The 250518-nt window shown below is 41.6% G+C and overlaps 9 protein-coding genes and 1 pseudogene across 14 annotated transcripts; 6 read left to right on the plus strand and 4 right to left on the minus strand.

Annotated features, from left to right (window-relative positions):
* Positions 1–21616: 21616 nt before the first annotated feature.
* CASR (calcium sensing receptor) lies at positions 21617–94117 on the plus strand. 2 transcript variants are annotated; one of them, XM_048927812.1, is made up of 7 exons: positions 21617–22080; positions 58024–58466; positions 67435–67741; positions 71017–71898; positions 85367–85597; positions 87855–87978; positions 90851–94117. In XM_048927812.1, exons 2-7 carry the CDS (start codon positions 58282–58284, stop codon positions 92299–92301), a joined length of 3180 nt encoding a protein of 1059 aa, XP_048783769.1. In that variant the 5' UTR covers positions 21617–22080; positions 58024–58281; the 3' UTR covers positions 92302–94117. The 2 variants fall into 2 exon arrangements, with proteins under 2 accessions (XP_048783769.1, XP_048783760.1); XM_048927803.1 differs by lacking the exon at positions 21617–22080 and adding an exon at positions 22458–22585.
* On the minus strand, positions 23256–25060 carry LOC125695677 (protein FAM217B-like; annotated as a pseudogene).
* Positions 94118–97061: 2944 nt separating the features above from the next.
* LOC125688264 (cystatin-B-like) lies at positions 97062–102085 on the plus strand. The gene is made up of 3 exons (XM_048934070.1): positions 97062–97253; positions 100550–100651; positions 101328–102085. The coding sequence occupies exons 1-3, from the start codon at positions 97188–97190 to the stop codon at positions 101454–101456; spliced, it is 297 nt and encodes a 98-aa protein (XP_048790027.1). The 5' UTR covers positions 97062–97187; the 3' UTR covers positions 101457–102085.
* Positions 102086–102212: 127 nt separating this feature from the next.
* LOC125688265 (cystatin-A-like) lies at positions 102213–109707 on the minus strand. The gene is made up of 4 exons (XM_048934071.1): positions 109607–109707; positions 108728–108876; positions 106169–106270; positions 102213–104000 (listed from the first exon to the last, which is right to left on the minus strand). The coding sequence occupies exons 2-4, from the start codon at positions 108791–108793 to the stop codon at positions 103872–103874; spliced, it is 297 nt and encodes a 98-aa protein (XP_048790028.1). The 5' UTR covers positions 108794–108876; positions 109607–109707; the 3' UTR covers positions 102213–103871.
* Positions 109708–119567: 9860 nt separating this feature from the next.
* On the minus strand, positions 119568–129110 carry MIX23 (mitochondrial matrix import factor 23). Of its 2 annotated transcripts, XM_048934067.1 has the most exons (5): positions 128817–129110; positions 127832–127957; positions 127151–127297; positions 123236–123295; positions 119568–119861 (listed from the first exon to the last, which is right to left on the minus strand). In XM_048934067.1, the coding sequence occupies exons 1-5, from the start codon at positions 129108–129110 to the stop codon at positions 119811–119813; spliced, it is 678 nt and encodes a 225-aa protein (XP_048790024.1). In that variant the 3' UTR covers positions 119568–119810. The 2 variants fall into 2 exon arrangements, with proteins under 2 accessions (XP_048790024.1, XP_048790025.1); XM_048934068.1 differs by lacking the exon at positions 123236–123295.
* On the plus strand, positions 129057–137545 carry FAM162A (family with sequence similarity 162 member A). The gene is made up of 5 exons (XM_048934069.1): positions 129057–129164; positions 130152–130277; positions 132455–132563; positions 134993–135101; positions 136329–137545. The coding sequence occupies exons 1-5, from the start codon at positions 129149–129151 to the stop codon at positions 136419–136421; spliced, it is 453 nt and encodes a 150-aa protein (XP_048790026.1). The 5' UTR covers positions 129057–129148; the 3' UTR covers positions 136422–137545.
* Positions 137546–138387: 842 nt separating this feature from the next.
* On the minus strand, positions 138388–191738 carry KPNA1 (karyopherin subunit alpha 1). The gene is made up of 14 exons (XM_048934064.1): positions 191633–191738; positions 179892–180025; positions 177344–177451; positions 175608–175707; positions 174934–175028; positions 172725–172856; positions 163611–163699; positions 162286–162385; positions 161570–161733; positions 160645–160723; positions 155163–155288; positions 145480–145607; positions 144526–144704; positions 138388–143142 (listed from the first exon to the last, which is right to left on the minus strand). Exons 2-14 carry the CDS (start codon positions 180018–180020, stop codon positions 142955–142957), a joined length of 1617 nt encoding a protein of 538 aa, XP_048790021.1. The 5' UTR covers positions 180021–180025; positions 191633–191738; the 3' UTR covers positions 138388–142954.
* On the plus strand, positions 191728–223791 carry FBXO40 (F-box protein 40). Of its 4 annotated transcripts, none has more exons than XM_048934060.1 (4): positions 191970–192196; positions 194833–194919; positions 201585–203480; positions 222698–223791. In XM_048934060.1, exons 1-4 carry the CDS (start codon positions 192128–192130, stop codon positions 222893–222895), a joined length of 2250 nt encoding a protein of 749 aa, XP_048790017.1. In that variant the 5' UTR covers positions 191970–192127; the 3' UTR covers positions 222896–223791. The 4 variants fall into 4 exon arrangements, with proteins under 4 accessions (XP_048790019.1, XP_048790017.1, XP_048790016.1 ...); XM_048934059.1 differs by lacking the exon at positions 222698–223791 and adding an exon at positions 206314–207404; XM_048934062.1 differs by lacking the exons at positions 191970–192196; positions 194833–194919; positions 222698–223791 and adding exons at positions 191728–191872; positions 206314–207404 and having other exon boundaries at positions 201583–203480.
* Positions 212395–219861, plus strand: LOC125688261 (tapasin-related protein-like). Its single transcript, XM_048934066.1, is given in 8 exon segments — positions 212395–212551; positions 213016–213252; positions 216178–216445; positions 216447–216457; positions 216792–217133; positions 217264–217587; positions 218247–218339; positions 218661–219861. Coding segments are annotated over 8 exon segments (1455 nt in total). The 5' UTR covers positions 212395–212412; the 3' UTR covers positions 218702–219861.
* A 5007-nt stretch (positions 223792–228798) lies between the features above and the next one.
* On the plus strand, positions 228799–236202 carry LOC125688260 (tapasin-related protein-like). The gene is made up of 7 exons (XM_048934065.1): positions 228799–228938; positions 229403–229639; positions 231885–232166; positions 232501–232842; positions 232973–233296; positions 233956–234048; positions 234370–236202. The coding sequence occupies exons 1-7, from the start codon at positions 228800–228802 to the stop codon at positions 234408–234410; spliced, it is 1458 nt and encodes a 485-aa protein (XP_048790022.1). The 5' UTR covers position 228799; the 3' UTR covers positions 234411–236202.
* The last annotated feature ends 14316 nt before the right edge of the window (positions 236203–250518 follow it).

Here is a 250518-nt window from a genome sequence, read left to right on the forward strand (position 1 = left end):
GTCAGTGTTCAGCCACATTTGCAGTAAAAAAAACTACTTTCCTGATGTTCAGACAGAACATCCTGTGTTACTTCTTGTTTTATCAGCAGACTCCAGCAAAAAGAGCCTGGCTCTCCCTTCTTACAGCCTCCCTTTGGACATTTCTACACATTGACGAGATTCTCCTTGAGCTTCCTTTTCTCCCAGCCTGAACAATCCCATCTCTCTCAACCTGTCTTCATCTGAGATGCCTCCTCAGTCCTTTAATCATTTGAGTGTCCCTTCAGTGGACCGGCTCCACTAAGTCTATGCATTTCTCCTAATGGTAAGCCCCAAATTACACACAGCACTCCAGCAGTGTCCTCACCAGTGCTGAACAGAGGGGAAAGATCACCTCCTACAGTCTGATGGCAACACTTTTCCCGATGCAGCGCGAACGCTCTTGGCCTTCTTTGCCACGAGGGCGCACTGCTGCCTCATCTTCAACTTGTCAACAAGGACATCCAGGTTCCTTTAGGCGAAGTTGCTTTATAACTGGTCTGCCTGAGCCTGTGTGTGGTGAGTGGAGATACTTCTTCCAAGGTCAAAGTTCCCTCCATGAGTTTCCTGTCAGCCCACTTCTCCAGCCTGTTCAGGTCCCACTGCATGACAGCACAACTCCTCCCAGATTTTCTATCATCTGAAAACTCCCGTGGGATGCATTCTTTCCCCCTTTCTACTCAGCTGTCATGAGACCTCACTTGAAGAACTGTGTTCAGATATGGGGTCTGCAGCAAAAGAAAGACACAGACATGTTACAAGGGTAACAGTTTTAAACTAAACTAAACTAAACTAAACTAGGGGGAAAAAAAGAGATATTTTTAGATTAGATAATCAGAACAAATTCTTCACCATAAGGATGGTGAGGCTCAGAGACAGGCTGCCCAGAGCAACTGTAGATACCCCATCTCTGGAAGTGTTCAAGGCCAGGCTGGGTAGGGCTTTGAGCATCCTGGTCAAATGGGAAATATTCTTCCTAGGGGACCGTTAAGGTCCGTTCCAGCCCAAATCATCCTGTGATTCTATGATCATCTAGTTCATTACTGAAGAGGAATCTCAGTTAATTTACTATAGGATTTCTTAATGTCAGCCAGCACTGCTGCTTCTGGTAACTCTTGGACCCTTCCTTCAATGGAAAGCAACTCTTCTGCCAGCAGCAGTACCAATAGCAAGGAGAGCATCTGCAGAGCTCTGAAATCCAGGTATTGTCACAGTCCTTGACTTGCCATACCTCCTTACTTAGTTATGAATTTTATGGTACATCTGCAAAATCAAGTGTTTCTGCACCTGGTATGTCCTTAACATTGAGACTTGCACTCTTTTTGTCCACTGCTTTTGTTAAGATAGCTCTTAAAACAAAAATTAATGAGAATCATAAAAACTAAGCCTAGCCAGCCATTCTTAATTAGCATGGCTTATGTCAGAAGCAGATAGCAAAAAAAAAAAAAAAAGTAAAGATGAGGTAAGAATAGCTTGAATTGCAGTTACATACATACATGAACAGTCAATATGTGTATGTTAAACAGTATATTGCCAACCCTCTTCCAAAACACGCAGGCTAAAACAAAAGTTTGTTTTGACTCATTTTCTAAAGCTTATCTCAGCCTAGTTCTACTGTTGCTAGCAAGAGAAACCACTCCCTTCTCAGAGTGCTTAAAACTAAGAACATCTTTGCTACCTATGGTGCTCTTTAACATCCTTACCAATGGCATCGATGATGGAATTGAGTGCACCCTCAGCAAGTCTGCTGATGACACCAAGCTAAGTGGTGCTGTTGATGCAATGGAAGGAAGGGATGCCATTCAGAGGGACCTCAACAGACTTGAAAGATGAGCCCAGGTGAAAATAATGAGGTTCAAGACAGCAAAGTGCAGGGTTTTGCGCTTGGGCCGGAGGAATCCCAGGCATCCATACAGACGGGGAGGAGCAGTCCTTGAGAGCAGCCCTGCAGAGAAGGACCTGGGGGTCCTGGTGGATGAAAAACTGAACGTGAGTCAGCAATGATGTGTTGGTTTCACAAAAAGAGGGACAAATATCCCGCTAGTTTTATGCTTTTGTTTCTCTTTTTAATGTATTAATAAAAATATTAACAATTAAAATAATTTGTGTTACTTACATACATTAATTATATTATCTCTTTTACAAAGGGTGCTCCAAAAATAATGCCACCTATTTTACTGTGGCCCAAAACATCAGAGGCATATATCAGTGGTGTGGCAGTAGAGGTTGAACCTTTCCACCAATATTTCATTATGTTTTGTAGCTGTGTGATAGACAGCAACACAGAGGTAGTCCAGCAGAATGTTGTCTCACATGGAAGTGAATATGAAACAAAGGTTTGGAATTGAATTGGGTACAGAAAAAAATTGCACCCATTAATATTAATTGATGCTTGCTTGTTCATGGAAATCAAATAGTCAATGTGAGCCCAGTAAGGAGGTGGGTGGTGCATTTCAGTAGCGGAAGGAGTGACTTTCAGAAGTCCCTTCCAAATCAAATGTCCTATGATCCTGTGATCCTATGATTCTATGACGTGATTTCTCCACATACATTCTCAGTGAAAAAATAAAATGGCATTCCTGGCAGGTAAAAAAACTGTCTATTAGTGAAGAGGATCAAACTTACTCTGTTCTTCATTTGGCACCTGGAGGTAGCTGAACTGATGAAGCAGCTGAGTGATAGTCACTCTTAACTGATCTTAAAAAGACCAGTGCTAAGAGCCAAAATTCTGGATCTTTGTACCAGGAGATACAACAGGCCCTGAAACTGGTCCTGACTGAGCTGTGCTGAGAACCAAGAGAAACATCACAGCTTCATCCCTTATCCTTCTCACAGGTACACACAGACCAACATCAGGAGTCGTGTCAATTTGCATATATGCAGGCATGTCCTTCACCTGCAAAAGAGTAAAGATATTTGCCTGAATTTCCATTCTGTTCAGAAACCTCTGCAGCAAAATAATAGGTAGAATCTACTTCAGTGAAAGATAGATGTGATTACTCCATTAGTTCTCCATGCTAATATACAAGAGATGCTCTGAAATAAATGCCTCCCGTTTTACCACATTGGCCCACAACATCAGAGGCAGATGTTGTTAGTATTGCTGAAGTGCCTGAACATTTCCACCAATACTCCATGACATATTTTTGCCTTGTGACAGATGGCAGCAGAGGGGCAGACTGACAGAACGAGGTCTGACGTGGAAGTGCGGATGAAGCAAAGGTGTGTGATTGAATTCTTCCATTTAGAAAAAAAATTGCATCCGTTGACATTAATCAGTAATTGCTGAACATTTATGGAGCCCAAACAGATATGAGCACAGTGTGGCAGTAGGTGGTTGGTTTCAGAGGTGTGACAGCAACAGGGCATCACCTTCACTGGTGCAGGCTTTGATGAGAGAGGCAAGTAGGTTCTTGATCATTCCTGACAAAAACGCACAGCTAATGGTGGTGACTCTTCTGAAAACAGTGCTCTGTAGCTGACAATTTGGCCTATCAAACACTTACTTAGCTCACTGTATCTCTTGTAGTTTCCATGGAAATAAATCAGAGGCATCACTTTTGGAGCAGCCTACGTATGTGCAGCCCAACTCCTCTCCACTCAACGCAGCACAGGCAAGATGTGTGACACCTTAAATGGTATCCAGAGCTGTTCTCAAGGAAGAGCACCTGGATCCCAGAAACTAGAGTCAGGAAACGTGACTAGTATTTATCACACCGGTTTTCACTACTAAGCTTTCTCTTGTTGGCAGAAAAAAAAGAGGGATGGGGGGACAGAAGCTGGAGTGAAGGATTCAGGTACTCATCCAAAGGAGGACAGAATGTAAGCAGCGTTGCTAAAACCTGATGCGCATACACACAGCAGCAGCACAACGCTGAGAAAAACGCAGTCGCGTCTAACTGTGACAGCCTCTGGGTCACCTTCGTTTTCTTCCGCTTTCTTCCCCAGGATTGTATAACGCGTGCCCGCCGCTTGCCGCGCAGCCTGCCCGGCCCCCCAGCTCTCCCTGAGCCAACGAGCGCTTCAGACGACCCGCGCCGTGGCGCCGCCTTTCAGGTAACGGCCTTTCACTGGCTGTACTGACGGCCCCGCAGTGATGCCGCCTCTTGTTTCCACAGCATTAAAAAAAAAAAAAGACAGACAAACAACTACAAGAAAAGAAAATCCTTTAATAACAAACACAAGGCAGTGCGGAGGCTGAGGTCGAAGAACAGCGGAGCCCAGCAGCCCGCCTCACGTCGGCAGCTGGCGCAGGCCATTGGGAGCTGGGAGCGCGCCTCGCTCGCCCCCTGGCGGCTGCCCGCCGCACTGCGGAGAGGTCCTCAGGCCGACGTGCGCGTGGGGCCACCGCGGGGCGGCCCGCAGGTCGGGTTAGGACGCCCGGTGCAATGTCCGGTCAGTTCTTGAATAGCTCCGCAAACAGAAGCCTCCGAGCCTCCCCGGGCAACATCGCCAGCTGCTTGCCTGACCTCATGGAGAAAAGTTTTTCCTTATCCCCAGCCTGAACCTTTCTTTTTTCAATTTGTGTCTGACACTGTTATCCTGCTGCCATGCACCACTGTGAAGTTCCTGTTGCTGCCCTCACAATAACCTCCTCCTAAGTGCCGGATGGATATACCTCAGCATTTCTCACTACCTCTTCTCCAGGCAGAAGAAACCAAGCCCCCTTGGCCTCTCCTTTCCAGCCCTGTCTTCCACCCTACTTATTCCAGCTTATGTGTGTCTTTCCTGTGTTATAGAGCAAAGAACCGGAACCAGTTTTCTAGACTTAGAAATCCTGAGTGAAAAGTGGTAACGTCAGTCCTCACACTCAATCTGCTGGCAGTATTGCTGTTAATGCATCCATGAACACCATTGGCCTTGCTTGCTGTCAGAGCATTCTTCCACTATAAGCTACATTGACAGAAATCATCACATCATCACTGTCCTCCCTGCTGAAGGGACTCTTTCAGGCATTTCCACAATGGCAGCTAAGAGTCTTGGAAATGAAGTATTGAGAATTTGTGCATTTACTCTGCCAGTCTTCTATGGCATGTGCTACTGTTTACTCATAATTTCACCTCTACCTCCCAGCTGTTTCAAAGCCTGGCTAACATACAGCGCCATACATCTAGACCACTCTTAAGAAGTTTTTGGAATTTGTTCTGTGCATAGTTTTGGAAACTATTCATGTAAAAAGTAGAAGACACCCAGAAGAAACAGAGAAAAGGAGATTTCTGAAGCACTGTTTTGCAATTTCAGGACAAAAAAAAAAAAAAAAGGCAATCTAAAAAATTCCCCTCAGGTCATGTTCCATGGTAACCTTGACATCCTTAGGTAAGATAGTCTGTATGTAGCACTATGCAAGGCAGCAAGCAAATGGGGCAAACCTGAGGCTCAATCATAATGGAAAAAATATTGGATATTGGAAAAAAAAAATGGAAAAAAAATATTCTTGTTATTATGGATTTTTTGCAATTAATTTTAGTTCTCTGTGTACACTTTAAGACATAAACTGAGGCATGCTGGTCTCACAGTTTTGGATACGTAGCCTTGCTTCTTTATTGGTTTTATATACAAATGTTTCTTACCTTGTACTGAGCTTCTCTTAGATGCTGGGTTTTTTTTTTCCTTAGTGTACATTTATTCTCCGGCTGTGCATGCAACATTAACCAAAGATTTTGTCTTAAAAATATCTGGAAGGTACTTTTAAATCCCACACACTTTCCTTCCTTCTCCTTTTCACATGTACCTCAAATAAATCAAGCAAATAATAGTGAGAGGAAATGCCCTACCCGCCCAGTTTTGTGTGCTCCAAGAATACAATATTCTGGAAGAAAATCATCAGTATAACTTGGATCACTGCTGTGGTTGCTTTCATTAGAGTAGGAAGATGTTTTTATTTTTTGCCTTTCACTGTACGTATGTGAACAACTTGAAGTATAATAACAGTCTTTAGTCTGATCTCACCAAGCATTGGTCTCTTTGTCTCAGAAGCAGAAGTCATTGGACACTCCATGGGCTTAGTCCTGTTAATATGAAAAGAAAAAAATGCCCAAAAGTGAATTTGCACAAGAGACTTGAAAAACATATGCAGGAAAAACATACATGGAAATTAATTTCCTCATCAAAATAGAATTCTTAGACAATGTTGACAAATATAGTCTATTGGGTGGCAGGCAGCTACAATGGGCCTTTAACTTCCCAGCTCTTCCACATAATGTAAATACAACCAAAATGCTGTTTCTATGAAATGATGATGTTATAGATCATGTAAAGATGCAGCACAACCCTACAAAAAAGGATTTGGAGGTACTGGTGGGTGAAAAGCTCGTCAAGAGACAGCAATGTGCCCTTGCAGACCAGAAAGCCAACTGTAGTCCAGCCCTTGGGGACATTCAGGGCCAGTCTGGTCTAGGCTCTGATCTAGCAGTAGATGTCTCTGTTCATTGCAGAGGAGTTACACTAGATGAAAGATTCATTTAAGATTCATTCAAGATTTAAAGATTCATTCAACTCAAATGTTCAACAATCCTGTGATTCTACGACGTGATTTCTCCACATAGATTCTCAGTGAAAAATAAAATGGCATACCTGACAGAAAGTTTCTGAGAATTAGATAGGCAAATGTGGACCTTGTTGCATCAGCACCATCAGAGTGGCACGCTGAGAGAAAATCAGTGAAGAGGATCAAACTTACTCTGTTCTTCATTTGGCACCTGGAAGTAGCTGAACTGATGAAGCAGCTGAGTGATAGAGTCACTCTTAACTGATATTAAAAAGACCAGTGCTAAGAGCCAAAATTCTGGATCTTTGTACCAGGAGATACAACAGGCCCTGAAACTGGTCCTGACTGAGCTGTGCTGAGAACCAAGAGAAACATCACAGCTTCATCCCTTATCCTTCACAATGTTGAAAAATAGTGTTACAGAACACTGACAGTTTGCTCTATCAAACTGTTACCATGCTCATTGTATCTGTTGTAGTTTTCATGGTAATAAGCAATATTACTTTTGGAGCAACCTATTTATAGTGGAACAGCTTGTTCTGTATGGAAAAAATTACTAAGATACTAAGATAATTTTGTTCTGTTTTTGCTTTTGGAAACTAAATTAAATTCCTTTATTCAAAAACCAAAGGAGAAATTTGCAGCCTTTATGTCATAGAAAAAATAATATCAGTACCTCTACAATATGCCTGGTGAGAGTAAATTCAAGTCACTTGCGTCATTGTACCTCGCCTTTAGGACTTCTCTCTTGCATCTTAACCTCACATGAAAGTAAATAGGATTTTTGGACTGAGATGTGGCCTGCAATTATCTTCTACTGTTGTCCCAGGAGACTTTGGGATGGAAAAAACATCCTGTGAATGACTCTGCAATAGGAAAACTGCAATAGGAAAGATTAAGTTACCTTCAGTGATGGAGCAGTGAGAAGTCCTGTCTAATTCTGTATGTGTCATATTCATTCTAAGTAGCAGCAGTTCACTACTGAAATATCTGAGACAAACCATGGCAGATGTTTGCTATGCGCTGCCTACAGACGATGGTTTGAAGAGAATCAAAGGGTCGGCTGACTAGCTCTAAATTTCAAGGAGCTCATTTTCTGCATTTGAAAATAGAGATAAAGTAAAATGTCTGTTACCACTAGCTGCGATCTGATTTATAATCTTGCATAAGTTAAACTTGGAAGCAACAGAAAAGCCTGAAACAGTGGAGAACTTCCAAAGAAGAGTTGGAGAAGCACTTCGAAAACTAACATTACAGGGAGACATCAGTAAAAATGTAATCGACTTCATAGCTCTAGGGGTGTGTATCAGGACAGATACAGAAATTGTGACTGGAGCTATCTAGTCATTCAGGTGCTTGAATTCTAAGCATCACTGTACCATGTGAAAAAATCTGAAGGGAAGTAGAGAAGTACTGTCACCCCTAGCCATGAGAGAACTAAAACTCTGTTAAGCAATTTAATTGAAGGCATGGAGGAAGGCTTGGAGATGTGGGTCATTCTATGATTCTATAGGCCTGCTAAAGCTTGCGAATAACACACTTAGACATATAATTTGAATTTTTAGTGGTCCTGTGTGGAGCCAGGAGTTGGACCCAATGATCCTAGTGGGCCCCTTTCAACTTGGGATATTTATAACTCTGTGATTCCGTAATTCCGTAATCCTACCATTCTGTCTTTGTCTTCTGAGAATCATTCCTCTGATCTGGAAGGCCATTCCTCCTTGTCTTTGCCAACTCATCAAAAACTCACCTCAACCAATGCAACAAGTGGGTTTAGAATATGAGTAGCCTATGATTTGCAAGAGCCCAGTGGAGGGAACAAGTCAAGGCAGAAGCTTAGAAGTGGCAATCTGGAATAAATGGGTTAAAGGAAGTATTGATTTATTGGTGTAAGTATCCTATTTTTTTGTCAGAATATCCTTTTGTACTATCTGAAACAAATATCAGTGCTTGTCAACCATCCCAACAAGAATATTTAATCTTTGATTAATACTGCATCTCTTAAATCAGCCATTGGCATCTCCATGGCTCCTGAATATTAGACCATAGTACACATGCAGCCAGTGCACAGCAGTATTAATAGATTTTCCATAGTAGTCCTTCTGTTGCTTTTAAGTTCCCAGCCACCAAAAGAAATAAATTGTATCAGCAGAACAATGCAAATAAAGCCATTGGAATGTGCCAGGAAGCTACCAGTAGGCATTAGAAGCCAGCTTACTAAACTGATCAAGAACTTTAAAACTCCACTCTGCTGAGGGCAGAACAGAAATAGATTGCCTTTCTTGTTTCATTTGCAGCCATGAGGAGCATGCTTCCTTGCGTGTACACCCATGTTGCTAATTGATATCTCCAAAAATAACCGGTTCCTTCTAAAAAATAAAACCTTAATGCTATTTCCTATTCATTGTATGTGGTCAGGTCTCGTACTCAGGATCTCAGGATGCCTGCATCAGCACTTTTTTTTTCTTTTTTTCCAGTGCTAGTCTTGCTGACTTGTACATTTAGACAGCAATTGACAAAAAGCTAGCTATCACCAGGTGATGATATGTTTGTCACTGACAAGCAGCATGTGCTGCCAGGTGCTCTTCTTAAAACTGGTTATGAATTTTCTGAAGTAACATTGTCTAACAGAAAAAGCTAATTCTCTGAAACTAACCCTGGTAGCGAGACAGAGCAGATTTTTATAAATTGACATTGTAAAAGTCTGGGGGAAAAGCGCAGTAATGATAGTTGATGTTAATGTTTTCAAAATAAATCCTTGCTTTACATGTTGAAAATCTTTTCTAGTATCTACATGTTTTGATTTTGAAGTGCTCAGACTCTCTAATGGAAAAAGTAGTTTTCCAAATCAGTGTAACAACACTTCAAATATTCCCAATCTTTTTTTCCACAGACTATTTCCCACTGAGTTTTTTTTTTCCAGTGTGTTTTACATGCTGAGCCTCTTACAGAAGAGCTACTTCAAAATCAGCCCTTCATAGAAAAAGAAAGACTTAAGACTCCTCAGTAAAATTTTTCTATTTTTCACATCACTAATACCACTCAGATATTGCAAATTACACATGCTTCTAACACGGTTTTTATTAACACCTTTGCCAGTAACTTCGCCTGTTTTCCAAACATCTGCTTGGGTTTAGTGTGGTTCATTTAAAATCAGACATTGGCAAAACTAGTTCATTCCAACGTGCCCTTTCCCATAGGTCAATTTGGTAATCTAGGTGTTATTCAGACTTTCTAGTTCAAAGAAACAAGCAGTTCATATTTCAGCCCCAGGATTTGAAATACTGCAAGAACAAGCCAATGTACCCATACAGTACCATGCTATTTCTAGTTTCATTCCTGTCTGACAAGGGCAAGAGAAGAAATATGTAAGCACTTAACAGCATAAATTGCATTTGAACTTTGAGCTCTGATGTTTAATACATTGGACAAAATACAACCGGCTTTCTGTTGTCAAGCTCTGTAACCAGTAAATAATGTCTTTTGTACTGGCTGCATCAGTATGGTAATACACAAAGTCCCACCTGGAGATTTAATACCTATGGCTCTGGGAGTCAGTAAGGGCAGTAAAGCACAGATTTTAAACAAAAATGTTGCTGCACTGACTGCATGTGTTTTGGTGTCTGTACTCTTACAAATATGGATAGAGTAGAGCTGTGCATTATGTACAGTAGAGCTGTACATAATGTAATAATTGTTGCAAATGTTCATTCACTGGAACACAAGACTGTTTGTTAAGTATCTCATCTCTAAAATGGGAATAATAATATTTTTCTAGCCTGGAAATTACATTTATTTCACTACAAAGTCACATTTTGGTGGGTCTTTCTTGGCTACAGGAGCGATTAGCCTGTTAATTAATATGCTAACTGCAAAGTATTTAGCTCTTTTAAAAATGAAATTCTTGATGCTGTAAGAATAAGATCTACAGAGAAAAGAACAGTCTCCACTGCCGCCAGCCCTTACTTTCTGATTGCATGACTTGGCTTTGCACCTCAACTTTCTCATGTTAGTGTGTCTGATTGCTAGATAAGGTAATGGTTCCCCAAGCTACAAAAGTACTTTAGCATCCATACACAAAAGGCACTGTGGAAGCACAAAAGAACTGCTTACATGAGTTAAAAAATAGCTTTTAACCTTTGATCTTGAAGATCTATTTCACATGTGCACCATATGCTCAATGGCCTAACCACTTCAGCCTCACTGTTTTCCTGTGGATGCATTCTTTGACTTCACAGCCCTTATGCTTTTTGCTTGACAGCATCCAGGGTGTTTCTTAACAGTCATATTCTGCCAGCAACAAACACCCTTTGTTCCTTGGGATCTGGGAAATGGATTGCATTCCTCTCTTTTCCCCACTATCTTTGGAGAAGTTAACCTTTGAAGAAACCCAAGCAAACAAACAAGAAATCCCACAAGCATAAGGGATTTGCAGCATTTTGAAAATGCATAGGGGTGGAAAAACGAGTCTGTAGTTGTCAGCTGAACCTGATCCAAACATCTGATCAAAGATGATAACTTGCCTTTGTTTTGTGCAAAAAGACCTTTGTTTATACATTAGGTGCACAGCAAGGGGAACTCATTAGCAACATTAAAGCAGCTGGTCTCTAATAAGAAGTATGATGTCTAGAAGAGAGAAAAAGCTGCCTGCAGAAGAAATTCAATTTCTAAAGCACTTACTGTGACAACAGATATTGTTTGGAATGTGGAAGGTTTTCTTCAAGGCAGGAGATACTTGATGATATCTTGCCTCTGAGGTTTGGGAAAGAGTGGCTGGAAAGTTGACTGGCAGAAAAGGACGTGGGGGTAGCAGCTGACAGCCAGCTGAACATGAGCAAGCAGTGTGCCCAGGTGGCCAAGAAGTACAATGGCATCCAGGCTTGTATCAGAAGTATGTGGTCAGCAGGACTAGCGAGATGATTGCCCCTCTGTACTCAGCACTGTCAAGACTGCCCGTTAAGCACGACGTACAGTTTTGGGCCCCTTGCTACAAGAAAGGTTTGAATTGCTGGAACTCATTCAGAGAAGAGCAGTGAAGCGGGTGAAGGCACCAGAAAATAAGACACGTGAGGATTAGGTGAGGAAAATGGAGCAGTTTAGTCTGAAAAAAAAGGAGCAACTTGAAAGGAGGTTGTACTGAATTGGGTATCACTCTTTTGTAAGGTGACAAGTAATACGACACAAGGCGACAGGCTCGAGTTTTGCCAAGAGAAGTTTAGATTGGATATCAGGCAGAATTTCTTCACGGGATGTAAAGATAGGCTTTGGAACAGGCTGCCCAAGGTAATGAAGGAGTCCACATAACTGAAGGTATTCAAGAGACTTGATTTAGTGGTGATTTAGTGGTGATTGGTGGCTGGATTTGGTGATCTTAAGAGTCTTTTTCAACCTAAATGATTCTATGAATCTATGATTTTAATATTTGATTTTAGGGAGTGTTGCAGGGCTATGAAAGATGTGAAAGAGGCTTCAATAGGAATAGAGATGGCTATGAACATGTTACATATGCACCTGTATGGTGATCATATTTTAAAGTCTGAAAAAAAGCCGAACATTTGCCCAAGCTAAGGAGGCATAAAGAGAATGAAGACTCAAGAAATAAGATGAAAGAGCAGCTTCACACTGTGAAAACTTCAAGTTGTGTCACTTGAAAATACAGGGTGAGGAGAGGAAAAGGCCCTCATCTCTTTCTCTCTCTTCCCAGGTAAGAAGTCAACCAGGAGCCAGAACTTTCTTATTGACGAATTGGCCTCATATCCTCATGCACTCTACTCTCACTCATTTACTCTCCCTCCCCCATCCCAAACTTCCGAAGCATATAAGAGCACCACCCATGGTCAGCTGTGCCATAGGCCCACTTAAGAAGGCAGCATACTGTCTCTATAAGCCAGTGAGAAATGTTTAGGGAAGGAATATGAGAATAGTCCAAATGTCATTCAGTTCTTTCCACCAGTTCAAGTTCTCCTCACAATCCAGATCAGTCCTTTGTGGAGCTTTCTTTCATGAGACTGTGTAATCCCGTTTTGAATCCATTCATAGTTTTGGCCCCTGTGGCATCCCTTGCCACTCCATGATGTGTGTGGAAAAGGCACTTCACCATCTTGTTCATTACTTTTCTGTATAGCTTCTCTTGTTTCCAACTCCACTTGTTTTATGGGAAGTTACAGATTCCTTATTTGCTTTTTCCAGACCATTCATGATTTTGCAGACCTCTATGATAACATCCCTCAGCTATCTTTTTTTTTCAAACTGAACAGTCTGTCTAGTCTCTCCTTAATGACATAATGCCAATCTACTCGTTAGTCTTACTTCTATTTTGTGCTCCTCCTAGTTCCACTAGATCTGATTTTCAGTGGGAGAGATCAGAACTGAGGACAGCTTTCAGGATGTGGATGTGTCAGAGTTTCAGTCTTCCTGTGGCATCTTTAAGTCTACTAGACTCAACAAGAAGTTGAAAGGAAAACAATTGGTAGCTGAATCAAAACCAGTTGTAATCAGTGTAAGACCTCTTGTACTAGACAAGCACTTCTAAAAAATGAAGGATGAAATAAATAAAATGAGCAACCACAACAGACAACCACAAACAAAGAAAAAAAAATCCAATGACTGCAAAACACTCATTTTTGCCATCATAAACAAGCAGAAGAAAAAATGAATTTGAAAAATGTTACTAACACAAAGCTATACCACCAAATGTCGCCTTCTGCCTTACAAGATGATGAATTATGATTTTATTTCATCCTCCAAACAAAATAGAGTTCTGGGGAAGTTAAAGAATTGATAGCTACAATACTTTCTGAGGGTAGCAAGTACTAGTTAGAAAAGCAAACAAGGCAAAGCAAGTGTAGTGATAAAAGATTAGAAGAGAAGCAAATGGTGAAAGCAGTAGTTGCAGCAGCTACTGATAGGAGACTATCCAATGATCAGTATAAAAAAAAGGTGGAATTATAATATTAAGACTCCAGAATACTAAGTGAGACATCTCTGAGTAGTGTTATTCAGTCATCCCAGTTCGGAAAACAAGTGATGATACTGATTGCTGACCTTTTGTTATAACAAATAAACATAAAGTGTTTGCAGTACTTTCAGAGTTGAAAATGTGAAATAAAGAATTCGATTATAATTGCACTTAGATCAGTATTTTTAATCAAATTCCTAGAAATCCAAGGTGAGCACTGAGAAGCGAAAATATGAATGTCTGATTGAAACTTAATTATACGAGTATGAACCTGTCAAACTGAAAGGCCTTTACAGAAGCTTTCTCAGAACTGCTAAGCAAGGGTTAGCTGTACAGAGATCAGGGTTAAAATACAAAATAATAATAATAACTTTTAAAAAGAGTTTAATTGGGCTTCTTTATTCAGATGGACTCCTCAATTCCTTGCCTGTCCCCACAAGCATACTTGAACACCAAAAAGGAGTGAATAGGAATGTGATTTGGTGTTTGGGGCCAAGGGAGAAAAGTAAGAATGTCTTAACTTTGTGACTCTACTAGGCAGATTCTGAAGCCACAGTCTTAGCTACAGACACTGAAGTAAATAAGTCTGGTATACCATGAAAGGAATGGACCAGAATGCTTGGTGATATATAATGTTAATCTGTGCATCTTGTCTGGCCCTTTTTCTCTGTTAAACACCCAGAATGATTTGTGCTACAATAATAGGTATATCTTAACCCTTATTTAAGGGGTTAACCCTTACACTATTTCAATAGTGACCTACTTGTCAAATCAGATATCCAGCAGAGAAGTGGGTGGGGCTATGAAATCAGTAAGTTAAACTAGTCACTAACAGTCACTGACAGAAAACGAAGAAAACAAAATCCTGCCAACATTAGACCATGGCACAGTCGGTAAGATGGAAAATGGTTTTCAAATATCCAGCTCTAAAGATCTGTCTAATAAACCACTGCCTAACAGGAGAGAGTGTAACTTTGTGGAGTTTCTCATTCTCGTAACTAGCTGAAACTAATTTCAACAACACTGAATATGGATACTAATTCAAATCAGTTGAATTCTATTTGCAAAATGAGGCAAAATTCAACTAAGTTGGTCTTTGAAGTAAAGAACTTTCCAAGAAGACAAATACTTCCTTAATTGAGACATTTTGTCATGGAAACTAACAAGATTGATGTAGAAAAAGACATCTGGTAGGATATATAGCTAAATGTGATAATATTCTTCACTTGCCTCTCAGATGTAAATATTGAACGATAACTGAGTATTTAAAAAACACTCCAAAAATTCTGTGTTCTTGTATATAAAAACCTGAAGACTCACTCTGGCCAAGAAGTATGTTCGAAGTGATGGCAAGGGCGGAGAATGTAGTTGCAATATCATAACAACATTCAAAATTATATTTAATGTTTTAACAAAGAAACAGAATGTACTTTCTTATGTGCATTACAAATACTATATCATTCCATTAGTAGCTGTGGCACAAAGACAAGACTAATTATTTCTTTTCTTTAATGACCAGATTTATTCTGTAGTGGCTGAACCATTTGCGTGGCCATTTCAGCGGAAAAGAGAGGTGGTTAATGAGAATTTCATTAAGATTGATGACAAAACAATACTGTAACAAAGACATAAATTCAGAGGGTGGGAAATTATAAAGACAGAAGAAAAAATTGCAAATGAGTATTTTGACCTCTTCTGTAATACAGAGTGTTGGGTTTGGAATAAAAGTTCTGTCTATCAAGTAAATAAATAAAATCAAGGATAAAAATAATAAAATGTAGATTTGAATTGAAAAGATTTTCATTTCCGAAGATTGTACTCGCAATTGCTGATAATTTTTCTGACACAGTTCAACAACAATATTAATAAAATTTACTTGATTTCAAGTTTGAATCAGTTTAAATTCAAGTTCCAATAAATGCCGTATTTTTGTCCTTTTAGGTGTTTGTTGATAACCACAGGCAAACGGGTATCTGTGGCTGTCCATTTCTGAACGTGAATTCCATAGATGAATGAATGAATCCATGAATGAATTCCATAGTGAATACATGTTCAAATGCCAATGTATGTGGATTTCTTATCTTTTTCAGTTACCTTCTGTTACATGTTATACACTGGATATCTGAAAAGATCCACACTACAGATCACAGTTCACTCTGACTGTTCTTCATCTGACCATCAATATTAGAGAACAGCAGAAGACATCAACCAATTTGTAGAAAGGTAGATATCTGTAATTTATATAGAAGAGTGCATTAGCATTCAACCTTTTCTACAGTAAAAACTTTCACTTTAAATAGATTGTAGGAAAAAGTAGCTATTAACCTTAATCATCATAAATAATTAACCATGATAGCAGATGTATTTAATAACCATCTCCCACTTAATGTTTATCCAGACAGATCATACCTGAACTGACGAAAACTAAACCCAAAGCCCATATCACACCCAAGACAATCTATCAAAATCATACTTGTTTATACTGTTCATACTTGCAATTATATAAAAAGAATTTACTTTTTAAATAATCAGCATTTTAATTTAATTTTTTTTTTTACTTGTGAGCTAATTAATATTCTACTATTCTTAGAAGGCTGTTTATTTTTCAGAGTATAAATTTTCAGAAACACTACAGTTTTGGTGCAGGTCCTATGTACAGAATTATGATGGAACAGAAATTACAAAAGAAGGAAGCAGGGAGAAGAATCCTGTAAAGTAAGCCTGTGTGACTGTGGGTAGAGATCCGGCGAAAATACAGCACTGCCGAGACGTGCTCTCTTAACAGAAGTGCAGCAGGAGATCAGGAAGATCAGAAATTAAGGGAAGAGCAGGAGGCTTTTTCTCAGTAAATGAGCAATTAAGGTTCAGTTTTGATTTTTAGAATTTTGAATGCACACAGATAGGTCCTCCAAAAGAAGTTCTAAATAGGTCACTCAAAAGTAATGTCTCCTGTTTACTTCTGTGGAAACTACAGCAGATACAAATAGCACAATTACTTTATTTGATAGAGCAAATTTGCAGCTATCAAACGCTGTTTTCTTGACATATCTATGCATTTTCTCTGCTGCCATATCACCAACATCCACCTCTGAATTCATGAGCCAACACAATAAAATAAACTTTTGGAGCATTCCTCGTATATCGTAAATCATTGGGAGAACACAACACAAAGAACACTATACTCTTAAACTATCCAGCTGTAATTTCAAAATCTTCTAATTTCTGTGTGGTTGCATGTTTGTTTTTAATCCTAACATACAACTTCTCCATGCTGAAGGGATATCTGTAAGCCTCCTTTGAAGTTAGATGTGATAATTCTCCATCCCAACACTACAATTTCGGTAATGACAGGCTAGCACAAAGGGTATAACGTTTTATGGACCTGTGGACTTACTGGTCACTATCCCATCAGGGAGATGTGCTGCTCCTGTGCTTCAGACTAAGGCAAATGACTGGGCAGTGTGTGCAAGGTTTTTCTGTTACTCTCCTGAACCAAACTTCGGAAATTTAAAGAATAAATAAAGATGTGAAAATGAGTGAAGACAGTGAGAGAATTAATATCTGAAGAAAAAAAAAAACCAACAGAAGTTTGAGGAAATAAAGAACATGTAGGAGGAACCTGGAAAGAAAAAGCAGGCAGCCAAACCCCAGTAAATGTAGCCTTCAGATCAGTGTACAAACATGGGAAAGCTCTGTCCTCAGAGGCCTGTCTTTTCACACTAAGTGTCTCTTTTCATTTGTGAGCAAACTCACACTGTTCACTAGAGTGATTTCTAAATAGTTCTTAGCAGGCTTTGGAAGTGAAATGTGGAAAACAAGTCCTCCCTCTCAGAATTTTTATTTTGAGCTGGAAGCATTCTGAGCAGATATCACTGCACCCATTTGGCTACTTTGCATCTGGAAAGTTTTCTTTACAATCATAAAATGTGGACATGGAACTGTTGTTTCATCCATGGCTAGCTCCTGAAGCACAAGATAACTCTGTCATGAAGGAAAACAGCCAGCTCAGTAAGCTGCCCCCAATAGGCCAAATGTGACCTATAGATAGAAAAAAATGCAAGCACTGAGTGAAAACAAAGGAGCTGCATCCATTATAAATCACATTTTTAGTACAAAATTTGTTGCAGAAAACTTACAGCAATATAAGATCTTCAGGAAAGTGTGCTTGGCTGGGATTAATAGAGGGGTAATGCTCTCTGTGTGCTTCTGCTTTGGTATTCAGCAAATACCTTGCAGTTTTTGTTTTCTTTTTTCATACTCCCCAGGGCAGGCTATTCCAAGGCTGCTCAACAAATAACTGCTCAAATGATATTGCTTAGACTGCTTTTATCTGGCAGAGTAGCCCTGCCCTGAAAAGGGAATATGAGAACAAGGAGCATGAAGAGGGAAAGAAGTAAAGACAAGAATGGACATTACTGGTTATTTTCAGATCTGTGCACAAGGAACACAGATATGCCCACTCCTCCAAGGAAGCAGAACATTTCAAAATGAGTTTGAAGGTGGTCCTGGAAAATGTACATACAGAGTAATTCAGCGTGGCAGCAGGGGAGATGGACTGACTATGAACTTACTGGGTCTCTTCCATCTCCAGTTTCTATGAAAACAGTCACCATTATTTAGAAATATGATAAATATTTTAAAAATCACAGATACAAACTAAATAAAACATATTAAATAACAAATTCAGCCAACTTAATCATGACTTTTCAACTTTTTAAACCAAGACAGCAGGGAACAAGAAGGAACAGGCTTAAGATTTTTAGTCCTCTTTGTTTAAGGCTAATTCACATAGGACACACCTTCATGAGACTTGTTCAATAACATTTACGGAGCTGGGCTGGAGTTGTTGTTGGATTGTCCTCAGTCCACAGAGCTGCTGATTTTGTCCAGTTTTTACCTCACTCTAGCAGCTTTTAATTCACATTTTGCCTTGTTTATATTTCATTCCTAGCTGGACCAGTAGATTTCATTTTGGGTAGTGTAATACCAATCTAGTCCTTGCAGCATTTACTCATCCAGAGGAAACTGCACCAAATGCCAATTCCTTTCTTCATTCCTGTACTGACCAAAACAACACCATCTGTCCTCCAAGAGCTACGTGTTTGTAGATACATAGACTTCATCATCCTCAGCAGGAGAAGAAGAATTTTGACTTGAAAAACATACAACTCCTTATTTGAGCACATAGTGCATCCATAAAGTCTAGCTGCAGTGAGGGGGCTTGTGTTCCGTGGGACAGCCACTAGACAGTGATACAGGCACACTGACACAGCCAAAGAATGTCAGTTTCACACTCCACTACTAGCCTCAGCCCTTTTCTAGCATTTTCTTCACAGCCTAACAGCTCAAACTTTCTCTGAATTCCAGCCAAATCTCAGCCTGCACATGTTCCTTCTGAGTACCCATAATTCATTCTCAACAGAAAGGCTTGAATAAATCCTTTTCTCCTATGAAAACCAAAGATGAGAAAGGTGGACAAATTCAGGAGCGTGCCTTCCCTTTGGTGTTCTGCTTGTTCAACAGAAGACCCCAGTCTTCTGGATTGTTGGTGTTCACAGTGCTATCTCCAAACTATTAGTTCAGCTTCTATTAGCACTGAAAACAATACAAGATGAGGCAGACGTGGTCATTCTTTCTATCCCATACTTCCCTGAACATTTATAAGAGAACAAAATAAACTAGAGCCTGTTTTAGGCTTTCTACGTATAATACTCTTCAGCACACCAGGCCCTGATCACAAGGCTCAATCATGGATAGTGTGGCTCAAATTTGGACTTCAGCTTTTCAGGCAATTGGTTCAACACATTAAGCATCCATCTGACAAGTAACAGTTGCATCCTCTACAAACATTGCCAGAATGAAAATCAGACTTTCCAGCTAGCCCATCTGACTTCACACCTTACCACATAGCATTCATAGCTCATTCACACCTACTGGGAGCCAGCAACCTAACAACAAAATACCTGTATGCGAAGAGTAACCCTCAGTACTCTGCCTTGTAAGCTGTCACCTGTCCTGTACAAATCACCACGCGACCTCCCCACTCTCCCTGTTCTGTGAGACACCCCTTGTTGTTCCCTGAAGGATATCCCAACAGACACTACAGGTGTCTTTCCACCAGAAAGGACAAATTGACAAACTTGCTTGACAATACAACAGCCTTTGGGAGCAAACCCCTAGGACCCCAGTGCAATAGACGTGATCAAACCAACTGGAAACCAGGAATTTTTCTCATGCTGCCTCCGCTTTTCTCTTAGATCTGGTGTTCCAAATAAATCCTTCCTGGTTTTTTCTCGTTTGACTACTTGTGGCATATCCAGGAAACACTCACAGGTGTTTTCCACTTGTAGTTTCAAAGGAGCCAGCAGTTGCTTGTTCTCTCTATGTCTGTTTATTCCTTTTCTCATCACTCTCAGATGCTTTGAAGTAGAAGTGGCCCTCATTATTTGTTGGTTTGCTTTTTTCACAGGCATTGAATTCCTGAGCTACTAATGCTGTTTAGCACTGTGATGAGATGATAATCAATAAAGAAATAAATAAGAAAAAGAATACAGATGGATTTTGCCTGATATTGTTATGATATGTTCTAAGTCTATATTGCAAAGGCAGAGACAAGCTGGAATATAGAAACTAGTTCTCAATGTCAAGTCACTACTAAGGCTGGTTTGGAAAGACTGATAATGTCAAAAAGACTATTCACTGTCACTAGCACAAGACTCAAAACAGTAGTGTTTCCTGTGTCTAAGGAACTTATTCTTCCTTTTTCTCTCACCTAATTTCAGATTAAATTAAGCCATGTGGAGCAGAACAAAGGGCAGCATGGGTTTCAAAAGTTAGCATAGGTAACTATTTCTCTGGAACTTCATGTGGTTCGTTGCTTAGGCGATTTCCTTGCCTAGTGGGAGATGTGGACTCAAATCTTCTGAAACACTTTACCTTGTGTAGCTAAGCTCTAGGAAGCAATGAGTTATCCAGCAAGCCTGTGCCAGGACCCGCTGGGCTTGTCTAGCTGCCTCTCCATTCTCATGGTGAATGTAGTTTTTGCTCTGTCGCTACTATTTAGGGGAAAAAGCAATCACTGAACAACAAAATGGCAGATAATGGGGAGCTGCAATCAAGTAATCAAAAAACAAAACCTTTAATGTTGATTGCTATTTGATATAACTGTGCCTTAGATATCGGGCCACAGAAAATCCATGGCATAATTTCCACCATTGGCTAAGTGGGGTTGCTGCAGCAGCGAATATACAGTATTTGACTGGCAGATTTTGTAGATGAAGTTCAGAAAGGTACCACAATTATTCTGTGACATCTGGCCTTTCCCACTTTAAAGATTTTGTTTCCTTCCATCATTTCTGTCTCTGCCACATAACTAAATCTAGGCATTTACTCCCAGTAACCAACTTCCTCTTCTCCTCCAGGTTCTCCACAATCAGAGAACAGCCTTTAAAAAACGTTGGTGATTTTGTATTCTGTGGTGCAGTCCTGGAAAGCAATGACTCCAAAAGCTTGGTGTGCAAAGATATCTTTGATGTTTCTTAAAAGAGGAGATTATTTTGATTTAGGATTCAAAACAGTAACATTTTACACTGCTGCCTAGAAGGGTGAAATCTGCCCAAGTCCACAAAAGAATACTGTTTAGTTTAACCTTAGTAGTGAATGCTCTGCATTTGTAATTTTTTTTTCTCAAGAACCCTCTCCAATTAAGCAAGATAAGAATTAAAGCAAGATTTCATTCACCTTCACAATCTGTAAAAAATTACTTTAATCTGGAAGAGGTGGTCATTTTATTACAATTATGCAATTATACTGTAAGAGCTCATAAAAATTATGAATTATTTCTTTAAAAATGTATATTGTACTGCAGAAGGAATGGGAAAATAAACACAATAGTTTATTAAAATTAATTGCACCCCAACTCATGCAAGGCTGTTTGAATATCTAGGTGTTTTAAGAGCTTTGGTAGCTCTGCAGTAATATACGGACCGGTCATTTACTAAAGCTGGGCCTTGTAAATCTCCTTCAGAAATGAAGGTCTTCTGTCACCTTTTTGGGGTGAGAAATACTATGCACTCTCATCTGTACATTGAAACTCGAACAACATTATTATCCTGAAAAAAAAAAAAAAAAAAATAAAGCTCTTGGAACACATCCAGAGCAGTGGGCTTGGGCTGCAGAATGGCTCCAGAATGTGAGTAAAGAGCTATGCGTGCCTAGATTTCCTACAAAAGCACTTAGATATAAGCTTGAGAGATGAGCTTCGGATGTAAACTGCACGAACATCCCAAAAGACAAAGTTGGTCTCAATCACTGTTGGCCTTTGGATGTGAAAAGTAATGTAAAAGTGCTAGTAAACACTGATTGTTTATTTTCCTGCATTTCTTTTCCTTAAGATGCAAATAAACTGCCCGTTGGCGTGAACAAAGCAAATGTGCAGTTACACGTGTGCGCACCACCACACAGCACGGCACGGGCAGAGCCGAGGGTTGTCTCCTTCGGAGCGACAGGTCTCTGGCACCTTCCGTACCGCATCAGGTTCAGGTAGCGGGGAACAACGCGCAGCAGAAGGCTGGAAGGAGGTTTTCCGTGCAAAGTGGAAGACGACCCCATTTCCCTGGTGCGGAAAAAGGAGCGGGTGACGGTCTCCTTCCCCACAGCAGCGTCCCGCCGCGCACTTCCGAACTCGGGGTACCCGCGGAGCGCCAGGAGCCGTGCGGCGCAAGGACAGCTAGCCGGCTCATCGCTGCTCCGCTCGGCCCCGCCGCCAAACTCTCGGCGCCCAGCTCGCCGCTCGCTGTGCGCGGCGCCCGGCCCGGCACGGCCGGCACTCTCCGTACCGCGGAGCGGGGTGCTCCCAGGCGGATCCCCGCCGCCCGCCCCGCCTGCGCGGCCCGTGAGAGCGGGCCTGGGTGCCGGAGGCGGCGGGGAGGGCTGGGACGGGGCCCTGGCCGGGGGTTTCTCTCCCCCCGCACCTCCTCCCCTCTCGCCGCCGGTTCCCGTGAGGCTGCGAGTGCCGCCGCGGCAGCTGGGGGGCCGGCGGGGGATGGTGCCGCCGCCCTGCCCAGCGCCGGAGTAAGGGCAAGAGCTGGTGGCGGCAGGAGCAGCCCCGGCGGCGGGACGAGGTGAGAGCGGAGCGGGGCAGGAGGGTGCCGGGGGACAGCGGGGCTGCCGGGGCAGCCCGCCCTGCCTGGGGGCCGGGGGCGCACGGGGAAGGGTCGGGACGCAGCTGCGGAGGCTGCAAGCGGCGGGGCTCCGCGTCCGGGCCGGGTTTGGCTTAGGGGTGCGGGGTGGGGGCGGTGGGGAGCGAGGGGCTTTCGAGCTGAGCTCGGCCGTGCCAGAGGCAGACGGAACTGCATAGAGGGGCCCCAACGCCTCCCCTCCCCAAATCTGGGACAGGGTGGCTTCCGATACATCTAGGATCAGGCGAAGAGAGAAGTTCCCATAGAGCTCAGAGGTGTTTTCTCTGGCTGAAGTTATCTAGAAATAATACTGAGGTGAAGAACAGCAATTCATAAGAAAACTGGAAAGAGCAACAGGTTGCTTTGCTGAAATCACACGTGCTGGGAAAATGTCACCTCCAGTGGACCTGATAGAAATCAGCTTACAGCAATACCGATTTGTAGGGCTTGCTTGGGGACCACCTAACACTCCACAAAACAGATGTTACTGTACGGCTGAAGAGATTTTCCTAAAACTAGCAAATCATTCCCAAACTCCTTCATTCTGACTTTTGTGGATACAGGATATGACCATAGAATCATAGAACCATGAATCAAGAATGTATTTTCTCAGGATCTAACTTTGAAGATTACATGACCCTTTTACATTGGCCAAATGCTTTCTAGCAGTCAAGAAACACCAACATTTACCAATCAACTCTTCACTTAAATTTCCGTGATGTTTGTTTTGTGCCATTTGTTTTTATTTTCTGTCCCCTTCTGTTTTTTTCAGAAGGAACATAATTGTTGGAATTGCCATTTTTCTTTGTGTTTGTACATGCATATGTTTTTAAGCCTTTGATGGGAGCAGCTGAACCATAAAACGCTGGCACTTGCTGGGGGGGTCTGATATTACCAACACTTTCAATTTTAGAATTGTTCTCAGAGGGCTGCATGTTGAGAAGCTGTTGCTTTGCAGTTGTTTTTTTTTTTTTCCCAGTTCATTTCTTACTTCAGCAGATTGTCTCTGAGAAGACATTGCATGTCCCGTTCTCTCAGATAGTTTCAAGTGACCTGGATGTGAATAAAACTGTCGACTTTCTTCCCAGTATGGATTTACCCTGTGATGTGAATAGCATGTGAGGAGTTTTGTAACACTTTCCTGGGGAACTGTTTGTTTGTTAGGCAAAGGGCTAAGCAATACTTTGCATTTGCCAGGGTTTCTTAGGGTACGTGTGGAGCTGGGAGCAGTCTGTAGTCTGGGTTTGGCTTCCTTAGCTTTCTCATTCTGTACAGTCTGCATTTGCAGTCACTCCAGCTGCAAAAGGTGATCACTGTATTTCTCAAGAAATCCAGTTGGCTTTGGTCAAAGTTCAAATCTCCTTCTACATTAACAAAGATGGCCAGTTGCTTCAAAAGAGTTAAAGGGGGGTGGCAGGAAGTCTGGGTAGCAATATTCTGACTCTTTAAAACCTGTATCAGGCGCAGGTTCCAAACAAACTGGATCAATTTCTTCAGCTCTGAGTATGAGCTCTGGTGGCGTGCAGGGAGATGGAGAAATGGGAATCCTTTCTGAATCAGAGAGATCACTGGCACTATCATCTTCAGCATCTTCTTTAACAATTTGTAATTGTCTCAAAATCAAGAAACATTTCATTCACAGATGCTTCTTGCCATTTAGAGGAGCACGGACCAGCTTCAGCAACATATTCTTCGTGATTCTTTTCCAACTGTTTGGTTTTTTTTTTTACTGCAATAAAAATGTTGCACTGGGACTTCTTTAACCTGTAGGGTTAAAGAAGAGGGTGCTGCCTTTTGTGGCAGCCAGGATCCTGTGCAGTAAAGATTCACTCTGCCTTGTTTCTGGGAGACTCCTCTTTACCCTTGTACTCTGGCGATTGATGTGCAAACACTCATGATCTGTTTTGACTGAGTACTGTCATTTCGTTGGTTTCTTCCCTTCTTAAAAACACTTGGTTGGTTATCATCTTGAGTGTCACGGGAAGTCTTTTCATTGGTAGTTGGTACATTTTTGCATAATGTACCAATTGCATAATGTAATTTCCAGGAGATTTCACATGAGAAACTGATTTCTTTACTCCTTTGGTACTTGGGAGGCTTTTTCCATTACTGTAATTTACCGTACCTTTGCGGTTTTCATTGATTTGTCTTTCCTTTTTCTGTGTCTTTCAGTGCACAGAACCGAATGATCTTTAGAATTTCTTTGATACATGCAATTGTTTGAAAGTGTTTCCATTTTTATTGATGTTTTTCCTATTCTAAGTGCAGATCTCCTGCTCACTATTAGATTCTGCCTTTCCAAAGTGTCTCTGTGTTCTTCCTCTGTGCAGTGCAGACTAGAATTGCCCCTGCTGGGCAGCCCAGTCTGGGCTCAGAGGAGCAGGGGAGCAGCACCAGTAACCCTACTTCCCCCACCATGGCCACTCATAGCTGTGAAGGAGGAGGGCTCTGTGTCTGCATCCTTCCCTGGTTTCCCCTTTGGGCCTTGGCTCCATCACAGGCAGCGCCTCCTACTCCAGTTTCACCAACTGGTATACACGTACAGAAGATATGCTGGGAGAGGTGAGGTCAGGGGAATATTAGTGAGGCGTTGCTAAAGCCAATTCCCAGGCAGGGTAGTGCCCCTGTGAGCGTTTATGCTAATAGTGGAAGTCACAGCCCTTAACTCCTGTTCTTGATGTAGGGTGGGGCTGAGCAGCTGTGGATTCCTTTCCTTTTCGGTCCTACCTTTCTTGCCTCACCACTCTGCAGAACTGAGCTCTCATTTCAACAAGAAATGCAAGTTCTTGCACTGGAGACGGGATTCAGCTCAGTTCCCAGTGAATTCACTGCGGTTTGGTCACTGACCTCAGTGTTATGATGTCCAGATCCATGCATTTCTTCTGGCTGTGTGAGGAGAAAGAATATGATCCAAATGATTATTAAGAATATTTTTACCAAGGTTTATTGAGTAATGATGTAGGGATCTGATGGCTATTCAGATGGAACATTTGGATTCACCTACATATTTACCAGGATGATCCTAACTCTGTGCCTGTGTGTGTCCTATCTCATCATACCAAACTGTCTCAGCCATAATTTCTCAGAGGTCATTGGTGAAATGGGTAGCATCCAGACAAAAAATTGACATTGTTCTCAAAACAGCAGTAGAACAATAATGATGGAGAAGGTTGTACAGTTAGTTCCCTTGCCAAACTTCAAGACTGAATGGAAGATCCCAGGTTAGTCCACCATTCTCAAAAAGCAGTGCTTCCTTGACATTACATTAGCTTGTCAGGAATACCTTATGAAGTATATGAAAAAATATCAAGTGAGACAATAGGAGCTTGGCAGTAAGCTCCCACTGCATCTGCGTCTGTTCTGGTGGTTGCAAACAACCTCTTCTGCATAAGTTGATAGGCTTTCTCAGTCACTTATTAACTGAAAGAGTGAGGAATGTGTTACCTGCATTCATTTGTGCCAAGGATTGTAGGAGCATTACTGACACTCAGGTGGACTGAGGAGGCCACTGGCAGAGTGGTAGCTTTAGTATCGAAAACGTTCTTTTGAGGTATTAGGGCTACTTCCACTTGACTGCAGGTTTTATTCAGCTGAGAAAGTCAGGGCAACTGAACTGCTCAGCTCACAGAACATGGGAGGTTGTAATCTCCTCATGCTTATGAGGAATGCAAATGAGTGCAGTACGGTCCACTGACTTCATTCTAAAGATGATTCCAGAATATGGTCTGGTCTTGGACATGACCTCAGGCAAAGCATTTCCTTTTAGTTTTCCTGTTTTGAGAGTAGGATTAAGGACAGCATCTCAAACAGTCTTATTGGACATGTCTCATTTAGAAAAAGTATTTTTGAAGCGTCCTGGAATTTCCATACCAAAGCCGGGAAATTGTTTTAAAGCTTAATTGCTATATAGAAACATGAAAGCAAAGACATTATGAAGTTTCTTATCCTTTTGCCCACCATTTTCAGTGGGCTTCAATTGACTGCAGTGGTGCATAGCATTAGGCAGCTGCTTCTCTGTTTTGCAATCTTACAACTCGATCCCGTGTATCTGATCTGGTTTTACACATCTAAATCCAGTTTGGAACTGGAGGGAAAATCTCCTGCTAATTAAGGTGGCACTTTCTAATCACCTGTATTTACCCTGGGGGCATTGGCATTGACATATTAGCCTACCCTGCACATAGTGTATTGCACTACTGCTGAATAGTTCAGTGAACAACATCCTGAGCACATGGGTAAATGTTTGATATGGGACAGCATCTAGTAAGTTCCTGGGTTCTTAGGTTTGCTTTTTGACAAACGCGTGGTTGGGACAGGGGAAATACTAGATATAGCTCTGCAGTATTCTCCTGTGCAGAGAGTTAGGACCATTGTGCTGTGTCCTAACTCTGGAGGTGGGTTTGAACCACTGCTCTCCAAAACTTCTCAGAGTGCAGGTACTTGTGGTTATGGTAGCACTTTGCAAGCTAGCAACAACCATTCCAACACCCAATATTGGACTGGGAATGGGAATTTGTGGTGATAACTGTAAAGAGAAGAAAAAGAAGCCAGAATAAAAAAGGAAGAATGGGGAAGGAAAAAGAAATAGGAGCAAAAGTGGCAGCAATTCTAGCAAAAGAAACACTTTCCAGTGACCAGTTCTGAATGTGATATAAAAAATAACAACTGAAAGTTTTATTTTACTACACAGAGCCCAGATTCTTCCTTTGATCTCTGTACAAGCTTCCTTTTGGAATCTGTGGGAGATCAGTGGAAGGAGGGGACTGTGTAGTCTTGAACTTATTCTGCAGGCTGTAGACAGTCGTGGAACAGAATTTGGTCTTCCTCACAGCTATGAGCCCACTAGGAAGGTATACTGATAGTCCTGAGATAGATGCTAAAAATCAATCTGCTAAGAAGCATCTCACCACCAAAACAATAGATGTTATCTCAACACACTGCTCATTGCAGTTAAACTGTTGCCATCTGTTGAAGTTAGCTCAGTATCTCTGTTACTGTCTGCAGGAATTCCTTTATAAGCATGATTTGTATAATAGTGCACGCAAATTGATAACTTCTGAGACTGTTCTGAGTAGTCAGCATCTGGAAACAGTTATTTCAGCTTAATACAGTAGTAGCGCATTAAGTAGCCTGTAGTGAGTAATAATAAATTCTCTACAATGCTTCCTTAAATTGCAGTATGTGTGAATTTTAGTATGTTATTAATTCAGATTATTAATAAACATTCCTGATGATTCTTACTACTTGAAAATAGCAATATATGACAATTAAGAGATAGTTAACAGATGCATCAGCTGCACTCTGAGCAATCCAAATATACAACAATTCATAGAACTTGACCATTGATTTCAATGTGTGTCATGAACAATTGGGAAAAAAAAAAAAAAAAAAAGTTTATTTCGAACAAAAGAGAAGAAACTATCACAGAATCACAGAATGGCCTGGGTTGGAAGGGATATCAAGGATCATGAATCTCCAACCATACCCAACCTTCCCATTTAATACTAGACCGGGCTGCCCAGGGCCACATCCAACCTGACCTTGAGCACCTCCAGGGATGGGGCATCTGCAACCTCTCTGGGCAGCCTGTTCCAGCACCTGACCACTTTCATAGTAAAGAACACCCTGACATCCTGCCTAAATCTTCCTTCCTTCAACTTAAAACCATTTCCCCTTGTCCTACTGTTATCTACTCTTTCAAAGAGTTGACACTCCCTATTCTACAGAAGGTTTGCTCTAACTTGAAAGAACCTGACACCTGACACTTCTGTTTCTTCATTGTGTCATACTTAGGCACTTGATATTTTGAGTTAAAATCCTGGGAAATAAGGTGCTTTACGTTTCTTTATATATAACTTACAAGAAATATTTAAGAGCAACCCAAAGCAAAGTCTAACATTAAACTGTCAAAGTCAAGCACTCCTGCTGTAGAAAAACTCTCTCTTTCTGCCTTCAGTCTGCAATTCCCTCCAGCACCATAATGATTCTCAGAGCAGCATGCTGGGTTCTGCAAGCAGCAGGGCTGCTGACTTGTTGCTGTCATCAGTAACTTGTCTTGGAAGAGCATGTCAGAAACCAAAATACTTATCTTAATATGCTCTGTAAATAGGAAAGAGAACTGCTCCTTCCTATAAAGTGCTGAATCCCAGGCAGATTAGGAATAGGAGATGGAAGATATTTTGTCTGTTAATTTCCTGTCATCATTTCCTCAAGGCAGACAAACAGCTCTGCAGTCCTTTTCTGCAAGAAGTACCACATAATGTGAGTTTTCTGCTTTCTGTTCTCTGTGATTTGTTTTCATCTTGTAGCATTGCTTGAAAAGGAGATGTTCATTCCCCATTTCTGGTTTTCCATCCTTTGACTCACCAGTGCCCTGGTACCATTCATTAAGCATTTGTTTTTCATGAGGTTGATTTGTTTAAGAACTGGCTGCACTAAAAAGCACACAGAAGACAAACTGTTGGAGGCATTTCATGTCATGGAGATTTCTCTTCCAGCCCCATTGCTCCTATTTCCTCTGGTATCAACTGGAAGCATTAGCAGGGGATAAAGACAGCAGGAACTGAATTAGGGAATGTGCAACAGATCTGTGCCTCTTATACTGAGTTTTAGTTCAGCAAACTCAGGAGATCTCCAGGAGCATCCACTCATGGCTGTGTTCACATGATCCACTGAAAAAAATCTCCACAGAGGTACTGCAGAAAAATAGCTGTAGTGGTGATGGTGTTCACCAGTGAAGTTACAGATTAAGGATCAAGGTAGCAGATCTGTTGTTCACTCCGCCTTGCTCACTCATTTATCTTAGAGATGACCTAGAGCTTGTGGACAGTTTCATCAGCACCCCTCCCTCTTCCCTTGAATTTTCAGGATCCTTCAAAATACGCAGTGTTATTTCAGGTGCACAGCAGTCCACAGCTGCTGTGCCCCAGAAGGGCAAGGATCCTCTGTAGATCACATGTGACATCTGCCAGCTGGTGCATGTCTCTCTGATACTCTAACAGGACACTGTGCTGGCAGCTGTAAGTGTCTGAGTGAGTCTTTTAGCTGTTGATGCTTGTGGCGGGGATTGCCTTCTTATTCCCATTTTTTTTCAAGGTGACCTGTTTAGATGCATGTATTTTAAAATTTTTTGAACATAATTGGTATTTTTTAGGATCTTCTGATTTGTTCACATTTTACATTTTACATTTAGACTTTGAGGAGAAATTTGACTAATCTATACCTAGTCTACACCAAACAGTGGCCTCTCCACCATGCACTATGGCAGCTGTTCAGATGTCATTATTTTTACACAAAATACTTTGAAAGTATTTTGCAGAGTGGAAGAAGATTCTTCTAGGAGACTTTGTATCTGAAAGACAGGAATTTGATCAAAGAACAACTAATCTACATTTCATTTGGGTCCCACAAATACTGTGTGTGTTTCTGCATAGTCAAATAGAATCAAAGAATCATAGAATCATAGAATGGCCTGGGTTGTAAAGGACCACAATGATCATCTAGTTTCAACCCCCCTGCTGTGAACAGTGTCAGCCCTAGCCAGCCACTAAATCATGCTGCCCCAGAACCACATCCAGCCTGGCCTTGAATGCCACCAGGAATGGAGCATCCACAACCTCTCTGGGCAACCTGTTCCAGTGTGTCACCACCCTCTGTGTGAAAAACTTCCTCCTAGTATCTAATATATTTTGCAAGCCGGACATATTCCACAAATGATAGAATGTCAAAAACTGCTGACGAGTTTCCTCCATTCAGTAGCCTTCAGTTTAGGAAGAAGCTGCAGATTTATAAACCGAACTGTAATCCTAAATCTTCTGCTGTATTTATGATTTCAGCCAACCTGCCTACAGTCCTTATCTTACTGTAGGGAGACAACTATAATTCTTCTGTTTCATGAATCAGAGATTGAAGGGGCCAGATCCGGTTAATGAATGACACAGTATAGAATTGGTTTCTAATCAACAGAAATAGTTTCCACCTCCACCTCCGTGTCCTTTAAATACATTCACTATGATACTCTAAGGTCTAAAGCATTGTAATAAGGACATAAACATCAATAGCAACAGTAGTGTGTTAATGTATAGATAAAGGCACAAATTCTTGATATTATTTGGATTTATGTCCTTAATGAACACACCACTATCAGATTATGCTTCTTTTCTTCCTAAGATAGTATCAGGTTGAGTGATTGTACCAGCTAGCTGAGGTAAACTGCAGCTTCCATGTTTGCACATGTAATATTTGCACATTTAATGGTCCCTGTTGAGTCATGTCCATTATCACAGACATTTGCATACCTAAGCCCCTGGAAACAGCCATCAAGCAGAAAGCTCTGCTTAATCTTAAGGAGAAGTCTTTGCCCTTCCTCCTCCACAGTTAGATCAGAGATCATACTTTGATTATATTGCCTGGGAGCTTCCAGGGGAAAGTCCTGAGTAGCCTCTCTGTGAAGTGGAGCAGGAGGCACAGTGGCAGTGCGCTGGCTTGCAGAGATGCCTTGGTCCCCCAGGGGTAGGCAGCACCTGAATGAGACTTTGAGGGTGTAAAAATTTCTGTGCCTAAAGTGGGTAACAAACACCTCAAGAAATTCTGGGGCTCTGAGCTTTAGTCCCTGACTGTTAGTATCTGCAGTTCCTTCTTTCTTCTGGACTGTGTTTGCAACAATCACTGTTATTTATTTCACTGTACTTTCACTGTGCTGAAGATTTGGTCCACAACCATTAGAGCTAGAAATGTTCAGTTTTAATTGGAAATTGACTCAAAATTAAACCATACAACTCCTGTTCAACAAAGGCATGTTATTCTTGCTGAGCTTGTGCTCTGAGACTGATGTATCTGTAGCTCTGTGGCTGAACTCTCATACAGGCAGGATCTATCAGCATTCATTGGAAATATGCCACAATGAAGCAAAGTTCTGGGGTTTGTTTTGCTGTAGATATTGCTATTGCTTTCATGTAGTTGAGGTTTTCAGCTGGGGCAAAGAAGTTTTTTATGATGGAAGAGCAACACAGATTGGGCACAAAATGCTCTGAATAGGAAGGAGTTCAATACAACCAGAATTATTGATACACACTGTTGAGTGTCATAGGTGAACTATATGGGGAGAAGAGTTGTAGTGATTCTCTCTGTTGGACAATTTCCATGCAGTGATAGAACTGAAAGAACAAAATGAAGCAGTGGGATGGGAGTGGAGGTAGGCCCAGCACTGGCACTATCTTGTCTCTTAACAGTTCTGCTCACAGGAAATGTGAAAAGAACTTTGTCCCTTTTGTGGCTGTGGGTGTGCACAGGGTCACTGAGGTAAAAGTAGGGATGGCAAGGTTGAGTGCTCCTCATCTGCTGTTTGTGTAAGGATGTCATGCTTTTCCTATTCAATATGCTGGCTTCTGATAAACTGCTCTTTGCTTTGCGTGTCAGCACTTCATTTGTAGGGACAGACTTATTGCTTGTTGTTACTGTTAATGACCCTGAGGGATAACTCTTAATTGCCATGATTTTAGGGGGGGGGACATGAGATGGTAATGGCTGCATTTGATGATGTCACCCTTATCTTGGTGACAGTGCCTGGCAAATGTCATAAAAGATCTCAAGACAGAATACAAGCGCAGTTTCAGTACTGACAAACTGTCCTCTGAATGACAACCCATTAAAATAAATTGCTAGCAAAGATTAGTGGAGAAGACTATTCCAATGCCACTACATCAAAAGATTTTATTCTGAAATTATTTATTTTTCCTGAAAGTTTTATGGTTTTGCCAAATCATCTTCCCTATAAGCAATACCATTTATATGATACCAGTTATGTTTGCAATTTTTAAGTGAAATTTTATTCTTGGAAATGATTTGTAGTAGTCTCATTTCCTTCTTCAGTACATCTGTTGCCATATCTATCAAGGTCATAGCTGCAGTTGCTAAAGGCTAAATCTTGGGCACAGTGGTTCTATGATAACATTGCAAAACCAGCAGAGCTGACGCAATGATGTGTATCCTCTCTTTTCATGTGCATTGCCAAGAGAATTACTGACTTTTAAGCAACAGTTGTGCCAACAAATGGAGGACATGGAAGAGAATAAGTGACACCGAGGGTACAATTTGTTCTGACAGCTCTTTGTTTCTGTTAACTGTTTGCTGGAAAGTAAGTTTGGAATGATGACCATTAAAAACAGTAACATCTTGTAAATTATGAAATGAACACGCTTGCATACAACACATGTAGAGTATTAAGATTTTGTTTTTATTAGCACTTTTTAAAACAACCCTACACTATATGGCCTTGCTTGAGAGCTCTGCCGGTAGTGAAATCACAGCATGTTTAAATGGCTGCCTTAGAAATAAGAAGACTGGCTGGGCTGAGCAGGATTTGAACATACAATTCCAGACAGTACAAACAGCTAATAATGTAGATATTGTGTTTCATCCAAAGATCTAAAAGAGCTTTTAAAAATTTTTATTTACAGCATGATGGGTTTCCATTTTGCATCAAGGATTGCCAAAATATAAAAATACACAATCATCACTCTCAGATCTCTATTTTGGGGTACTTACGGTCATATTATGCTTCATGTTATTGATCTAAATTTGGTTTTAATTGTAACTTGCATTCAAGTTTTAAAATTGTCTAATTTCCAGGCCCAAGGATGAAAGGGAGAATTTTCCATGAGCATGTAAAGCACTTAAAAGCTTAATTGTTTTGGGTTCTTTCCCACTGGTATTTTTGCTCTTAAATCTCTTTTGTGCTTAAAATAATTTGTCTCTACTTCAGCTTGTAGTTGTTAGCTAACATATCCCCATAGTACTTCAACCACTAGTGTGCCATCTTCTTCAGAAGCAGAGCAACTATTAGAGTTATTCTGGCAACACTACAGAAACAATAACTAGGAAGGAAAAAAAAGTCATAATTCTTGGTAAAGTATGTAGCAGAGCAATGTCAGTGTATAGCTAACAATACACATTTCCTCCTATATGAATTATTTTAAGTAAGCAAGAGTTCATGTCATTCTGGGGAAAGGGATGATGAAATACACACCTCTTAACTAAGGGAACACATAATACAGCTGATGACGGGGTTAGATAACTCAAGGTTCTAATCTTTCCTTTTTGTGGACCAACAGAAATTGAAGATGAGCATAGAGACCTAAGTGACCTATATGCTTTCCCTGTATACTTTGCACGGTTTAAGTGCTGTCACGTTGGCTTCAGGCTGGATATTAGGAGAAATTTCCTTTCAGAAGGAGTGCTAATGTTTGTTGCAGCACATGGTCCCTGCTCTGTTAAATGTTTAACCTATGGCTTGGAACCGGTGTCAAGATTAATCTCTTTCTGCTATCTTTATGTTTTATTAATACAGTAATAGTTTAAATTAAAATAATAATTACAAATAAAAATATACATATTTCCTCAGTCTTTAAAAAAAATGACAACTATATCAAATGACACATCTAATCCCAACTCCAGTTATCTCTGTTTTTCCTGAGTGCCTAAAAAAACGATTTTGTGGTTCCTCTACAGACTATTAAATGAACTATCCTATGATCTCTTCTTCCCCAAAAAATTGGCATTCTTCAAGATGCGCAGAGTGATACATATACAATTATAACAGCTGCCCAGTATTACATTACCCTAGGAATACTGTGTAAACAAGCATCACACAATAATGCAAATCTCAACCAATTGAAAAATCCAAAGGTCATTTTCACTCATTCTATACTGAAATGAAAAGTAAAACGTGGTACAAACTTTAGCTTATGCTAATGAGCTGAGCTACTGTATTCTTCAGTTCAGTTCTTGTTTAGGTGCCACCATGACTGGAGTTGTTTCATCTCATTTTTTCAGAAGATCATTCTGGACCAGCTCGAATTTGAAGAAGAGAAGGATAAGCTCCTCTCTTGGCTCCAGGATAGCATAGTCGTGGTGTAGTCACCAGATTAGTACCGAAACAAAAAAAAGTAAAACCAATGGCAGATTTTGAAATTTTCATTAACTTTGCACAGATTTGATACTTGTTCAGAAAATCTTAGCAGGAATGAATAACATTGGTAGTTCATTGTGTATTATTTACTATTCCACAAACTTAAGATATTATTAGATTAGAAAGTGGAAAGCATGTGCATGTCCTTTTAAGGTCAAATGGTATCAAGTGAGATAAATTCTCAAATGCTGTTTTTCTGAACATCTTTTCTGCACTCACAGAACAGTCTGAACTAGGCATGTTACCTTAACTCTATCCCTACCTATTTTGAGTATTTCTAGGATTGTGAATACTGTAAAAACCCATTATTAAAAAGTAAAACATTTGAAATGTCTGTACAAGAATCAAATGAATGCATTAAATGGAAATTACCTTCAATAGATGTTTCAGAGACCTTAAAAACAGACGCTACAAGACCTGAGTGACAGAGATGGAACTCTTTTTTCAAAAGTGGCTTCAGGTCAGGTTTTTCAAGTTCTTGGAAAATTTATACTCTTTGGTGAGCAAAGCAACACTTAATTTTGTCTGGTTAAATGCTCATCAAATATTTGACCCAGAATTACAGATTTGCTACAGAGCATATTAACCACCTGATAAAACATTTACAGAAAACAGGTAAATTGGAAGCTACTGAGATTACTATGGAAATAGATGGGGACTAAAGGGACTGTGATGCTCCTTTCTCCTAAAATTAGAGCCATGTGCGCTTTTTGGATCAACCTCCTGGCTTCTGGCCCTGAGTATTTTTCTCACTCATCCCCTGAATTTCTTGTTGCCACACCTTCTCTGCACTGGTAAATTGGTTCAGTCCTCTTGCTGTGTAACCTGACCCATGGCACAGTATGTTTGAAGGTTCATACTTTGCAGGTAATAGTTGTGTTCCCTGGCTAAGTTTAAATGCCTGGCTTCTGGGACTTTAGCTGGGAACAGAACAGTGTGCCAGCTTGTCTAAGAGTGCTCGCAAACAAACCAATGGATTCTGTGTGAACAAGGAAAAGGGAAATTGGAATTGTTTTCAGTGATACTGATCTGAAGAAGAAATAAGGCTAGGTTTTGACAGAAAAAAAAGTGAAATTATTTAAATTGAATTATGGAAAGATATGAAATTTGTATTGGGAAAGTGTGTTTTGCTTTTGTTTTGGTTTTTGGTTGTTTTGTTTTGTTTTTCAAATATAGTATGGTTTAAGGTCAAAAAGAAAGATCCACTTCATGATGAAATAACGGTTGTCTGAAGTTTGGGTGGCTCAGCTGGGATACAGGATGGCCCAGTTCAAGCCTTTCAGCCAAGTCAGGGCCAAGCAGGAACTGTACTGCAGACAAGTGCCACCTCTCCAATAGTCATGATCATCTGCAGTGATTGATCTGTTTAAATTTATGTCAAATGCATTAATAGTAAAAAGTGTTTAAAAGGCTTGAACTTCTGAAGATGACAGACCTATGTAACTGTACAAGGTCAACACCTATGTTCTTGCAAATGAGACTTGGAATTTACCCTGATGTTTACAAATGTGTTGTTTTAAAACTGCATATAAAGTACAATTTGCATGTTTTTACAAGGTTTGCCTCACGCAAATGTTATCCAGCATGGCTACCTCCCAGAACGCACAGCATAGCTGATAGTCTTATTAACAAAGCCAAAGTCAGAAACAGCAGATGGACTGGCAGGCAAAGACTCTCTGCTTCACTGCAGGCTTTACGTGATTCTAAATACACAGATGTATTAAGCATTTGAATATAAATTATAGAATCAGAACCACAGAATGGCTTGGGTTGAAAGGCAAGTCAAAGGCCACCCAGTTCCAATCCCACTGCCGTGGGCAGGGTTGCCACCCTTTAGATCAGGCTGCCCAAGCCCCATCCAATCGGGCCTTGAGCACCTCCAGGGATTGGGTACCCACAGCTTCTCTGGGCAGCTTATTTAATGGCTAGATTATCCATTCTTCCAGTGAACAACTTTCCCCCTGACATAAATATGTTTATAAACTCTAATTTTAGAAATACTAATCACACAAATATTTAAATAAGAACTGTATGGTGTCTACTTGGTAGTTCTTGATAGAAGATACGGTGACAAACACAGTAAGGACGACTGAGTTAAATATGGCTTACCTTTGAAATAGGAGAAAGAACAGTAGAACTTCTGTTTCTGGATTTCAGCAGATCTTTCCTAATTTTTTGGCTCCAAGTGCCTCTTCTGGATGGTCTTGGGCATGTGCACAACTGTATGTTTGGAAACACTTGCCCATCTCCATCCTTAAGCCTGATCAAACAGATAAAACAGTATATAACTTAAGTACCAGAAAAAAATTACCAACCCAAGAATATAATAATAATAATAAGAGACTAATAATAATAATAATAAGAATACATTTACAAAAGCAGTTCTTTTTTAAAAAAGTAATGATGAATAATCATATCAATAAGAATATTAATTGTTAATGATGAAGCTAATTGTTAGAAATATGAAGTCCTTTTGCATCAACTTAAAACTGTTGAAGGTGAGACTTGAGGTGGGAGATTGTTCTGGCTCAGCATCTTGTTCTTGTTCTGAAATAAGAAGCAGTGATTTTGTCTGGATAAAAGATCCAGGCAAGTTATGTGGAGGTGTGGATCTGTTTTTTTCTGCGTCTCTATGTAAATCTTGGTGGTCTTACTGGGATTCTGATAATCAAAATTACATGATTTTATAATGTTGCTCTCTAATTAATCTCTCTCTGAGACTATGGGAATCTTTTCTATGTCTCCAGAAATCCCTTTGTGACATTTACTGTCCCTTGATACTGATGTTCCAGACAGAGCTATTAGCGCCGAGCCTCCAGACACAGAAATCGGATTTACAGGCTATTATTTAAAGTCTTCACAGAGTTGAAGGGGTGGAGAGAATCTGGCGTAGAACAGTATACTTCCCCCAGTTTCACCTTTCAGAAATTAAATAAACATTTACAATGAAAATCATGAAAGCTTTATTTTTAATTAGAGGTGTAAGCATTAGCTGTTCATTATGTTCTCCCACTTCTACACTGTGGGAAAGAACCATTTGTCATCTAAGAGTGCAGAGGCTTAATGATTATTAGGTAGTTTTGGATCCCTGGAGAGAAGCTATGAGAGGAGTATACAGTATTATTATCTTAATATTATATATATAATAACATTTTGTTTATTTCACAGAGAAATAATGATTCAGCCTCAGCATACTCCAACCTGCTGAGGTCAAAGCTAATTGTTATTTCTCTATTTACTGGCTTGGAAGCAAAGGTTTCTTTGGCTGCATCCACCATTACACAAGAAGAAAAGAGCAAGTAAGAAATAAAGCTGGCAAGAAATAGGATACATGGTGAACACTGGAAGTCTTACTGATGCAGTATACCTTCTACTGCTGTTTTCTCCGCCATATTTTTGTTGCTAATGGGTTGAGCTCAGGAAGAGGTTATAAATGCTCTTGTTAGTTTTATATTCTCCTTGATTCTTTTCAGAAGGGCCACTAGGGTGGGTGTTTTGTTTGAAATTGTTTCCTTCGGCCTTACAAATATACAAAAATACAAATGAAAAAGAGGGACAAGTATGTTGTTGTCTTCTGAAGAGTTAGGAGCAATCTGCCTTGACATTTTATAATTAAAAGGTGATGGTACTGGGTCTTTAGCAAGGCTCTTTAACAATGTTTTCAGACATTATCAATTAAAAACAAAAAACAAATTTGATTAATATTTGCTGCTCCCAGTCACTTTCTAAATGTTTGTTGCTTTGACAATTGTGATGCTTCTTTTTCACTGTCTGTCTGGAATTTTCAAAGAGCTCTCTAGTTACAGAAATGCAGATTTGCTCATTTCTGTGCTATGTCCTAAATCTCTCTTTTCAGTAGTGATCTTATCACCATTTTTTCCATTGGCAGATTAATTCGAAGAGTATTTCCGTTCACTTTGTATCACGTTAGCTCTTTTAGGTGACTACAGATCTGGTAGACTTGGGCATATTCTGAATATTGAGTCTATCCTGTTAAAAATAGAATGGAATACTACATCACTTTATTGAGAAGCCTCAAGAGGATTAGAGAATGAGTTTTGAGGTGCAGCGTTTGAAGTGTGGGTACCTCTTTTAAAAGTAAATTATCAATGAAATGACCTCTTGCTAGTCTGTATTTACTCTTTTTTGAAGCTTCATCTTTTTTCCGTTCAGTTTGTATGTCAAAACACAATATCGCTCCCTTGCTAACACTGCAGGTTTAGCCTACTATCTGAAAATCAAGTTTAGCTTGTTCTGCTTCACTACAGTAGCACCCACAGCACAAGCACTCTGGATCTGGAACTTATCAAGGTTTTTTATTTATATTCAAGACAAGTATACATGTGACCTAGACTTGAACTTTTACAGTGCTGACACTATAGGAAACATTCTCCTTGTCAGTAAGTTGATATGTCAACACCAGTAGTTACAATTAAAACTAGTGGTAGCTTTTTTTGCTGTTTTTCTTTAAAAACAACAACAACAACAATACTGTTTAAGATATTCTGCATTGGCTGCCTAAATAGCTGAAATGTGACAATTCTGCTGAGAAGAGAGCTAATTTCTCAACAGACAAAGTATAGATAAGCTGCAGCATAATCCAAGTCTCACATTTTTCTACTTTTGTGACAGTGATACATTTGTGACACACACACTATCTGTGTTTCAGAATCGTGTTACACTCTGGGGAGCTTGCAGCAAAACTATCATGAGACATACAACATCACATCCCCTTCCTCTACCCAAATATTATGCATGTCCTTTGCCTCACATGTAATCACAAGAAAGAAGACTGTGATTGCATCCCCTGAAAAAATGTCTTATTTTTTGAGGATCTTACAAATCTATCAAATCTCCGTGTTTAAATTTGCCGTTTGCATCTCTCTGTGCAAGTCTACAGAGATAGAAAAGAAAACAGGGACTTAGCTGCACTTGGAACTCTCGCCAGCCTTTGTGGGATGGAAAATTCCTTCCTAATTCCATATCTGACTTTAAATTTGACCCTCAGCATGTGTGCAAGATAGACCAACACATGCACTTCAGAAAAAAAAGATCCTTTGTGTCCTAGCAGGACATTGGTGCAACTTTTCCAAATTCCCAGTCTGGCTGCTGCCGATCAAGGAAGCTTTGTCTTCCCTCAAGCATCCTAGAGTGTGCGGGTAAATTGGGCATCAGAAAAAAGAGCTGTGCTCTACCTCCCGCAGGCTGTCAACAGAAGCCTTGAAACATGAGATGTGGCTGTAGTGTTCATCTCAATGAAGAGCTACCAGAAAGACAAGCATATTGAGCACATACAGGAAACCACTGGTCTCCATGGGAGAGTTGTGGTGACTGTGTTCCAAGATTAGTCATCATTTATATATTATACATTTAATATATTTCTGTATAAAATTGCTAGCTAGCACTGCTAGCTTCTGTCTTCTTAATTTTTAACAAAACCAGTCTTATTTGACTATTTAGACACCAACTAAAAAATATCAAGTAGGTTCAGAATGAAACTGATTCCCGAGTGATCTCTTGATAAATTACCCCAGTACTGATATAAACCCTTTAGCAAAACCTTTGAGCTGCCTTCATAAATTAGTTTTGAATCTCTCCATTAACTTCACTTTTCAAATCTGTACGTTCCTATGTCTTGGAGAAGCCCACATGGTAGTCACAGTTGCCTTTATCAAGTTAGCTTATCCCAGTAAGAACAGTGGGGTGGTGTGTGTGTGTGTGTGTGTGTGTGTGTTAAAAGATGATTCACATTAATTTAATTTTATCCTTACTTGCTTTTAGAAAGCATGCCAACATTACTCTTCTCATTACTGTATCCACCCTGATGTTGAGGTATAGTGCCTAGTATGTTCTAGGCTCTTCTCCTTTAGTAGCTTTTTAATACCTAGATTCATTTGCAGTTCTCCAGCCCTTTGGAATTTTCCCCGTTTTCCATTAGATGTTCAGTATCAACACCAGTGGTTCGAAGAACTCCTCATTCAGTTTATGTAAGTCTCCAGGCCTGTTGATTTGAAAACATTTAATTTTAGCAGATCTCATCTCACATCTCTTTTTATTACCTACAGTGAATTTTGTTGTGCTGATGTAATATGGGATGATACATTCTCCAGCTTTATTCCAAGGACAAAATGTTGTGCAAAGGACAAAATGTTTATTGGGTATTTCCTCCTTTTTTTGGATTGTTATTTACAGTTTTATCATCGACATCTAGCAGTGGGCTTGTGGCCAGTCCTAATATTTATAAAAATATCCTTTTTCTCTCTTTATCCCTATTAACTATTAGTATTTCCTTCATTTTATGAAGTTCCCTCGTTAGTTCCCTGCATATTTTAACATTTACTTTCCCATCTCTGTCATGCTGCAAATAAGTGAATTTTACATTTTATTTCCATCTTCTTTATTGCCATCTTCTAACCTAGACAGTTTCTGTTTCAGTAGAAATATTTTTGTGCTTATAAACATGCTTTTCCCTGTGATTGGATAGGTCTAACACTGTATTGTATATTTCCCATTTGATTTTGCATGACCAGTCAATCTGGCTAACAGTTGTTCTAAACATTGGAAGTTTGTTCTTTATAAAGCCGCAGTTGTTTTGGAACCAGCCTGTTACTGATTGATGCCACATTCTGCTTGCACAAGGTGACTGTGACCATATCACCATTATTAATACCTAGGCAGTTGCCAGTTCAAGGCAAGCAGTTAAATCTTCTTGGCTGTGGCTGAGCTATTCCAGCTTCTATAGGGGAGAGTCTGCATTACCACAGGAGCCCTAGGAAATGAAACAGTCATTTTGTTATAGCTCACAGGAAAGGTTCAGCACACGCTTCTTAGCAGGAGCACATCCCTCATGACAAAGTTTATTTCAAGTTAGCAAGCAAATCATAATAAGAAGGAAAACTTCAGGAGATAAGTAGAATGTCATTAGGAATGATTCCAGCAGAACTCCAAAAGGAAGCATGAGAAGTCACCTGAAAATTCTTTGGGTTTTTTTTTTTTTTGGTTTGGTTTTGTCCAACCAGCTGCTCATTCTTGCTCTATGCTGTTTGCTGTTGGATATATTTATAGGGCAGTACTGTAAAGAGCATCAACAATCACTCTCATTTTCAAAATATCATCAATGAATATGTATTCTGATCTACAGCAAGGTCTTCTGGAGGCTGCATCAGCCAAACATCTGTTGCTGGAATTTTCAATACTAGACCAAACACAGAGTAGGACGCTGTACTTTTACCAGTGCCCAAGTAAGAGAGGCAAAATGGATACAGGTTGTCCTGTACAGTGGCAAACATAGCTTCCATGCTATACAAGCATTGTGGGCTCCAATTTGACACAGAAAAAATGTCTCACTCAGAGAGAAAAAGGAGGAGAGAAAAGCCGCTTAAATACCTGGGGTTTTGCTTGGGATCAGAAGAGTCCATGATAAAGTAATCAGATAGGAAGGCTGCCCTTTTTGCGTACTTTGGGTTTATCTTTAGGTGACAGGAAGCACAGTTAGCTCCTTGGTCTTGTACTTGTGTTGATGCTGAAGAACAGTTCCTTAGATGAACAGATGAGGTACCTTTTGAAACTTAAAAATGGGCTGCTTCTCTTGCCTCCCTCCAATTTTTTTTTTTTTTTTTTTTTTTTTTTTTGAGATTTCCAGAGGGCAAAGACAGCATTTCCTTCTCTTAGGGTTTCTAGACAAATAATTATAGGAGCAGCTCAAGACTGAGTTGGATGGTTCTCCTTTTGTAGGAAGCAAAAATCTTCCCAGGTAAGGCTAAAGTGTAGTCAAGAAATGGTGAATAAGCATCACTATAAGCATCACTGGTTTATCCCATAATCTGGCAAAGGAGTCTGTACCTAGCACAATGACTGCTGTTAACAGGATCGCTTTGTTTCCTTTCTCATGTAGCTAATGAATGTACTCATTCACTCTGAGATCCATTCAGAGATAGAGTGAAGCTCCGTGGACAGAGGGCTTGCACCCACAGAAACCACTCTGGAAGAGAAATGTCCGTTTAAGTCTGGCCTTCTCCCAGCATACCTTCATTTGCCTTCTTAATCCTGACAGCAACGCCACCAGTCAGCATAATTCCTTATTATAAACAAAGATATACCCACAAATACCTGTTCAAAGTAGGAAATGTGTGGATTTTTTTTTTTTTTTTCTTTTCTATTCTTCTCTTTTCTTTTTCCACTTGCTTAAATAAGCACAGCAGAGCTGTTTTTTATCACGGTCCTGCTCCTGCATTTTTCCAACCCAATTAGGCCATTACCAGGGCTAAATGAGGCATGGAGCCTTCAAAAGTCACACCGTCATCCCGGAGATGAAGCGCGTAGAGCTGCAGAGTTGGCAGGTAGGTGAGGTGATGGGCTCACTGGAGTGTGACCCCGGCTGTTTCTGTGTTCCAGAAAGATCACCTTCAGAATAAGGTGGGGAGGGAGGAAGTCAATTGAAAATTCTACCTGTTTTTCACATGACTTTTAAAAGGCACGGTGCTAACTAGGGGTTGCGTTGCTGTGGTTGAGTGATACAGCTGTGTTCATTGGGGATGCATAGAGGATCAAGGTCAGCCTCTTCTCCCATGTAACTAGCAGTAGGACTAGAGGGAATGGCCTCAAGTTGCACCAGGGGAGATTCAGGTTGGATGTTAGGAAATGCTGCTTCGCTGAAAGAGTGGTCAGGCACTGGAATAGGCTGCCCAGGGACGTGATTGAGTAACTGTCCCTGGAAGTGTTCAAGAAACTTCTATATGTTGTACTGAGGGACATGGTTTGGTGTGAAATATTAACGATAGATGGACAGTTGGACTGGATAATCTTCGAGGCCTTTTCCAACCCTGGTGATTCTATGATTCTAAGTGGGTATTATTGCACTGTGCTGATGGTGGATGTTCCCTGATGCCACGATGCAGACCCTTCACTCTTCACATGGAAGTGATGCAGAGGTTCATCTGTTCTGTCCTGAAGCTCTGGTAACTTTTGCAAATATTTCTTTTGATACAAACTGGGAAAACTTGTATGTCTAACACAAGAAGAAAAAGGGCTCCATTTAGAAAGACAAGGAATGCAAAGCCCAGCAATTAGGGTCAAAAAGACACGCTTGAGATCCCCTGCTATGTTTCAAGAAGGAGCTCTGACAGAAAGAATGATAATTTTCTGTCTTATACCTTTTTAAACACTTCAGTTTTTGTGTACTGAAAGAAAATGAGTGCTTGCACTTTTATGCATTCCATTTTTATACAACGAAGAGTGGATAAAGGCCTTTGCTCAGAATGCAGATTGTTTTAGGTGAATATCTTCACCTCAGTTCTTCTGCTCTCACACTGAGCAATACCTTAGTTAGCAGCTAAATCATAAAACTTATTGCAGAATATAGAGTAGAATCAGATACGGTACTGAACTCACCAGCTGAATTAATCCCAAAGTGAGAAAGGTAGTCTTCCCAGCCTCTTTTGATTTGAAAGCATGATAGATCTGTTGAGATAAATATAGTCAAAAAAATCCCACACTTAAGCGTTATTGGACATGTTCTTCTGGATCTAGCTGCAGAAGTCTGAGATGTTGCTCCCACATCAGCATGTTCTTCACCTCTGCAGTTTTCACAGCAAGAACTGTGCTCCTAATCTGCTTCAGTCCCAAATCTAGCTCATTTAGTTAATTTCACCTTCATGGTAGTTTGAGCTAAGATGCCAAAATTTGCAGGAAAAAGCTGAGGGGAAGGCTCACGATCTGTCATAATGACTTCAGACTAATGACTCCTTATGACCTCTAATATGGGTGCAATTAAAAAATCATAGCTGAGATTGTGATATCTTATGAAACTGTGTGATAGGGAATTTCCAATAGGGGAATATCACACAGGGATAAATACTTTGTTCACAGGGATGTGTGTCTCTCAGCTGTGCAGAGAAATGAGCTTCAATAACTTTAATATGTTGATTATTTTATTCTAAGGTTGATTTTTAGGGTCGATTTTCACAAAATTGCTTAGGTCATTAGCCAACTAGTGGATCTACAAGTGTTGCCTAAGACACTAATGCTAGAATTATTGAACACAGTGTTGTTGAGGCAGTTATCACTGGGTACTTCCAGAGGCAGGACCTCATACCAAATGGTATTACACACTTTGAATGCTGCTTTGAGTACAGATAGCAATTTCTATAATCCTCATTCATGACGGGGGGGGGGGGGGGGGGGGGGGAGGGAAAGATAGCTGTGTTCTGTAAAGAATCTATGTTGAATTATTGAGAAGAAAAAAAAAAAGTTTGAATGAGTCCTCCTTGTTTTCCAAAATAACCATGCAAAGTTTGCTTCATACAAACTTGTAAATAATATGATGCATTCCTGCATAGGGAAGGTGGAGCAATAGGGGAGAGCTGTGTGAGGTGCTTTGGCTTTGCTACTGCCAGTACTAGCTGCAAGTCATGGGTCTGTGTTATCATCTCATCTACATCTTTAGCAGGGAAGTACAGCCCCATGGGCTCAGCCAGCATTTCTTAGGTGAATAATATAGACGTAGATGATAAACAAGTCCTTGCATATCACATTGATCTTCCAGATCATTGCACAGCAAAATAAGGGTCGTTGGTCCTATTCAGGGATCAGTGTATGGTGTACAGTATTGTATTCCACCCTGTGCTCTCATGAGACATGCTACCACAAGCTAGCACTGCGGGGAAGAATCAGCAAAACCTGCTGTCCTCTCCCTGTAGGACTAGAGCAGGACATAGGCCTCTCTGTGCCACTTACCTCCCCTCGTGCCTGCATTTTTACTCTTGATTTTCTCCTCTGCCTTCCACTAATCTACATTTAGTGATTTTCATGGGTTCAGCAGAACTTCTGTCCTTGTTAGAGCCCAGAATTTCTCCTGAGGTCAAGAAAAAGCCTCTCTGTATGTTGAACTTATCTTTCTTTTCTGGGAGCCTACTAGGTCCCCAATCACCATTGCATCCCTAAAATACAGAGGTTACACATAGCAGACAGGCAAAAGAAATATAAAAATGGGCAAGAACAAAAGGAAAAAGAAGGAAGATGATAAAGGTATAATTATTCTGTTTAGAAAATCATAAAGAGGAGAAAATAGACAATGGAGAAATGGAGATTAAAAAACATGTCCTGGCACAGTCGAGAACTCGAAATGTGAAAGAAAATGTAGGGGGGAAAAAAAGCACAAAAAAGTCTAAAAGGATTTATTAGTGAGTCGTGCTGGACAATGAAAAATTAAACCATCCAACAAAAAGAAAGTGTTTATTTGTTTTTAATATGAGTACAAATGAAAATGGAGCAGCCAGCCAGGGGCCACTTTAGCTTCTGATTCAGCAAAGCACTGAAATACACAATAAGCTTTTAGAATCTACTAAATTTCATTAAAGCCAATTGCACTAAAGTTGAGCATATATATAAGTGTTTTTTTCTAAATTGGATTTATGTTAAAATTGGCTTAGACCTACAGTTGTCCTTATTGTTTGGTTTACTGAGAATTCTGCTGGAGAAAAAAATGGAATCAAATAAAGTGTTTTGCTTCAGATTCAGAAATGTAAAAAACAATTTAAAAAAAAAAAAAAAAAAAAAACACCAGGTAAAATTGGAGAAAATTACAAGGCAAAGTACTTATTTTCCTTGCAAGCAAATGGATAAAGTTCAACAGGAAAAAAACTGTTCAGCTCTCAGATCTGATTTTTTTCTAAACGAAAATCTGAATTGAACTTGATACAGCTGATAGCCAGTTTGACATTTTATTTGATATTTGTCAGCGTGACACAGCAGAAGCAAGAAAATTCTGAAACAATTTCTGGTCTGGGAAACCCCAGACAAAGAAAGCAATTGGCACGAAGGCTTCCCAGCCAGGAGAATGAAGTAGGTATCATGTCAAGGACCCCTGCTTGTACCACCTCTGGGGAAACATCACTTCTAATAAAGCCATACCACTTTGTTATCAGAAATCAGTCACCGTGCTTTATTTAAAAGCTGCACTTCATACACTGATATTTCTGGTGGCTTGCAACCAATATCAATGTATCACAGAAGGTTTTGGAAAGAATTTTGCTGATACAACCCATATTCTTCTTATATTTATTTACACAATCAGAGTTTATTGGCTCCTGTTACTTTGTGAAAGAATGATCAAAAGCTGGTTGATTAACTCAGAAAAATACAGAAACTTACAGTTTTCCTTTTTGTAGTATTCTTTTCTATTATTCTATGTTCTCTGACATTTCAGTTTGCCAACCAGAATATCGTACACTGGCTGATCAAAAAGTGTGAGATCTCTTTTGGATTACACTGCACTAAGTTTTGTAATTTTAAGTACATACGGACAGCTGATCACCTTTGCATTTCCCCCACTTCTCTCCAGTTCTTTCCTGCCTCATGAAATAGCACAGAAAGGAAACTGTTTAAAATGGCTTAATCCTTGTGACCAGTCATTCTTTCTAAGCAGAAGAAAGGCAGGAGAAAAAAAGCATTGAGCATGCAAAACTTGTTAACAAGGATAGTGCTTGCTTATTCTCCTTAAGGCAAAAGCAGCACAATTTCAGAAATTATGTTCTTTTATTGGCATTTGTTGATATGCAAGTCTTGAGCCAAAGCTCCTTTTCATTTGCAGAAATGCTCTGATGCAAAGTGCGTAACATAACTTTTAATGTGTGTTTTAATGGGTGGAGTTGGTCTGTTTTCACTGGTGACAGGTGACAGGACAAGGGGAAATGGCAACAAGTTGCACCAGGGTAGGTTTAGGTTGGATATTAGAAACACTTCTTGATAGAAAGTGTTGTTAAGCACTGGACTGGGCTCCCCAGGTAGGTGGTTGAGTCACCATCCCTGGATGTGTTTAAAATCTGTTTGGATGTGGTGCTCAGGGACATGATTTAGCAGAGGGTTATTAGTTAGGGTAGTGTGGTTAGGTCATGGTTAGATTCAATGATCTTTAAGGTCTTTTCCAACCTGAGTGATTCTATGATTCTATGACTAGCAAGAAAGAATGACTGTACTAGAGAGATGAAGCCCTTTTCTCAACCCTGGAGATGTCTCTTGCAGGAGCAGAAGAAGATAGTCCAAGAGCTGGGAAATATGGCTTGGTTGGAAGGGTCCTCAAGGATCATGAATCTCAAACCCCCCGTCTCAGGCAGGGCTGACAGCCTCCATATCTAATAGTAGACCAGACTGTCCATAGCCCCTTCCAACCTGGCCTTGATCACCTGCAGGGATGAGGCATCCACAACCTCTCCGGGCAGCCTGTTCCAGCACCTCACCTCACCAGCTCAGGTGGTAAAATTCCACCTGATATCCAAACTAAATCTTTCCTCTCTCAACTTAAAACCATTTCCCTTTGTCCTGCTGTTATCTACCCTTTCAAATAATTGACTCCCCTCCTGTTTGTAGGCTCCCTTGAAGCACTGGAAGGCCACAAGGAGGTCACCCCGCAGTCTTCTTTTCTCCAAGCTGAACAAGCCCAGCTCCCTCAGCCTGTCTTCATAGGGGAGATTCTCCAGCTCTCTAATCATCTTTGTGGCCCTCCTCTAACATCTCCTGTCTTTCTCGTATTGGGGGCCCCAGACCTGGATGTAGTACTCCAGATGGGGCCTCACAAAGGACAGAGTAGAGAGGGACAATCATCCCCCTCCCCTTTTCTGATGGAGTCCAGGATACCATTTGCTTTCCGAGCTGCAAGAGCACACTGCTGGCTCATGTTCAGCTTTTCATCCACCAGGATCCCCCAGGTCCTTCTCTGCAGGGCTGCTCTCAAGGACTGCTCCTTCCAGTCTGTATATATGCTTGGAATTCCTCCAGCCCAAGCACAAAACCTTGCACTTTGCAGTCTTGAACCTCATTAGGTTCACCCAGGCCCACCTTCCAATTTTGTTGAGGTCCCTCTGAATGGCATCCCTTCCTTCCATTGTATCAACAGCACCACTCAGCTTGGTGTCATCAGCAAACTTGCTAAGGGTGCAGTCAGTTCCATCATCAATGTCACTGACAAAGAAGTCAAAGATCGCCGGTCCCAAGACAGTCCCGTGGGGAACACTGCTGATTACCAGCCTCCACCTGGACATAGAACCATCGATCACCACCCTTTGTCTGTAGCCTTTCAACCCATTCCTTTTTCACTGTATGGTCCACCCATCAAATACACATCTCTCCCATTTGGAGATAAGGATGTGATGGGGAACCATGTCAAAGGCAAGTCCAAGTTGGTTGCCTTCCCTTTGTCCACCACTACCATCACCCCATCACAGAAGGCCACCAGATTGCTTAGGCATGACCTTCCCGTGGTGAAGCCATTCTGGCTCTCTCAGATCACACATTCACTCCTCATATGGTTTAGCATGTCATCCAGGAGGATCTGCTCCATCATCTTCCCAGGCAGAGGTGAGACTCACCAGCCTGCAGTTCTCCAGGGTCCTCCTTCCTCCCTTTCTTATACATGAGAGTGAAGTGACCCTTTTTCCAGTCACCCGGGACTTCACCTGAAAGCCATGACTTTTCAAATACGATGGCTTGGCAAATATGGTGGCTTAGCACCCACACCAGCCAGCTCCTTCAGAACCCTGGGATGCATGTCATCTGGCCCCATAGTACGCTTTCAGTCTTGTGAGGCGGTCTTGGACTTGCTCTGCCCTTACAGTGGGGGGTTGGGGGAGATTTACTCCCCAAACCCCCACCTAGAGGTTTAGGGTTGTCCTGTATGGCAGTGGTGAACTTTTGTAGTGTGGGCTGTGAACACGGTGCCCACTGACGTTTCTGTATCTTCGAAGGACAGCTCCAGAAAAAAATGTTAATCCTGCAAATTAGGAATTAATAGCAATTCAGATGGGTGACACCTGCTGGCAAAGCTTCTGTATTAGATATAGGAGGAAGGCTTATTTGAGATGCAGGAATGTTAGCAACCTGAAAGGCACACTGCTTGAATCCTGATTGTTATAGGCAAAAGTCTGAACCAATCAAACTTTGCAAACAACCAGTGACATCTCACAAGAATGTGGTGTCCTCATTCCACAGAGTACTCCCCAGTGCTTTCTCCATCTGTACAGGATGGGCTAACCACCTCCCAGAAACATGGGGTGGGGTAACAGAGCTGTCACTGGAATGCGCATTCTTTAGCATGGTTAGTGGAACTATCTTTAGAAAACTAAAAGTTAGAGAAAACAATATCATAAAATAGGCTTTAGTGAAATATTTTACCTCCTGCTTACAGTAACTCCTGAGGCTCCTGATCTCCTCTGTAAAGGAAGACGAAAATCATTGAAATTACCTTTTATCCTTAGGCAAGTATTATATCTAAGTTATACTTTTGTTCTCTTTAAAGAACTTACAAGATGGCAGGTTTTTAACAGGAGAGATAGGAAACAACCAAGTGAATAAACTATGGAACAGCAAGAGAAGATCAGAGTCTCAGAGAGGAAAAACAGGACAACTTTAAGATGCGGACCAAATGAATTCTCTGGTAACTAGAATCTCTAAATCTGAAATTGCTTGAGGGCCCAATGCAACTACCAGTATGTATCAGAGTAACCAATAGCTGATTGGTTTATGGCAGCATCACAAAAGGCTGGAGATTGGCTGGTGCACACCTGGAACTCCTTAGAGCCTAGAAATCACTTGAAGCCATGGTGTGTGGCACCAGACACTTGCTGGTTCAGATATCACTTATATCTGTGTGCCTGCTAATATCTAATGGTGTTAGCTGAGCTTAAATGCTCTCTCGGCTAAAACCTAAAATACCTCTCTGAGGTATTTTCTGTTATCATACTGTTTCACTTTTTGCACATCAGCACATAGAATTATTTACACAGAGGGATATCATATCTCAAGACCTAAATCACACTGCCGAGGGACTGTGAGCATGCTACTGCCACCAGTATGCAAGTTATTTCAAAAGCATTATGTGAATTGCCAAATCAGGTGCAGTTCTGACACCTGCTGTAAAGCCATGTGGTCCCATTGCAGGCCATGGGATCGTGCCCTCTTTACAAGCCGGTGAAGTGGCAAGTAGATCAGAAGCCTCATAATCTCCCAATTAAATCCACACATGGTAAATGCTGCCTGAAGAGCAGGTCTGGGTTTTTGCCTGGCTGTGCAATAGACAGGAACTGATCTTCTTTTGACTGCCACTGTTGCCACCAAATTTGTTCCTTAAAACAATACTTAATACTTAAGAATACTTAAAATAAAGTATTCTGACTAATCCTGGCTGCCTTCTTCTGTATCTGCAAGTTCCCAGAGATTCAGACATCGGTCTTTAACAGTTTAATTCTGAAACTGATCTGTTGAGAAGAATAGCAACAGTGATACCCAAGGAACATTTCTCCCACTCTGCCATTTACTAATGCTGAAAACAGATCGGAGTGTGACTCCACACCCTTTATCATGCTTTATTATTTGGACACCAGTACTTGAGCTTAGGGGTGAGCTTAGGGGTGAAAACTGGTGATATGACCATTATATGAATAATGCTACAGATATGAAAGCTGTACAAGCTTAAACCTTGTGGACAGTAACCCACTGACAACCTTCACAATGCTGGGCATATTGAATGTAGCAGAATTAAATGTGATACAATTGCATTGTTTACTACATATTTTTTTAATATTTAGTTTATCTTGGAGATTTGAGAATGTTGGTCTAGGACAAGTGTTTAGGTTTTTTATGGCCAACTTAAACACTACTTTCTTTCTGTGGGCTATTCCTCCCTGTGCTAAGAATATGTGTTTGTTGTTTTTTTTTTCATCTGACCTGGCCAGAACTTGTTATTTATGAGCTTCAGCAATTTCTTCAGTATCACAGCAGATTTGTATGGAATATTTTTAGCCTCCTCTTAGCTCTCTGATATCAAATGTGTCTATGATATAACTTTTTTTTTAACATGTATTTCCAGTAATACAATAGAATATTAGTGTCCCAATTCCGGCCAACCAAGTTCCATCTATACCAGATAATACCTCCATGAGCTAATTAAAGGCATGGAAATATTGTCCCAGAGATCCTGTGCTGATAGTCTTGATGATTTTTTAAAGTCTCACTCTTTTTAAAACTTACAGCATTCATGCTTTGGTTTTAATTTGAAACCAAATGTGTGGGTAATGTTTTTGAAATTTAATTATGACTCTATATCTGAATTTTGCTTTACAGTCACCTTGTCTCCGAACTTTCCAAACTAGTTGGGATTCCATTTCTGAATCATGCCACTTTTTAAGACAAAAATCTCACCATGTTCAGGGGAAGTAAAAACTGTCACTTTTTACATGGGCAGCATTTTAATTTCACTTAAGACTTGTTTTCTTTGAAGACAGAATAATTTAATTCTGCAGAGTGAGCTCAAACACAGTTCTTCTGTATGAATGCACTAGCAGACTGGTTTTGAATGCATCTTCGATGCGCTCACTCCTCCTTTTGACCAAGTGAAAGAAGGCTGGGCTACTGCGTTCCCAGGTGACATATATGAACAATTTTCTTTTTCTCATACTGACATAGTGCTGAGAACTAAAACATTTTGTCTCACATGGTCATCATCCATTCTTCCACGGAATGGACCTCCTTCAGCAATTTTGAGTATCTGGACACAAACTTGACCACACATATCCTCTTTGACCCCTGTTCAGACAGACATCTCCCAGACTTCTTCATCCAGACTTCTCCCAGATCTGCTGAGGGCAGGCATGTTGCTCAGGGCTTCAGCCTAACTATGATCTAATTGTCTGCTTTGCATTAATAAGAGAATTTCAAGGTACAGCAAGATATCTGCTGAGGAGTTTCTGCCACTTTAGAAAATTATAGCTATCCATTAAATAAGGCTTAATGAATCCCCGATTTAAAAGCCACCAAAAAAGCCTGAATTAATCTGGCACATGCATTATACGAGGTGTAGCTCTCACAGACAGGAATTATTACTTAGATGCATGGTTCCTGCCTGAGTTGTGCTGGACTTTCTAGAAAGATAAAGGAACTTTGAAACTTCAACAAAGAAGCTGAACAGAGAGTGTTTGAGTATTTTGTGACAAAAGGGCATTTCCTCAGAAAGCAGTGATTTGCCAAAAGCAAGGAGCTCTGAGGAGTCTCCTGGCATGTGCTGAGCTTGCTGAAGTACAGCTGGAGTTCTCATAGGCCTTTTCATTGAGCCCAACAGGAGCCCAGTGTGGGTGGGTGAGCAGCTTGGCTCCTCCTGACCAGCCAATGCTACAACTCTGTGATATCTCACACACAGGCTGTTCTCACATCTAGGCAACTAGGCATCTTGGGGCAGGCTGCCTTGCTGGGCAGGCTTGTGGGGCACTCCAGGGTCTCTGGGGGTCTGTGGGACTGGGACAGATATTACATATTACTATGGCCAGGAGTCTTCCCAGATGTCTGGACTAAAGAGGTCCTGAAAGCCCAACAGATTGATCTGAGCTTGAGCATGTTGGATCCTCATTGGCAGCCTTGCAGCACCCAGGCTGATCATATGCAATTTAGCAATTTCTTCTGTTGCTTTGAATGGGACCGAAAAAGCATTTGAAAATTATAATTTCTTATGAAATTTCAAGGCCTTGTGGATATAAACAGATTAAACTTTGACGTGTGTTCAGCTGATGATCTACCATAAGTTAACAGTGTCATGCTGTTTCGAAAAAGACAAGTACCATGCTGAGATGTATAAACAGAGCTGTAGCTTGCAAGGCACATGGAATAATCCTACCACTGCTCAGCACTGATAAGGGCCCAGTGAGAACACTGTGTTCATTTCTGGGCACTGCTCTGCACTAAATTTGGAGACACACTGGACAGAGTTCAGAGGAATGAAATAAGAATAATCTTGAGTTCAGGAAAGCATTGTTTCTTACAAAAATAATGAACGTAGTTTGCTTATTCTAAAAAGAGAAAGGAAAAGAGAATGAGTGGGTAATTAAACTTCTAAATTGGTGTGATTTTAATGAAGTAAGCACTCATCTGTGATAAAAAAATAGGCTTACACTGTAACAAAGAGCATTCAAGTTAGAGGTGAGGGGACATTTGCACTGGTAAATGTAGAGGAAGCAAGACTTGGAGTTTGAGTTTGTTGCCCCAGGAGTCTGACATGTCTTCTTTCTTGGAAAGCTCTAAACATGTACAGGTTGCTGAGCCCATCCTGGGCTAAGGGTCAGATCCTTTCCTATACAGTCAATACACAAACTTGATCAGCTGCAGTTTAAAGTCATTCTTAGTTCCTCTTAGACGAAGAGGTACTTCAAAAGTAATATATACCAGGAATGTGCCATGTGGCTTTTCACACAAAAAACAAATTGAGTATTTCTGACTTCTCTGTATGATTCCTGACAAAACTGTGCTGACTGCAGTAAACTCCTGCTTGTCCCTAGGTGCCTTCTCTTCTCCCCCAGGTTCTGTTTCTACCATGCCTGTAGCTGCCTGTTTTCTCTTGCTATTCCTGAAGCCACTCTACATTTCTCCACTGAGACACAGCTGCTACTTTATTTCCACTTCCAGGAGAGTTCAAAATCAAAAGGTCCGTTGAAATAGAAAGAAAAAAGAAGTTTAGTTAAAGAATAATTTAATGGGGAATTCCCTGGAATTCCCCTAGGGAAAGAAAAGAATAAAAATAGGACTCTGTTTAAAAACATTGCAATGAGAATACTTTTATGTTGTTGCTTTTTTTTTTTTTCTAACAGAAGAAATTTCATGGAGTTATGCTTGCTAAATACACATACTGGAGAATAAGCCTTCTGCACTGAATAGCATAGAATCAAAGTATTTACATTTTAATACTAACTAATGCCTTAAACATAAAACTACTTACCAAGGAAAGAAAATAGTACAAAAAGCTTCCTTCTAAGTGTAGTTCCTTGTTAATATAATATTTTTTAATTTACTAGATGAAAACTGCAGGAGCACAGTAATTTGTTTTGTTAGCAGTACAATTTCCACTTGTATTTTGCTACATTTTTATGTCTTTAGGCATGTATTAGCAGGTAATTCAGTTTTTCCTTTAATAAGGAAGAGGCCCATAATCTTAATCTAATTCCTGCAACAAAAGATGATACCAGAGGATAATAGCTCTTGGTACCGGCAGCAAGCTAATAGCTGCTCATCACAGAAACAGTATCTTCAGATATTTTCAACCTCAGGTATGGAGAGTACTAGAAAACTGTTGACAGACTTGTGTTGTATTAAATGAGTTGAAGATACTCGATGTCCCAGCTATTGGATGAATTTAGGTATGGACAGCTGTAAATGTTAGTGGGAAGTTTACAAGGAGCTGTATTGCCTCAGTTTGCTGCCATGGGAATTCTTACACGTACAGCTCATAAGAGATAGAACCTGTGACATTATTTCTGTTCTCTGTCCCATCTTGAGAACAGCTAGTTCCAAATTATTCGAAGGAGAGGTGCCAAATATTACCCTATGCCATGAATTTATTTTCATTGCCTAATTACTTGTCTAATTGCTTGAATGACTTCTTGGAGTACCAAGTTCTGTAAATACTGCTTTAAAGTTAACCTTTTTTACCAGATTAAATCTGTTTCCTTTCAACTTTTTCTGCTTCAACAAAAGAAGCAAGAATATGAATTCCCTTTTCCCGCATTGAATACTTCAGCCATGTACTGTCTGGTGGCAAAGAGAGTTTTCTAATTATTTAGAAGTTCAACCCACCTCCATAGCATCCCAGTAAACTAAATTACAATGTCTGTTCATGATGAAAACTGCTTCCTTTTACATAAGCAAAGAATCTCAAAGCTAAAAGAAAGAGTTGTTAAAGGGAAAACTGAAAACTGGGAAAAAACAGTCATAAATGAGCAAGCTGTGATCTTAAGCTCACCCTCTTCCTACAGCAGGTGAGAAGTCATTGATTCTACCCCACCTTGTGTGAGTGCTATGACACCTCTAAGACCACATAGCCCCCATCTCCTTTTGCCACCTGGGAAGGAGGAGGAGGAAGAGATGCCCCGGTCAGTCATACCATCTCATCTCTTTGTAACCACCATCAGAAGTTATCACTCTGTGCTTCAAACATCTGGCTTCTAAGTACTGCATGCTTCCTACAGAAAGGGACCTCTGACCAAAGCTCAAGCTTGTTCCTTTTTGCTTTGCCCACAAGAGCTCTTGCTTATTGATTTAGGCTCTATGTACTGTCCATTGCTTCAGATATCTTTTATTCCACTCTTTCCTTTATGTCCTTTCTTAAACAACACCAAGCTTGCTGCGTGTTCACCAGCTACCTGACTGTATGGACAGGAGCATCAGCAATATGCCAAGGTCATTGTGTAAAGCGTTCTTCTGCAGCAGCCAGAGCAGGTCTTCCTCCTTCCATAAGATCAGACACCCATTCTGTAGATCATTGTAAATATTTACATGGGGCATCAGACAACAGGAGGCCTTTGTAAACCAGAGCAGAATTAAAAGAGTCTGCAGCTGACAAACAAAACAACTGTTTGCATTTCAGTAATGCGTCCTGCAGGAACTGGCAGCATTAGCCTCAGCCAGGCAGAGAGGACATCAGCATGTAAAATGTCTGGCATACTTTTCACATATTGTTTGAATCCATAACAGAAGGGAGGAAGATGACATTTCCTAGCTGAGAAGTGAAAAAGCATTTCCTTCCCTTTTCTTTTGGGCAATGAAGAAGCAAGAACCACCACCCACTGGGAAAAAATGAGAACTGAAATTCTCAGGAATAGTTTTCCAGACCCTGACTCTTTGCTCTGATTTGTCACCTGCTAGTCCTGGCTCTGGTCATCCTGTTGTCAAAGGGTCACACATGAATGCCAGAGGTTTCTCAGTAAAAGACACCAGAAGTCAAGGTGTTAACACACTAACAAGCAGTAGGATATATTATACCCTGGCTAGAGTAGTCCGAGGTAACTCCAGTTGCTTGCTAGAGGAATGCTGCAAAGTGTTTTCTGTCTGACAGTGTCAGCAGCAGCTGGGCATTTCATGTCCATGTTTCAGTTTTTGAGGATGGAGCTGAAATACCCATGCACAAGCAAACAAACAAAAACCACCAAAGCCTGCAATGCTAGGTTCCTACAAGATCTTTTAATGTGACTCCACATTTCTTGTTAGAAAACTGTTTGCCTGTACATATTTTGAACTTCAGCCAAAGATTTGATAGCCCTTCCCAATAAATTTGCTGGGAGCAAGGCATAGCTTAAAACAAACCCATGGTAGGGAAGTGCAACATATACCCAGCTGTCTAAGCTGACTGCAGCAGTAGCAGAATTATGTGAGTTTTGTCTCTTTTTTTCCATTGACTGCTGCTTCTGAACCTTCATTTTAACAGAACTGTATGAAATATTCACACATACTTGGTGGTCATACAGAGTGCATAATAATAATATATATTTTTTTTTTAATTACTACTTCTACTACTGCTATTATGAACAGGAAACATTAAGAACCCCCAGGATCCTAATGTTTTCCTATAGTAGCTCTTCTTTTGACCTAGGCAGAGGTCAAATCTGTCTAGATATATTCAATGCAGTATGAGCTGTTCTTATAAAAAATTCTCAGCACTTGAAAACTCATGATAACTTGCTCTAGAAATTAGCTATCCTCAGAATTAGCAATAGATGCTTGACTTTTAGTCTCAAAATTGGCAAACTTCATATTTTTACTAATAGCTTTTGTACCTGTTCCCAAAGGTTGAAGAGACATTTGTTATGAATTTTTGTGCCCCTCTCCTCCTTTGTAACCATAACCATTTTCATATAATTAAGTTAGCTCTTAATTTGGCAGGCCTGTAGATGTACTGCAGAGAAAATGTATTGAGCACAGAGAGGATGCAATATCTGTCATCCCAACAGGATGCAGACTTCAAAGCTCCACAGCTAAGCCTGGAGTGGTGTGATGACTGAACCTTTCAAGCTTTCATAGTTAATTGTGGAGAAGTATCTTGATTTCAGGTACTTCCCTGGAAGCCATTCTCACTTTAGATAAAAAAGTTTTCTCATGACTTTGTTTCATTTTTAGTAAGGATAACTTCAAAACAGAAAGTAAAGACTGACCAGTGGAAAAGATTAGATGAATGGGTACCAGAATCTTACCATAGTTCTTTACTTAAAAGGTTTGATTCTTAATGCATTTGATTTTTCGTTATTTCCAGTTTTCCCATCCAAGACCCTCCCACAGTGTGTTCTGCTCACTGAGGTCTGATTACAAGTTTTACAGGGTCTCCAAGTGAGACACCACAGTCATGCAGAATCATGAGCAGATTTTGTAATCCACTTCACAAGTGTGGTAGAGTGAGGACATCTGCAAAAACCTCTGCTGCTTATTTGAGGAGGTGCGTCTGTGATCACCGGAGTGCTTGACACTCTTTCAAAGTTGGGATATGTCCTTGGTTGTTGACTGGAGACAGCCTGTGAGGGCATAATGAGATGTTGCCTTGTCAAAGCAGAACTACCGTGAGTGCATGGGGCTCTGCTGTGTGCATGGAATCACTATTGGTGTCTTTATTTTTCAGTTCTCGAGGATGGGCTCTCTGTAACGCTTTGGTCATGAAGAAACAAGGAACACTGAATTGTTTTACAATGGAGAAAACAGAGGGACAAATACCAGCACTGTGGCTTCCACCTTGTTGCTTGTCTCTCTGCAGACATGTGCCCCAAATGCTCTCTGGGCTGTATTAAGGAAAGGAAAATCTTAGACATTACAACATCTGCTTTCTTACATCGTCTTTTCCAATTTTACATCCTATAACCCCTTGGTGAAAGGAGGAACAATGACTTTATATAGCTGCTGTTTGATTCTTTTGCTGTTTACCTGGAACACTGCTGCCTATGGGCCAAACCAACGGGCACAGAAGAAGGGAGACATTATTCTTGGAGGATTGTTCCCCATCCATTTTGGAGTGGCTGCTAAAGACCAGGATCTAAAGTCAAGACCCGAATCAGTGGAGTGCATAAGGTAAGCCACAAAAAGAGAAGATAAAAAGTTCTGGTGGGGAAGTGCAGCAAGTGACAAGCTATAAGCTGAGTGTGTAGTGATGCAATCCAGTACTCAGAGAGCGCTGCTCTATAAGGCATTGAGAAGATATGGTGTAAATAACAGGAAAAGCAATTTGTAAGGACTGGAAGTGTGTGCAGTAGAGTGTCACAAGTAGTATTTAGACAGCAAAAGAAGGCAATTACACAGAGCTGCCAAAACTTAAAGGCATTGATGTATCTGGACATTCACAGTGGATGTTTGAATAGCATCCAAAAATTAGTTTTCCTACCAGAAGGACAGAAAATAAATCTAGTGCCTTTGAGTTCATTTTATTACAGCCATGCCTTGCAGAATAGCTCGGGAGTCAAATTTGGAGATTGTTTACAGTCTACCTCTCATCTTCACCAACTGTTCAGCCCAAACAAGTGGATGAGTGAGAGTGGAATAGATTACTGGAAAAACTTGTACTGAACATATATCTGTACCATTAGGACCTTTGTTTGCAAACTCCCAGATTTGAACTCCTTACTAAGTCTTTCCTCACCCAAAGATTTCTCCTTCTCTTTAAACAGTGCATATCAGGTTTTGTCCAGATATTTGGCAATTAACTGGATGGAGAAATACCTGTGAAAACTGCTTATCTTATTAAAGGAGGTGTGCTCCTTTTTATGAAAAAAACATGGGGATCATTTAACTTCTCAACCCTGTACATACTACACATCACAATTGGGAACTGGCAGAAACAGATTCCAATTAAAATACAAAATAAGTTGATGTTGAATTTTGCCATGCCCTTGCATGGGAGAGCACTTCAGTATTATAGGACCCCTTCTGTAATCTTATGCAAAGAAGTGCATATCTGGAATTATTTGGGCCTCTCATCCTAGTACAGTTCTTTTGCAATGGGAATGAAGAGTTACTGACAGCATTTCTGCTATGCCTACAGATCCCCAGTGCAGTTTCCCACTACCCACTATTTTGATATAGAGCAGAACGTATCCATCTGTGTTATGAGATCGTTCTCAGATTCCCTCACAGGTAGAGGATAGAAAGAAGTGTAATTAAATAGAGGTTCTTTTGGCTTCTTAGTTTCATGCACACAAAAGTCATAAACTAAATATATGTAGAATGCCTTCTTCATGGAGTGAAAAGTAGCTTGTTTCAGTTTTCTTTTCTCGCCTGATTCACCATTTTAAAACTGGAATGCTGAAAAGAGATGGAATATTTCAACTCATTGTCTTCTTTACCTGCTCCATGTGGCAGGGAGGACATGCCAGTATTTGCAGCCTGAATATTTTCTGCCAGCACTGGGTCAGTGTCAGTGACTATCTTAACAAGGAAATGCCATTAAAATACACCACAGGAGAATCCTTCCCGAGAACTACTGCAAGTTTGTGGTTGCCAAAAGATATATTAGCTGGGTAATACTACTAACAGCAGGCATATTCTGAAAACCTAGGCCAGCTGTTATGAGGACTCAATGGGAACACCTTATTGCTATTTGATCTGACAAAGGCAACCTCCACCTGAACTTTATGTGGGTAAAATCTGTATTCCTTTTGCTGCTACACCAAGAATTAGCAGGTGAGGAGATGACTGAATAGGCATTTATGCCATTTTTTCCACATTCCTTAAAGGAACAAGATAAACTGTCACTTGATAGCATAACACACAAAAAAAAATAGTTAATGGAAGGCAAAAAGTCCAGCTGCAGAGGTAGTAGCAGCTGCAATTTGATCAAAGGGATAATTCAGTCACAGATAGCTGGAAGCTCTTTCATTGCATGTCTTTTCCAGGAAAGGTTTAATTCAGAAATAGTTGACTTTTTGAGAGTACTCATCAGATTTTAATGATGGAATGATTAGTCCATGGTGACAGTTTATGTACTGTGGTAAGTTTCTTGTTATTGTTATCTGTTAAATTGAGAGCAGATATTTTTTCTGAATGGATTTTTTACTTCAACCAGTGTATAAATCAGTAGATCCCTCTGGCTGAACTTGCACAGAAACCTCATGAGATGGAGCATGACCAAAAGGGTCACGGTTTTTGGTTTTGGACTCCATAATTCCCACTTGGTTTTGTGGATGGCCCATTCCTGGAGGTGCTTAAGGCCAGGCTGGATGGGATCCTTGGCAGCCTAATCTAGCGACTGGCTACCCTGCCCATAGCAGGGGGTTGAAACTAGATGACCTTTGAGGTCCCTTTCGGCCCAAACCATGATTCTATGATTCTGTGGTTAGGTAGTAGTCTAGGGAAGGATTGTGCATGCAGATTCAAAGAACCCAATACATTCTCCTAGTCACAAGCTAGAGTTTTTCATACCACAGTTCATTTTCTTCATTTCTGGTTAGTTGGCTAATCTGGAAAAATCAAATCCATATTTTCTAGGAGAGATACAATGGGCTGCAGGTTCTTCCCCTCGTGGAATCTCCCCAGTCTTGCAGTGTTGTAAACTTTTGTAGGACAGCAAATCAGCTAAAGGAACATAAGCATGCCTATACCTGGCAAGTGTGAAAACTTTTCCATACCTCTGACTACTCTTCTTGCACTTTTCTGAACTTTCTCCAGCTCTACTGTATTGTTTCAAAGCTGAGGCTAATCCATTTTATGTTCATCCCTTTTTTAGATGGGCTTTAATCTCTTTATTACATAAGAAAATATGTCACACATCAAACATCAAACAAATATGACCCTGATCAGATTTGAACAGCAACAAATCATCAGACCATGTGATACTCTTGCTTTGAGACCAAGAAAATGTCTGAGGATCCCACTGAGACCCTGCAGGCAGTTTGGCCTAAGTCTTCTGGAGTTCAGTATGAGACACTTCTAAGATAATGTGGTTTTCCTTTCTTTTGAGAACTGTTCAACCTGATCTGTTTTGTTTGCATGTCTTTCCACACGTAGCTGTGTTTGGTGTCATACCTATACTCCCAAGCATGAATTCTCTAAATAGATGGGACAGTTCTCCCTCCATTCTCAGTTTTCACACTATTCATATGTTATCTCCTTAGCTCAACATACAAACCTACTCTGCATACATTGCACATGATTATTTGAAAAAACATTTCCATTACTCAGCAGTGACAGGAAAAGGAATGATAATTATCTGTTATTTTGTGCTATTATTTTTGTGCTGATTCTACTGAAAAATTCTTTGCACTTTAAGCAGTGCATTCTAGAGTCCAAAGTGAAAACTTACTCATGATTTTGCAACACCAAATGTCAGACAGGAGAGAGCACATTCTGTTTCCTGTGCTTCAGAATTACATACATGCATTATTGTTTAAGCAACCAAATATCCCGCATTTGATACAAATATACCTTCTGTCTTTGTGTACCTTAGGTGCTGTCACAGCAACATTCCTTATAGCATTTGCTGATACGTATCTGATATGCACAGTGGAGACAAAGGCTGAGTGCAGCACAAGCAATCCATGACCCCCATTCCCTATAAGTGCCCACAGAGGCCTGTTCATAACCTGATTCCTCTTTCCTTTCTTGATTTTGGGTAGATAAGCAGTTCTGGTGGTATTATCGTCAGTGTTATTGTTAGCAGTGCTATTGTTAGTAATATTGCGCAGATCAGCCATACCCATGGATTCCTCTTCCTGTACTGAACTGTTTGCAACATGGATGTACCTATCGAGCCTGCCTTGTGGATGTGTTTGCTAATACTACTGGAGAACTGTATGCTCATCCTGCTGTCCAAATCTTCCCTACCAACACAAAATTATTTCCCTTTTCTCTTTCTCTTCCACCATTTTAAAATTTTCTTTGGTCTGCACAGTTCCCACAACCAAAGTCCTAACTTTTAAGGGTGGTAAGCAGCTCTGTTTACCTCCTGACTAAAGGAATCTGGCCAACAACTGAAGATCTCCCCTTGGAAATTTTAGTAATAGCAGTGGTAGTAGCAGCAATAACATGTAATTAATGTACTAGAAATCTAGAGAAGAAAAAAAAAATTAGCATGTGTTCAACCACTATAGGAAGGGAAGTACTGGTATTTGCTGAGAGGCATGTGCAGCCTTTGCCACCATTCTTGAATAGAGTACATGTCAGCTATGGGAGAGTAAGTGGGAGCTATTTAGGGTTTTAGTGTGGCTTTTTCTCTTCATCGTATTCTTTTGGTTTCAGTTTCATGCCTTGCAGGTATTGATAATTGAAGCTCATGAATTCACACGAAGCTGTGAATTCATGGCTTCCTTTCCTTTACAGACACTAACAGATCTCAGTTTCTCCACTGGATCCAGAAAATATGAGCTGTTCTAACCAAACCAGATAAACAAACAAATGACATCTCAGTTTTCTCTTCAGGATTTTGTGCCATCATTAGGGTTTGTCATCCTTTATTTTTTATGACAGTCCCTGTGCATTTGGTGGCTTTGGCTGCATTCTTATAGATGGGGAATCTTAGGGAACAACTTGAAGTCTGATTCTGTTAGTAAATCCTTCAGATGTTGCAGTTTCTTCGTGCAAATTACCAGCCAAATTTCTGAATGGCTGACAGACCATGGCAGTGACAGGTCACATTAGTACCACTGGAAGTACAGCACAGGAGGTCAGCTGGATCTCGGTAACCTGCTGCAAGGTTCAAAGCTGCTTTTACCTATCACTCATGTACACATGAAGCCAGAAGCAACATCTAACACCGTTTCTTGGGGTCTTATGATACAATAGGAAAGAGTTTATCTGCACAATTTCCATTCACAGAAATTGGAGGAATCATGAAATCTTGCTTCTGTTAGACTAGCTTAGTGGCACTGCATTCATCTGACTGTATCAATGTTGGCTCTGATGTATTACTGATGTAAAGCTATCAGTTGACAAAACCAGACCTTGTCTGGAGGTCTATCAAGTATTAGAGAAGACAGAGAGGTTTGTTTTGTCTCCATCCCATTTGACTGTTCTTTATTGTTATCAGCAGAGATTCAACAGGAGAGAATTACAGGTCTGCTGTCCATGCTACTTTGAAGTAAATTATTAAAGCACTTCAAGAACATTCTGAATTTAGCTCACAGACAACACTCCCAGCCCAACTTTCCCCTGCAAAAGGATGCCAATCCCACCTCAGGCAGCTACAATACAGACCTAATGCTATAAAAGTGTATCAGGAACATTCTGTCAGAAAGGAAAATAAAAGCAGGAACTGATAGATCTCAGGTCATATACTTCAGAAAGTGTGAGCTCACCATTTCATGAAGCTTATCTATAGAAATCTTCACCTTGATTTTAAAAACATACCTCATAACATTTTAAAATGACACTCATCTGTACTCACTCTGTATCTCTAGAATTAAATAATAAATGCATTCTTTGAAATCAAGTGGAAGGAAGTCCAGTTCTTACTGCTTTTGAGGATTCCACCAGAAATATTCCTGCATTTTAATAATTTAAACCAAGTCTTGCTATCAAATGGGCAGAATACTGAATTGAACTTCTGTATCATACCTCACATCAGTAATTTAAAGTGAATTTTCTTAATTTAAGCTTATAAGTACAGGAATGTGTGAAAATTCTCACAGTTGTACTTCCCAACTTCTCAGCAATCTTCTCTTTAAGTACATAAAATGCTTTTTGTTGTTTCCTGATTTACACCGGGAGCATGAATATATATGTAGGTCAGTCTGAAAGTAATGCTTCCAATTTATTTCCATGAAAACTAGAGCGTATACAAAGAACACAATAACACTATTTGATAGAGCAAATTCTCAGCTACAAAATGCTATTTTTCAGCTTGGTCACCACCTTTAGCTACGCATTCTTGCCAGTGATGGACAAGAGCCTACATGACGCACTCATAAAAATCTACACCAGTAGAGGTGACCCACTGTCTCCACTGCTAAAAGGCAACCACCAGCTCACTACGTTCACATCCACTATTTGGTTTCCACAAATGTCCAGCAAGTGTTGATGAATGTCAGGGGTGCCACTTTTTCCACGCAGAGGAATTCATTGACACACCTTTGCTTCATCTGCACTTCTGTGTGAGATACCATTTGTCAGACTGCCCTTATGCTGCCACCTGTCACATGGCAACAACATGTAACAGAATATTGTTGAGAAGGTTCAGCTTCTACTGTCATATCACCAACATCCGCCTTTGACATTATGGGCCAACCTAATTAAATTTGAGGCATTATTTTTGGAGCAGCCCTCATAGTTCCTCACTTCAAACCCTATTTTCATTTTATTAAAAATATCTGTGAAAAAAAAAAGTAGCCTTCTAAAAGGAAATGTCATAAAACTCCTCCTTGCTGCCATTCTGATCTTCCCAGGGACATTACTGTCCATGTGAGGCAGCTTGGGGTGCCTGTCATATTTTTTCGTGTACAGAGCATTCACTGCCTTATTCACTATGAGACTTGCCCTTTTTATTTCAGGTCTCTCCCATTGCCTTTCACTCCCTAATGGTTTGGAAATAGAGCAAAAAAAGTAGTAGTCCAAATGACCAAATTACTTCTAAATGTTCTTTTAGAACATTCCTGTTCTGATAGGTGTCCATTCTCCAATGATGTTCTTAAAAAAGCCAGATGTGTCTTTGGTCATAAATTATAACTAAGAGTTTTTATTGATCTCAGCCTTTCTGACTTGATATTGCTCAAGGTATTTGTACTGAAACCATGCTATCTGTTCTTCAAGGTACAGCCTCAGAGCAGAACTTTTTTTGGAAGTTAGCCAAAGATCTCTGGTGAAATGAAGTTAGATAAATGACCTAAAAATAAACCTTAAATGTGATATATTTAGAATTTCTGATTCCAGATGAATCAGACAGAACTCTTCTAATGGAAGTAATGTGGCTACGTTAATTCAGTTTTGAAGAAACCAGATGTAGGAAACACATTTTGGAATCAACTCATTTTATCCAGTAATTAAAAAGTGTTCAGGTCATGTATCTTGGAGATCAAAAGGCCATGATTTCGTGGAGCTCATCTTTTGAAGCCTTTGCTTTGGTATGGATATCTCAAAGCATTTTGAAATAGCACTTACCTGAATTCTAAAATCTAGCATTTTATGAAGAATCGATTCTGGGGCTGTTTCCCCAGGCTCTGCCAGTTCTGGGTCCCATCAGTTCTTCCAATGAATCTCAAGCATAACAGCTTTAACACCTTCCAGTTTCCAAGCACAACTCAAAACCAAACCATAGAACAGCTGCAGTCTGACCTGTAGTACATTACAAGGAAGGGCAGGTGCCAGTTCTATGTCAATTTAGCCAAACCAGATGAGTTGTCTGAAAACGTAACAGCTTCAAAGACACACAACCGGTTGCTTTTTTTGGTAAGTAAAATTTGAGAAGAACACATGTCAAAGCTACTTTTTTTTCCTGCTGCTTTCCTTGAAGAAGCTTCTCTCTGTTTTGGGTTATTAGTTACTCAGCATCAGTTTCTGTCTCATACGATGCTCTGCACATAACCCAGGTCATGGCACACACTCTTGCCTCCACACCCTCGCTGTGGCTTTTCTCCTTGCACAGCTCAGAGACAGTCAGAAAAGACAGTTTCTCCACTTTAGAGAACAGAAAATGCTTCAAAAAACAGTGTTTCAGTTTCACAGGACAGCTCTGGTGGTGACATCTTATCTTGTGGCTAAAGCAGGCATATGAGAAAACCATAATAAAGTAAAGTATTAATCCTGCAGTGAAAACAATGAAATACATAACAAGCAGATAAGAAGTTATGTTAGAATTTATGCTTGTAGCATATCTCAGTTCTCAGGTAAAAGCAGGTTAACAGTGTTCTGTCTCACTGTAAAGCATGTGATACGAGACCTGTTGTTACAGATGAACAAATTTTCCAGAGTAGAGCTACCAGGCATCCAGCAGCATGCCAGTGCTCTGTCTCATCCCACACTGCCTGCCTAAAGCCATCAGAAGCTGGCACACAAGGCATCCTTGAGCCCAAGTTCCCGAAGGCATCATGTTCATGCTTAGCAGACACTGCCATCTGTATTCAGAAACATGTCAGAGGAGCCTGGAAGGCAATCTGATAAGAGAAGCTTTATGTTAGAGCATTTACTCAGGAATTAGGAGACTCATGGAGAAGTATCCCATGAAGAAGAACCAGACCTCCAAGCATTCTCTCTTTTGACTTTCTCAGATTTTAGGGGACTTAGAAAAGTTTGTCTCTTCCTCATAACTCCTGAATTGAGCTCCCAAAATGATGAGTTATTTTGGTTTCAATAGGGACAGAGCTGAATTTCTTCATAGCATCTGGTATTATGCTGTGTTTTGACTTTAGGAGAAAAGTAATGTTGATAACACACTAATGGTTTAATTGGTGCTGAGCAGTGCCACACAGAGCCAAGAATGTTTCAGTTTCTCAGCTTCTGTCCTGTCAGTAGGGACACGAGGAGCTGGGAGGGAGTAGAACAAGGACAGTTGGCACCAAATGGCCAGCAGGATATTCCATACCATATGACATCATGTGAAAAAAACTTGAAAACTGAGGGAAATTGACTGGGGACTTGGAGCAGCCACTGCTTGGAAGTGGTGTAGGCATCAGTCAGCAAGTCACCAATTATGTCATGCATCACTTCTATTGTAAATACATATATATTTGTATAAAATTATCATTAATGTTATTTCTGTCTTTTCTGCCTTAGTAAACAGTTTTTATCTCATCCTACAAGTTCTACTTCTTTCTGATTCTATCCCCCATCTCACTGCAAGCAAAAGGCTGTGTGGTGCTGAGCTGCTTCCAGATCAAACCACAACATGAGTTGAAAAGCAGAACAAAACCTCTAGCATATGCATACTTGTTTTGTAACCACTGAAGATAAAAGCAGAAGTTTGTAGATTCAGAAGGATGCAAGACTGAGGTAGATAGCATAAGCTGCTTTTGTCTTTTCATCTGGAATCCTTCAGTCACTTTTGTCTCAGCCTTGGTCTCCTCACCTTTGTTTCCCTCCTTCTCACTCCATTTTATTTTTATTTGTTTCACTCACCTAGGTATAATTTCCGAGGCTTCCGCTGGCTCCAGGCTATGATCTTTGCCATAGAAGAAATAAATAATAGCCCAAATCTCCTTCCCAATATGACCTTGGGATACAGGATATTTGACACTTGCAATACAGTCTCTAAAGCCCTTGAGGCCACTCTGAGTTTTGTGGCCCAGAACAAGATAGACTCCTTGAACCTGGATGAATTCTGCAACTGCTCAGAACATATCCCTTCCACCATTGCAGTCGTGGGGGCAACCGGCTCTGGGGTTTCCACCGCTGTGGCCAATCTGCTGGGACTCTTTTACATACCTCAGGTATGCCTTCACTTGTCTTGCTTGGGTTACAGAAGTACCCCCTGCTTCTCTGCTCTGTGATATTGACGTTTGGAAAAGGTTACATTATGGATCTCTGATGGAGAGCTGCACTGCTTCTTATGTGCTCTGACTCTGTTTCAAACAAAAGAAGGTTTGGAAATGCAGAGACCCTAACTATATACAATAACTGAACACACTTGGAGGGCTAAATGGTAAGACAACTGTGAGAATCACTGGCTTTCTGAAGGGGACAGTGGTTTATGTGATAGAAAACAGTCTATTTCCCTCCAAACTTACTGTGTCAATTTCAGATGAATTCTCTTATTAGTAAAAGATGCAAGTCTTCAGTCTCACACTTGTCCGATATGCATTTGGGCCAGTACAGATACGTGCAGTGGCTGTGCTGGGTTCTCCATTCTGCTCTCTGCTGTGCACCAGAAGGGCTCAAGGGGAGTTTAGCCTCTTGTTTAATCTTTCCCACTTCACATGGATCCTCAAAGAGAGAGAGGATATAAAATGTGTGTTTTTTCTTATGGCAGAAATATGACTTCCTAGAAATCTGTAATCCCCTAACACAAAGATTACCAATTGGCCAGTGACAGCATCCAGCTAACATCAACCTAGCCTAGGAGGCAGGTTGAGGTTTAGATTCAGAGAAGGATAGAGGCTAAGAGGCTCAATCTGCAAACACTGCTAATTTAGACAAGTCATTGGCAGCTGCCAGCTACAACAGCTTAGTTGTGACATTACTGCAGTGTGATGACTCTTCAGTCAAGTCCACCTCCCATAGAACAGACTTCATTCCTTGCCAGCCATTCTATCTCTGATTACTCAAGTAGGTGACCTGGAACAGTTGCCTCTGCTGATAAGGTGCTTTAAAGGGTTCTTCAAGGCTGACCCACTTTCTTTTGACCCAGGACCTCCAAAATGAGGTTTGTGAGAGTTTGTAGATATGTCCCACCTTGTTCCTGGGTTACCTGTGTGGTGGTGTAGTTATGCCAGGTCCTGTGCCAAAGCATTATTTTCACTCTGTTGACTTTACTGGGACTGGGAAGAGCATCCGTAGCCCTATGCTTTTATTTAGCAAAGGTGTTACTCTGCCCAGACCCTAAGCAGAATATGAGGCAATCATATTATAGCCTAATGTTGCATCTGCTGCTTTTAGATATTTGCACTGAGTGCGTTTTATGTAGAGTACTCACTTTCAAGGTGTTGCCTTGTGTAGCCTAACACTTCTAGTTCCCCTTCTGAAATAAGTGCCATAAATTACAGGAGGCCTTGTGACAACATTGTGTCACACTGTGCTCTCAAGTCTGTCCTGAGAGGATAGCTCTTCATTTCAGACAGGGCTCCAATTCCCACCTCTAGCACAAATGAAGAAGGAAGGATTCTTGCTTGCCTGGTGAACAGTAGCATATCTTGTCTGTTTAATGTTATCAGTTTCATTCCCTTGCAGAAATCTTAAGAAATGGAGATTGGGTCTCTGAGCAGGACAAGAATGGTTTAAGCCATGACCAACAACTGCTGTCTGAATATTGCTCAGAGAAGCACTGTAAGGTGGTGTGTAATACACTCTATGATGACAGTTTAAAGCATACTGTTAATTTACACATCCCATCACCATGTGAGCAAGGGCTGTTGAGAAAAATTGGTGGGCTGGACAGAGCATAGAAGATGTTTGTAGTTTTCAGAACTTTCCTCTGAACAGGGAATGATGTTTGTGCTACAGGGAAGTGGCCTTATCTAGTGGTTACAGAAATATGGAGGTCAGGAGGTTCAGTTCTCTGCATGGAATGAGATTTCAACCAGGTGGCTGAAGTTTGACAGCTGAAAGCAGGCTTTTAAACTGGGAGCTGTTGGTCAGCATTAAAATATGCATTATCGCTGCCATTTTTAGCAAGGCCATTAGCAAATCCTTGTTTTATAGACCCTACATTTCAGTATTAGTTGGAAGTATATTTTGCAGTTAATGTAAGGCTTATTACTCATTTTGCTGATATAGAACCTGAAATGCTTCTTAATATCTTACTTTGGTGTACCCTGTAAAATTGCTAGTAGTTAGGAATAAGGGAACTCATTAAAAATAGGCTTTTCCATGTTTAGAGTGAATACTAGGACAAGCTTAAACTGGAAGCTCCCAAACAAATGGGTGCTGGAAAGGTTGGGGAAGCCACTGTAACTTCATCTGAGGTCAGCTCCTTTGGTGTGTCCAGGTCTGGCTCTTGTACACTAAAATACAGAGAGAGCAAATTCAGCTATTAGGTCTCTTACAGCATCTGCAGGAGTACATTTCTTGGTTGTATTTTCAGGTTGAAGGCTGTGGGAGAGTAATTAAGGGCAGGAGCATGACCAGGGGAAAGTGCGGCTCTGTAGAAGGATGATTTGTTCCTGTGGCCCTTGAAACTGCACTGGCAAATCTCGTTCTTTTCTTTCTTGCAGAAACACTAAATGCCAGAGTTTAAGGAAGAGATAAGGTTTTATATAAATTTCCACTTTGTACAAAATGAACTGTTTATAGAAGATTTTTCAAAGTGAAAGGCAATCCTAAAGAGTTCAGATACCAATGTCGAAATGGAAAGATAAGTGAGATTTAAAAATTCTTCAGATCTTTAAATTATTCCCTTTGAGGTTTTATTGTTTCCCAACTTGTAGAAAATCCAAACTATATCCTAAGAGCATATGGCACTTGTTCTGATTAGGAAAAAGAAAACATTTCCTGATAGCTTTAGAAAAGAAAATGAAATCCCATTTTATGTTAAAATACAGTGGTTCTTGGAGTGTGAAATTCTGCTGGCTCCCTTACAGATTCTGGTCATCAATCAGGAATCATGGTATTGATAGAATTAACCTACCCATGGTCAAGGCCAGTGATGCACGTAATGATTCTCTTACTTCATCTGGCAAGATTTTATGTAACAGGCTCAGGTTCCTGGTGGAGCCTGTTTAAGGATAGAAACAGAAGTGCCACCCATAGCTCACCTATTTGCCATTCCCCCAGGCTAGTCTCAGTGTCTCTATTCCTGGTCCTTGGCCTTGTGAGGGCAGGCACTTGCTCCAGCCCTTCAGGTCTGAGCAGCAGCTCCAGTATGTGTGTCTTCAGGACACCCATACGTACAACCACAGGCAAAGAGGACATGACTGACAGTGCAGTGCCAGCCTTCCCTTCTTCTCATCCAAGGTTACATAGGTTGGCAGTGATACTAGGTAAATGTACACATTTTATGCCCAGGCCGTTCACTTCATGGTCTGTTTTCTTGTTCTCTGCGCTTTCACAGGTCAGCTATGCCTCATCCAGTCGTCTCTTGAGCAACAAGAACCAGTTCAAGTCCTTCCTCCGCACAATCCCCAATGACGAGCATCAGGCCACTGCCATGGCAGACATCATCGAGTACTTCCGCTGGAACTGGGTGGGAACAATTGCAGCTGACGATGACTACGGCCGGCCAGGGATTGAAAAGTTTCGGGAGGAAGCGGAGGAGAGAGACATCTGCATTGATTTTAGCGAGCTCATCTCCCAGTACTCAGATGAAGAAGAGATTCAGCAGGTGGTGGAGGTCATCCAGAACTCCACGGCACGAGTGATTGTGGTTTTCTCCAGTGGACCAGACTTAGAACCCCTCATCAAAGAGATTGTCAGGCGAAACATCACTGGCAAGATCTGGCTGGCAAGTGAAGCCTGGGCCAGTTCATCCCTGATAGCCATGCCAGAGTTCTTCCGTGTCATCGGCAGCACCATTGGGTTTGCACTGAAGGCAGGCCAGATCCCAGGCTTTCGTGAGTTCCTGCAGAAGGTGCATCCCAAGAAGTCTGCCAACAATGGTTTTGTCAAGGAGTTTTGGGAAGAGACGTTTAACTGCTATCTCCCCAGTGAGTCCAAAAATTCTCCAGCTTCAGCTTCCTTCCACAAGGCCCATGAAGAGGGCTTGGGAGCTGGAAATGGTACAGCTGCCTTCCGACCTCCTTGCACAGGTGATGAGAACATCACCAGTGTGGAGACACCGTACATGGACTTCACGCATTTGCGAATATCCTATAATGTATATTTGGCAGTATATTCTATTGCTCACGCTTTGCAGGATATATATACTTGCACTCCTGGGAAAGGACTCTTCACTAACGGGTCCTGTGCAGACATTAAGAAGGTTGAGGCATGGCAGGTAAGTCCTCTCAGTATCAAAGCGTGCCTAAGCAATATGTTCATAGGAAAAATAAGAAAAAAAAAGGGAAAAAAAAAGAAAGCTGTCCTGTAGCACCTCCAGGCTATTTGGGGAGGAATGACACTGTCCTGGGTCTTAGACACACAAACAGGTTCCTGAGATTTTGCATATAACTGGTGGAAAGTTCGGTGCTTGCTTCCACCCTGCATTAAATGTAATTTGTGTTAGGTTTGCCTGCAGTAGAAGGGGTTTAAATTAAGCTAAAATTTCTTATATTTGCTACAGGCCAAAAGTGCAAACACAGACAATTACCATGGCCAGGCTGACGCAAGGTAACTTGATCATATATTGAGCCCATACATAAACAAGTGGGCCTGCAGAGAACACATAAACAAGGAAAACAGTTTGTAGAGTTCATTTTCTTTGGCAAGTTCTACAGGTTTTGCAATCCCACAGCAATTTTCCATACAGGCCATATTTTTTTCCCACAAGTTTTCAGCTTGTATAGGATCAAACTAAAGCAGGCTGAATAATTAAGGAAAATAATGAGTGGTTATTGGACAAATAACAGAGCTGCTCTGATTTGGCAGCTGTACTTGTGAACTAACAACATGATACTAACAGTGCATTCAGTAGTTCAGTCGATATGTTCTGCTCTGTAGCGCATATGATACTCTGTCATTCTGTCTGCTGATCCTTTATGAATAATCTACACCCTATGATGTGTTTGACTGTGTTATCCAATGTTAAATTCGGTATGAGTTTTTAATATCCGTTGCATTCTCAAATCACATAATTAGGTTTAAGGTAGCAAGGGTAATGGGAGGACAGGGGGACTAGATGATCTTGTAGGTCCTTTCTAACCTTGTGATTCTATGATTCTGTGGTTCTATGAAAGCTAACAAATGAAGACATGCCAAATATGCAGCAAATTTATTTTCCCTGTTCCAGTCATCACATAAAACTTGGATCTGAATCACATCTGAAATCACAAGAACACTGGTGAATACAAGAGTACCACGTCCTTGTTTGCTTGTGTAATTCCCTCTGTTTGGGATAGTCTAAGCAAAATAGAAGCTACCCGTGCCACAAACTTTGGCTCAGAATTTGCATATGTATAAACTGCAGTTTAGTTTCCATCTAGTCAATATACAGTCAGTAATACATAAACATCAGTCAAATCAAAGTAAAAGTTTTGTCTTGAAACCTGCCCTCTTTATCTCTAGGTATCCAGTTCAGGTTGCCAAAGCCACACTACTTGGAGTTGATGAGTGCAGGATTCAATCCTGGTGTAGGGTAATTCTGCAATTGCTGGCTCTGATGTTTGTCTTTGAATGCTGTTCTGCTTTTCAGCGGCATACAAGTAGAACTGAGCAAGTCATACACAGATTGGGCTTTCACTTGTAAAAAAAAATGTTCCAGAATGAATATTCATTCCCTCATGCCTTGTCACTCTGGAAACTAAAAATAGCAGTATGTGCACACCATACCAAAGTAACGTGTTTGTTGAGGATTACAAAATGGGGAAGAAAATTTTAGTTTACTTTTGTGGTTTTTTTCCTTTTTTTTTTTCTTTTTTTTTGGAGGGGGGTTGTTTTTTTGTTTTTATTTCCTTTTTCTGGTGCTGACAGATGGCTATATCAAAATGTAAACAGTGTGATCCAGACTTTCTGCCTCGAAGGAGGATCAGCACCAAGAGAATAGGACTGGGTAGGAACAGCAGGTCCTATAAAAGGAGCAGAGTATTTAAAATGTCCACTTTTGTGTGGTGTTGACTATCGAGCATGTTTGATATTTGTGCATTTTTTCATTTCATTTCCACATCAAACACAAGAATAGCAGGTAAATGCCAAGCCTGTGTGCGCACCTACTTCACATCAGGTGTTGCAGCTCATTACCCTTGGGAAGCTTTCCTCAGTCGTGCGAGGGTAATGAGTTCACCTCCTGGACGTGCATCCTCCAGCATCTGCAGGGAGCAGTTCTTAACAACTGCTGTGTAAGACTGAAGAAAACCTTGCTGCAGAAATAACCTAATTCACGGCAGTTCTGCAGGTGTTCAGTGCCTGCTGATCCCTTTCCTCGCAATCAGTTCAAGAGTCTCTGAACGGAAAGCCATCTGAGGGAGCGAGGAAAGTGTTGGGAAGCCTCTATACCAGAGACTAGAGGCAGCAGCATATGAAATCCACGACCAGGTGGTGTGTGTGGCAGATAAGGTGATCTCTGTGAACTCATGGCTCCATTAGTCTCTGAACTCCTTCCCATGGTTGTATTTGCTAGTGAATCAGTGGCTGGCAAGGATGAATAGTGTGTTCCGCAATTTAATTGTGTAGCGTTCAAATTTGTTTATTTTCAGTGCTGTTATCCCATTAACTCATAGGATTTATTATTTATTCTGATAACTGCTAACATTTTGTACTCAGAATACAAACCTTTTGGAGGAACTGTTTTATATACTTGATGGAGGGTGTTTGTGTGGGTTTTTATATAGAAATAATGCTTGTTACCTCAGTGATCTATTCCCTTGAACTCGATAACATGAAGCCTAGCAGTTTCTGTCGGCCAGCTAGACTGGGTGCAATTCCCCTATTACAGATTCACCATCTACAGTTTCAGAAAGCTCTATATATGTTTCACCACAGTGACTGTGGGGTTTTGTGTCTTCCAAGATGAAATGTCATGTGTGTGAGTGTTCTTGGTGTCTTTGTATACAAGACAGAATAGCCTGTGTGCATTAGCAAGGTGTTTACCTCAGTCTCGTCTACAGTGTATGTAGCAATAAAAGCACAGTAATGCCAGCTGGATTTAGAGTCCTTTAGTGAAAATGGGAAAACTTCTATACTCTGTATAAAACTGTAGACTTTACTACTATGTCTAAGATACTGTTATTCTGAGCAATGTATATGCCTGCACCTGTAACATTTTAAGAATCCACCCTAGTGTAAGACAGAATGTGCACGTGGAACTGTGCAAGATGTCGGTAAAGAACAGATTGTATTCTCTATGTATTCTGTTTGCTGTTGAATGATATTCAACAAGATGAACTTAATTCCTTATTTTTACAGCATTTTGTTTCGTAACAAACTGGTGCAGGGCAATCCAGAACAAAATGCCTAAGCAATTTCCGTCACTTTTAGAAAAGGCAAAATTTTGCACAAAACACTAAGTATTAAAGTGCATTATTGCATTTACAACAACAGATATAAATCTCATATAAGGACTGCTCTACGTCCCATTAGTAGGTCTGGATTCTCATTCACTGGTGAGCTGTGAATTTTTTTAGGAGAGTCTGTTGAGTACAGCTAGTTCTGTTTGTTTCTATGGTTCAGAGAGTTGTCTTCCTCCAAAATCAGACTCTTCCATAAGCTACAGAAGAGGAGTGGAACAGTATGGCAACAGCTGGGGACATGGGCTCAAGCCTCCTGTACCAAAGCCTTTTCTTCCCTATCTCTTTGTTCCATCTCTGTTACAGCTCAAGCAGTCTACTGTTATAGTACTACTTCTCTTTACATCTTCTTTAATAGAGAAGCCTACATCTGTGAACAAATAGCTGATAGGCCTCCCTCCTGCTTCACAGTAATAACACTGCAGTTCAGTGGGAAAGACAGGTTCTTGAGAAGGCAAACAGTGCACAGTCACAGGGTCATGGAATCCTCACATGGACCCTCAGGGGGTTTTCAAGTTGTGGTTACACTGGAGGCTGTGAACTTTGTCAAGTTCATGGGTGAAAAATGAGATGGCTCTTCTAGTCACCAAGGCAAAGCATCCTGCACGTGCTGAAAATTGTGCTGTCCAATTGATTAAGCATTCACTTATGTAAATTATTCTCCACCTAGAAATCCAATTGTCCTCAGACTTGGTGAAAAATTGCCATGTGCTTTTCCATGTGAGGAAAAAAAAGTCCAATACAAATTGGCTTAACTTAGCAACAGTTAAAGTCTTTTATTACAGGGATGTGCACCTCCCAGCCAGCAGTTCCTTCCTCTGTGCTGTTGATACCCATTTTGAAGAGATAAAAATGGATTGCTGCCTTCTCCAACTTTGCATTTAGGTGTATCTGTCTGGCTGTCAATTGATTCTGCAAGGCTTTATAGAAGTGAGTGTTTCCTGAGATAACATAAATCTGCACAGGCTTTTGAGCCTAAGGGCTTATCTAATCAATTTTGTGTCTGTTGAAGTGTATAGACCTATCTGCGTGATTAAAATAATGTATTAAAAACAGCTGCTTGGTGGGATAGAGTGTGAAACAGTATCAGAACAGGTATTTAACTGAAGCTGGAGTGCAATCTGGTCATTTGGGAAGACTTTCTATGAAAGCAGAGGCAGCTGATGAATATCAGGCAGTTGGAAAAGCTTATATAATGTGTATTGAAAATGAACTGAAGATATATTTGTTATGAACAGAGTGTCAGTCACTCTGTGACTGTTATGAACAGTCTGACTTTGTTGTAGGAGACCAAACTAAGAGGGAGATGATCTGAGCCACACAGAGAAATGTACAGCAAACAGCTGTTTTCCCACAAGGGCAAAAATAGATGATTTCCTATTCATCCGTTTGCAGAAAACAACTTACCACCAGCTGAGAAAACCATTTGTGGTCTCTTCAACAAGGCAGACAATAATTGGAGTATTTCTTAGATTCTCAGATGCTGAAATGAGAGCCTTAATAAACTTTAATAAAGAGTGAGTCAGGACTATAACATCATCAGTAGAAAAGGCATATGGAAACTATCAACCCTGGCAGAGATGCTAGTAGAACAGCAAAAGTGTTACAAGCAACAGATACACAACTTATTGTTTTAATGTAAAGGCTCAGATTCTTCAGAATGCCAAAAAAATAAAAATAAAAATAAAAATAAAAATAAAAATAAAAATAAAAATAAAAATAAAAATAAAAATAAAAATAAAAATATCCCTGTCCAAGAAAAACCATAACTAATTTTTCATAAATGTCTCCTATAGTATAGACACTTCTTTGCTGCATTGAAACAAAAACTGCGTCTGTAAACTAGCAATTTCTAATACTTATAAAGCTCACTTGCACCTTTTCCACAAAAAGTGGCCAGATTTCAGTCTGTCCTGGACTTGGGAATTTTAAGGAAGGCTCCCTATGGTGCTCATTCAATGCCTCTGTCTGTAGCAACTTTAGGTTATAATTAGCCCTCTAATTACATTCATGACTTACTAAGACATAGCACATAAAAAAGCAGTTTTTTCTTGCACTGACCTTGCCTGATGCTACTCACAAATAGAGCTGATGACAAGGGGCACCTTGAGAGCCTCCTTAAAAGCACACGGAAAGTGAGGCATTCTGAAAAAATCATGAGATGGATTTTTCAAAAATTGAATTCTGTGTTATTGATTATTCCTCTGACGTGGCTGGTTTCCATTCATCCCAAGGTAGGGTTGAAGTTAACTTCAAAGGCACAATTGTACCATAGGTTGTTATTTCTTTTCTTACTATGTGGTCAGCCGTCTTCACAGATGCTGTACTAATCAGCAAGGCAGTTTCATTCCCAAAGTGAACTTCTGTGCATTATGAAAGAATGATGTCACTCTACACAGTGACTGAGGTTTGGAGGAAGGACAGCATGGCATTAATGGCATATAATGGACCCTTTTGCCTTGTAGAATTAAATGAATGATTCTCCTGCTGGAGCAGAAGCAATATATTGCTCAGAATAGACCTTTACTAGTGTCTATAGGTTGCCTAAGCTTCAATCATGTGCACGAGATGAATTACTTAAAGGTTATTGAGAAACTGTAAAAATCAAATCCTTGGTAAGTTATTTCCATGTTGTCCAAGTCTTGTATTCATATGGAACAGGCTGCCAAGGGAGGTGGTGGAGTCACTGTTCCTGGAGGCGTTCAAGAACTGTGTTGACGTGGCGCTGAGGGACATGGTTTAATGGGCATGATAATTATGGGTTAATAGTTGGACTAGATGATCTTAGAGGTCTTTTCCAGCCTTAGTGATTCTATGAAATGGCAAATTCAATCTTAAGCTAGTAGCCAAGTGGAATGTGCCCAAGCAGAGTAATAGTGAACCCACTGGGACTTTAGCTGACTGCTGATGGCACTGTGCTTGTAAGAGATGTCCTGAAGTTACTGCATGAGTTTGATCAACTTAACATGACTATCAGAGACTTTAAGACTCATATTTTATAGATAGCATTTCTTGAATCAATTAGAAATAAGCTCAGTATTAGAAATAAGCGTGAGGAATGATTACTGATTTGGTGAAACAAATGATAGCAAGCATGTATTATCTATTCAGTCAACCTACACACACAGGTGGTTTACCCAAGCAATGAAGTAATTTATCCTATAGTTTCAAGAAATAAGGAATTTACAGTACAAAGTGGCTGGAGGTAAAGGCAGCAGCATACAAAGTACACCCCAAAATACCATCAAATATTACTGACAATTAGCTCTCACTGTACTTTCATTGCTTCTTTTTCTGTCCAGAGACTGACTCTCTACACAGAAACTTAATAGGAGCTGTTTAGAGCCACCTTCTAAATGATCATGTAGTTTACAATCCTTTACATCATAAACCGCATACATCTGTACTGCATTCAGGAGAGTAATCTTGATCCATCCAAGGTATGCTTTGTGTCAGATAGGAAGCCTAGGCTGTTTGCTGGTCACACTTGTGTTTAACATGATTTATTTTCCCCACTAGTCATGCTGAGTAGCAGAGCTTTTTCTTTATTAGTATGGCCCCTGGTATGTCACAGATTCTATAATAGATCATGTCTTGTTTCTAGTTTGAATTTAACTGGTCTTTGGTTCTGTTGGTCCTCACTTGGCCTTGTTCTGTTAGATTTAAAAGTCCACGTGAATTGCTCATCATTTTTGTCACATTGCTCCTCAATCTCATCTTAATAATTTAAAGAGTTGATTTTAATCCTAATATGTGTTTTCTGATTTATTTCTGTATCTTGCCTAGTTACTCATCCTTTCTGGCAGATATTCATTATTGCTCGAACAGCTCGAACATTGAAAAAAACGATCCCACATTTACAGACACTTATTAGTTCCTCATTTACACATGCATAAATTCTATTAGTTTTCCTTGCCAAGAGATGAAAGGTCGCAACAAGCTGCCAGTAATACTGTACTGGATGCGGCACCCTTTCTGTGCCTGTGGCTGGAATTTCATATGCCTAGATACATAAATCTGAATTTCTCTGTATTAAACCCAGGTGTGAAAGAGCAAGCAGAGAAGCTAAGTGTGTGTGGTTTGGGGGGGGGGGGGGAAGGGAGGAGGGGAATGCTGCTTCTTTCTTGTAATTTACTGTTATGTTAATCCATGCATTTTCTGTAAATTCTCCCAGCAGCACTTTTGCTGATGGTCATATTGGATTATACTGAGTTACTAACTGAAGCTTGAGGACTTGTCCATGATCTGATGGTTTGTCTCTGTGGGTATTTGCTTTTAGAGGGCTGTTGATAATTCTTCATCCATGAGAGTGTGCTTTTCATTAAATGTAAAGCCTAGTTTCTCCACTTCTGAAGGGATGTGTTTGCAACTACACTTGTGTTTAACAAGATCTTTATTTCTCGAAGCATTACTGACTGACAGAATTTATGTGTTCATCCATAACTTTGTAAACATTGATCCTCAACCCAAAACACTTCTTTTGCCATTTTTTCCTCAGAATTGATGTCAGGTGAAGCATTCTGGCTACAGAGAACATCCCTCTGCCTTGGTGTCTGTTCCTTCTCTCGGTAGCTGTTGCAGTCCATCAGAGGCTGACTCTGGAGCCCTGCAAGGGCTGACACAGGGAAACTTCATACACACTGCCAGCCATGCACTACACTTGTACCTGTACCAGAAGGATGGGTTGTGATCACTGTAGGATAATACTGAGTAGCATATTGACTTGTTTTATTGACATTCCAGTCCCATGGCATTTTTATGTGTAAGGAGCTCTGTTGGTGCTCTTTTTTCTGGTGAATAGTGTGAAGAACTTCCTGGTTCTGCTAGTCTTTTAGATTTGATTGAAATTGCTCAGGCTGTTCTCCAGTCCCTTCTTAAAGACCTTCCACCTCCATTAATGATGCATTGTTGCTTCAAAGTGAGTGCCACTGGGATAAGTACATACTTTTGTAAATCATTCAGCTTTCCTGCTCCTTCACCATCCTCTTTATTTGTCTTTTTCAGCCTTATATCATAAGGGGTCTGGCATTCATGACACCATCTTATTTTAATACATTCAAAAAATATCTTAGTACATTCCCTGATGATCTTTTCCTCCTTGTTTTCCAGGATTTGGTTTTCATTCTGTTTTCCATTAACATAATGTTTGTGTTTTGCAGCTTTGTTTGATCTGTGTTAGAGTAATGCCCTTTACAGCACACCTTATTTGTATGATGATGACAGTGACATATCATTATCCCTTACTGAGTTTTTACTTTATTGTACACAGCCAAAATCTCTGAACTCATAGTGGGTTTATCATGCATGCAGATCACATACTATCATTCAGTCCTTTCCTATAGCTTTTCATTGGATTCTCTCTGTCCTCTTGGGTACAGGAATCTGTCATCTGTGGCCTACGCTTGTGTATCACCAGGTCAGGTGACCAGTCAGAAAACAACTTTGTTTTGTGTAGTATTGCACTCCAGGTCTAGGAATTCTCCATATACATCATTTTCCACTTCACTACTGTGGTTTTTGCCCTAATTAGTAGAAACTGCGTGAATGCTCACAGTGTTTTTAAAGAGGGGAGAGATGCTATCATTTAAGGCATTTTTCTCCAGAAAAATACACTTCCACAGCCTTCCAGGTGCATTTTTAGATCTTACAGCCATTCCTTAGTTGGTGGATCAGTTGAAGTCTCCTTGGGATGGCACTGAACTGAGACCAAGGCTATTCCAGATGCTTCAGCTGCTGAACTTACTTGGCAGAAGGACTTTTGCAGACTCTAAGGAACTAACAGTATAATATCATGCTTTGTGCTATACAGATGTCTTGGAATTTCATCATACATTTGGATTTTAATTTAAAATAGAAAGAGGGAAAAACATTGGAAAAAAAAAACAAACAACTTTCTTAATTTAAAAGTAACTTAAGGTTCTTTTGAAACAGTGATGGCAGTCACCTGCCATCTCCCCTAGATTTAGTCAAACTCATTAGTTGGAACATTTTCCAACCAAACATTTGTAAAAACTCAGAATGAAGTGTTTCTCCTTTTCTCCATTAAAATAAAAGTAATTGAAATTAAAAATGGAACTGTGACTTAAAGGTCACGTTTCTAAGCTTGACTTAAAAAATACATTGCACTGAATTTCAACTGACTGGATTTCACATTCAGTTTTCCTAGGTAAATCTTTGATTTCATAAAATTCTATAATTGAGATGTAATGCAGAGGATGTTGCCACTCTATTTATTTTCTCTTGTAAGTTGATTGCTACTGTTTATTTCCAGGAAAACTACAACAGATACAAAGAGCACAGTAACAGTGTCTGATAGAGCACATACTCAGGTACAAAACACTGTTTTTCTACATAGTCATCACCATTAACTATACATTTTTACCAGCAATGAAAAGAAGTCTGCATGCCATGCTCATAAAAATCTGCACCAGCAGAGGTGAACCAGTTGCTGATGCCACTGGTGAAACGAACCACCCACTGCCTCAGTGTGCTCACATCCACAGTTTAGTTTCCATCAGCATTCAGTGAGTGGCGATGAATGTCAGTCGGTGCCATTTTTTCCATGCAGAGGAATTCAGTGACGCACCTTTGCTTCATACACGCTTCCATGTCAGACACCAGTTTGTCAGACTACCTCTCTGCTGCCACCTGTCACATGGCAGCAAAATGTAACGGCATATTGGTGGGAACATTCATACCACTGACATTGGTGTCTGATGTCATGAGCCAACATAATGAAATAGGAGGCATTACTTTCAGAGCAGCCTTCATCTTATGTGCATCCAATTAAGGCAAATGAAAGCTTTTCTGCTATATTTTCTGTCTTTTATCAAGCATGCTTAAATGATGTGCTGTTCAGTATCAGCTTTGCATTAGTTCAGGACCAGTATTCTAAGGACAAGTGTACACAGAAAGGAGAAGAAAGATCGCAAATGCAGAATGGAGATCAACAGGCTGTACAGCAGTTCTGCTCACTTCCAGCATTAGTCTTTGAGGACTTTGGAGGAAACAAAATATCCCAGTCCCACTTTTACTATGTTCCATGCCCTTCTAACTGACAGTTGTATCAGTCTGGAAAAAAAGATACACAGTGCCAAGTACTGTTGGACCATCTCTTTATTCCTTTGGAAACCTCTGTGACACAGCACAAACATCTTTCTGGAGCACTGAATCACAGAATCACACAGTAGTTTGGGTTGGAAGGGATCATAAAGATCATCTAGTTCCAAACCCTTGCTCCTGTTCCTGTCAGGGACACCTCCCACTAGTCCAGGTTGCCCAAAGCCCCATCCAACCTGGCCTTTAATACTTGCAGGGAGAGAAGAGAGGACGTCTGTAACTTCTCTGGACCGCTTCCTTTTATGACAGCCAGATATCCTATACTTGTCTCGGTCCCTGAATAAACTCAGTTGTTTCTGAAGTGGTCTCTGCTTCTGTATGAATGTAAATCACCTCCTTCCTACAAATCACTGTGTTTGTCATAATCTTCCTCTGCCCCCTCCCTTGACTTAAATAATCCTGCATTTTTTCTCTTTTCTTTGAATGGAAGTCAGACTGGCTGTCTAAGAGTTATCATCACTATTTCTGGACACCTTTGATCTTCTTTTAATTTTATTCTTCTCTTATGATCGAGTTACTGGAACTAAATGCATTTTCCAAGGAAAACTGTACTATTAATGTATATACTGGCACCATATTCTCCGTATCATTTTCTTTCTCATTCCATCATAATATTTTGTTTGCCTTCTCAACTGCATAATATATTGGGTGCCTAAAGTAATGAATGGGTTTGTGTCTAGAGTGGTTACAGTTAATTTGAATTTCAATAAGGATCATGAATAGCTTAAATTCTTACTTTAATATATGGCGCATTGCATTTGTCATATGTGCAGGTTGCTCTAAAAGTAACACCTCCTATTTATTTACACAGAAACTACAATACATACAAAAAGCATTATGACACTGGGGGAAAAAAAAGGAGAGAGAGAGAAAGCAGCTGAATTAAATGCTGAGATATACAATAAAAAGTAGAGCATGTTAATAAAGATAGACCCATAGACAGATGGGAAGGAATGAAGAAAATAAAAAACCCTATTGATCCAGGGAACATTTCCTTTACAGAATTTTATGAGTGGCTCTTCCAGGAGTGCCATGCACATGTTTCCTTCTGATACTTGACTACTGACAGATGTCAAATCCATATACCATGACCACTGGGTTAGTGACAGCTGAGACTTCAAGCACTTACGGATATTGCAGTGATTAAAAATCTGAAACGAGGGAAAAACAGATCCTCAGAAATTCAAAGTGAGAGGGAGAACTCACCACTTTCAGTACAAATACAAATCATAGCTGGTACATGGGCACTAGTTAAAGACCTGCTACGGTTCAGGCAGAGTAAATGAAAACTCATGTATGGACACTGACATTTATTTAAGAATTAACAAAAGTTGAGCAGTGGGAGGAAGTAGCAGGCTGGGAGAGTTTGGAGAAGGGTCAATGGAGCAGTTTTTGTACAAAAAGCAGCAAAGCTGGAGAGGATTCATGAGCCAGGGAAAGATCTAACAAAGGCTTGTAAAATCCTGGGTGATGTGGAAAAGGTGACTTGCGAATAAAGGTCACTGCAGCAGCAGTACTCATTCAGGGCTAGTGTAGGTCAGCAAAGTGCTGCAGTAATGTGTGAAACTAATACTGATTTGGAATGAGGAGAAATATGGCATTGAGCTCAATAAAAGAACTCAAATCTGGTCTGGATACCAGTATTAGAGGAGTTACTCTGGGGTAGCTGCTAGAGCCTGCAGAGAAATGCAGATTTCCTGAGTCATCAGGTGCTTGGGTCCCATCCTGCACATTAACGTTTGGCCATACTTCTAACATGAACACATAAAGCTGAAATGGTATTGCCAGCCACATCCTGTGTGGCTTTGTTTATTCCAGACTCTTTCGGACTGGAATTAATAGAAACAGTGAGAAGAGACAAGGGTATTTCTGCAGCTCTGGAGATTTTACTTTGAGATAGGAGGGTCCCAAGGAGAAAAAGAGAAAAAGGAGACAATTTAGTAAAATTGACAAGAATTAATGAGGTGATTCTGTTCCTCTGTTCCTTTTCTTTTTTCCAGGTGAAAGCACTTCAGCAAAACAGTTTTTTCTGTTCTATGGTTATGGGGTGAGGAGGACTCTGCCTTCCTAGACAAATTTATTTCATTTTGTTACTTTTCTTTTTTTTTGCATTTTGCTATCCAAGATTGAATGCTTGTGTAGCCACAGATAAGAGAGGGAGTACTGGACTTATAATCCATTGAAGGCACTAAAGCAAGAGCAGCAACTGTACCACAGTGCTTTAGGGACAGATGACATCCAGGTGCCTTCAGAGTCACACCAGCTAATCTCTACAGAGAAATTGTCTAACTGAGAGCATCCATTAAATAAGGGAAAAAAGCTGATAAGTGAAGAAGGCAGCAACTAATTCCTGAAGACTGGAGAAGTACCTATTGTGTGGATGAATTGTCTCACAGTTGTTTGTTGCTGTTTCTTTCATCTACTTGTCAGGCTATTGGGATCATCAAATTTTCAGCTGCAGTTGTTTCTGGGATTAACTGCTTTTGTCCACAGCATGTGACAGTTTAAGGCATGAAAATTACAGAAGTCAACACGCGGGGACAGGCAGAATGTGATTATCTGAAACTGCATGACAGTGGGACAGAAACCAAAACTATGAACTGCCCAGGCCTGCTATGTAGTGAGTTATTTGGATTTATTGGTTTTTATGCAAGTGCATAAAATCCCATTTGAAAATCCCATTAGGCTTGGGATTTTCAAATCAAAAGATGAGTTTGAATTGTTTCCCAAGTATTTCTGCTTCTGAGTGATTAATCATTCAGAGATGAACAGTGCCAACTGTAGAAAATAGTTTGCAAGAGAAGGACAAGAAGGATGGGTGACCAAAACAGTCACTTCTGCCACATTTCTGCCCCTCGAAGGAGAGATGAAGGCTTGGGGAAGGTGGTAGGAAGGGACAAAAGAGGAATGCCAGAAGGCTGAGAGGTGTAGCAGCTGGTGAGCAGTGTTGCAGTGGGTGCAGTCCATCCTATGGGCTACAACACCTTGTGCAGTCTACAAGGTTTGCACAGGCTTTATGTGTACATTTGAGGTCTATGAGAGAAATTCTGCTGCTGTTGTAATGAAGTGGGTTTCTCAAGAAATTAGGAGCTGCAGTAAAGTGATTATTTCCAGTTTTGTTCCCATATCTGATCTGTCTATGTTGTGAAAAACAGGCATTTACAATGTCTCTGTATCCCTCTCTAGGTTCTGAAGCACCTGCGCCACTTAAATTTCACCAGTAACATGGGGGAGCAAGTGGACTTTGATGAGTTTGGAGACCTGGTAGGGAATTACTCAATAATCAACTGGCATCTCTCTCCAGAGGATGGCTCAGTCGTCTTTGAGGAGGTTGGGCACTACAATGTGTATGCCAAGAAAGGGGAGAGGCTCTTTATCAATGAAAACAAAATCCTGTGGAGTGGATTCTCAAAGGAGGTAAGTGCTGAAATACTCAAAGCATCGTTTAACAAGTTGCATCAATCTGAAATTTGAACGGACTTTGCACAATCCTCATGCTGTTGCACTGCAACTCGTTAAAAGACCTATTCATCTCATTGCATACCTATTCTCTGCCCTAGTCCATCACATCCTCAATATACACTTCTGGATTGGCTGGCAGATCAGATAACTGCAGCAGCCAGATTTGCCTAGCAAATTTACACCATCAGCTGAGCCTTACCTTTGCAGTACCTTTTCTAACAGAGTACTTTTTTTGTTTGTTTGTTTGTTTCCCCACACTTGAACTGAGTAATTATGTTTTCTCTTCTACATTCCTCCAGCAGTGCAATATCCCTATTCTCTGTCCTAAACTATTAAAATGCAGCTATGCTGCTGAGTTTCATGCCAGAAAATGTAAATTTTGTGATAGCAGGGGGGATTGTAATCTCTATGTCTATTGTAGCTTGTTTTGTTTTGTTTTTCAGTTTATAGAATTTAAATTCCTTCCACATAACAGCTTTGCTCAAAGGCAGAGTAGCCGGTACTCTACTAATTGGAGTTTTCTGAGTTTCAGTCTTCCTCAAAAAAGATTAAATATAACTAACTTTAACTTTTTAACACAGGAACTGTAGCATTGGCCAGAGTTGAAGGGGAAAAAAAAAAAAAAAAAAAAGAGTTAAAGAGTAGGTAAAATAGATGGATTTGTTCTGGCAGAAATTGATGAAATTTCCCACAAAATACTTAAAAAGGCAGCCAAAGCAATCTCAATAGTACTAGCAATTTGTCTTTGAGAAATATGGAGGACGGGTGATGTCTCAAAGGATTAGAGGAGGGTAGATCGTGATATCTGCTTTTTAAAGCAGATATTGGAGAGCTAAGGGAATTACACACAATTAAGCTGAGCTTCAGTAATCCAAAAGACTTGATAAAAACAAACATTAAACAGTTTATAAATAGTTAGAGGATAATGAAATGATAAGAAAAAGCCAACCTGGATTTGTCAAGATGAAATCATGTAAAACCAATTTAATTTTCCTCTCTGGCAATACAATCAGCCTCGTAGATAACAGAGAAACAGCACACAACTTCAGCTGGGTTTTTGATTCAGCCCTGCTCAAACTCATCACTGATAGCCTAGGAAAAGACAGGACAGGCGATATCCTTTGATTTATGTACAACCTGTGGAAAGCTGTCTCAGGCAGAAGGTGTTGGCAATTTGCTGCAGTGCTTTAAGTGGGGAGCTGCCAGGATTTTCCCTGGATATGCATCTGCCCAATTAATTATGCACTCCTGATTACCAGCTTAGAATTAGTGTTCCCCAAATGCTGCAGCCATGCACTTAGCGACATACAAATCAGGGTACTCTGCTGGCAATGCAAAATATGTGTTTAGCTCACATTCTCATGCCTATGCATGCCTGTGCAACCACTCACTGCTAGGGTGTGTCTGTGCCCACGTGGGCTCACTCACACACAGCATGAGCTGCAGCCAGGTAACACAGTTGGTCACTGCAGCAGCAAAAGCCTGGAAGCCTGGGTAACCACTCCAGTGAAAGTGAGGTGAGGGGGCTTAATAAGTCCTCTCCGTGGGCTTTGACATGGAGAACCTAAGGTGTGCTTCATGTAGACATGTTCTTTTCTGGATCTGCGTGCACGTGCTGATCTGCATCTTCAGATGCTTGGTGTTCTAAGACTAAGGTCTTTCTCTCTTTTATATGAAAACTCATCTTGTGCTGTTAATTTACCTTATTTTTCTTTCTAGGCCAGAGAGGGCCTTTGGGACTGAGAGAGGAAGTGGCTTCAAGGAACAGTTCTAAGTCCCGTAAATCATTAGCACTCAACAGACTATGGGAAAGGGGATCAGCAGTCAGAGTCCATCATTTCCGCAGTTGACTTAAGTTCCTGCCATAGACATGAACTCTCTTTTCTTTCAGTCACCTAAGGACTGTTTTCTGGTGTGTGTCTCAAGAGTCACATGTCATTTTGCAATGCCACAACATGGTTGAGATTAGAGAGCTCTGCTGATCTTCCCTACCATTCCTTGATGCAATCCTTCAAATGTGTTATTACTGCAGGGGGTTGAGGGAAGTCTGTTGTGCAAGATCTTCAGTGGACAGAAGAGGGGAGTGTCTGAGGCTCTCCACTTTGCATGTTAAACAAGCAGTTACACCCTTGGGGTAAGCTCAAGGCCTGCTGTAGGAAGACTGTTCTTGAAGTACTTTACTGTTAACCCTATTCGGGCTCTTTTCTTGCAGGTGCCCTTCTCTAACTGCAGCATGGACTGCCTGCCAGGCACCAGGAAGGGCATTATTGAGGGAGAGCCCACGTGCTGCTTTGAGTGTGTGGACTGCCCTGATGGGGAGTACAGCGATGAAACAGGTAATGCACACAGCACTGCTTTGGGGTTTGCATGGACCAGAAGAGTCCTCGGAGCATTGCCCACAATTGTATTGAAGTCACTTTCCTGCAGTGCTGAGCTGGAGGCTATTCTACCAGGGGGCTTCACAGAAAGCATAGAGGGAAATTTGGAAAGTTTCTCAGGCAGCCAGAAGCACACTCTGCTGCACTGTAGAAGTTTTTCTTTCTCCAGAAATCTGGAGAAAGGAGACACTCCCTAACCTAATCCTAGCTATTATAGTTGTCAGTGCACCTCCACCTTTTCCTCATGTTAACCGCTTTTCATTCCATGCTTTACAAAGAAATAAAGTCCATTCTATTCCTGACTTCACAAGCAAAAAGGAATATTTTCCTTTATGGGTTCACAGAACACATGTTCTGTTGAACACTGGCACTGCAAGAGACCAGAATCTCTGGATCCTATTGAACATGCATAGACATCTTTTTTGTTGGTTTCAGTGAGAGTTTAGGACTGCTCAGGTTCTGCAGTGAAAACTCCAGTTTTAAAGCTGGTTGGAACCTTCTGAATTTCCAACACCATTATCAGCTCCTCAGCGTTGGGCATCCCAGGCTAATGAAGGCAAATAGAATCTTCCAGAGCAGCAGTCCAATCAACAATGCTGAGTGCTCAAGTTCTCCTCACCCTCTTCAGCAGCACTGGCCCCAGCACACACTGCAGACTCTGCATGAGATAAAAAGCAGTAAGGAGCATGCAAGACTGAAAAAACATTCTCCTTTGAGAGAATCTAATTTGCATCCTATCTAATGGGAATGGTAATACTTTTACCCAAGCACATAGTAAACATATTGTGCATACAGTAATGCATAGAAGAGGACTTATAGTATATGTATGTAAACATATAGTACAAGTCGCACTGGTGTAGCATTTTTAAATTAAATAGAAACAAACTTGGTCATTTGTAATATGCACCATTTGTTGTTTGTCATAAGATTTTGGGAACTGGCACTAGTATATTTGCAAGATTTGTGAGGCTGAGGGGGCAACTGCCTTTGGACTCCAAAGTTTTCTGCTTCAATTTCAGCTGACAGTAATGCTCTTTATTTCCTGTACTTATCAGTTTTATAGGCATAGAGAACAGTTTGACAACCAGTCTCATCAAATTGACATATTGATACTGCTGAAGGAGAGAATCTCTCTTCTTCTCCCCTAGCTGTTTGCTTTCATCCAAAAGTATTTGTGCAGCCAAGGACCAAACAGGTTCACGTTTCTTGTCTTCATGAAAGTGAAGACATTTTTGGGAGGTTGAGTTTCCACTTGGAACAAAGGATGGGACAGGAATGAGCAGCCTCACAAGAGGAAAGAAGTCTGGTTTGCTGCCTTCTGTGGCAGCTTAGTCTCTAGATCAGCTCAAGACAGCAGTAAAAAATAGTTCTTCAGGGTGCAGTGACAAACAGATGCCGCATATCAGGTAGAGGTGACTGAATTCCCCAGTATTGGAGGTTAGCTCTGCCCCACATGCAGTTTGCAATATACTTCCAGATAACTGGCACATAAAAAATAGAAGTGATTGGCTAAACAGAAGTAAATGAAATGATGTGGTGATGGAATCCCCTGACTAGTGCATGTCTTTCAGATGAACAGCTTAGGCAAAACAACCAGTTATTAGGAGAGCAGTGTCATCTCCCTGCAGCCAACCCTCCAGAACAAGTGGGCTTGAAATGCTCTGTGCTCATTACTGACATCCTCAGGAATGCCCCATTCCTAGAAGCCTTCAAGGTCACATTGGATGGAGCCCAGTGTAAGCTGGTCTAGTGGGTGGCAACCCACGTGGCAGGGATTTGTAACTGGATGGGCTTTAATGTCCCTTCCAACCCAAGCCATTCTAGGATTTTATGATTAGCACCAAGCTTTGCTCTAGGAGCTGTGCTCAGAGTCTCTGTTTGCACTCAGGTGCAAGGCTCAGAGGGTGGTTGTTGCAAAACAAGTTTCCTGCATGTTTGTCCCCTGAACTCACTGTATCCCCCAGCTTTCGTGCTGGGATCCTGAAGGATGAGGTAGGATGTGAATTCCAACTCACTCATTTCCACTGCTATCAATGGAGTCATGAACCTCACCATTGGAGCATAAGACATATTTGGGTTGAATAAAAGCAGTGGCAGTAACCCCCTTCCTTTTGATTATGGCAGTCACTGGAGACAAATGTTGCCATCCCAATGGGCTCTAATTAGCTCTACTCAGAAGAAGGAGACAGAGGCATTGATTTTCCCTCTGCAGCTATCACAGGGATGCTTTCCTAGGTGTGAAGAGAGTGATATAATTAGGACACATCTCCCCCAGTGTTCCAGCATGAAATGGAGTGTGATGGGAATCAAGGGCACTGTTTGCCTTCAAATATAAGCATTTCAAACACATCTAAGACTTGCCTCCAAAGATTATGAAATAAGATCTTGAAGAACTTAAGGAGGCAAGCACATTTTTAATTTTTCCTGTCGCAGAGACAGGCGGGATGTGTCAAATGATGAGTGTGAGAAGCATGAAGACAAAGAGAAGCAGATGATAAAAATGAAGAAACATAGGGTAATAGATCTTGTGTAGCAGCTGACAGCAATCAAACAAGTTTTGCAAAGTTTTGTCAAGAAATTGATCCAGGAAGCAGAGTACGTGGGCAGGACTTTGAGTGCACTTTGTGTTTTCCTGTAAAGCCCGTGAGACTCATTGTTTCACTATAAAAACTCTGAGACATCAATAAATGACATCAGGGACCAGCTGACACCTGAAGTGAACAACACCTGTATTTGAGTTGAAAGACAGCATGTAGCTTCCATGTACTTTGTCATCCATTTCACCCTTTCATTCTGACAAACCTTCCCTTTCCTGTCACTTGTTTTTCAGATGCAAGTGCTTGTGACAAGTGCCCTGAGGATTACTGGTCTAATGAGAACCACACATCCTGCATCCCCAAGCAGATAGAGTTTCTATCCTGGACAGAACCCTTTGGAATCGCTTTAACTCTCTTTGCTGTGCTGGGAATTTTCCTGACTTCTTTTGTCCTGGGAGTCTTCACCAAATTTCGCAACACTCCCATCGTCAAGGCCACAAACCGGGAGCTGTCTTACCTCCTCCTCTTCTCCTTGCTCTGCTGCTTCTCCAGCTCATTGTTCTTCATTGGAGAGCCCCAGAACTGGACTTGCCGTCTGAGGCAGCCAGCTTTTGGCATCAGCTTTGTCCTCTGCATCTCCTGCATCCTGGTGAAAACCAACTGTGTCCTGCTTGTCTTCGAAGCAAAGATCCCCACGAGCCTCTACCGAAAGTGGTGGGGCCTCAACCTCCAGTTCCTCCTGGTCTTCTTGTTCACATTTGTGCAGATTGTCATCTGTGTGATTTGGCTCTACACAGCCCCACCATCCAGTTATCGAAACCATGAGCTGGAGGATGAAATTATCTTCATCACCTGCCATGAAGGCTCCTTGATGGCTCTTGGCTTCCTCATTGGCTACACCTGTCTCCTGGCAGCCATCTGCTTCTTCTTTGCCTTTAAGTCTCGAAAACTGCCTGAGAACTTCAATGAGGCCAAGTTCATCACCTTCAGCATGCTGATCTTCTTCATTGTCTGGATCTCCTTCATCCCCGCTTACGCCAGCACATATGGCAAGTTTGTCTCTGCTGTGGAGGTGATTGCAATACTGGCTGCCAGCTTCGGGCTTCTGGCCTGCATCTTCTTTAACAAAGTCTACATCATCCTCTTCAAGCCTTCCCGCAACACCATTGAGGAGGTGCGCTGCAGCACAGCTGCCCATGCTTTCAAGGTGGCTGCCAGGGCCACACTGAGACGCAGCAATGTGTCACGCAAGCGTTCCAACAGCCTCGGAGGCTCCACTGGTTCCACCCCATCCTCCTCCATCAGCAGCAAGAGCAACCATGAAGACCCTTTCCCTCTACCGGCTTCTGCTGAGCGGCAGCGGCAGCAGCAGCGTCGGTGCAAGCAGAAGGTCAGCTCTGGGAGTGGCATGGTCACCTTGTCACTGAGTTTTGAGGAGCCACAGAAGAACGCCATGGCCAACAGGAACGCCAAGCGCAGGAACTCCCTGGAGGCCCAGAACAGTGACGACAGCCTGATGCGGCACAGGGCCCTGCTCGCTCTACAGAACAGCAAGTCCCTCAGTGCCGAGCCTGGCTTCCAGACAGCATCCAGCCCAGAGACCAGTTCACAGGAATCAGTGGTGGGAGACAACAAAGAAGAGGTACCAAACCCTGAGGCAGAGCCCTCCCTGCCATCAGCTAACTCCCGAAATTTTATAGGCACTGGAGGCAGCTCTGTCACAGAAAACACAGTACATTCCTAACAAAAGAAGGTCATGAAAAGCACTTCCCCAAGAGGAACTTGCTCACCTCTTGCTTCTGAATGGGAAAGATAACAAAGATACATATCTGTGACACAGTCCCACCACACACTGTTGCTATCACCAGCCGGGTAAAACACGTGCCTCCAGAGGAAAGACTACCAGAAGCCTGTATCTGGGGAGCCTTGAACTGAATTTGCAGTTGCTTTACTGGAATCAGGACATGAGGGGAGGACAAGTGAAGATTGCCTCTGGTGGGGCTTAAACAGAACTCTGCATACTGTCTTGCCTCTGTAAGCTTTTCCTGCCAGACTGCAACTCAGCTGACTATGGGAGGCACTGAGCAATTCCACAATACTCTGCTTTTACATTTATGTATAATATTCCTCTTTCCCACTATGTATAATATTCCCTCTTTATCCAGTATACGTGATCTGTAACCACGTGCATCAGGACTCTCAGCTGTTCAAAAGCAAGATACACAGTTTCACTTGGGGAAAGCACGGTCACTGGGAAAACAAAAAAGCCCCCAGCATCCTGCATGCTGTGTACAGCCAAGGGTGTGAACATGTAAAGTATTTAATGTGACAGAGCACCCTGCTATTTATATTTAGTAATTTCTCCTCATTTTCCCAATTTCTCCTCTCTGCCCAGCAGGAAATACTGGACAATACACTTCATAGACTCCATTGCACTAGACCAAGCTACTAGGTTCCTACTGGTTTCTTCCAGCAGATGTAGCTTTACCTCCAGCCTGCCTGCTTTGGTGGAAGGGGAGAACAGATTGTAAATCCCCCTGGAGATTGCTGCGAGAGCACAATGAGATGTATTTGTGATTGATTATGTCGCTAGTAGTTGTATGCTTAACAAAGTGTTGCTGCTGTAATATTCCACATGGCATACGTGGCTAACCCTTCCACACCATAGTCAGTGTTGTGCTTTGCCATATTAATCCGCCTCATACCCACACATAGCATTGCGCTGGTTGTGACAATACTTGTGGGCCTGATACAAAGCCAATGAAACAAGGTGAAATGGAGAAATAGCCCCCAAATTTGATAATATTTGAGATGAATATTGCAAGTGTGCATGCTGGTAGAGGATGGAGTAAATAAAATGTACAGAGTTGGGCTCTGGAACGTGCAAACGCACAAATGAGTAAATTGGTTCTTTGGTTCCTGTAGGCCTTCAACTAGGTTATGTCCCTCTTGTTCCATCTTGAAGGGACAGCACCTATAGCAGAAAGGGCGCACCATGCCTTGATGAGAGTAAGGACTTCAAAAAGCACATCGGAACTTCATCAGTCCTGGCTCTTGTTCAACCCCCCAAAAGCAGACATAAGTGCTCCTGACTGTGCATGGTGTGCCTGGTTCCTCTGCATTCTGCAAATGTTGAAGTAGGAGAGTCCTTAGAATAGATTTCTGTTGCAGCCTGAAGAAAGAAAGAGTGACCCTAGGCAACTTGGCAGGAAGGGCAAGGCTATTCTGTAAAATTTACTTCCCTCTTCCCAGATCCCATATGCAAGAACAGGCATTTGTCATGAAGATGTCAGTACCTCCCCTCATCACATGCGAAGGCACTCTAAACGACTGTGGAAAGGTATATAGGCCTGCTACTTATTGTGAGTGGAGACAAAAGGACTGTTGTGAATGTGATGGGGAAAATACCACAATTCTCTTGTTACTGTTTTTGCTTGGTTGATGTTTTGTGTTTTTGTGTGTTTTTTTTCTGGCCAGAGCAAGAAAATAAAACTTACAGGTGACATTACTGCATAAAAACTTGTTTTGCCACCTCCCCTTGTTGCTGACAAGGAAAAGAAGTTTTGTTTCTGGAAAGCACAGTGGAAGTCCAGAACCAGTAAGAGTGCTATTCAGACAAGTTATTTTTACCCTTTTGTTTATCTGTTATATTCACCTTTGAGAGGGCTCAAATTTTAGTTATATCATGTAAGAAGTGATCCGACTCTAACTGTATGGCCTGCAAACCACAAGATTTATTAAAGCTATGGCACTGCAAGTTAAAAGAAAGAAAAAAAAGAGTTTGAAAACGCATATCACTGGGGTCACACTTTTGGAAACCATATTCTACCACCGGACCCAGTAAGCGTTCCTCATTGCTTCTGAAAAACCATGTCCCATTCCCAAGCTGCTGATTGCAGGCTCCAGGCTTAATTTAGAGTTGGTAACTGAGACCTGTGACTTCTGTATCTAACTAAATGCTTGAACAGAGATGGCCACTAGATGGCAAAAGGACTAAGAAAAATACTTTGATTATGGCTCACTCTTAAAATTAAGTTCAGTAGCCAATTTGTTGTAGTGCTAGTGAATCACTCCTACATGTCAGATCCAATATACACCTCCTGAAGTAGATGGCTTTTAAAGCATAGAAGCATTCAGTGTGGGCAAAGCAAGATGTGAACTGTGTACAAATGTGAGAAATGAAGTTAGCACTGCCAGCCTTGTTTGGAGAACGATACTCACTGGCTCTGCACACAGCAGACTACGTTGATATTTTACTGCAAAGATTTTTGGTATTCTTCATCCTTTCAATCTGCTCACAAGGAAGTTGTACCCTGGTGCATAGTAAGTTTCCAATGGTCTGCCAAAATTATACTGTGACAGACCAACCCTGCTCAGTTTGTTGGGAAGACCCACCTGCCCTCACTGCGCACTTACCCTAAGTTAAAAGCTCAGGCTGTATGAGCCCCTCTGCTGCAGCCTTATTGGAGTGACACACGTGATAGAGGCAAGGAAAAATCAGTAAATAAAGACAAAAAGGACCCCTTAATGAAGGTGATCTGTAACCAAATTCTTTTTCTCCATGCACAGAGGGTATAGGTCCTCATCCTGCCAAATTCCAGAGAAGAGAGAAGTTGCTCAGCCACATGTTCACAAGCCTATCTGTGAGTCATGCTGATGACAAGCTGAGCAAATCTCTCTGTAGAAAGTTCACACCCAAGAACATCCATTAGCATGTCCCTCAGAAGTCACCAATACGAATGGCTGCTCCTTCCCAACCCCCACTCCCCTATGGCTCAAAACGCTACTGAAAAGAATATGCCCTTGTTGGTATTTGCTGGACCATGCAGTAGAGAAGCAGTGGGGACAAGAAGCAGAGTGTATCAGCCCTGCACTAGATTTCTGTTGGTAGACTGGTTGATGGATGAGGAACAGGAACCAGCCCAGTGCTGCACCCTTGCTTTGCCCAAAGCCCAGGCAGAGCACATATTTGCTCTCCAGGGAGGAGCGATGATATCAGAGGAAAGAAGCACTTCATTTCATTGTGTGCATCTCACCATGTCCTCCCAAACCCATGTAGGTTGCATATGCAGTAGGCACTACCCATTCCTGGTAAACTGAGGGCTGTAATTATCAATTTTACCAAGGGGTGTTGAGAAGTTGTAGAGGAGGGTAGAGCTGTTGCTTTCCCAAGGAATTGAATGTTTACAGTAATGCTATACACATGCTTCTTTGTAGTCACTGAAATCTTCCAGTATCACCCAATTTTCATTCAGGAAGGATTATACTGATTTTCCTGCTCATTTTGCTGTAGGGCCAGCCTTGTGGCACTGTGCAAGCACACAGAGTTGCTCAGAGCTAGCATAACCTCAAGGCAGTTCCCATTTCCTGCATCCTCCCTGGGCCCTGAGAAGGAGAGATGTTGACAAGCTGAGGGTCAGGGTAGGCCCAGACATGGCAGGGCTGGAGCACCTGCCCTACTTGGAGGGTAGACTGCCTTCTAAGGAAGGTGGCTTTGGTTCCTTTTTGCTCTTTCTTCTTGGTTTTTGGCTTGCTGGCTTTTCTTCAGAGGCCATGAAGTAAAGACCCCTCCACCACAGCAGACCATGGCACAGTTCAGCCTCCATCACTTTGCTGAACTGTGCCAAGTCCACCACCATGTCAGCCCCCAGGCTTCTGCACCCCTGTCCTTGAGACCTGTGGACGGGACCACCACACCCTATTGCTAGCAGCACACACAGTCTCTGCGCTGAAATCTGTAATAACATTGGGACTGGCTACCATTCCCCCTAGATGATGGCCAGCTCCTGGCACAGCCAAGGGAGCAAGGGGTCAAGGATCTCCCAGCACTGCCTGAAAAGTGCTGTCCAGACCTCAGGCAGAAGACCATCCAGCATAGCCCATCTCCATCCCTGCATCTTCCTGCTGTGCTGGAAGCAGTACAGAGGATGCTGCAAGTCCACAGGGTATCAAGAGCAATGCCCGTTAGTCACCATCTCCCCTCACAAACACCTTAATGGTGCTCATGGGCACCCTGCAGAGAGGGCTATCTGCCTTCAGCTTTGTCCAGGACAGGTAGAACTGGGATTCACATGGTATTGTACACAGCAGATGGGACACCTTCACACCTCCTCTTTGGCCAAGGTGTTGGCTCTCTGTAGTGGACTGGGGAGAGCTTGAGGATGAGGAGCTCCTCCACCTCCCCAGTACTCCTAATGCTCTGAAACTCCTGCAGGCTTGGATCTCCACACCACATTTTTAGGAAGGAACCTGAATTTGACAGTCCCAAGCTGCATGTCAGGCAGGACAGGTTCTCTCTTACAAGGGCAGCAGGGTTGCCACCCTGGACCTCAATAGAGATTGGTTTGCACGCACGTATCTTCTGAGATTTCAAGGTGTTCCGAATGCGCTAGGCCTGGCAGATAAGGCGCAGCACCTGTCAGATAGACACCCGCCAGGCACAAGGACCGCCGCGGCGGGAGGAAATTCCAGAGCGAGACCCGGATGCAGCTCCCGACCGCCCGCTGAGAGGAGCCGACGCCCCGCCCCGCTTCCTCCCGCTGCGAGGTTCGGCCCGGGGACAGCACCGCGACGGGCGTGGCGGCCGGGGGCGGATCGGAGCGGATCGGAGCGGAGAGCTGCGCTGCTACCATGTTGTGCGGGGGCGCCTCCAAGGCCCAGCCCGCCACCAGCGAGACGCAGAAGATCGCGGACGAGGTGAGGGGCTTGGGCCCGAGGAGGGCGTGTGTGGTGCGGCACCGAGCGGGGCCGAGGCGGCTCTCCTGGCTGCGCACACCGCTGCTGCCCGCCCGGTGCGGTGTGAGCCTGTTGCGCTGGGGCCGCGCCCTGCCCTCGGGGGACACGGCAGCTTTGGGCGGCCGAACGGAGAGCGTACGAGCGGGAAGACTGACAGACCGTGGGTGAATATACCGAGCAATTCGGAACCCTCCGGAGCGCTGCCTGTGGCGTGCTGGTCAGTCGTGACTGACACGAGCGCTGTCTGATGTGTGAAGCGTGTGCTCTGAGCTCCTGACAGTCTGAATCTTAGAACCAAACTTCTGCTTTTGGAGCGGGAGAAAGAGGCAGGCAAAAGCCTGCCGGTTTTTCGTGAGGCAGCACTGAGCTCTCCCCCGGCCAAGGTGCATGTGCTGTCACTCCAAAAAGGCCTGTGCTAACAAGGGCTTTCATGGCGTGTGCTCTCATCCCCTGGGCTTTATCAGTGGGGGTGTGTCAGGCCAGAGAAGAACGATGAAGGACACGCTCCTGCTTCTCTTGCGCTCTGTCGTTGTCCAGATTTGTTTCTGAATGCAAAGGCACAGCAGTCTGTGAATTAAAGCTGGGCTAGCTGACCCTGATGAGGTTGTGTCACCAAAAAAAATATCCCAAACTACATCTCGGAAGCACCAGTCTGAGTCTTTGTGCAGTTTGGAGCGCAGAACGGAGAACTGCTGAGAGTCTCATTATCATTTTGCCCTGAAAAGATCCCTCTGTGACATCAGTTGTAGTGCAAGTGTGCAATTCATATTGCACACTGAGTTGTTTAAAACCTGAATTTCTGTTTTGTTCTAGGCTGTAGTATGTCATTCCAAAAGTAAGTTGAAGAGTAAAACCAAAACCCTACTGGATTCAGAATTAACCTAAGTATCTAAAAATTATTTGAATTGCCTAAATATTTAAAAGCGCATCCAGCTTGTTTTGGCTACTAGATGAAATTGCTGTACTTAGTAATAAACATATGGGAAAACTCCAAGCTGAAATTTGCCTGTGCAGTGATGTCCTCATCTAGATACAGACTGCAAAGAAAGCATGTTCTGTCGATTGAAGACAGACTTCTCAGATCATCTTGTTTGCTTGAATTTCTGTGGAAATGTGTAAAGCCTACCCATTTGCTTACCCTAAGCAGTGCATGTCCTGTTGCTGCTTTGCCAGTTCTTACCTGCATGGCATTGTTTTTTATGAGTCCTGTTGACCATTTGTTTGGTCGGAGTTGTAGCTCTGGCATTGAGCACACACAGCATGACAGAGCAGGGCAGCTGCCCCCAGCAGTGTCTCTGGCCTGGAGTCCCCTCAGAGTGCCTCTCCAGGGTGGGGATTTCTGTGTGGCTCTGCTCAGCCTTTGGCTTCTCACTGCAGCTGTGGCTGGCTGCTTGCTCCAGGGGCAAGCAGACAGGCTGTGCAAATCATCAGAGATCCTCCACTACATGATAATGGTCAGCCCTGTCACTGGACTGCAGGTGATTCGTGTGGAAAGGGGCTGTAGTGCCAGGCAGTGTGGTGCTGTGTCTAGTCAGCTCTTGGAAACCTCCATGCATGGAGATGGTGTGGCCTCTTTGGGCAACATGTCCCGCTGCTGGACTGTTCTCATGGGAAAAAGGCTTTCCTTATATCCATTTCCTTCTTCCCCTGTGCAGGGCAAGAGTCCATTCATCTGACCTCATGGTGGCCCATCACTGAGCTTGCTGCAGTTAGTTGGCATCTTCCTGAAACTGGGAGCCTAAAACTGGGCACAGAATTCTGAATGTGTTCTGACAAGTAATGGGCAGTCATCACTTTCTGCCCTCTTCTTTTGGCCTCCTGCTGGTGCAGCCCAGTATACTGTCTGCCTTCATTGCTCCCAGGGTGCACTGCTGGCTCATGTGTAGTGTAGTGTCCTCAGGGACCCCCCAGCCCTAATCTTTATTGCGGTCTAGCAGAATGGGCTGATCACAGATCTTTCAGAGATTGCTTCTGTCTGGGCTCTCCCTACTGAGTCAGGATGTCCAGTGATCATGTGCTGTGGTGAGTCATTGCTGTGACACCCAGCAAGCGGCACCTGCATGTGACTCTGAACTGACTGTACTCATGGAGCCCAGAGTTTCTAGTGGAAACACCAAATGTGCTGAGTGGGTGCAGTGTACCCGTCCTTGCGTTTCAGAATGCAAACTTGTTGGCTGTGCTCTGGCCACATCTCTGTGGGACGGGATGGCTACTGGTTGGCTGTCACATGCAGAAAAGGCCAGAGTTTGGTTTCACGCTTTCTTGGCACAGGAGAGGCAGGAGCATATACCCTGCTGTTCTTCCTGTTGCCGGAATTGTTTCTGTTCCCACAAGCATCAGAGGTCTGGCAAAGTGGTGCTCCTTTTTCCCCAGGGCAGTAGGTGGGATGCAGACAGTAGCAATGTAATAGTATAGGAAAAATGGAAGTAAATCATGTACCTGAAAATAGAACATCTCACTGCTATTACTGTTGTGCTGGAGCAGAGGAGGGCTGGATGCATGGTCCTCCTAGGAGTCCTCAGTGTGCAGCAGGATTACCTAAGGAAAGGGCTAATTCACACTGCTCTTCTAAACAAAGCCTAAAGCTGTCTGCTTTCACGACTGAGAACCTCACTGCATGGCCATGATGCACAAGGCAGCCAAGTGTGAGGAGAGACTGCAGCTCACGAAAGCTCGTCTTGGCACTGGGCAAGTTATTCTGAATTCTTGAGCACAGCTTTTACACTCTGGAAAAATATATTTTGGGAAGAAATATTTACATTTTGAAGCACTGTAAATTGCAGTTATTAAAAGCTAGAAGAACTATTATTTTCCAAGTTTGGTTTTTGGATGCCTGTTTGTTCTGCAGTTCAAAAAGGGAGCTAATGCTGAAGACAACCAGTGGCTATTTCTTCTGGTTGAAAAAAAGAGAGGTATTTTAAACGTTGTCTTTTTAAAAGACCTTAAAGTCTGGTCCATGTAGATCTTGAACTGCTTTACATTGTTTGTTAAATACATAGAACAGAAGGGGAAGCAGAGACATCAACAGCGGAAATAATTTGTCAAAATGAATGTAGAAAAACAGCGCAGTTCTTTGGTGTCAGCTGGTGGTGACTGAATCGCATCACTGTGTTGCCTTGGCTGCCTGCCTCAGTACCTGGCCTTGCTCTAGTGTAAAATGAGGAACTGAAGAGCAGTGAGGCACATTGATGGCACGAGCCGTAAACTGTAAGTATTAAATACTATGTCAGTCTTAGCTAACTTCTTGTTTCCCTAAGGTGAAGCCTCAGCTAGAAGAGAAGGAAGGGAAAACCTTTGATGTCTTCACTGCAGTTGAGTTCAAAACTCAGTTGGTGGCAGGGACAAACTACTTCATCAAGGTAGAGGACACTGGGCAATTGAAAAAAAAATTAATGTTGGAATGTTTTTTTGTGTTTACTTACCTACACAGAAATGCTTGTGATTTAGTTTTAAAAAAGAAAAATATGTGTTCATTATAAAACAAAACAAAAACAAAAAAATTTCCCCACCGCCTCCCAGCCAGTCTCCTTGTCTTAAATGGAGATACGCACATTTCTCTATTTTCGTAATAATTTGTACTGTTTAGTTATTTGTGAAAGTTGATTTTGTTAAAGCTACACCTCCACAATGCTGAACGCTACTGTATTAAGTGTATTAAGTAAACCCCAGATTTGTAAAGATACAGCCAAGTATGAAACCTCTTTTCACTCTGCCTACAGTGATGACGCACACACACACACAAAAGTGGTCAAAGCACTTAAGTGTTTGCTGTTCCAGATAAGCTTCTCACTAACACCAGTTCCCTGTCTGTATGTTCCCTGTCTTGGGCAGAGGGAGGGCTTGCAAATCCAAGGTTGAGGTGCTGTTTCCACCAAGACGCAGCTCCCAGTCTGCCTCAGAACAAGGTGACACCTGCTGAGGGGGTGCTTTTTCTCTACCACCTCTCTACTTGCCCCATCCTCAAAACATGCCAGCCTAAACTCCTCTCCTGATGAAGGTTACTCCACACCTCTTACTGGTTTTCATACTTTATAGGTCCATGTTGGCAATGATGAATTCATGCACCTGCGGGTGTTCAGAAGCCTTCCTCACGAGGACAAGCCATTGAGTCTTCATGGATATCAGAGCAGCAAGACCAAGCATGATGAACTGACCTATTTCTAGTAAATTTATTACATGCACTTTCCTAATGATTTCTTACGTATATTTTCTGTAGGCTACAAAATGTTGTTTCCTGTGCCAACAAAGAAAACTTTTCTTAGAAAACGTAATACTGGAAAGAAAAACCATCTTACTCCATTCCCTTACTGTGCAATATCTAAATGAATCACATAGCTCTCCTTTCACCTTTTGCTTATGCTAACTTGAGTAGCTGCACTGATTGTAGTGCAGCTTAATACTGTGTTGTGTTTGTGGACTTCCCTGACCTGGAAATTGCCAGGGAGTGGCACCAGCACTCACATATTTGCATCAAAGAGCAAGAGGAGAACCTGAATCTTTATGTGCTGCTTTGCAACTGTGGGCATATCCATAGATTTAATTGTATTATCTTTTATATTGGCAATGACTTGAGGCAAGAGACAGAGGTGGGCTGCAGTCTTTTGTAAGAAACATTCCCCTGATAGAATGCTTATCCTGTTGCCAGCAGTAGGATGTAATGTCCAGTAGAGGATGTACAAGTTTTGTTGTGTATAATTGCTTATTTTCTGAGTGCTGAGGAAAACTACTGGGAAGGAACTTCATCTGGACAAGCATTTCTGCATTTATGACAATAAATATTTCTCTCAAATTTAGATGGTATATTTCACTGGTGTTTCACTGTTTTGTTTATTACTTTTTCAATACAGGTGGTTATCTTGCTCAGAGCTTTTATCCATAAGCTTTTTTCATATTCCAGGTGTCCTTATGTTTACATTTGTTTTTATGTTTTAATTAAAAATACTTTACTTTAATCTGGAGAGGGACATGGAACACAGCAAGGAAGGCTTCAGCAGGTATGTCAGCAATAAGAGGAGTGCTAAGGAAAATGTGGGCCTGTTGACAGAGGACACAGAAAAGACTGAATGCTGCTCAGTGTTGCCTGTGTCTTCATTGGCGGGATTTGCCCTCAGCATCTGGAAGTCCCTGACTAACAGGAGAATCTGCAGAAAGGCTTTCCCCCCTGGAAGGGGAAGGCTGTGCATTGGAAGTTTTGACACGTGCCTTGTATAATGAACTGGGGAGGGGAGAGATGCTGCATTCTGAACTGAGGGGTACCAGCCCACTTTTACATTACACTGCTGTATGTTCTTGCTCCTAGAAACTCCCCACAGTTTTGAGAATAGAGGGCATGGTGAACTTACATGTGCATTACTGTGCTTCTTACATACAGTGTAGGTAGCATTACTAACACAGAGCATGTTCTGCTTCCTGATTATTAAGGGAGGCCTTACCAGATCCCTTAACTACTTTCTCCAAATATGTGCTTTTACTCATATTGGCCAAAAGAGTCCCCACCCCCAGTGTTAAACATACAAAGACTACATCTGCATTGTAACACAGTTCCTGTTTTGCTAAAATGAAGTAGTTCTGGAGACATAGTTGTTTTTTGTTGTTGGTAAACTTATAAATTAGTGGTTCAGAAAGCTAAATATATTTGCCAAGTGCTCTTCTGAGAGGACAGCTAGTGCTGATAAAGCCAGATTTACAGCATTTTAAAGACATCTGACAGCAAGATTCAGCTCATGGAAAATATTAGGCAGTAATCCCAAAGGCACAGGAATCTACAGATTGTCTTCACACTTCATGGACTTAAAGCATTTGATTTGATGTCTCACCCCTGAGTACCAGCTCAGAGTTGCATGGCAGGTAACTCCAGAAAACCTGCCTCAGCAGCTGCCAGCAGGAAAATAAGGTTGTGGTGCTTCAGGGTTGCCCGCTATCTTTGTTCCCGCAGAAGTCTTGACTGAAGACTAGTCACTGCAGGTGGCTGGTGCTACAAAAAAGAGTGAACTCCATACATGCCCAGTCATCAGGGTCACTCCCTACTCCAGGGCCTGAACACGGATTGAGCTGTTTCTGCTGCAGCTTCTTCCACTCCTTTGCGTAGTTCCACCCCTTCCTCATCTCCACCCCAAACAGCCAAACTGCTTTTAGAGATGGGCACATATCCTGTTTTAGAGAGTTTGACTTCTCAGTTCCTCCTCCCCTAGAAGTACATTTATCTCACGCAGCTGCTGAAGATCAGCCAATAGATTGTAATTAATGCACTTAAAGCAAACCCAAGAAGTATGTGGCCTGTTTCACTCAAAAGTACTCTCACAACAGCCTGAGCTTTGTATTCAGAGCTTGTCTTGACAGTACTTGGAAAGAAGAGCTGAAAGAGGTGTAGTGTACACTGACTTGGAGCTACAGTAGTGTAGGTGGCAGAAGCAGGTGTGACTAGTACTTCAGAGCCCACTGAAGCTTTAGCCAGGCAGCGGATCTAGACATGGCACATGCTAGATGAACAGCTTTCAAGTGTATTTTATTCTCATGCATTTGCCAACAGGCAGAATCCACATGTGACTTGCAGAAGTGAGGAACCATTCCTCACCACCCTCAGAAGTAGACCAAAGGATCATCTCTGGTTTTGCCAGTCTGATAATCGGTAAGGCTGGGACCTTGGTTCTCCTGAGGAAGGGCTTGAAATATTTTTAAGTGGACGTACCCATTATCAGAATTTTGGACCTGGAAACAAGAACAGCAGGAGAGTGAAGATCATGTGAATAATTAAAGTGTGTATACTCAAGAATATGTTCTGTCAGAGCATAATTTTAGGCATATCTTCAATTCCACTTAAACAATTCTTAATCAAGTCTGGGCTGTAAATCATGATAGAAACTATGTTTCTATGTAATGGAGACTGTAATAAACCATTATAAAAACTTCAGATTCATGTTAATGGAAAATGAGGACTGCCCAGGTTTGGAAGCACCCAAAGGAATAATAGGAAATATGTTTTGATGGCATCCTATCTATTTAGCTCATGAAGATTCCACTCAGTCCATCAGCTTGAAACTTCTCAGAGTTCTTGGATCAGTAGACAAAAGCCAACAAGCAAATCCTAATGACTCAGAGTGGGGACAAGACCCAGAGAGTTCCTACAAGATACAGAAAGAACTATCCAAAACCAGCACATGGTTCTAAGGAACACTGTAGAGAAGCAGTGACAATTGAAAGCCAAATCTCTTGTCTTCAGAATCACTCCAAACACATTGGTGCCTGGCCAGGCAACGTGACATGTATTTGTGCTTGCAGGAATGACCACGAGTTTATGAATTTATTTTTTTTTAATAAACTTGCCTTTCCCTCCAGAAAAGTCCTTACAAAGATTTCCTACAAAGTTGTGCATTATTTCCTCTGTGCAGAGCCAAGTACAACAGGTGCTTAACTCTTACAGAGGTCCACAGTATAAAAGAAAATTTCAATGCCTTTGGCTTTAAGAGGTCTTCACATGCTTTCTGGTGACCAACAGCATGGCACTATGTCTTGGTCTGGATTACATCTCAGCTGTAAGTCTGTTGGTAAAATATTTGTAATGTGGAAAATTCCAAAGTATTGCAAAGAATGGCTCTTGTGACAGAGCTCATGCCAGTCAATACTAAGAGCAGCTTGGTCATGAGGCTTAGCATGGAACCAAGGCAAGTACTTAAATGTGATTGCCTAGGTCAGCAATAAGACAGCGCTGAGGGAAGAAATGCAACCACACATGACTTCTAGCTTTACCACAGCTTTCTGTGAATTGTTACTCTTCATCAGCACTTTGCCCAAAAAATGAAGGCTCATCACACAGGAGCAAGACAAGGATAAACATTCATTTAAGCAAAGCTCAGATTAGCCATATAATATGACAATTCCCCAGTGCCCAGAGAATGTAGAACTAACTGTGAGAAGATATTTTAAGGAGAGTTCGGCAGTGTCTGTCCTTCCACGGATCAAATAACATGAGAGCAAATGCTTGCGTCCCTGCAGAAGCACTGCCCCCCAACCCCAACTGCCAATTCTCTTCACATCAAGGGAGCACGTCAAGTGGTTGACACACAGCCACACACAGATGCAGTGTTTGCTCTACTTACAGAAAGCCAGCCTCCTCTTAGCAATGTTTTCCTGCTTTCCATTCTGGTTGCAAACTACGCTCTTTAACTTCTTACATGCTACTTCTGAAAAAGCTGCTCAAATCCATGGGTAAGCTTTTCCAGAAGAGAATGAATCACACTATCAGAGGACTCCAAGTGAAGCGTTCTTTTACAAATGAAAGTGTTGGCTTTTTTGTTGATTTGTTTGTTGAATTTTTTTGTTGTTGTATTGTCTTTTGTTACTGTTTTTGTTTTTAAATAAAGCAAGAACTAGCATGCAGGCTGTTCCTCTGCAATAGATGACACAGAACTAAAGCATGGACACATGCCTGCATGCAGCCCTTGTCAGCAGAATCTGGGATGCTTGCATTACATTAAAATAATATTTCTCCATCAGATCCTCCGACTGACCTGGAATTAATTGAAATAATCACTACCAGGGAACGGAAAGGCAATAGGAAAGCCCCTGTATTGCCTTGAAAAGAAAAGGAGCAGAGTTCTGGCTGGTAGAGATAATTTGAGCTGATGAGGCAATCCATAGTCTCTGAGATGATCCTGCAAGAAGTTATCGTTCACATCTGAAGAAGCTGTGCATGCTTTTTAAGTTTTTATATTCCTGTTGTATGGTGGTGACAGAAGAACTTTATAAACATATGGAGATACTCCTAACTCCATTAGTCACATAAGAGGAATTTCTATATTTGCATGGTGGCAAGAAATGGAAGCAAGTCACCTATACTGTTTAACTACAAAGTAGTCCCTCTTGTCATATGGACAAACCTTAATGAAGTAGTTGATTCCAGCAACCACTTGAGTCCGGTATATTATGGCTGTAAAGATGTTATAGATCTCATTCTCCCTGCTTTCTAATTGTGGCTTCACCTGTAAAAAGAAAGGGAAAAAATGGTTGGTAGGTTCATATTTTAGCTTTTCCTTCCTGACAACCACTCCAAATTTTCAGCTTTCCAAGCATACACCTGTAATGAAATCAACTCTGAACCACCAAAATAACTCAGTGTACATCCAAGTCTTCAGCTCTTTTTCCTACTTTAAATATTACCTCCAGCACTCTTTAACATCTCATCTACAATTAGTCTTCCTCATAGATTTTTTCCCTACAAGCTGTCCAGATAAACTGTATCCTGCCACAGGTCAGTGCCAGACCTGTGTAAACATCATGAGCCATTTGCTACACAGCAGCTGCAGATAATGTAGCTTTGGAATAATCAAGTTCCATTCCAACCAAGGTTGGAAAAGACCTCCAAGATCTTCTAGTCCAGATACCCACCTATCACCAATATTTCTCACTAAACCATGTCCCTCATCTGAACGTTTCTTCCAATAACTTCCATTAATCATATGCAAGTTTCTCATAACCTCTTACTCTAATTCAAGTAACTGCTCAGAGCCATCTGCTCCTCTTGCACACTAATGAGGCTTCTCCATGTGGCTTCTGTCCCAGACAGCGGACAGTTATACTTCCAGCTCAGGAGCTGCTGACTCCAGAAAACAGGAAAATTTCCAGTCCCGTTCCAGCCAGGTGGGTTTGGAGGCTGCTAGGGGCAGAAGTTCACTGTGGTGTTTTTGGTACCCTTGGTTCCTGCCTCAGTAGAAAAAAACATCAGTGTTGCTCCTCTCCAGACTTAGGATGTCTCACGAACTCTGACCACTATTTCCTCATTTGTCACAGCCTTCCGTAAAACCAGGCACGCAGACAGGCAGCTTCTTAATCCTCAAATGGAAAAAAAGCTGCTTCTAAGCCCTTATCTAACAACTGCTTAAACCCCAAACATTCCTCAGTTTTCCTCAGTTTTAGGCAACAGCTATAAAGCAACGAGACTGAGCAAACAACATCCCCCAGCTTGCTAAGGATTAGGCTACAGAGAAGGCAAAGGTGCAAGTACATAACCACATAATCCCAAGAGCTGACAGGTCCTGAACATATCACAGCTTGTAGACACTTTTCATAACTGCATTCAAATCATACCAATTGCTCCCACTCTTAGCAGAGCATAAAACTATACAGAATGACATTATTAAAGGGTGACATTTATCCAGCTGGGAGCACAGCAGGGCTGCCCAAACACAACTCATGCCTTCTCAGTATTTTTCCTGTAAAACCTCAAGAGGGGCTTTGCAGCAGTGTGTGAGGTTCTGCAAAGGAACAGAGCCAGTGAAAAGGTTGCAGGGGGAGGATCAGGGCCACTGGGAGGACCACGGAGACTTCTCTTTCCCGCTCTCAGCACAAGGCAGAAATTCACCTTGTAGAAAATAAATGGTGAAGAATAATTCATTTTCATTTTCCCGAAGATACTGAGAGTAGCAGAGCACCATATTATTCGTATTATTCTCTACAGTTGTTACAGTGTTCTATATAGAAGGAACAGTGATACAGCTCCTAAACAATTCAATTCACATTCCCAAACAATTTTGGATAACCGTTTCCCTTTCTGTTTTGTAGTAAATGACCTCCCCACTGACCAGCCTGTCTGCATTACCCACCATCTCCTTCCTTCATACTCCAACCCTTCCCCACTTATATGTCCAGCCTACACAGCCTATTGGCAGGATCTCCTGCTGGCTATGCCTTGCCCCATACACAGCCCAGCTCTCCTACTCTGGCTCCTTCATTGCTTGCTCACAGCCTGCAAGCTTGCAGGAAACACAGAGCAGTGCCGGTACAAACACCATCCCCTGAGGCACCTCAAAAAAGGGAGCTGGAGCCCTGCACATGCAGCAGTGTGCAGCACTGTCAGCCAGCATCTTCAGCCCCTCTGCTTCTTACAGGCATTTCCTCAAGGAGGGCTTAAGTTACACTGTGGGCAGCTGTCAGAGGAAAGAACTCATCCCTCAGAACTGCGAGGGTGAAGGCGACTGCTGGAATCACCTGGCAGGTGTCATGAAAGGAGCTTTGTTGTACCTTTTTGTCCCTCTCCAGCTCCTTGGGATGCACCTTATAGCATTTTAAGAGTTGCTACACCACAGAGCATAACGGGATCTGCAGGTTATCAATGATGTGAGTAATTTTCTCCCTTCAAATACCTCAATGCTGACATGGTAGATTGACCTTCTACCTGTATGCAAGAAGTAACTAAAGGTAGCCACCACTATGCCTATCCACAGACAAAGAAAGAAAAGTGATTTGGCTTCATCTTGTTGGCACAATGCCTCTCCAAAATGCTGAGAAAATACACACTGGCAATCACAGAGATCCCCATTTTCAGCTTCTTCAGTTTAAACACTCAGTATCACCACTCGGTCTTTCTAGCTTCGCACAAGATTCAAGATTCAGCCCTTTACACAGAATTCATCACGGAATTCAGGCAGGGTTCAACTCACCTGGTCAGCAATATGCTGGACCTCTGGAGTAGCAGGTTTAGGGTCAGACAAGCCTCCGGTCATCATGGTGGCAGGAAACTTCTTTGAGATGTGCAGTGGTTCTGAGAAGGGATGTCCAGTGAAGTCTGAGAAGAGTAACTAGGCACCTCCTATAAATACATACACATGTGTCATTGAATCATATGACATTTAACATATGGAGCTTACCATTACTGAACAAGAGGGGGAGAGAAATGGGGAAAATAGAGGCAAAAGCCATGTAAAGCTGCAATTATACCCATACTAAATGTAAAGAACACTTTCAGATTTTATGTGCATAATGTTTCCACATCAATAAAAAAAGAGTAAATGAGTGTCTCCATCCCCCATAATTTAAGATAGTTGGTTTGGGCTGAAACCAGAAGCTCTTGCCTCTCCACCCACATGCAGGTGACTATCCCATGCACTCAGGAAGTTGATCAAAGTCACACCTAGTGTTTCCCAACACCATCCAAGATCAGCAGAAAACATTCAGAAACTTCCTTAGCACAAGTCCCATTGAAATTGTATCATGATGGGATTGAGTTCACTCAGCAAGCCTGCTGATGACACCAAGTGGAGTTGTGCAGTTGACACAATAGAAGGAAGGGATGTTGTCTGAGACAGGTAAGGAATGTCTCAAATCAGCATTTGGCAATCAGCATCACTTTGTGGACAGTTCTACATTTGAAAGCATTTCTTTGGACTTGTTTGCCTTTGAAGGGGAAGGCCCAGGAGTGTTTATTGGCTGAAGATTTGTCCTGAGAGCAAATGAAACCAGCTGATACAAGAGATTTGGAGATGATACTACTGTATCTCATGAAGGCAAAATGGAAGCTGGCTTTTCCCTTCTTCCTCTACCTGCTGACTTAAATTTGAAAGGCCTAGAAGACAGTAACAGGGGAGTTTCTGCTGAGATCCTGAAGTCAGGAGCCATCACTGCAGAAGAGCAGCCTCAGCTCTTTGGACTATAAGTAAGAGTTTGTAATGTCGTCGTTAGTCATCAGCTGACCAACACAATCTGTGGATGACCCACCACTAGTGGAGATCAGCACCTGACACCGAGACATAGTTGGATCAAGGAGTAGTGAATCACTTTGCTCTGTGTATCTGTCTGTCTGTCTCTTTCCTCATTTTTTAAAATCTTTTCTCTTTATCTTCTTTTACTCTTTCACTCTGTGCAGTAGCCATTGCCTAATAATTTCTTACCTGTAACTCCTATTAATCATAATTAGCAAATTAGCCAATGTTACCTCTGAGAGCATTAGTTGTTGTTAAAAAACATTTCAATAAATTGATGTGTGTTATTCCTCTGAGTCTAGGATGACTTGCAGACCCCTGCTGACTAGAAGAGGTGTGACTCAGGAGACAGAAAAGGATTCACCTCCCTCAAAACCTACTGTATGGGACAAGACAGATGACATCCAGAGGGACCTGGACAGGCTCGAGGAGTGGGCACATGAACACCTAATGATGTTCACCAAGGCCAAATGTGAGTTGCTGCACTTGAGTCAAGGCAACCTCAGGCATGTAAAGACTGGGAGAAGAACTCATTGGGAACAGCTCTGCAGAGAAGGGCATGGGGATACTGGAGGATGAAAAGCTGGACATGAGCCTGCAGTGTGTGCTGGCAGTCCAGAAGGCCAACTGCATCCTGAGCTGCACAAAAGCAGCCAGCAGGGAGAAGTAGGTGGCTGTCCCCCTCTACTTTGCCACTGTGAGGCCCCATCTGGAGTAATGCCTCCAGGCCTGGGGGCCCCTGCATAAGAGAGATGTGCAGCTGCTGGATCGACTCCTGAGAAGGGACACAAAGATCATCAGATGGCTGCATCATCTCTCCTATGAAGAAAGTCTGAGGGAGCTGGGCTTATTCAGACTGGAGAAGAGAAGGCTCTGGGGGAGACCTCTTTGCAGCCTTCTGGTACCTGAAGGAAACTAACAGCCAGAAGGGAGACCAACTATTTGCACAGGCAGACAGCGACAGGACAAGGGGAATGGCTTTAAACTAAAAGAGGGGACATTTATTTTAGATGTTAGGAAGGAATTCATTCAAAGTGCGATGAGGCAAAGGCTGCCCAAAGAGCTGTGGATGCCCCATCCAGGTTGGATGGAGCCTTGGGCAGCCTGAAATGGTGGGTGGCAACCCTGCCTGCAGCCGGTGGGTTGGAATTGGGTGAACTTTAAGGTTCCTTCCAACCCAAACTGTTCTGTGATTCTAGGATTCTAGGATCTCAATAGCCTTCTAAATAGGCAGATTTTGTTTTCTGTGCAGTGACTTTACTTCCTTCTGCTTGATCAGGAAGCTGCATGGCCAGAGACAGAAGGGGAAAAAAAATAATCCTAGGCTCAGGTAAGTACCACAAACTATTTAATTCCATTACCTTTCCTACAAAACATATGGTTGCATTCAGAAAACCATGGAAGTAATTCAATATGTTGTACCATTTACACTTTTCTTGAAAACTGACCTCCTCACAGATAACAAGTGACGCAACACACTGCAAACATGCACTTCATATCTAGCCTCAAGGTTTATTCTTGGTACAAATAACTTGAGATTGAGAAACTGGGGCTGACAGGGGACTAAATTCAGGGATATACAGAATGAGATAGGAGCATGTTACAGATAAAGATGTAGGATTTCCCAAACACAGCAGCATTATGTGACTCAATAAAAGCCATATGAGGAAAAATAGTTCTCCTGGTACAACATCTTTCCGAAATATATTCCCAGTTTTTGGGAACAAGTGCTCAAGCTGGAAGCCTGCCATTTCCTCTGAATTCACCACCCCAGATGAAATACTCGTAGCACATTTTGTGGAATACATGATAACTCAAGCCAATGAGTTCAACCTCATTCTTTTGCATAACACACAGCTGATTCACTCAAACACTGATGAGTTTTCACTTCCACAGAAAGGCAGACGAGCTAACTGGAAGAGCTAGTTCACCTTACTGAGGTCAGAAGCCACAGAATACATTCAATAACTAAGCAGCGTCAGTGCTAAACAAGGCCACTTTACAAATTTCTTCATTCACTAGGATGCAGATCTCACTAACTCCCTTGGAAAAAGATGGTGGCACAGTATCCAGGGCAACATTCTTCCTCTTGCTTCTGATTAGCAAGAAATGCATCAAGTACAAAGCTAAGTCACAGTCTCAGGTAGACTCTAGGAGAGGTACTAAATACATTAATGTTGTGTATGAATCACTCATTGGACTTTACGTTTATGGGCTTGTTGGTTTTGGCTTCAGGGCATGAGAACTTTTTTTTTCTCTCAAACATAGAGTTGTGCAGAATGGAAGGAAATCAACATTAGCAATGATCATAGAATTATAGAATTATTATAGTTGGAAAAGGCTTCCAGGGTTATCCAGTCCAACAGTGCACTCACTAACAATACTGCTCACTAAACCATGTTCTTAGTACAACATCTACACGTTCCTTGAACATCTCCACGGTGTGGGAATTGAATGTTGTTTCTGCATCAGAACAAAATAAGAATTTTGTTAATTTTCTGGCCTCTCTACCGTTTGGGTCCTTTATTAGAACTAATAGTTCTTTTCAGGGGCCTTTTTACTTTATTGGGGTTCTCTGATAAGTTCTCATTGCTAATCCCCTAGATAAATCTTCCCCAACAACACATACTCAGTGTATAAGTAAAGTAATTCGTGTGTGTGTATATATACATGTAGAGATTAGGTAGATGGAGTAAATTATAAGAATAGAGAATTAAAGGATATATATATAAGATAGTAACAACTTATGTATAGCCAGCATTGAAAATATATGTCACACATTGCAAGAGTGTCCTGTGAAAATAAAAAGGACAATTCGTTACATGCCTCAGGGAGTGCCTGAAGAAGGTGTGGAGGAAGATCAGGCACCTCCCCTCTGTACTCTTTGTTTAACAAAGACTCTGAAGAAAATCACCTTATCAATATGAACAAGAAGAGTGTTGAGACATCTTGGAGATGACAGGACTGACACCAAATAACAAACAAATTAACAAGTAATTAACAAATGTAATTGCCTTCTGATAAGATTGTGAACCTGGAGTACCCAGCCAGTGGGAAATAGGGGAGGCAAGGGGGAGAAAACAGGGTATAAAGGCTTCATGTTGTGTCCATAGGTTGCCCGCCATTGCAATAGCAAATAAAATCTGCTTTATCAGAGATACCGACAAAAGTTATTTGGACATTTCCAACAAGGGACAGTGACTCAACCGCCTCCCTGGGCAGCCCATTCCAGTGCCTGGCCACTCTTTCAGAGAATAAATTTTTCCTCCCCTGGCACAGCTTGAGGCCATTCCCACTAGTCCTGTCGCCAGTTAACCAGAAGAGACCAACACCTACCTCAGCACAACCTCCCTTCAGGCGGTTGTAGAGAGCAATAAGGTCACCCTGAGCCTCCTCTTCCCTGTGTTGCTATCATTTCAGCTCAAGGGGAGCAGATATAAGGCCTTGGTAGGACATCTGACCTCTCTCTTCTTTGCCAGGCTCTCCTCCCTGTTGCTCAACCAGACTGTGCATCTCACCTCAGTGTTACAGTGAGGCCTATCCACCGTTCGGACACTCTCTCTCATTATATTTGATATATTAGCTTTAATTCTAATTGTATTATATTATACTGTGTTATCTTGTATTTCAATACCATTATAATATACCATAATGCATATATCAGTAAATTAGTTTCTCCTCAGATCATTGCAGCTGTTTTTAACTATTTTGGGGTCCCCATTTCCCTTTTCCAGAGGGGTGGATTTGTGAAACCCCTCTGTCCTGCTAGTCACGGAACTGGGCTGAACCAGCCTCTAAACTGTTGACAGCAACCTTCATCTAAACCTCTCATAAAGCTCTAGATTAAAGAAGCAGTATTTAGAACACTGCCTTGAAAGGAACAGCTATCCTTGCAGAACATTTACAAGCTTCCCTGTGTCACCGTTGTTTAAAAGATGTTTGATATTACATATAATTCCAAGGTATGTCTACCATTTGCAGAGATTGCAATTTCTTTTCACAAAAGTGCATTGCTGTTAACTGGAAGAGCAGCGCTACTATTCTTTCTGGTCTTAAATCTGTGCAGCATTTTGCAGTATATACTATTCAACTTTGGAAGAAAAAAAGCTTTGCAGCTTGTAGGCTACTACTCTGTGGTCCCGTGTAAGCAATTCTAAGTGATAAACACTAATTGTAGTCAGTAAAAGTACCAGTAGAGAAACAAAACAGAATAAACAAGAACTGTGTTTATGAGTTATTTTTAAACAAGAAATGAAGCCAGCTCCAAATATACGATTGGGACGCCCAAGTGAGTAGATCAGTCTCGTTTCACGATATTAAGACATGATTGACCATGACTGAACAAATATGGTCTGCACCAAATTTCAAGAGCTGTGAAAAGAGAACAGCTCTTCATCTACCATCTGATGATTCAGACGGCATCAGCACAAGAATAATAGTCTCAACTTTCAACATGTTGTTCTGAAAATAAGAAGGTTTCCCTCTTGATACTGACCCTGAATTCAAGAAATTTCTAAAATCATACATTAACTGTAAACAGAAATCTGAACTTCAGCACCAGGAAATTATTTGTCTCAGCCTATGGTAGCAGTCAAAAGCCTCCTCCCTCACACTGCTTCAAGATAATGAAGTTATAACCTTAAAGACTTTCTGTAAAGAGATTAGCTATTTCACCAGTCTTGAGTGCCTAAGGGCTACAGAAGACAACAGCACTGAGTGTCAGAAAAAATTCTTCCTTTTCATTTCACAGCAGTGTGGGAATTGAATGTTGTTTCTGCATCAGAACAAAATAAGAATTTTGCTAATTTTCTGGCCTCTCTACTGTTTGGGTCCTTTATTAGAACTAATAGTTCTTTTCAGGGGCCTTTCTACTTTATTGGGGTTCTCTGATAAGTTTTCATTGCTAATCCCCTAGATAAATCTTCCCCAACAACACATACTTGGTATGTAAGTAAAGTAATATGTATGTATATATATACATATAAGCTAGTAACAACTTATGTATAGCCAGCATTGAGAATATATGTCGCACACATTTGTAAGATATTATTCTGTAAAACATCATTTTCTCAAAGCTTGCTGGGGACACAGATGAACCAGTCCAGGCAAGTCCTGGGCAAAGGTTGTGAAATCCTTTTTCTGGAGAACTTTGATGCATAAATCCTGGGCAAGGGTTGTGAAATCCTTTGTCTGGGGGACACAGATGGACAAGGCCGGGGCAAGGAGAGAGAGATGAGCCGCAGCTAAATGGCTGTGCTCTTTTGTGTGGGCTTATCTCAGGATGATGGCCATCTCAGGGGTTACTCACATGACTCTTGCTCAAGCGCCCAGGGATTTCACATAGGTAGGAGAACAAGTAGGATAAAAGAGGAATCGAAAACCATGAGGACGGGTGTCTGACATCAGATTCCTCACTACGGAATTCCTGCATGCTGACAGACTCTCCTGGGCCTGCTACCAGGCAAGGGGGAGAAAACAGGGTATACAGGGAAAATCAATATTCTGGCCAGAATATGGATCTGATGAAGATTGGGTGTGTCAGATTCTGAATTCATATGTAAAGAATAAAACCCCCTTTTCAAAGGAGGAATCAGACTACACTGCTTGTTGGATTCAAGAAGCCAGTCTGTTACTAGTAAGGAAATGTCCGGAACAGGAAGGGGAGGAACTAGAAAGGAGAAATAATCAATGGGACCCTCTAAAGAATCTACCTCCCCCATATAACCCCAATGTAGCCCCAAGGGCAATGGCTGTAGACCCAGAAAGAGAAAATGGGGAAGCACATGGGGTCATTTCACAGGAGGGGGAGGTATGCTGGGCTCAGGAAAGAGTTAGAACAATGTAAAATGGATATTGAAAATTTTCCCTTCCCTAAAACTAACCATACCAATGCCCCCATGTATCCTTTATGGGAGGTTCCACTGGGACAAGGGGAAATAGGCTATGTAAATTCCCCACTCACTAGCTGAGAAGTAAGGAATTTTAAGAAGGAAATGAAATCCTTAACTGAGGATCCTACAGGAGTAGCAGAGCAATTAGATCAATTTCTGAGGCCAAATTTCTACTCATGGATGGAAATTATGTCTATTATGGACATATTGTTTACTGGAGAGGAAAGAGGTATGATTAGGCGGGCAGCTATGCAAGAGTGGGAAAGGAATAACCCTGCTGGGTGTCCTGAGGTGGTACAGGCGGAGCAAAAATACTCAGTGGAAGACCCTAACTGGGACAGTAATAATCCACACCATCGGCAAAATATGAAAGACTTACAGGACATAATAATCACCGGGATTAGGGAGGCGGTACCCAAGTCCCAGAATTTTACCATGGCATTTGAGGTTCAGCAGAATAGGGAAGAATCCCCTAGTGAATTTCTTGAAAGGCTTAGAGACAGAATGAGAAAATACTCAGGGATGAATCCTGAGGATCCTGCAGCCCAACGGCTCCTAAAAGTTAATTCTGTAACTAAGGCGTGGCCAGATGTGCAAAAGAGGCTTCAGAAGATAGAAGGATGGAGTGAGAAGTCCCTGGAGGAGCTCTTATGAGAGGCTCAGAAAGTGTGTGTTAGAAGGGGAGATGAGAAAGAAAAATAAAAGGCAAAGTTAATCGTTTCCACAGTGGAACATGTGGCGAAAAAATAAACGGGTAATGGAGAAAAGAACATGGAAGGGAGATTGGGCCCTGGAGGGAAGCAAAGAGAGGAAGGATGCCAAGGATATTGAGTGAGGCCCCAGTTGGAGCAGAGTGCTGGGAAATGTTTTAAATGCAGTAAGCCAGGACACATAAGAAGAAACTGCCCTGAGTGGAAGAGGGAGAAAAAGTTACTAGCAGCTTTGAATTCAGAATAGGGGCATCTGGGGCTTTCAAAAATTTGGTCCCACCAGGAGCCCTTTGTAAACATGAGAGTGGGACCTGAGAGGGAAGAGGTTGTGTTTTTAGTTGATACTGGGGCAGCTCGACCATCACTGGCCCACAAAGTGTCAGGACTCAAATTGACAAACGAGACCCTAAGAAGATCTGGCCTATGACTAGATAGCTCTAGCTTGGTATGGGAAATATGGGAAATGATACCATCGTGTCCTGTGGAAAACAGGATGCAGTGGACATCCCTGCTCCCTCTTATCTGCTGGCAAGGCCTGGAAGATGGGAACAAAGGAGTTTCTGCTGAGATCCCAGAGTCAGAAGCTGCCACTATAAGGAGAGCTGACTCAACCACTTTGGACTTATAAAGAGTTGGTACTACCATTGAAAAGGGGCCATCATTGCCGTGGTCACTGTCGTCATCAGCAGAGCAATGACACCCAAAACCCACCACGACTGAAGATGAATGGCTGAACTCTGAACCACGCTGGATCCATGGTGGTGACTGTCTCCCTCTTGCTTGGATCTTATCCATAAAAGGAATTGCCAGCTGCACAGCCAGCAGTGCTTGCCCCACTGTATCCTCAATCACCTCAGAAGGAGGAGGAGGAGGAACACGGACCCTCAGGACATTACAGTATCTGCCCTGGTGACTTGCTTTTCTTTCCTTTTTTCTCTCCTTTCTTCTTTATCCTTCCTCGCTCAGTTTTTAATAAGGGCACATCACTGCTCAATCAGCACTTGGCTCTGTTCTGTCTTGGCTTGGGGCTGTGATTGCTGTAATGAACTGCTCTGGCTTGTAACTTGTAACTGTCCTTGGAAACATTCAAGGTCAACCATGACAGAGCTCTGAGCAAGCTGATGTAACTGTAGGTGTTCCTGTTCATTGCGGGGGAGTTGCACTAGATGACCTTTAAAGGTCTCTCCCTACTCAGATGATTCTGATTCTTTAAGACAGCAAAGCCTTTTTCTCCTTCCCCTTACCCCAAAGCATGACATGCAATTCCAGGTACTCACCTTAGTTCCAATAAATTCAGCAGCCAGATTCAAGTAGCCTCTGATTCATATGATTTGCCATACCCTGTAAGATAGTCCTCTGTGCCCAGAGTAAACCAAATAGAGTAATTTAGCTTTCTAGTACAACCCTCTGTAAACAAGAGGGGCACAACCCTCTATAAACAAGAGGAGGGTTTGGGACTTAAAAGCCTTCTTGGGTTTCAAAAGTTTTTCCACATAAGGGATTATTAAAATCTACTTTCTTGGCTCTGTATTTAAATGAATGATTACAGCAGAACAGTGATTAATTCTTCAGAAGTATTGAGGGTTGTTAGTTAGGGTAGCATGGTTAGGTCATGGGTGGACTCGATGATCTTTAAGTTCTTTTCTAACCTGATTCTATGATGCCACCTTCATAGACACTGGCAGAAGTTCATATTGTACAAGTGGCTTAAATGGATTGCAGTTCTAAATTCAGACCCTAAAGAGAATAAAGATTTTAGGACCTTACAAGATCCAGTATTAGAGAACCAAGTTCAAAACCCAAACCATTTGCTCTCACTATCTGATCAGTGGAGCATCTCCTATGGAAATTATGTTACTAGCAACTCAGCCCACAGCTCTGAACAGTACTTGATTTCTACTGTTTTAATAATCAATAAGCTACTATGGGAATGTAATAGTTGAAGAACATTTTTTCTCCTTTTAGACTTGAAGTACTTTGGTTGTTTTTCTCCAAGAGTGAAATGAGAGCTGCAACCAGAGTGAAGTTCTGCTTACAGCAGTTGCAGTACCTTGTGAGGGGATGGGGGCAAAAGTTTTTCAGCATTAGAGTTCATATCCTCAAAGAATTAGTGCAGATTTCTGCCTCATTCCCAAAGAAAAGTGGGAATGATTGGCATCACAACTACCCTGCTATTCCACAACAAAGGCCACCATCTAATCTAAGTCTCTACTGGACACAAGACCATAAAAGAGATTATATGCATAGAACTCTGCCAGATTTCTGTGATCCATGTATACTCCCCCAGCTAAGTCCTGCTCCCCATATCTGCAAAACTGTTAAGGACATGAGAGCTCACAGCCATTTCAGTGACATAACTGAATTCCAAAGCGTTTGCAAGATGGAGTCTGCATTTTATGGCTCTGTTCAAGTCCTATTACTAGTCTGTAACAGAAGAGCTGGTAACCAAGTGGAGCTTGTTATCTGACAGTCAGATACCTAGAGATGGTAAAAACTAGATCTATGATCGCAGCAATTTCGTTTTCCTCACATTTATCCTGTGTTAAATGATGTTTCCACTGCTGCCTTGCCACAGGGACGTTGCATTTAAAGCTTTCTAAAAACAACACTGTAGTCAGCTTCAGCAGTAGCAATAGCACACACTGCTATTTCCTCCTCCTGGATACAACTCACCTAAAGAATTAGTTTTAAGGGCTCAGAAGAAAGGATGGAATACAGTGGAGCGTTAACTGTCAGCTTCCTGAATGCTGTTCAAATATGTATCTTCATCTCCAACACAAAGCGTTTTTAATCAACACTGCAGTCTTTGTTAAAAGCAAAATCCAGACCTTTGTAACAAAGACCACACAGATGCTGCATGCAAGGGTGGGGGGAAATGGCAAAATTGTGTCCACATTCAAATTTTGAAACAACGTCACTGGTGGTCAGTAGTTCAAAACAGTGCTGGGAACTTCTTCCTTTGATGTGTGCTGAACCTGCAGTTCATCATTCTGCAATTTTTATATTCTTTTGAATTTTCATAAACTGCTCACACAGACACACCATGCTCAATGATCATTTACTGCCCATGGGTTCTAAGAGAACCTCATTCTCCCTGTTTTGAGCTGGGATTTTGTTTCTTCCTTTGTTTTCCTTTACTCTGTCTTCCCCTCTATGACATCTGCAGTTTGAGAAGAGTTCAAGAAAGATGCCATTTTCACATTCAATTTGAAAATTAGTTTAATACTATAAAACTCATTTTTTCACATATTTTGTACAAAAGAGGAGTTGTTTTCTCTTAATTATAGGAGAATTATTTAAACCTTGAGATTCCAGCTAAGTAGGTCCAAAATAAAGCAAGACTGGGTTATCCTGGTTCTGCAAGGCCCAAGTATGGCTTGCCCAAGGTCTCTTTCCAGTTTGGCTCTCATGATTGTGGACCACCTTGATGGAAAGTACTTCACATCATTGACTCTTCGGAGGCTTGTAATGAATTCGGCAACGCTCATTAAATACCTGAGACACCAAAACAGAAGAGCAAAAGCAAATCAGTCTTTGTCCAGAGTCTTCAGACCTACTTCAGGTAGCTGTTCCTTCCTGCCGCACCCAGCTCAAGGCACCCAGCACCACGGTATCAATAAATGCCACTTACCAGCCCATCTGTCTCCATTTGCTTTCTCCCCCGGCTTTACTAAATCCAAAGTGTGCAGCTCAGTGCTGGGGAACTGCACAGCACTAACAGTATTCCCCCTCAGATAAGGCACTTATCATCCTTGCGGTCTGTCTATGTCAAAGACACTGAACTTTTCGGCTCATGGGTTGGTAGGAGGCTTTTTTGTTTGTTATGGTTTTAAAGAGGGAGGGAAATGATCAGCGAGAAGATCGTGACCAGCTGTGTTCTGTGAAGTTCACTGCAGCGTTCCAATCTGGGCATCACATTCTTCTCTTTACTGAGCAAACGCGTTGTATATAGTGATAAGGGAGAAAAGGAGGTGCAAGTGCTCCTGGAAGCCATGTCCATATACTTTGAGTTACTTGGCTGCAGGTGGTGCTGTTGCCAGCATTCCATGCCAACGGCACACTGCTCCCACCTCATTTACCTTTGGCACCTTCTCTGGGTAAAATCTGGGACACAGGACTAGAGACTGAAGACCACTTTACTTTAGCTCAAGCTGCAGAACTCAGCAAACAGTCTGCTTACCCTAACAAGGGCCAGTAAGTATGACTATATCAAGTACAATAGTCTGAATCAAAAGCATAACATGTAGGCTCAAAAAGTTGTCAGTGCTGTTATCAAGGAATTTAATTATTTACCATTTAAGCACCAAAACTTTGACCAGTGCATGTCCTGAAAAGTGGCACGAGCACCACCTAGCACCAAGCCAAGGCAATGGCAGTTACTAAGAACTTGGTATCCATGTGAGAGCACATTTTGCCAAGGTACCCCAGCCCTTCTCTGATACAAATTGTCTTTGATCTTTAGGATGTCAAATTTTGTGAAGTCTCCCCCAGGCTTCACGTGCAATGTGAAGGGCCCTTAGATTTGAGGAAGTTATGCATCATTTTACATAAATATGTTATTCTAGAATAGAATTAGACAATTCTGCAATTGGTCTCCTTATTCAGCATGCAGAACCAACAGCTACTTCAGTAAAAGTGAAGTTTGCAGCATGCCTTACAGCAACAATTGAAGTAATCTTCAACTGCACTTCAAATTTAGTGTACTTTAAGAAGCAGAACACATACTGCAAACATTCATAATAGAGAAAACATGACAGCTCTGATGTATTTTCTTCCAAATGCATGCAAGGCCTGTCCCATTCAATTACCACATGCAGTGGACACCTCTCGAAGGTGTGTAAAGATCTGAGATCAGGCAATCAATAGAAGGAAACTGTAGAAATTAAAAGCCGCACAGATTTCCCATTAGAAGCACTTTCATACTAAGCAAATTGCAGCATTTTCTCCAAGTCATTCTATGTGCACAGATGCCTTAAAGAGTACTGGAAATGTAGTCTAAACTCCTGTAAGGCAGGCTCTCTCACATCAAACAACATTCCAAAAACATTTCAGCTTCCAACACACTATCATGCAATCTTTTAAAGCATATTTAACAGCAACTCTGAAGCTCATGGAAAATCAATATTGCAGTCTTACTAACACTGCCTCCTACTTTTAGAGCATCTACCCACAGACCCCAGGGTGTTATTCAGTCCACTTAACTCCTGTAGCCTACCTGTGAAGTGTTGCTATTGTTTTTCACATGGGAAAAAGCACTCAAGGTACCATAAAATTAATGTTGCCTCGTAAAGTCTGATTTTGCTGTCTTTCATGTATTAATACAAAACACTGCAATAACGAACTCTCACATAGATGTGGTGCAGAGAGATTAATGTGAATGTCTTGTTTTGGAAGTCAGTTACTTGCTTGGTATCAGCCAAACAGATCTCCACCACATGCACTGCTATAAAGCAGCACTTTTCTGTATCTCACTATTGCTAGAGCAACCCAAATAAGTATCTCAAAATAACTGTTTCCTAATCACATATTTCCAGTTTGTAAATGTAAATCCATGTAAATCCATGAGGGTATTTTACAACTAAAAGTCTGCAACACTAAAAAAGAGCAGAGGTCCTCACCTGCACTCCAATAACAACTGCCATATAATAAATGGTATTAAATCCATAGCTTTGACTGGATCTAATTCCATCAGTGGAGTATTTTCACAGCTGAACGAAACCTCAGCTAAGCCTGCACTCATAGGGATGTAATAGTAGAGCTGGAGATAAAACCCAGACAGACATTTATCTTCAAGTCCTTCTCTGAACACTTGCAGGCACCACGTGCATACCTCACCACTTTTCAACGAAACATTCTCCATTTCCAGGAAAAGTCAGCCACTTCTGTCACTAACAAAATGACATAACCTAAAATAACCTAATGCAGCTACAAGAGATCACTGGTATTAGTGCTAAGTTTGGTGCCAACTCTGGGTTTTGGAACAGAGACACTGGAGGAGAAATAGGCCTTTCTCCCCACAACCAACCCCACACCCTTTAAAAATAAAATGGCCAGTGCTTTTCCATGAAACGTTTGCCACTGGTGTTGTTTAAGTTATGGTATTTCTCAGTCATATTCAAGCTGGCTCAAAATTAATTAAGCTTAAGGGCATGACTAATTAATTAATGGCTTTTCTAAACAGTACAGAGACTGAGTGGGAAAACATGTAATTCATTTGTTTAGCTTCCATCCAGCTCTATTATGGTGATGATCTCTAAGAATACAGAAGACATGAAGTCGTATTCCATTTACCCTGATGAAACCTAGAACTAAAATCCTAAAGCTGCAATTAAGAGTGGAGCACTTGGGGCCATCAATCCAGGTGACACCAGAAAGCAACAGCAGGACTGCCCTTCACACTAGGATCATCCATCCAAGCCTGCAGAAACTCTGTCAGAAAGAGGTTTAACTTCTACAACCGCATCCTCCTCCAGCCTCTGCTCAGAAGCATGACTGGCACCAGAGCCATGACTGAAAAGCTCATCCCTGTGGCACTAGAAGGGGCCCAGCCAAACTTTTCAGACAGGCCACCACGGACAAGTTTACCAAGTCCCTAGCCACTGAGTAAGGCTGAGAAGGAGATCTATATGGGAAGCATTCTACAGTCCTTCTTCCCCACCATATCAGCCTCATTTCTCTCCTCCACAGTGCCTGAAAAGCCCTAAAATCTGACTGAAAGCCCTGAAACGACTGACCTGAAACACTTGCCCCAGCACTGCCCTCACTGTTCCTAGTTAGCCTGCCTCATAAAGCATTTGTCCCACAGCTCCAGGCAGGACAGCTCAAACCCACAGCACAGAGCTACATCGCTTTCTAAAATGACTGAGTACCTTCCAGCTTCTGTCATTTACCACTTCTTCAACATTCAGCTCCGACTGCATCAATTTCAACTGTAGAAAATAACAGACAAAGAAAGAAGTTATTGTCAAGACGTTCCTTGCAGCTATCAGCATTCACCACCTCTGCAACTCTGCGACAAAAACCCAGTACCAGGTGCAAATTGAAGTTAATCATCCCAAAAGCCTGGTCCTTCCATTCAGTCAATGCTTTGGGCGGGCTAGGGAAGTCTGCAAGGGGCACCCTGAAAGCAGAAGTTCCTGCTGATTACTAATTCATTCTTAAATATTGCCTGTCAAGATTTGATAGAATGAACTGATCAGCCTTAATGGCTCCACAGACAAAAATTACTTACGGTTGAATAGCACTCAGCACAAGGGATAGCAGTGCTACAGTTAGCTTTGCAGCCTTGAGTTCTCAGTCTTCCACACGTATATTACTGGAGTCAAACAAGATAGCTAGCTACAGAATTAGTGAAAGTCACAGATTCCTGATATAGGATTAAGATCAGGAAGGTATCCCTTCTGCTTCCTTTGCCATCTATCAGCGCACTGACTGAAAAATGGTCTACAAGAACAGATCACATACATTTATAGTCTCTGAAGTTACTATGAGATTTGATTACAGTGGGAAAAACCAGGTTTACACATGTTGGAAGAGCTCTGAAATACCACAGTAAGCAGTTCTAGAGCACTCATTCACTCCAACAGAAATGCAAGAATCTCTGTTTCAGCCCCATTAGTTAATTCCATAGAGCATATGTGACAGCTGTGTTCAGATGACCTGTGGTAATTTGACCCCTCCACCAGTTCCAGAAGCAGAAGAGGTGATATAAGAGTTTGCCATTCATGCCCACAGTTAGGGTTTATTTTTGTTGGAGTTTTAGACTCCAGAATGAATCAACTTGAAATATGTAGTTCCAGGCAGAGAGTTGATGAACAGGTGCAAACCAAGACAGCAATCTCATCTGAAATAAGAAAACCTCCAAGCAGGACATCCAGACATGTACAGCTTACACAGGTGTTGGATGAGTTTTTGCCTACTCACAAGGATGTCAAACCGTTTGAAATAATAACACAGCATTAGTTGGGTGATCAGATGACTGTAGCTAGGCTCTGTAATACCTCTGCTGAAAAGATCCCTAGTGTATCAAGGAAGAGTTTTCCCTACTGGAATACATGAATAGGTTTACAATCATCTTTGACACCAAGCCCAAGCAAAACCACCATTTCAGCCTTTTGCTTAGAGATGCAGATCCAAACAGCAACGCAGTCAGTGTTAATCAGCAAGGCTATAAAGGTGGTTTGGCTTGGGTTGTTTTGTTGCTGGTTTTTTTCCTTCTAAAACAGATTCCAACATTAAGCCCAACTAATTTACTCAATAAAACTAATACTCGTTAAGCTATATTTTTGGGACTTCCAGAATTAACTTGGTTGGCTATTTTGAAATTTCATATAAGAGAACTAAGATAACAACAATAATCAAATGATATTTTTATGTAAGTGGACTAAAAGAATCAGTTGCTAGACCTGCACAGCTCCAAGGATGTTTTTTTTTAAATCAGTAACCCAGAAATAGTAATCTTGCATAAAGTCCCCCAATTTGTACCACTAGCAGTATGAGAGAAGCACAAATAACAAAGAGTAAGATAGATCTCTTCTGTAACCAAATAAAAATTTGAAAGGCATGGTCTTAAAATAGGAACTGTAGTGTCAAGAGAAACTGCCAAAGTTCCAAGAAAAAGAAAAAAAAAACAAAACAAAACTGAACTCCTGGAGAAGAAAGGAAAAAGGGAGAAGTGGGGAGGGGGTGGGAAAGAAGTTTAAATTTGAGGTCACCTGACCAAAGGATTTTTGAGATGTTTACAAATTATGGATTGTTTTTAATATTTGAAATCACCTGTAGTTATTAAATGTTATCACTGCAACCTTCTTATTGGTTTAAGCGATAAGCCCAGAAAATAAGTGATTTAAGGAACTGACTGCAAATGAACTTGCAGAAATTCCTAAGCTATCGCACCTAGTTTCCCCAAAGTACCACAGAACCATAAAATGACCAAAGGTTGGAAAAGCCCTCCAAGATCACCCTGTCCAACCATCCACCTGTCACCAACATTTCCCCACTAAACCGTGTCCCTTAGTACAACAGCTGTGTGCTCCTTGAACACCTCCAGGGGCAGCAACTCAATCACCTTCCTGGGCAGCCCATTCCAGTGCCAGACCACTCCTTTGGAGAAATTTTTCCTAACACCCAAACTGAACCTCTCTTGGCACAACTTGAAGCCATTCCTTCTCATCCTATCGCTAGTCACGTGGGAGAAGAAGCTGACCCCCACCTTACCACAACCTCTCAGGCAGATGTAGCAAGAGAGAAGTTCTCTCCTGAGACTCCTCTACTCCTGACTAAACAGTCCCAATTCCCTCAGCCTCTCAAGACCTGTGTTCCAGATCCTTCATCAGTTTCATTGTCCTTCCCTGGACATACTCCAGGGCCTCCCTGTCTTTCTCATAGTGAGGGAGCCAAAACAGAACATAGTACTTCAGATGCAGCCTCACGAAAGCTGAGTACAGAGGGACAAGTAATGTGGATGCTCTGTAAGTTAGACTTTAAGTGCAAAACCACTTGCCTGACACTTGGTTCTTCAAACGAGTTCACATCAGAGCACTTCTCCAAAAGCATATGTCAAACAGTTCATTCAATGCCTGGAAACATCAACTGATGGACACTGAACCCTTGAGTTCCAGGCATCCCTCCAGGAACTTCTTTAGTTACAAATGCATCAGCGTTTCATTGCTCTGGAAAGAAATGCTCTTTCAAACTTCTGATATGCCATCTAGCCCACCTCTGTTGAAGTACACCTTTCATCCAGAGGCTACAAGATTGAGGTTTGTACATTACAATCCCTTGTGCAAATCCAGAAGTCTCTCTCTCACACAATCAGAACTAAACACCAACAACAGCAACAACAAAAAATTGCTTAACTGCAATTCAAAGCTTCCTGGCAGCTCCTCAAAGTGGACAGGAACCTTGATTAACACAATGAATAAGATGCTTTTCAGGCTAATGATGTAAAAGGATGGCTTTAATGCAGCATAACTATAGAGAGAAACTTTAAAAACACTTCATTATCTTCTAGTGATCATACCTTTGCACCCATTGCCACAATCTGCAGTTGCACTACTTTTCATGAGAACTCAAAAAGACAAAAGGAACCTCCAGACAGATACTCTCCAGAAGAGTGTAAACAGTTACGTCCTACTAGGAGGTGTTTGTCAGCAAAGTTTAGAGTACATTGTGGAGAAGCATTTCTAGGCATGTGGGTAGTGGAATCTCAGAAGATGTGCCATTTACAGGATAAAAGCAGCTCCATTCTGCTCTTATGGTTCTCACAAATCCAGACGATAAGAACAGAGGACAACACTGCCTAAGTTCCACTGCCTAAGCTGGGACTGTTCAGCCTGGAGAAGACTTCAGGGCAGCCTTTCAGCATCTAAAGGGGGCTATAAGAAAGAAGGGGACAGACTCTTCAGCAGTATCTGGTGTGGTAGAACAAGGGGAAATGGTTTCAAACTAAAAGAGGGCAGATTTAGATTGGATACAAGAAAAATATTTTTTTTTTTACAATCAGGACAATGAAGCACTAGAACAGGTTGTCCAGAGTTGCAGTGGATGCCCTGTCCCTGGAGACATTTGAAGTCAGGGTGGACATCAACCTGACTGAGTTGTAGATACTCCTATTCATTGCAGGTGAGTTGGACTAGATTAGCTTTTAAAAATCCCTTCCAACTCAAACAATTCTATTCTGTGAAGTCAAGCTTGCCTTCAGGTTCTCTCCACCAAGGAGATCTTCCCATGTGGGAAGACAACTTCTTACTTCTAAGTGACCCCTCAAGATCTCCACCACTCACCTTTGTCTGCTCTTTCCTGAGTTGCTTTAATAATGCTACATCATCCTGTGCCTTTTCCCTCTCTTCTCTGAGAGTTTTCACTACACTGGAAGTCTGAGCAATGCAGTTTTTGATGATTCTCTCTCGGTTGGTGTGAGCTTCCATAAGCTAAGCGAGAAGAGGGAAAGTCATCAGTAGGTCAGACATCAAATTAAAAAAAACTGTGTTACAAGTTTAAGAGAGACTTTCTGGAATCAAAGTATTGCTGTGCCTACAGAACTTCCTTTGTCTCTATAATCCGTATGTTAGAAGCAACACTGCTTTAAGCAGTAGCTACCAACTCTATCTGGTGGTAAAAGTCAAAGATACACGTGCAGATGACAAACAAACAAGTGTTTTTGAGCACCACAAAACTATGCTAGCACTCATTTTTCAAAGAAAGAATCAAGCCATCTGGAAGTACGTCTCGAAAGAACAGTACTGCAGGATAAGCCAGTCTACAGTGTGATTTTAAAGCAAGGCAGCTTCTACATGCATGTGGTTTAGCTGTGGAGAGAAGTCAAGCATGCCAGCAATGAATACATTAAAGCATGATCTATCAAGTCAGCCTTTTCCTTAGACACTGAGATTCTCCACTTTAGTAGCCACCGCACATCATAAAATCTCAAAAAGCGAGCTGAAGTTAAAGGAACAGACACTTACAGATTGGTAGAGCTCTTTACATGTCTGGCTGGCGTCAACTTTCCCTACAAAGGAGGCTGTAGGAATTGTAGTGTTTAATTCATGGACAATTCTGTCATCAATTGTCCTCATCACCCTGAGCAACTCCTGTATTAAATAAATACAAATTATTATTATTATTTTTTTTTTACCCAAGAGAGTTGAACAGCAAAAAAAGCACCGTTCAGTGTTTTAATAGAAATTTAGGTTTATCTTTAGAAATAGGGGGGGGGTGAGGGGAAACAAACACACAAGGAAGCCACAGTTTCTATGTGCTTGGTGCAAAACAATCAGTTTCCTTAGCAGGAAAGCCAGTGGGAGACAACTGGGCTAATGCAAAGAAGCGAAAACCCGACGAAGGCAGCCCCAGCCCCGCGCTGCACAGCAGCAGGCTCACGCTCGCTTCTCCCTACACGACAGCCTTCTCAGGCGGCAGGGCAGAGCAGCTGCAGCCCGCTCCTGGAGCCCCACAGGCACAGCAGGGGTGAAGAAAACGGGAAGCCGGCCCCAGGCTGCAACCCCTAAAAGCCCTCCGTGGAAGAAGCAGGCCTCTGGCAGGGCTCACGGTATTACCGAGCAGCACCGGCACACCGCGCTGAGCCACCACACTCCGGAACAGCCCACGGGCTCCCACACGTGCCGCTCCTGCACACAGCCTTACTCCATGAAGCCGTGCAGCCCAGTCACGTTAAACGAAGAACCCGATCCCAAGGGCCAATCTGCGGCGGGCAGGGCAGCGCTGGGCACTCAGCCCGCTCTCGGCTGCGCGACGGGGAAGGCCGGAGCCTCCGCGCGCCCCGTGAGAGTGTTACCGAAGGGCGCGCGGGCGGCAGGGCGGAACGAGGAGTCGGGGGGGTCCGGGGCGCCCAGGGCACCGCGGCCGAGCGGTCGCGCAGCGCCACAGCCGCCCACAGCCGCCCACAGCCCCTCACGCCGCCCGGCAGCGCGCTCCCCTCAGCGCCGCTACCTGGAACTCGGCGAAGTCCTCGCAGCTCGCCGCGCTGCTGGGCGCCGCCATACTGGAAAGGCCGAGGGCGCGGCGGCGGCCAATCGCACGGGAAAGGCGGAGCGAAGCGGGGCAGGGCGGGCCCTGCTTTGGGGGGTCCGGAGCTGGCGGGCGGCGCGGCCGGAGGTCGCCGTCGAGCTGCGGGAAGGGCGGCCGGCCCCGAGGGGCGGGTCGGTCGGCCGCGAGCGGGCCTGAGCGTCCCGCCGCCCGCCTCCAATCGCGGGGCCGGGGCGGAGCGCTGCGGAGCAGTGACATTGAGGGGAGCCGCGCAGGGCCGGGCGGCGGGCAGCGACATGTGGGGCCGCGCCGGTGAGTGGCCGTCCCGGCGCGGGGAGCGGAGCTGAGGGGACGGCTGCGCTTCGCCAGGGCCGAGCGGGTGTCCGTCCTCCCTTCGGGCCGGGGGACGCGTAACGCGGTGCTCGGCGCCTCCGAAGGGTCCCGGCCGGGCCGTGAGGGTCCCTGCGAGCGCCGAGGTGCGGGGCCTCCGGGCTGAGCCGCAGACGGGAGAGGAACGGGCTGGTTCTTGTTGTTGCTGGTCCTCTGAAGACCTTGGACGCTGCTGCATTCGGGAGGGCACTGATCCCTTTTCCTTTACCCCAAAGAGAAGACATTTTCCTTCATAAAGAAGAAAAAAGAATGCAATTTATTTTACGTGCCCTTTTATCTTCCAGGGTTTTTTGTTTTGTTGTCTTTGGGTTTGTTTGTTTGTTTGTTTATTTGTTTTCCCTCAGAAATGTTTCGTTAATGAATAAGTTAAGACTTTCTTCAGAGCACGTTTACATACGTAAGGTGTTTTGTCCAGTGAACCGCAAAGCACCTGTCCCAGGTCCCAGCTCTGTCACTGGGAGTGACAAGATGAATAAAACGTGGGTGTACAGCGCTTGGAAGAGTGCTGCCCGGAGCAGAGCGTGTGGCCGAGTAGATAAGTTCTTTGAAGCGGTGTTATGTCTTCTGCCGTGGAAACTGCTCATAGGCTGTAATCGGTCATTCTTATTATTCTATATATGCTTAATAGACAAACTCAAGTGATATGTTTTAGAATTTGTAAAACTGACCTTAATTTCTTTATTAGATTCTGATGGTTTATAGAGTCATCTTTAATTTCTTTATTAGATTTCATGGATTATTATATCTGCGGTTTCTTTCATAGCATTAGATTTGTACCTACTGCTTTTATTTCTTGTTTTCTCTTGAGGCCGGGGGGAGGAACAACCTCCTACCTAAAAGCCAGCCTTCTCACTCCATAACGTTCTGAGCTAGACCTAGCCCCTGGGTTTCCTCTGCTTTCTCCTCCAGATAAGGCTGTTAAGCTGCTGGAAAGAAACATTCCCTCCTTTCTGAGGATGAGTCGGGGAGTGGGGCCGAAGGTGAGCAGGAGGCTCTGCAGCAAACCCCAGGAGGAAAGTCCAGTGCAGCCAAGAGGTAAGTTTGTGATAAAGACTATGCTGTTTCTTGCTGTCAGCTGTTACCAAGGCTGCAGTCATCTGAACAAGAGCCCCTGCTTTTGGGAGAATTAACTCGTATTAGACTGAAAAACTGAGCATTAAAATTGGCAGCAAGATCTTGAATTTCTTTTTTTAACAAAGCCAAGAGGCAAATTTTCTTCCTGTGACAGTAACAGCTTCTGCTTTGTAGTAGGTCATTAATGTCATATTCGATGTATGGCCCTATACTCTGAGGCTCTTCAGCTGGAACTGACTGTTCAGCCCTAACACAAACAGGGTTTTGGAACACTGTACCAGCTAAATACTTCTGCAGTTTTTCCTAGTAGAGCCAGCTCTAGCTGCTCACAGGCCTGAACATGCCCTGCAGGAGAGAATCTGAGTTACTGACTCAATTCATACTTAAGGATGGAGTGGATCAGGGAAAGATGAGGTCATGAAACACTGCCAATGGGACAGTTATGGTGCTCTAATCAGATGCCTGTGTTGTTACTGGTTCCCTTCTTGACCTACTGAAGCTAGATCAAAGCAGTGTACAGATGTGAAGCATTTTGCATAAATGTTTAAAAAAACGAAACAAAGCAAAACACATCTGTACTGGGTGAGACCAAGAATCTCTTTAACAGCGTCACGTCTCTAGTAGTGGCCGATAAAGGGGGACCCTTACATTTTTGTGGGAACTAAAAGAAATAGTGATGGATAGCAAGGATCTAAGGGCGAGTATAAATGAAACATGGCACTGCTGTCCCAGACACAGTGTCTTTGTGTTTAATGATCCTTGTCGGATTTTTGTTCTGTCAGTTTGTGGAGTATCTTGAGGCTGAAACTATTTTTAGCACCCTCATCCTCTGGGAAGGGGTTCCTCAGCTGAACGGCACAGTGAGAAAACATCTTCTCCTTGCATTCGTTTTTGAATCTGTCATATGCTGTTTTTGCTCTGTTCTTAATTCAGTACTCCTTCCAAAGCAGGGCATTTGTGGTCCACATTCGCAGCATCACTACAGTTCTGGTACCCTCTGTTATGCTGGAGGGGTGTTCAGTTGGTGTTTTTCCAGGCTTGATGGGTTTTGGTGTAATACAGTGTTTGTTCTGTGGCGATCACTCCACACCTGTGATCACCCTTAGGAATCTTCTCTACTCATTGCATACCAACTGTTCTTGAGACAAAGGCTCAGTGTTTCACAGGCTTTTCAGAATGCCAGAGTTGTGTTTTTGTAAAGTGACATAGTAACACTGTTGTGTTGCTCATTGTTCCTTTCTTTATCATAGCTAATAATACTGTTTACCTTTCTGTTCTTGAACTTTTCCCCAAACTTCTTCAAAATCCCAAGGACTGCTCCTCAGCACTAAAGATTAGATTATAGTTTGTCTTTCGTATGTGAACTGGAAGTGCTTCTTATTTATAAGTGGAATTCCATTTGCCCTGCCACTGACTCAGGACTCTGAAGGTCTGCAGCTCTTCTCACGTATCCATCTTCTTTATGGTTCATAATAACTGAGTGTTGTCAGCAAACTGTGTATCCACACCACTTCCCAGGTCATTAATGAATCCACCAATTCATTTATGAACGTACATCCATGCAGAATCTATCCCATCCCATTACTTTTTTTGTTTGTTTTGTAGGCTAGATTGTAATGTTACTTAAGGAAACTTTTCCATACTTTATTTTGAGCATTTTGTGTATGGAGGTTGAAAGCCTGAGATGAAAATTAAGGATCTGGTCTTTGCTTATGATCACCTGATTGTTTATACCTACAAATAAGATCTCTCTGACTTCCTGGAAAACTTAAAATTCTTTTATGCTATGGAATAGGATAATGGCTTTTCTGTAGCATTTCCATTTGTTTTCTTTGAACTAATTTAATAGTAGTGGAAATATTATCATCTTGCAGTTTAGGAAGCTTAGATGCTGGAGCAGGTTCTGCAGATTTAAAACTGCAGAAGGGAGGCCATGAACAAGATTTGGCTTTCCCAGCTAACCTGCCCTCAGTTTAATTCACGTTCAGAGGTTTATTAATCTGACCGTGCAATAACCTTTTTGTTTTGTAACCAGCTCTTGCAACTGTACATACAATTCTGGGTTATTCAATCTAACTGGTTAGGGATTCAGCTTTTCTGATTGTCTTTTTTGGTTGGTTGGTTGGTTTTTATTGTAGGTCAGCCTGTTTTCCGGGTGCCTGGACACAAGCCTACAAACTGGGAGAAGAAATGTTTGCTGTGGGCAGGCCATTTCAAGAAGCCAGAGGATATACCAGAGGTTGTCTCGTAAGTGCCAGTTTCAAAGCTGAGAAAGAGAAATTGCCTGCACAGGAATAAGTTGTCTGAATGCAATTCCAAAATACCTTTTTTGAAGGAGAAGGGGTTTCCACAGCTGAAAATCCGTATGCTGCTGTGCTTGTATCATCTTGTAGATGAGATTATGTGGCCTGGAGAATTCTGTATTGCTGAGATGATTTACATGTAAATCACCTAGGTATTTCCTGAAGGGATGGCCAGCATCTATCATTGTTTCATTAAAAAAAATCACATAGCAATTAATTTTTATTCCTCCAATCAAAGATCTTTGCAAATATTAGCATGATCTTTTTCTAATGTTTTCCTTTACATGTCATAGCCTCCTATTGCATCAAACTTTTTTGAGTAATTGAAAAAAAGTAATTGAAACTCACGTAAAGTATTTATTAATGAATGTCTTGAGGGCAGAGGCAGAGGGAAAGTTTCCCCATTGCTGCTGGAATCCAATGTTACTGCCTTGGTCCCTGTGATATAGAAGATAAAACAGGATGTTCTAGTAGAGCTATCTAAAATGAAGATCAAATTTAACAAAAGCAATTTTAAAAAATGCAATTATCAGTTTAAAAAAGCATTTCCAGTGGCATTTAAAAGGGAATTCTTGGCTTTGGCTTGAAGGAAATAGTTCAGCCAAAGTTAAGAAGGGGATCAAGACTACAAAATTACAAAAACTTGTTTGCCTTTTCTAATCTGAGTAAGATTGAGCTGTAAGGGCATGTGATTGTAATTGTATCTTGCAAGACATGGTTGTCAAACGTAACTAATTAAACAAAATAAACACTAAGCTACTGAATTGCTTTTAAAATGAAAGTTGTGTTCAGATGACTGCCTTTTCCTCTTGTATGGTCTAGGACACCCAAGATACTTCAAAAACTAACTAGTAGAATGTTAGATCTACTTCTGCATGTTTCATCTTAAATGTATCCTGAACCCAGGTTGTTCATCCCAGATTATTTGTAAGAACAAATGACCTGGAAGCTAAATTATTAGCTTCATGCTAGATCAATGTGTTCTCTATGATCAGAATTTTTTTTCAGATCAGTACTCTGAAACTGTGATCAAACCACTCTTGCACTCCTCTTCGAAAGAAAGACCAAAAGCTTTTCAGTTCTTACGTCCCATGTGACTCACCATGCCAAACCATCGTGAATCCTTTCTCTCCAAATGTAAGGGTTAAAACATGATACAGGATTTCACATTCACTCATGTTTGCATAGTGTTAGTAACTCAGTCCTGTTAATTCCATTATCTGTTAGGCTTAGCATATAGTTATTTTGTGCCATGATGTTGATGCTTTTCAATGTATAGTATGCCAAATTTCATCAGCGAGCATATTAGAACTCCTTAAGAAGGGGGTCATCCACTCTGTATTCTGCAAGAAGAGTTAAATACTTAGGAGTAGGTCAGTAGTTAGTGTGGAAAGCACATCTGGACGTGTTACACTTCATTGGCCCTTCTCGTATTGATACTCCTAATACACACTCTCCATTTACTGTAATTGAGGTTTAATTTGGTAGAACAAGCTTCACAACATTTGGAAAACTTTAATAGCTATTCCTGTTGTGGAAGATTTCTCTTAGAAAAGATGACTTTGACCAGCTTACAATCCTCCGTGCCTCCTTCACTCTCAGGAAAACAGATTACCTGAACGAAGTCTATTTCTTCTAGCAGGTGGGAAGTTGTAGCCACTGGTATTCTACCAAATCCTGTTCAGAATTTCCAGGAATGTTCTTTTCAGCAGCCAGTGTGAAATTTATAAATAGCTGTAGTAGAGGAAGCCTTCTTTGGAAAATATAAGGTACCATAAATTAAACCATTTTGAATCTCAGAAAAAAAGAATTGCTAAGCTGTGATAATATGCTCCTGTGCTCAGGAAACGCAAACAGTTAACATTTTATTATTCCTTCTGACAAATGTTTTTTTTAACCATTCTTCCGCTATTGAGGGAACACACATTTTACAGTTCTGATGTTGATAAGGTACTCGCTGTATTTGTAAACTTTAGAAAGTAGCATCATAAACCAGCATTATAAAAATATCCTTTTCCTTTTCCTGTCTTCCTTGTAGTGAACATACATACTGAGATACTGCAGTGCACTCAGGTGGTCTAAAAAGGCAACATTCTGTAATAGCTGAATAACTGAAAATTAAAAATGTTTTGTGTGTTTCCAGCTTTGAGAGGAACCCCTTTCTTACTATGATTTGCATCTATCCTGAGGTTGCTCTAGAGATCAGACCAGCCCATTCTTGTAAAACCTTGGGTTTGTCTTTTTGTTGGTGGTGTTTTTGTGAAACAAAGTACTGCTAGTGTAATGCACAGACAGCATGCAGGAGCAATCACACAACTAGCCACTGGTTTATTTAGGTCTTCAGTAATGAGTCTTATTTTATTCTTTCTTGAGGATTGAAGTAATCCGAGCAGCACAAACCACTCTGCGGGTGAAGTTCAGCTACGTAATGATTGCCTTGACAATAATGGGGTGCATAGCGATGGTGATCCGAGGGAAGCAGGTAAGCATAAATTTTTGGCTGGTGAGTGCAAATGCATTTTAACAGAACTGTTAACAGAACTGTTAGTCCTTCCGGTTCCCCAGAAGGTAATGCTCACTGATTAAGTCCCAGGTCAGAAAAGGGTGTCATCAGTGTTAGACTCTATATACAAAAAGTTTTTTCTCCCACTGCCTTCCCAGCCCAGCACGATACATCACTCACAATCTCATCTTGCACTTGTAACTCCTCAGTTTTGCAGACAGGCTGCAAAAGTTTGAAAGGAAAAATAGTTTTCTGTTCTGTTAGTCTGATAGACAGCTAAATGTTCCTTGGGCCAAAAGGATCCATACAGTTAATTGTGTGGTGAACCTATTACAAATCACAGTACCTCTCTATGTGCTGCAACAGCAAGTAGTGTTTCTTCATCCAGACTGAGAATTCTCAGTCTTTAAACAGTGGGGAGTTATGGTAAGCACTAATTCTGTGCTCCTTAATTGTATTAGAAAAGTCTCCCTTTACTCTTAATGGAACAATTTTTTTTCCCAATTACTGTTTAATTGAAAAAGCTGTATATTTAATAGAAAAGCCCTCAAGTGCTGTAGACACCGAGCAACCATCCTCTCTCTACTCCTAGGCTGCCTTTCACTAAAGCCATTCTTCTGATTACAATGTTTCACTCTTCTTTCTGTTAACATTTCCAGGTAACTTTAAAACTGAGTCTCAGTGCCAGCACTATAAATTATTGAAGTGGTAACACTTCTACTTGTCTGCATTCACTTCTCAAAATATAAAAGGATGCATCATTGAAATGAATCAATGGAAAGGCTTCTCCTAGGCACTAGCACAAGAAATCAAGGACTAACAATTTCCAGAAGTTATTCCTCTTAGGTTCACAGAGTATGAACACAAACACTGGAAAAGAGGACAACTGCTTTGGGATGTTAGTTTTCACAGCAGCTGTAATCTATTATACTTAACTTTTTGTTGCTCTGACTTCTGAAGACCAGAGATTAGTGTGAAATACTGACCATAAGCACAGAATACATCTGCTAGTGCTATTAACAGAAGGCCTTAACTTATTCCCAGAGAAATAACGAGTTTAAAGTAAAATTATCTGGATGTTGAATTTTAACCCTCTCTTTTCCAGGTATTGCCTTGGTAAGGATAGGCCAGATATCTTGTAAGCAATTCATCTCTGTGGCCCTTTAAGTGACACTTTCTACTCATGCTTTGTCATTATTTTTGTAGGCTGTAAAAAGGCACGAAACTCTTACAGCCATCAACCTGGAGAAGAAAGCTCAATGGAAGGAAGAAGCTCAGAGTGCATCTGCTAAACCTTAGAGGAGAAAAGGAAGAAACCAAGAATGGGGAAAGAAAAGCTGCTGTCCTTTTCAGCGAGTTGCATCTTTTTTGTGTTCAGCGTTTGTGTTCAAGAATGAATGCATTATGCTGTAGTCATTAAAAACAAACATCTGTTTTCTTCCTGATACCTTTCCTCCAAACGCTTTTTCAATGCATTTAACTTTACTTCATTCATTAACTGTATTATAACTCATTACTTCAGTCATCCACTATTGCTGACTATTCCAGCTCCCTTCAGAAAGAATATTATATGGATTCCATATTTACAGGCTCCCTAAAACTTTCTGCATGAGAGAGCAATTATTAGGCAAGTCCTTGACATGAGAGTAATTGTATGAACTACATTAACACTGTCAAAATGATCAGAAGTTACTGGAAAGCTTGTTTACTTATTCTAGGTCCAATATATTCTCGCCTTCTTTTGCTAAAAAATGGGAGAGGGAATGATAGCGAAATAGCATTCTGCAGAAACAATGTGTTGTAAATAAGAACCACATTTTTTGACTTTTTTTTTTTTTTTTTTAAACACTGAGTTAGCAGTGAGGTAAGAGGAAATTAAAATTAAGAGAAGTATTTTAAAGAATACTGAGCATCAGCTTCAGCCTGTGCTATCCAGTTGTTTACTTAGAGGAATAGGAGAAAGTCAGTCAAGCATTTCTGCTCTCTGGTGCCAAGCTCTTTTTCAAAATTTATTTGGATTTATTTGCATATTTTCCCTTTAAATTGCCATCTGCGCTTTCATGATGCTAACCTCAAGTTTCAGAAGCAGACCCCCTTCCTAATAGCCCTGTTTCTGGCATCGTGTCAGAAGAGTTGCATACTGTTTGTGCTAAAGAGCATTCAGCAGTTGGAGACCAGTGTTTTTTCTTCCTCTCAGTACAGCAGACTGGGATCATCATGGATGTTCAGATGTATTTTCCCAGGACTGCCTGTTAAGTGGCTCCCAGGGACTCCAGAAACAGAAGAGGTATGTGTTTGACAGATGTAGTTTGTGAGTATTTTGCAAGCACAAGGCAGATAGTTTTTCCTGAAACTTTTCTTCCTTGTGCTACTGAAAATTAGCAACATTGCTGAAGAAATTAAAAGTCCTTCAAAAATGCAAAGGATTGTGATTTTTTGGTGCAGTATTTTGTACTGTTCTTGATAGCAAGCAAGCACTGCAGTCCATCTTTCTATGAATTGTATTTCTGGTTACCCCTCCTACTGCTGAGATGTACTCAATCAGATACAACATGCAGTCATTCCACAGAAGTCACAACCAGCAGGTGATGCCACGACCCATTATCATATTCTAAGACAATCACTGCAAGAATGTTGTCATGCAAGCAGACCAGGCTCTCATATTTTCCATTCAGTTAATACCTAGTGGAGGTCATAACTGCAGTTACGTGAACAGATCTTTCATGACAGCTTTTGTTCTTTGTTACACTACTAAGCATATAGGTGCCTGTGCTTACGCTGAATAAAACCAAAGAGCAGAACATCTGCTTCACAGCAACCTGAAATAATGCCTGGAGAGAAATTTGTGATTTGATTTATGCTTGGTGATGACAGAACGTAGAACTATGCATCTCTCAGAAGTGTTCCACTTTCAGTAAGCACCTCTGAATGCATTCTAACAGGTATCTCATCTATTTTTGTATATAAATCTTAGAAAGCAACTCACCAGAGCAGCAACATTGATCAGTTTTTCCATTTCAGACAGTATCTGTAACCTTTATGCCCTTTTTTAATCAAAAATTGAACTCTGGTCCAGTAGTCCAACTGAAGCTCCATGCAGTAGCAGTCATATCCTTCCCTTATGAGTCTGGTATCCCCACAATTTCTGCATCTACAAGAAAACCTGAATGTTGCTGCACACATTTGTGTTTTCTTTCAGCTTCCATATAGGCTCAAAAAGCCTGAGCTTTATGCCACCCTCCAACTCACCCCCAACCAATGCAGGTTTTGGGTTTTGGTTTTTTTTTTTTTTTTTTTTGCAAGTAGTTTGGTAACATAAACATTAATCTTTATGAGAGGAATAAAGAAACACTCAACTTTCACAGTGTGATAGCTTCCGTGAAAGCATTTCTGAACACAGACAAATGTTTAAGAAATATATGTATACATTAGACTGGCTGCTTAGGCAGTAATGTGCAGCTAACGAGAATACCCTGCACCACCTGGTTAGGTCATACCTTTAGCCTATGCTGTTTATAACACTTCACGATGAAAAAGAACATTAAGAACTTAGAACAACACTTCATTTTTTTCCTCCCCTTTAGCTTAGTCTGAAACACCATTTACTTTTATTCCAGAAAGTGAAATTACTAATTCCACACCATGCACCTTTTAACTGTACCTGTTCCATATATGTCTCAATCCAGTGCTCAATCTGCCAACTTGAATGCTGCCTCAGAAGACCATGCAGGAGCCCTAAGGACATTGTCACAGTAGTACAAAAAAAGATCTTACTTATTTTCCTACTAAGATTCAGATATCTAAAGATCTTAATGTTTCCTTCCTAAAATAGACATAGGAAAGTACTAATCACACGTTGTGACAATTCCAGACGAAAAGAAACCATACTGGAAAACACAGGGAATTACTTAAAGCTTCTCAGAGATGCAAGTTGCCCAAAGGTACACCAGTAGTCCCAGAAATCCTCAGGGAAGCACAGTGACGCACAGCCATGAGCACTGTCACTTTTGGAGCTGGGTGGGGGGGGCTGGTTCTTCAACAGTCTTAATGCTGCTTGTTATAGAAATGCAGGGTCAAAGACACCTGTTTTCCAGGGTCAGTGCCTTCCTCCTTTCCCTTAAGATTAAGAGACAGGACTTCAACCACCAGTATTTGGTAGCATCAAAGAACAGACACAGAAATAAAATAACAAGCTAGTCCCCAGGCAGCAGTTGCCTCAAATAATTGTTTTGCCTGTGTATTCCCAGAAGCCCCAGGCACTGGCCCTGCTTCAGTTACTGAAGTTTCAGCAACTTTCTGCCCTACCATCTCGCGTATCCTGAATGCAAGAGAGCAATCTTGCCTGCCATGTACCACTGGAAACTTTACCAACAGAGTTAACAGTAGCTCGTTCCTGTTTGCCACATAACATGAAAGGAACTTCAAACCTTTTCAAACAGTTGTTGCTCCTAGTTTTTAGCATCCTTCTTTTAAGTCCTTATAGCAACACTGAGAACGTTCCTGTAAAAAAAGTTTCAACAAAGCTGAATATGAAGTTGATGCATTTCCCCCCATTTCTACTCAAAGGTCTCTTTTTATACCTATGAGAACTACGTTAGCCATACAGAATCATGCCAGGCAATCAATGGTCAAGTGGTAATGTAAGAGGATCCTCACATTTTTTCAGAAGCACTTATCTTCCAAAACAGAGTCTTTACATGGGGCCCGAATGTTATTTATTAGATGGGTATGTTACACCACGCATTTGGCTCTATCAAAATACAAACAGTTGGACTGCTCTTAGTTTACCAAGTAATTCTGATCAGTCTGTATCAGTAAGCTCTCCCTTTCATAATGCACAAGTCTGTACTCCCTTCCACACTGACGTAATTTGCAGCCTTCGTTAGAAATTTTGTTTCTTTTCAAGTCATTAGTAAGACTAAATAAAGCAAAGACAAGAACTGGTTGCTGGAAGATCCTGATGAAAATACATTCAATTGAGCACCATTTAAAATCAAATTGAGACCTATGAGTTTAGCCACATTTTAATCCATTTAATGTGTGCCACATTGACTTCTGTATTGTTTTAGTTCTCAGTCAAAATATAATGCAGTACCAGTCAAATGCTTTACACAGTGTAAGTATATACAACAACAATATTACCTGTGTCAACCAAGCCTGTCACTTCAAACAAACATATCAAGTTTAAAGATTTATACTTATCTGCTCTGAATTCACATATCCACTGCAAAAGTAACAACACTGGCTAGGCTCCTTACACAGGAAGGCACACCATTCAGCTTAAATGGACTCATTTTTTAATTTGCTCATTTAGAGGCAATTGTCATTTTTCTCTTGGGGGCAGGGGAGGGAAATGCCAATGCACCACATTGTTTTCACTAGCCTGGAAGAGAAAACACTTATATATATAGATATATAGATATGTATATATATACACACTTACGCATGTGTGTGTATATATATATACACGTGTGTGTGTACATATGTATATATACACACAAGTGTATATATACACAGAATATACATATATGAATATACAGAATATATGCACACACACTTTGCTCAGATTTGTTTACAAAATATGTAGCATTTTTATACCATCCAATAAGAGGTAAATGATTTTAAACAAATCTTATAGAAATGACATGTTATTGGAAATTTACACGTAAAAAAATCCAGCACAAAAAAATCCAAAAGCTAAAACAAGATTTTGCTACTAATCAGTGCTTCTATCACCCTTCAAGAAAAGAGAAACACAGTTATTTATATGTGATGTAAAGGCAACATTGAGGGTTTTTGTTTTTAAATTAACCACCAAATTTAACCCCCTAAGATTACAAAGAATCAAAGTTCATTTACAGATCAAGTGCAGTAAACTAAATGTTCCTTCAGCACAAAGCAGCACTAGAAAATAACTGGGAGAGGGAAGGGGGAGGCCAACTGGCTTAGCTAGGGAGGCAGCAGGTGGCTTCTGCAGCAGCCACACAGGTCAGTCTCCATCCTGAAGCACAGACAGAAACAAAGATTGTATTTAGATAATGATGACGCAGAGTTGATGCGTTCAGGCCTTTGCCTAGCTTCTTTCAGCACTTTGACAAGCATTTTATATATTTGTATTATCTGTATACAGTGGACTGTTTTTTGCTTTTGCAGTGGCTTGTCACTGAGAGGAGTCATGAGGAGGATCTTGCAGACAGTTCTGCCACTAACATTTACCACAGGTACATGACACTGCAGATATCAGAGGCATTTTTGAAATGTTTACACTGGACAAATGTGTGTTGCAGATGTTCCAAATGGCTTGAAAGAACATAGCCCATTGCTGGGGTTGAGGGAGGCAGACAGCCTGGAGAATCCATTGCCTTTACAGAAATGGAACTGCCACTTACAATCACATGGCATGTCCCCCTTTTTGAAGAGCTTGGTGTCAATGTCAGCTGAACTCAGTGAGGAGTGGCCGGCCTTTGCATCAGATGTCTGTGATCCAAGCATCTTGCGGAGCCAAGAACATGCTGCTAGCAGAAGGGCAGTCTACAGCTGTGGATGACAGCTGTCATGCAGTCAGCAATGCCTTACAGATGTCACCTGTAGGAATCAAGCATTCCATGCCAGTTCACCTGAAGTCCCATAAACAGCAGAAGAAATAATGAAATGAAAGGGCCAGGTGGATCTGGGTGTAATATTGACTATCCTTTGAGCATAGAGTCATTTTAGTTCTTAAATATGAGGCTTGACCAGTAGGACTCTTTTAGGCAAGTTGGAAAGGAAGCTCTTGTCTTGTGAAAATGAAAAGGAGATCTAACACTCCCTGTGCTAAGTTTTACAAATTAAGATTTTGTGTTCAGAAGGTAATTTTTCAGAACTCAGTTCAAGTCAAGCTGTGTAAAAATGTTAAGAGGCAATAGAAATTTTTCAGCCATAACTTTACAACCAAGGACCAGACTTTGTAGCACAAAGTCAGGAAGGGCTGGATTTTAAGGTAGGCCTGGCCGGATTATACTGTGCTGGCAAGCAAAATGAGAGTAGTTTCTCCATTCTAAAAGCTATTTCAAAAAGTCATTTCTGGGGAGGTGGTAGGAGTGACCTATTCACAGGTTCCTTTTTGTGGATGGAAAGACTGAGAAGGTACGCAGATCTCCACAGTGGTCTGCAGTCCACATTGAGAGCTCAGTGTTGAGAAGGGGTAGGGCCATGTGTGTTCAGTATTCTTAAAAACCAGAAAACACATCCATTGGAGCTTGTTGTTGCAGGGGATAGAAGACTTATTCCATTATTTGTAACGATCTATATTCCAATAGCTCCAGCTGGCACATACAGCGAAGGAGATACATTCCATATGAAGATTTAACGCAACTCACACAGCGATCCGAGGAGGCATCCAGAGAAAAGTGTGGGAAATGAATTCAGCCACGTTCTCAGAAAGTCTGAAAGTCTCCCTGGAACTGCAGGCACACACTGCAGTAAATACATGAGAAAGGCAGCCTTACTTTGGATGCCAGGAGTGCGGGGGGCTAGTGGAGGTGGGATTCTTTTCCTGTAATAGGAGCAGGGAATATCTCAAAGTATAGAAATGTGCCTCAACCTCATGAAGATGACAGTGGAGAGGTTCAGAATCTAGAGAAGAAGTGTGATTCGGGCAACCCCTTGCCAAGAAGGGGGCATCCTGCCACAGAGAGCCAAAAGTTTTCCAGACGTATGTAAGAGAATGTGCACAAGGCAAGCAAATGAGCGCAAACAGGGTTATGGAAAACACTGAGAGAATCACTCCACAGGTGGCTTGTGGCTCGACAACAGGATTGGCTAGGTAGAGGAGCACACGGCACAGAGGCACCTCAGAGCTGGAAGCCTTCCATGGGCGCCTCACACTGCTGGAAGATGTACTGTTGCTGGCTGAGATCCACCTGTGGGGCAATGCTACTGTCTTCATCCTCTGTTCCAAAGTAGTGCTCAATCAGATCAAATGCCTTCTGATAAATCTCTTGATTCTCATGGCTCTGGAGGAACTCAATTTTGTCGAGGCCTGCAGAGAAAAGAAGTGTGCAAAGTTACAGCTTGGTGAAGCATTACAGCTAATGATCATATTCAGTCTATTTAAATATCACATTCCATCAATCTTTAGAAAAAGATCTGCACATTTTTGTGACATTAGGTGGCTAGGTAATCAGACATCTCTGTGGCCAGCTATATCTATGCGTATATCAATGGGGAATTCATGCTTTGCCTTTCTACTGTATAGTCCTAGAAACAAGAAGAGGGGACAACCTCAGTCCAAGTGATCCAGAAGGGAAGGAATCCCCTGGGTCCTTCAGTCTAGCAATTTCAGTTGCTGTTAAAAGAACGAACACTCACCTGGACTCCTTCAGTCAGAATCTTTCAGAAACTTTCTATAATTTTTTTTTTTTAAATAATTTTATTCCAAAATCAGAGTTAAAACTAACTGGTTTTACTGTGCAACTGGCACACATACAATGACTATATACCACAACTGAATTGACATGACATAAACACACCTTTATAGCCAAATTATATATGGATTGCTTGCCACTTCAGTATTTTGAAAACATAAGGAAAGCCATGAGCTTATAGACAGGGAATGCAGAATGGCCCGATAGCACAGTGTGCTAAGAGAACAGAGGATTAAGACCTCATGAAGTGGAGAGCAAGCACATTTACTGTATCCTTTACTTGGCATATGGAAGAGAGAAGCCAGCAGTCTACAAAAAATGCATTAAGAAAAATTCCCCAATATAGCAAGAGTGTTAAATGGTGAGCGACTTACAAGCTCTTCACCTGCAGTCTTCTGCTAAGATAACCTTATTTATGGCATGAAAAATGAAATTAAGTTGTTCTCAAAGATACTTAATTGTACTGAGAAACACTGCTGAGGTGAAGAAAGAGATGTACCACACAGGACAGAAAACGTCCAGACTCAGCTGAGAGGCCCTTTTAACAAGAAAACTAACCTTAAAGAGTAGCAGTACCTCAGAATCAGGATGAAATGACTGCAGTAAACACCACAACAATAGCAAAGCAAAGGCAAACCAGGAAGTTGCTGCTGCTGGCAGAATTCTGCAAGGCAGCAGAGAGGGAAAGGACAGGCCTGAAAACTGTGCAACAGAACAGAGCTCCTGAAGTTTATCTGCTGTGGAAGGAACATACTACAGGCTGAACGATACCCAGAAGGCTTCCTCAATGTGAAAAAGACAGGAAAGACCATCTGCATATACTGTCTCAAGCTACATGCAGAAAAAGAAAGTAAATGTTGAAGTACACCGGTGGATGGAAACTTGTCTAAGAACAGTTAACAGTGATAAGGAAATCAATTCAGTCTCATCTACTGAAACTCTAATGGATCCACGGTCATTGCTTTAAAACCTGCCATCCACAGACACTTTGCTCGTACCGTATGCTTCCTCAATAAGAGCGCAGTAAGGATTAATGCCGGCGCCACTGCGTTTGGATTCCTGCTCTCCAAGCCTCAAGATGTTCTCCAGCCCACTCAGTGCCACTTGCACAATCTTTGAGTCCATTACGGTAAGGAGGTCACAGAGTGGTTTGATGCATCCCAATTCCACTAAATATCTGAAAAACATTACAAACAATTAATCAGGTTCTATGCGAACTTACGGCAGATACTGTCATTTAAGCATTTAGTGTCAAGGACTAAGAACCAAAACAATCAGATGAAATATCAACTTGAGCAGAGAAAAGAGAAAAAACTACAGACAGGTATCTGTATCTTACCAATTCTGCTAAAACACTGAAAATATCATATACATCTTCTATTTTACATATTTCTTTATGTATAATTTAATTTTCTAGCTTGTATTTATATACATCTTTACCTGTAAGTTTTAAATAAATATTATTAATATGAACTGCATTGATTTGTTACATAAGTAATTACTTTATACAAAATCATATGTAAGCATAACATACTAGCATAAAAAACAGGAAGAACAATGCATATGATGCCTCAGTTTCAGGGGCTTGGCCATAGGTCTCTGAGCCATTCCTCTCCAGTCTTCTAACATTTTATTACATTCTGAAATGATCACTGTGAAATAAGTTTAAAATTTAATTTTTTTTCCACAAAAGAGAAATGGCTCAATTAATGAAATTAAACATTACAGTTGAAATTCTCATGTGGTTTCTCTATACAGGAATGAATGTCTCATTCACAACTCAATCCAAAAAGGACATCTCTGTAGACAAACACTGGAGGCACACAATTGTGCCTGTCAGAACTGTACCAACTCTTTATAGAAAAGTCTTCCAGTTTCTAGATTACTAATTTGACTCCTTGAATAAGAACTAGTTCACCCAATTGCACTGAAATATTTGTACTATTTCATACTTGATCTGTTCAGCAGAGCCCCCAGATGTTGCATTTGTGATTGCCCAAGCTGCTTCCTTCCTTGTTCGAAACTCAGCCGTTTGCAAAATATTTATAAGAGCTGGAAAGATATGAGCATCAATGACTGTCTGCAAAAAAGAAATCACATGTCAGGGTTATAACTAGAATTAGAAACAAATTCCTAGTGCTGGCTCATTTAATGTCTATGCTCAGGATGACACATTAAACAATGAAGCAAACTTCTTAATGGACAAAAATCAGTTTATAGTTTTACATTCAAAACCCAAATTATCTCTGGGTAAATGATTATTCCAAATTGAACAGATCAGGTAAAACTATCTTCATATGTAATGTGCCACTTAATTATATTTTGACAGCAAGAGAATGCCATATTTCCCTAACTTTTCCAGATAGTGAACCACTCAGCTATTAAGTCAGTAAACCACTAAGTCATTAGGATTCCCTGAAAAGAAAAAAAAGAGTTCATAAGCCTGTTTGTATGACACTCTATTTTGATTGGATTAGACAACAGGGCAAAGAAAAAACGTAATTTTAGAACTAAGAATTCTGCAAAGCAAGCAAACACCAGTATGTTCATTCCTGGAAAAAAGACAAAGCTACAGATGGTTTGATACGACGCCTAACTGCATAGCCTATCAAACTCATACAAGTCAAATAATATTTAGCAGCTCAAAGTTTCTAATAACTTCTGGAAAGAATGTTCTGCAGTAAAAGACAGATGAAACCGCTTCAGTAATACACCCACGATAAAGATTTGGAAACACTTCCCCAAGGATCACTAGAAGAATCAGGAGCTTAGGGTACATTTTTAAACAACTGCTTTGTAAGCACATCATCATAGAATTGGTAACAGCAAATTCAAAGCCAAAGAGATTCTTTGAGAGGAGCTCCATAAAGTGGAACAGACTGCATCCAGCATAAAGTTACAGACAGTTCTCTTTCTTTTACCCTTCCTGCTTAACTGGGCATCCATGCTGCATGAACTTGCAAATCCACATGTACACAACTTTTATCAACAATTCCATGAACAGTCTCCCTTACACAGAATGTCTGCTTCTGTAAAGGCAACCTGTGGGCCACAAGTAAAAACACTGCACCTGTTTGACAACCATCACAAAACACAACTTAAAGGAATTTAACAGAAAGCTCTGTTTGCTAGCACTGAAAGGTTTCTTATTTGTTTTAGATTTGGCGGAAAAAGTGCTATAAGAGTGAGAAGATTCAACATAAATCCTTTTCTGCTTTCTGCACTGATAAAGGTACTAAGCACTACAATCTCCACAAGCCTGCTGCCAAACTCCACCTTCTGAAAGGACAGTAGCAGACACTAATAATGGAAGGTAAGAAACCCCGATACCGTGGTTTCATAACCCTCAAGTATGTCTCCAGGATTCACTGATCAAAGAGCAACTTCTCCGGAATCAATAATAACATATTTTGAAGGAAAGCCTTATTTAGCATAAGCTTCAGTGTGGTGGAAAAAATAAAACACTAATGAAGAAAATAAAGCATTAAAGGAAAAGTGCTTGTAGCATCTATTATTTTAAAGCCCATGTCTCACAGCCTTTTCTACAGTGTTTTTTCTTGAACAAGAATACACAATCTAGCTCTGACATTTTACGTGGAAACAACATTTATTCTAGAAGTAGGTCACACTTTCCTCTCAATTACATTTATTTACGTGATAACAGAGAAATATTGAACTACTGAAATAGATATCTTTATTCTCTTGAAGAAAAGCACACCTCAGGCAGAGCAAAACCCCTAAGGATTGTGGTAGGATGAGACCCTACAACCAAAGATTTTACAAGCGGTAACTTGAATGACTTTTTTCCCCTCTTACCACAGTCTGTGTCTGATATGGAAGTGTGCTGAAAACTCCAGTAATGTGGTGAGTACATAAAAAGTGCTCAAGCTCAATACAGCTCTTAGGTAAAATGAACCGTTAAGGGACTTCAGTTCAGTAACCAGTCCTTGAAAAAATCTAAGATGCTTTGGCCATTCATGAAAATAGGTGGGAAATTTCTTCTTACTAGCTGTAAGGCTAAGGATACTTAAACATTCTTTCTGAGCAGATGATGGTACAATAACTTTCTTATTTACCTATCTTCTAAGTATGTCTGAAATTTATAAAGAAATTTGGTAACAGCAGGTCAACAGAACAAAAATTTAAAGAAACACTTCAAAAGAACACATCATTTTCAGCATCTCACATGGATTTGTTTAATCCAAATTACCATTGTGCTTGAACACAACAACAAACTATGTTAACAATCTGCTTTCAAAAGCAAACAAGAGCAGATGCACAGGAAAGTAAAAACTCTCCATATTTTTTCATCTTTTTAAACTTCCCAGTTGCAGCAGTGAGTTCTAGTTTGACTCATCTGAAGGAAACAATGTGCTTGTGTGTCCTGAAAACAGCACAGTCATTTCTCTGCTGTCTCTTTGATGACCTTGCTTAAAAGCCAGGAATAATCAGACCCTGCCTGTTCACCTTCTCAAATGCCACTCGTGTTTCTACAGCACTCTATCACAACTCCCTCCACTTAAACCTTACTCTACGTAGTTGCTCTTCACATGGAATCAATCTGACATTTGATAGTCTCCCTTAACATCCACGCCCCATATATCTCCTGAAGATGGTTGTACACACAGTGCAACACTGAAGATTTATACTACAAATGAATTAGGAATTTTGTTTTGGTTTTATCCCTTTCCTTGGCATATAAAATAATTGTGTTTGATTTCAGGCTGCTACTATGCACTGAAACAGCATTTACAAGATATATTATCTGTCTGTTTTCAGCCCAATAGCTAATGCGGAGCCCATCCTTAAAACGACGAAATTAGCACCAAAATTTATGCTCAACTGCATCCCTTCAGATACGCTGAAACCATTCTGACACACAACAGAATCTTGCAGAGAACTAAAATTGAATTTGAGACAAAATCTTAATTTTCAAATTTAATTTCACACTGAATTGTAATACTCAGCCCTTTAACTAATCTGGCCCTCACTTTTAAAGAGTTTTTGTTGTGTCTTTTGTTTGTTTTTCTAAAGATGGCACTCGAATTCTGCAAACTTCCAATAACTGCTCACCTTAGAAACATTCCACCCTTTTTATTTCTTCTGATCAAGTTCCTTCACTTGATAATAGCTCGCTTTAAAGAACAGAGCTACACGGAAGTGAATTTTTAGAGTTTTATTACATCTGCATCAGTGTCAAATCTAACTACTTTATAGCCAATTAGGGAATAACTCTTCAGCAGTAGAGTATTATAAGTCAATACATGAACTGGACAGCACTAGCTGAATTTTCTCCTCTTCATTTGAGTTTCAACAAATAAATTGCTTATAGTACACAAAAATACACATATAGTATGCAAGCATCTACACATGATTCAGCACATGCACGTGAAAGCAACCAAGTCTTACAGTGTGATTGTGTTTTCCTGCTCCTGCAAGCTGTCTCAGTAACTTCAGCAATTCAAAGATTAGTCACCACTCTATCTGGCAACTGTGAGTACAGTCCTACTCCTACATCCTCCTCCTTCAGGCTGGAAATTTTACAGGTTTCACAGTAATTTGTGATCCAGGAAACACTTGAGATCTCAGTTCTAAATGACTTCTATGTTGTTTACACAGACACTAAGCCCATCCACTCCAAATTGTTTGTAAAGTAAACTTCTAGATTGTTTACACAAGGTTGCTACCTCTTCTCAGGAAGAACCTGCAATGTAATAACAGTACTGTGTTGAGGCGTCTGCAGCTTTGAGTCTCTTCTACAAAAAAATACAGTAACATGAACTGCTGAGGTTTTCAGACAGAATAAATGGATGAAAGGTACTCTAGATCTACTGAATTCCATACAGCATGATATATGGATTTACCACACACAGAAGCTTAAAGTAGACTTTTATTGAAACACTAATCTAAAAATCTTTCATCTCAGTTTTGCTAGTCCTCAGACAAATATGACATTCTCAGCAATACCATATCTTGCTCCTAACTTTTTAAGTCCTGCCACTACAAAAGGAACAAAGGTTTTAGACCATTTGTGCAAACTATGGCATGGATCAATGTAATTTATACTTAAATAACTTCATAGTTTGCCTGTGTAAACAGCAACATTGTATGCAAACTACATTCTTCCTTTTCTACGGCCCCAGTCTTACTGCGGCCTTCACAAACAATTTCTAACAATTCTCAGCTTGCATCCTCACCCAACTGATAAAAATGCATTTCATTCAGTCTGTAAAACTGACACACAAGGTAGCATTTGCTACACTTCCCCACATCATATTTCAGCAAGGATAAGAAACTCCACAGAAAAATATGGCACAGATCCAGATGCTACCATGCACAGCCATACTCCATGTTCCAGATGTTCATATGAGAATTTAAGACATATAAGAAAAAGAAGTGGTAAGTTTTTTTTAACCTGCCAACAGAAGAGAACTCCTATGATGTCTTCACTGTCAGATACGGAAGGTTGTACCTGGTGTACTGCCTTTCATAGCTTTTCAACAGCTGCGAAGTTAGACAACATTTTCTGAGGCATCTGATAGCCTTTCATACCCTTCAGAAGGGTCGACAGTCAGGATTTAGCTTCAGTTGTGCAGTTCTCCTTCTGATTCCCAGGAAGATGTAGTTCCCCTTCTCCCTGACTGGGGAAGCTATCCACTGAAGTACAGCAAAGCTGTATACAAACTAGGAAATTAACAAACAAAAACTATACTTAGTGACAATCAAGACTGCATCAGGATATACACATCCAACCCAAACCTTAAAAGCACAGAAATAAAGAGGGGAAAGACTGCTGTACTCTATCACACTTTTCTGTTGCCTAAACACTGTTTGATAACACACTCTGAAAGGCTTTCACTTCCACCTTTGGAGGAGAAAAACACACAAATGCAAGCCTCCTGTGTTCTAAACGTTAAATACACCCAATACAGCACTAACTTCCACACACTTCATGCATGTTAACTTACATTGCCTTAACACTAGAAAAAGTTTATTGTGTTTGAGTGCAAATCTAATACAGTGATAGACTGTCGTCTTATCTTTTAGAAATGGCAGTGAAAGCCTTTGGAGTATGCTATCAAACAGCAGTATAGACAGTATGAAAGTGGAAATGAATATAGGAGTCCTTCCCTCTAACTTTATATTTCTATGTTTAAGAGTGGGTGGATGGAGGGAGTGTAATCCAATGCAATCTTAAGCACTAAATATAGCTTTGTCTGTTAATACTGGTTGGATAAAATACATATTAGATTTACTAAAATATTTCATTTTCTTCTTATTGTTCAGAAGTGATTCTTAGATTGTGGTTTGAGCAATACCCAAAATTTCCATACTATTCTAACACACTTCTCTGGAGCAATAATCCACTCATAAGAATAGATTATAAGTCACAGTAATGTTGTTTACTATATAAAGCAGGTATTCAACTTTTGGGAAAAGCTGAAATTACAATTATTTGCTTTCTGGCTAAAGATTGTGCTTGTTCAAAGTCAGTACAGCAGAAACTGGAATAGATCTGGCTACAGTTTGCCACCTGCCATAGGAACTATCAAACAATTCAGAAGTACTGGGGAAGATGGAAAAGAAATTTAGTTTAGAGCTGCATCTAGTATTTCCTTCTATAAGGAAGATCAGTTCTCAAGAAGTGATATTTTAATTCATGGCAAAGTGTAAAGTTATCTTTAAAATTAATTTCTACAAAGTAAGAATAAAGCAACTCATATGAAACAGGTTCATCCATGCACTTATTTCAATTATATGTTCTTCACAAATAGGAACTATCCCATGTCCTCACTGCTACTGAAATCAGACAAGGATTCTACTCTCCATTTTAGCATAGGATCATCTTCAAGAATCTTCACCAATCAGCATATTCCAAGTTGCAAAAAATTATTATGAAGTGTTTTTCAGCTCAAACATTTACAATGATTGACACTGACTATAAGTTACCTGAAGCAATATCTCAGAGAAGGAATTTTGTGAGAAAAGCAGACATAACAGCTCCAGATCTCATAGGAGGTTTCATTACACCTTAAATTTCACAGGACGAAATCTCCAGTCAAACTAGACTTAGAAGAATAAGAGCTTTTCTATAACCTTTTTACACATCTGTGATGAGACTTTCAGCATAGGATAATCACTGCAATTACACCTGTAGTTGCTAATTTGTATTTCCAAAAAAAAATGGCCTCAAGTATTCCAGTCAAGCATGCTGTAAACATTCTGAAACAGCCCTTACTCCAGTTTTCCTCTAATAGGCCTCCTCTTGAGGTTTCAGAAATGTAAGCCTCAGGATAGATAGTTTGCAAAATGCCACAATCACCTGGATAGTTATCTTCCACCCACGATCAGAATAACTACTTATTTCCATTTCAGTTTTACGGCTGACAGCATGGACTATATTGGCTATTCCCCTGAGACAGCCACTGTTTCACTACATAGTATTTGTTCAAAGTTCAAAGGCAGATCAATTTGTCTGAGCAGGGACAAATGGGTTATTAAAAAAGGAACTATCAATTTCACTTCTGAGAATTTTCTTCTCACATTTTTTTCACTGGAATTGGACACAAATACTCAACATACAGCCTTCCAATATTGTCTGTGGCACAGTCTAAGGCAGGCTACGTTATGTCTAAATTTAAACACACTTTGTGATTTGCTTTACGCTGCATTTTCTTCACAATGCAAGAGTTCTAAGAAAACAAGCTTCCGTCCACACAACCACAAATATTTTTCTATGCATAGCTAAGGGTTCTTCTCTACTTTCCAAATGATCGCTTGCTAGAAACAAAGGTGCAATGTTAATGACTCATGGGATTACTTCTGCCATCACTGCCTTCTCATCTCCCTTTCCCAAGACAGAAAGCAATTCTATCCTGTTCTCAGTAGAAAAGGAACCAACCTAAACAGGCAATAAGACACCTTGAAACATTCAAAAAAAAAAAAAAACACTAAACACACAAAAGATGTACCTAACAATTCTGTTTTGTTACATACGAGAGATTTTGTCAGATGAAGATACTACATTATCACTTCATTGGAAAAAAAAGTTGGGACAACAGTTTTAAAAGACAGAGTCTTATAAAAGCTGTAGTTAAGATTTCATCTAAATCCTTACTTTTGGATGTCTGAGCAGTATCTACCAGGTGTAAGACTGCTGTGCTAACAAGGACAGCCACTACTAATTGTTTCACTTGAACAGAATGATATGGAGCAATGAACGTAGAAGGCACAGAAGTTAATGAATTACTGAAATAGCTTCTAGGTGTACTACAGTATAAATTATCTCTAAAACTTGAAAATGAAAATAGAAATTCTGGCATTTTGAAAAAATGCTCTATTAGAGAACTTTTAATTTTTATTGATGCTTCAGATACTTGTTTCGTTACAGAACGACTTCTGTGAACACTTTCAATTCTCTCATGCTCTCTTTTCTCCATAGTTTGCAACATTCCTACATGATTATGCATTTTGAAGTACATCTCTGACAGACTTGAGAAAAACAAATGCATTGGGTTGGACTGTTCTGCAGAACTCCTAAGCTTAGAACTCTTAAGCCTCCCAGGAGAGGTAATAACCTAGATAGAAACAGAGAGGAGCAGCACTAAGGTAGTAACTGCATGGGTAAGGCATCCAAAAGATCCTTCACTGAAAGGAAAGCAAAGGCAAAAACATTCTTTCCCTACCACAAGTAGTACTGACTACCTTCCTTGCAGTGCTAACTGTACAACAATTAAAAGTGCTGATACAGGAAGAAGCAGTGACACAGTTGCTCACTTTATACAGTTCATTTTCTTCAACATTCACCAAGTCCACAGATGTAATACATAAGCAGTAGCACAGCCAGAATCAAAATTTTTGGAGCTCTACCAAGGTTAGATGACATGACCATATCCTTTTTGCTTCAAAGAAAAATAAACCACAAAAACATCATCTTCAGTATTAAAATTTTGACTAAGAAAGATAACTACAACCGCAGATTTCTTTGCCCTTGGTTCCACCTCCATTTTAGTCACATCCTTGAATCAGATTAGGAAGACCTGCAGTGTTTCACCTTCTGTAAGGTTTGTTTTCTCTCTTCCTTGCTTTCTAAGACAAGTATCTCTTAAGTTAGATAAATACCCACACTCAATTCTAAGCATCTTAGGAGAGACTGAAAAATCTTCCTGAAAAGTCTAATCCTTATTTTCTGTTCTTTCTGAGAGGTAGATGAAGATCTCATTTGAGTCAGCAGCTGAATGTGGTTTATAAAGAAGGTATAACTTAAGAGATCATAATGACCACCTGCAAAGCAGGTATTATACTTTTTTTTTTTAATAACAAATTTTCTACAGAAATAATTCTCTCACTTTGATGAAGAATCGTAACACTTCGTGCTGACTCTGATGATACAGAATGAATAATCCAGAGATATCAGATATAAGACTAGTAAATGTTAGACTGCCTTACAAGGAAAAGTATACATTAGCAAAACTGACAAATGAAAAACATGGATATGGCTGAGTTTTTGTGCACCCATGCATTACTTCTGCCTGGTAGCAGTAGTAAAGCAGTAGTAAAAATATTTCTGATGTCTAATATTTCTGCTATCCATTTCTATTCCTCAAAGACCGGATGTCTTCAGTTGGACTTTCATGTGTCCTCAGCAATCTTCGAGAATGCTCTCTCAATCCCATGAGAAAAGCACTGAGAAATATAACTTCAGATAAATTAAATTTGATTTATGTGAGGAAATTTTCATTCAGCTTGACGGTAACCTTGTGTATTTCACCAAAATCTGTTTTTGCAACATTTTTTAAAAAGGTACAAGGCATTGTCCTTGAAGCAAAAATTCCCTTAGTTTAGTTGCTCTTAAAATTCCAGATCTAGGGAAAACAAAATCTATTTAGCAGGTTTTTCTCATTTTATAGTTTAAGAAAAAAATCTTCTCTTTAGAGAAGATGGTCAATTTTTTACACCACCTGGAACAAGTCCCAGGATTTCCTTGTGACAGCTGAACTGAAATCAAGACTGAGATGTGTGTTTTTGGTGGCTTACTGTAATGGCTAACACAAAGGACTGAAGCTTCCAATTGTTATTCTGTGCTATTACATAACATGAAGGATTACAAAATTTGGTATAATCAAGACAAATCACAAAGTAAAAAGTTTAATATCCTCAATTACTGTTCAGATTAATAAAAAGCAATTTCAGATTTGGCTAGTGCACAACTGCCAGTACTAAGAATTAAAAGAGTATATAAATAGGAATAAAAAGTATTTTACAATGTAGTTCATTCATATCTGGCAGTGAAGTCAAGAAAAATCAGAAGTTATTTGATTCTCAAAGTTTGTAGCTTACTCATCTCCTAGTTGAGGATTTCTGTATCTTAAACACTGCCAAATGCATGAAGGGCTGTCTACCTCCCTCATAATCTGTTTAAATATTATAAAAATAAATATTCTAATTTGCATCTGAGAGATGATTGAAGCATTGAAATATTCTAATTTTGAACAGAGCCTACAACATACTTCTGCTTCCAAGTAATTATATAACCGCATAACTGTGTACATACAACACAAAAAACAGTTTATCACTCGATGTCTTTTTCTAAGCCTGAAAGACAAAGATTACTGATCATAACTGAAAAGGTTACCTGGATCTGGGCTCTGTTTCCAGCTGTTATATTAGATATTGTCCAGCAGGCTTCCTTTTTGATAGATTCTTTAGGGCTGCTTAGCAAATGCAGTAAACTCTGCAGGGCAGAACAATTTAGAATTACCTGAACACAAAAGAAAAAAGAAAAGCACATCTCAGAGGAAATATAGGATAGAGAATCACCTGGAGTAAGGAATACAAAGTCTTCAAAAGCTAGAAAGCATATGCCATCAAGATATTCCTAAAATGCTTTAAAAAATGAAAAATAAAAGAGAAATAAGTATAAATGTTTGTATTTCACATGGTAACAAGCAAAAAAAAAAAAAAAAAAGAGTAGTTTAAGTAACACCAGATTTCACAGAAATAAAATGGCTTGGGTTGGAAGAGAACTTAAAGATCACCTAGTGCCAATGGCCCTGCCATAGGCAGAGTTGCCACCTACTAGGTCCAGTTACCCAGGGTCTCATCCAACCTGGCCTTGAACACTTTCGGATATGGGGCATCCACAGCTTCCCTAGGCAGTCTGCACTAGTGCCTCACCACCCTCTGAGTAAAGAATTTCCTCCAACATAGAATCATAGAATCACCAGGGTCAACTGTCCACCTACCAACAATATTTCCCCACTAAACCACATCCCTTAGTACCACATCTAAACGTTTATTGAACACCTCCAGGTATAGCGACTCAACTATCTCCTTGGGCAGCTGGTTCCAGCACATGACCATTCTACTAGAGAAGAAATTTTTCCTAATATCCAACCTGAACCTCCCCTGCTGCCACTTCATGCCATTCTCTCCACTCCTATGGCTAATGAGGTGAGAGAAGAGGCCAACCCCCACCTCGCTGCAGCCTCCTTTCAGGCAGTTATAGAGAGTGACGAGGTCTCCCCTGAGCCTCCTCTAGATTGAACAATCCCAGCTCCCTCAGCCACTCCCCATAAGACCTGTGCTTCAGATCCGTCACCATCTTTGTCGCCCTTCTCTGGACACGCTCAAGGGTCTCTATGTCCTTCTTGCAGTGAGGGGCCTAGAACTGTTTATAAGTTCCTTTTAAGCATCAGAAGGCCACAACGAGGTCTCCCCAGCGCTTCCTTCTACTCAGGTTGAACAAGTCCAGCTCCTCAGCTTTTTTTTTTTTTTTTTTTTTTTGCAGGATTTCTGATCTTGGAATCTGTGATCTCCCTTCTCTCTCCCCCTTTCTATCCCCCAGCTCCTCCTTGGACTTTGGACATGTTCCTAAAATTTTTATTTAGCAAATTAAGCAGGGGGTACAAGAGTGGGGGAAGGTTATGGCTCAGCATTTATCAGATATCTGCTGGGACAAGATTGGAATTTTTTTTCTTCGCATAAACTACTTACGTTTTTGGCCAACTCCAAGCACTGGCAATTATTAATTGTTGGAAATGAAATACAGTGGAAAAATGTACTCTGAGGATGCATCACAGAAATAGAATATCCCACACTCAAAGAGATCTACAAGGATCAGTGAGTCCAACTCCCAGATACGCATACATAGAACCCGCCAAAAAAATCAGACCATATGTCTGAAAACACTGTTCAAATGCTTCTTGAACTCTGGCAGCTTGGGGCCATGACCACTGCACTAAGGAGTATGTTTCAGTACCCAACCACCTTCTGGTGATGAACCATTTCCTGACATCCAAACTGAACTTCTCCTGTCCTTGTTTCATGCCATTCTCCTTGGTCCTGTCAGCTGTCACCAGAGAGCAGAGATCAGTGCTGCCCCTTCGCTTCCCCTTGTGAGGAAGCTGTAAGGCTGTGTTGAGGTCTCCTCTTGACCTCCTCTGCTCTGGGTTGATCAAACCACAGGACCTCAGCTGCTCCTCACATGTCATCCCCTCCAGACCCTTCACTACCTTTGTAGCCCTCCTTTGGGCACTCTCCAATCGCTCTGTGTCCTTTTAGTACTGTGATGCTCAAAACTGCACATATAGTGCTCGAGGAGGGGAAACACCAGTTCAGTGTAGAGTGGGGCAATCACTTCCTTCAACTGGCTAGCAATGCCGTGTTGGTGCACCCCTGGATATGGTTCATATCCCTGGCTGCTTGGGCACATTGTTGACTCACATTCAACTTGCTTTTGGCCAAGACTCTCAAACGCCTTTCAGCAGGGCTGCTGTCCAGCATCTCATCCCCCAGTCTACATATAGCCAGGGTTGCATCTTCCCAGGTGCAGAATCCAGCACTTGCTCTTGTTGAACTTCATGTGATTGGTGATTATCCACTCCTCTGATTTGTCTAGATCTCTCTGCAAGGCCTCTCCACCCACAATGGAGTCAACAGCCCTCATTAATTATTGTCAGCCAACTTGTCCAAAACACCTCCTTGTCCCACATCTAAGTCATTTATGAAAACATTAAAGAGAACTGGCCCTAAAACTGAGGCCTGGGGAACCCTGCTAGTGACCGACCACCAGCTTGATGTAACACCATTTGTTATACTCCTTTGGGACTAACTCATCAGCCAATTGCTCACCCACCACATTATATTTTTGTTTAGCCCTCTGGCAGATATTTTGTCCAGAAGGATACTGTGGAAAAACAGTATCAAAAGCTTTACTGAAATCCAAAAAGATAACATCAACTGGCCTCCCTTAGTCAACTAAATGGGTGACTGTCTCAAAAAAGGATATTGTATTAGTTAAACAGGATCTTTCCCTCATGAACTTGTGGTGGTTCTGAACAGCAACCAAATTGTCCTTCAGGTGCTTTTCAGTAACACCCAGCACAATTTTCTCCATAATTTTACAAAGCGCTGAAGTGAGATTCACAGGCAGGCCTGTAATTATCAGGATCTTCTTTCTTGTCTTCCTTGAGAATGAGAACAACATTTGTCACCTTCCAGTCAACTGAGACCTTTCCAGATTTCCAAGATCACTGAAAATAGAGTGGTCTTAAAACAACACTGGTTAGCTGAGTACCCTGGGATTTGTTCCATTAGGTCCCACGTACTTTATATGCACCTCGTGGAGTAGCAAATCCTGCACAAGTCAGAGGTTGGCTGAGAGTTGATCCTTACTCATAGTCACAGTCCTCCAACTCAGAGCACCTGAGGTGCCACAGTCCATCATCAGATAGAGGCAAAGTACTCATTAGATGTCTGCTTTGTCTGGGCACCTTACAAACAAGGACATTCTCTTCAGGTTATGAACCAATGTTACCTCTGGTCCTCCTTTTATTATTAACATGTTAAAAAAAAACATATACATTGCCCCCTACAATATTGGTCAGCTTCAACTCTAATTCTGCTTCAATCACACAGATTTTCTCCCTACAAAGGTGAACAGTATCCCTGAAGTATTCCTATGTTGCTTGACGTTGCCTCCAGCAGCCATATAGATTATTTTTCTTGTCCAAGCTCTAAAAGATTACTTCTGTTCAGCCAAGCCAGACCTCTGCCCCATCTGCTTCACTTCCAGCATTTTAGGATTGCCGGTTTCTGTGCTCTCAGGAGATGGTACTCAAGAAGTAACCAGCACCAACAGATGTGTGCATTTGGAAGGCAGTTTCCTAGGGGACTTCACTAACTTGTTCCCTGAGCAGCCTGAAATCTGCTCTACCCATATCAAAAGTTGAGGTTTTGGAGGCAGTTCTCCTATCACCAAAGATTTTCAATTCAACTACTTAATGGTCACTATGGCCAAGAAGGCCACCATCCACCACTTCACCCACAAACCTTCTCTATTCACAAGCAACAGATCTAAGAGGGCGCACAAACCTTTTTCAGGCAGCTGGCTTGTATGCTGTTCACATATTCAGAAACGCGTTTACTGTCAAAGCTGGGCTCTTCTTTCCCCCTCACAGATCTGTTTACAGATTTTTGTGCATCTTCTGAATCCCTCTTTGTCATGTGCCATAGTCTGCATGCAAGACTTTAATTTTCCTTAGAATTTTAGGAACACTTTGGTATGCTTCTCTAAAAAAAAAAAAAAACAAAACCAAACACCTGCATGCAGCTAAGCAGTTGAAACATTTTCTTGAAGCGAAATCAAAGATTTCACTTTATCAAATGTAGTATTTAATTATCTGCCTTACACATGACTGAGTGATCCCCTATGGTTTTATTTATTAAAAAAAAAAAAACAAACAACAAACAGCTATTTTATGAAAACGTATCTCAATCATTCTTACAACCAATCTCAAAAACAAGTCACTAAGAAAAACAGAAGAATGCCTATACAGTGCAACTATACACTATGAATAAATAATAATATCTTAACCTCCTCCCCCAGTACTAGTTATAAAATACTCAAACAGTATCTTGCTGTTACTAAGTCATCTTCCTGTCTCATCTTGAATGTTGCAGTTCTGTGGCAGTAAATCAACATGCTAATATAAACCAATAATTATTGAACAAGCCTCACAGTTAGGAGCTTGGATTTTAACTTTAGCATAATCTATGTGGAAGAAGTACTTTGCTCTTCATGCCATCTAAAATCCCCAGCTGCTACCACCATCACCTGGAAGCCCATCTCAACGCTTCCACACACACACCTCCCCATTTTCAGCTACCACCACTTCCTGATCCTATTTCTGCCATCAGCTTTAATAACAGTTAACAGCCCACAACAGCAAGCCTGCCTGAGCCTGTGACTTCAATCCAATTTGCTTGTGCATTTGTTTGACAGCTCCACATCACACAGGCATGCTTTTCACGCGTTTTAGTTTGTGAACGAGAAGTGGAGGCCAAAAGTCAGCAAAGCTTCAAAAGCAGCAGCCTACTCTGTACTTTTCTTTCACATATTACCAGATCCTGACAAAAGGATGTCAGAATACACAAAGAAATGGGAAAAGTTTAACAAAAGGTACAACAGATAAAGCTCATAATAGGATTTTCTGCTCTGCATGCAAAAAAGGCTGCCATCAGTTAGTGGACACAAATAACACGTATACACGGCATGGACTCTCTGTTCCCACCGATTACAAAAATTAATAGGAGCTGCCACTTCTTGAAAAGTCTAAAAATCAATAGGTTGACAACTTTGTACCTCTAAGGCAACATATTGCTGGCTCCCAGTTTAATTCTAACACAACGGTGTGAGCCACTGCCTCTTACTTCTCCAAGCACACGCCCAGACTCTGTCACATATCATCCAAGATCTCACCACACTGTATTGGTACATTCATCACAGACTGTCACAGGCACCAAATGCAACAGGCTGTCAACAGCCCCACCACATTACATCATTCAGTATAAAATTCAGCCTAAGAGGAAGACTGCTTTAAACAAAACAGAAAAGAAAAATTCAAAGAGTATTGCACAGCTATAAAAGAACTCCAGACACAGTAATACAAGAAGAAATAGCAGTTCAGGAAAAGAGAACTACTACATACAGCAATTAATGTCAATCTTTCATTTCAAACTTAAAAAGGAACAGGAAGAGGTACTTGTGAATAGATTACATCGATATTAACAGAAAGGTGAACCAGGGTACAACACACAAAGAAGTGAATCCATACCTGGGTCTGGATATCATCTCCTGTGACAATGTTCCCAACAGCTCGTAAGGCAGGAGATACTACTTTATAGTCATTATGCCTAAAATTACCAAGATTGAGATGTTAACCATCTTGAATCATCTTCACCTTCACATCCTCAAGGAAGAAACATTTGCCAGGGAAAAATTTGCCAGCTAAGTCTGTCTTAGCTACCATTATCTGAATCAAATGACTTTTGATTTTAAACTAATGGCAACTCATTCTAGAGTTCATAACTTTTAGGCCCTAAGATACCATTCAGCAACATAAAAACTAAAATATGAGATTACTATAATACAAGTACACAGTATGCCACGGTACAGGCATCTTAGGGAGCAGAAAAATCAACTTCAAGGATGGAACATGCTTAACATAGCATGCACAAAGGCAGATAATGAGACAGAAGAACACTGGCAGAAGCGCTGCGTTTAACTCAATCGCATCTTCATCCAGCCATTTAATCATATTCTATCATTAAATGTATTTGCACTGTATCTCCCCATTATCGTTATTAAAATCAGAACAGGAAAAGTAAATAATTTTTTCAGAAATTAAAGTACTTAATAAAAAGGTACTTTAAGTAATACATTCTATTCAATAATTCAGTAGACTGCTTTTTTGAATAGCCTCTTGAATTTACATCATGGAAAACTATTGTTTCTTGTTCTTCTGTAAATTTTACAAAAAAGCAGTTGCTACATGTTGAAAAAACAGCACAGGAAAAGCTCCACTGTTCCTGCTACTTATGACAACAGAAAGGACTGATTAAAGACAGGATAAGTTATAAAATTCAGGTTGTTTTGGTTTTTAGAAAATAGAAAGATTAAGATGTATCTAATTGTGCTTTCTGATGTAAGAACCATGATTTTAGGGAAAGTAATACATTTATTCAGAACAAACTTCTTACATCAGCAATTCCACAAGTCTTCTGCAGACTCCTGCATCAATCACAGCCTGGATTTTATCGTTGGGGCCATCAGACAAATAGGACAAAGCCCAGCAGGCATCAGCTAATACATCTGTATCATTGACAAAGAGCAGCCAGGAGAGCACACTAAGACAAGGTGAAACCTGTAAAACATTAAAAGAGATGCACAAATTATGCAATCAAAAGGACTGGAATACTTATTAATATGTCAGTTAATTCTGTATGCATCATTACAAAACCACACACTAGCATCACAATCCTGAATACCTGGCAAACTTCAGAATTCAGCAGCACTGTGGTGTAGGGCTGCAACTACACTAGCAGAGAGGAACAAACCAGCAGAAAAGCACCTAGAATTCTTCAGCCTCTACAGTATCATCCATGCCTGGAAACTTAACCTCAAACATCTCCATCAAGACGTGCCATTTTTCACTAAAGAAGCCAAGATGCAGTTTTGCTCTACTGCGTAATGACATTAACAAATAACTAGGAGGCAGCAATATCAAAACAATGGTTGTGAATGTCTGCCAAAAGAACAAGAAAACATTCAGAAGCTTAATTTGCAATAAGCACACCATTGTTTCAGAGAAATTCAGAAACATTTCTGCTATGTAGTTTAAGCTTAACCATTCTTATTTCTTACTTGGAAATCTACACCTTACAACACATTTCCTTAGAATGAACACATTTCTTACCTTGGCAAAATCTGGAGGAGGATTTTTCCCTCTGCAGAGATTGGATAGAGCCCATACAGCATTTCGGGTCATAGTGATACGATTCTGTTTTGAAAGTAATCTAAAACAAACAAATCCCAAACTTCACTAATGCATATTCAAAGCCAGGCAACTTAGTATGGCTAGCTGTGATTCACACACATGAACTCAGGCCTACATTTTAACTGATGTCAGGGGAAAACATACTAAAATCTTTTTTTAAAAAAAAAAAAAAACAAAAAAAAAAACCAGATCCTGAGGAAAATTACATTTGACAGATAGATACTAACGTTCACATTAAATGTGTTAAACCTGGTATCCCAACAATAACCACCACACTATAAGAACGTTCATTTAACTTCCTAGAGACTGTTGTGGTAGATTTGCATGTCAATTCTCAGCCCATCAACATGTTTTTCTGTGTTAAGCTTTCTAGAACAGAATTTAACCTCAGAAAACACATATAATCACATTTAAGGCTGCCCAAATATTTACAGCAGTCTGGCAGCAACCACAGCCCAGACTTCCTGTGCACTGTTGTTCATCCCTGCAGGAGTTTTGACCACTGTGTTCATGTAGGAAGAAATCTCTATAAACCATCCCAAACTGGTCTCTTTCTGAAGTTCTTACAAGATGACACACACACACCATATACAGGATTCAGCTTCTGCTGCATGAGACTCAGGAAGGACAATGGTGTAACATACTCTATCTTCACGATATCTGTGTGCTACAGGACTACCACATCAGCCAAAGCTGCTTCAGTCTGTGGTACATTGTGCATTTCTTTATCTGAGATTAATCCTAGCACTGCTGCTCGTTAGTTAAGTCAAATACAGCATGAAGTCTATATAGAGCACTTTCCGGACAGCTTAGAAAAAACTAGCCAAGAACTCCACAGAAAATTTTGATTATCAGAACATTCTCTCATCATGCCTTGGTCAAATACTGCAACAAGTTGTCCAGGGTGGTTATGAAATCTACCTCTGATGTTCCAAATTTGACTACGTAAGTGGCTGAGCAATTCTGATCACATCTGCTATGAAAAGAGGGTTTGACTAGACAACCTCCAGAGGTCGCTTCCAACTTAAATTACTCTACAATTCTCATTAGTTCCAGGCATCCACCCACTGTGTAGAACAAAATAGCTCCAGCTTAGCTGGTCTTAACACAATTCCTTTTTAGTCAGTTACAAAATAAGCCTAATTAGTCCACAAAAATAAATAATTATTTTTCAGGGCAAAACAAACTTCAGTCTTATCAGACACTTGAGTAATATTCTGAAGAATGTATTAAAACAGACTTACTGCAGTAAGGGAGGCAAAATATTACAGTCCAGTACATAGTCTCTGCACATTGTGCTGTCTCCAGCAATGTTGCCAAGAGCCCATACTGCCTGCAATAAAAACAGAACGGTAATTGTTTTCATTTGCACAATTCAAACCATTCAGTATGTGAATTAAAAATGGGAAATCATCTCTGTTCTCACCGTTTTATCCTGGACAATATACAAAAGGGGAATGCATTCTGGTTAAGAGTTGCAAATATACACCCAAGCTCATTACATGATTCAGGAATATTTACACAGGTCTAAGTACCCAAGCAGTCAACAGGTATGCCACCAAAGACTGCAGGCAGACAACCTTACTCTGTCCACAACAAGAGCTCCTCACCTTAGGCTCAGTACTGCACTAATTGTACACGCCCCCTGGTTCAAGTCCAGACGGTTCATAGCACACGTCAAGCAGGTTTGTATCTACCCAAAAATGTGTACAACAGCTCATATTAGTATTTCCTAGGAAGCCATAAAAGCATGCATTGTTTACACAGTCACATTAAGAACACTGATAACAAGAAAGATGGAAAAGATGATTTAAATACAAAATAAAGCAATATTCAAAATAAAAAAGTTCAGATGGACATTGTTATATTTTTTAAAAGAAAGCAAAACAGAACCAGTATTGACTATTTAAATATATGCACGACAAAATGCAAGGACAACTGTTTACTCCCCTGGGCGTCTCTGTTACCCTAACCCTTCATTTTGAGGAATAAGATACAAAATAACAAAAGATTATTGAAAAAGCATGAAAACTATCTTCCATAATACCAGAATGAAAGAGTTCATTAACTTTGATTAAAACACTGAGGTCAAAAGTTTTTTTTTAATATCACTTTCTATTAGTGTGAGAACTGTAACTGAGAAGAATTTAAAGAAAACAGTCTGTACCAGCAGAATGTTTCACAGACATTTTATCATACAAGAAAGAGTATGAAACTGACATTTTGTATTTATTTTAAGTTAGCAGAAGGCTAAATGACAAATGAAATAGAGTACTTTCTTATTAGGTGAGAACTATACAAAAAAAATCTACACAACCACTGGACCTATCATGAATAGAAGCAGTTAAAAGTTTCTAAAAAGCAGTAAGAGATGCTACTCCACAATATAAGGGACTTCTCCTCCAGCCTCTGAAGTCCTCCCCCCAGTCACTCTAAAGGCCCAAAAGATATTCTCTAAAAAATAAAAATAAAAATTAATACAGCTAAAACAAAATAAAATGTATTAAAAAAAATCCATCCATACATATTTACCTACATTTTGTTATCTGCTAGGTACACTTACCCACAATAGTACAATAGATAGATCTATCAACTGATAGATCATAAGTCCCTAACCTACAAGTTGTTAGAGACTAGGAGACTACTCTGGGAAGGATTTGCTTTGTCCTCCTACTATTTTCCAGCTTTTGCTGTCAGCCACAGTTAGAATACCAAATCATACTCAGCTTTGCAGTGACCTTCATCACTACTAATTCTGTGTGTCCCTCTAAAGCTAATCAAGACAGCTTATCTTCCATTCCAATTGTTACTGTTTTACAACTGCTCCAACAACAGTATGTCTAAAATTGAAGTGTAATTTGGGTCTGGCAGCCTCATAGATTCAACATGCAAAAGACAGCTAAAAGAAAAAAATTAACTTAAGAGACAGAACATATACCAGCTCCCCTAAAAATTCATTTGTATTAAAACTCTAAGAAGACATGCCTGTTGCTCACTGCAATGCTTTTACTTGTGCAGTAATGGGACTCCTTAGGCACAAATAAAAAATTTCATCTGGCCCTATCTATACAAATTTGTGAATCTTGGTAAAAACACTGATAGGAAGAAAGATGGCATCCTTGTGCAAAGATACAACCTCCTTTTCTGGACAGTCTTACACCTACTGGACAGCCTACCTTGGAGGCTGTATCTCACTGTCTGTGACCTTGCTTCTGTCATAGTAATACTTGATTTAATTTAACAACAGCAATAATCACTTAATACAAATGTCTATTCTGACCTTGAAAGACAGACTGGTTTTCTAACTGCAAAGCTCTCAATCTCTCATTAGAAAGTCAAGCCAGAGAAGTCATAAAGCATCTTTGCTGTTTTCCTACTCTTGATTTTGAAGGGCAGAGAAGTCTCAGTAACCTGATATCACAAGAGCTGGTAACAATGTTGGAAGAAATTCTAACATTAATGACTGGTAGCTCTGGATCGTACAAAAGACGAAAAGAAATTGAAGTATCTTTAGCCAAAGTACGCAGAGTTATGTTCAAATATTTTTCCTCGAGGAATCGTTTTAAGTTTTCTGATAAATAAGGAACATTAATCAAGTTCATTCAAACTTCTCTCAGCAGACACTGCTGTAAGCACAAATCTTTCTTGTGGTTTCCACAAAAACACAACAACAGTGACAAGTGTCTTCAGCTTTTTTGTCTGAATAATATTCAGTAATTTTCATTGATGACTTTCATGCAGTCATCAAGATGCAAAAATCTTGCTTACCTTTACATTATGGTTTCATTCCATACATCCCAAATCATAGAATTGCTCAGGTTGGAAAATACCTTAAAGATCATCAAGTCCAACCATGACCTAACCATACTACTGTAACTCTAACAAGTCACCCCTAAATCAGGTTCCTGAGTACCACATCCAAACAGTTTTTAAACACATCCAAGAATGGTGACTCAACCACCTCCCTGGGGAGCCTATTCCAGTGCTTAAAAACCCTTTCTGTAAAGAAGTGTTTCCTGATATTCAACCTAAACCTACCCTGGAACAACTTGAGGCCATTTCCCCTCATCCTGTCACCTGTTACAAGTGAGAAGAGATCAGCTCCACTCTCACTGCAATTACCTTTCAGATATCGCAAGAGAGCAATAAGGTCTCCCCTCAGCCTCCTCTTCCCCAGACTAATCAGCCCCAGTTCCTTCAGTCACTCCTCATAGGACATATTCTCCAAGCCCTTCAACAAGCCTTATGAAGCAAATGTTTGTTTGTTTTTTTTAATCATCTTTTTTAGATAGCTGCCAAGGTTAAAGGATTTAACTCCAGTAATCTCAAGAGTTTACTATTTAAAATATCAAGCTTGAAAAAATAAAATTAATTTCAATACTTTATTCGCACCAAAACTCAGAGATGAAAAGAACCTATAGCTTTAAGGTCTGTACATTTTTAACCAATATCAAGTTGTGTGTAAACTGAAAATACAAATGGTGCATGTCAACTGACAAATGTGTATTTTTACAGAGCTGCATAAATTTCCATATACTGCTAATGATCAAACATGGGTTTTTGCAAGCCTCCGCTTTATTTTACCTGTTATTAAACTCCAGAAGTTTCACATGCAATAATGGACAATGTTAATAGTCAATAACAGTACAATGCTGGTTTTATAGAGTAATGTCGATCTATACGATGCATTCTGTGAATAATACATATGCTTTTTGACAACTCTTCCACTTTCCTCTGGACTTTGATAGCTCTCAGCCATGCATTTAAGTATTTGAATATTTAAATCAAGCCACAAGCCAACCACCAATAGCGCATTAAGTTTGTACCTCTGTGGAACAGAAACATTCTGAATTAAGAATCCACACTTTTTCCACTTTCAGATGTTGACTTGCGAAACACATCTAACACTGGGATGAAGGCAGCGAAAATTAGCCCTGCATACATACACAACTGGACTAGTGGACACAAGGAGGGATACCTGAGGGAGGAATCCCTAGAGATGATTTCTATTACATTCCAACACAGAAGAAACCTTCCTCTCAGCAGCCAGGTTGTTCCAACTTTATTACTAGCATCTCTTCCATCCAGACAGAGAAAGTATTTCATACTCATGCCTTGACTGGATTGCTGGTTTTCTTGCCCTCATTTTGAATATAAGGACCTAAGTTAGCAGGGGGTGCTGACGTATAAGCCAGAGAACAGACAGTAGATACCAGATTCATAGGTCACTTCTGTTAAATAAATGCTGTTTTAACAGCAATACAGATAGGAATGGAAGAACACTGAGGGAAAAACAAATTTAGCTGGAATTAATAATCTGAAACCATTTCACATCTTTTTTTTCAACCGAAGAAACTGAAATTGTGACAGAGGCTACATCTCCACTATTTATAAAAAATTATTGATTACATCTCTGTCCTCCCTGCTTTTCTCAACTTCTGTTATGCAGTTGGAAACATCTGCAAAGGAGAGAACAGGGCAACAAATGTATGTTCCTGCCACCAGCTACCCTTCAGATACAGAGCAGAATGACACATCTGTAACTGTGAGATATGCAGGTTTTAAACCTGGAACGTAGAAATTTGCCCAGTTTTTGAAGGAAATTCTATGCATATCCAGAAAATTCAAAATAACACCCAGGTTTTAAATACTGCAGCGCACACAGGATAGAACTGCAGCTAAAACATTGCTGAAGCTAAATCAATGTTAAGCATTTCTACAGGGCCTTGATGAAATTCCTCAACATAAATAATTTCAGGATGGCTTTTCTAATTTTCAAGATGCATTTTGGAAGGAAAAAAATGGGAGAAGCAGAAGAAGGTTAGAACATTTGCCATTAACTACATTTAAATAACCGTATAACAGAAGTTGAGAAAAGCAGGTAGGTACAAAGATGTAATCAATAATTTTTTATAAATAATGGAGATGCAGCCTCTGTCACAATTTCAATTTCTTCAGTGGGAAAAAAAAAAAAAAGATGTGACGTGGTTTCAGATCACTAATTACCAGGAAATACCTGAGAAAGGCTGATATACAAAGCAAAAGCCGGTAGGAACGGCTGACACACCAGAAGACTGTGCTGCCATTGAGCGAGACCTGGACAGCCTGGAGCGTTGGGCAGAGAGGAACCACATGAGGTTTAAGTGCACTCTTGCATCTACCACACGTACCAGTACAGGCTGGGGGATGACCCACTGGAGAGGAGCTCCGCAGAGAGGGACCCGGGTGTCCTAGTGAACAACAGGTTAGCAATGAGCCATCAGTGTGCCCTGATGGCCAAGAAGGCCAATGGCATCCCGGGGGTGTATCAAAAAAAAGCGTGACCAGAAGTCAAGGGAGGTGATCCTCCCTTTCTATTCTGCTCTGGTCAGGCCTCACCTGAAGTACTGTATCCAGTTCTGGGCTCCCCAGTACAAAAAAGACATGGATCTCCTGGAAACAGTCCAACAGAGGGTCACTAAGACGATAAAGTTCCTGGAGCACCTCTACTGTGAGGAAAGGCTGAGCTACTTGGGTTTGTTCAGCCCTAAGAAAAGATGACTGAGAGGAGATCTGATCAACATCTATAAATATCTAAGGTACAAACGGATGAAGCCAGACTCTTTGCAGCAGTATATGGTGATAAGACAAGGAGAAATGGCTACAAACTGAAGCACAGGAATTTCTGCACAAACGCGTTAAGAACTTCTTCACAAGGATGATGACAGAGCACTGGAACAGGCTGCCCAGAGAGGTTGTGGATTCTTCTTTTCTGGAAATGAAATTCAAGACCTGCATGGATGCCTACATGCGCAGCCTGCTGTAAGGAGCCTGCTTTGGCAGGAGGCTTGGATTTGATGATCTCTAGAGGTCCCTCTCAACCCCTACAATCGTGTGCTTGTGTGAAAATGAAATAACAGAGTTAAGGGATAGGATAATTAAATTTCAGCCGACTTAGCTTAATGGGAAACATCTTGGAAAAAGATACAATTTCATTAAAATACACATTGTTCAATGAAGATCCTCAGTCTCCTATAAAATCAACCATTTAGTACCACACCAAAAACTTGCATACGCAAAAAAAAGTCCAATACATTAGATTAAAACAGGCTCAAAAGAAAGAACTGCTGAAAGAATCATAACGTAAACTGGTACGTGTTCCTGAGTCACTAATATGAGAAGATTTAAATAAAAAGTTCAAGACAAAAACTGTATAATGATTAGCCAGTATGTCAAATTGAAATAAAAAATATGAATGATTTTCAATTTATACTATGATACATACTCAAAATTATATTACTGCTTACATTTCCTTCCACAAAATTACTACACCACTTAGCACAAAGAATGATCTACGTAACACAACCTTCAATGTTACTTTTTCTCTTTTATACTCTGTGTTATGTTAGTATGGCTAGATTCTGGTCTACGTGCTCTACACATGATTTTCTGTATTTTCTTGGGAAGTTACAATTTGTTGCAACTGCAGAAAGAGTTGCTTGCAAAATAATAATCTTCACAGTACTACTGTGAAAAGATACAAATCACCAGAGCAGAATTACAGAGGAGAAAACTTATGGCTAAAATGATTAAATATCCTGCAATAGCCGAATTTCAGCCCAATACTTGGAATCGAATATGTTCAAATATGCATTGCCTACAACTACAAAACAAAATGCAATAACTCACATTGAGAATTCAAAAAAAAAAAAAAAAAAAAAAAAAAGAACAAGTACCCCACTTACAAAAAACAGATCAATTTTTCAGCATTAGACACTAAGAGTAGATGCTTTTACCTCAAGTCTACAACAACCTTAATATGAATCTCCGCTTTTCTTCCATTCACTACAATATGAACCAACTTCAACAAACAGTGCCCTAGTGTGATAATTAAAAGCCTCCTTCACTACCCACTGATTTCTAACTAGGGCAACAATATGCTGAACAAGATGAGAGTCATTTGGATAAATACTCTAATTGTGTACTTAAAGCAACCCTGTAATACAGAAGTACGAGAGCTAACATTTATGTGCTTAATGCCTTCTATTTTTATTAGATATTACAGTGAAGCATTCATTTTTCTTCTTAAAAGCTGCCAGAAAAAAAAAAAAAAAATCAAGCTGGCCTGCATTAAACTGAAAGTGAGCAGTCAGAACGTTGCAACTTCTACTGCAGCACATTACGTAAAGGCATAGGTAACATCACTGTGGTATACTTTCCTACATCAGCATAGCTTACCACAAAACAATTTGCCACTGGTAGTTACAGACTTGCTGATAACAGACAAATCATGGATGCACTGTACATAAATGCATTTTCCAGTGGCTACAATCAAGTCGGCATGACTCCAGTATGAATTTAACCTGCCAGCACTTTATTGGAGGTGAAGCAGGTAGAATACAGATAAACTGCTTATCTGTGATCCCTTAGCTCCTCTGTTAATTCACACACAGGGGCTGAAAGCAGCACAACTCCTTCTAAAGCAGGCTGGTTCTTCCTGCACACTTCTCTGAACATTACCAAGAATGACCTAACAACCTAATAAAAAAATTCACTCTTACATGGGAGGTCGTGGGCTGTAAAATAATGCAGTATCCCTTACTACCTTTAGTGTACCAATTATCCTTCAGGAATAGCACCTCAGAAGTGGTAGATGAATTCAGAAGATAATGTCATCAATTTCAACCTCCTCCAAAAAACAAACTCTAAAAAGCAGTTTGGACATCATATAGCTGAGTCTGGATAGATTTTTACATGGGCACAACATGGCATCTCTCTGCTATTTTGGCAAGATCAATATCACATTTCTAATTTCTTCAAAAATAGACTCATTTCCTCAAATTAAAAAAAAAAAACACTTATATCCTTGAATACAATTTTCTGAGGCACCCAAACTCTCTTAAAAAGCCTTTGCCAAAATTATTCAGCATGAGAGAGGCCACTGAAAATGGAAAGTTGCAGAGTGGAAAGCTACAAGCAACTTGAAGAAATATGTCTTTCTTGTGGAAAACATTACACAGTCTTAAATACGAGTGGCTCATTCTGTGCCAGCTATAAGATAGAAAGGTAAGTTACATAAAGCGATTCAATGCTTATGAGTTGGACTCCTCCAATCATGCATCTCAATACAGCCAAATGCAAGGTCAGACATCTAGGAGAGAGAATAGAGGGCACACTTACAGGATGGAGAACTGAGCCCTGGAAGTCAGTGACTCTGAAAAGAACAACGAATCATATTGGATAATCAGCTTAACTTGAGCTCTCAGCAAGCTTCTGTGGAAAAGAGTCCTCAAAGACATCTTGAATATTCACGCAGGGAAGAATCAAGTAGAAATGAGTATTGGGTACTACCTCTGCAAACAGCATTGCTGGAACAGTACTACTTGTTATTTCACCATCACAAAAAGTTATTGAAACAAAGAAGTGTTCAGAAAAGGATCACCAAGAAAATTTAAAAAGCTAAAGAAATATCCATAGTAAGAATTCAGAGTTCAATTTCATTTGCTCAAGAAAAGATTAAGCTATCATCTGTAATTAACTATAAGAAAAAAAAACAACAGAGAGCTTACTGAGTAGACAGTGAAACAAGAGCTAACACCTGGGCCCAAAGCTAATCAAATTTGTATAGTAGAGGTACACACATTAAAGTTAGGATTATGCATTACAGAAAACGTGCATTAGCATGATTGATATTTTACCATCCTAAGTCTTCAAAGCAAGACTAGACATCTTTTTAAAATACAACCTTGTTCAAACATAACTTACTGCCCTGGAGCAGAAATTACTGAGTCTGTATGAATCTAATGTTTGGTCTGTGCTTTACACTGATCTCTCTGGGCCTTCAGGAATATTAATTTGCTTGTAAGAAAGGCATTCAAGTAGAATTTATGGACAGAGATTGCATTTATTCTTCTACTTCATCATTTATAAAAACCAGCTTAGTAAGTAACATTACTTCCCTATCTCTTTAATTCAACATCCAACAGACCTACAGCACTCTTGATCGCACTTTTGCTTCCTTTTCCTTTATTTTTAGAGAACAACCTATAATTTCCACGCATGCTTTATCTTCAGGAGAATCCTGAAGACTTTCCACCTCTGAAGTATTTTTTTAAAACAAGGTTTCTTGAATTCCTCAGCAAGCAGATAAGTATTAATTCACTAAAGATCAAAACACACTACCACCTTGGCTGTGGTTAAATGTATCATTTCCAGAACAACTGAAAAACAGTACTTGCACCCTAACACATACTAGGGGGAAAAAGACTTATGCAGAACTGCCAGACACTACACTTCCTCTAAAGTCACAAGACTTTCTTATAGAATAGCCTTGTACTTTTATGTTAAAAAAAACCAAAACCACCATTCTTAATCTTTACCTGTTCCTGTACATCTTCAAACTCTGAACTAAGCAGCTCTATGAAGATGGGAACAGCTCCTGCTTGGATCACTATTCGAGTCTGAAGGGAATTCCCCGAGGCAATATTTGTCAGCACCCAGGCAGCTTCAAACTGGAAAACAAAATACAGAAGAAAGTTCACCTGGAGCCTCCTGTGTCAGATGAAAAACAATGACAATGTGTAGTAAAAATAAAAAGAACTGGTGAAGCTACTAATTAAAATAGAAGCTGAAAAGCAAGAATCAGAGTTAAAAGTTATCATGACGACATGAACTCAGAATTTGCAAAAATTCCATACAGCAGCAAGATCAGATTCACTGTGGCTTCTCAAATCCTACTTTTGTCACACATTTACTATCTTTTGTCTGTTAAAGAAAAAAAATTAAAAGGCTCATCTTAGTATTTGTTTGGTATATTCTTGAAGATTTTTGTCATCATCACGTAAGAAAAATTTAGTTATTTGTGTATGGTTTAAATGATCATAGGGAAGAGTGCAGCTTTTTTAAACCTGAAAATCACTTAAGAAAAAAAATGTGTACAGGGCAATTCCAGACAAATATGGCCTTCCTATCACTGATATTAGTAATTCATTTTTTACTGGATATTCTGCTAACAATACAGTAGAAACCTACAGAATAAAGACATACAATTTCATGTTCACTAACACAGAGTAGCTTCCACATTCAATCCATCATACAAGTAATATCTGGGCAAAAAAAATACTTCAGCATTTCCTGAATGAGTTGAAAGTGCCTTCCTTCTACAACTAGTCTGAAGTCAGGAATACCTAGAATGGAATGTCCAAAATTTTTGCTCATGCCACATCACTGGCAACAAGGACAGAATAAAAGAACATTAAACTGGACAGAATAAAAACCTACACCTACAGACTGTGAGCTGAGTAAACAATGAGATAGATTTGGTAAGAAGAAGAACAATATATTTTCACAGCTTTGTTATAAACGCTTTAGGTCAAACCTACACATTTCAACATAAAGTGCTTCTTTGATGTTCTTTGCACATTAAAAAAGTCAACAAAATGCATGTTGTACCAGTAAGGGCAGAAGAATTTGACTCAGCTTACAATTACTTTTAAAATATTTTAAACTAGAGAAATATCCTCCAGCTTCATTTTCCCTTCCCCATCTTCTGTCCGCCAAACATTATTCAATTTTTCCCTTTATCTTTGGCTTCCATGCTAGAAATCCTGTAAATAATAAAGGCTTTTTTTTTTTTTTTTAAATAGAGATTGCTTAAAACCTTTCCATTGGAGTTCAGAACCAACAACCTGGCTAAATCTGAAACACGCTCTTAGTTACTGTGCATATACTGATCAAAAGCAGCTAGCAGATGTTTGCAATTTTACTGGCCTCAATTTGGAAAGTAATTCCAATAAATTCTGTCTTTTCCCTACGACAAGGAAAAAGTCCTTTTTGCATATTTCCATGCACCAAATTTTGGATTTCACAAGGCATTAACAAATTATTGCATTACATACTATGAAGGAACATCAACTTAGCTTATATATCACATTTAGCCATTAATTATTAACATTTTCTTTCATTATCAGATCAACTTCCTTCCACCTTATACTAGCCCAGAAGAAAGATCGCCAGGCAAAGGATAGCTAGTGAAAAGATTTAATTCTAAGGACTAAGTCCAAAACACATTAATTAAAATTGTAGCAGATACAATTTCGTTCTTCCAACCAAAGCAAGCAAGTTTCAGGGTTTCTCTGTTTTGTTTTTTCATAATGTTCAACTCTAATTCTAAACCTCTTAGAATTTAATCAAAACTTTGTCATAATTCTGAACTCTGAAAACAGTCTTCAGTTAGTACAAAAGTTGACAAACAGTACAGTTAAGTTTAATAGCTTTTCATCCTTTAAGGCCACCTTTCAAACTGTTTTTGTTACACAGAGAAGTCCAGGTAAACATCCCATGTTAAACACCACCCAACAAAACTCAGATTTCTCTCATTCTCTCCTAGGCCTAGCAATTGAGCTTACTATTAAGAAGCCTTCATAGTAAAATAGGTAAAATAAATGTCTTATCCTTATAAAGAAAAAGAAAAGCACAGCTCACAAAAAAAAAAAAAAAAAAAAAAAAAAAGTGATGACATTTTCTGTCTTATTTGCATCACCAAAAGCTTCATAATACAGAAAGCTAGATACATTTATGTTTGTATACCTGTAATGTGCAGTTTTCTTTCCGTTTGAGGAACTCCACAAATCTTGCCACCACGCCTGGTGTGCTTATGACTTCATCTATTGGAGGATTTGGTTCTATTTAAAACAAAATGGAAAATTAAGACGCATTCATTTATTTGTTGGGGGAATTTCCTAAAATAACAGCACCAAAGTATTACCCAATGAAATGCTGATTTTTCTGAGAGTCTTATTTTCTGTTATACTTCTTTGTCTACCTTTTCCACTAAAAGGCAATGAATTCATCAAAAGGAAGACTCAATTTTAAATTCTGAAGTATTGCTGTAACACGATTTAACAGTAATGCACTCATTAACCTGAGTATAAAAACTTGACAGCAGAAGATCTGCAAAGTCACCTTGGTGCACATATGCACACAACTCAACTTCCAAAAAGAAAGAATAATTTGTGAGCCATGGAGACGCTGACTAAAATGCTTAAATGTACATTACATATCAGAAATTGCACCTACATCATTAAAAGCTGTACAGGTTTCACAAACAGAATTGACTGTTAGATACACCTAGTTGGCACGCTGCAAGACAATTCTGCTTGGACCAGAAATTTCCACATGGAACTTGATTTACACTGCTGTTAAAGTCAAAATACATGCCAAGGACCACCCAAGATTTTTCTAGAAGAAAATTCAGCCCTTACCTTTAGAAAGAAGCTTTCGGAATTTCTGAGTAGCTGACAGCTGCTGTTCTGGACTATTGGAGAAAATCATCTCGATCATATCAGAGGTGATAACAGCACTCTAGTATTCAGGTGGGGGGAGACAGAACAAGAGTGGCAGAGAGCAAGAGGAAAAGAAAATTGAGAGTTATTGGGGAAAGTTTATAATACTTGCTAAAACTGTCAATATTTTACCCTTATAGAGCAAAAAGTCAGATAAGAATAACAACTGGGTCATCACTGATTCTGCTTATGTAGCTGTGCATCTTTCTTAAGTATAGTCTTTTTCCTAGAAGACAAAATTCAGAATTTTTTTAAGCTATGATAAAAAATTGTCTTCAGAAACTCTCACAGGTATTTTCTCTCCTTTTTTTCCTATCTCCCATACTATAAAATAACTATAACATTGTCAGCTTTAACAAAAGGTAGCTTAAATTAGAATAGCAATTACAGTTACACAAGAATACTGATTAAAGGTGTTGTTTAGACACCTGCAACATCTATGTTTTAGGTTACTCTTATAACAAAATATACAAGAACTGTTTTTCTTTTTAAGCACTGACAAACCTAATGCTTGTTATCATAATCAAATATAGCATTTATTTTCTCACAATACAGACAGTTTCCATTAATATGGCTAAACTAATCAGTAATGTTTTTTCACGACAGGGAAAATCTGACATTGTTTGATTTGACTAATCTAAATCCATGAAAAGACATCTAAATGATGTTGTATTTTTTTCCTCTCTTTTTGATCCAAAACATTACAGTGGTCAGATCCAAATCCTCAATAAACAGGAAAACAGACAATAGTGCTGAAATATTTACACTGTCTGTACTTGTGCTCTCAGTAACAAAATGCAGGCAGTCTAGATTTTTGTCACCAGAACCAATAAAAGGGAATCAAAACATGCACCACTTTTTAGATCCTTCTTTTTCAGTACTAACTCTTAAGACACTCAAATTAATACTTAAAATAGCAACCTGTATGTATAAGATAGGCTTTCCTTACTTTTTACTGTCCCTTTATTTCATATAAAGTTCTACACAAAGAATTAAACGGGATTTAGGATTCATCTGATGTTTTAGGACTACCTTGAAGAATAACCTATTTTCCATTAGTTAACTTTAACGTTGTTTATAGGCATTTCTGAGTAATTTTCATTGCCTAACCATCAGTAGAAATTAAAAGTAGTCTGATTTCCTTCAAAATATACTCTGAACACAAGAACAAGCATGAAGATCAATGGTGAGACTTTAGGACTCTGTGAAGATTGTATTTTAATTTATTCTCTCTGCTATAGCTGGAGTCCCATACGTTTTTCTTTCCACATACAGGAGCATTATAAAGAAATGGTGAGAATGCAGAAAAGCCTAATTTCCATCAGAAGAAAGCTTTCCCATGGGATAAAATTCCAGCTTGGAATGGAGTTCAAGGACATTTGCAGATAGCTAGGCAGGTTATGTTTCCAATACCCTGGTTAAAATTTTATTACTTGAAAATTTATTAACAGACTTTCAGCCAGTCTCTTTTTATTTACTCTTTACTCCCATAAAGTTTTTCTCCCATAATCCGTTTCCGGTCACTTCACTGAAACTTGTGTTTGAGAGTTGTCTGAATGCTCTTTGAATGCCACTTTCTGCAATTCTGATCCCTTAAACTCACTGTGACAGGCCCACTCAGTTTCAACAAACAATATTTCTTCCTCAACACTTACAGAAGTCATTTCCATGTTGTTCATTTGAGCCTCATGGAAGCCACCATCAGACATTACTTCCTCCTCCGCTTCCTCTTCAGCTGTTGCGACATTTCGGCGTTTAAATAACTAAGGAGAAAAAAGCATTTAATAAAAGCACTACAGAATCAAGAGTCAACATACATATCTCACACGCCATATCAGACTGCAAGAAAAATGATAATTAGCATCTCCTGAGAAAAGATAGAATACTGACACTGTGACTCCTCTGGACAGTAAACGGGCACAGTTTAGTAACAGATGAAATGAACATGGCTGTGTGCTAGAATATTCATTTGACATTTCTGAAATGTCTTCACTGATACTCCCTCCTTTTCTCTACTGCTCACCCTCCATCTATCAGCTACCTCTAGCTTCCAGACAATTGCTTTCCTCCCTTCCCCATGATGAGCAGGGGCTCAAAGACACAACAAATTCCTGTGTATAACAGATCCCTGTGGAATACTTACTGAGACTGGAATAACTAAGTTACTGTGGCAGAGTGGACTTTGGGGGATAATCACTTAAGAATGGTTTAAGAAACTGGGATGAACAAAATTTGGACGCTATCGCATAAAGGAGGTAGCCAGTTTGAGATGTTATTAGGAGAGCTACAGAGACTACAGTTTCTCCCTTGAGCTAGCAATCTCACTGCAAGAAATAACAGCAGTGATGAGTAGGGTTAGAGTGTGCTGCTCGGCCTGTCAAGTTCCCTAACGACTCCAGCACTGAACCATGTCAGATTTGTACCACTACAGAGGACAGCCAAGACAGTGCCCCGACATCAACCTGCTGTTATGCTTTTCTCCAGAGAAATCTGGAAGGAAACAGCATGCAAAGCTGTTAAGTCCACATCAAACCCAGTTCACTGACAGGCATCCCTGTGGAGCGCTGCTCGTGCTAGGCTACCCTCCAAAGCGCTCGCCCAAGCTCTTCACACCCTGCTGAAATACAATCCTGTGCCAAAATTCATATGCTGATAATTTGTGTGAAAATTCAGGAACTTGACACTGTTTTTGTAGGGTGGTTTAGCTTTTTAAAAAAAAAAAAAAACAAGCAAACTTTAGTAAAAGGTTAAATGAGTCTTCTCTGTAGGGGCTGAAAATGCAATGCTAAGACAATAAAACAAGGAATAAGAATGTATTTTAAGAATGAATACAAATGGAAATTGGCAAGTCAAAGAGTAAAACAGGTTTCTTCACATAAATCAACAGCTCTAACCAGGAGATGCAATGCTAACTCCGGCATTCTCACCACTAGTCAAGCATCTCACTGACATTCTCGTGACCAGTGCACCAAATACATATGTACTTTTATACTTTTGTAACTGGACATTAGGTCTGAAATTGTAACAATAAAGGAACAAAAGAAAAGACTTTGCAGCTTCACTTCCATTGCACTGTAGGTAGGAATAACAGTTTGCCTTAAGGAAATACTACTACCCTTTATTTAGCCATCCTGTGGTAATCAGGTGCAAGTGAGGTCAGAGGCACAGATAAGACAGATTACTAAAATGACTCATCATTTTCCTAATTAAGTAGCAGCTTTACAGATAACACTGATGACATTTCGTACTGTCATCTGGAAGTACTGCCTGCTGCTTCTGAGGAAAACAAAACAATTCCAATTCACTCTCAGAATTCTTTCTTGAAACTATCTAGTGTTGACACTGTGAAAAGGACGTTAAGTAGAACAGATTAAAGAATTAACCTGCTATACCGAGCTCAAGCGTGTTACTAGCTTTGATTTAACTCAACATGGATGAAACTAAGCTTCATTCTAACTTTGTTGGAGCCAGTCTCTTAAAGCTTCTAATGAACATAACTAAGAGTAAAAGGAAGGACTGCTCAATGCTACACATTTTTATCAGAAGACTGCTTTCACCATGCCTCATCTCTGCTGCTGTTTCCCTGTTAAACCTGGAGAGAATCCACCGCTTCACAATGTGAACATGGTAGTAAGTACTAGCCAGACATGAACAGCTAGGGGAGCTTTGCTTCCAAACATTCTCCTCAAATGTTTTGTGCACAATATACAATAATCCACCCTTGCTTGCTCTGCTAGGGCATAAACTTTTGTAGATTCATATATTAACTGAAAATTAAAGACAGAACACAGGGAAGAATTAGATCAATTTATTCTTCTCCCAGTAAAATCATTACTGCAACTTAAAAGGATCTGGTTGGACACACTTCTACGCTGCCATGTTTTCTTCAACCTATTTCATCATTCCTTAAAGATGAGAGCAACCACAACTCAGCTAGCAAAAAATAAAGAATTCCTTCAGTGCAAGTAGAGACAGCTCTGTCGCAGCCACCTTTACTGCCAAGCTGCCAATCTCACACTTGAGTGAATGATGAGCACTCACTGAGTCTTGTACTAACCAAAGAAAAGGCAGTAAAGTCTGCAACTTACAGATTTCAGATGGACTGGGAATTTAGCAAGGCAACGACCAAGAGGCTTCAGAGAAGCAAAGAACTAATGACAGTACAAGACAACTGTTACATTTATGACAGCTGTAGTACAGTACCTGCTCCTCTCTCTTTTGCTTACGCAGCTGAAGACCCTCTTCCTCTCGCCTGCGACGCATTTCATCAGGATTCAGGGATTTGTTCTTGTAGCTCTTCAGTCGGAAATTCTCTTTTCCTGAGGTCGTCATGGTTCCTTTAAGTTGCAGTTAAGAGATTCAGTCAGAACAATTACACTTCAGCAACACATCAATTTACGTCCTCTCTCTCTCAAACCTCTCTGCGCACTTCCAGCTACTGCCTCCCTATAACTTGTTATTTAACATCCAGTAAATCAGAAGGGGTAAGGCAACTTCACTGTGCCGATTCTTCCACATCAGACCACTCAACTTTTACTTTATTCCTTAGGTAGAGAGATACGAATAAGTGAAATGTTTATCAAGAAAGAACTGAGATTTCTAAGCCAGAAGATACAAGGCTAAGAAGAAAGAAACACTATGATCTATTAGTGCTTCTCCCTTCAAGGGATTTATTAATCACTGCACTCAGAACGGAAGTGGCCTTAGCTCCATTTTAGCTTAATTCACTTAGGAAGTCAGAAACTTTTTTTGCACTTCAAATCCACATTTTAAGTTAATTCAAATCCATGTTGTGTTCCTTCTAACCAGGCAAGACCTACAAGAAAAATGACATGGAGATGGACACGTTTTAGATGAAGGTTTACTACTCAGAAGATCTACTTCTTATCTTGCTCTTCCCTTTTTCCCACACCCTCAGCCTGTAATCCTGTTACTGTTTATACAGAAGAGCCTTTTTAAGCCTATGATTTCCAAGTACCATAATTCATACATAACTTAGTGGATCATCAACTTTAATACGGACCCCTGACAATTTTCACATATCCAATGATGCAATTTGGAGTTACCTAGCATAGACCAACAGTTGCAAAACTGAGAAGTCTACCCATAAACCAAATGAGCCACAGATCAGTCTCCACCTACAGTCCCCCAGTTTCCTGCTACTTATGTCTCCCCATTACGCCCCAAAAACGTTGAGAACAGAATTCTGAAAGTCGCAGTATTTCCATGCATCTTCCCACAGGTGTAATATGTGATATGTTATAGCTATCTGAAACTGTAACAGAAGATTTAAGAAACAATGCTATGCATAAAGTTATTCTACGGTGCTTTTAAAGGCCTCCTTCCAGTACCCTAATTTGTTACATTACATATGCTACCTACTTCCAATTCCATAAGCACAGAATTACCAGATGAGATGTGCTGTGCACTTCATTTATACAGAGGGTCAAGTGTAAGCTACTTTCTGTTAACATGAAAAACTTTAAGAGATTTTATGCAATATCCAAATGTATTTCTTATTAGAGCTTATTTTTGAAGTTGCTGATGCCTGACAGCCATTTATATAAACTGATGCTTATGAAACATCCCATGCACCACTTCAAGCTAAATGCATTCTGCCAGTTAAAACTTTTACAGGACGCTAAACTACTATACTTTAGATGGCTTGGTCACTGATCATACTGAATGCAACACGAAAACCTGATCATGTAGATAAGTAATCTAGCAGCCTAGTTCTACTGAAAAAACACTTCCTAAAATGGCTTCTTTTTAAATGGAAATCCTGCAAAAATATGATCTCAGAACTCCAGGAGCTCCCTACGTCATTCTTAGCAACTTAGAGACTATATTCTTCACATTGTTTAGGTGTCTGAGCTTCAACTTCTCATGTTTCTTGCAATATGCTTGGCAATTACATTTTCTTCCTGTTCTGAGGTTTTTCGAATGACTACAACCTCTAGAAATACTATTTGGAGAAATTGTGGGTTTAATTATAGAAAGCTAATGCTAACAAATACTCAGGCTGAGTACACAAAGTTTTTTGTTTTCAGATAGAAATATTTTATATAGTCTAGAATCAAACACCAGATGGAAAACCATGAGCTAAAAGGACACATCTAACCAAAAAAGGTTTTGTAGCCGCACCAGTCAATCTGCCCTACAACACAAACAAGTACAGGCACACACACCATAGCTCAGATAAGATCTCATGCCTCCCATGACAGTATTCACCATTCTGCTTTTCTATCTTGAAACATCTTCCCAAACTCACCAGAGTAAATTTGCCATTACTGGAGGTGTCAGGGCTTCGATAGCTCCTGCAATCATTTAACACCTTCACTTTCAGTCCTTAGAAGTTCTCTGCTCATAGAAATCCTTGACATTTATCATATTCAATTCTTACTATTGAATTCTATCTTATTTCTGTTTTGTAGTTCTTCTGTACGATGCTCCAATGTTTCTAAACATCAAGGAGAATCCATCTTTACTGTCAAGTTTCCTTAGCATATTCTTTTTTGTTGTCATTTTTGTCATCCGTGCCTAGAACTTAAGTATTATCTATTTATTACAACCCCTCCAAGCTTTAGCTGTAGCTTTTGGCTATGCTTATTTCTTACCTTCAAGACAGCTCCCTTTGCTGACTGATCAGTGCACTTAAAATCCTTTCTAAATAGCGTACTGTGCTTTACTCTGTAGCAAAGCTCTTCTATATACTCCCACCAAGTGACCAGGAATACAAAGTTTCTTCTATTAAGAACAGAAACATTTAGTTTCTTTCAGCGTTGAGAAATCACTGAATTCAATCACTGATTTCACAGCAGTCTCTAACCAGTGACAAATAAACAAAATCCCAACGCACTGCCACATGTCTGCCTGCCTAACTTAATCAATCCAAAGATGCTATCCAAAAGCAGCTTCTGCAACTACCTCAGGATGGCCTAAATCTAAAATGCTGCAATTCCTTTATTGGTTCTATGACCACGTTCAGGACATAATCTAGCCCACATCTCCTGACAGCATCCTTACACCTATTCAGTTTTGGTTTTTTGTTGTTTTTTTGTTGTTTTTTAAGAGAAAATAAAAGAATCTTATGTCAGTTGCTACAAACATCCAAGAATAGTTTTCCATAAGTCTTCCACTTTTCAGGATGTAGGCTTTGCTCTAGACAAAACCAATGAGTCCAAATAACTTCAGACCTTTCCCATCCATCTTCAACAGTTTTTGCTGCAGCTTAACTGAAAATCTTTCAACAACCAGTTCACATTTACCCACTGTGAATTACTTCATAGCAAACAGTAAATCCTGGATCTTCTCTGCACTATCAAAATTAATGCTGTCTGTGATGAAAGTCAATGGTGGTTGTCATGGAAATGTTCTACAGACCTTCTGCCCTAACAATAGAAGAGTATTTTCCACAGTTCTGGACACTCCTACAGTCTGTAGTTTAAAATCCTCAGTAATCCAATGAGTTTTCATTATGTACTCTTTCACCTTTTGTGCAGTACTACTGAAACACTGTATTACACTTTTTACTTGCTTGTTTTGGCTGCCTTGAAACAAAAAACAAACAAACAACTATTTGTAACAAAACGGAAAACATCTATTTTTTGGGTGTCTAAGGAAGCATTCCCCAATTTTTTTTGCTGATCAGGACAAAGGCCATACCAAAAGTGGAGGTGAACAAAGAATAGGTTTTTAGGAGATAGGAAAAGTACTGTGTTTCTGCTTGCTGATTAAGTCAAAGAATTTAAGTTTGTACTGGGAAATGCAGTCACTTACTGCAATGACCTACCTTGTCCCTTGTAATCATCTATATAGGAACAAAACTGAACTCCCTGCCTTCTTAAATCAGATATCAATCATCCGAAGCAGAGACAAAAAATGAACTCTCTGTCTTCCTAGATCAGATATACTGTCACTAGCCTTAAGAACTTTGCTAGGAGGAATGCCATATGACAAACACTTGGCCATTCCACACGTCAGAAGCATCACAATACAAAGGCCTTGCAAATCAAGACCAGCAGAGATGTATACATAATCCCAAAAAATAACTGAAACTAAGTTTATGAAATGTACTGATAGCAAAGATGTCAGACACTTTTCTTCTTCAGAATGAGGTTATGGAAACAGGTTACCTGAGAACCATATAGCCATACACAAAACTGCACCTTGCAACCCAAATACAGCGGGGAAAGAAGACTTGAAGAACCTGGAGAAGAGAAATGTTATTTAAGAAAAGTTATCCTGAAGAACCTCGATTAAAGACACCATCACTCCCCTTCTCCTAACTAACAACGGCAGCTGTCGGCAGGAAAGTATTCACTGGAGGCACAGGTTGTGAGCTCTGTTGGTTTTGTTTTTTTCTTGTCAGACTGCCGTACCCAGTTTACAGAAAAGATGCAAGATGTACTGTCACCCCTGAAAGGACAGCCTGAGTTAGGAAAAGGGCTGTCAGGACAGAAGGCCAATCACCGAGAGAAGATGTAAGATTTCAAGGTAGGTAAGTAATGCTTTAACTACTCTACAAAACTGCAACTGCTACAGAACCTTTACTTCCGAGGAGATACTGGTTTGTTTAGTGGCTCTGCCACAGAACTCTATACTCCCTCGAGAATTAGCTTCCCCATGGTCGTGCTTATCATTCCAAACACAACAGCACAGCCTGGACAGCTACTCCACCAATTCACTGACCTCTGCCTACAGGATGCATCATCTCCTGAAGTTCTTTGTGACTGAAAGCCTATCCAATTTAAAGAAACAGCTCTGACAGCAGCATGTAGTTATTCATCAACAGACTGCCTCAGAAGTCCAGCATCTTGGCCACATACACGTTTTTAGCCACAAAGCACTGATTTTGAAAAGAGACTATTTTCATTTTTGCCAGTTCCAAGGCAAGAGGTTTAGGATCCTAATAAAAGGACTTTGATATGTGGAAATATATATATATATATATATATTTAGAAGAAAGAAAAAGTACTGCATTTCTGCTTGCTGATCAAGACACAGAAAACCAGAAAAGCCAGCTTTCTTGTAAATAACAGATAACTTCATAGCACAGACAGGCATAGTTTGCATAGTAAGACCATGAATATACAGTATATGCTGATACAAATAACAGCAAAGGATTAATGCTATTTTCCTGAAAATAACTATCTTTTCTAAGAAAGAGACAAAAAAAAAAAAAAAAAAACAGCCCATCAAGTCCCTGCATTGCTTACAATCTTATCTGAGGAAAAAAAACCCACAGAAAATCAGCAGACTGACATCTCACTGCCACACCTCCTGCTGTCTGAAAAATTGACTCAATCTAACAAACATCCTACTGAGGTTCTATCTGCTTCTTTTGCAAAATTATTTGACAAAGGATAGTGGAACCCAGAGGCCTGTGGGAATGCTCACCAGTAAAAACATAGGTATTACTCAAGGGACAAGGGCGTCTCCAATTTCCGAAATCTTCAGATTTGTTTAAAACTTGGGACACGTAGAAGATGAAAGGATATTTAAGCCACAAAAAGTTTAGAGTATTCAAGTACTACCAGATCAAATTCTAAAGCCTTAGCTTAACTTTATCCAGCTATAAAATGGAATTGCAAAACAAGTCTGAAGTACTACAAAGTGAACTGTTACAGTATTTGTAAAGACCTGCAAAACACGTTCTGCTGATGGCATTTCAAAACCTAGCACTAACACAGAAGCGAGATGCTCATGTGCATTGAATTTTCTGTGGTTTGGGAAAGCTGCAGCACCAGACAGGAAGGCTGCAGACTGTATGGAAGGACAGACCTCAGCTCCTGAAGAACAGCAGGGACATTTCACACACATTTCAGCAGATATCACAGAGGAACAACAGAAGAAACAGAGGAAACTCCTTCAGAGAAGGATTGAAGCTTCTGTAATCTAACAGAATGTAGCACTCATAGTTAACCACGGATGGGGCTGACAGCCTTGACACAGGGTTCCAAGTCTTAGGAGTCTGCTGTCAAAAAACAGAAGTAGCACAGAGATTTCTTCAGGGAATTGCTGTGCATCTCCATATCTTTCAGATCTGCTTTATTATGCACCTATTAATATCTCCACAACCAGGCCTTCGTTCACCACTGCTTCTAACGTAGCTTATAAACCCGTAAGACAGCAAATTACGTACTGATTGACCTTACCTATAGCAAATGCAACGTGTTTTACTTCTTTGGCCATTTAGCAAGTTGGGCTGCTGCCTACCCAAAATGAGGACAACCTTAAACTTTAAGACAAATAATGAAAGGCCTGTAAAGATGCACAGTTTTTTGCAATATGGAACATCAAATTACAAACTAATTAAAAGGCTCCATGCTGTCTGCTTTTTTAAAGTAAAAGAAGCACTAATAAAAAAAACAATAAAACATAGATATACACAGTACATCTAATATTTCACAGTACATTTACTACCACTACAATATTTCTGACGTCTTTTGTTCCATTTTGACTTGATGGGGCAGCAGAGATAGCTTTCAAAGTTCTGGAAAGCTTGAGAAAAACAGCAAAAGCACTGATTCTCAAAGTCAGGAAGAACTTAAAAGTTAAAAAAAAAAAAGTCCACAATCCATTAACCGAGCCTTTCTGAACTGAATAACAAACACAGAATTCCTCTACTGCGTACAAAGTCATTGCAGTGCAAACAAATCTGTTTAAATGAACGCTGATTTCTATAACCCCATGGTCCACAATTAACTTGAAACCAAACAGTTCCCACAAGCCACAAAACAAAGGAACTAGTGATGGGGAATTAAATTTTTAAACACATAGGGATTATACTACCCTTAAAAAAAAACGTCATGCTAACATGCCCTTCTACATGAAATAACAAAAGTGATTATTCCTACAGGCTAAACTAAAATGCAATGTTCTTCTTGCAAAACAGATTTCTTTTTATTTTGATTAAGATTACAGCACATCCTCCCTGCGCCTAGAGAACAAGCTGACCCACAGAGTATTTTCCATCAAGTTATACCTAAAAATTGGACCATCTGAAAAAAAAAAAAAAAAAAAAAAAAAAAAGTCATCAGCATCACTTGGCAGTCCTGAACTGTAGGAAAAAAGTCGTCCCAGTACTTCCAGTGTATCCTGAACATTCTTTGCTGGAGAACAAGCGCGGACCTTTCCAACATTCCATTTCGTGGGGATAGGAAATCCCACATGTTTTAAAAACAAATTACAAACAGACTAGATTAATTTAAATTCATAGTTTAAAGCAACTTTTATGCAGAGTTGCGAATGACTGAAAGATACTGAAATGAAACCTCTCTCTCGCCTCCTTGATGTCTTCAACAAATGCACTAGTTGCAGTGACTCAGCATGATGCAAGGTATTAAATGTGCCCAAAACTCTTCCAGATAGTTGGACTTCAACAGCACAAAATAACAGGAAGCCCAAGTTCTGCAGAACGTACTGGAATACATCAGCAGATGTATTTGGACATTGGCAAATGGAAGAGTTGTATAATATTAACGTATCAGCCACAGCAAACCAAACCAAACCCCTAGGAACTTCAAGGCTTGACAACACAGGCTCTGCCTCACGCCCTTGGCATCCAGCATCCCTCCCACCAACTACTCCCAAACCCAACAAACAGCATGTTCACAGAAACACCTCTTTTCCTTTTTGATACTTGAACAAAATAAGTACATACCGACAGTTAAACACTTGACCACATGTAAGCTTCATAGAAGTGCTGCATCTTTTTAGATGCAATCATGTCTCAAATAATTTGTAAAAAGTCAGAACAATCACAGTGACACATTAGCTGACATTTCTTAAAATCTGTGGTTTGTGTGCAACCAAGAGGTGGCTTTGTTCACCAAAAGGACATTCTCATGCATCAACAGGTGAATTTTCTGTCAAGCATAAGCTCAGCACTGGATTTAATAAGATTATAATGTTTTCTTTGAGATAAATGCATTCGGGATGTTTAGCCACTGGATATTTGATTCCAAAATCAGCAACTCACACAATCTCAACTTCAAACCCAAACCACAAAATAGAGTAAAATAAATCTGTGCTGGTTAAACTCTCAGAAGAGACAAAGCCTCCTGCTGAGCCTGGTGGATTATCCAAACTACCAAATAAAAACAATTAGAAATAATTATTCGAGGCGACACAGAAGGAAGTTGGTGACTAGCTGAACCCCAAGTCTTACAGCATACTCTTAAAACTCAGAGCGTGCCTGCCTTTATAAACATCCAGGAACACAATCCCATTCTTTCTGTTCTAATGTTTTTAGGTTCTGCCTCCTCACAACACTGAGGACTTATTACGTTTCAAGAACATATTAACATTATCCCAATCGAAAATCGCTTCCATGTCACTGAAGTCCATTTACTCCTGCATTACACGAATGGATAAACAGAAGCAGAAAAGCTATGACTGATCCAACACTACTTCCTAACCGCTTTTTCATACACACACAACCTCCTCATAACATCCTTTTTAAACCTGAAATTTCTGGGGAAGGGAAATTTACTGTTCATCATCTGCTCTACGCTCTGTTCTTTCTCCTCATAATGGATTATCAAACGTGCACAATGCTTAATAGAGTTCAAGACATTCATGAGGTTGCATAACACCACTTCCAGCCCTTCTATTCCACAGCTCTATTTAACTGAAGCTTTCACCAAGAGCTTTGTTTAAGCTTATCTTTGCTGCTTTCACAGAGTTTCTCTACCCTCTTCAAAATAATTCAAAAGCACCAATATTTCTGTGGGCCTCAAATTCTGCTGCTTGCATTTTCTATTGAGAAAACCCCACATTTTTACCTGGATATAAAATAGAGCAGTTTAACCGAATACTCGTTTAACAGACTCCAAAAGTTTTAACAGACTATGGATGTTTTAGAAGTTTTTTTCTTGCCCTCCCCCCCTTTTTTTTTTTAAACTTAAGAGCAGAAGAAAATGCCTTACTTTCTTATCAGTACCACTTAACTCTGAATTTACACTGGCTTTTTCTTTCCCATTATCGTATTATTTAAACAAGGACTTCTATTCCACTTCACCCCTCACTAAGAAGCTGGATAATTTTCTTCCAATCTTGTGCTCTGAAAAGAAGTACTCTGCCCTTTCTAGGAGATCTTCTCCAAAAGTAATGCTTCCTATTTTATTATGTTGGTTCTCGGCATTAGAAGCAAATGTTGGTGGTATGGCAGTAAAGGTTTGAACCTTCCCACCAATATTCCCTTACGTGTTGTAGCTGTGCAACAGATGGCAGCAAAGGGGCAGTCTGACAAAGTGGCATCTGACATGGAAGTGTGCACAAAGCAAAGGTGTGTCAGTCTACTCTTACATGAGGAAAAAGCCACTCGCTGACGTTCAGTGCTTGCTGAATGTTTATGAAGGCCAAACAGTGGACGTGAGGTGGTGCATTTCACCAGCAGTGACAGCAGTTCACTTCCACTGGTGCAGATTTTGACAAGTGAGGCACGCAGGCTCTTGTTCATCACTGGCAAAAATTCTTAGCTAATGGTGGTGACAACACTGAAAAATAGTATTTTGGACCTGAGAATTTGCTTTATCAAATAATGTTACTGTACTCTACTGTAGTTTCTGTGAAGAGAAATAGGGAGGCATTACTTTTGGAGCAACCCACACAGCTTGTTTGCCTATTACTTCATTCCAGAATCTCTTGTGTAGGGTTTAGACGCTTCAAAATCCCACAACACTTAACCAAGCATGTAATTCTTTCAATGTCTTTTACTTTTCTTAACTAGATCCTAGCCTACCAGACTCCCCCCAATCTCTTTGACCATCAGAAGTATTTAATGGATTTGATTAAATTTACCTACTTGTCACTGCTCTTTCATTTTCATTTGTGTTTCTAACTTAAATTAGAACCAATAACCACGGTTCACATTACTTACTTTTAATTTTACCTGCTGCATTTCATGCTTTTTCACATAAATTTGATTTTCATTTTCTGGATGGTGCTATTTTGGCCCCATTAACTTCATGCTTCTTGCCACAGAGTTATATCTTCCAACCTATCTTCTTGACAGTTGCCTTTAAAGGCATCATTTCCTTAATGCCATCGTGTTCTTAAGAACATGAGTTAAGCCCCCCTTTGCCCCACCAGAACTCATAAAACACTTCAAAAAGAATTCCACCGTTTCATGAAAAGACAGATATGAAAGCAAGCCTGCCAGATACAAGCAGTCTAAAAACAAAAATACCTTTCTGTTCATCTTACTCAGCTGGACAAAAAAAGGGGGAGAAAGCACTGTGCTGAAACACTGAATTCGTAATAAGACTGTCAATCTGGTTAAATAAACGTTTACAACTAAGAGCCTTTCAGAAACTGTCACACCATCAGAAACCTGTACTATTACTTGTTTCAAAAGTGCCTAAGGAAAGTGCTGCTGAAACGGACTACTGCTGCCTCTCCGTTCCCAAACTGTGAATTCCCCAGTAAGCAGCTTTGATCGCACTGCACACGACCACATGGGCAGGCCAAGTCTGACCACACCAACACAGAAGGCACATCAGAAAAAGACAATGGATGGCACGCAGATGGCAAAAAGGAACATCCTGGTACAGAATTGCAACTAGGGATCAGACATCACAAAGGAACTGTTTAGAAGCCTGGGAGAGGGGGGGAAAGTTATAGCCCCAACAAATGTCATGTTCTCTTGAGCTGAAGAACCACTGGATCTTTAAGAAAAAAGAAACATGGGTCCCTATTCTGAGGAAAACCTTCCACATCATGGTATGTTGCCATCTTTCAAACTACTCCTAATTTTGTCTGTGCCTATGGGCATGTCTCCACGTAATTAAAAGTTGCACATGTCATTCAAGCTGAAGTAAACTTGTTTTGAACTAGCTAGTTCATATCAGTGCGAACCATTAAGGTAGCGGGGAGAGCAACATAATAAAAACAAAGACAGACATAGCAAAGATTAGTTTGAGACTAACTATTAATTACTCAGTATAAACAAGATTGCTTCCATCTATGTAGCTTCTAGCTATAACATTGCAATCCCATCTCTGGATAGCCCACAGACATACCCAAACTTCTGAAGTTAGTTATTACTAGTAAGCAGTTAGGGTAGAATACACACCAGAGAGCAAAAGCTCCAGAGAAACAGAAGCTCCAATAAAACAGAATAAAGCAACCGCTAAACACAACCATTTGGGAGTTCTGCAGAAGGAGCAGATCACTATTTTCACAGCTCATGATGTATCACTCAGCCTGAAGTTTCAGTTTTCATTAAACGCCCTCAAGAGGCAAAGCTTAAAACCATCCTCACATGTGTTTCAGTAGGAGGGAACAAACGCAAAGACTATGAATGGGGCGAGTTCCTGCCGGCTGTAAGACCGCCGGTTGCCTGACAATTACAAGTGCCCACAGCACGAGCCTTCGCCGCACGCAAGAAAGCAGAGATGGCACTGTAGCTGGAATTAGTTCAGAAAGCGAGATAACGTTTGCAGCAAGAAGCAACAGCTCTTGCCAGACTAGCTAGAGACCGCTACCGTGAAGAACGGCGGGCTTAAGACACGCGAGAAAGTTTCCCTGCCGCTCAGACCGGGCCCCGCCTCCCCTCACAGCGCGGTCCCCACACCCACCACCATGCCGCTCAGTTCGCCTTCCCACAGCTGAGCGCGGCCGCTACGCACTCGGAGCCCAGCGCTCCGCCGGCCCCTGCCAGGCCACGCGGGAAGGCCGTCGCTCGCCCACTTCCCAGAAGACCACCCCGGTGCCGCCCGGCGCCTCTGCCCGAGGCCGCAGCCACCGGCCCGACCCGCCCGCCAGAGCCGCCGCCCGTTGCCCGCCTCGTGCCGGCGGCTCCGGCCATACGCACGCCGCAGACCGGGCCGCGGCGCTCCCCTACGCGGCCCCGCTAGGCACCCGGCTGCTGCCGCCGCCCTCCTTCTGGCGGCTCGGCCGGGCGCGCCCTCCCGGCGGCAGCCCCTTTACCCCCGTACCTGCGGCCCCGGCCCAGCCCCGCGCTGTCTCCTCTAGGGCCCGAGGCGCGCGAGCGCCGCTCCCTGCCTCCCTGCCTGCCCAGCGCTGGCAGCCGATGGCACTGCGCCTGCGCCCGGCAGGATGCGTCACTTCCGGCTCGACCGCTGCGCCCTGTGGGACGGGGAGCCCTTCCGGCCTGCCGAGACGCGCTCAACCGCGCGGCCGCAGCGCCCTCATTGGGAGGGACTCCCGCTCCCGGCATGGAGCACGCGCGAGATTCGGGCCCGCGCAGCCGCAGATGAGTGCGCGGCACTCCGTTGGGGAGTGTGTCAGTGGGCCGCGTGGCATGCCGGGAGCTGTAGTGCAGTGAGTGCCGGTCTCGTGGCCGGCGCAAAAAGTCAACTGCAGTATATGCTGAGACAGATGCATTTATTTCGCTGCGTGATTTTGTATCGAGAGCACAGGCACAGCGGCAGGAAGGGGTGCCCTCCCAGCACCCTGCTGTGTCTTGGCCCATGGAACAGGCTGCCCAGGGCAGTGGGCACGGTCCCAAGCTGCTGGAGTTCGAAGCTTTCAGACATCAGGTTTGAATTAGTTCTAGTTAGTGCTGTGTGGAGCCAGAGGTTGGACTCCACGATCCTTGTGGGTTCCTTCCAACTTGGGATATTCTATGGTTTTATCATTTGATGGAAGCAAAGTCATTTGGGATTGCAAAGGACTTGCATGGGGATGCTTAGGGGAGAGTCCACAAGTGGGAAAGGGAGGGATTCCAGTTACCTGTGTGGGAACAAGCATGAGAATGCTAAGAGAAAGGGCTGGCTGCACATAATAGCTTTTGTAAATAGCCTGCTCAGTGCCATCTGTCCTATGCTTTTATCGTAGCCCTTTGGGCTTTTCTCTGGGTGAGGGCTTCCTTCGCTGTATGCTTAGGGCCCAGGTGCCAGCAGTCAGCAGGGCTGTGTAGCTGTGCAGCAACACCAGGGTGAGCAGATAGATGTGGGGTGTGTGGGAGTGGGAATCCTCCCAGCAGCTGGTGAATGGGAGCAGGGTTGGAGGGCTAGGGGCTGCAAGGCAGAGCTTCTGCCAGAGGGCCAAGGTCAGCCATCCACCTGGGTAGGGATGGCAGGCTCCTGGGTCCAGACATAGAGGCTCTGGGGCTTGATATGGTGGGCTCTGGGGACCAGACTTGGCGTGTTGGCTCTGGAGTCAGTGGGTCCAAGCGAACTCCAGCTGTGCCTGGGGCATAGTCTGTGCCAGCTGACTGAAGCCCCAGAGCTTGGATGTTCAGGACCAAATGCTGGGAAGGCTGGAGCCAAGTCTGTGGGGTTATACATCTGTATGACCTTCCATCCTGCTCAGCCAGAGGGATGCTGTTTGAGGCCACTGAGAGTCCGTGTTCACATGAGTGCCTTCTGTGACTGGCTCCTTATCTGTGTGGCTGTCTGTGTATATATGCATATATGTGGTGTATGTGTGTACTTGCACTTGTACCTACTGGGAATGCAAGCTGAGCCTGGCCAATGTTAGGGGCTGGGGGCATGGAGTGACAGCCTCACTTTTGAGCTAGCATATCTGGTCCAATTTTCCCATAGCAATATATATGTATATCCAAATACATATGATATGTATATGCACATATATATTTACATGAATATGTACTTATGCATGTCATATTGATAGATACATTTCATAAAACTTTTGTGTAGCACAGTATGTCAACCCCGTGGAATTGAGATAAGAGAGATTAAAGCATGCAGGCAACAGCTTTCTCCCATAGCATTTGCATCACGAAATAAGTAAGTTGATTGTTCGTTTCAGAGATGTTACACTACTTGCATCCTACGATGCACATAAGGTACTACATGCTACTTATGCACATCTGTACTGCAGCATGATTTCTAGTTGTAGTACTGGTTGGTTGGTGTGTTCCTGAAATTTCTTGGATCATATCAGCACAGGTAACAATTACAGCAGAAATCTGCAGGTTCTCCTGTTTTTGCTGAGAGTGTAATTTCAGATGCAGCTGTTCTAATATGGCATTGTGCTGCAGGTAAAAAAAAAAAAAAAAAAAAAAAAAAAAAAAAAGTTCCTAATTCCTGTTGCCTTTACTGATAAAATTCAGATAGAAGAGGCTTTATTTCTAACACCTGCTTCGGAAGCACTTAATATTAGTAATCTGGGTTAATTCATCTGGAGAGTTTATTCCTAAACAATTAGTACAGAATTTTGAGAAGCAATTTGCATAAAAGTGAAGTGTGCAAGCAGTATGTTTTTAAGCACAGTGAAAAAGTCAGTGACAACATTAAAGAAGTTGCCACGGGTAAAGGCTGAAGAATGGCTGTAAACTAGAGGGTGAAGGTATAAGGGACAAACACACCAGTGATAATGTCATGATTGGGTGAAATATGGATTCACACTTATTCCTGCTGGCCATGTTTTTACCCAGTGGGATGATACAAAATGGTACCACAATAACACAGCCCTTTCTAAAAAAAGGCCACAGAGCCAGACTCCTAACCATATTTAGCACTACTAAATCACAATTGGCACAAGCAAGCTTTGGTTGTCACCTACTGACATTTCATTCAGCCTAAAAATGAAAACGTGGTTGCCTGCACTGCCACTGTCTCACAGATAGGAACAAAGAAAGATAAGGCAAAGCAAGACACTTGTTGCAATTTAGGATCTTAGAGCTGTCACCACAAAAGGAAGAAGGTGTTGTCCCGCTGGGGAGAAGCACTAATACTTCAGCAACCAGAGAGAAGGAAGCAGGGATGCTGGCTCAGCTCCTTTGTCCTCACCATCTAGGGATGACAAATCTATTGATGCTGTTTGCACCCACCACTGAGGTGCCAGTGAGAGTGGGGGACACAGTGATGGCTAGAACAGCAGAAACCGCGGGTTGATAGGGACGCCAGGAGTCGAGGTATAAAGGATGAGAGTGGGAGGAAACTGACACAGAGCTCTGGGAAACACTCTGTTGTTTTCTTCTTAATGCCTGGGGCAGAGGACATGCTCTGTCCTGTCTCTCTTGCATCCTCACCATTAAGTATATCTCCAGTAGTGACAGTGTTAACAAATACAGTGGAAGAAACAGCTCTGAAAGCTGAGCCGCTCAGTCACATGCACAGGTTTTATTTTTAACATCCCCAAACTACTTGATGTTTCTGCTTGTGCTTCCTCTGTCTCCTCCCGTCCTCTCCTCTTTCTTTGCTTCCAGTTAGCCCTTACCCACCTCACTTCAACCCTGCTGAGCAAAACCAAGAGAGCAAGTGTTTGGTACAAACACAGGGACTCTATGATTAAGGTAAGTCTTTGTAAATAGAATTTCAGTCTTTATTGGTGAAACCTTATGCAATGCAATGGTTACTGTATTAAGCTATGAAAACCAAGATATCTTCCAAAGAATCTTAATAATTAGGATGAAGTAGGAAAATCAGACACAAGATGTGTTAAATGGCACCCTAGAATGGAGGCAGCTGATAACTGAACACTTCTGTGACAGGCTACTCTGCAAAGAAGAGCGCTCCATAATATGTGCATGGTTTGCAGGGGATTTTAAAAAGCATGGTTTGTATGTGGGATTTTAAAAAGCTAAAACACTGACTCTTAAGCGGGAACTTCAGTACCAGGACAGATGATAAATTAAAAATTCAATTTCTGCAATTTTTAAGAAACTCAAAAATGCTAAGTCTTCAAATCCAGTGGGTTTGTAGATTCAGACTGCAAACCATGTGCTTTTAGTCCAGAATAAATAATAAGATGATGAGTGAGAATTTACAAGTGTTAAAGGTACTACCCCACTTTTTAGAGTTGTTGCTGCTTAGAAATTTTTATTCACAAATCTTCTCACTTTTCTTTTTATAAGACTTAGACCTTAAACAAGAGCACTGAAATTCTTTGTACTGCACATCTGGCTTTGGCTGAGTTTCTTTTGTTTTCCTTAAACCCATTCATGTGATTGTCTCTTGTCTCAAGAATTTTTCAGAAAAGTATATTAACGAAATTGTTGTCAGGGAATGAAAGACAACCTGAGCCCAAACCAAACCAAACCAAACCAAAGCAGTTCGGATCATACTTCTTTCCCCACCCCCCTCAAACTGCAGCTAAACTGAAACCTGTTATTTTAAAGCAATCACTGAACTCAATAAGCCCCTTTGCCAGGTACAGATGCACTGATGCACAGTGACATTTTACTTAACTGCGTTTCTCTCAAGGACAGCCCAGGGACTTTCACGTGTACTGCATAGCAGATGCCTGTCACATTTTGCTTCCCAGCTCCTGCTGTTGCTCCAGGTCTGTGTGACCACGTCAGTACAAAGAATTTTTATGTGGGTCTATCTCAGATGAGTTGCTGCTGGGTTGTTACAGGTAGGGAAGAGTGAGAAATCTGCTGACCTGGCACTCCTACAGGTGAGTGCTGTGTGTGGGGTTTCCATCAACGGTGCCTCGGTGCTCTGAGCCCTCCCATGCTCCTCTTGCACTGGTGCATTTGGCTGTGTGGAAATGGCACATGCAAGTGTCTGTGCCTCTCCACTGTGATTTACCAGGAGAGAAGAGGCCTGGTGATGCAACAGCTTCTCTTTAGGTCCTGCACATCAGATTCTGGAAGCTGAAGAGAAACTGATGGACTGTTGTGGGAACCTGAGCAGCACACATGATCTGAATGAAAAGTGCACTGTGAAGTCTCTGCACAACTCATGCACTGCCTATGGGCATACCCTGTCCCTATCATTTTAAATATATTCTTATAAGTATAAAGCAATTCCAACCAATTCAGCAACTTTAACCAGTGTTTATTGTCATGGGACATCGCATCCTCAGCTAGCTGGTCCCCTGCTGAAAAATACAGGGAACAGCTCCGTGATTGTTACAGTCCTGTCCTTCCATCTTTGGGCTTACCTAACAAGGCAGCTGTCTCATGGAAAAACTTTTCCTCTTCTTGTCTTATACCAGGGATTTGAGCTTCACCAGAAGGCTTGCCCAGGGTGTCCCTATAAAATCCCTATGAACTTCTTCAAGGGCTAAGCCTTCAAGAAACTGTGCCTTACAAATGCTTGATAGTAGTTTATTACTGTTACAGGTGAAGATTTCGTCTACGCCTTTTGCTCTCCCTTTGCACCTACCCTGAGCTGTGCTATGTTCACTGCCAGGTACCACAATATACCTGTAAGATCAGGCTGAATGGCCATTGAAGAGAAAATGTGCCTGGCAGGACAGTGATCTATATGCAAAGATGTGGGGCATCTTGGGGGTCACTGTGACTTGTGATGGTGACATTCTTGGATTTGGTTTTCATTTTGTAGCAAAGGACAGGACATTAGAAAGGTTAGATCCGCAGAAATCATGTAAAAATGCAGAATGGTACCATTTCCAGTGGCATGGTGTTTTCTTTCTGAGTTTGTACTGTGTCCAGGTGTGGAGCCCTCAGTACAAGAAAGACATTGAGATTTTGGAAAGGGTCCAGAGGAGGGCGACTAAGATGATCAGGGGGCTGGAGCACCTCCCCTATGAGGACAGGCTGAGGGAGTTGGGCTTGTTCAGCCTGGAGAAGAGAAGGCTGCGGGGTGACCTCATTGCAGCCTATCAATACCTGAAGGGAACCTACACCCAGGAGGGGAGTAAACTCTTCAAAAGGGCTGACAACAGAAGGACTAGGGGAAATGGTTTTAAGTTGAAGGAGGGAAGATTTAGGTTAGATGTTAGGGGGAAGTTCTTTACTAGGAGAGTGGTTAGGCCCTGGAACGGGCTGCCCAGGGAGGTTGTGGATGCCCCGTCCTTGGACGTGTTTAAGGCCAGGTTGGACGGGGTCCTGGGCAACCTGATCTGAATGTGTATGATTGGTGGCCCTGCTAGGCAGGGGGGTTGGAACTACATGATCCTTGGGGTCCCTTCCAACCCGGGTGATTCTGTGTGATTCTGTGTGATTCTGTGTGATTGTAGAAGTACATATATCTGTGTGATGACTGGAGACCCAAGCTTGACTTCTTGCTGAGGTTGTTCAGGAGGTGACCATGGAGGTGCACTGTACAAAAAAAGAAGAAAATGCTTAGTTTAAGGAGAGTTGGATATTTTCCTAGAAAATGTGATTTTCTGCCTATGCCAGCATGTTTGTGTAGGAGGCAAGATACCAGAACATGAGAGTCTCCAGGCTTGGTTTGTGTATTATTTGCAGAATGTATTATTTTTAATTCTATGTGGTTTTGTCTTTATATGCTCTAATTCTACATCTGTCAGATAGAAATATTAGTTTCTTTTCACCTCAGGTGCATCACTAGTACTGCAAATACAAATCCATTATCATATTTGAACCACTCAGATACTGAGACAGTAAATACATTGAAAAATACCATAAGGAAATTAGTAACTCTGCATTCACCTCAATATTTAAATAGTATGCGGAAAACTGGATAAACAATGCATAGTGTGTAACGGGGAATAAACATCTGCTTTCTGCCCTACATATTTCACATGCCTGTAAAATATTTTTAGTTCTAATATTATATATAACTTTGATATTCTTGGCTCCAGCGTTTGGACACAAACTTCCCTGAAATTTTTAAGAGCTGCATATCATACTGTAAATCTTAGAAAGATTTGTTTGTGTTAATTTTTAATCAGATCTCAAATGCAGTCTGTAAGCTAATAGTCTGGGGTTTCTGGTGGCCCTTTTTGTTGATTCCTTGAAATGGGTGATATCACTTAATTATTCAAGAAGAGCATGATGTATACAGTCTCAGTATATCATTATCCAGCACTTATGTGTAGCAAATACCAAATAAGAAAGAGTTGTTTTGTCTTGGCCCATTGACCCCAACTGAATTAAATGGACATTTACTGAAAATAAATTTTAATTGATTTATAAACTGCAGGTTACTACAACTGAACAGATCTGCTCCAGACATAGACATATCTGCCATTAAAAGGCAGTTGTGTATTTTTAAACATTACTTGATTTGCTGTCATGCCAGTCTAAAAATAAAGATTTACCAGAGTGGACATAGAGTGGTTGACAGTTTGCATCTTTTTGTACCACAGTACCTTCAACATGATTTAAGTAAACATTTCTGTTTTGGTTTGTTTTTTTTTAACCCAGCTCTTAGAAAATATTGCATGTTGCAGGGAAACAGTAAGTATAGAGGTTTAGAGAAATGTTTCATTACTCAACGTATCGATGTGTCATCATTCTTTGGATGCTATGTATCACTGTCTGAGGCAAAAATGTGTAAACTTTCTGTTAAATGTTTTGGAAGGCTGTTGTATTTTGTGTATTGAGAATGATATCATCAACCAAGAGATGGAGTTAGCTGAATCATCAGTTAAAATACAGAGTTTAGGATTACTGACTTATTAGAATACAGGAATCATTCAAACCCCAGTATGTATAGAAAAATGATCGCTCTCACTTGTCTAGTTTCACAGATTTGATAATTAGGAGAGAGATGTGGAAATGATTTGTCTGAACAAAAAGCATGTTCAAGTTAGACATGGGGTAAACTGCACCCACAGTGGCAGATCTGTCTAATCAAGAAGACTGATTCTGGGTCCAAATGCTCTGATGTGGTCATTTTTCACAAACAAAATGCTTTCTTTTTCCACACACGATTCTGATATGGTTGGTTTCAGCATACAGCAGCGTGAAAGCAGGCTCCTCTCCAGAAACTTTGTAATCAGCGTTTTGTGGTTTGGATAGCCATAAGGCCTGTCCTTCTCATGTGTTTTTATTCATCGATTATTTTTCTCTAAGAGTAGTTAGTTTTGCAGTGGAAAATATTGTTCATGCAGTCATGTTTTCATTGCAGTGTAATGTGCCCAGCCTTCCTCTGACCTTATGCAAGTCATAGCTGGGGCTATTTTTAGAAATTATATTTGCAGCAAAATGCTACAAGAATGACAGTAGCAAGGATGCTGCCAATGTGAAATAAATCCATCTGCATCTCTTCCTTTTCTGAGCCACATATAAGTAGATGTCACTGAACAATCTAAAGCAGGACAGATGCAATTCTAAATCACGTGTATTTAGGGACTGAATCTTGCTGGGGCCAACGTGGCCAGCATCCCTGTGCTTCCCAAGGTAAGTAGGGAACGTTATATTGAGTGAGCACTTTCTGTGCGTGCAAACAAAGCCACAGGTACTCGACCCTTATACTTCAGAGTGTAAGCTTGTCCCTAGGTGAAGGGGCCACAGAGAAATTGTTCCTTTATTGGGTAGATTGGAGAGGCAATAGCGTTGATTCAATAAGGGGATTTAAAAACATTTTGGTCGGTGTTGGAAGCTGCAATGGACAGAATGAAACTATCAACACAAGTAATGCACCTTAACATTAACAGCAATTAGTGCACACTAGACTGAGCCAGGCTAAAATGCAAACTTTACAGCAAAGGGCAGAAGGTCAGTAGCCTGGAGCTTTTTGCTTGTAATAGTTAGTCCTCAAGCCAAGTTGCTGCTGCCAGATCAAAGTGTCCAGAAAGGTAACTCCAAGTAGTATGAGGTCTAGGCAGTCTCTGGGTCTCCAATGCAGCTTCTTGTGGAAGCTGAGAGCTTTTGAAGGGAAAAGAATACAAAGGTCTCACATATTCCCCCTAAAACAATGCTGTTCATTGTAGACATTGTAGAAGAACACAGCTGGGCTGGATTGGTCACTGATGGACCCAGACTATCTTTTCTTATGTCCTTATATTTTTAATGTCAAAAGAAGGCATGCCTCATGCCAATTGTCACCTCTGTCATCTCTTGTTTTCCCAATTTTAGTAAGGAGTAATAGCTATTGCCTGGAATTATTGCAAAGGTAGTGATGTTAGAAGCAAAGAGCACTTAGAACTTTTGGAAACGGGCTTTGTATTATTTTCATCTAATTAAACTAATTTAATTGACTTACTGGGAAAGGGTGAAAAACACAATAATGAAACCAAAGCAGATGAGTGGTTCATTTTGACAAAAAGCCAGTAGTAGTCTAGTAGTAACAACTTTTTACATAAGGGTCATCATACATCATATTCCTTTGGTCTCAGGAAAATTGTATGTCTTTTTTGTATTAAATTTTTTTAAGAAGAGGAGAGGAAAAAACATATAGATATTTTTAAATATTGATATCTCACATTGATATGGGAATGTGAGAACCGAAATGAATTCTTAAGAAAATATTTGGCCTGCTTATATGATAAAGCTGGTTGAAATTTCTGAGATATTTGTTTTGGCTTCCTCAACTTGTTCTTTTAATCCAGTCTGTGAGTTGCAACACATTAAACTAATGGAGCTGCCTGATGGCAGCCAAATTTATGAAACAGAGACTGGTTTTGTTTATGCTCATTTCTGTTGCTTGAGAACTCTTTCCCTGTGTTCTGACCACTTGGAGTATTACTAACACTTTCATAAACTGAATCTAAAATACAATCACCTCAAGGCTATCTAGTCTGTTTTGGACAATGTTTGACAGTGACTTTTCAGTATGTAGGATGAACCGAAAAATATGAAGCAGTTGTGACCAGATCATTTGTGATCATTCATGTCCTTAGTGGGACAAAGCAAGGGTAATGAGATATATAGGCCAAAAGAACAGCTAGTTTTTATAGGGAGGAAAATAACTGTCATCTTTCCCACTCAAACGGTGTTGAGGAAAGGCGGAGGATCTCCCTCTGTGCCTGTGGAAGTCTTGATTTCAGCAATATAGAATGTACAGAATCAGTGTAAATACCATGACTGAAAACAGCTCACACTCAAATTTTGGCTGCCTCTGTTGGGCTAAGAGCAAAGAGCGCTGAGATCTTTGCTATATTCCTGCTGCTAGCAGGCCATGATGTATGGTGAGGATCAATGCTGATGTGTAATTGTTTGGGGCTCATAGCCTAATTCCTGCCAGAAGTGTATGTGAGCATCTGACTTGTAGAAACTGGGCATGGGCACTGGTGGTCTGTTTCCCTTCCTGTCCCTTCAGGTATTAACTCTGCTATTCTTGCCTTTTCTACACACAGCACAGGGCTCTGAAAGCTCCCCCCGGGCAGCACAGGCACTGCGAGAGGTGCTTCAGTCGGCACTGCCGCGCACCCATTGAGACCTCTGTCTCCTGCATGGTGATCAGCTGCCACCTTCACTGTGGTGCCACCTTCCACATGTGCAAGCAAGAGGAGCACCAACTGCTCTGCCCCTTGGAGCACGTCCCCTGCCTCAACGCACACTATGGATGTCCTTTCTCCATGGCCCGCTTTAAGCTGGCAAAGCACCTTCAGATATGCCCAGCCAGTGTTGTCTGCTGCTCAATGGAGTGGAATCGCTGGCCAAATGTGGATTCGGACACAACCCTCCACAAGAATATTATGAAGGAGAGCTTGAGTGAAGAGTGTCTGGACACAGCATTGGCACTCAGAGACCAGAAGATACTTTTCAGGAATTTGAAAGTAGCTGACTTGTTTCCAGAGTGGAGGAAAAAGGAAGAGGTGGGAAAGCTAATGGAAGAAGCCATGGATGGGCTGGAAGGTGCTGTGGGAGGATTAGCCTGTGGTTCCCAGGAAGGCAGTGACCAGTTCTCTGAGCTCAGCCAGAGTGAGCGTGAAAATTTGGCAAAGAACAAGGAAGGAATGGACCTGGGGAGCTACAAAACCTGGGAGAACATTTTCAGCAAAGAGCTCTTGGCTTGCCAGGTAACAGGCTCAGCAACCAGCTCAGGAAAAAAGACGGAAGAGGCTTCCAAGCAAAAAGCATCCAGCTCTTGTACTGCCGTCTCTGCAGAGAAGGCAAAGGAAGTACCTTGTAACGCAGAAGAGGCAAAAGACCAAAAGCCTGAACAAACAGCAAATAAAGAAATGACAGGGCTGGCTCCTTGGCAAGAAGGGGTCCTGGAGAGGCTGAAGAAAGAAGTTGGTGTAGGTGATTACAACATGTATCTTGTGCATCATGGGGGAATGCTCATTCGCTTTGGCCAAATGGCTGCTTGCACACCCAAAGAAAAAGACTTTGTGTATGGGAACTTGGAAGCTCAAGAAGTAAAGACTGTCTATACCTTCAAAGTGCCAGTTAGTTACTGTGGCAAAAGAGCACGACTGGGAGATGTAATGGCACACAAGATACCTACTTCAGACAAGTCAGTGGATACCTCAGAATTGGGAATAAACCCAGAAGAACTACCTAAGGCAGATGTAGTGACAGCCACACTGCTGTGTGCACTGGAAAAAGAACTGAAAGGGCATGAGATCTCTGAAGCAAGGGGTATTGATGGACTCTTTGTAGACTTCGGAACACAGACATATAACTTTCCTTTAGAGCCTTTTTCCTCTAATGCTGTTCTAGCAGATATTGTAGATGAAAGCAGCCAACCAGAACTCCACGTGGAGCTGTACACCGAAAGTGTAACCAGAAGGCATAATAAAAGTAGTTCAGCTTTCACATTCACTTGCAATCATTTCTTCAGGAGGGATGAATATGCATCCCATTTCAAGAATGTGCATGCTGACATACAGTCATGTCTGGATGGATGGTTCCAGCTTCGCTGTCCACTGGCCTACTTGGGATGTACTTTTGTTCAAAATCACTTCCGCCCTGACGGACATAAGGCCAAGGTCATATACAGCAAACTTCTCAATACATTCGCTATTAAACCAGAGGTTGACACCACCCTTGCTGAATCAGAAAAGTGCAATTTCAAAGTGGATGATCGAGGGAGAACCAAGGACTTGCTGAGCAGCCTCCCATTGGAAGTGCTCAAGTACATTGCAGGGTTCCTGGACAGCTTTAGTTTATCTCAGCTATCACAAGTGTCAGTGCTGATGAGAGACATCTGTGCCACTCTTCTTCAGGAGAGGGGTATGGTCCTGCTTGTTTGGGAGAAAAAAAGATATTCCCATGGTGGTACTTCATGGAAAGCTCGCAGAAAGGCAAGTGATTGCTGCAATGGGGAAAAGATCACCATGGGTCCTCACCAGATAGGACACAAGCGTAACAACCAATTCTGCATACAAACATGCTGATATGGGAAGAGTTTGTGAGGCTGTTTAAATGAAACATAGTGTGTTGGGGAATGAGGCAAAGCTTTAAAGTACTGCACATCTGGCAAAGGTAAAAAGCTGTGAATAGGTACCGACTGACTAGCTGCAGAGCCCCACCCAAGCTTGCCTTAGGTAACCTGTTTGCATTTGCACCATGTTTAGGCACTGGAAACTGAGAATTCCTGATACTTAAAGGTCATAGATGGGTTTTAAGGGACTTGCATTTCATACTTTTGATTTGTTCTTTACAAACTGATCTAGTGTAAATGGAACCTAAGTCAATCTTCAGAACACTGAAAGAGTAAAGAAAAGGCTGTGATGGAAAGCAGCTCAGGCATTCACATCAACTCCATAGGGTTTTGGAATCACAGAATCATAGTAGATAATTTCCTCTTAATGTCTAATCTAAGTTGACTCTCTTTTGATTTAAAACTATTACCCCTTGTCCTATCGCTACATTCCCTGATACAGTGTCTCTCCCCAGCTTTCCTGTAGGCCCTCTTTAAATACTGGAAGGCCACAAGAGGTCTCCCCAGAGCCTTCTGCAGGCTGCACGCTCCCAGCTCTCTCAGCCTTATGTAGGTGAGGTGCTCCAGTCCTCTGGTCATCCTTTGGACTCACTCCAATAGGTTTATTCTCCTTGTGCTGAGGGCCCCAGAGCTGGACGCAATACTGCAGCTGGGGCCTCATGAGAGCAGACAAGATGCTTTTAGCTTTCTGGGCTGCAAGCCTGTACTAGGCTTTTCATCCACCAACACCTCCAAATCCTTCTCTGCACGGCTGCTCCCAATGCATCAATTGCCCAGCCCGTGCTTCAGATTGTCCAACCCAGGCACGGGTCCTTGTTCTTGGCCTTGTTGAACGTTGTGAGGTTTGCATAGCTCCATCTCTCAAGCCTGTCTAAGTCTCTCTAGATGGCATTCCTGCACTTCAATGTGTCAACTGCACCACTGAACTTGGTGTTATCTGCAAACTTGCTGAGGATGCACTCAGTTGTATTGACTATGTCACTGAAAAAGATGATAAATAATCTCAGTCCCAATATAGATTCCTGAGGAACACCGTCACTAGTCTCCAAGTGGACATCAAGCCATTGACACTGTGAGTGTGATCAGCCAATTCCTTATCCACCAAGTCCATACCTCAAATCCATGTCTCTCCAATTTAGAGACAGGAAGATTATGCAGGACAGCATCAAATGCTTTGCACAAATCAAGGTAGATTATATCATTTTTCAACATCTGTAGTTTACAAGATCCTCGTGAACATTTGAGTTTTTGAGATGTGAACATCTGGGAGAGCAGCATGGGGATCAAAAGCCTTTTTCTGTAGTGCTGCCTCCTACTATTTGTGGAGTGGAAAAATACCTTCCTTACTGGCCAATTGAGTAGTCAGAATGAAATGTGTAAACATAGTTCATTGTAAGTCTTAGTTAATGCAGTAGTTATTACAGATTTTTTTTTTCTAGCTGATAGTCTTGTAGCTACTCTAACATAAAGCTGCTTGAAAGAATAATATCAGGGGCTCTTACTTGATCAAGCAGACAAAAGTCTGGGAAGAAATAATTCAGAGATCCAAATAATACTTAGAAAATTAATCTGAGGACCCTAGCTTTTACACAGACCCCTAAAGATCTCCACCTACCAGTAATATTAAATGGACATTTATGGTAAGTTTTTATTTCTCTTTATTAAGAGAAAATGTTAAGTGTGGTGACTTTGGAATTTGTGTAATAAGGCACAGTGGCTTCAAGCTGAGTTAGCTAAATCTGAACAGAAGGTGGGCGCTGACATCGTTTACTGGAGGATGTGACGTCCTGCAGTAGAAGGAAAAACTTCCACCTATGCACTGACCACAGAGGAATCTTGATTCCAGTTCACGTGCTCTGCTTGAAAGCATTCAATTTGTAATTAATCTGAAGTTTTTGTATGACAGCTGGGACTATGCCAGGCTCAGGTAATTTTTAGTGCAACACAGCCATATACCATCCTTCCGTGGGAAGAAACATTTTTAAGGAGCTGAAGCCTACTATGACTTTTAAAATTATTCTACTGAAATGGTATACAGCAAAAGGACATCTTCACAGTCTTACCACTACATGGTTGTATATCACTGAATGACTGGTATCACTACAAATAGAGTCAGAATATTTTAACTGCCCATTTCTGTATTTTACAAGCTGGTAACTCCTTTAGAAATAACCTTAACCTTAGACTTCCCAGCCTTTTTCTGGGGTGGGGATAGTGATGGCAGTGTTATTACATTCCTTACTTTGAAGTTGCTGATAAAGGTTTGCAAGGTTTGGAAGTCAGGTTTCTTTGAGATGCTATCACACAGACATCCTGTAGACATTCTGCCTTATAATTATCTTGGATGCATGCACCAGTAAGCATCTTGGATCCCACCACACATGTGATGTAGTTTTCTGCACGTGTGATGGTCAATACATCCTAGATTTCTTTGTGCCTAGTTCTAAGTTGGCACCATAAACTCTACTTTCCCATTAGAACTGACAGGTGATGACTGAAAAAGCAAAACCAGCAGGCATGAGGTAGGTGACAATTCAGAGAATGTTTACACTCGTTATGCAGCCCTGCGTAACCAGATTTTTGCTAGCCTGTCCTTAATGCTCAACAGGCATATATGTTTTTAAAAACCTATTTTCACTAACATTTTGGCTTTCCCTCTCCAATTCCTCTCCCCAATCCCTTGCTTGGCCCAGAAGTGGCAGTTCAGCAGCCTCTTCTCCAGAGTGGACCGGTGGCAGCTCAGCGATGTGGTCTGCATGTCAGAGCACCTGAAGGAATGCCCTTTCTACAAAGCGGAGCGCAAGACAGACCCCGTGCTGCTGACCGGCATGTGTGAGACTCCACAGCGGGTTCAAAAGACTTTGGTTTCCACCTTCAAGCGCAGAGTGTGAATAGCTGGCTTCCCCTCCACCGTACTCCCTTCACGGTCTTTAAGAAGAGTTGGGAATTTGGGTTTGTTTAAAGATTGTTGCTTCCAACTGTTCTTTGGAAGACAAAACTGGCTTCTTCCCAGATTTTGGACATTCTTTTCTTTTTTTCTCTTTCTTTTTTTCTTGCATTATTTTAATTGTTAAATCTTCATCCAGAGTGTTCTGGGAAACTGATGGCATGTGCTTTCTGTTTATTTCCCCGCTTAATAGAGCACCCTGCAGAAAGCAATAAGGATATAGTTGGAACATAGCATCTTTGACTATAGGCTGATGCTCCTAGCTCTGTGGCCCCAAAAGAAGCAAAATTGGTCGATGCACATAGCTTGACTAGAACTGAAACACCTCACGTGTGGCCAGAAAGCTGAGCTCAGGGAGAACAGATGGATGCCCTCAAACGTAGCAGATCTAGGGATTGCTAATCTTTTCAGGCAAAAGAAAAGGCATCCCCAAATTTAAATGATCAAATAAAAACTCCAGTGAAGACTCAGGACAGCACCACACAAACACAACACATCCTTTAGGACCCTGATTTGGGCTTATTTAGGACAATATTTAAGTGTAAGCTTAAAGCTGAGGTAATGAGATCACCAAAACTAAACCAATTTACTATGTTGGAAATAACCAGGTAACAATTTCAGGGGCTCAGTTGAGTTTTTCTGGTTTTTTTTAATTAATTTTTTTCTCTTTCATTTCCAAACCAATAAAGCCATCAAAAATATTTGAAGATGCTTTTAGAATGCCTTACCTACTCAGTTTTGCAACTGTACATTGCAAATTGTAATTGTAAGCAATTGTAAACAATTTGTCAAATAAAGATTTTTTTTTTCTGTAAAAGACCTTTAAAAAACCATTCAGCACTGGTGTGGATAATGTTTGATTGAGTTAAGTGGGCTGAAGTATATTTTTTCTTTTATTTTGTAGAGTAGAAAAGTGATTAGGATTTGGTCTATTTTTAAATAAATGCACTGGTTTAAGAACCAAATATGCTTGTTGAGGCAAATGATGAGGCTGGTGAGATGAAAATGGGTGAAAACTTGCTGCACTTGCAACTCCTGGTTTTGGTGCAGATGTGAGGTGTGGCTGGCACTGCATGGAGCCCTCTCCTACTGATGGAGGCAGGCATTTGCTATTGCTGATGAACCAGAGCTGAATGCTGAGTACTGAAGGCATGAGCAGTAAGGTATCTGAAAGGGTTCTGAGCAACTCATCCTCCTGTGTACTTGCAGCTTAAATTGTCCCCTTGAGATGTTAGCATCTGGGGATGTTCTCTTCTCTAGACAAGCCCTGGGAGAGCATTGTCTGAACTGTGGGAACAGTGAGTAGGCATCAACATCAGGAGTAGGAATAGTAACAGTGACAGATTCTGATTTTTTATTTGTAGTTCTCTTTTCTTTCCCTAGAGCTCTTTTATTGGAAGACTCCGCGCGTGAGAGTAAACTGGTCTGTACAGATGTCCTGTAGAAAACAGGGCAAGTAGCACCCCAATTTTACAGCACATTTACAGCAGAAACTGAAGCAAATGAACACATGCGATCTGCAGCTAAAGCCAGATGCTCTGCTCTATTGCCCTGTACCTTAATTACACTGCAAAAATAAACTGCCTTTACTTCAAAGCTGCTTACAAAAACTCACCTGTTCTCAAAACATACATGAAACTCATTCTTTCATCAAAACTTCTAAAACAGGTCACCTAGTATTATTGTTCTGCTTTACGCAGGGAAGTTGATAGAGGTGAGAACATGCAGTCAGGCTTTCTAGGTTGGCTTTTCCATGAGGACTCCCTTCTTCACATATCATTCTCCACATATCATGTACCCCCATTCTGAAAGATGCTGAGCACCTAACTGTAGACCACAAAAATTAGAGGCCAACATCTATTCTTGGTGCTTAAAAATGAAGGCAGTCAAAACTGTGGACAATCTTGAAAGAAAAAGAGAACAACCTTAAATGATAGCAACTCAGAGTAAGTCAATATTCAAAGCTGGTACAAGAGACTATGAAAAATGAGTCCAATCTAAGAACCATCTGAAAAGAAACTTAACTGCTGTAAACTGATGTAGCTGCACTGAAATTGTGGTTTACGTTAGTTATAAATTGGGCTCATTTTACCTTTAGCATTGCTGTTATTCTAGTTCTGGTCTACTTCTGTAGGTGCCAGAAGGCTTTGTTTTAGTATCTCCCTTTTCCTGGAGATCCCATGATTTCAGTTCCAGACTTATGAGCCTTTACTTAGAGGGTGGTGAAACACTGAAACAGTTTGCCCAGAGAAGCTGTGGATACTCCATCTCTGGAGGTGTGTATGGCTGGGATGGATGGGATCCTTGGCAGTCTGATTCAGTGGGTGGCAACACTGCCCATGGCAGGAAGGTTGGAACTAGATGATCTTTAAGGTCCCCTTCAACCTAAGCCATTCTACGATGTTAGCCTGATTCTGTCACTGGCTTTGCTCCTTTCCCCAGCAGGAGGTAGCAACGTAAGGTACAGGGAGGGTGTAATCTTAGCAAACATGATGGCTAGCAGTGTGGGTTAGAGATAGAGATTATGCTGCAACTTGTGCCTCTTGGGATCAGCCAGAGATATATGGGTACAACTTCTAGGTGAGTGGGTTTGGGTCATTTTCCTTCCAGTACTATTAAAAGATACACTGCACAAAAATAAGGTGTTAATTTACAGAGAAAGAGTTCATCCCTGTATACTTCTGTAAACTGCAAATTTTGTTGAGTCAACAAGGCTTGTTTACAGCCTGGCCTTCAGCACATACAGTGGAAGATGAAAACCACAGTGATCTCCAGGTTAGCCTGGTTAATCTAGGTCTGTGAGAAGGAAAACAGTACAGGGAAGTAGAGGCAAAGCAGTGCATATCCAGCTAGCAAATCATATAATAAATGTCAGCTTACCACTTATTTAACACTAGAGGAGAGCTGTGTGCTAGTATCAGATGTATCCTATATAACCAGAGGAGGCATGCCAAGCTAGCTCAGTGTTGATGGCCCCACTCATTAGCACAGTCAGCAGAAGCTTTGGGAGCTGCAAGGAACAGAATTTACCCAAGCGTGGCATGAGCGTAATGCTGACTTAGTGTAAAAAGAGAAGCTATCTTTTGGATTCAGCAAATCATAGAGTCACAGAACCATAGAATACCCCAGGTATTCTATTCTGACCCCACACAACATCACCCAAAATTCACACCCTATGTCTGAGAGAGATGTCAAAACGCTTCACGAGTTCCATCAGTTTGGTGCCATGCCCACTGCCCTGGGCAGCCTGTGCCATGCCCACTGCCCTCTGGTGCAGAACCTTTCCCTGACCCCGAACCTGACTCTGCTCACAGCTCCGTGCCGTTCCCGCGGGCCCTGTCGCTGTCACACAGAGCAGAGCTCAGCGCTGCCCCTCCGCTCCCTGTGAGGAGCTGCAGCCACCATCAGGCCTCCCCTCAGCTCTTCTGCTCTGAACTGAACAAATGATGGGACCTTAGCCACTTCAGACCATTCCTCATCCTCACGGCTGTCCTTTAGATGCTCTCTCAGTGTTTTATGTCTTTCTTATATTGCGGCGTCCAAACCTGCACGCAGTGCTCAAGCTGATGCCATACCAGTGAAGAACAAGTACTTAGGCTCCTTATATAGGCTTTTAACCTGACCCATAGAAAGTTCAGATAAACAAGGCTGACAGATTTTGTGGTGTTTCCTCTTGTTGGAAGAACTGGAACTGAAAAGAAGGGACTGGGGAAATCAGGGAGGTAAGAGCAGGGCAAAACAGCTCAGGGCCAGAGAACAGGAAAACTAGAAAGAGGAAATGTATGTGGTTTGGATAGAGGAAAGCTGCCTGAACCCATAGGTTTTATGGGGAGCAGCAAATGGAGAATGGTAAAAGGGCGCAGATAGAAGACTGGTGTGGAAGAATTGATGGGACTGCAAATGTGCGAGGAGGGAATGTCTAAATTTAAGAGGCAGTAGATTGTTAGAGGTGACAGTAAGGGCAGCAGAAACCTCTAAGAATATTATGGAAATGGAGAGTTTATTTTATATTATTTGATAAGAAAACCTGGTGAACCCAATGAGCTGCAGACAGTTTTGAAATGTAATTTTTACAGTGATCCTCACTCTGTGGGACAAATTCTCCTGGGTTGAAGTATTCAGCCAGTATACTGATGAAAAGCAAGCTGAGAGGCCACTGTTAAACCACAGAGTCACCACTTTTGATGTTTCTAAGCACTCATCTTTTGCTGTCAACAACAGATTTTCTGGATAAATGCTTCCCTGGAGATGTGGATTTGAATTCCCTATTAGTGTTATATATTTACATGGGGTGTATGGTATTTCTTCAGGGGTTAAAGGGTAAGTCACCTACTGACACATCAGTCCAGACTGGGGTAAGAAGTTACTTGTCAGGCCCCCAATTCTTAAAACTGAGTAAACACAGATAAGGTGAAGTTTATTGGAACAGTGTTTGTTATTTTGCAGAACTGTCTAACTTCTTGTTGCTTTCTTAAAAATAAAATTTGTTACAGTTAAAAAATGCATCAAAATCCACATCCTATCTTGTTTTCATAATTCCATCACATTAACTTGATTTCCAAATTTAGAAAGGATAAAAGATCCTTTTAGATCAGACATGGTAGTTCCCGTATTCTCATATTTACTATTCCCTTTCCATTTGCTCCTTTATTCATTCAGTATAATTTTCTTGGTTTAAGGTTATAGTTATGTATCAGCAACAGGTAGTTTTATTCTTGACCCCATCTTCTTTGCATAGTCACCTTCTCCTTTTTGATTCAGGTATTTATTTACACCAAAAAAAAATTTATTTTCTAAAAATTCATTTTCCACATTAATATCACATCATGTCTGCAAACATTTGAAGGTGTGTTTTGTTTGGCAATCAATTTCCTTACCTGTCACATGTATTCAGCAGCCTCATGGCTGTTGATCGAGGTAGCTGCAGAGGGATTTTTGCTCTTGCTCTGGGGTGCAATTGCCATAACAACTGACCATCTCTCAGAAGAATCCTGGGCTTCTTTCACATTCAGTTTCTTCACCATTACAGTCCATATTAAAGACTTTTATTATTTCCTTGATTTTTCGTTTGTTTGTTTCCATTTCGAAGCAAAATTTTCAAGTACTCAGCAGGCCTGTTTGTTTTTTTTTTTTTAGCTTCCTGCCTAATTGATATGTAAGCAAATTATGATCACATGCTCCAAATGTATTTTTCATCAACAACATTTTCTATGACTTTGTTTCTATTCACACAGACACAGTGACTGTTCTGTGAAGGAATTTGTTACCTGTCATATCAAGATTTATAGGCTTAAGCCCCATCATGATTATCAGAGACTTCCCCCAGTGCCTAACATTTTCCCTCAGCAAAGGACATGAAAAAAGGCAGTCCTGAAAATGCCACCAAAGCTCACCCATTCTCTCACTAATGCTGTGCACAGGCTGTTTTTTCCATGTTTTTGTCTTTCAGACAGCTGGGGTGGACTTGTCAGCTGGAAAGTAAGGCAGCTCCTCGCACTCCATGGAGGATCCACAGGGGAAAAGGAACAACTCTAGTTTCACATCCCAGCCTCTCACAGAGCTGGAATCTTATGAAAAGCAGGCTTGTAGAGAAGTGACAGCCTTCACTGGGTGCTCAATGAGTTGGCTGCATGCAGATGGACAGTGTTAAGGCTGGCATGGCACTGCCTCTTAGGAAGAGGCCCAGCAAAACCTGTAGCTCTGGAAGCTCTCCTCCATCCTACTTTCCTACTGCCTAAGCCCTCCTGCTAAGTTCCTTGTGCTTGGTAAAGAAAGAGTTAACAGGCTTAGAGGTGCTGGGATTGTTTCCCTTCTGCTTCTCCAAAGTGAAAGTGAAATCAAAAGCATGGTGCTTCTGGCAGCCTGGGGCAGGGCCTGGTTCCAGCTAGGCTTTCCGAGCATTTTGGCCTGCAGAAGACCCCTCCTTAGGGGCAGTATGATCCTGGGGCTAATCCTGTGCTGCTGCATGCTGGCTGTGCTGGCAGGTGAGCCGGGGCTTGGCTGGGGCTGTGCTTATGCTGCTGCTGCTGCAGTGCCTGGGGAAGGGAAAGCTGCCAGGAGACCTGATAGCAGCCTTCTGCTATCTGAAGGTGGGCTGTAAGAAAGTAAGAAACAGGTTCTTTAGCAGTTCTGTTGTCAAAGGACAAGGGAAAGTTGTTTAAAACTAAAACAGGGCAGTATTATATCGGGTATAAGGAAGACAGTGAGGGTGGTGAAGCACTGGAACAGGTTTCCCAGAGACATGATGGAAGTCCCATCCTTGGAGACCCTCAAAGTCAGGCTGGATGGGGCTCTGAGCAACCTGATGTAGCTGCAGGTGCTCCTATTCATTGCTGGGGAGTTGGGTTAGGTTACGTTTAAATGTCCTTCCCTTGGAAATTCAAACAATTCTACGATTCTATGATTAAAGCAGCTCGTGCACTAAAACAGTTCTTTTCCATCTTCTAAGGGACAGTGGAAGGCCCCACACCAGTGCCTGAGATCCGCAGGGTGGATGTTGTCCTTGGCTGCTCCTACGTGGGGGAAGGAGGATTGCCAAGAGCCTTTGGTGGCTCCCAGCATCCAGCTACCCTGGTGCTGAGGGGACTCAGCGTCACAGATGATGGCACCCTGGGAGATGTAACCGACTATGAGATCCTACAGGAAGACCACAGCTCCTCTGCTCCCATCATCTTTGAAGCCTCAGGTGAGTGAGGCATCAGAGCTGCTTCCAGAATTTTTAGCACCTCATGCCCCAGGCTTTTCCAAAAGAACTTTTAAATGGAGTTTAGACAATTACAAGGACTGCTGAACAAGTAATCCTCAAGCCTCCTGTTTTATTATGCTGGCCCACAGACGGACGTTGATGGTATAGCAGTAGAAACTGGGCCTTCCCACCAGTATTCCATTACATTTTGTTGCTGTGTGACAGATGGCAGCAGAGGGGCAGTATGACAAACATGGAAGTGCGCACGAAGCAAAAGTTTGTTATTTAATTCCTACATGAGGAAAAAATGGCACCCACTGACATTCACTGACACCTGCTGAATGTTTATGGAGACCTAGCAGTGGATGTGAGCACAGTGAGGTAGCAACCTTCATAAATTTTTAATTTTTGAATTAATTTTTGAAGATCAGAACTAGCTGATATTTAAAGTCTCTTCCAATCCAAACTATTCTATTATTACATGAATGGCCACTCAACTTCTATGCATGACCTCCTACTTTTAGCAATTAAGACTTTAAGAAAGGAATTTTGTGGAAGGCTAGAAACCCTGCTGCTGCATCTCCCCTCTACAGAGCTTATACTAGGTTGTCTCCTGGAAAATCTTTTGTCAATAACATCTTGAAAATTATGGCTCTATTTGTTATTATTGCATTCATAAAGAGCACTCCCACCTTTTGTTACTACTAACAATATTAGTATCTTAGCGTGCATGAAGTAGCACTGTCCCTCTCAGAAGGTCAGCAGTGTGTACTTGTCTCTTTTTACTTCATTTCTGGGCGCCAGCCTGCAGTCCTCCTCCATAGCCCTGGCTTTGTGTGTAACTTCACAAATACAGCAAAGCAAAGGCCCAAGCCTGTACTTCACTCTGGTCAAATTAGCTGCACACAATGCTTATATGCAAACAAGTGCTTATATACAAGCTTATCGAAGGCCCAGCAGGGTTGGTTAGCATGGGTCTAAGCTTTCCTGCTGGGGTGCGATTGAACAAGGCATGGGTGTGTTCAGCATGCTACAAACAGGCCTTGGGAATCTGAAAATGTCCCAGTTGACTGGAAGCTGGCAATCACTCCAACTTTCAAAAAGGATGAGAAAGAATACCCTGGTAAATGCAGGCCTGTCAGGCTCAGTTCAGTGCCTAGTAAAATTACGGAGAAAATTATTTTAGAATTTAGAATTTTAGAATGGCTTGGATTGGAAAGGACTTCAAAGATCATCTAGTTCCAACCCCCCTGCTGTGGGCAGGGTTGCCACTCACTAGATCAGGCTGCCCAGGAACTCATCACACCTGGCCTTGAATGCCTCCAAGGATGGAGCATCCACTACCTCTCTACATAGCCTGTTCCAGTGCCTCACCACCTTCTGAGTGAAAAGTTTCTTCCTAACATCTAACCTGAACCTCTCCTCTTTCAGTTTAAATCCATCCCCCCTTGCCCTATCACTATCTACATGCATAAAAAGTTGATCACCCTCCTGTTTGTAAACTCCTTTCAAATATTGGAAAATTGCAATGAGGTCTTCCTGGAGCTTTCTCTTTTCCAAGCTAAACAATCCCAACTCCTTCGATCTTTAATTGTAGGAGAGGTGCTCCAGTCCTCTGATCATCTTCATGCCCCTCCTCTGGACCCATTCCACCAGGTCTGCATCCTTCTTGCACCGGGGGCCCCAGGCCTGGACACAGTACTCCAGATGGAGTCTCCACGAGGGCAGAGTGGAGGAGGGCAATCATCTCCTTCTCCCTTCTAGCCACCCCTCTTTCAATGCAGCTCAGAATACCACTGGCCTTATGGGCTGCAAGAGCACACTGCTGGCTCATGTACAGTTTTTGGGATTTCAGGGTCTTGGTCAAAAACAAGCTGAACATGCGTCAACAGGCAGCCAGGAAGGCCAGCTGTACCCTGAGATGCACCAGGCCCAGCACTGCCAGCTGAGCAAGGAAAGTGATTGTCCTGCTCTGCTCTGCACTGGTGTGGTCTCACCTCAAGCACTGGATACAGATTGGGGCACCACAGTTCCAAATAGACATATTAGAGAGTGGCCAAAGAAAGGCTACAGAAGATGGTGGAGGGTCTGGAGGAGAAGACACGTGAAGAGAAGAGACGTGAAGTTCCGTCCAGGGCAGAGAAGGCTTGAGGGGTGGCCTCATGATAACCTGCAGCTCCTCATGGGGAGTGGAGGGGCAGCTCTGAGCTCTGCTTTCTGGTGACAAGCTATAGAACCTGAGGGAATGGCATGAAGCTGCGAAAGGGTCAGGTTGGATAGCAGGAAAAGATTCTCCACCAAAGGGTGATGCTGCCCTGGCACAGGCTGCTGGAGTTCAAGGAGCATTTAGACATCTCTCAGGCATAGGGTGTGAATTTGGGGTGGTTTTGTGTGAAGCCAGGAGCTGGACTCAGTGATCCTTAAGGGTCCCTTCCAACCTGGGAATTTTATGATTCTATGATTTTTTCACGTACTGCAGACACTGAGTTAATTTCCAGTGATGTCAGTGGGAAGCACACGGATCACTTACAGGGGTCACATAGGGTGCTTATGCCTACATGCTTTGATTAAAAAGTGTTCAGACCCTAAAAGAATAAACATTGCAAGTCGTTACTTGTTACTTCACATATACAACTTATTACTGATTCAGCTGGAGGGAATCTGTTTTGCTTACTTTCCTTTTCTAACAGCTTCCTTTGCCCACAGTAAACCCTGTGCTGGCTGAAACGAAGCCAGCAGACTAAGGGATGTAAAGCAACCACAGCAAACATGATCTCATATTCTTTACAGACCTCCATTTGATAAACTTAGCCTTACATTTCTGTGTTCTGACTGACACTGTAGTGCATGGAGTTTCTCATCTCATCAGCTTGCTCTGTCTTCCTTTCAGATCCAGGCAATTAAATCTCTTCTCTCTCCTCACAGCACAGCTAGTGTCCATCCCGTACGCAGATGCCCTGCTGCATGTGGATTGCAGTGGGGAGGAGGTGAGCTGTGAGCTTTCCCCATATAATTTTCAGCAAGAGGGCAATGGTCTCTGCCCTGCCTCCTGGTTCCTAGCCACCATTCGGCTCTCCAGCGGGATCAGCATTGCCCTGCTGCTCAGAGGATCCAGCTGCAGCAGCCAGAAGGATTGGGGACACGATGTGACACTGCACCCAAAGCTGAAGATTCCAATGAGCAAGGAGGGGACTGCTGACTACAGGTGACCAGGTGGCCTGGGATCCCAGCCCTGCTCAAGCAGGGACATCCACAGGAGGTTGCCCAGAGCCATGTTCAGGTGCCTTCTGAACAAGTGCTTTGTCCTTCCAGACCACGGCACGTACTTGGTGTCCACTTGATTGTCAACCCTGATAACCCCACAGGGTTATCCTCCCAGCTTCCTCCCAGCTATTCTGCCCATGTGGCCCCTGAAGCATCACACAAGGGGTCTGCTTGGGGTGAGGATGTCACTGCCCATACCTCCCACTTGAGGACGCCTTCTTTACTCACTTTGATTTAATTCACTGCTTGCCTTTAATCCTCCTTTCTGTTTCTAGTGGAATTTCAATCATCATCAAACAACACTTCCCTGCGCACACGTCTTGGCAGCTCCATCACCCTTGACTGCCACTTTGCCTTGGCTCCCGGCTTCCTACTGTCCTCCCTGGAGTGGAGGAGGCAGCACCGAGGCAGTGGTCGCAGCCTTTTCCAATACCATGTGGGGAATGCAGGCCCGACAGTGCAGCCAAAATTCCACGTAGATGTGGAGCAGCTGCTGAGGAATGGGGATGCATCGCTTACCTTGCAGGAAGCAACTGTGGATGATGAGGGGATGTACATCTGCTTGGTGTCCACAGCACAGCACCAAGTCCAACACAATATCCAGTTGCTGGTGGCTGGTAAGGAAGGCACTGAAAGGTCACCCTGCTGCTTCCAATACTCACTGTCACAGCCAGCTTGTAGCTGGATGCCATTTGTGTTCCCTGCTCAGTTTCTGACCCAGTCAATTCCCTGTCTATTTCCTTCCAGAGCCCCCAAGAGTTCGTGTGTTCCCAACAGAGGTGTCATTCAAGAGAGATGAAACCATTACTCTGACCTGCAACATTGCTGGCTATTACCCCCTGGACATCTCGGTGAGCTGGACACAGAAGAGTCCTGAGGATGCAGTAGAAATCAGTCTCTCAAACACACGCTTCTCCAGTCACCGGCAAAGCCAAGATGGCACCTACAGCATCACCTCCTACCTCAGCGTCACGTCAGCCACAGCACAGGCTCCAGCCACATACACCTGCCATGTTTCACATGTGGCTCTGGAGGCACCCATCTCCATCAGCACCCATCTGAAGGCACCAGGTGAGTGTCAAAGTTAAGTGACATATTCTTCACCCATGGCCCACACCTCCTGCTACCTCATTACTTACCAAAAGGATTAAAATCTCTGGGATGCATCACGCATGCCTGCTTCTCCCTGCTTTCCTCCTGGTGTCCCCTTGTGCCCATCCTCTCTTCTGTTTCACTCCCTTAGTCTGAAGATTTTAAGTCAGCAATTATCTCATTTCCTACAAGGGATGAGAGATATTATGACTAAAAACAGAGCACTTGGATGGAGACAAGAGAACAGCCATGCCCAAGGAGCTGGACACCCAGCTGGATTCATTGTTCAACTGGAGGCTGAAGCTGCTGAGGAGCTGTAGTCCCAGCACTGCAAAGAGTGCTACTTCCCTTTAGAATTGATGTGCTGTCAGTGTTCTTGCTCTCCTCCCCAGCAGGAGGTTGCTCTCCTTTCTCCTGACCCATCAGGGAAAAACAAGCAATGCTGTCATTTAACAAGTTACATCATATCTATCTATCCAGTATAATTTGGCCCTGTGTTAATGGCCCTAGTGCATGTGTTTCCTGTCACAGCTGATGAGAGCATGTGTATTGTCAGATGCCAGGGGGTTTGATGAGCTGGGACAATCACTGGTTGCTGAAGTGCATGTGACATCCCTGATACTCCTCTTCCCCTACAGAACACACAGAATTGGAAGGATTGGTAGGAGGGGCCATTGCCACTGCCATTTTCATTTCTGTCCTCTTCATTGTGTTCAGAAGGAAAAGAGCAGGTAAGAGGCTAAGCACTGAGCCACTTCCCTAATGTGGGAGATGGGACAAGCAACATCTTCCTGGCACTGGCAGCTCAATGCCATGGCTGTGGAGGTCTGGCTGACCTATGGCTGCTGCTCCCTTTCTTCCCCTGCTCTGCAGTGTGCAGGGCTATGATTCCATAACTGGAGGCCTGTGATCCTCCCAGCTCTGCTGAGCATGGCAGGGCTTAAGTGCTCTTCTCCATTTGCTTCTGGTGAATCTCTGCACAGGGGTGATGGTCTGTGCACTTTGGTCTTCATGAATCTTAGTTTTTTTTCCTTTATTTCTTTCCTTTTCAGCTGAACCAAAGCCAGAGCAACTTCTAACAGCTTCAGAGTAGGAGAACTCTCATGTCAGCCACCTGCCCTCCACTGTCTCTCTTCTTTTAGAATCATAGAATCATACAATACCCTGAGTTGGAAGGGACCCATAAGGATCGTTGAGTGCAGCTCCTGGCTCCACACCAGGAACATCCAAAAAATCAAACCATATAACAGAGCACTGTCAAGACACCTCTTGAATTCTGGAAGCTTGGGGCTGTGCCCAGTGCCCTGGGACCCTGTTCCACATCCTTCTCAGGAGAGTCAGTCTTGTCCAAGCACTGACAGAGATAATGGTACAGAAGGGGAAGGGCTTACCCAGCTGGAGGATCTGAGCAACCATTCAAGAATGGAGTATGAGAAGAGAAACAGAAAAGTGTGCTTTCACCTCAGAACAACATGGACAACCTCAGCTCTGCTGGGATGCTACATATAGATAAGTGTTTATATTACTGTACATGTGTGAGTCTGTATAAATAGGTGTACATGTAACTGTAAATAGTTATGCAATGAATTAACATACATTGTATATAGATACATAGCTGTAGATGTATATAGCTGTATTTTCTTAATGTTTTAAGGTATGAAGGAATATACTTATGTACGTGTGTGTGCATGTGTTTTAACTGTAGAGCCAGGCAAATGTGTAGGCAAAATTGGTTAATCTTCAAACTGAGCAAGTTGCTTGTATTGCAAGTCCAGCAGCAGGAACAAGATGATGAAAGTTCTCCCATGGAAAGTTACAACAAAGTTTTTAATAAAAAATTGAGATTTAAGTTTACAAATTAGAGGTCTGTGGTTCTGCTGTTGTGAAAAATATGGAGAAAATTAAATGTTTTTAAAAATAAATAGAATTGTGTATTCAGATTAGATGTGGATGTATTGCATTTTCAAAATAAGGAGTGTTTTTAACTGTAACTATTAAGCTTAAGTATTCTTAGATCAATTGGCTGAGATCATTTGCATCTCAGCATCGTAAAAAATTTGGCTGAGGAAGTGTCTGGTCCAATTGACATAGGTATATTAGAATATTCTGGAAATCCCAAGATACTGGAAAAGGATGTGGTGCCAGCGTTCAGAAAGAAAGCAAGATGACACATGTGAGTGTTAGATGGCAACAACCATCTACCAGAGAGTGTAAATCTCATAGTATTTCTTCTTTTTTTTTTTTTTTAAAGTTGTGAGAAACAGACCCAACTTCATTCTTTGATGAAATAATATGTTTGGTTGATAAAAGTACTGGTGCAGATTTAACAAACCACTGAATTTGTAAATCAGCATGACATTCTGAAGAGAAAAATAACAGTTGTATATGCATCACAGTTTGCATTGTATAGATTAGTTACTGCCTAACACATAAATTGCAAAGGTTAGATATCCAAAAAGCAGCATTAATCACTGCCAAAAGTGTGTGCCTCTGCAAGAAGGAATGGTAAGCCCAGTACTTTTCAGTGCTAGGAGCAGGAGATACCATTTAACATTATTGTCAGTGGGAGTTGCAAATGGCAAGTGGACTGAATCCTTCAGATCTACAGGGGCCATGAGAAGTTCATCTGTTCATCTGAACATTACCAATCAATACAAGATGCTCAGTAGTGCTGGTGGCATTTCCTTGTGTACCAGACCACCACACTGTTCCCATGCCATTGAACCATAAAACTCTGTTAAACCATCTACAGTACAGGTGCCCACACTTTTTAAAAATATGAATGGAAAGTCTGGAGGTGATCCAGGGCTAAATGACCAATCAGGAAGCTCAGAAATTCTCTTCTAGGGAAGTGTTTTTGAAACACTGCTCTGATCTTAGTATGACTGTTTCCCTTAATTACAGCACAAAGTGTCGGCACTGATGGCACTTCAACCTGCACAGACAGGCACAGGGAGAACCAACAGCTGCAAGTTAAATTTAGGCCTGTTCCAAGTACAATAAGACAAAATATACTCAGTGGTAAAGAGGATTTTCCTTGCTGCCTGTCAGCAAAAATGGCAGACTATCTCACAAGATCTTCAAATAAAGACCAGATTACTGTCATTTAATCAAAACCAGTTAATGACCTCAGTTAAAAGAGACATTGATCTCTTCTTATTTAACAAAATACCAATGTCTTTGTTGCGTATGAAATGAGAGCTGGTGATTTGCCTGTCTTTTCATAGAATCATAGCATCATAGAATAGCTCAGGTTGGAAAAGACCTTAAAGATGATCAAGTCCAACCACAATCTAACCATACTATCCTAACAACCCTCCACTAAATCGTGTCCCTGAGCACCACATCCAAATGGTTTTTAAGCACATTCAGGGATGGTGACTCAACCACCTCCCTGGGGAGCCTATTCCAGTGCTTAACAACCCTTTTTGTAAAGTTTTTTCCAATATCCAATCTAATCCTCCCTTGGTGCAACATAAGGCCATTTCCCCTTGTCCTGTCACCTGTGAGAAGAGACCAACCTCACTCTTGCTGTAAGCCCCTTTCAGGTACTGAAAGAGAGCAATAATATCTCCCCTCAGCCTCCTCTTCCCCAGACTAAACAGCCCCAGTTCCTTCAGTCACTCCTTGTAGGGCATATTCTCTAAGCCCTTTGCAAGTGTTGTTGTCCTTCTTTGGACCTGCTACAGTACCTCAATGTCCTTTCTGAGGTGCCCAAAACTGAACACAGTATTTAAGAATAGGCCTCACCAGTGCTGAGTACAGGACAGTATAACTTCCCTAGTCCTGCTCACCACACCATTCCTGATACCAGCCAGGATGCCACTGGCCTTCTTGGCCACCTGGGCACACTGCTGGCTCGTATTCAGCTGACTGTCCATCAGTACACCAAGATCCCTTTCTGTCTGGTAGCTTTCCAGCCACTCCTCCCCAAGCCTGTAGGGTTGCCTGGCGGTTGCCTGGTATTGCTGTGACTGAAATGCAGGATCCAACACTTGGGCCTATTGAAACTCATACAGTTTATGGTACATTTATGGTAAGTTTTTATTTCTCTTTATTAAGAGAAAATGTTAAGTGTGGTGACTTTGGAATTTGTGTAATAAGGCACAGTGGCTTCAAGCTGAGTTAGCTAAATCTGAACAGAAGGTGAGCGCTGACATCGTTTACTGGAGGATGTGACATCCTGCAGTAGAAGGAAAAACTTCCACCTATGCACTGACCACAGAGGAATCTTGATTCCAGTTCACGTGCTCTGCTTGAAAGCATTCAATTTGTAATTAATCTGAATTTTTTGTATGACAGCTGGGACTATGCCAGGCTCAGGTAATTTTTAGTGCAACACAGCCATATACCATCCTTCCGTGGGAAGAAACATTTTTAAGGAGCTGAAGCCTACTATGACTTTTAAAATTATTCTACTGAAATGGTATACAGCAAAAGGACATCTTCACAGTCTTACCACTACATGGTTGTATATCACTGAATGACTGGTATCACTACAAATAGAGTCAGAATATTTTAACTGCCCATTTCTGTATTTTACAAGCTGGTAACTCCTTTAGAAATAACCTTAACCTTAGACTTCCCAGCCTTTTTCTGGGGTGGGGATAGTGATGGCAGTGTTATTACATTCCTTACTTTGAAGTTGCTGATAAAGGTTTGCAAGGTTTGGAAGTCAGGTTTCTTTGAGATGCTATCACACAGACATCCTGTAGACATTCTGCCTTATAATTATCTTGGATGCATGCACCAGTAAGCATCTTGGATCCCACCACACATGTGATGTAGTTTTCTGCACGTGTGATGGTCAGTACGTCCTAGATTTCTTTGTGCCTAGTTCTAAGTTGGCACCATAAACTCTACTTTCCCATTAGAACTGACAGGTGATGACTGAAAAAGCAAAACCAGCAGGCATGAGGTAGGTGACAATTCAGAGAATGTTTACACTCGTTATGCAGCCCTGCGTAACCAGATTTTTGCTAGCCTGTCCTTAATGCTCAACAGGCATATATGTTTTTAAAAACCTATTTTCACTAACATTTTGGCTTTCCCTCTCCAATTCCTCTCCCCAATCCCTTGCTTGGCCCAGAAGTGGCAGTTCAGCAGCCTCTTCTCCAGAGTGGACCGGTGGCAGCTCAGCGATGTGGTCTGCATGTCAGAGCACCTGAAGGAATGCCCTTTCTACAAAGCGGAGCGCAAGACAGACCCCGTGCTGCTGACCGGCATGTGTGAGACTCCACAGCGGGTTCAAAAGACTTTGGTTTCCACCTTCAAGCGCAGAGTGTGAATAGCTGGCTTCCCCTCCACCGTACTCCCTTCACGGTCTTTAAGAAGAGTTGGGAATTTGGGTTTGTTTGAAGATTGTTGCTTCCAACTGTCCTTTGGAAGACAAAACTGGCTTCTTCCCAGATTTTGGACATTCTTTTTTTTTTTTCCCCCCCCCTTTTTTTTTCTTGCATTATTTTAATTGTTAAATCTTCATCCAGAGTGTTCTGGGAAACTGATGGCATGTGCTTTCTGTTTATTTCCCTGCTTAATAGAGCACCCTGCAGAAAGCAATAAGGATATAGTTGGAACATAGCATCTTTGACTATAGGCTGATGCTCCTAGCTCTATGGCCCCAAAAGAAGCAAAATTGGTCGATGCACATAGCTTGACTAGAACTGAAACACCTCACTTGTGGCCAGAAAGCTGAGCTCAGGGAGAACAGATGGATGCCCTCAAACGTAGCAGATCTAGGGATTGCTAATCTTTTCAGGCAAAAGAAAAGGCATCCCCAAATTTAAATGATCAAATAAAAACTCCAGTGAAGACTCAGGACAGCACCACACAAACACAACACATCCTTTAGGACCCTGATTTGGGCTTATTTAGGACAATATTTAAGTGTAAGCTTAAAGCTGAGGTAATGAGATCACCAAAACTAAACCAATTTACTATGTTGGAAATAACCAGGTAACAATTTCAGGGGCTCAGTTGAGTTTTTCTGGTTTTTTTTATTAATTTTTTTCTCTTTCATTTCCAAACCAATAAAGCCATCAAAAATATTTGAAGATGCTTTTAGAATGCCTTACCTACTCAGTTTTGCAACTGTACATTGCAAATTGTAATTGTAAGCAATTGTAAACAATTTGTCAAATAAAGATTTTTTTTTTCTGTAAAAGACCTTTAAAAAACCATTCAGCACTGGTGTGGATAATGTTTGATTGAGTTAAGTGGGCTGAAGTATATTTTTTCTTTTATTTTGTAGAGTAGAAAAGTGATTAGGATTTGGTCTATTTTTAAATAAATGCACTGGTTTAAGAACCAAATATGCTTGTTGAGGCAAATGATGAGGCTGGTGAGATGAAAATGGGTGAAAACTTGCTGCACTTGCAACTCCTGGTTTTGGTGCAGGTGTGAGGTGTGGCTGGCACTGCATGGAGCCCTCTCCTGCTGATGGAGGCAGGCATTTGCCATTGCTGATGAACCTGAGCTGAATGCTGAGTACTGAAGGCATGAGCAGTAAGGTATCTGAAAGGGTTCTGAGCAACTCATCCTCCTGTGCACTTGCAGCTTAAATTGTCCCCTTGAGATGTTAGCATTTGGGGATGTTCTCTTCTCTAGACAAGCCCTGGGAGAGCATTGTCTGAACTGTGGGAACAGTGAGTAGGCATCAACATCAGGAGTAGGAATAGTAACAGTGACAGATTCTGATTTTTTATTTGTAGTTCTCTTTTCTTTCCCTAGAGCTCATTTATTGGAAGACTCCGCGCGTGAGAGTAAACTGGTCTGTACAGATGTCCTGTAGAAAACAGGGCAAGTAGCACCCCAATTTTACAGCACATTTACAGCAGAAACTGAAGCAAATGAACACATGCGATCTGCAGCTAAAGCCAGGTGCTCTGCTCTATTGCCCTGTACCTTAATTACACTGCAAAAATAAACTGCCTGTACTTTAAAGCTGCTTACAAAAACTCACCTGTTCTCAAAACATACATGAAACTCATTCTTTCATCAAAACTTCTAAAACAGGTCACCTAGTATTATTGTTCTGCTTTACGCAGGGAAGTTGATAGAGGTGAGAACATGCAGTCAGGCTTTCTAGGTTGGCTTTTCCATGAGGACTCCCTTCTCCACATATCATTCTCCACATACCATGTACCCCCATTTTGAAAGATGCTGAGCACCTAACTGTAAACCACAAAAATTAGAGGCCAACATCTATTCTTGGTGCTTAAAAATGGGGGCAGTCAAAACTGTGGACAATCTTGAAAGAAAAAGAAAACAACCTTAAATGATAGCAACTCAGAGTAAGTCAATATTCAAAGCTGGTACAAGAGACTATGAAAAATGAGTCCAATCTAAGAACCATTTGATAAGAAACTTAACTGCTGTAAACTGATGTAGCTGCACTGAAATTGTGGTTTACGTTAGTTATAAATTGGGCTCATTTTACCTTTAGCATTGCTGTTATTCTAGTTCTGGTTTACTTCTGTAGATGCCAGAAGGCTTTGTTTTTGTATCTCCCTTTTCCTGGAGATCCCATGATTTCAGTTCCAGACTTATGAGCCTTTACTTAGAGGGTGGTGAAACACTGAAACAGTTTGCCCAGAGAAGCTGTGGATACTCCATCTCTGGAGGTGTGTATGGCTGGGATGGATGGGATCCTTGGCAGTCTGATTCAGTGGGTGGCAACACTGCCCATGGCAGGAAGGTTGGAACTAGATGATCTTTAAGGTCCCCTTCAACCTAAGCCATTCTATGATGTTAGCCTGATTCTGTCACTGGCTTTGCTCCTTTCCCCAGCAGGACGTAGCAACGTAAGGTACAGGGAGGGTGTAATCTTAGCAAACATGATGGCTAGCAGTGTGGGTTAGAGATAGAGATTATGCTGCAACTTGTGCCTCTTGGGATCAGCCAGAGATATATGGGTACAACTTCTAGGTGAGTGGGTTTGGGTCATTTTCCTTCTAGTACTATTAAAAGATACACTGCACAAAAATAAGGTGTTAATTTACAGAGAAGGAGTTCATCCCTGTATACTTCTGTAAACTGCAAATTTTGTTGAGTCAACAAGGTTCATTTACAGCCTGGCCTTCAGCACATACAGTGGAAGATGAAAACCACAGTGATCTCCAGGTTAGCCTGGTTAATCTAGGTCTGTGAGAAGGAAGACAGTACAGGGAAGTAGAGGCAAAGCAGTGCATATCCAGCTAGCAAATCATATAATAAATGTCAGCTTACCACTTATTTAACACTAGAGGAGAGCTGTGTGCTAGTATCAGATGTATCCTATATAACCAGAGGAGGCATGCCAAGCTAGCTCAGTGTTGATGGCCCCACTCATTAGCACAGTCAGCAGAAGCTTTGGGAGCTGCAAGGAACAGAATTTACCCAAGCGTGGCATGAGCGTAACGCTGACTTAGTGTAAAAAGAGAAGCTATCTTTTGGATTCAGCAAATCATAGAGTCACAGAACCATAGAATACCCCAGGTATTCTATTCTGACCCCACACAACATCACCCAAAATTCACACCCTATGTCTGAGAGAGATGTCAAAACGCTTCACGAATTCCATCAGTTTGGTGCCATGCCCACTGCCCTGGGCAGCCTGTGCCATGCCCACTGCCCTCTGGTGCAGAACCTTTCCCCGACCCCGAACCTGACTCTGCTCACAGCTCCGTGCCGTTCCCTCGGGCCCTGTCGCTGTCACACAGAGCAGAGCTCAGCGCTGCCCCTCCACTCCCTGTGAGGAGCTGCAGCCGCCATCAGGCCTCCCCTCAGCTCTTCTGCTCTGAACTGAACAAATGATGGGACCTTAGCCACTTCAGACCATTCCTCATCCTCACGGCTGTCCTTTAGATGCTCTCTCAGTGTTTTATGTCCTTCTTATATTGCGGCGTCCAAACCTGCACGCAGTGCTCAAGCTGATGCCATACCAGTGAAGAACAAGTACTTAGGCTCCTTATATAGGCTTTTAACCTGACCCATAGAAAGTTCAGATAAACAAGGCTGACAGATTTTGTGGTGTTTCCTCTTGTTGGAAGAACTGGAACTGAAAAGAAGGGACTGGGGAAATCAGGGAGGTAAGAGCAGGGCAAAACAGCTCAGGGCCAGAGAACAGGAAAACTAGAAAGAGGAAATGTATGTGGTTTGGATAGAGGAAAGCTGCCTGAACCCATAGGTTTTATGGGGAGCAGCAAATGGAGAATGGTAAAAGGGCGCAGATAGAAGACTGGTGTGGAAGAATTGATGGGACTGCAAATGTGCAAGGAGGGAATGTCTAAATTTAAGAGGCAGTAGATTGTTAGAGGTGACAGTAAGGGCAGCAGAAACCTCTAAGAATATTATGGAAATGGAGAGTTTATTTTATAGTATTTGATAAGAAAACCTGGTGAACCCAATGAGCTGCAGACAGTTTTGAAATGTAATTTTTACAGTGATCCTCACTCTGTGGGACAAATTCTCCTGGGTTGAAGTATTCAGCCAGTATACTGATGAAAAGCAAGCTGAGAGGCCACTGTTAAACCACAGAGTCACCACTTTTGATGTTTCTAAGCACTCATCTTTTGCTGCCAGCAAAAGATTTTCTGGATAAATGCTTCCCTGGAGATGTGGATTTGAATTCCCTATTAGTGTTATATATTTACATGGGGTGTATGGTATTTCTTCAGGGGTTAAAGGGTAAGTCACCTACTGACACATCAGTCCAGACTGGGGTAAGAAGTTACTTGTCAGGCCCCCAATTCTTAAAACTGAGTAAACACAGATAAGGTAAAGTTTATTGGAACAGTGTTTGTTATTTTGCAGAACTGTGTAACTTCTTGTTGCTTTCTTAAAAATAAAATTTGTTACAGTTAAAAAATGCATCAAAATCCACATCCTATCTTGTTTTCATAATTCCATCACATTAACTTGATTTCCAAATTTAGAAAGGATAAAAGATCCTTTTAGATCAGACATGGTAGTTCCCGTATTCTCATATTTACTATTCCCTTTCCATTTGCTCCTTTATTCATTCAGTATAATTTTCTTGGTTTAAGGTTATAGTTATGTATCAGCAACAGGTAGTTTTATTCTTGACCCCATCTTCTTTGCATAGTCACCTTCTCCTTTTTGATTCAGGTATTTATTTACACCAAAAAATATTTATTTTCTAAAAATTCATTTTCCACATTAATATCACATCATGTCTGCAAACATTTGAAGGTGTATTTTGTTTGGCAATCAATTTCCTTACCTGTCACATGTATTCAGTAGCCTCATGGCTGTTGATTGAGGTAGCTGCAGAGGGATTTTTGCTCTTGCTCTGGGGTGCAATTGCCATAACAACTGACCATCTCTCAGAAGAATCCTGCGCTTCTTTCACATTCAGTTTCTTCACCATTACAGTCCATATTAAAGACTTTTATTATTTCCTTGATTTTTCGTTTGTTTGTTTCCATTTCAAAGCAAAATTTTCAAGTACTCAGCAGGCCTGTTTTTTGTTTTTTTTTTTAGCTTCCTGCTTAATTGATATGTAAGCAAATTATGATCACATGCTCCAAATGTATTTTTCATCAACAACATTTTCTATGACTTTGTTTCTATTCACACAGACACAGTGACTGTTTTGTGAAGGAATTTGCTACCTGTCATATCAAGATTTATAGGCTTAAGCCCCATCATGATTATCAGAGACTTCCCCCAGTGCCTAACATTTTCTCTCAGCAAAGGACATGAAAAAAGGCAGTCCTGAAAATGCCACCAAAGCTCACCCATTCTCTCACTAATGCTGTGCACAGGCTGTTTTTTCCATGTTTTTGTCTTTCAGACAGCTGGGGTGGACTTGTCAGCTGGAAAGTAAGGCAGCTCCTCGCACTCCATGGAGGATCCACAGGGAAAAAGGAACAACTCTAGTTTCACATCCCAGCCTCTCACAGAGCTGGAATCTTATGAAAAGCAGGCTTGTAGAGAAGTGACAGCCTTCACTGGGTGCTCAATGAGTTGGCTGCATGCAGATGGACAGTGTTAAGGCTGGCATGGCACTGCCTCTTAGGAAGAGGCCCAGCAAAACCTGTAGCTCTGGAAGCTCTCCTCCATCCTACTTTCCTACTGCCTAAGCCCTCCTGCTAAGTTCCTTGTGCTTGGTAAAGAAAGAGTTAACAGGCTTAGAGGTGCTGGGATTGTTTCCCTTCTGCTTCTCCAAAGTGAAAGTGAAATCAAAAGCATGGTGCTTCTGGCAGCCTGGGGCAGGGCCTGGTTCCAGCTAGGCTTTCCGAGCATTTTGGCCTGCAGAAGACCCCTCCTTAGGGGCAGTATGATCCTGGGGCTAATCCTGTGCTGCTGCATGCTGGCTGTGCTGGCAGGTGAGCCGGGGCTTGGCTGGGGCTGTGCTTATGCTGCTGCTGCTGCAGTGCCTGGGGAAGGGAAAGCTGCCAGGAGACCTGATAGCAGCCTTCTGCTATCTGAAGGTGGGCTGTAAGAAAGTAAGAAACAGGTTCTTTAGCAGTTCTGTTGTCAAAGGACAAGGGAAAGTTGTTTAAAACTAAAACAGGGCAGTATTATATCGGGTATAAGGAAGACAGTGAGGGTGGTGAAGCACTGGAACAGGTTTCCCAGAGACATGATGGAAGTCCCATCCTTGGAGACCCTCAAAGTCAGGCTGGATGGGGCTCTGAGCAACCTGATGTAGCTGCAGGTGCTCCTATTCATTGCTGGGGAGTTGGGTTAGGTTACGTTTAAATGTCCTTCCCTTGGAAATTCAAACAATTCTACGATTCTATGATTAAAGCAGCTCGTGCACTAAAACAGTTCTTTTCCATCTTCTAAGGGACAGTGGAAGGCCCCACACCAGTGCCTGAGATCCGCAGGGTGGATGTTGTCCTTGGCTGCTCCTACGTGGGGGAAGGAGGATTGCCAAGAGCCTTTGGTGGCTCCCAGCATCCAGCTACCCTGGTGCTGAGGGGACTCAGCGTCACAGATGATGGCACCCTGAGAGATGTAACCGACTATGAGATCCTACAGGAAGACCACAGCTCCTCTGCTCCCATCATCTTTGAAGCCTCAGGTGAGTGAGGCATCAGAGCTGCTTCCAGAATTTTTAGCACCTCATGCCCCAGGCTTTTCCAAAAGAACTTTTAAATGGAGTTTAGACAATTACAAGGACTGCTGAACAAGTAATCCTCAAGCCTCCTGTTTTATTATGCTGGCCCACAGACGGATGTTGATGGTATAGCAGTAGAAACTGGGCCTTCCCACCAGTATTCCATTACATTTTGTTGCTGTGTGACAGATGGCAGCAGAGGGGCAGTATGACAAACATGGAAGTGCGCACGAAGCAAAAGTTTGTTATTTAATTCCTACATGAGGAAAAAATGGCACCCACTGACATTCACTGACACCTGCTGAATGTTTATGGAGACCTAGCAGTGGATGTGAGCACAGTGAGGTAGCAACCTTCATAAATTTTTAATTTTTGAATTAATTTTTGAAGATCAGAACTAGCTGATATTTAAAGTCTCTTCCAATCCAAACTATTCTATTATTACATGAATGGCCACTCAACTTCTATGCATGACCTCCTACTTTTAGCAATTAAGACTTTAAGAAAGGAATTTTGTGGAAGGCTAGAAACCCTGCTGCTGCATCTCCCCTCTACAGAGCTTATACTAGGTTGTCTCCTGGAAAATCTTTTGTCAATAACATCTTGAAAATTATGGCTCTATTTGTTATTATTGCATTCATAAAGAGCACTCCCACCTTTTGTTACTACTAACAATATTAGTATCTTAGCGTGCATGAAGTAGCACTGTCCCTCTCAGAAGGTCAGCAGTGTGTACTTGTCTCTTTTTACTTCATTTCTGGGCGCCAGCCTGCAGTCCTCCTCCATAGCCCTGGCTTTGTGTGTAACTTCACAAACACAGCAAAGCAAAGGCCCAAGCCTGTACTTCACTCTGGTCAAATTAGCTGCACACAATGCTTATATGCAAACAAGTGCTTATATACAAGCTTATCGAAGGCCCAGCAGGGTTGGTTAGCATGGGTCTAAGCTTTCCTGCTGGGGTGCGATTGAACAAGGCATGGGTGTGTTCAGCATGCTACAAACAGGCCTTGGGAATCTGAAAATGTCCCAGTTGACTGGAAGCTGGCAATCACTCCAACTTTCAAAAAGGATGAGAAAGAATACCCTGGTAAATGCAGGCCTGTCAGGCTCAGTTCAGTGCCTAGTAAAATTACGGAGAAAATTATTTTAGAATTTAGAATTTTAGAATGGCTTGGATTGGAAAGGACTTCAAAGATCATCTAGTTCCAACACCCCTGCTGTGGGCAGGGTTGCCACTCACTAGATCAGGCTGCCCAGGAACTCATCACACCTGGCCTTGAATGCCTCCAAGGATGGGGCATCCACTACCTCTCTACGTAGCCTGTTCCAGACATATTAGAGAGTGGCCAAAGAAAGGCTACAGAAGATGGTGGAGGGTCTGGAGGAGAAGACACGTGAAGAGCTTTGTTCCGTCCAGGGCAGAGAAGGCTGAGGGGTGGCCTCATGATAACCTGCAGCTCCTCACGGGGAGTGGAGGGGCATCTCTGAGCTCTGCTTTCTGGTGACAAGCTATAGAACCTAAGGGAATGGCATGAAGCTGTGAAAGGGTCAGGTTGGATAGCAGGAAAAGATTATCCACCAAAGGGTGATGCTGCCCTGGCACAGGCTGCTGGAGTTCAAGGAGCATTTGGACATCTCTCTCAGACATAGGGTGTGAATTTGGGGTGGTTTTGTGTGAAGCCAGGAGCTGGACTCAGTGATCCTTAAGGGTCCCTTCCAACCTGGGATATTTTATGATTCTATGATTTTTTCATGTACTGCAGACACTTAGTTAATTTCCAGTGATGTCAGTGGGAAGCACACGGATCACTTACAGGGGTCACATAGGGTGCTTATGCCTACATGCTTTGATTAAAAAGTGTTCAGACCCTAAAAGAATAAACATTGCAAGTCGTTACTTGTTACTTCACATATACAACTTACTACTGATTCAGCTGGAGGGAATCTGTTTTGCTTACTTCCCTTTTCTAACAGCTTCCTTTGCCCACAGTAAACCCTGTGCTGGCTGAAATGAAGCCAGCAGACTAAGGGATGTAAAGCAACCACAGCAAACATGATCTCATATTCTTTACAGACCTCCATTTGATAAACTTAGCCTTACATTTCTGTATTCTGACTGACACTGTAGTGCATGGAGTTTCTCATCTCATCAGCTTGCTCTGTCTTCCTTTCAGATCCAGACAATTAAATCTCTTCTCTCTCCTCACAGCACAGCTAGTGTCCATCCCGTACGCAGATGCCCTGCTGCATGTGGATTGCAGTGGGGAGGAGGTGAGCTGTGAGCTTTCCCCATATAATTTTCAGCAAGAGGGCAATGGTCTCTGCCCTGCCTCCTGGTTCCTAGCCACCATTCGGCTCTCCAGCGGGATCAGCATTGCCCTGCTGCTCAGAGGATCCAGCTGCAGCAGCCAGAAGGACTGGGGACACGATGTGACACTGCACCCAAAGCTGAAGATTCCAATGAGCAAGGAGGGGACTCTGCTGACTACAGGTGACCAGGTGGCCTGGGATCCCAGCCCTGCTCAAGCAGGGACATCCACAGGAGGTTGCCCAGAGCCATGTTCAGGTGCCTTCTGAACAAGTGCTTTGTCCTTCCAGACCACGGCACGTACTTGGTGTCCACTTGATTGTCAACCCTGATAACCCCACAGGGTTATCCTCCCAGCTTCCTCCCAGCTATTCTGCCCATGTGGCCCCTGAAGCATCACACAAGGGGCCTGCTTGGGGTGAGGATGTCACTGCCCATACCTCCCACTTGAGGACGCCTTCTTTACCCACTTTGATTTAATTCACTGCTTGCCTTTAATCCTCCTTTCTGTTTCTAGTGGAATTTCAATCATCATCAAACAACACTTCCCTGCGCACACGTCTTGGCAGCTCCATCACCCTTGACTGCCACTTTGCCTTGGCTCCCGGCTTCCTACTGTCCTCCCTGGAGTGGAGGAGGCAGCACCGAGGCAGTGGTCGCAGCCTTTTCCAATACCATGTGGGGAATGCAGGCCCGACAGTGCAGCCAAAATTCCACGTAGATGTGGAGCAGCTGCTGAGGAATGGGGATGCATCGCTTACCTTGCAGGAAGCAACTGTGGATGATGAGGGGATGTACATCTGCTTGGTGTCCACAGCACAGCACCAAGTCCAACACAATATCCAGTTGCTGGTGGCTGGTAAGGAAGGCACTGAAAGGTCACCCTGCTGCTTCCAATACTCACTGTCACAGCCAGCTTGTAGCTGGATGCCATTTGTGTTCCCTGCTCAGTTTCTGACCCAGTCAATTCCCTGTCTATTTCCTTCCAGAGCCCCCAAGAGTTCGTGTGTTCCCAACAGAGGTGTCATTCAAGAGAGATGAAACCATTACTCTGACCTGCAACATTGCTGGCTATTACCCCCCGGACATCTCGGTGAGCTGGACACAGAAGAGTCCTGAGGATGCAGTAGAAATCAGTCTCTCAAACACACGCTTCTCCAGTCACCGGCAAAGCCAAGATGGCACCTACAGCATCACCTCCTACCTCAGCGTCACGTCAGCCACAGCACAGGCTCCAGCCACATACACCTGCCATGTTTCACATGTGGCTCTGGAGGCACCCATCTCCATCAGCACCCATCTGAAGGCACCAGGTGAGTGTCAAAGTTAAGTGACATATTCTTCACCCATGGCCCACACCTCCTGCTACCTCATTACTTACCAAAAGGATTAAAATCTCTGGGATGCATCACGCATGCCTGCTTCTCCCTGCTTTCCTCCTGGTGTCCCCTTGTGCCCATCCTCTCTTCTGTTTCACTCCCTTAGTCTGAAGATTTTAAGTCAGCAATTATCTCATTTCCTACAAGGGATGAGAGATATTATGACTAAAAACAGAGCACTTGGATGGAGACAAGAGAACAGCCATGCCCAAGGAGCTGGACACCCAGCTGGATTCATTGTTCAACTGGAGGCTGAAGCTGCTGAGGAGCTGTAGTCCCAGCACTGCAAAGAGTGCTACTTCCCTTTAGAATTGATGTGCTGTCAGTGTTCTTGCTCTCCTCCCCAGCAGGAGGTTGCTCTCCTTTCTCCTGACCCATCAGGGAAAAACAAGCAATGCTGTCATTTAACAAGTTACATCATATCTATCTATCCAGTATAATTTGGCCCTGTGTTAATGGCCCTAGTGCATGTGTTTCCTGTCACAGCTGATGAGAGCATGTGTATTGTCAGATGCCAGGGGGTTTGATGAGCTGGGACAATCACTGGTTGCTGAAGTGCATGTGACATCCCTGATACTCCTCTTCCCCTACAGAACACACAGAATTGGAAGGATTGGTAGGAGGGGCCATTGCCACTGCCATTTTCATTTCTGTCCTCTTCATTGTGTTCAGAAGGAAAAGAGCAGGTAAGAGGCTAAGCACTGAGCCACTTCCCTAATGTGGGAGATGGGACAAGCAACATCTTCCTGGCACTGGCAGCTCAATGCCATGGCTGTGGAGGTCTGGCTGACCTATGGCTGCTGCTCCCTTTCTTCCCCTGCTCTGCAGTGTGCAGGGCTATGATCCCATAACTGGAGGCCTGTGATCCTCCCAGCTCTGCTGAGCATGGCAGGGCTTAAGTGCTCTTCTCCATTTGCTTCTGGTGAATCTCTGCACAGGGGTGATGGTCTGTGCACTTTGGTCTTCATGAATCTTAGTTTTTTTTCCTTTATTTCTTTCCTTTTCAGCTGAACCAAAGCCAGAGCAACTTCTAACAGCTTCAGAGTAGGAGAACTCTCATGTCAGCCACCTGCCCTCCACTGTCTCTCTTCTTTTAGAATCATAGAATCATACAATACCCTGAGTTGGAAGGGACCCATAAGGATCGTTGAGTGCAGCTCCTGGCTCCACACCAGGAACATCCAAAAAATCAAACCATATAACAGAGCACTGTCAAGACACCTCTTGAATTCTGGAAGCTTGGGGCTGTGCCCAGTGCCCTGGGACCCTGTTCCACATCCTTCTCAGGAGAGTCAGTCTTGTCCAAGCACTGACAGAGATAATGGTACAGAAGGGGAAGGGCTTACCCAGCTGGAGGATCTGAGCAACCATTCAAGAATGGAGTATGAGAAGAGAAACAGAAAAGTGTGCTTTCACCTCAGAACAACATGGACAACCTCAGCTCTGCTGGGATGCTGCATATAGATAAGTGTTTATATTACTGTACATGTGTGAGTCTGTATAAATAGGTGTACATGTAACTGTAAATAGTTATGCAATGAATTAACATACATTGTATATAGATACATAGCTGTAGATGTATATAGCTGTATTTTCTTAATGTTTTAAGGTATGAAGGAATATACTTATGTACGTGTGTGTGCATGTGTTTTAACTGTAGAGCCAGGCAAATGTGTAGGCAAAATTGGTTAATCTTCAAACTGAGCAAGTTGCTTATATTGCAAGTCCAGCAGCAGGAACAAGATGATGAAAGTTCTCCCATGGAAAGTTACAACAAAGTTTTTAATAAAAAATTGAGATTTAAGTTTACAAATTAGAGGTCTGTGGTTCTGCTGTTGTGAAAAATATGGAGAAAATTAAATGTTTTTAAAAATAAATAGAATTGTGTATTCAGATTAGATGTGGATGTATTGCATTTTCAAAATAAGGAGTGTTTTTAACTGTAACTATTAAGCTTAAGTATTCTTAGATCAATTGGCTGAGATCATTTGCATCTCAGCATCGTAAAAAATTTGGCTGAGGAAGTGTCTGGTCCAATTGACATAGGTATATTAGAATATTCTGGAAATCCCAAGATACTGGAAAAGGATGTGGTGCCAGCGTTCAGAGAGAAAGCAAGATGACACATGTGAGTGTTAGATGGCAACAACCATCTACCAGAGAGTGTAAATCTCATAGTATTTCTTCTTTTTTTTTTTTAAAGTTGTGAGAAACAGACCCAACTTCATTCTTTGATGAAATGTTTGGTTGATAAAAGTACTGGTGCAGATTTAACAAACCACTGAATTTGTAAATCAGCATGACATTCTGAAGAGAAAAATAACAGTTGTATATGCATCACAGTTTGCATTGTATAGATTAGTTACTGCCTAACACATAAATTGCAAAGGTTAGATATCCAAAAAGCAGCATTAATCACTGCCAAAAGTGTGTGCCTCTGCAAGAAGGAATGGTAAGCCCAGTACTTTTCAGTGCTAGGAGCAGGAGATACCATTTAACATTATTGTCAATGGGAGTTGCAAATGGCAAGTGGACTGAATCCTTCAGATCTACAGGGGCCATGAGAAGTTCATCTGTTCATCTGAACATTACCAATCAATACAAGATGCTCAGTAGTGCTGGTGGCATTTCCTTGTGTACCAGACCACCACACTGTTCCCATGCCATTGAACCATAAAACTCTGTTAAACCATCTACAGTACAGGTGCCCACACTTTTTAAAAATATGTATGGAAATTCTGGAGGTGATCCAGGGCTAAATGACCGATTAGGAAGCTCAGAAATTCTCTTCTAGGGAAGTGTTTTTGAAACACTGCTCTGATCTTACTATGACTGTTTCCCTTAATTACAGCACAAAGTGTCGGCACTGATGGCACTTCAACCTGCACAGACAGGCACAGGGAGAACCAACAGCTGCAAGTTAAATTTAGGCCTGTTCCAAGTAGGATAAGACAAAATATACTCAATGGTAAAGAGGATTTTCCTTGATGCCTGTCAGCAAAAACGGCAGACTATCTCACAAGATCTTCAAATAAAGACCAGATTACTGTCATTTAATCAAAACCAGTTAATGACCTCAGTTAAAAGAGACATTGATCTCTTCTTATTTAACAAAATACCAATGTCTTTGTTGCTTATGAAATGAGAGCTGGTGATTTGCCTGTCTTTTCACAGAATCATAGCATCATAGAATGGCTCAGGTTGGAAAAGACCTTAAAGATGATCAAGTCCAACCACAATCTAACCATACTATCCTAACAACCCTCCACTAAATCGTGTCCCTGAGCACCACATCCAAATGGTTTTTAAGCACATTCAGGGATGGTGACTCAACCACCTCCCTGGGGAGCCTATTCCAGTGCTTAACAACCCTTTCTGTAAAGTTTTTTCCAATATCCAAGCTAAACCTCCCTTGGTGCAACATAAGGCCATTTCCCCTTGTCCTGTCACCTGTGAGAAGAGACCAACCTCACTCTTGCTGTAAGCCCCTTTCAGGTACTGAAAGAGAGCAAATACATCTCCCCTCAGCCTCTTCTTCCCCAGACTAAACAGCCTCAGTTCCTTCAGTCACTCCTTGTAGGGCATATTCTCTAAGCCCTTTGCAAGTGTTGTTGTCCTTCTTTGGACCTGCTACAGTACCTCAATGTCCTTTCTGAGGTGCCCAAAACTGAACACAGTATTTAAGATGAGGCCTCACCAGTGCTGAGTACAGGACAGTATTACTTCCCTAGTCCTGCTCACCACACCATTCCTGATACCAGCCAGGATGCCATTGGCCTTCTTGGCCACCTGGGCACACTGCTGGCTCGTATTCAGCTGACTGTCCATCAGTACACCAAGATCCCTTTCTGTCTGGTAGCTTTCCAGCCACTCCTCCCCAAGTCTGTAGGGTTGCCTGGGGTTTGCCTGGTATTGTTGTGACCAAAACGCAGGATCCAACACTTGGGCCTATTGTAACTCATACAGTTTACCTTGGCCCATTGATCCAGTCCATCCAGGTCCCTCTGTAGTGCCTTTTCCCCTCTGGCAAATCAACACTCCCTCCCATCTTGGTGTCATCTGCAAACTTACTAAGGGTGCACTCAATCCCCTCTTGAAGATCATTAATAAAGATGTTAAATAGAAGCAGCCCAAATACCGAGTCCTGGGGGACAGCACTTGTGACTGGTTGCCAACTGGATTTAACTCCAATGACCACAACTCTTTGGACACAGCCATCCAGCCAGTGTTTCACCCAATCGAGCATGAATATGCCTATTCACATAGAATATACCAGAATATGCCTATTCACATCACGGGCAGCCAGCTTCTCCACAAGGATGTTGTGGGGGACAGTGTCAAAAGCTTTACTGAAGTCTAGGTAGATCACATCAACAGCCTTACCTTCATCCACTAAGCAGGCGATCTTGTCATAGAATGAAATCAGGTTTGTCAGACAGGATCTACCATTCACAAACCCATGCTGACTGGGCTGATCCCATGGTTGGCCTTTAATTGGTCCATAATGTTTCCTGAGATTATCCATTCTTTGACCTTCCCCAGCATCAAGGTGAGACTGATAGCTACCAGGATAGACGGTAGATGGGTGTCACATTTGCCAGTCTCCAGTCAGCCAGGACATTCCTGGTTAGGACTGCCAAAGAATGATGGAGAGTAGTTTGGCAACCACTTCCGCCAACTCCCTCAGCACTCCAGGGTGCAATCTATCTGGCCCCATGGACCTGTGAGTGTTCAGATTTTGGAGCAGGTCCAAAACCATCTCATTGTGGATCATGCAGGATCTATTCTGTGTGCCCAGTGAGTAACAAGTCTTACTATTAAAGACTGAGGCAAAGAAAGCATTGAGTACCTCAGCCTTATCCTGATCCTTGGTCACTGTGTTGCCCTTGGCATCCAATAAGGGATGGAGATTCCCCCTAGCTCTCCTCTTGCTGTTGATGTACTTACGGACATATTTATTTTTGTCCTTTACCTTAGTGGCCAAGTTCAGTTCTAGCTGGGCTTTGGTCTTTCTAATTTTATCCCTGCACAGCTTCACTATATACTTGTAATCATCATGAGATCATAAGTAGCTTGCCCACTCTTCCAGACACCATAAACATTCCTTTTGCTCTTGAGTTCCAGACAAATGTCTCTGTTCAGCCAGCCTGGCCTCCTTGCCCATCAGCTTGTCTTCCATGACTTGGGGATGGTCAGCTACTGCACCTTCAAAATTACTTCTTTAAAGTATTCCCATCCCTCCTGGGCTCCCATGCCCTCCAAAACTTCCTCCCAAGGAACCCTCTCAAACATGGTCTTAAAGAGGTTAAAGTCTGCCCTCCAGAAGTCCAAGGTGGCAGTTCTGCTGACTCCCCTCCATGGTTCAACAAGGACTGAGAAATCTAGCACCTCGTGATCACTATGCCCCAGTTGGCCTCCAACCTTAACATCTCCCACAAGACCTTCTTTGCTAACAAACAGGAGGTCCAGGATTTTGCTTCCCCTTGTTGGCTCCTTCACCAGCTGAGTCAGTTGGAAGTTATCTCCCACACTCTCTAGGAACCTCCGGGACTGTTCTCTGTCTGCAGTATTATAAACCCAGCAGATGTCTGGGAAGCTGAAGTCCCCCATGAGAACAAGGGGTAGAGATCTTGAGACTTCACCCAACTGTCTATTAAGTGTCTTGTCCACCTCTTCACCCTGGTTGGGTGGCTTGTAGCAGACTCCCATGATAGTATCAGTCTTACTGGCCTTCGCTTTTATTCTGACCTATAAGCTCTCAACCCTATCACCATCATCATTAATTTCCATACATTAGCATTCTTTCTTAACACAGAGGGCTACACCATCACCTTTCCTGCCTTGTCTATCACTTTTGAAAAGTCAGTAGCCATCCATCACAGCACTCTAGCTGTGATAGCTTTCCAACCACACGATGGCCTCCAGCTCCTCCTGTTTATTACCCATGCTGCGTGCATTAGTGTAAAAGCACGTGAGCTGGGCCACCTTTTGAGTGGGAGTAGCCCTAGTGCCCTCTTCACCATACCCAGGTGTTTCTGTAGCCAACAGCCTCACAGCAGCCCTTGTGTTCTTCCTACAAGAAGGTGAGTCATCCTCCTCCTTCACCAGGGCACAAGATTGTGGGATCTTACTAGCACATCCCTCTCCCGCAAGCACTGGGACATAACACACAGGCTCCATACTAGTGACCCAAGTTACACCCCCACTCTTTCTCATACCTAGTTTAAAGCTCTATCGACAAACCTTCCCAACTCCCATTGTAAGACCCCTTTCCATGGGATAAGTTACTCCTATTTGTTGCCAGCAGTCCTGGTCTCATGTAAATTGAGAAGAGGTCAAAAAATCCAAACCCCTTCCAGACACACCAGGCTCTGAGACAGGTATTAATCCATTGGCCAATAAGAAAAGAAAAAATAACTGAGAGGTATAGGAGATACATTAGGAGTTGCCATACTCTTTGTAAGGAGAAACATATCACAGCACTTGAATTTTACCGAGGCGCCTGCTCTGTGATGCTCCCCACTCATGATCTGAATTCTGTGACCCTGAAGGTCTCGAGCTGAATTTAAACCAAAAGAAATTGGGCTTACACATTCAAGCAAAGTGATGTGCTTAATGACAGTATTTGTTATATTTAAAATATAAAATGCTTATTACAGAAAATGCCACTAAGAGACTGAAAGTTTATCAAAGATGAGCTTAATTACATTATAAGGATATGAATAAGTAATATTATATGTTGTACGTCCCTGGTAGACAGCCATACTGCTTTCCAAGGTCAAATGGACAGTGGCTAAGTGCCACATGGCACCATGTATGGCCACATGAATGGAACAGGAATTTGGTCATCGTCTGAGCAGTTGCTTCCTAGACAACCTGCCACAGGATATGCTGTATCATACAAATAAATATTAAATATAGAAGTATTAAATCAGTTCTTTAGGAATTTTATTTGGTGTAAGACATGAGATTTGTTAGGGATTTTGTCAGCGTGCAAAGCATAAGATCAAGTTCTGTGCATACATGGTTATACTTAGGGGCTGTGACTGTTGTGCATGAAGACTGCAAAAACGCCTAACGTGATCCTGAATGAGCTGTAATGGTGAACAAAGCTGAGCTCAAGATTATCTTTTCCACAGAGGTTCCCTTTGCTTAAATATTCCTCTGCTCATTCAATTTAAGATAGCAAAATAGACCCAGCAGTCTAACTACACTGGTTTAGATGCACTTTATGAACATAGCTAAATTTTGGCTGGTATGCATTTCAAAGCAAATGTGCATCAATGAGAAGGCATCTGTAAAGTGTTTAAATAAACTCTGAGCTTGCTTCCACTTGGCAGCACATCATTCAGAGCAACTGGGGACACTGCTTCTCTAGAGCCAGACTGCAGAACAGATGCTTTGCTGAGTCAAAGCCCTTTTCTGGAATATGGCAGACAATGTATATGAGTGGTCAACTGACACACAGACCACCAGCTTGCAGCCCTCCCCAGCCATGCAGCAGCTGCTTACATACCACTGGAATTCAGTGGTCCTGTTTTAAGGCACCACAGCAAGGACAAGATGAACAAGGGTTGCTTTTTCAACCACAGAGATGTCACTCTTGAAACATTTGAGAGTGACATCTCTGAAAATACCAGGAGCCCACTCTCCCCCAGGCCGTGCTTGTCCTTACCTGTAATCACCAAGGTCATCACAGATCTGACTGGGAAGAATCATTCTTTTGTGCCTGAAGTGTTATGATTATACAGCTCCCACTGGCCTTCATAAACCTTATCTCCATCTTGGTACCACATGTTCAGGCTGGGAAGCTTCAAATTCCACCACTCAGCTGCACCTCTCACAAACTTATAACAAAGACTAATGTACAGAAATCAATCAATCCCATATCCCATACAATCCACCGTGCAACAGTGGACAGTTACTCATTTGACCCTAGTGTGCAACAAGAAACAGATTTCCACAGCGACCCTGGAAACAACACCAGCTCTCCCCATGTCCTCCTGTCTTTGTCAGTGAGCTGCAAGAATCACTATGACCCATGTGACTTGGTTGGGATGGGACAAAGCATCAGGGCACTTGTCTTGAAGATCAGAATGCAATGTCTTGATGCAAGAAGCTCCATTTCAAGAGCTTGGCATTGGGTAGCTCTCTTAGTAGAGAAGACCATCTCACAACCATACACTGGCAGCTCCTTCACAGAACTGGCCTGTAGGAACACTGCCTTGAGCTTTTCTCTAGGAAAAATGTGAAATGCTGATCAAAGACACATATTCACTAGCGCTGTGTGTTTGCTTTTCTCAGTAACCACAGTTTTCTGCACTGATCACTTTTTCTGGCCTGAACTCTACCTGGAGAACACTGATGGAAGCAAGGATACAATAGGTTACAAATCTCTTGTAGTATTTCATACATTTAGGAAAAGAAAAAAGAAAAAAAAAAAAGAGAGAGAGAAAAAGAGTTGATCTTGCTTAATCTGAAGTTCTTCAGCTCTATTACAACCATTCCCTACTTTGTGTCCCAGACAAAATACTGTAGATCCCCAGCTCCATTCCTTCTCTCCGCAGCAGGATGTGTCATGCTAAACCAGTCCAGCTCTTACCCACTGCAAAAATATTGTCCTCCTCCCAGGACAGCCAAAACTGCAGTTACCTCCAACACAAAGATGGTTTCCCAGTAGATCTCCTTCAAGCAGCAGATATCAAAAATACCAAATATCACTCTAGTAGAAAAATTGACTGAGAAGCTTAGAAAGCCCACCTGCAATGGGGATGGATGTTTTCAGCCTGATCTTTTGGATCAGAAGCAGTTGCCAGCAGTTCTTGGTGAGGTTCATGGTAGTGGTCCATGATGAGGCCCATGGTAGCCCAGGCTGTGTGGGGGATAAGCTGTGCCCAGAGGCAGCAACCTACAATGAATTCTTGCAGAGTCAGGTACACGTTTGCGGACATGTGAAGTGAATCTCTCACTTCCCAGAGGTGGATATCAGAGGAATGTCCACATCTGGATGCAATGTCTGCAGCGCATCAGGAGCTCCTGCTCTCATACCCTGCCCCTACAAGCCCTGAAAAAGGAGAAAGGAGTGGTCCACCACCCACACTTATATTCCTGGTGCTGACACAAACACACCCCTCTGTCACTGCTGCTGTCCTCCTCACTAGCAATTGGGTGAGAGTGCCTGAACCGCAACACCCAAAGAGCCAGAAACTCTGCAAGGTGGCTCCAGCACTACCAGGCAACATTCATCCAAGTACGTGTTCTGTTCCCAGGAGATAGACCACAGCACACACTATTCTTAGGCTGGTAAATGATAGTATGACACACAGTTTGCTGGGGACATAAGATATCAAGTGGTGTGCCAAGCTTAGGCATTCTTCCAGTTTATCCAGACTCTCTTAGACTCTGTCTGTACTATCCCTCATCTTTTCACTAATGGCATTTTCATCTGAAGTCTCAAGAAGCCCCAGAACCTCCTCCACCACCACTTGTTCCTGGCCAATTGCAGCTCCAGGAGGAGGATCCCTGTTTGAAGGGTGGTCCTGGCAATTACACAGCAAGTTTCTATTCCCTCCTGCTGTCTGTTCTGTTGCAAAGGATTACAGGACAGCACCTAACACCTGGCACCCTCAGATGCCTTCAGGAAGCAGTGGGTACTGCTGCTGTGCTCTGTTTTATGTTTTTAATTTTTTTGGTACTTATCCTCTCCTTCTGTTTACCCATTCATCACCATCATCATTCTATCTCTTCCTGATTTCTCTTTCTTTAGCCTCCTCCCCTCCTTTCTTGGGGAAAGTTCAAGTTCCTGAAGAGGAAGAACGGGGCAAATATATCACACTTCTTAGCAATATTCTCCCAGCCTGCAAACATTTTCAGGTAATGGACTTCCTGGATGAATTTTTAAGGTCCTTTGCAACCTGAAACATTCTGTGACTCTGTGATTTTATAATTACATAATTCTATGAATGTGCTTTCTGTGGTTTAGTCACCTCCATGAATTGAAGCTGTCCATTTTTACCCAGTACCCCTGTAATGTCTTTAAAAGCTGGCATCACATTTACTGCCTTCCCCTCCCCAGGTGCCACAATTAAATGAAACATGGGTCACACAATGCTGGGAGCAGCTCAGCTATTGTACTCTTGAGTTGCTTTAAAACCCTTGGACAAATGCCATTGCTCTTAGCAGCTGCTGTCACTGCTCTCTTCATCAGCATGCTGATCAGACTTTTCAGAGTCACTTTTGTGACTGTTTCAGACACATTTACAGACGAACCCCACCCTGCACAAGAATGGGTTCTGCCGGGATGATCTGTCCAGTCAACACTGAAGCATAGAGGCAGAGATTTCTGCCATGACCTTAACTTCCCCGTGGAAGTAACAGCATTACCTTTGGGCAGCCAGAAGAAAACAGTTGCAGCAGGGGCTGGTAACAGGGCGTTAGTGCTGGGTGATAGGTCAAAATGGCAACGTCCACCAAAGCAGAATGGGAAGGAGAGAAGTGACCAAAGAACAACAAAAGGTAGAGAGCAGGATTTTAACAGTAGTGTAGACCATTAGGTGGCAAAAATAGGATTACAGCCCTGAGTGTTGGGATGTTGCACTGGGAGGAAGGGAGAAGTGAGATTGAACAGCAAGATTGGCTCAAGAGGTTCAGCTGATGTGATGATATAGAGTTACAAGAGGTGGCAGGAGGGACTAGGGGTGACTGTGAAGACTAGTGGCGCAAGAACAGTATGAGACAATAACACTGACTAGTGGTGGTTCAGAGCAATGACTATTTTTTATTGACAGATATTTTTTTTAGTTTAACTTACTAACAGATTTTTTTATGGAGAGTGGTGAGGCACTGACACAGGCTGCCCAGAGAAGCTGAGGTTGCCCCCTCCCTAGAGTTGTTCAAGACCAAATCGGATGGGGTCCTGGGCAGCCTGAGCTAGTGGGTGCAGCCCTGCCCACAGCGGGGGATTTGGAATTACATGATCTCTAAGGTCCCTTCCAACCCAAACCATTCTATGATACTTTGATTCTGTGATGCTATGAAAAGCATGGTGGAACTGGCCAACACTGATGGAGAGCTGAGTGACCCAAATAAGGCAGACCAACAATGACAAAAAGAGGAAAAGGAATGGAACATGGCTGCAAAGGAGGAATAGCAGTACCCCATTGTTTCAAGGGTTTGTGGATTAACTTCAGTCTGTTTGTCTCCTGTGCTCCTAATTGTCTGGTGTGAGTCATCTGGGAGCTGTATAATTTGCTAGCCTATATTGCAGCGTCACTGCGCCCTGCAAACCGCTCCAACCACATCCAGGTGGGGAAGGAAGGCACAGTGATCTTCTTTTTCCTTCGTTAGTTACCTTTTCATTCATCTCACTCTCCCCACTTTCAACACCTTTTTCACTTTTTCAACTGCTTCTGAAGTCATGTGTTTATTTAACAGTGATTTCATTATAAATTTCTGTTTTACCCCTCTTGTTTTATACATTTATGTATATATATACCATTCTCATCGACGCATCCTCCCATGAAATACTATCAATACCCTATTAAGTTCTTACCATAGAAGATCTATTACTTCAGCAGATATATGTGCATAGCACCAAACCAAGAGGTGTGCTGCTGTCATGGCCCTGGTTGGGCCTAGGTTCTGTGACAAGGGGATGAAGGGAAAGGGAAGGAGAAGGGGAAGGGGAAGGAGAAAGGGAAGGGGAAGGGGAAGGGGAAGGGAAAGGGAAAGGGAAAGGGAAAGGGAAAGGGAAAGGGAAAGGGAAAGGGAAAGGGAAAGGGAAAGGGAAAGGGAAAGGGAAGGGGAAGGGGAAAGGGAAAGGGAAGGGAAAAGGGAAGGGGAGGAAAATCTTTTCCTGATCCCATGAGTTTTACTTGAGGAAAATCAATTTATGAACCAAAATTTTGGCCAGGAGTGTTATGTTCTTGATGTGTGAGAAACATCTGATTAACAATTTCTGTCTTAATACAGAGTTACTTGAGGAAAATTGCTTTATGAACCAAAATTTTGGCCAGGAGTGTTATGCTTTTGATGTGTGAGAAACATCTGACTAACAATTTCTGTTTTAACACAGAGTTAAATGAAGAGATGGTTGGATGGGAAGGAAGGAAGGAAGGAAGGAAGGAAGGAAGGAAGGAAGGAAGGAAGGAAGGAAGGAAGGAAGGAAGGAAGGAAGGAAGGAAGGAAGGAAGGAAGGAAGGAAGGAAGGAAGGAAGGAAGGAAGGAAGGAAGGAAGGAAGGAAGGAAGGAAGGAAGGAAGGGAGGGAGGGAGGGAGGGAGGGAGGGAGGGAGGGAGGGAGGGAGGGAGGGAGGGAGGGAGGGAGGGAGGAAAAAAAGAGGAAAAAAAGGAAAAGAAGAAGGAAAGTTATGAATCCAAGCATTCTTATTTCCAGGCCCAATAGAGGAAAAGCCTAGTATTGGCTCATTATAAAAATCAATGCTATGTCAAAGGGTTTCTTATTGTCTAATTTTTAATTTATCAAGATTCATTTCAAAAAAGTCAGATTCTTTGTCTTTTAAACTCTTCACGTCACTGTTAGACTGAGATCTTCTGAGATTCATATTGCCTAGGAGGGCAGAAAACCTCTCAAGCAGTGGAATGAATCAAATCCATATGAACTAATGTAAAGGAGATGAGAATGGAGGTGATGTCTTCAATTCTGCCCTTTGTGGAAGGTGTGATGGCATGTGTTTCCTCAAGCCATTTGGCTGTGACATCTGTCCTTACTGGTAAAAGGAGTGGATTAGTGGATATGTGTCTTTAATTAAAAGCTTCATTCCCTGTGGCTTCCCTTTATGAGGGGCATAGCTGCTTGCTTTCCAGAGGCAGATCATCTTTAGAGCAGAGACAAGAAGCAGAAGCACCTTGTAGTGCCTGTGGTGGAAGTACCGAGAAGGGCACCTGGAGCATTAAATGTGGCAGCATCAGAACTGGAGGTAAACATAGATGAGGTTGCCTTAATGCCAGCTTGAGTAAACCTCCAGGTGGGCAGCAGCTAGCATCTGTGTCTAGCAAGCAAATCTGCTGCACTGTGCCATGTGCTGTGCTGTGCTTAGAGTGTAACTAAGGCACAACTGCGTGATTCTTGTTGGCTGAGGAGCAGGTGTCAAGAAAAACTGGTCTGGGGTGGCTGTGTCTGCTTCAAGTTTCCAGGAACAGGCAGAGGAGATCACAAAAGAGGTGGGGATGCAGGCCTGGGGAGTCAGGTGGTTGTTATAATAGTCATATTGTTAGGGCTGGAATGAGGAAATTAAAGATTTCATCTGAACAGGAGAACAGGGGGGAGGGAAAAATGTCATGGAATCTCTATCCTGATCTCCCACCCATTGATTGCCCCTCAGAACAGAGACCTTCCTGGTTTTAATCTCTCAGATGGGCATTAGCCTTAGCTATGCTGGTGAGAGGCAATTTTCATATGGCCATTCCCAGAGTCAACTCTCTTGCAATTGGATGAGATCAGTATATTGAGCTGTCAACCTGGCTGAGCCTACATGTGACCCCAGATTTAGGGAATACACAGCAGAGAGACAGCTGGAAAGTCTATCTTCAGTGCCCAGTGATTTTCACTGCAGCAAAGGCAGTAAGCAGCTGACTTGAGTTTATACAAAGCAGCATGGCTGAGGTACCACAGGGTCTGGGTGATTCGGCTACTTCAGCGTGCAAACGGAGGCCGTGCTTGCAGCAGGCAGCATCCCTTGTTCTGCAGCAAAGACAACAGATGGGAGAGCAAAGGTTTTCAGCAGCCAGCTCAAATTTGTCATCTAGGGCAGGATGTGAGCATATATGCACTCTCTCCAGACTTCCTACCACACTGCAGATGTGGACAGCAAAGAAAGAGGAACCACACGTCTTATGGGGTTCACTCATGCTAACCTCAACCTCCTAAGAAGAGAAATGCATTTTCTTCCATACGCAAGATGTTCTCAGACCTACGACATTATTTTCATGATTTCTACCCTATCATCTCCCATCTTTCATTCTGAGAGAAGGCAATAAATCTTCCTGCTTTGCTTTTCCCACAAGACATCATTATGCATCACCAGAATGGCTCTCTGTTCCTACATGATAAAAAAAATAAATACATTGGAAAGGAGCCTTCTTGGGACTCAAAGCTGTGGGAGTGAGTATAAGGACATGCTTCTGCTGGTGTTGGTGTCAGCAATTATTTGGGATAGACACCATTGCCACCCGGCAGGCTGCATTAAGTAGCAAAGAAGAAGGCACTCAGTATCCCATTAGGCTGCTCTGCAAATCCCCAGTGTTTTTTAAAAAATGTTCCTGTTTCAAAATCAGCACCTCTCCCTCTAGTGATTCTGCGAATCCTGGATAAATAACTTCTCCCTGAAAAGCAACAGAAATACAGAGCATAGCCTCATGTCTACCCATCCTCACCTGCTACCAGCATCTCTTTGGCCAGATGCTTCAGTTGAACTTGCAGCACCATCTGTGCTGCTATTCTTCGACTTTTTGAGTTGTTAGTTTTAATGCAGAAATATATAATCAGCTGGAGATAATGCAGAAATAAGACAGAAATAATTGCTGCTTCTACCCTGTGGCAGAAGGAAAAGCTTTGTCTAACGGAGTCGCCTATATACATGTACAAAAAAACTAAAATGACCTAAAGGCTTTCAAGGGGTTCAAAAATCTGTTACACTTGCAACCCAAATCCATAGAGATCAAGCTCTAGAGAGAGCTTTCCTCTTCCTCCCAACACAGTAGCAGCATGTTGCATAACAAGAAGTTTGTACTATTTTAAAATGTTGTATGCATTACAGATCATTATCACATTCCTACCTGTGCTGATAGGAGACATACCTGATAAGGAAACATTTCAAATTTGATGCCATAAAAGTGATTCACATTTACTCAGAGGTTGCTCAGTAGCAATAAAAAGCGATCATGCATTCAGCTGGCAAGGATGCAATATTCAGGAGCACTGCCCTCAGCAACAGCGTGCTTCCCGCTCAGCAGAGAAGAACCTGCAGTCAGACATCCAAAGGTGAATGATCTTTTCAGTGAAAAGCTCCTGGGATTCAAAGCTTGGTTACAGGTCATGTATAGATAATGAATCAAAACCTCCAAAAAGAGTTTTCTAATGCCCAGAGAATTCCTAATTAGGAATTCCTTCCTAATGGAAGATTTGGACCATTCACCCTGTAACTGTTGAGCCTGAACAGGGCTCAGGAAATAATTACTGCAAAAACCTGCTCCATCTGGCACGGCCTGCCTCAGTAGATGACCACATTGAAGAAATATCCAGAAAACTGGGGATGGGCAAAGTGCTCAGAAGACACTTGCAGTGTGGGAAGCTTAAGACAGAAGCATAGCTAAAACCCTACAATATCCACACGAGTCACTCCCATGAACTGCGCTGTGATTCCTCCTCACAACCTTGTGTTGCAGTCATGCATGCCCAAGGACAACTGTGCTGTGCTGGGTCGGAAAGCAGTCATTCGGGTGGTCTAGCTCATCCGATTCTGTGAGCTGACAGTCACGTTGTGGCACACCTGCGTGACCACAGGAACGTCAGAATTTCTCAAAGTCATGGCCAAACTGAGACATTCACGTGGCTTAAATGACTGGAGGTCACCTGAGGCTGCTCTGGGCTGCTATCTCAACAGCAGCAGATAACATCTGGCAGCCCGAGCCACTCGCCAGCATGAGAGAGGTCAATGGGAAGCACTTTGATCACAGCTGGCAGCAGCTGGAAACTGCCAGAGCCAACAAGGTTGGGTTTTTTAATTCTTTATAAGAAAAAAAAAAGCATGACATATGGAAAAAGCCTGAAAATTAATTGTATCTAGATCTGCTAGTTGGCTTTGTCTCTCACCCAGCAAAAAGGAATTGTGTTTCTAAGTGCAATTGCAATGGTCATTTGAAGATAAGTTGAAATGCCTTTAATTACCGTGGGAATCATAGAATGCACAACTATGAGCACTGCCAAATGGGGCTTAAGCTGTTTTGTGAGTGCCACTAGCTTAAATGACCATAAAGCGGGAATTTCAGAAACTACATAATTTGGGTTTTGTTTGTTTGTGGTATTTTTGTATTTTCAGTTGATTGGTTGGTTGGCTGGTTTTTATTTGAGGCATAATTCCAGTAAGACAGATGCAGTTTTGGTGGATAATCCGTTAGCATAACAGAGCGTGATTTCAGCAAATTATACTAATGTAGTCAAACAAGTTATAAACACACTCCCTAGGAAGCTCCCAGATTATAGCTCCAGAGCTTACAGTGGTAACCGTAAAGGCTGATGCTTTGCAACTGCTATACATCTGTATACATCACAGAGGTTAAGGGATAAGCCTACCAGGCTGAATGACAATGTTGATGTGCACCTTTAGGGATTCTTTGTGAGCGTCCAAGTGCATAAAGCATGCAAGTAGCACAAGAGAAAAGAGCTCACACCTGTTCCCTGAAAGGAAGGGCATTTCTAACACTCTTAAGAAACTGATTTGAAACTGGCATTTATGAACCGTATTTGTTCATTCTCCCCATCCCTTCCACTCCTTGCAATTTGTTTTTCTAATAATAATAAAAATTCAAAACAATCTGCTTGGTATAACTGAGTTTACAATGGCAGAAAAATACTCTGCTTTTGATGTGGGATGGAGCTAGGAGAAGCTCGGGGTGGTGTTTGCAGGTCAGCAGCAAGCAGCTATCAGAGGGCTGCTTCCTGGCACACTCCACCAGCCTGAGAAGGGTGCTCCTCGCCATTTTCTAGTGTGGTGTGTTGCAACACGAAGTGGCTGCGTCACTAACTGAACTGCTGCACATTCCAGTCGGGATCTAAATCCAGGTAAATCCAGGAACTGCAGCAGGTGAATTGGAACAAGGACTTGACCCAAAGAGCGCAGACATAAACAAAGAAGTGAAAGCCTCAAACAGCACTGGTTTGAGTGAAGTCTTTTGGAGAAGAGTGGGATGAGGTCCACAGGTCTGCTGGGCACACGTGGCTCTGGGTGCTTGTTTCTGAGGTCTTAGGATCCTGCAAGGTGCTGGGTAAAGATGAGAGGCCTCCACTTCTCTGGCACAGCCTAGTGAGACATGCTGCCAGCAATTTCTGGGCCAGCTCATTCTGGATGTGAGATTTCTTCGTTAACGAACCAGCAAAAGCAGTGTTCCTTCATGCATATCACCTCATCCCCATGAGCTT

This window comes from Lagopus muta, chromosome 1 (assembly GCF_023343835.1).
Source record: "Lagopus muta isolate bLagMut1 chromosome 1, bLagMut1 primary, whole genome shotgun sequence".
NCBI lineage: Eukaryota > Metazoa > Chordata > Aves > Galliformes > Phasianidae > Lagopus > Lagopus muta.

What these genes read in the sequence shown, in the direction of transcription:
- CASR (XM_048927812.1), top strand. Translation starts at nt 58,282, where the DNA reads ATGACTTTATATAGCTGCTGTTTGATTCTTTTGCTGTTTACCTGGAAC. An exon ending in GAATCAGTGGAGTGCATAAG is followed by an intron (nt 58,467 to 67,434) that starts GTAAGCCACAAA and finishes TCACTCACCTAG; the next exon opens with GTATAATTTCCGAGGCTTCC. An exon ending in AGAAGGTTGAGGCATGGCAG is followed by an intron (nt 71,899 to 85,366) that starts GTAAGTCCTCTC and finishes ATCCCTCTCTAG; the next exon opens with GTTCTGAAGCACCTGCGCCA.
- LOC125688264 (XM_048934070.1), top strand. Translation starts at nt 97,188, where the DNA reads ATGTTGTGCGGGGGCGCCTCCAAGGCCCAGCCCGCCACCAGCGAGACG. An exon ending in CGCAGAAGATCGCGGACGAG is followed by an intron (nt 97,254 to 100,549) that starts GTGAGGGGCTTG and finishes TGTTTCCCTAAG; the next exon opens with GTGAAGCCTCAGCTAGAAGA. An exon ending in GGACAAACTACTTCATCAAG is followed by an intron (nt 100,652 to 101,327) that starts GTAGAGGACACT and finishes CATACTTTATAG; the next exon opens with GTCCATGTTGGCAATGATGA.
- LOC125688265 (XM_048934071.1), bottom strand. Translation starts at nt 108,793, where the DNA reads ATGATGACCGGAGGCTTGTCTGACCCTAAACCTGCTACTCCAGAGGTC. An exon ending in TCCAGCATATTGCTGACCAG is followed by an intron (nt 106,271 to 108,727) that starts GTGAGTTGAACC and finishes TTCTTTTTACAG; the next exon opens with GTGAAGCCACAATTAGAAAG. An exon ending in GAATCAACTACTTCATTAAG is followed by an intron (nt 104,001 to 106,168) that starts GTTTGTCCATAT and finishes TCTTGTTTCCAG; the next exon opens with GTCCAAAATTCTGATAATGG.
- MIX23 (XM_048934067.1), bottom strand. Translation starts at nt 129,110, where the DNA reads ATGTCACTGCTCCGCAGCGCTCCGCCCCGGCCCCGCGATTGGAGGCGG. An exon ending in AGGACTTCGCCGAGTTCCAG is followed by an intron (nt 127,958 to 128,816) that starts GTAGCGGCGCTG and finishes TATTTAATACAG; the next exon opens with GAGTTGCTCAGGGTGATGAG. An exon ending in TCAGGAAAGAGCAGACAAAG is followed by an intron (nt 123,296 to 127,150) that starts GTGAGTGGTGGA and finishes TATTTTCTACAG; the next exon opens with TTGAAATTGATGCAGTCGGA.
- FAM162A (XM_048934069.1), top strand. An exon ending in AAGTCCAGTGCAGCCAAGAG is followed by an intron (nt 130,278 to 132,454) that starts GTAAGTTTGTGA and finishes TTTTTATTGTAG; the next exon opens with GTCAGCCTGTTTTCCGGGTG. An exon ending in GATATACCAGAGGTTGTCTC is followed by an intron (nt 132,564 to 134,992) that starts GTAAGTGCCAGT and finishes TTCTTTCTTGAG; the next exon opens with GATTGAAGTAATCCGAGCAG.
- KPNA1 (XM_048934064.1), bottom strand. Translation starts at nt 180,020, where the DNA reads ATGACGACCTCAGGAAAAGAGAATTTCCGACTGAAGAGCTACAAGAAC. An exon ending in ACAACATGGAAATGACTTCT is followed by an intron (nt 175,708 to 177,343) that starts GTAAGTGTTGAG and finishes CCTGAATACTAG; the next exon opens with AGTGCTGTTATCACCTCTGA. An exon ending in GAGATGATATCCAGACCCAG is followed by an intron (nt 155,289 to 160,644) that starts GTATGGATTCAC and finishes TTTTGTGTTCAG; the next exon opens with GTAATTCTAAATTGTTCTGC.
- FBXO40 (XM_048934060.1), top strand. Translation starts at nt 192,128, where the DNA reads ATGGAACAGGCTGCCCAGGGCAGTGGGCACGGTCCCAAGCTGCTGGAG. An exon ending in TCGAAGCTTTCAGACATCAG is followed by an intron (nt 192,197 to 194,832) that starts GTTTGAATTAGT and finishes CTTTGCTTCCAG; the next exon opens with TTAGCCCTTACCCACCTCAC. An exon ending in ACAGGGACTCTATGATTAAG is followed by an intron (nt 194,920 to 201,584) that starts GTAAGTCTTTGT and finishes TTCTACACACAG; the next exon opens with CACAGGGCTCTGAAAGCTCC.
- LOC125688260 (XM_048934065.1), top strand. Translation starts at nt 228,800, where the DNA reads ATGGTGCTTCTGGCAGCCTGGGGCAGGGCCTGGTTCCAGCTAGGCTTT. An exon ending in CATCATCTTTGAAGCCTCAG is followed by an intron (nt 229,640 to 231,884) that starts GTGAGTGAGGCA and finishes CTCTCCTCACAG; the next exon opens with CACAGCTAGTGTCCATCCCG. An exon ending in CACCCATCTGAAGGCACCAG is followed by an intron (nt 233,297 to 233,955) that starts GTGAGTGTCAAA and finishes CTTCCCCTACAG; the next exon opens with AACACACAGAATTGGAAGGA.